Source organism: Balaenoptera physalus (genome assembly GCF_965194825.1).
Source record: "Balaenoptera physalus genome assembly, chromosome: 19".
NCBI lineage: Eukaryota > Metazoa > Chordata > Mammalia > Artiodactyla > Balaenopteridae > Balaenoptera > Balaenoptera physalus.
This window is the reverse complement of record NC_138900.1, coordinates 40448539-40719124: the sequence shown is the minus strand read 5'-3', so window position 1 is coordinate 40719124 and position 270586 is coordinate 40448539. Positions and strand designations below refer to the sequence as shown.

Below are 270586 nucleotides of genomic sequence, written 5' to 3'. Positions count from 1 at the left end.
AGACGCCCTCCAAGGGCTGCTGCGCCAATCCCTTTAGCAACCGTCCCGGGTTGACCAGTCAGCGTCCGCATTATTGGAAAACCAATTCCAGGATAGCCAATGGGAAGGGGACGTCGGGAGCAGCGTGACGCCTCGGACCTTCCATCTTGGATTGGAGCGAAGGGGGGACGAGGCCTTAGTCAGCACTTTGCGGTAATTCCTATTTCTTACCTTTGCTCAGGGGCGGTGTTTCCGTGCTCTGAAGACTTTGCCGCCCCTCCCTGGTTCGGACGCCGGCTTGAGTCCCCCACAGGAGGCGTAGAGGGAAACGGAGTCTGACTCCGGGTCCGAGTCAGTCGTGGAGCCCTGGAGGGAAGCCCCTACGGCCTCGGCCTCAATGAATGGATGAGTCGGCTGAACCCTTAGGCGGACCACCAACCTGGAACCCGAGAAAGGCCGACTTCGTTTGGGACTCGTGGGTGGAGTGGGCTGAGGGAAGGGTCGTGATCCGCCGTGAACTGGGGCCGCTACCCACGGAAGTCAGAGGAACAGAGGCAGGGGTCACAAAAATGTTTTGGGAGGGAGCCACTGGAACCATGTTTAGAGGGATATCATGCCCATGAGGTCAGAGCTGGGGTTAAGACTTAGACAGCCACGTACTCTGGACAAGGTGTATTTTCAGAGCTTCCAGTTTCTTGTCTGCAAAATGAGGGTCATCGCATACCCACCACCCCACCACCACTAGGGTGGCCCAACTCACAGAGTGGGAATGGCAAGCCCAAGGTGTGTGCCCCAGAACTTGGGGTCTTGACGCTAGACTGCAAGGGACTGGATCCCAGCGCCTCTTCTTATCAGCCACTAATTAGCCATCTGTGAAATGGGGATGGCATTGCTGTATTAAATAAGACTTGTAAAGGTGGTTCCAGGCCATAGATAAAGAAGGGAAGGAGAAAAAGGCTGGTGCTGGGGCCTGTGAACCATGAGGTACAAATAGCAAATTACAAGTGTTTATTTACAGGAAAATCAGGAGAAGCAGGAACAGATGGCTGCAGGGAGGTGGTGTGGCAGCGAGGCCAGGTGCCCAGATGGATGGTCATTAGCTGGGCATAGGGAGCATGTAGGCCAGGCTTTGGGGGAGGTTGCCTTCTCTGGCAGCTTCACTGAGGCCTCAGGAGGGGCAAAGGACCACAGGTGTGGGGACTGAGAAGCATCAAACAAAGACTTTCAGTAACTCCACCAGGCGTGGGTCCTTGTAGAGCTTTTCCTCCAGAGCCAGGTACTTCAGTGGGGCCAGCTCCTTGTGTCTGAAATCAGGGGAGGAACGAGAGGTGGTGAGGGGTTACAAAGCTAGTGCTCCAGGCTCCTAGTGGGTCCTCTCAGCTCCTCCGTCTCCTCACCGATTGAGCCGCTGCTCCAGGATGCGGATGCGGAACATGGCCTGAGAGCAGTAACTCAGGTACAAGTCTTCATCCTCGGGCGTCAAGGTCACCTGGTTCTCCTGATACCACTGCTGCTGCTTCTGCAGCTCCTGGGTCTCCTGTGGGCACAGGGAAGAGAGAGCAGGAGGGCTGATGACGACTGACTCTTAGCCAGGCTGCAGGCTGAAATCCCTACAAGGGTCGGCCCCGCTACCCCTACTGACAGGAGCCAGAGGAGCACAGGCCTGGAGCCACTGGGGTCTTGTTTAGAGGGATATCATGTCCACGAGGTTAGAGCAGGAGTCAAGACTGAGAGTCATGTGACTCTGGTCAAGGTACATTTTCAGAGCTTCCAATTTGCTGTCTGCAAAACCCACCCCACCACCACAGAGCTCTTTGTGAAGATTAAGTTAGACAATGCATGGGAACTACGTGGTGTGTACCTGACAAACAGAAATGAGTCAAGGACTAGGAGCTGTTATAAGGCTCCATCCATCCACCCACCGCTTCCTCTCTCCGTCCACCCTTCCACCCAATGAACAAGTGTGAAGGAGGACAACTCGGTCATTGGGACACCCCAAGCACTGACATCCTCCCCCTCCCCCGATTAGTCCCTCACAAGTCTGTGAGATGGTGAGCAAACAGCCCTGGGCCCATTTTCTGGTTGAGGATGCTGAGGTCCCCTCCCCTGCCAGGGCCCTGGCTGCACCTTTTCAAACCGGGCCTGGATGAGGTTGGCCTTGTCGATGAGCCGCTGCTTGAAGTCACTGAGGCACTCATCCTTGAGGCGCACGGCCTGCCAGCGCGTCAGCTTCTCTCCCGGTGGGAGCTGTGCCAGAAACGGGGCCAGGTAGTCCAGCTGGGCCTCCACCTGCCACAGGTGCTCCTCGTGCATCACGCGCTCCTGTGGAGAGGGGCCGGGGTGGGGGGGGTTCCTCTTCATCAACATGTGACCGCACAAAACCAGGCCTCAAACCCAGAAGTGCTTGAGGCCTCAGAGGGGCCTGTGCTGTCTCTTGTAGCCGCAATTATTGGTAACAGCCAATTCTCGTGTCTTATGTGAATTCACGTGTCTCTACTTGAGCCCCAGAACATACCCAACACTCAGCAGATGCTTGCTCAGTAAATGGTAATAAAGAGTGGTTGTTAATGATGTTAAATCAAAAACTGCTGGTGAGTCCCTTTTTCTCTTCCACCCTGGGGCCTTATCTATGTCCTGTGTCGGCAGCCAGGGGCCAGTGAAGTTGGAGATGTGGGGACCCGATGCCCAGACCTGGGAGTCTGAGAACCAGACATCTGATGCCCTGTCCTGTCTCACCAACCTCAACCAATTGGTTAGTGAAGGGGATTTAGAAGCTGGCCTCGAAAACCAAGCTGGGTCTTGCAACCTGAGGCGGTAATGTGAACGCCCTATGCGTAGGGGTCGGATAACTCAGGCCTGTGGCCAGAGTCAGCTCTCGAGGGCTACTGGCCCAGGTCGCGACCTCCAGGGGAGCCCCAGGTGGAGGTGGGCACGCAAATTTCATTCTTTCCTCGTGCAGTAGAGGTCTTGGCTTGGCCACAGCCCCTGGTAGTGGGGGAGACCTGGCTTGCATCCTGAGTGCTCTTTGGGGTGACCCATGGAAATGGTCAGCTCAGCAGCAAGAACGACCACCATGGTGTCGATAACTTCATCTCCTATACAGGGCTTTCCGGAAGAATCCCTGATCATCCTCAGCACACTGGAGGTGAGGGGGTGTGGCTGGGGGAGGGGTCCAGGGAAAGCCAGGGCCTGGGCCAGGGAGCAAGGCTCACCATGGCCTCCCGATACTCCTTGCTCTTCTCGTTGCGCTTGGTGTCGTAGATGGAGATGGTCAGCGCATGCGCCGCCTCCTCTTCCTCCCGAAGCTTCAGGATCTCCAGCACCTGAATTGGGAAGTGGGGGCGGACGTGGTGAAGACACACCCCCACCCCTGCCACCTCCCATCTGCCCACTCTCCCTTGGGACCCGACCTCCAGCTCTGACTCCCAGGCCTGATGCCTGGACAACTTCTCCTCGTTCTTCAGCTTCATCATGGCCTCGGGCTGGTAGAGAAGCTTCTTGGTGTGCTCCATGGGCTCCACCTGGAACAACCACCACAGTGACATGGAGAAGCAACAATGGCTGGGGTTGTAGGCAGATTCTGGAGGCAGACCTCCTGGGTTCAAATCTTCCCCTGCCATTTTCTAGCTGTGCAACCTCAAGGAAGTTGCTTAACCTCTCTGGGCCTGTTTCTTTCTTTCTTTTCTTTTTTTTTTTTCTGTGCCGTGGCATGAGGGATCTTAGTTCCCCGACCAGGGATCAAATCTGTACCCCCAGCAGTGGAAGCGCAGCATCCTAACCACTAGGACTGCCAGGGAATTCCCCTCTCTGGGCCTGTTTCTTCATCTATAAAAGCACAGCTAATAATAAAAGAGGAACTGGAGACTCAGAGGGGCTAAGGAATGTGCCAGGAGAGTGAGAATTTGAACCAGGAAAACCAGCCCCTTGGAGGTGGTGAGATCTACTCAGCCTTGGTCCCAGGATCTGCTCTCACCCAGGACTGGGGGGTAGGGACGATGAGTAGTCGAGGCCAGCTGGGTTGTCTTTCTTGGTGGAAAAGAGGAAGATTTTCAGAGGCGCCCAAAGAGAAGTATCCCAGATGGGAGCTCTTGATTTTCCCAAGGGGCAGAGATGAATTTCCAGGCTGGGAACCAGGACTTTCTATCCCAGTTCTCCCAAGTTGCTGGGACAGGACAGAGGGCCCCAGGGCTCTCTCCTCTCCCCACCCCCACCTGCCCCTGCCCGCCATGGCCCCCAGGCGCACCTCAAAGCTGAGACACATGTCAGGCGTCATGATGATCTTGTTGCCCTTGCTGTCCCCCTCCGTGCGCCACAGGAACTCACGCTTGGAGGCCGTGATGCGGTCCTCGCGGCAGTGGTAGCGCAGCTGGATGCGCTCATCCAGGATCAGAAACACGCGCTCTGCCACGTCTTCATCCGCAGGCTTCGCAGGGTTGCGGAAGAATTGCTCTGTGATTTTCTGGCAGGCCAAAACATGCGTAGGATGGGAGGTGGGAAGGGATTTCTGTGCCTGACCCGACGACAGGAGCAAAGGACACTCAGGGATGCTGGGGTCTGGGGTCATTTGGGGGGTCATGTGTAATAGCCCCTCCCAGCTAAACAATGGGTCTCAAGGCCCCAGGGGTCCTCAATGTCTGGCCACTCCAGCCCTGGATGGTGCTGGATTTCTTCTCTAGCTCCCTCCACAAGGTGGGGAGCTCACCACCTCTCCAGGCAGCCTGCTCTATAGCTAGACATCCCTTACTGCTAGAAAGAGCTTCTTTGCTATTCAGACATTAAACATAGGTTGCAAATAATTTGTAATGATATGGAGAAAAAAATCTCACATTTTAATGTTAAGAGGGTGAAACAGGAATTCCACCTACAGACACACACACACACACACACACACACACACACAAATCTTAAGTTAGAAAGGATTCTCAAAACCAAACCTATTAATATGTGGTAATATCTGAGAGTTGGCATTCTGAGATATTTTTACTTTTTACATTTTTACATGTTTTCTTAATGTTTAGTCACGAGTGTGTATTTTTTATAACAGTAAGGAAATAATACCTCCCTGTCCCAGCGGCTGAGGGCACCGTCTGGCATCAGACAGACCTGAGACTGTGTGTTTGGTAAAACTGGAAAGGTCGCTCAGTAAAGAAGTTTCCCCGGAGGGAGTCAGGGCTGTTCCCCTCCAGGGGTAACCTTGGCCCACCAGAGGGGGCGGGCACCCTGTCCCCAGGCCCAGCGAGTGCTCACCACCACGGGCCGGGGGTTTGACTCTGCACTGTTCAGAGCCAACTTCTTGATCCGGGGCCCGAAATTGACATGGCGGTAGGAGAGGAGGTCGGGCCGCCCTTGGTAGTACTCCGTCATTGTCCTGGGTGTCTCCTCCCGTTTGATCAGGCCGTCCACACGGGCCGTTTCATAAAACTCCATGACGCGGTCCATCTCGGGTTGCATGGACGTGTATGAGTGCACTGCCGAGGGGAGGGGGGGTCCGGGGACAGGGCTAGGTGAGCACTGGGAGCTCTGGCCCCTGGCTTGATAACCCAACCCCAGGGCCCAGGGAGAAGCGTTAGTATGTAACCAGTGCCCTAGTGCTGGGTATTTAGGCTGCTTCCAACTTTTTTGCTATGATCAACACCATGATGAACGTCTGCAGTTTGCATTTTTTGTCCTTGCCTGCTATTTGCTGAGCAGTAGAACTGCTGGTCAAAAAGCCTACATATTTTAAAGCTATTATTGATTGTTTTGCCCAACTGCTCTCCAGAAAAGCTGCGCCAGTTTGCTGTCATACCAGCAGTGACAGGGACTCACTTGCTCACACCTAGTAGGACCATTTTTTTTCATCTTTGCCAACATAAGGGTTGTAAGATGGTCCCTTATTGATTTAGTTTCTTTCTTTCTTTCTTTTTTTAAAATTTCAACCACCAAGCAAGGTTGGTCATGTTTTTAGACATATACTGACCCTAGGTTTTTCTTTTGTGAATTCTTGGATCAGGTTGTTAATTCCCAGGACATGTTCTTCCCTCCCTTCCCAGCCTCCTGGGCTCATGGCCGTGTCTGCACCTCCATACTTCTGCCCTCTGCATCAGTCTTGTGGGGACACTTGTTGGTTTTCTTGCTCAGCATCCTAACCCCTGTAAATGTGGCCCCCGCTGGGTGCCCGATCCCAGCCACAGCATAGGCTGCGGCCCTGCTTTGCCTTTCCTGGAAGAACACTGTCAACGTTTCCTTGGATTTTCTGTGTTTCCCCTTACCTCCCGCATGTCTGCTTTGCTTAGGGAGGCAGGGGCCCTTTCTGTTGCTTGCCGCCCAGGAACCCTGTCAATACGTGGATACTGGTTCCTCCCACTACATGCCAGCTGCATGGAGGCTGCTCTAAGGAGCACGTGAGGCCCCCAACCTGGGCACCCAGCTGGCCTAGCAATGGGGCCTACGTACCACGCAGAGCCTGGGGGTGGCCCGGCTTGAAGTAGTCGATATTCAGGCCTGTGACCTTGTTGATGTGCTTCAGCTCCAGCATATCCTCCCGGTTCTGGAACCACTCCTTTATCTCCAAAGTCTTGGTGCCTGTAGGGCCCGATGCGTGCTTGAAGCAGCCAGGCCAGCTCCCTCAGCCTCCATCCCACCACCCCAGCACACGGAGGCCAGCAGGGCCCACACTCACACCAAGAGAGGGGCAGTGACATGACCGAGGTCACGTGGCATGTTGGGGGACCCAGCTCTCCTGCTCCCCGCAGCCAGGGCTGCCCCCTTACACTCCAAGTCCTCGTAGGTGGTGAGGCGGCACACCAGGCCGTTGTTGTTGAGGTACGGGGCCCACTTCTCCAGCTTTGCCCTCTTGTACTGTATCACCTTCTTCCCGTTTGGACAGCGGGTCTCGAATGCTGCAGACACAGAGTGGGCTGGGGTCCTTCCTCCCCAGATCGGGGGAAGGGAGGGCCAGCCCCACCAGCCCACCAGCCGCTCATCAGCCTCTGTGCACTGTGCTGTCTGCTAGGCTCCTCCAGCCCCCACACCTGCTCCATGGAGGCAGAGGAAAAGAGTCACCAGGGGTGGCGCCTGCCCTGGAGGAGATCTCAGCTTGAGCCTGACCACACCGCACTCTCACTGCCAGGCCTTGGCTGGAAACACCATCCCCTCCTGCCCTTACTGGGCTGACTTCTTCCGATCCCTTAAAACTTAGCTCCCATGACTTCTCCTCCCAGAAGCCCTTTCTGCCCCCCCAACCAGCCTCCAACCCCCTGGGTTCCCATGACACCCTCTTTAGCCCTTCCTACCCTGTTGGGATGGCCTGGGCCCTCCCCGTGGGTCTAGGCACTGCCACACGGAAACCTCAGCAGCCGGCAGAAGTTGGCATGGGGCACAAGCGTGCCTGTCCCCCTGCTTTCCCTGCCTGCCCCTTTTTGGTCCTGAGACCCCTGTGCCCTCTGGGTACTGTGCACAGTCTCCTCCTGGCAGAGTGGGGTGAGGGATGGGAACGGCTGTGTCCTGGTCCTTGGTCCTCCATCACCGGCCACACTCCATCATCCTGGGTGGGTTAACTGAGCCCTGTCCTGTATGCCAGACTGGGGTCAGGCCCCAGGCTGCAGAGCTGAGTGTATATGTTGAGAAGGAAGAAATGAAGAGGGTGCAGCAGAAAGCAGGCCATGGGGGCGGAAATGAGGGACCAAGGCAGCCTCTGCTTGTATCCCCCTGTCTAGTTGTTGCCACAGACATCCCCAGAAGCCCGGACACCAGTGAGGGTGCAATACCTTCTGGGGAGATCTCAATCTGCTCCACCCACGAGCACGGCATGTCGAAGCTCTTATCCTCATCCTCCTTGCCCTGTTGGGAGAAGTGGGAGTGGGGTGGCGGTTCTGATCAGGGCTGGGCCATGGAGCCGAAGTTACAGTCAGAGCCTCTGCCTCATCCCCCAGGGCCAAGCTGGGGTGGCTCGTCCGCTCCCCCGGGAAGCCCAGAGGTCTCGAGCAGTTCTGACCTGGCTTGACCCGAGATGGGGGGAGAGGAGCAGTCAGCTCCTCCCCGTGCCCACCTGGTGCCCGGCGAGGACAGCAGCACCCTGCTCTGCATGCCCCGCCTTCCCTCTGTCAACAGAGGCACAAGGAAAGCCACAGCCCTTCAGTAAAACTGAGGCTCAAAGCAGTTAAGGGACTTGCCCGGGACCCCTAAGCCTCAGTTTTCTAACTGTAAGCTGAACCCCTTGGGAGGATTGACTGATAAATGTACATAAGGGTTTGGGACACTGCCTGGCTGCCCTTATTGGTTTTTTTTCTTTTTGAGCCTAGTTTCCCCATCTGGCAAATAAGGCCTGGTCTAGACAAATGGTCCTCAGGTTAGGTAACCACAGAAACTTGGATAAGATTTTCTCAATTTAAAACTCCTCTCCCCACCAAATTGCTCAGACCTCTGATGCCTGCTCAGCTAATCTGTTCACATTTTGAGGCCAGCAGGGGGCGCCAGTGCCCCAGGATTTACTGCACAGGGGAGGAGGCTCTCTGGTCTCCAGAGATGAGGACGCTGGCAACACTCAACACCATGTGCAGGGGGGTCTACACAGCTATGCCAAGCACATCACACCAGTGGTCTCACTTTGTCCTCAAGCAGTCCCAGGAGGTAGAACAGAACCACCTTTGAGAGCCCAGACTTGGGAGCCAGACTGTCAAATCCCAGGTTCAAATCCCAGTTCTGTCACTTACTGCCTGTGTAACTTTGGGTACGTTACTTCACCCCTCTGTGTGTAAGTCTTCCTATCAGTAAAGTGGGACATGATAATACTAGTACCCACCTCGCTGGGTAGTTGTGAAGATTTAGACAAGTTAATTTAAGTTAAGCACCTACTGGCACTGAGAAAGGGGCATATGCGTGTTACCTATGGGCTGAATTGTGTCCCCTCAAAATTCACATGTCCTAACACCCAGCACCCCAGAATGTGACTATATTTGTAGATAGGATCTTTTTTTTTCTTTTTTTTTTAATAAACATTTATTTTTGGCTGCATTGCTGCGCACAGGCTTTCTCTAGTTGCGGCGAGCAGGGGCTACTCTTCGTTGTGGTGCACAGGCTTCTCATTGCAGTGGCCTCTCTTGCTGTGGAGCACAGGCTCTAGGTGCACGGGCTTCAGCAGTGGTGGCACGCAGGCTTAGTTGCTCCGCAGCATGTGGGATCTTCCCGGACCAGGGCTCAAACCCGTGTGCCCTGCATTGGCAGGCGGATTCTTAACCACTGCGCCAGCAGGGAAGTCCCTGGAGATAGGATCTTTAAAGAGGTAATTAAGTTAAACTAAGGTCATTAGGTTGGGCCCTAATCCAATACGACTGGTGTCCTTATAAGAAGAGGAGATTAAAACACAGACATGCACAGAGGGAAGAGGCTGAGGGCACAGGGAGAAGGCACCATCTACAAGCCAAGGAGAAACCAACCCTGCCGACACCTTGACTTCCAGTCTCCAGGGCTGTGAGAAAATAAATTCCTATTGCTTAAGCCACCCAGTCTGTGGTACTTTGTTATGGCAATTCTAGCAAATGAATACATCACTTATTACTACCATGAATGTAACCAACCCCACTCCCCCATTTCACATGCAGACGCTGAAACTGAAGCTTCCAACATTTAGGAAGTTTGCCCAAGACGTCAGAGCCAATAGGGAAGGCCTCTGGACCCCGGACTTCCACGCACAGGGCCTCATGCAGACCTGCCTGACGGCCCCTGACTAGGAGATCAGCGATGACCAGGCCAATGACTTTCAGAAGGGCTGATAGGATGGACAAAAAAGGCCTGGAAGTGTGTGTGGAGGATCATGGTGGCCACGCAGGAAAGGCCTGGATGTGAGGAATGGCAGGCCCTGGGGCTCCGCTGGCTTGTGGAGAGGGTCTTATCGCCCTCCTCCAAGGGGCATGTTCTCTAGGCGCAGGGCAGCCCCTGAATGCAAGTCCCAGCCCTCCCCTGCACCACTGGGGGGTCCTGGGCAGGTCACTGGACCTGTCTGGGCCTCAGTCTGCCCATCTGTAAAATGAGGGCATGGCCCAGGCCCTTCTGCTTTGAGGAATCTATCATTGGTCTATGTGGACTGCCCCCCACGCCATACCCATACACGTGGCGGGGACATGTGACAGGCTGGCCCAAAGCAAGACAGGGTGTCAAGCCCCCTCCACTCCCCGGCCCGCACCCCTCAGAGGCTCACCAGATTTTCCACATCATCGTCATCGTTCGTCCCGTCGTCCTCCTCCTCAGTCAGGGACAGGAGAGGCTTGTCGGTCCCCAAGAGCAGGTACTCCCACCTCACAGAGTCTCCCAGGTCAAAGACCAGGTCCTGGTGGAGGAGGGGATCGCTGAGAGCCCCCCACAGTCGCCACGCCCCCTCCTTCTCCATGGGGGGCAGGGAACAGCCACGCCCAGGGGGAGAAGGCACCAGGCTGGGTCTCAGGGGGGCAGAACGTGGCTCCAGGCCGTCTCTGAGGGTCCACACCTGCCCTCCTCATCCCCACAGGGAGACCGAGGCCCCAGGGGGGCTGGGACTCCCTTCCTGTGTTGGTCTCTGTGAGAGACTTGGAAACTCTCTGGCCTGGGATGGCCAGTCTACCTTGTTGGGGGAGAGTGGCATCCGGGCAGTGTTTAGAGCAAACCCAAGCCAGAGAGATTGTACAGGCAGGGGAAACGGCCTCCTCATGGTTCTTGCCCCGTGCCAGCGGGAAGGGAACTAGACAGGCGCGCAGAGGAGGGAAGTGCGAATTTCTCCTCCCTGGTGTGGGTCCTTCACCTCTTTCCAATCCAGCCCACCTGAGCCTGGGCTCACCTGCCAAGTAACTCCCAGCAGGTGGGGCGCACCATCTCCCCGTCTACCTCCCCGGGGTGGTAGGCCCCGCTCCCAACTCCAAGATGGAAGCTGCCCGCAACGGTTTCAACATGAAGCTCCCCTGACGCCAGTCCTAACCCTGTCCTCACTGTCCTGTCCGAGGCCTGGAGGGCTCAGCTGGGAGGTGGGAGGAGAGGGGAGGGGTACACGATGGGGGAGAGGGAGTGAGGGAAAGAACTGCTTGTAGATATAACAGCTGACAGCCCAGGCTTCGTGGAGAGGAATCAAATTACACAGATGTTTGAATTTCTTAAAATCATGTCCTCCATTCTGTCACTTTTCTTTTTTGGCTGCACCGTGGGGCTTGTGGGATCTTAGTTCCCCGACCAGGGATTGAACCCGGGCCCTCAGTAATGAAAGCTCGGAGCCCCAACCACTGCAGCCAGGGAATTCCCCATTCTGTCACTTTTGTTAAGTAGTAAGCAGTAGTTAGATGTTTTGCTGCTTTATCTTAAAGTTCTACCTCTATAGAAAAACCATAAACGAATGGACAACTACGACATCCCAGTCTCTGAGGGGTGCCTCACTCCAAGGCCATTTCAGGGTTCTTTGAAGGGGACTTCCCTGGCGGTCCAGTGATAAAGACTCTGCGCTTCCAAAGACGGGGGCGCGGGTTCAATCCCTGGTCAGGGAACTAAGATCCCACATGCTCACGTGGCGTGGCCAAAAAATAAATTAGGAAGAAAAAAAGTCAAGGTTCTTTGAAGGAACAAAGCAACCGCTCCTGTGCTCATGGGGCAGTAAAAGTGACAGCCAGTGTCACGGTCTCTTTCTTCGTGCCCTCACTTGGTGATGCAGTACTGCCCCTCTGGCCTTACTTTCCCACCAGGCCACCCTTCCATCTTCATCTCATAACTTCTATTATCCCTGATAATAAATTTCCTCCACCTGGCACTGGTACAGGGTGTGCTGGGGGGAGGCTGAAGGAACTTCCACCCGGAAGAGGGCCAAAGGAGGGCTGCAGCAGCCTGTGAAGGGCCGTTATCCCTCAGAGGGCTCTGACCACCGTGGCGGCTATGAGCTTGGGCTCTGCCCCATCTGTGTGGTGAGGAAGACGTTCTTTCTCTAAAATGACAGTAGCACTAGGTAACCTTTACTGAACAGCATGGGATTATTCTAAGCACCTACCGAATGTTATTTTCCACAACCCTGTGAGGTCGTTGAGGACCGAGCAACCCTGGACTCAGGGGCTCAGGGAGGCTGGGGGCGGGCTGGGTCTCCTTTGCTGAAGGCAGATGCATCTGAGCGTGTATCAAATCTGCCCGCCTCCCTGAAAGGGAGTAATGAGCTCCATGAAAGTAATGAGCTTTCATTACTGAGGGCCTGGGTACAATCCCCGGTCAGGGAACTAAGATCCCACAAGCCCCACGGTACAGCCAAAAAAAAAAAGTGACAGGGGGGCGACAGCAGTCCCCTGAAGGGGGTCACTTCGGTATAGGGGGCGAGGGGCCCAGGATCTACCTTTGGGAAACTGGCCTGGCTGTAAATGGAGGACCTTGGAAATAACAAAAGAGCACAGGACTTGGTGCCTGGAGCCTGTCTCTCTTTTGATTTGCATACAGCTCAATGAATTTCCATAAATTGGGTGCACCCAGGTTCCCTGCCCCCGGATCAAGAAATAGATCATTGTTCAGAACCCCAGAAAGTCCCCTGGTATCCAGTTACAACCTCCCTCCAACTGTGTGCACGTATTTTCAACTTCTATAAAGGGCACTGAGTTTTTTATACATATGTATGTATGGAAATTCATTGAGCTGTACGCGTAGGATGAGTGCAATTTCCTGCATGTGTATTGCACTTCAATACAACATTTTAAAGAAATCAAATGAACTAACAATCCACATTTTATAAGAATATACAAACCAAAAGAGCGACAATAATCATATTGAAACGATTATATATGGGCAAAGGAGTGGGCCCTGGGCACTCAGCTACAGGGAAAGTCCAAAGCCCTCCTGGCCTGGTGGCCAGATCTCCCCACAGGTCACACCTGCCTTCCCCCACTGTGCCTGCCATACCCGCCCAGGCCCCGCCCAGCACCTTGCAGCAGTTCCAGCAGTCCTGCATGTTGACCCAGTAATTCTTGTGGTTCCAGAGGCTCTCTATTCCCAGGAAGTGGTCGTCCTGGGTGCTGTAGCTGCGTCCAGTGAACGGGTCAATGAAAAAGCTCTCGGGCACCTCGCGTTTCCCCGACAACACCAGGACCCAGGAGTGTACCCGCAGGCCGTGCAGGGGGTCCGTCTTTGCACTCTCCTGCTCCTGCACGGGAAAGGTGGGTGACCATGAGCCAGATGGATGGGAGGGGGGCCATCAGGGGCCCAAACATCTCCCTGGGGCTGGGGAACTGGCGAGAGAACTGAATGCTGATCCACACCGCACTGCTGGCTGGCTTTGCGACCTTGAGGACATCACCCCACCTCTGAACCCGTTTTCTTATCAATAAAATGGGAGGATCTGACTCGATCTGTGGTTTACAAACTTGACCTTTTGGAGCTCTAGGGTATCTGGGGTTTACTGGCTTTCCATGTTGTGATTCTGGGTGAGATTTCATCCAAAGAAAGATAGAGGGACACCATGTGGCTTCATTGTCTGCATCCCTCTGGGCAAAGGGTCACTGTGCCATGTTCATTATTGCATCCCCAGGGCCCGGACCAGAGTAGACCCTCAATAAATACTATACGGAAGGAAAGGAAAGAAGGGAGGGAGGAAAAATAGGTGAGAGGGATGATGAGAGTGTGGGTGGATAGAAGGAGAGATTGGAGGATGGATGGATGGAAGGAAGGATGGGAGAATGGATGTAGAGTGTATGTAGGTAAATCTTCAGTGAGAGTCTGAACAAGGACACCAGAACTGCACAGCATAAAATGAGTTGCTTCAGGCAGCAGAGCTCTCTGATGTTAGAACTCTATCACCAGAAGCTGGCTGACTACACTGGGGATTCCCACAAGGTCGGGCAGAGAAGGGGGGTGGTTGAAGGTTGGAGGAGGGGATTTGGACCTGGAGGCCCATAAACACATCCCTTCGTGACCCGTGTCTGTTTCCCCATTCCCAGCAACCCCCCCTCTGGAGCTGAGTTCAAGGGTTGAGGGCTGAGGATGGTGGACCCACCATGAGGCGCTCCTCCTCCTGCTTCAGTCGCCTCTCCTCCTCGGCCTTGATTGCCTCCTGCCTTTTAATCTCCTGCTCCTGTTCAAACCTGCTTGTCAGGTCCCTGGGCGGTTTGACAGCGTACTTCTTAGGTGGTGCCTTTTCCTCCTCCTTGACCATCTGTCACCCAACAAGAGAAAAAAGCATCAGCAGCCCTGAGTGGCCCGCCTGCACAGCTCCTCCTGGAGCCTGCTGGCTTTCTGACCCTGAACGTAGAAAGAGCCTCAGCTCCAGACCTGTGACCATGGGCCAGTCCTCCCACTTCCCTAACCACAGGCTCTTCTGTAAAAGTCACTGAGAATAATGAGAACATTTTCCCCAGGGTTATTCTGAGAAGTAAAGACAGGAAAATGTCTGTATGAGCTGCCCATCCGGGTAGGAGCTCAGGAGATGCGATTTCCCCTCTTCATTCCCCACGGCCTAGACTAGCTACGATCTGGATCTGATCTAGAAAGTGGGGCAAATTGTCCGGAGTCAGATTTTCCAGATTTTGTCACTGCAGGATTTCATATGTTGACTTGAAGTGAGAGTTTACTGGGCTAGGAAGGAGAACAAAGCCTTTGTGTGTGTGCGTTTGTGTGTGTGTGTGTGTGTGTGTGTGTAAACAAGCGCACACGCGTATACAAATGTGTGCTAGGTGGCAAGAAAAATGTCCAGGAAAGCACACCACAGAGGCTGCATAAGGGGGCCTATTATGATGGAGAAATAGTGAATCTCCATGGTTTAGAGTCAGACAGACTGGGCCTTAGCTCCCAGGTCCCCATTTACCAGCTATGTGACTTTGGTCACAAAAATTGTTTCGTCTCGACACACTCATCTGTAAAAGAGAAGTGATAATTCCTACCATGCAGCGTTATTGAGAGGGGCAACCAAGTCAATGGACATGTAAGTTGTTTATAGACCGGAACGCTCTCAGCATCCATTAGCTATTGATATCATTTTCATAATTAAAATTTTGGCTAAGAGGCCTGTAAGTGAGTTCTCAGGCCTTTAGAGCCAAAAGCAGTGATGGAGCTTTTTTGTTCCATCTTTCTTGGGGAGGTGGCCCTGAGAGAGCAGGCAGGGCTCCCACCTGGTACCTCCCCCTCCTTCTCCACCAGACTGCAGCCCCGGGGGCCCCAGGTGCTCACGCAGGTGTAACACAGGTGCACGTGCATCATGCCGGATGCCCCAGGCCCCTGGATCCTCTGCCCTGAGCTGCAGACACCCACAGGGTCTTGACCCTGGTCACAGAGTCCTGGAATCAATCCAGTTCATGAAAAGCATTTTCTGCCAGTAGTATGGCTATTTTCCAAATGCAAAGAGATGCTTTTATGATTCCCACAATTAAATTCACTTAAGAGTTTTGTGTTCACAGCAGCCTCAGTCATTATGGTGCTCTCAGTCAACTGGTATAAAAACACAACCACCACCTGCTGGAGGGCTGGTGAATTTTGTACTGTTAAGAGGTCCTTTTTACCTGGGAGGGGAAAAAAAAAAGAAGTAAACATCTGTCTGTTTGTCTGCATTTTCCTTATATGAAAACGGCTGGATGGATTTTTATCAAATGCATAGGATAAATTTGGAAGAAGTTGGCTTAAGATATCAGCCATACGGCATTCACAAATGCAGGGAACGCAGTAGCTGAAACTGAGTCACAACAAGGGGAGAGGAGCAGCCAGTTTGGAGAAATGGGCTGTGTGTATTAAGATGCCAAAGATGGAGAAATCATCAGTGGTTTGAAATATGAACTCCTGAAGGGCTGCCTGGCGATGGAGCTGGGGCAGGGGCGGAAGCGGCAGGGACAGGTGGCTTTAAGGATGGCGTGTCTTGGGCGGTGCTGAGGGCAGCACAAGCCCAGCCGTACCTCCTTGGGCTTCACGGTGAGTGGGCACACCTCCCGAGTCAGGTCCATGTGGCACAGGTCCTGCGAGCCATAGCCGTAGACGCAGTAGGCATCGTAGCCGGCGCCGATGAGCATGGAGCAGAGCAGTGTGCTGAAGTCAAAGCAGTTCCCCTTCTGGTACTTGAGCACCGTGGTCGAGGAGTACAGGTAGGAGGGCTGGGCGCAGCGAGCTGGTCAGTATAGCCACCCCGGTGCCCCCACCCGCCCTCCCTGCTCAGCAAGGGCTGGGCGCCAGGGCCAGGGGGCCGGCTGGGCCCCAACAGGGCTCCTCCCCTTTGTCGGGTTAGGAAGCCTGCTAAGAATGGGGTGAAAACCACAGATCCCGTGTCTGTGAAGTGCAATCCAGGTTTGCCTGTAATTGCAAGGGGCCATGGACTTCCTGATGGGAAACACCGTCTGGGATGTAGAAGCTTCTGGTCTGTTGCTCTCTGATTGGTCATTTTACGGTTTTATTCCAGAGTTACCCTCACCTTTTACCTCCGTCCTTCTCTTCTCTCTGTTTCTCAGTTCTCCACTGTGTACACATCCCCATCTCCCTCCCTCCATTCTTAATGAGATTGAGCTGGTCAGAAGCCCAGAGATGTGACCTTGGACCATGGGCAGCAGGCCCTCCACTCTCTCTCCTTTCCTACCTCCCGAAGTCCTGAAAGGAAGACTCTGAAGGCAGAAAGAGGCAAAGGAGCCAAAGAGGTGGGAGCCCGGAGACCAGGCTTGCTGTGTGACCTCAGGCAAGTGGCTCTCTCTGCCCAGACAGACTCATGGGCTGTGTCCTGAGGCTGGCCAAGCCTCCTTCTCCCGACCTGCCTGGCTTCCCATCTCAGGCCTCATGGCAGCCCCAGGTGGTGCTTACCGGCTTGAGGGGGTCGGGCAAGGGCACCACGGACAGGAAGTCTGAGACAAACTGGGCGCAGGTGTCCCAGTTGTAGAGCTCAGGGTAGGGCATCAGCGTGGGCCGGATGGTTGTGCTCACGAACTTCTGCAGAGGGAGAGACCACGGGCCCTGGGGGGAGCATTCCACCCGGGAGGAGACCATGGTGCTCCCAGGAGGCCGGGGCCTCAGGGTGGGGTGGGGGGCGGCTCTCTGGCCTCAGGCTCCTCCTCGGTGCCTTGGGAGTTGGAGGAAGGGATCCCTCAAGGCCCTTCTCCCCAGATCTAGAATAAGCCTGTGCCGTCCGGGGTGCAGTGATGTGATCGCCACCGCCCCACTCGGTGCCGCCAGACCTGCCCCACCTCCCTGATCCCCCAACAGCCCTGTGAGGCAGGTCCCGCTGACAGATGAGGAAACCGAGGCTCTGCGAGGTGAGCTGTCTTGCTCAGGTTCACAGTCAGTAGCAGAGCTGGGTCTGTCTTGGCCACCCTGGGGCTGGGGGCCAGGCCTCTGGGGTCTCCCTGTGAATTTGAGGAAGGCCCCACCTAAGGGGCAGCCCCGGTGCAGTCCCCGCTGATGGCTGCAGGGCAGATGCAGGCCTGGGGTCACCAGATCCAGAGAAGAGGGGACTAGGGATCTGGACGGGAATGGCTGAGCTTCAAATGTTGGCAGCTAATACCAGGGTGAAAAATCACCAGGTGGGCCAGGTAAAACAGTCTGTGAGTCCCTGTCAGCTTATGGGCTGCTGCTTTGCAACCCCTGGATTCATCCCCTGCCATTCCATCTACAGGTGGGGAAACTGAGGCCCAGAGAGACTCAGGAATGTGCCCTGGGTCACAGGGCGGGAAGGAAGGAGGCCAGCGCTTGGGTCCTGGCCCATTTTATCTTATTTCTCGGCCTTTCCCTGCATAGGGCTGGCCTCGGGGGCCGGAGACCACACTGCGTGTCTGGCTGCCCCTTAGGTGGGGTGTGCGGCTCCAAGCCACCACAGGCCCCCAGGGGTGACTCACACCGGGCCTGCTGGGGCCTGTGGACATTTGAGTTTACATGCTGCCCCTGAAATATAAGCTTTGACCCATGAGAGGTCTGTGCCTGGCCCACCTCCCTCCACCCTCTTCTCTCCAGCCCCCGGCCCTGCCCAGTCTTACAGGCACTTCGCACTCGTTCACTGGGTGCAGGAAGAGGGGCACGCGGTCCGGGCACAGGTGGCTGTACTGGCGGGAGAAGTTGTCTGCCACCTGCAGCAGGTGTTCCTCCTTGGGCGTGTTGCTTTGGTAGGAAAGGGGCAGCTTGGAGATGTCAATAGCGTCCTTGGTAAAAGTCCTGTGTCCGTAAGAGGGGTGGCATCAGTGTGCGTGAGGCTAGGCCTGGCGCACAGGGAGGCCTCCATCCACCTTAGCTGCCATTGGCTCTATCCCGTCCTCATTTAATCCTCACAACTACCTAGGAGGGAAGTATCATTCTTATCAGCTGCCCTTTTAAACAGATGAGGGAAATGAGGCACAGAGAGTTTGAGTGACTTGCCCAGGGTCACACAGCTAGGGAGGCACAGAGTGGGGACTTGGACCAGGCAGCCTGAAAGCACAGCCCTCACTCCTAACCACCTCCTTCTATGTCCTGGTCCTGCCTCCCAGCCCAGGTACCACCATTCTGCCTGGCTCTCCCGCTGCCCGGCCCTGGTGTGACTCTCACTGGGGCTGCTGGGCCAAAGCCCCCACCTTCCCCACCCCCGGCACTCACGAGGGCTTCTCCGGGATGGAGACCTCAATCTCCGACAGCTTCCTCTCCAGGTCTCTGAGCATCTCCTGCGTCATGATGGTTTCCTCCTTCCGCACCTCCATCGGCCTCATCATTTTCTCGCCCCTCTCGGCCCGCTCGGCCTCCTCCTCCTCCTCCACTTTCTCCTTCAGGACCTCCATTCTGGCGTGTCTCTGACTGTCTGGAGATGAGGTCTCTGGAGGAGGAATAAATGCACTCTGAGTGGCCGACTTCAGACCAGGAAGGAGCCACCAACACCACCCGTGTCCCTGGGCGGAGGTTTTAGGTGGTTTAGATCACGAAGGGAGGAGGCGAGTCCCTCCTAAACTTCCTTTCCGTCAAGAAGAAAGTCTCCACGTGGTGCTAGCACACCTGTAACACCTTTCTGACATTTGCAAATTGCCCTTTAAATCCGACAACGCAGGTCACAGACTGAGAACTATTGTCAGGGCAGGAGCAGGTAGCTCAGGCTTACTAACCTTGCTTTGTTTTTTGTATATTTATTCTGCCAGTGACCTTCTCTTTCTGGCAGGTGATGTTAATGCTGTATGGATAACTGTAGTATTATGAAGTTTCCTATTAAATATATTTATGAAGTCCAGTAAGTTTAAATTTAAAGAAAATTATTCATAATAGTAAGGAAGAAAAAAAAAAAGAGGTAACATCACCAAACTTGGAACAGAGAGAGGGCAAGAATGGGGCTGCCACTAAGGCACCTGGTTAAGGCGCAGGTGGGAGTGACACAGCCTGCACTCTCCTGGCCAAGCCCTGTGTCAGCTCTCAGGATGGAGGAGTTTTGTGTGGCAGGACACACTGAAATACCATATGTGCTTGTGTGCCCTAGGGAAGCCCTTTGCAGAGCCCAGCGTCACTATGATGGACCAAAGATCCAGTCCCCTTGTAATTTCCGAAGTGATAAGAACACCAGACGCATCTTTTTTTCTATTGCGGCAACTCTGCTTGAGCCCCTGGATGGCTCCTGGATGGGGACATGTCACCAGAAAGACCAAGCCATGATTAGAAGCTTGGAATTTTCAGCGCCCCCCTGCATCCTCCAGAGAGGAGAGAAGAGTGGAAATGGAGTTAATAATTGATCAAGCCTGCATGAGGAAGCCTCCATAGAATCCCAATAGTAGGGGCTTCAGAGAGTTTCCAGGTTGGGAAGGTGACGTCCTGGGAGGAGGACACATCCCAACTCCACAGGAACAGAGGCTCCTGCACTCAGGACCTTCCCGGACCTCTCCCTGTGTATCTCTTCATCTATCTGTCCATTTGTATCCTCTACCATGTCCTTTAATAAACTGGTAAATGTAATTGTTTCCCTGAGCTCTGTGTGCCTCTCTAGCAAACTAACAGAACCCAAGGAGGGAGTCATGGGAACCCCCAAATGGTAGCCAAGCCGGACAGAAGTTGTGGGTAACCTGGGGACCGACTACTTGCCATTGGCATCTGAAGTGGGGTGGGAAGAGGCTTGTGGGACTAAGCCCTTAACCTGGGGGATCTGACGCTATCTCCAAGTAGATAGTATCAGAATTGAGTTCAGTTGTAGGACACCTAGCTAGTGTCACGGAGAATTGCTTGGTAGGGGAAAAACCTACACATTTGGTGACCAGAAGTGTCAGAAGTGAAGGGTTCTGTGTGAGTAGTAAAGGAGAAACACAGAAGGTGGGAGACTGAACTGAGTTTTTCCATTACAGACCCTATGAGGCAGATATAATTATAATACCCACTTTGCAGAGGAGAAAATCGAGGCCTAGAGAGGTTAAGTGCTCTGCCTGAGGTCACAGAGCAAGAAAGTAGCAGACTTGGGGTTTGAACCTGTATATTTCTGGCTCTGAAACCCATGCACTTAAGGGCCTAAGGAGATGGGAAAGTTCTAGAAGGGATGGTTTGTTGGAGGCAGGGTGAGTAAGGAAAGACATAGAAGGGGAGAAGGCCAAGGTGTCAGTGGGCAGAGGGGGACAGCCACTAAGATGGGCCCTGAGCCCAAGGTCACAGAACACCATCATCAGAGGTGGAGTTGGTCCAGAACCTGCAATATTTATTCCTTACACCAGGCTGCCTCATCAGCTACAGCGTGGTTTGGGGAAGGCAGTCCTGCTTTACAGTTTCCCCAACTCTGCCCAGAGGCTCTCCCCACCCACAGGCCCTTCCCTGCATCCCCCTCCCCAGCCGGAACCTCCTCCTCCCCATCGCTCTCTCTCTCTCTCTCTCTCTCTCTCTCTCTCTCTCTCTCTCTCTCTCTCTCTCTCTCTCACACACACACACACACACACACACACACACACACACGCACGCACGCTGAAAACTTCTCCAGAAAGTTTGGGGCTGAAAGCCCCCCAGACGGAAGAAGCCCCCTTACCACCAGCACCGACGCCCTCCCCCTGCCAGGCTGCCAGGCAGGGTCCAGCCACCCCAGACCCCTGCTCCCATCTCACCCCTCTGAGGACAGCCCGTACAATCTGTTAGCCCGTCTCCGTGGTGACATCTTTCAAGGCTGACGGCGGGTCCTGGGAGAGGAGGCTTCTGGGAAATGTAGTCTTTTGTCACTACCCAGGTCTGGGTCCAGAAGACCTACTGTGGCATGTCCCTCAGCCAGTGGTGGGCTGGAGCCAGCTTGTGCCAGCTTGCAAGAGCTGACTTTTAAAACTTCAGGAATGTTTGTGAGCTCATTGACAAACACAGCCATTATTAAAATTTAAATTATAAAAACGTATAAGTAAATAGATTATGTTAAAAACAAAGGTAATAAATACTCAAAACTCATCACTTCCTAATTATTTTACTGCATTTCATTATTATCTAAGCTCTTGAGGTTATTTACACCTATTGTATCTTTACAACGAAAATATTATATAAGTGTGAACTACTCTGAATCTTTTGCCAACTTCAGTGATGTCATATTGATAGCTTAAAATTGGCCATGAGATTATTTACACCACAGAAATTGGCAAATGCTACAGACTAGGGCTTTTTCTCTCATCAGGTAGATGTTAAACATTTACCAGGACACCACGGCTTCTGCTCCATGCATGGTCAATGTGGCCTTCATCAAAACAGATGGAAACCAGTGTGGGTCCTGGCATGGCTGCCTGTCATAGTGGACAGAGCCAGGCTGCCTGAGTCTTGGTTCTAGTACAGGCTGGACCGCTGGTTTAGTATATAACTCATGGGACAGAGAAAACTTATCCATTAGGTTAGTGGCCCATGAAAATGCTTAATTTTAATTTATTTTAAATTCCAAAGAAAAAATGAATAGACTGATAATGAATATATAATTATGAATCCACCCAGGATTATATTTGTCTTTGTACCAATGCAGTCACAAAATATAATTTTTTCTGTTTTGTTTTTAAAGGAAAGGGCCCCCAAAACTTGTAATGCTGCCTTGTAGCGGGCAGTGGGGTCCAGAGAAATACTGCAGATGTCCTGACAAGGTTATATAGTTGCTGTTATTGGTGAAAATGTAGGAATCACCTCATTCTCAATAATAAAGAATAATTTTTTCTTCCGGCTGGAACATTACGTAGTCATGAAAAATAAAGTGTGAAGGATAAATTAGACCAAGGGAAATCTCCTGAGAAGGCATGTGGACATCAGTCCTGGAGTTCACCCTGGGATTACCTCTGTGGGGAATGCACCTGGGATGAGGCCAGGAAGGGAAGAGGAAAAGGCAAATGTGATATGTTAGGCTGGTGGAATGGCGCGTAGGCCTCATTGCCCCTTTTATCCCATGCAACACCTAATTTCCTTTGTAAAGTGATTTATTCCCCTTTACCCACTCCCATTCCCTGCCCACATAGACATCATTCTGATGCTCTCCCCACCCCCTCAAATGAGTATTCTTTGGCATACTCCTCGTGTTTTTAATTTGTGTTAATGATATTGTATTAATATCTCGTTTCTTACATTTTCACTAAGAACTGTGTCTTTAAGATCCACCCAAGTTGCTGTGTGTCCATGGACCCACAATAATTACCTCTCTACTCTCCCAGCAGTGGACACCCTGCTTTGCCACCAACTCCCATTATCCACAGATAATGCCACACATGTCATCGGTGGAGTCCCTTCTAGACCAGTAAATGTTTCTTTGGGGTAAATAACCAGGAGCGGGATGGTTGGCTCCACAGCGGCACCTCACTTTTCTCCAGGCAGCGAAACCTACATGCTCCCCACCTCCCACAATGCATGAGGGAGCCTGGTACCCTTGCCCCCACCAGCAGCTGATATTCTCTCCCTTCCTGATGTTTGCCAGTTTCATAGAGGTACAATGAGATCTCGCTGTCATTTAACATGCCTCTCTCTGATTACTAATGATTTTAAATGTGTCTTCATGTGCTAATGTGTTAGTTTTAGGCGTTTCATCCTCTGAAATTGTCTTTTAAAACCTCAGCCCATTTTTCTTTATGGGGGAAGTATCTTGTTTGGATTGCAGGACTTCCAGATGTTAAGCCCTGGTTTCAGATGCTGCAAACACCTCCCTCCATTCTGTCACATGTCTTCTAACATCGCCCATGGTGACCTTCATTAAACAGAAAACCTTAATTTTGATGTAATTAAATTTATCAGGTTTTGGTTTGATGTTCTGTGCTTATGAATTTTTGTTTGAGAAATTCTTCCTTGCACTTAAGTCACAAAAATATTTTCCTATGTTAACTTTATAATTTTGCCATCCCATTTAGACCTTTACTCTGCCTGGAGCCCATCTCTGTATGAGGGGTTAAGTAGGGATTTTGTTTTATGTTTCCCCATACAATGAGCTAATTTTCCAATACCACCATCAGACCATTCATCCCTTCTTTGTGATGTCACTCTTGTCGTGTACTAAGTCCCCCAGGTGTACACGAGTCTGCCACTGAGCCCTCTGTTCTGTTCCACTGGTCTTCATGCCTATCCCTGCACAGACTCCATGGTGAATTTACCACTATGGCCTTGTAAAATCTTTATATCTGCAGGTCAGTTCTTCTTTCTATGTCCTCTTTCATTAAGGATGACTTAGCTATTTGAGGACTATATGCCTTAATATAAATTTTAGAATAAGATTTAGAAAGTCTAAAAATATCATTTAGAATGTTTACTGGAATCACATTGTATTCATAGATCAATTTGTGAAGAACTCTTATCTTTTGATATTAAGTTACCTCTCTGAAAGCACAGAGCAAGTAGGTCTTCTTATTTCCTGTCTATTTGTTAGATTGTAATGGAAAAAATACTAGGAATGAAGAAATTGAGGCAGAACAGAGAGAACCAGGCAGGGAACCACGGTGAGGGGACACTCTTCCTGCAGCACACAGATGACCACCGCAACCCAGAGCCTGATAAAGTGTCAGCCAAGGCCAAGCTCTGGCTTAGTCACATTCACGCTGGGCCAGGTGGGCAGCCGTCTTAGCCAGTATCTCATTTAATCATCAGCCCTGTCGGGCAGCTACTGCCATCCCTGCTTTACAGATTCAGTAAGTGGGGAATTGGCCCAAGGCAAAGAATTTGGACCAGGCAGGCTGACCTCAGAGTCCATGCTCTTAACCATGGCGCTATCCACCTCCCAGGCTGCTCTTATGATGCTTCAGTGACAGGGGAACCCCGTCTATCCACGCTGGACCTTGGGGTGTATTTTTGCCACAGCCCTCCCTGGCCTTAGCATGTGCTCCACTTGGCACTTGGAGCCACTTTTGCAGTGACTTCAGGCAATGAGAGACCCCAGCCCCTCTGCCCCTGCCTGGCCCTGTGGTGGAGAGCCAGGCAGAGAAAAGGACATCCCTACTATTAGCTACGCTCCCCGTCTGCCCTCCGCATCTGCACCTGGAAACGCAGCCCATCGGGCGCTTGTTGTTCTGTTGGTCAGACATCCCACTGAGCACGTCTTAATGAGAAAGCAAGGAAGAAGCAAGAAAAAGCCACCACCCAGGATTTCCCTTGAGACTCGGGGGTCAGGGATGAGGTGATAATTCTTAAACCCATGGAGACCCCAGCTCTAGTGTTGGCCCAGCTTGCAGGGTGGTCTTGGGTGGGTCCCGGGGCCTCTCTCGGCCTCCATTTCGTCCTCCCCACCCAGGGCTGGTCCACTTGGCAGAGCTGTACAAGGAATCTGGAAGGGAGCTTTAAACTTCACACCCTCCTAGGTTACAAACAGGTTGCAGAAGCTCACAATCTGCTTTACACCCAGGTTTTCTTTAAGCCAAGGGGGGTTCTCAGGGAGCAAACTAACTCCTGCTGACTTAGTGCTGGGCACTTTACTTTTGTCACCTCACTTAATGCTCTCAGGACAAGGCAAGGACTCAATGAGCCCCATCTTACATAGGGTGAAACTGAGGTTCAGAGAGGTGCGGTGACAGGCCCAGGGTCACACAGGCCCTAAGCAGCAGAGCTAGGATTTGAACCCAGGCCTGTCAGACACTGGAGCACTGTTCTTTCTGAGGACAGGTTAGTAACCCTGGGACTTTGGGGTAAGGTTGCTGAGACCTTCAGGGTGAGAAACGGTTGTTTGTGAAGATAAGCCCCGAAACCTACCAAGTTTGTCCACAAAAACTGATAATGTGGCTCAACTGTCGCAAAGTCCACACTCTAAGATTTCCCTTCCGGGAACACAGTGACTTGCATAAACCAAGGGTCCCGGGCCTCCTTTCTTTCATCTGTTTGCTGGGTGGGAGGAGGGAAAAGGGGAATCCAGCCCAGGGCATCTGAGGGGAAGAGGCAGGCTTCTCACCTGTAGAAAGTGCTTGACCATCTGCAAAGCACACTGGGAAGGGCGGGGTTGGGGGAGGGAGGGCGAGCTGTCCCAGTAGTAAGTTAGGGCTGAAGTGCGAGGTGGCTGTATGGGGAGGGGGACGGATACCAGTGCCCTGCCCTCCTGGTTGGGCCAGGCCAGGGGCCAGTGTGTCTCTGCATCTGTCCGTCTCTCTCCTTTTGTTTTCTTTCTTTGTGGCAGTTCATCTGTTAATTCTTTCTCTCTCCCTGTGTCTCTCCATCTCTCTATCTCTGTATCTCTACTTCTGTCTCTACTGCGTCTGCCTCTTTTTTGCTTGCTACTGAGGAAACCAGTGGTTTCGAAAGCAGGCCCAGCCACTGGAAATGACAGACCCAGCTGGGTCTGGCCTGAGGCACTCCCCTGGCTCAGGGCCCTGTCAGGCTGGTGCCAAACTCACACCTCCATCGAGGGCCAACTAATATTTATTCAGGGCCTGCCAAACGTGTCAGGCTCGGGCTGGGCTGAACCGGTGAGCGAGCAAAGCTGTCAAAGCGCCCGCCTGCTCTATAGGAGCTCAGACTTCAGAAGAAATGCCCACCCTCTCTCTGCTCAGCCCACACCCCCCGGCCCCCGGCCCTGGCTCCTCAGCCCTCAGATGTGCAGAGCCCTGGGGACCATATACCCTCCACCCCCCCACCCTACCCCACCCTCCCCTCCCCTCCCCCGAGACAGCAGATCAGAAGTCAGGTCACCGCGGGGCAGGCCAGAGTGGGGACTGGGGGCTTGCTTGAGGTATCCCACCTACTGAGTAAGTGGCATTCTTTGATATTCGGTGTCCCCAACACTTGGAGGGCTGGCAGCCCCCTGAATGGTAGGGGGTCTTCCATGAGGATGGGCCCTGGTGAGAGTGGCTGAGACCAGGGGCAGCCTGGGTGGAAGGACCAAACCCCACCCCCCGACCGTGGCAACAAACCTCCAGTCCATAACTGCCCCAGTGCCTGAGGGGATGGTGGCCCTGAGGGCCCCCCAGGTGCCCGGCCAGATGGTGGAGTTGTGGGAGGGCGGTGACAAGGGGAAGGAAGGGAGGGGAGCGGCTGGGGGCTCCTTCAAGAGGCCGGCCAACGACAGACTTCCTTATTTGGGCTCAGGCCCTTCCTGAGACGAGAAGGCCGCTTTGCTCTGAAGGCAGGGGGTGGGCGTGCTGGCAGGGGTCTCAGGATTACAGGGACTTGAGACTCCTGCCATCCTGGATCTGTGAACGCTCAGACCCATAGGTGTATCTGGATAAGACCTTTGAGGCCACATGGTCCAACCTGGTTCCCATCCCCTTGCTCCCCAGTCCCATTGTACAGAGAAGGGCACTGAGGCCCAGAAGGAAGCAGGGAGCACCTCTTCCCTCCCACCAAGGTCACACAGCAAATCAGAGCTGAGTCCAGAGTGCAGGCCAGCCCCGGCCTGGCCACACGGCAGCCCGCTATTCATGAGACACGGTGAGGGCCTGGTCAGCCCGGGCAGTGCCGGAAGACGAGGTCATGGTGCTCTGGCTTGGGAAGTAGAGAACAGCAAACCAGCAGAAGATGAAGACACCTGTCAGGGAGGAGAGGGCCTCAGTGAGCCTGGGGCGGGGCCTGGGCTGGCGGCCACCCAGAGGAGAAATCGCTCCACTGTAAAAGTTCAAGAATGGAGGGACTTCCCTGGTGGCACAGTGGTTAAGAATCCGCCTGCCAATTCAGGGGACGTGGGTTCGAGCCCTGGTCTGGGAAGATCCCACATGCCACGGAGCAACTGAGCCCATGCGCCACAACTAACTGAGCCTGCAGGCCTAGAGCCCGTGCTCCATAACGAGAGAAGCCACCGCAATGAGAAGCCCGCGCACCGCAAGGAAGAGTAGCCCCCGCTCACCGCAACTAGAGAAAGCCCGCGCGCAGCAACGAAGACCCAACGCAGCCAAAAATAAAATAAAATAAATAAACTTATTAAAAAAAAAAGTTCAAGAATGTATAGAAAAATCAGACAAAAAATGAAACCTACTCCTGAAAAAGAACCAAATAGATAACTTGAGAATGAAAACCAGAGTCCTCGAAATAAAATCTATACACACAGCTATCTCATAAAAGAAAGACCGAAATGAAGGAATTTTCAGACATGCAAAACAACTACCACTGCCCCTCTTATAGAGGATTATTACAGGATGTGCTTCAGCAAGAAGAAAAGGGAAGATGTGAGGTATGAAAATTGTAGTAAGTACAGAAATTGATAAAAAAGTAAAAATCTTTGTGTTTCTTTAAAAGAAATTTAGAACTAAAACCCTACACAACAATAAAAAATATTGAGAAGAGTTCAAGGGCAGTTAAAGTGTGCTGAGGGCTCTGTTTGGGAAGAAGAGAGAAATACTGAGTTACACTCGGTTGAAAAAACTCAGTGCAGTGAAGTGTTCAGACTTAACTATGATGGGTAACCTCAGAAAGAATAATGACATAATCCACAGTTTCAAGGTGCATCCCTCTCCAAGCCATAACCCCTGGGAATTTTCAGATGTGGACTCATAATTCTTCATCTGGGGACAGTCTCCGGTGGCCTAATAATAATGACTTCTGCTGTTGTTAACATAGTTCCCACATATTGAAGGCCTCCTGTATTACACACACACATTATCTCAGTTATTCATCATGAAATCTGGTGAGAAAAGTACTGGAATTATCCCAGCTGTACAGGTGACTGGATCAGAGGAGCTGAGTGACTTGCTGGGGTGGTGAGTGGAGGTGGGGTTTGAACCCAGGTCTGCTTGTCCCCAGTGCTGCCAACCATGGTGCCATGTAGTCTTGTGAAGCGCTGGGAGCCAGCCCTGTCCTTGCGGGCTTTGCACCTGCTGGATCTAGGACCCCTCAGTTCCTAGTGCCTCCTCTAGATGGGATGAGACTGTGAGTCAAAGTACACACCTGTCATTCCTCTCTTGGCTGTTTCCCTCACAGTCAGGCTGTGATGCTTCTTTCAGTTGTGTGTATGAAACAGGGGTATGAGGAGCAAAGAGGACAGGTGCGGGCAGGGAAACCGTGTCCCACATGCACCCTGGGCGCCTGCCCCTTTGCTGGGTATCAGAGAAAGAACCCGGCGGGGGCAGGGAGCAGACGTAGCAAGCATTTCCTCTACTAACCATTTGCTTCCTGCCTTCACAGCCCCTTAGAGACTCTGTTCGTGTCACGTGGCCTTCACATCACATGATCTCGCCCTCCTGGTCACAGATGATTGGACCAGAGATGGGCACCTGACCCAAGATGGCCCAGTCAGATCCTTGACTCTCCTAAGAACATGGAAGAGACTGAAGCAGACCGTGGTCACTAGACTTGGAAGGTCACACAGGGATGAGGGGGCCATATTGGGCAGCCAGTCGGGGGCCATGGGTAGGAATGGGCCAGTGGAGAGAAGAATGAAGAAGTTTCCACAGAGAGAAGGTGAGAGACTACGTGTGACTCCAGAGAAAAAGATGGGGAAAGTATCTGCTTTGGTTTTGGTGGCTTTTCCTGACCCTGCTACCAGCTCCCATGAGGTCAGCCAGCCTTCCTGCCCTGGGGTCCTTGGGAGAGCCTTGGATATTTAAAATCGGTACCCTTGATTTGAGCGAGCCTGAGTAGAATTCTGTTTCTTGCCATCTACCCCCTCCCCCCAAAGCCCCCCAACACCTCCCTGGCCCAGGAGCCTCACCTTGCAGAGAGGTGAACAGTGCAAAGACGTAGGTGGTGGACAGGCCTAGGGGTGTGAGGATGGCCAGCCCCCAGGTCACGCCCACCAGGCTCGAGAGGCCCAGCAGGGTGAGGACCCCCTTCCAGTGCTGCCCCTTCTCCTTGCCCGCTGTGGCACTCGACAGAGTGAAGATCTTCAAGGCCACCAGGCCCAGGACCACGGCGCTGAAGAGGAAGGTGATGAGGAAATAGCCGTGGACAGTGACGTAGAGGGCAGAGGTGGCAGTTTTCTCACAGAACCAGCACCTGGAGGAGGCGGATGGCCGTCAGGACCAGAGGAAGGCTCCTGAGAGCAAGCCCTGGGCTGTCTCCCTGCCTGATCTTCCCTGACCAAAAAGATGCCTTCTCCCATCTCCACCCATCCATTCCCCACTCTCCCGGGGGAGAGTCACAAGGCTCCAGGCTGCTGTCTCTTTAGACCAGTGAGTGTAAAAGGCCAGTTCTGTCCCAAAGACATGTTTCGTTCACCCCACATTATGTTGTAAGAAAAAAAAAATGGAATTAATGACCACCTTTTAAAAGTGAAATGTTTGGCATAAACATCCAAAATTTTTTTTTTTTTTTTTGGCCACGCCACACAGCGTATGGGATCTTAATTCCCTGAACAGGGATTGAACCCACGCCCTGGCAGTGAAAGCTCCAAGTCCTAACCACTGGACCGCCAGGGAATTCCTTAAACATCCAGATATCTGCTTCTCTTATAAAACCATACAGCTGGCAGCTCTGTGGATGCCCTCCTGAGGGACAGTAGTCAGCTGCCCATTAGACTGGCATGTGATCGCCAGTCTGTCGCTGTGCCCACCCAGGCCGCTGCATGTACTTATGTTCCCTGCCCAGCCCCTGGGGCCCTGCATTTGAGGCCCTGGGGACAGGACCAAGGCCCCACCAGCTCTTCTTAGCACAGAACCATGGGCCTCAGGCAGGTATCCTGGGAGAGGCTCAGCTCAGCTCCCCTGTTCCCTGCACTGCAGGAGTGAAGGCCCAAAAGAGCATGTGGATCAGCCCCCCATTGTACAAATGAGGAGACCGAGGCTCTGGAAGGGGACAGGCTTGCCCAAGGTCACACAGCTACTCAGAAACAGAGTCTGGATAGAATCAGGGCTGCTGCAAATATTGGGCAGGTTGTGCCCTGCACAAGGGCACCTGGCTGGGGGGCAGGTGGGGGCTGAAATCCAACTCACCCTCCACTCACCAGGCTGAGCACCTGGCATGGCAGGTCAGAGGGATGGGGGGGGCGGGTACCTTTTAAATTTGTCCAAAGGTGCTATGTAGGCTGTGGTGACCCAGGCTATAGCAAGGCGTCCTGCCTCCTGGGCCGGTTCTCTCTCCTTCTCACCCCCTCTCTCACTGTACTTCCTCTCTCCGGGCCTCAGTTTACCCTTGCAGGCCGTGAGCTAGCTGGATCTGAGGATCCTTTGCCTTGACTTACTCGTCTCTCTTCCCAGGATCCCCTCCTCCCCCCACCTCCACCTCCTTCTGGTCCCCAGGACCCTGAGACCACCCCAGCTTCCACAGCCCGCACTCACAGCTCCAACGTGGTGGTGTTCTTCTTGTCACGGATGGCATAGGGGCCATAGCTGTTGGCGCTCCCTGTGCCGATGACTATTAGGGCAGGCAGGCCTGGGGGCAAGGGGAAGAGGAGGTATGGCATTGCTGGGGCTCCCTTGGCACGTCCTCCTCCAAATCCCCCTCCAGCTGTCCATCCCTCGAGCTCTGAGCCAATCAAAGAGGGAGCTGCCCCTCCCCTGCCCCAGGCTGGTCCCCTTCCTGCCTCTTCCAGAGTCAGCCATCCCCTCTGCCTGGCCAAGCGGCACCTACCCCAGCCCACGAGGCTCAGCTTCAGGAAGTAGTGCCCGACGTAGGTGTTAAAGACCTTGATGACGAGCAGGTAGAGGTGGAAGGCTTCCAGGCCCATCCAGGTGAAGGCACAGAGCAGGAAGTAGTGGAAGACGGCCCCCCGGGCCCAACAGGCAGCATCGGACCCCTTCAGGCCATGCCCCACGTTGATGAAGAAGGCCAGATTCAGGAGAAATAAGCTGACGCTCAAGGCCACGTGGATCTTGGGGGCGTCTTCAAACTTGAACCTCTGCCGGGAAAACCTGGGGCAAGAAGGGCCAGTGAGAGGCTGCAAGGGGGCACCCAGGCCTCTCCATCTGACCACCTCTGTTCCACCCCTGCCAGCAACCAGAGTGTGAGAACATTCCAGTTCAAGTCCACGAGCGCTCTCATGACCCGTAGGGCCCTATGGATTCTGGATCCTGTTGGCTTCATCCCTTGACTCCATGCTTGAGCCAAATTACCTAATTTGCAATTCCCTAAATGCATTCTGCTTCTCTACGCCTCCCGGACTTTGCCCACACTCTTCCCTCTGCTCTCAATGCCTTTCCCTGCTTCACCTTCAAAATCCCCCTTGGGTGTTTCTTTCTGGGACGGCTGTCTCTGAATGTCACTTATCCCAGGCCTATTTGGAAGCTTCCCAGCAGTGAGCGCGGTGTAACCCTCCACCCACCCCTTATTTCCGTCTCTCCCCAGGCTTTGACCTGGGGCCTCACACAATAAGCAGGAGGAAGCCCTGCATTGGTTGAGTGAGTGGACAGACAGGGCGTGGATGCATGAAGCCTAGAACTGAGTAGGGAGGGTGAGGCTCAGAGAGGAACAGGGACCCAGAGCCACAGCGCAGGGCAGGGGCTCCGGACTCCCAGTCCAGGGCTTCTTCCCAGGGCTCACTTCCCCCTCCGTGGAGTTCCCACTGCCAATTCCTAGCAAATCAGCTCCAAAGGACTCTCAGTGGAGGGACGGGAGCTCAGGGCTGCCTGGAGTGGGCATGAGGGATAATGTCCACCTCACCTGAGATGCCAGGCCCCACCCTTGGGAGATGTCGACAGTGCCTCCTGGTGCTCCAAGCCCGTCTCACGGGGACCAGCAGTGCAGCCAGCTGGCAAGTCATGCTCAGCTTATTGCAGATGGATGCTCGGCTTATGAGGCCAGGGCTTGGGGGATGGGGGCGGGGGGGCACCACTTACACTCACAGTTCGGTCCGAGATGGAGTGGGTGGGGCTGGTGGGGGCCTCAGCCCAGGGCCAACCGGTGCCAGCATGTGCAGGAAGGCAGTGGGAGGGCCCCAGACTGGGAGTCAGGAGACCAAGGGCTGCTCCAGGCCCGTCATGGGTCGGGAGGCCAGCCGTGGGGCTGCTCCCACAGGCTCCTTCAGGCTGGCAGTTCCTGCGGGTCCCTCAGCCACGGCCGGGGCCTGGGCACAGGCTGCAGGAGCCTCTGGTGCTTCTGCTCCTCCTTCTTCCAGAAACAGCCCCAGGTTTCCCTGGGGAGCACCCTTCCCCACTCTCAGCCATGCGCCCTCAAACCCAAGGGCAGGCACTTGGGCGGCCTGACCAGTCAGTGCAATTCATCCTTCCACCACAGTGGCGTGTTCAGTCATGGGCACGTGGTCTAAGTTAGACCAGTATAACTCAACTCTGGTATACATGGGATAAAACTGCACGGACACACACACACACACACACACACACACACACACACACACACACACACAGGACATGCACAGGGTCAGCTTCCTTGGTGTATGACCTCTGCAGGGCCCTGCAACCAGAAGGGCCCTATGCTTATTTTAATGCTCTGCTGTCACCATCTTGAAATTCTTAATAAGGGGTTACATGCAAGGGGTTACATATTTTCATTTTGGACTGGGCCCTACAAATGATATAGCCAGTCCTGTGTGCGTGTGTGAACACACACACAACTGAGTGCATGTGGAAAATGGTGGAAACTGAATGAGCTCTGCAGTCTTGTTAGCAGGGCTGTAACAATGTCAATTTCCTGGTTTTATGTTGTACTACAGTTACAGAAAATGTCATCACTGAGGAAAGCTGGATGAAGAAACCATGGGACTCTAGGTACTATTTTTGCAAGTTCCTGTTAGTCTATAATTATTTCAAAATAAAATTTTTAAAATTTATATATTTATGTATTTTTATTTTCGGCTGCATTGGGTCTTTGCTGCTGCGCGTGGGCTTTCTCTAGTTGCAGAGAGCAGGGGCTACTCTTTGTTGTGGTGCGCAGGCTTCTCATTGCGGTGGCTTCCCTTGTTACGGAGCATGGGCTCTAGGTGTGCGGGCTTCAGTAGTTGTGGCATGAGGGCTCAGTAGTTGTGGCTCTTGGGCTCTAGAGTGCAGGCTCAGTAGCTGTGGGGCACGGGCTTAGTTGCTCCGTGGCATGTGGGATCCTCCCAAACCAGGGCTCGAACCCGTGTCCCCTGCGTTGGCAGGCGGATTCCTAACCACTGTACCATCAGAGAAGTCCAATAAAGTTTTTTTAGAAACTTCAGTTCTGGGCCTTAGTTTAGAATATTAGCTGTCCAGGCAGCTAAGAAGCTATGATGCAAGCCTGGGGCTCCCCAAGGCCCCTGAGGATGGAGAAGTTGCCTGACATGACCGACAAAGGAGAAAGCAAAGTTTTGAGAATCAGAGGGACACCAAGTCCTGGAGACATCTTTTGAGCCCCTGGATCCAACATCACCTGAAGTGAACTCACCTTGGGCTTTTCAATTCTGTGAACCACACGTTACCTATTATGTTTAAGCCAATTTGAGTTGAGTTTCTGCCACTTGTAACTGAAATAGCCAGACACATTTCAACCTCCAATCCCATTTTATAGATGAGGAAACGGAGGTTTGGAGAAAATATCAGTATAATGCTGCATGACTAACACTACCCTGCTGGTTTCTACCCTGCCCTGCTGCCGCTCTTGAGGGCAGGAGGGAGATGTGGGGTGGGAATGGGGTGACCCACCTCAGGACAGTGTAGAGGACAATGGTGAAGGCCAGGAAGATCATGGAGGTTCCGCAGCCAGCCTGGGAAATGCGTGTGAGGGCCTTCACGGTGACTTGGTCCAAGACCGGCCTCTGCGGATGATCCCCCCAAATAAGAATCCTATCAGCTGGAGACCAGGCCCAGACACCCCAAAGGCCTGGCCCCTGCCAGGCAGCCTCCTCCCTGGGCCGGGAGCCTTGGCACTTCCAGAATTGCTAGGATGGCGGAGGCGGGGGGTGCTGCGCCATTACCAGCAGCAGGGCGAAGAAGGTCAGGTGGTCACAGCGGCAGATGGTCCTATTGACTCCGAACTCTGTGGAGCAGCCCTTGGAAGACCAGTCTCCTGATGAACCTGGGGAGGAGGAGAGGGAGCCTAGGGGAGGGGACGGGAATATAGGGAAGCAGAGGGGAGGGGAGGGCAGGGAAAGGGAAGAGAGGGGTCCAGAGAGGAAAGAAAGAGGGGAGGGGCCCTGCGGTTGGAGTCTTGTCCCCGAAGGAGCCCTTACCCTCCGCCCATCTTACCCAGGGAAGATCCTCCAGGCCCTACCTTTAGTCACGTCCCAGAATACACAGCTGAGGGTCACGTTCTGAAACCAGAGATTGGGAGTCAGGGGCGAGGCAGGGGAAGTTGGGAGAGGGGAGAGGAGGGTAGGACGGGGAGGGGGAGAGGACAGTGTGCTCTGGGTCTCAGCACACGCACGCTTTAGGTAGAAGCAAGTCTCAGCCTGTGGTCACACAGGAACGCGAAGCGTTTGATGTATCCTGGGTCAGCGTGTCGGGGGTGTGGAGAGGCGTGGGGCTGTGGCTGGCAGGGGCGCATGTCTGCAGGCGCATGCCTTTAGGGGAGCGTGTGTGTGGGCAGCCGTGCGTGTGCACGTGTGTTTGCCAGGTCCCCTGGGCACCTCTGTGAGCACAGGAGTGGAGGGTGTCTGGGAGGCATGTGGATACATGCGTGCACAGGGTAGGCATGTGTCCATGGGCACAATTGTGTGTCTGGTCCTAATGGCTTCTCCCAGGTGGATGTGGGAGCGTGGGGTGTGCAGAGTCCGTGTGTGTCTGCCCATATGCCCAGGGGTGCCCACCCACATGTCTGCCCCTCAGAAGCTGCCAGGCCACGGTGGGGAACTCACAGGAGGCTGGTGTTGGTGGGAGAAGGTGATCTCCAAAGGCTCAGCCAGGCCGGTGACATTTATATGACCCAAACTCAAGCCCACCACGTGATTGTTCAACACGCTGCTGCCATCCTCTAGGCTGAGCTGGGGGCCCTGTGGAGGGACATGGGTGAGGCCAGGCTGCACAAGGGGCTGCCCCAACCCAACCCTGGTCAGGGCTCCTGGGAGCCTCTAGGGCTTGTGGCCCTTGCCTGGAGGGCAAAGTCTGGGGCCGGGGACCAGGGGGCAGGGAGTCACGGACGACCTTCTTCCTGCTGCTCCCTGTAGTCTGCTCCAGCTGGGCCAGGGCGGGCCCTACACTCCAGGCCAAGCGGCCGCAAAGCCATGTACCTGATGGCTCTCCGTTGCTGGTCTCCAGGCCTCCCCCGCCCTCTTAACTGGAGTGCAGGGTTAGAAGGAAGATCAGCCGGGAAACGGAGGGCAGTGGTGCCTACAGGTGGGGAGCACCTGCCCACACCAGCAGTCAGGGATACACATGTCCCCATGGGAGTGGAGACACACCTCTGGGGACATACCTGGTACAAATTTGCAAGGGCCTGGGTGCACTCGCTCATGTGAACATGGTCACACCAGCACACATGATTACGTGCGCACCAGGAATAAGGAAGGAGATGCATGTTTGTTCATGCACAAGGACACACAGGGGACATGAACACACTTGGGATACACATACAGGAGTCCAAGGGCACAGGTGTGGGCAGTCCAAACAGCTGAGTGTGAATAACCAGCGTGAGCCTGCGGTCCACAGACCCTAGAGACGGGGGTCTGGGATGGCCTTGGCTGCTTTAGGAACGTTCCAGAGGCTCCTCGCTTCCTCCATCCCCATCGGGTCCCTCAGCAAAGACTCCAGAGACGGCCAGCATGTCCTGGGTAACCAAGCATTGAGCCTCAGCCACCCTGAGCCTCTCCTCACCTTGAAGACATTCCCCGAACCAACGTCCAGGATGGTTACAGCCAACCGAACCATTGGCCTGCTGCCCTGAAAGGATTCAAAAAGGCTCCTGGGCAGCCGGACTCTGTCAGGATGCCGGTGCTCGTCCTCTGTCACCTGCTTCGGAACCTGCAACCACAGACCCAGCCGCTCTGTCTTTCCCTGAGGAGCCCAGCCCCCAACACAGGTCCTGCCCCCCCCCCACGAGATGGAAGGAGAAACAGGCATGCTGGGTGGTGGGGCAGCACTGAGGACCGAGGACAGCTCTGAGAGGCAGGACACCTGGGGGCATGGTCCAAGCTCTGCTCTGTCCAGGCTGTGAGCCCCTGGCCAAATCACAGCCCTTGTGGAGCCTCGGTTTTCCCAATATGGAGAATGGAGCCAGTAAGATGCCCGCGTGGCCACCCATCAGGCTGAAAGTGGGCTGTGAAGGGGCGACACCTGGACAGGTCAGTTTGCACGTGTGAGGGAGGGTCAGTTGTGGTGCTTTTGGTCAGGGTCCTGACCCCCGTTGTGCTGACATACGGCTACGGTGACAGTGTCTATTTTCCAACTCAGGGATAAATGGAAAACGTAAGGCCATCAGGAAGGGAGACAGCAAGGGCCGAGAGGGAGGACACAAGAATTCACACTGAATGTGATATCCAGCCCCGCCCAACAACAACACATTTTGTAAAAGCTAAGAATGGTCAAAATATTAAAATAAATTTTACTGGTAGTTGCCAAGCATGTTTTGTTCATTCTCTGACCTCATTGCTCCCCTGGGGCTGCAGCCTGGTCCCACCTGGTCCTGCCTCAAAAGCATCCCTTGGGCATTGGAACAGGGGGCACTAAGTGTTGTAGCCTAGAGCCTCAACTTTCTGCTTCCCAGTCCAGAACCTTGTCAAAAGGACACGTGGGTGATTTCACAGGCTGGTTTATACCCCACGCAGAGGGCTCAGCTGCTGGGGTGACGTGATAAAGGGTTGAGAAAGGCCCCGTCCATCTTCCATCTCCCCTTCTCCAGGCAGACCTAAAATCCCTCCATGATAGACCACTTCCCTGCTGCCCAAACTTCCACCCTCAGCTTTATGCCTTAAGGGAGGCTGTGCCCTCGCTGCACCAAGCATTCCCTGTGAGTTATCTCATTTGCTCCCTCTGACAACCTTGAAAGTGGGCAATATCATCCCCATTTTACAGATGGGGAAACCGAGGCTCAGAAAAGTTAGGTAATTTGCCCAAGATCACAATAGCTGGTAAGGGGCGGAACTGGGATTTGAATCCAGACCTATGTAAACCCAGAGTCTGCCCATTAACCCTTTGCAGCGCCTCTACAAGTGCCTTTACCTGGTTTCTAATGTGCCCCTGGTGGAAGAGTTCATGGGAACCTCAGACTTTGGAGGAGCCTTCGAGCTCATTTTACAGATGAGGACTCGGGGGCCCAGAGAGGGGAGGGGATTTCCTGCAGGACACCTAATCAGGTGGTGGGAAGTCCAGGGCCAGAACCCTGACTCTCGATTCGGTGATCTTCTGAAGGTCTCATCCTAGCACCCTAGGTAATATATTACCAGGATCCACTCAACCAGTTAACTCACCAGCACCCATTAACCAGGTGGCAGAGAACTACCAAACGGGACATGGGAAGGATAACTGTTGATGCACCAAGCACAGACCATGACTCTCTCAGAAAAATATGCCTGAGGAAAGTAGGACCAGGACCGGCCAGTGGGGATGGGGGAAGCCTTCACCTGAGAGGGGGTCAGAGAGAAGTGCAGGTCTTCTGAGATGCTGGTGCTGATGTTCTTGACAAGAGCCGTCAAAAAACCCATATTCACCGTCTCTGTCAGACTCTCCTCCGCCAGATGGATCTCATAGTTCAGCCAGTATCTACAAGGGAAGATAGGGTCTTGCAGGCTGAGTTACCCACTCACCTGGTCCACTCACCTGGATGACGGGAGGAGAGATACCATGCGCAGCGATCATCAGGCTCCTGGTGTAGGAGGGGTGACCCAGAATATCAAAGGGAAGACCCTGGGATGCTGCAGGAGAAGAGGGGTGGCACGGGAGTGATTCATGCTGGTTCTGAGGGATTCCGGCCAGTGGCCCCTCTGAGTATTTTATGTATTTCTCTTTTTCGTAACAAAATACATTACAATGTAAAGTTTGTCATTTTAACCATTTTAAAGTGTGCAATTCAATGGCATTAAATACATTCACAATGTGTGAAACCATCTTTGCTATCTAGTTCCAGAACATGACCATCACCTCAAAAGGAAACCCTGAACCCATTAAGCAGTTACTCTTCCCCCAGCCTCTGGCAACCACTAATCTATGAATTTGCCTATTCTGGATATTTCATATAAATGGAATTATATGATATCTGGTCTTTTGTATCTGGCTTCTTTCACTTAGCATGTTTTCAAGGTTTATCTATGTTGTAGCATGTATACGTATTTCATTCCTTTATACGGATGAATAATATTCCTTTGTATGCATATACCGTATTTTGTTTATACATTTATCCATTGATGGGCATTTGGATTGTTTCCACTTTTTGGCTATTGTGAATAGAGCTGCTTGTATTCACATAAAAGCTTTTGCTTGAAGGCTTGTTTTTAATTCTTTTGGGTGGATACCTAGGAGTAGAATTGCTGTGTAATTCTGTGTTTAACTTCTTGAGGAAGTGTTAAACTGTTTTCCATAGCAGCTGCACCATTTTATATTCCCACCACCAATGTATGAGGGTTTCAATTTCTCCAGATTCTTGCCAACACTTGATATTTTTCACTTTGTTTTGTTTCATTTGCAATTATAGCCATCCTAGTGGGTGTGAAGTGGTATCTCATTGCAGTTTTAATTTGCATTTCTCTAGTGACTAATGATGTTAAGCACCTTTTCATGTGTTTATTGGTCTCTGTAAATCTTCTTTAGAGAAATTCTTCTGAGTATTGGAAACTGTGGGATGATCACTGTGAGGTGTGAGGGCTAACTCACATTTATTGAGTGCTAGGTGAATACTGGGAATTCAGCCTTTGAAGACTTAGCTGTATGGGAACTGACTTATGGGAACTGAGCTGGTCTTGGAAACACATAGAACACAAATTTAATTGCCATTTATTTTACCGCAGCCCCCTTGCCATGGGCTAGAAAGTTAGGGTGAGGAAAGTCCCCCCTCCCACCCACGTCCCTATCCTGGTGCTCTCCGTGGTGCTGAAACTTCTCTTTGGCCAGAGTTCCTTTTCCCAAGCCTGGGGTCCTAAGACATGCTGCCCACCTTTTTAAAGCAATTTTAAACAGGTGAAGGCTGAGGTAGCAAAGGTATAGAAGGGGAACAAGAGCAGATAGAGCCAGATCGAGGCTACTGGAAAGGAGTAGCTTTGGAGGGCTTGCCACGGAGGCAAAAGGGAGGCTTTTATTTCGACATTTTTTTTGAACACAGTTACCAAGGAATAAAACTCCAAGGAAACCACAGGGAAAAAAATATTGTAAAATATAAAGAGTAAACCATACAAATATGTGCAAATGAGCTTGGATGGTTCAGGCAATTAGAACATTCAACCAGAAACAGTGGGATGAGATTGCCCAAATCCATTGATTGAGCTACACCAACTGATACTAGTTTTTTATTTATCTCTTAAAAATCTAAATGAAGAAGTATTGTGATTTTTATTGTTACCAAATAAAATAGAGAATTGTATTTCACAATACATATAGTTCACCTCATGCACTTAAAAAATTCCTTGGCCTTACCAAACAGCCCATGAATTTACCTTCTTGAGGGAAGATTTCCTGATCTGGTTCTCAGAGCACTTTAAAAAAATTGTTTTAGTTGTGAAAAGTAACATATATTCAAAAAGTCTAAACCATAGATGTACAGCTGAATTTTTAATTATAAAGTTGACACCAACTTAAGGATCATCTTCTTTGTCTGATATTGATTTAGCTATTCAGACATCTTTTGGTTCGTGTTTGCATGATACATTTTTTCATTGTAAGTGGTGTGAGGTTCAACAACTTGTCTTTTACCTTGGAGGGGATATATTGATATTCTCTAGTCCTCTGAATGTCCAGGAGATTCACTGAGGTGATGGGACCCTGAATTCTTGTGGAGTTTGTCTCTTACCCTCTAGTTCACATATGTCTTCCTAAGGCATCTTCACAACTTGCCACTTTCTGCTCATCAGATCTAATCAGCATAAGTGAAACAAATTTTTTAAAAAAGATGAAACTCAGGCATACTGATGAGGGAAAGAAGCCAGACACAAAAGAGTATGCACTATGTGATTCTATTTGTAGGAAGTCTGAGAACAGGGAAAATCAATACTTGCTTATAGAAGTTAAAATAACGGTTACCATGAGGTGGCGCTATTGACTGGGAAGGAGCATGAGGGACCCCTCTGTGAGGCTAGAAAAGTTTTATAAGCTTAATGTGGGTGGTAATTAAAGGATGCGTATATAAATATGTAGAATTTTATTGATCTGTACAGTTAACATGTATGCATTTTGCTGTCATATGTGTGTGTGTGTGTGTGTGTGTGTGTGTGTGTGTGTGTGTGTGTGTGTGTATATATATATATATATATATATATATATATAAAATACCTCAAAATAGATTTTCTTGGAAAAAATTCAGGCTTTGGACTTCTGCTTCTGAGTAGGGTGGAGTTATTTGTGATGGATCAATGCTCTCACTGAGAACAAATAGAAAAGCTAGATATAATACAGAAATAATTTGTTTAAAGGCATCAGAGAGCTGCTAAAGCAGAGAGGGGCTAAAATTCTGCAGAGGGAGCATCATAGAGAAATGAACTGAAATCTGCTGTTGCTTTTTTTCCCCGGGGACATGTGCTCATTCTAAGCATGTCCTTTGTCTAAGCATGGACGAAAGGCTGGGAATTTCAGCTTCATCTGAACAGAGGTCACTGTTGGTCATAAAAAATGCCCTGCTGTCACAATATGAATGAATCTCAAAAACGTGCTAAGTGAAGAAAGCCAGATGCAAAAGACAACATGCTGTATGGTTTCCTTATATAAAATGCCCAGACAGATCAGTGGTTGACTGTGGCTGGGTTTGGATTGCAAACAGGCACAAGAGCACTTTGTCAAGTATAAACAGGGCATTTGGTGGGCTTGGTGGTGGTGTTGGGGTGGTGCAGAGGGTGAAGAAATAAACCTGGGCACTCGAAGGGTCTCAAAAGTACAGCTGATTTCTCCTCCAGACATTTTTCAGAATTGTGAGACTCTATAGTCTGAGAGGCACTAGCTAAGCTGAAAATTCTGAAAAGTAAGAGTTTTCCACAGTATTTTACTTTCTTTTAGTGGATCATAGAGACAAACGTGAAAGATAAAGCAATAAATCTTTGAGAAGAAAACATCGAAGAGTATCTTCATGATCCTGGGGATGCAAACATTTCCTAAAAAGGACCCCAAAGCATTAACTATAAAGTAAAAATCTGGTATATTACACTACATTAAAATTAAGAATGTCTGTCTGTAGTCAAAAGACAATGCTAAGAGAATGAAGAGGCAATCCACAATGAAGGAGAACATATTCATGTGTATCTATTTGCAAAGACATGTAACCAGAATATATAAAGAACCCCTAAAGATCACTCAGAAAAATTCAAACAACCCCATAAAACAACAAGCCAAAGACTTAAAAGGCCATTTCACAAAGAGGATATCAAAATGTCTAATAAATATATGAAAGATTAAGTTAAACTTAATCAGGTAAATATAATTAAAATCACCATATGATACAGTACAAACTTGCCAGAATGGCTAAAATGAAAAAGCAGACAATACCAAGTGTTGACAAGGATGTGAAACAACTAGAACTATCATACACTGATCGTGGGAGTGAAATTTGGTTTAAGAACTTTGGAAAACTGTTAGGCAGTTTCTATTAAAGCTAATCACATGCCTTCCCTATGACCCACCAATTTCACTCCTAGGAATATACCTTACAGAAATACATACGTTCACCAAAACACACGAACAAGAATATTTACAGCAACACTCTTTGTATAAGCCAGAAACTGGAGATTACCCAAATGTTACTATACAGAAACATAGTAGAATGGATAAATGACGTATGTGATATATCTATAGCTATCTATATCCATCCATATCTATCTATCTATCTAAAGAAATACACCAAAATGAAAATAATGATTATCTCTGGATAGTAAGAAGGGGAATTTTCCACTTTTCTTCTTATAGCTGCTTTCTAAATATTTTATGAAGAATAAAATTACTGGACTTCCCTGGTGGTGCAGTGGTTAAGAAGCCGCCTGCCAATGCAGGGGACACAGGTTCGAGCCCTGGTCCGGGAAGATCCCACATGCCACGGAGCAGCTAAGCCCGTGTGCCACAACTACTAAGCCTGAGCTCTAGAGCCCGCGAGCCACAACTACTGAGCCCTCGTGCCACAACTACTGAAGTCCACGCGCCTAGAGCCTGTGCTCTGCAACAAGAGAAGCCACTGCAATGAGAAGCCCACACACCGCAACGAAGAGTAGCCCCTGCTCACTGCAACTAGAGAAAGCCCGCACGCAGCAACAAAGACCCAACGCAGCCAAAAATAAATAAATAAAATAAATTTATTAAAAAAATAAATAAAATTTAAAAATCAAATTACTTTTATAATTAGAGTCATTAAAATAAAGAACACTCAAATTTATTGAGTTCCTATTATTTGCTAATAACTTTTCCATGCATAATCTCTTTTAATCTCAACAACCACCCCAGGAGGAAGGTATAGGAGAGAGATCAAGAATAAAGGCTTTGGAACAGTAATGAAATGACAATGCTGGTAAGATAATGATAACAGCTAACGTGTCTGAATTATGTATTTAATCTTTGCAGTAATTCTACAAGTCAGGTGTTATTTCAGCCCCATTTTACAGATGAGGAAACTGAAAGTTAACCTGTCCAAAGTCCAATTCCACTTTTGAGCACTGCCAGTCTGACCCTAGTCTGTATGACTGTACACTTCCCCTACTGCCCTCCAGACCTAGGTTCATGTTTGACTTTGCTACCTACCTGTTGTGTAACGTGGGCAAGTTACTTAACCTATGGGAGCCTTAGTTTTCTTACCTGAAAAAAGGGTTGATAACAGGACCTACCTCATAGGGTTGTAAAGGTAAAGGAGATAACTTGGCTAAGTGATAGAGTTGGGAACCGAGTCCACATCTTCTGATGTCAGAGCTCCTACTTTTCCCCAAGGTGTTTAAGCCCTCCACAAGGCAGCACAAAGAGGAGCTTCCTGAACAGCTGCTCGGAGATCCAAAGCTCCTGGAGCAGCTGCAGGTACGCATGGGAGCCTTTTCAGGCCACTGAAGTGATGGCACTCAATCAGATTGTTGTGCTAACATCAAGTCTGAGAACATAAACTTTTCACTCATTTTCTCCAACAAATATATACTGAGTGCATACAAGCCTGTCCTGAGTATCCCAGAAGAGGATGGGTAACTCCGATTGGAAGGGAGAGGAGGGGAGAAAGGCAAAGATCTTTTTTTTTTTTTTTAATTTTAATTAATTTATATATTTTTGGCTGTGCTGGGTCTTCGTTTCTGTGCGAGGGCTTTCTCTAGTTGCGGCAAGTGGGGGTCACTCCTCATCGCGGTGCGCGGGCCTCCCACTATCGGCCTCTCTTGTTGCGGAGCACAGGCTCCAGACGCGCAGGCTCAGCAGTTGTGGCTCACGGGCTTAGTCGCTCCGCGGCACGCGGGATCCTCCCAGACCAGGGCTCAAACCCGTGTCCCCTGCATTAGCAGGCAGACTCTCAACCACTGCGCCACCAGGGAAGCCCCCAAAGATCTTTTTGAAGGTGACTCTTGGAGATGCTGTATTCCAAACCCTTTCCTCTCCCTCAATCCAGTATCTCTTGGTCTCCTGGTCTTATCAGTCTCTTGATCTCACTGATTCTACATCATTCAACGTCTCTGACCCATCCCTCCTATCCAGGTACACAGTGCCAATTGGTGGTGGTGCTGGTGGTGGTTCAGCCCTCACTCTTACCCAGACCACCACAGTTGCATCCTACCTGCTCACGTCTCTTGTCACATCACCACCCTCATATCCTTCCCTGAAGCCTGAGCCATCTTTCTAAAATGCAAAGCTGACTATGCTCTTCCTGTATTTAAAATATATCATTGCCCTGCCCCCTCCCGCAGTGGTATAGCTTACACAACCCTTCACACTTTGGTCCCTGCTTACATTTCCAGCCCAACCCCCCCACCAACCTCCCCATTGTTGCCTCCACCCCCAGCACTTTACTCTTTCACAGTTCAAAGCACTGTAGTTCTCCCTGTATCCCCTAACACTGCTTGAGTCCAATGGGAAATCTCCTATGCAGCCTTCAAAACCCTTTCATGGGTGGCCTCATCTGTGAAGCCTTGGCAGATTTCCCTCCTTTGAGCTAACCTGGTGCCTTGTCTACCCTCTGTATGATCGCACTCTAGAATCACCATCATTTGGGGCCATGTCTCTCCCTCCACAACTCCCAATGACAGGGACAGGGGCTAATTTCACCTCGGCATCCCCTGGATCATAGGGTCTTGGTGGTCAGGGGGAATGTGGGTGTCAAACAAGGTGGAAGGGTGAGATGAGAGCGGCATTTTCTGGGTCCAAATAGGGCTGATAGCTCCATCCCTTCCTAACAGCCTCCCTACTCCACCCCTGCCGGAGTCCCCAGATTCCTGCTCCAGCTCAGAGGGCCCTTTACCTCTGCAAGTTTCCCAGGTTGCAGGATTCATTCCCTGACCGTGCACACTCTGAGAAGCACTTAGCAGTGTCCTTAAGGCCGAAGTCGTCAAATCGGTTTGCATTGATGAGTCCTTTGCAGGGTTGTCTTGACTCCTCATGTATGGTTGCGGAATTCTTCTGATCTAAGAGAGGGATGCAAAGTGTGAATGGGCTGCATGGGGAGGGGCCACACGGGCAGCGGGTAGGGGAGCTCAGGCTCCAGAGTCTGGTGGTGCGGACTAGAATCCGGCTCCATCCATCCACGCTGACTGTGTGAACCTGAGCTTGACTCATACCCATCTCGTTCTTTATACACTTGCACACTATTTCAGTATGTGGGTGTTGCTATGCTTTTTCAATTGGTCCCCTGTTGGTGAACATTTAGGGTGTTTTTGTTTTGTTTCGTTTACTATTTTGAATAATGCTACTTATACCTTTGTCAGCTTATGTTAAGAATTCATAGAAAACATTCCTATCCTTGGAATTTCTGTATCAAAATGTAGGAACTTTTAGAAATTGCTAAGTATTACCGAATTTCCCTCTTAAAAGGGCTACACCTATTTACACTCACACCAAAAGTGGGCAAGAGTGACTATTTACTCACATGTTCACAGCCCTAGACTTTACCAAACTTTCAAATCTTTGCCAGTTTGAGGGGTAAAATTGAATTTCATTTCAACTTAAGAAGGAGTTTGAGCATCTATTTGTATGTCTTTTTCCATGAACTGCTTTATTGTATCCTTTATGGGGGTGGTGGGGCTGGATCTTGACAATCTGCACCTTTACATTTCTGACTGGCCCACCAGGAACTGTGGGTGAAGTGGGCAGGGAGACATTTACTTTTCATATTTTCACACCCTTCTCCAGTGTTTGATTTTTTTAAAAAAATTATGCACAATATTACTTTCACATTAAATGAAACTAGTTAAATTTTAAGACAAAAATAAAATACATGGTAAAGATAATGGCAGACCAAAGTTAGGGTAAACGTAGGTAAAAAAATAACATTTTCAAGTGGATTTTATAATAATTAGCCCTATATGTGACAATGTTTTAAGTAGCTTGTAAAGGAACTTCAGTTTTCTGTTAGACTGTAAAGATATTCATAACACGTTGTTTAATGGGAAAAATCACATGATGGGTGAGCATGTGTATAATAACATCCACGTTTGCTTTTTAAACAGAGGAGGAAGAGAGAAAGAAGAAGGAAGGAAGGCGTAAGAGAAAAAGAGAAAGAGGGAAGAAGAGCAGAGAGGGGGAGGAAATTGTCAGCTCCAGGGAAGGCACCATTCTCTTTGTAATTCCAGCCCTCTGTATGCCTGAGGGGTTACACATGGGTGCTGGGTGCAGGGGGCAACTCGGTGGGTGTTAACAGAGCCTCCCTCCTGGCCTGCCATGAAATTTCAGGGCCATTGGGCTTGTGAAGCTCTTGGCAAGTACCTGGTGCGGAGAAGATTATGAAACATCGTTTTTGCAATTATTTTTGGAAGACGTTAGAAGAAGCATTTAGCCCAGACAGGGAGAGCCTGAACTAGGCCAGGGCGCGGGAGGCCCCTCCAGACCCACCCTACTCTTCTCCATCCCGCTCTGCCCCAGAGGTTGGCCTCCAAGGACCACCTCAATCTGCGTTCATATAGGGAGGGGCGGGGGCGAGGAGGTCAGAGGTCAGGGCAGTACTCGCCCCTCCCTAAGGCTCCCCACCAGTGGCCTGCTTCCCTCTGCCAACAGCCACAGCTTCTTGTCCCTTGTGCCAGCCCTGACAGGTCCTTGGTAAAGTATCCCTTTATTAAAGAGTGTGTCTGCTTCCCTCTGGGCCCCCACCATGCCCTGGACTCTTCTGAAGCAGCCCATCACTCTGCTAGACTGTGAGTCCCTTGAGGGCAGGGACCACATGGTATATGAGCACAGGGCCTGACGCTGAGCAGAGGGCTCCATCAGCGCTTCTGGAATGAATGAACGAAAGAGCAAATGAACGCATGGCAACTGCCCCAAAATGTCCACAAAAGAAGGAGCCTTGGGCTTCCCTGGTGGCGCAGTGGTTGAGAATCTGCCTGCCAATGCAGGCGACACGGGTTCGAGCCCTGGCCTGGGAAGATCCCACATGCCACGGAGCAACTAAGCCCGTGCGCCACAACTACTCAGCCTGCGCTCTAGAGCCTGCGAGCCACAACTACTGAGCCCACCTGCCACAACTATTGAGACCTGCGCGCCTAGAGCCCGTGCTCCGCAACAAGAGAAGCCACCGCAACGAAGAGCAGCCCCCGCTCGCCACAACTAGAGAAAAGCCCACGCTCAGCAACAAAGACCCAACGCAGCCAAAAATAAATTAATTAATTAATTAAAAAAAAAAAAAAAAAAGGAGCCTTCCGTCTAGACATAAACCTCTCGGGGCTCCTCACACTGTTTAAACAGCTGAACCAGAGCACCTGTCACCACAGGGTAAACTCCATCACTCGGGGGAGCCTTCAAGGCCCGACCAGAAAATTACAACTTTCAGGAGGGGCCCAGGGTCCTTATGAGACCGAGCAAGAGCCACTAGTGGTTGTGAAGTTAATTAATCCATCAGGTGTTGCCGCCATCCCGCTGGGACAGCCCGGCCATTTTTCACACTTTTTGGAGCCATAGACTAAACTTTGCGTTTCCCTGAATCTCCCAACATTTGAAGAGAAGAGGGTTTTTTGAAGCCCCAAAAAGAGGTCAGTCCGTACGCGCAAAGCCGTGTGACCGCATGCTGGACACACACAGGGGTGGGGGACAGGCACACAGGCCACTCACTGAAGCAAGAGCGAAACAGCAGGAGCTCGCAAGGCTCGGAGATGCATGCACGGGGCGGGCGCAGCTTCCTCTGCCCGAGGGGATCCCTGCAGACGGCACAGAGCGCCAGGGAGAGCTGGCCAGGTGGGCCAGGGGTGGGGCCGGCTTTCTTGGGAGCGGGGACAGCAAGGGCCGGACCAGGCGCCCTCCAGCTGCCTCTGAACAACCACCGCCTGGCTGTGGGCAAGGCCGAGCACGAAGGGGCAGGAAGAGCCTTGTTCCCGGCTTGGATGACTGAGGACCGGGGGACCGCTGAGGGGACACGGAGGGGAGCCGGCGTGACAGGGGAAGGGGGGTGGACGGGGTGGGGGGAGGGCTGTGCAGGCCCGGCCCGGCCTCAGCCTTGAGGGTCCCAGCCGCCTTCCCCTGGAGCTCAGAGGCCATCTGGAGAAGAGTTTGTCCTGGGCCCACCCGTGTCCCAGAGCCAGGCCTGTCGGGGAGCCGCAGCCTGAGGGACGAAGTGTGGGTGCACCCCCCATGCTCTCCCATCTCCAGGGCGCTGTGGGGAAGCAAAGGGGACCTGAGACCAGGGCTGACCAAAGTCTATCGGGAGAGCAGGACTGACCCCGACGACGGAGGAGGTGCTGCGGCCGTCAGGTGGGCTCCTCGGAAAACCTGCTCCAGACGCCCCCCTCCCTGCCCCTGACCCTGGGTCTCCCAGGCTTGGCCGGAGGCGTGAGGAGCCGGCCGCTCACCTGAGGCCAGGTACAGGAGGAGCAGGACGACCAGGGCCCCGCGGGCCACCATCCCTGGCCAGCCTGGTCCACGCCGGCCGGAGCCCTGCAGCTGCGCGCCCCGCCGCTCCCAGGCTCTGCCGAGCCAGCCCACCCCCGCCCCCCGCCACGGCCGCAGCGTTGCTGCTTCCTGTGGCCCCGCTCACGCCCTTCCTGCTCCATGGCACCGTCGGTTGGGTTGTGAAAGGTGAGTGTGGGCAACCGGACAGCGTTCCTAGTCTCACCCCGCCCCGTGACCACCTGCAGAGCGGACCCGACTCGGCAGGAGCTGCTGAACCCACCCAGGGATGCTGCACCCAGGGCCTCGTCTGGGTGGGTGCTGCGGGGCTGGGGTTCAGCGGCCACAGGGGCCTCGGCACCCGAGCAGGGCCCTGGGGAGTGACAGAGAGCCAGGCTTCGGAGTCACAACCCTTACCTCAGATGCTCCTTTCACAAGCTGGGGGCCTCTCTGAGCCTGTTTCCTCCTCTGTGAAGCGCATACAGCAATGCGGCTGCCCCCTAGGCTGTGCTGGGGTCTGAGGAGACAGGCAGCATGCCCAGCGCACGGCCTGGCTATAGGGATGAGGATGAAGATGTGGAGAGCGTTCGCACTCCCTCATTCATGCCTGTGATTTGGACAAGACCAGGCTCAAGGCCACGCCTGCTGGGGTCCAGAGGAGGAGCCAGCCCTGGAGGCCCCGCGGCCCCTCCCCCCCAGCAGACTGAATAACAGGAGGGGCGGGATGGCGGGGGACAGGAGCATGGGCCCTGGGGGTTGCTCCAGCCTGGGCTGACATCTGTCCTGGCCACTTCCTGGCGGCCTGAGTTTGTGTGAGCCGACCTCTGCTAAGGAGGCAAGTTTCTCACGAGGCATGGGGAGAGCTCCTGAGATGATGCCTGTGGAATTGCTCAGTCAGTGGGCATGGCCATTATTATCACTATCATGATTATCAGTACTGTGAAATTATCATCACCATTGCCCAGCGGGTCATGGGTGGCCCAGATGGGAAGTGGGGCAGCAAACACATATGGGGTGCAGTATGTAGGCAGGGGAAGGGCTGACCACCCAGGCCCCCACTGTGGTGGCCCCAAGGAAGCCATGTGGATGAGGCCAGGGCCCTTGGCTGGCTACTTCGAGATCAGAAGGTGAAGGGCGCTCCGCCAAGGAAGTACATCATCACCAGCATCCGCTCTCGGGGCTACACGGCCAGAGCTGGCCCTGCTCCACCCTGGGGTCTAATGGGGACCGGCCCAGCCCTGACTGGCCTCTATTTCCCCTTCCTCCCACACAGTGTCCGGACAGGACTCAGTCTCCTGCTAGGCCCTCTGGGCCTGGGGAGGGTCAGGGCCACTCATGGGGCGTGGGCGGCAGGTGGGGATCTGACATGGGCCCCAGGCACTTCCTCTGCAGGGAAGGCTGGGAGGGTGAATGCCCCTCCTCCCACCCAGCCGCATGTCCCGGCAAGCGGAGAGGGTGGACGGCTTTGTGAACTGTGACCTGCTAGGCCCACCCCTGGAGACCCACCCGGCGCCTGGGCCCTCCAGAGGGGCTCATGGATGCCTGTTTGTAAAGAAGAGCCTGCAGGCCTGCAGACCAGGACCCAGATCGTGTGCGGCACACCTGGGATGACAGGACCGGGGACTGGCAAAGTGGCAAGGAGGGCCCGGCAGAGCCAGAGGGAGGGCCACCTCTCCTGGGCCCCACGGGGGCTGGCGATTGGCCTGGGGCCACTTGGAGCCCTGGGACCGCTAAATTCCAGGGGAAACCTTCCCCTTCTGCCACCTCCCACCCCTAGCTTGTGCATACGGCTCCAGGTGGGCACCTGTCTTCAGGAGCGAGGCCTCCAGTACTCTGGCCAGGCCTGGCCAGCACTCACACCCTGGCCACTCCAATCCATTTCCCACTCCAAAGGGGAAACAAACCTGGCCACGTCCTGGTGGGAAGAGTGGTCCTATCGTCCAAAGTCCCACAGCCCAGAGAAGCACACGGTAAGAACCATCAGGGTCAAGGAGCACCACGGAGCTGTCAGGTGGCCCGTGCAGGGCGGGTCACGAGAGGATGGGACCCGACCCAGCACCCCAGCCCCACTACCTGAGCTGACCTCGGAAACAGAAACTAGGTGTCAAGAGAGTTCTTTGAAGTGGGAGAATTTGAGGGGAGTCCCACCTGCCCGGGGGAGGGGGCTGGGTCCCTTCCTTCCCTCTCTGAGGATGGGGGAGGTATCCCCTCAGGTCTAGCCAAGTGATGGGGGTCCAAGAGACCCGAGAGAGGTCTCTGAGAGCGGAGCTGGCTCTGATTCCACCCAGCTGCTCAAACGGGACACTGTGGGGAAGGTTTGTCCTCTGTCCTCAGGGGTTGGGGCACAAGAGGAGCCCGCCACCTGGAGAAGGTGGAGGCAGAGGCCAATGGAAGCAGCAGGAGGAGGGGTTGGGAGAGAGGCAGGGGGCAGGGGGTTCCCACGTGCCAAGGTCCCTGCAGGTCCCTAAACATCCCACATTCACGCTCATCACACCACTGCCAGTCCCCTAGCCACCAAGGCACTTCACACCCGTCCCGTCCAACTCGAGAGCTGCCTCTTTCCCCGGCCTGCGCTCCCCCTGGAGCAGCCAGGAGAGGAGGGAGGAGACTGCAGGGGCGGAAAGCTCAGATGTGGGCCTGGGCTGGACCTGTGCTGGACCTTTAGACCTGGACACAGAGAGCCGTGATCGAACAAGACTGCTCCCATAACTGAAGGGGGACAGAAACTTATTTGACCTGCCTCACCTGTGTCACAGGATGGAGAGGGGAAATTTGACGGGACAAGTTTGAAGGCAGTGATGGCAGAAGAGTCCAGTCGTTTCATTCTTGCAGACCATCCACTTCACACCGGTCAATAAACTGGTTACACAGGTCCCACGACCAGCCAAGGGCTGAATTCAGCCCTCAGACATGATTTCTTAGACCAGAGAATATTTTGGATTAGCCAAGTTTTTTAAATCAGGGGATTTTACACCAGCACGATCTGGATTTCTTATTTGTCGTAAAAGGCAGGCAGTCTGGCTACACGGGCCTTCATCCCTCCGAGGTGGCGACCGGCTGGAGCGGAGCAGCTGCTGCATTCTCTGCATGGGGCTCGTAACCTTCAGTTCACCACAGACCCCGCGCAGCACTGACACCCAGTTGCCATTCCTCCCCCCACCTTTGCCCTGACAACGTTTCCAGCAGATGTCTTTCACACATGGCCCTCTTCTATTGTTCATGTTTCCTGATTGGCCCCCAGGTGTTTTTTTATCATTGATTCTTAAGCACAGAAAAAAGCTCAGAAGGAAATTCTTGCCGCAGCTGGTTAGGCGATAACAGCTGATTTTTATTTTTTCTATGTACTCTTCCACGTACTCTTCTACAGCTTCCAAATTCTCTACGATGAACATGTACTTCTTTTTAATATGAAAAGACAAATGAACTGGTAATTACAAAGAAAATCCTCCCCATCTTTAAGGCTGAGAGCCAGATCAAATGCTGCCTCCTACAGGAAGCCTTCCTGGAGTCCCAGCCAGGAATGATGGCTCCCCCAACTCTGTGCCTGTACCTCTAAGAGTTCTTGTCTCATGCCTGCCTCCCACATTAGACTGAGAGCTCGCAGGGGAAGCGACCAGGTCTGGCCACCTGTGTCCAACAGAATTAACCGTGATGGGCTGCGAGGTGCGCTCAAGATCGTCTGCAGGGTTTCTACGGAGCATGTCAGGCTCTACAAGCATCACCAGGGGAGGCGTGTCTCAGTCTTTGGAATGCTGAGGTGGAAACAAATTTGGACTGCTACGTTCCACAGTTCTTGCCACAAGAGGGCTTCGGGAGAGGCTGTGGCCCCCTGTGAGGTGTGGGCTTGGCAGTGGTGAGCTAGGGTGATGCAGCTGTGGAGAGGCCCAGATGGAAAGATGGACCTAGCCCAGCCCAGAACGTTTATACTAAGCCGAGTCAGGGGCAGGCAAACGCCCATGCAGTAGATAAAGGTTTACAGCAGGCACCAGGTAGCTCTTGGGAACCACTACCCAAAATCCAGCATTGGAATTGGGGACTCCGGGCTGTGAGTGGAGGGCTAAGGAGGTCCAAGGAGAGGAAGGGAGGACCAGGAAGGGGAGAGGGAGGGCTGGGGAGGCTGACAAAGGGTGATGGCCCTGGGCTCAGAGGGCCAGCATAACGACAGCCCAGCTCCCTCCCTGGGCTGTCATTATGCTCCAGGGAGGGAGTGCTCCTCCTCCAGGGGTCTGGCTCAAAGCTCTGCCCCAACTCATTTTCCCTGCGGGCCATCCTTAGATTAAAATGACAGGGGCTACAGAGTGCCCTCATGGTGATCACCAGAGACAGAACAGCTATGGCACATTCCTGTCCTGGGCTGGGGCACAGGGCCAAGGATGCCACCAGCCTCCAAGGTCCAAGGCCTGCAGATTCCAGCCATGAGGGCCAGTCCAGTGGTGGTGCATTAAGACCAGCCTTCAGTCCCATTCCTGAGTCCCCTGAGCTGGACCCAAGAGGCAAGTAGCCTCCCGGCCAATTCAGAAGGCCCAGCTTGGGAGTCTGGCTGCCATGGCAACAGCCGCATCCTTCCGAGGTCCTTGGGCCTTCTCAAGTCTCCGGCTGGCTTGGCCTGGCTGCAGGGGCCGCAAGCAGCAGTGAAGAGAGACCGCAACTCTGCTTCCTCGCATCGGCGGGGGGCTGGCGGCCTAGATGCGGCTGGACGAGGTGCTGCCCGAGCTGATGGGGAGCCTGGTACTGTCCGAGCTGCTCTTCAGAGGGGAGGGCCCACCCCGGGCCTGCAGGCGCATGGACCAGTACCAGAGGAAGATGAGGAAGCCTGTGGGGGGGCACAGGGCTCAGAGGTTGGGGGCAGCCCCAGCCCAACCCCACTCCCTTCCACTTTGACCCAGATCTGCCCCTGCCCTCCTCCCTACACAGGTTCCCCACACCGATGTGATCCCAGGAGCACCTACTATGCGCCAGGCACTGGGCAATGCCCTGTACATCATCTCGCTTTATTCTCTCCAGGTTCCTTGAGATCAGACCTCATCATTACTATTCTATTTTACAAAAGAGGAGACGGAGGCCCATGAAGATAAGGGGCTTGGCTGAGCCAGGAGTCAAGCAGCAGTGGTCAGGCCCTGGAGCCCACCTGCTTAAGTACCACGTGATGTGCTCCTCCCCAAATCATAATACTGTGATTTATTAATAGCTCAGTAAATGTGTGAATTTATCGGCATCATTTATAATCCCTACAGAGTCCCCTTCACTTTACAGATGAGAAAACAAAGACTCACCTCCCTCACACACCACTCCCCTTGCATGGGGACCTCATGGAGGCCTTGCCTTCCCTGTTTTCCTGCCCAAGTCCTCCTCCCTACTCAGCACGGCCAAGAACAAAGGTAGGTGTGTGTGTATATGTGTGTGTGTGTGTGTGTGTGTATGTGTGAGATGTTGGGGGGCGGGGGTAGAGGGGTGCAGGTAGAGCAGGAAGGGACCCTGATGGCATCAAGCCAGGCCCTCATGATCCAGCCCCTCTGCTCCTCTCCCCTCACCTCCTCCCCCTGCCCCCCACTCATTACCCCTTAGCCCTGCTCCTCCTCACTATTCTTCCAACACATAACCTAGTTCTAGCCTCAGGACCTTTGCTCATGCTTCTTCCTCTGCCTGGAGCACATCACCCCTAGACCAGGTCTCCTCAGCTTGTAACGTGCACCGCATCCCCTGGGCGTCTGTTACAAGGAGGATTCTGACTCGGCAGGTCTGGGATGGGCCAGAGTCTGTGTCTGTAACAAGCTCCTGACGAAGCTGATGCTGCTGGTCCGAGAAACACACTTGGAGTAACGGGCCCTTGATCTCTCCATGGCTGGATCCTTCTGTTGTCTTCAGATGTCTCCTACACAGAGAGGCTTCCCTCCCCCAAGTGTCCCCCACTCAAGCTCAGACTGTCCATCACATTGCCCACTAGTACTTCCCTCCTCTCCTAGATGCCCTTTGATGTCTGTGACCTTGCTTGTCACACTTGGTCTTCCCAGTAGAGATGAGCTCTGTGGAAGCAAGGCCCTTGCCTGACCAGTTCACAACTACAGCACTAGGGCTTAACATAGGGCCTGTACATTATACGTACTCAATAAAGACTTGTCAGCTGTGGCCTGGATGCCCCCATTTTATGAATGGGAAGGCTGAGGCCCAGAGAAGGCCCTTCAGGTCATCTGGGTCATCTCTTCCCTGGTCTGTTCTCTATGTATGGGCACCCTGCCTGGGCCAGGGGGTGGGGTTTTCTCCATGCCTACCTTGGAAGGAGGTGATGATGCTGAAAAAGTAGAGGACCACAAGCTGGAAGGTGCCAGAAGCAAAGGAGAAGAAGACCAAGGCCCAGGGCAGGCCGAGGACCAGACTGAGACCCAGCAGGGTCAGCACGTGGGGCCACTTCTGGGCGTGTGGGCGCAGCCGCAGGATCTGCACCACCATCGTGCCCAGCATGGCCATGTTGAACAGAAACACCAGGCTGAAGAGGCCCAGGTTGGTGACGTGGCTGACCAAGGAGTCCCGGATCCAGCACCTATGGGCAAGGGCACAAAGGCTCATTGCAAGGCTGGGCTGGCACGGTGCTTTCTGGGCCATGGGCAAGCACCATAGTGAGCCCGAGTACAGGGCAGCTGCTTTAAACACCACTGACTCAAGGGCCAAAAAGTCACTCTCCTTTCAATTCTCCTTTATTCCTACTCTGTAGTCAAGAGAAAGACTTAGTTTGGTCCTAAAACGTGTTTAACACTTCTAACACTTGCTAATCTCCCTTTTCAAAAAAAGCCAGACTTTTAGGCTCACTGCTTTCATCAAGAATTTAGTACCAGGGTTTTCTTGTTCCTGTGTTTGCTTTCATGACTACTCACTGTTTATGACAAGTAATGCTTATTTCCCATTTATAGTTGATATGATTTTTTTAAAAATACATTTAACAAGCCAGATGATTTACAGAAAAAATTAAACAAATCATAATACAGATGGCACAAAGTGAGGCAAAAATCACAAGGTCATGATGTAAAAAACTGAAATTTTCAAAACACTGAAGGAATGGAAAGGGTTCCTTCCTAGCCTAGGGCTCAGGAGCCCTGGATTCTAGTCTAGGTTCAGGGGGACACACAGGCCAGGCCACCACCAGCCTGGGTGAATTAGGTGAGTGGAGGAGGACTGGATTTCAGCCCCACTCATCCCCCAGAGGGGTGCCTTTGAGCAGTGTGGTGTGGATTCCTGCCTTCTCTGGGCCTCAGCCTTTCCATTTTTCCATGGGGAAGAAGATAGAAGGGTGCAGCAAAGGAACATGATGGAGGTTCAGCTGCTCCAACCCATACTCCCACTCGCAAGTGGGGAAACTGAGGCCCAGAGAGGGGCCAGGACCTGTGCAAGGTCATCTGGCAAGTGACTGGCAGATCCAGGCCCGTTCTCACCCTCCCTGAGAGAAGGGTCACCCCAATACCCCCAGCAGCTTGGCACCCAGGAGTCTCCTGGTCAGCGTGACCTGGGCCCAGGCTACTCTCTGACCTCTGCACCATGAGGCTCACTTTCCTGCCCCCACTGCACAAGCCACTCACATGGAAGGGTAGATGACACTCTCTGGGGTCCTGTGCACAGCTAGGATGATGGGGCCATAGTTGTTCACATCCACCAGTGCCACCAGCGTCACCAGGAAGATGGGGAAGCCTGTGGGCAACAAAGCATGGAGCTCCATCTCCCACCCTCTGAGGCCTGCCCTCCCCTTCCCTCTGGCGAGACCTCCTCTCAGACCCATGCCTACCCAGCCCCATCTGGGGCAGGTCCTCCAAGCTCAGACCCACCCTTCTCCTTTCCAGTTCTGGTTTCTCATAAAGGGAGCCCATCTCCCCTGACCTTACCCCTGCACCCTCAGCATCCTGAGGCCCCCTAGGGGAAAGGGCCTGCAGTTCCCTGTTGTGGGGCTGGCTGTCACAAGGAGAGATGGGAGGAGCAGAAAGGACATTGGTGGGGTGGAGGACAGTTCAACAGGGGACATCTAGAGTTATACCCTGAGGGGATGTCTGCCCTGGGCCTTGACCTTGTCCATGAGGTGGAGATTGAGAGCTCCCTGGAAGGGTTGCCCACCACCAAACACCTGGATTTTGACAAAGAACCAACTCTGAAGGAATTTCATGTAAAACAATGAAGTGAACCAAGAAAGGGCCGAATGAGAAACACGGGAGGAGCAGCAAGTTGGGGTCAGGGACATGTGGAGGTTGGTGGACCTGTGCAATGTTCAAGGACTTGTGGTGTGTGCCCCTGGGCCTCCAGGTCTGACAAAAGAGAGGTCTGGGCCACAGGTGAATTGGGTTGCTGTTGGCCAAGAACAAATACCAGAGCCACGGGGAATCTGTTAACTGAGGTTCATGGGGATCCACAGGCAGGGCCACCACGAGCCTCGGTGAATTAGGTGAGGACGGAATTACGGCCCCACTCATCCACAACTGGGTGCCTTTGAGCAGTGCACAACCTGCACATCCATACGTGGTGGCTCCATCTGCAAACCCCACTTGTAAAAGAGTGAGAGATGTAGAGAATATGTAAGCGTTTCTTGGGGACAGGGCTCATCACCGCATCTTCCTAAAGAGGACCTTGACCTAGCCAAGGTAAACAACCCCTGAGGATGGGTGAGTGAAGGAAGCAGTGAGGGAATAGTCAGAGGGGTAGGTGGAGAAGTGGAACCAAGTGCCCATGTTTTGCCAGAAACCAAGAGGAAAAGGCAGGTCTGGGGGGCCCGCCAACCCCCTCCACCAACTTACCCCAGCCCACGATGCCCAGCTTGAGCAGGTAGCCTGGCACATAGGTGCCGAAGACCTCGACCACGAGTCGGTAGAGGTTGTAGCCCTCAAGGCCCATCCAGGAGAGGCAGGCGAGCAGGGAGAAGTGCAGAAAGATGGCACTGGCGCGGCAGGCAGCCTCAGAGCCTGCCAGGGCCACCGGCTCGCTGAGCAGGAAGCTCACATCCAGCAGGAAGACGGCCAGCAGCAGGTTCATGTGCACCTTGATGGTGTAATCCCTAGACTTCCTCCTGCACAGGCAAGGGTGGAGGTAGGGCAGGCAGGGTCACTCTGGTGGCCAGCGTGGGAAGGCAGGGAGGTGGGAGGTGTGCCCGCCCACCCCTCCTCCTCCAGGCAGCCTTCCCAGGCTACACGCGCACACACGCGCACACACACACACACACACACACACGGCCTCCTGTGGCTACAGCTAGGCTCTGTCCCCGTGCACCTACCATGTGTCCAACACCCACAGGCTCAGGCACCGTGTGTGCATTTAACGGCAGATTTAACCAAGCACAGCGAGGAAGACAAATCAGCCACTACAATCAACCAGATGCTCCCAAAGTCAAGAAGGGAAAGACTGGATTTTTTGCTGTTTTGGAGAATCCATGCCACCCATGTCCTGTGTCTGCCTGTCTGTCTGCACTGCTGTGCATCTGTGAGCACACGCTGTGTGGCCTGAGTCCTTGAGTTTGCAAGTCTGTGTGTGCACGTCCTGCTCCCATCCCAAGATACTGTGTGGTGCAGGGCACTGTCAGCCTTTCTGTCCGCCTGGCACCATCCACTGCCTGCTCCAGAGAGTGCGGAAGAACACCTACCATCCTGGATCCCCATGCCCACCCTACCCCTAACTTGAGGCACCACCTTAGGCTGGCCCCATCCCCCTCACCCTCAGTTTACTCATCTGTGAAGCGGGAGGACGGCCCCCCTCGCAGGGTTGGGGTGAGGGTTACACTGATACAAAGCATCTGGCACAGATAAGATGCTCAGTCCCTAAGGGTTCCTGTCCCTTTGTCCTGGGGCACTTTTGTGATCAATGGGCAGGTGCTGGGAGGGGCTTGTGCCCTCACCCCCAGCTCTCCACTCAGCCTGCCAGCCGTCCCTCCTCATCGCCTGCTCCAGCCCCACCACGTGTGCAGCTGTGGCCACGCCTTCACACGGCTCTACCCTCCCCGGTCCCCGCAAGGAGAGTGCGCGCACTCCAAGAGTCTTCATTCTCCAGTAGAACTAAGGACGTCTTCCTTCCACCCAGACGGGTCCAGGGCCCGGCTACAGGTGGACCTCGGTTTAGGCCAAGCCCAGCACTGACAATCGAGACCCCACACACAGCCGGCCTGAGGGTGGGTGGAGGCGGTCTTCACCCCACCAAAGGCGGCCCCTTCTCTCAGCGGGCACCCAAACGACTGGGGGGACACACGCCTCCATGGAGCCAGGGGGTCAGGCCTCAAACCAGACACTAGGGAACAGGGGCTGGAGAAAAATCTGGAGGCTCTACCTGTCCACAGCGGCCACTGCCAGGCAGCTCCGCTAACCCGGGCCTCGTGGGCCTGGAGCCAGCCTGCTTGGGTTCAAGCCTGCTTCTACCACTTCCCCGCTGTGTGACCTCAGTCAAGTCACTTACTCTCTCTGAGCACTCTTCCATAGGGCCCTTGTGAGGATGAACCAGGTTCACGCGTGTAAAGCACTTAGAACCGTGTGTGGCACGTGGGCCGCTTGATGTAAGTGTTCACCATTATCATTACCATCACTGTCATATTATCATGTGCCCCCAGCGGTATCACATCTGGTTATTCAAAGACAGGAATCTAGATTCTTATGTCAACTCTCCCAATTTTAAATGTTGGCAGTTAATGAAAACTGGAGATGCTATGTTACCCAAACTTTTAAATGTTGGCAGTTAATGTAAACTGGAAATGCTATGTTACCCAAACACCACAGATCTGAGCAGGAAATGCCACCCCTGGGGGTCAGCTGGCTGCACCTCCCAGGGCTTCCACAACTATACACACGTTTTGGGGTCAGTCAGGCCAATCTCCAGGGTGGGTCTCCCTCATTGTGGGGTCCCAGCCCGGGGGCCTGGAATGGAAGTTCTCCCTGCCTCCTTCCCTCTTGCTCCCAGGTCCTACCTAGAGCAGAGGTAGGCAGCGATGGTGAGGACACAGGCCACGGCGGAGATGACACAGCCCACGTAGGAGAGGAGGGTCAGGTAGTGCTTGTGTATGGCGTCCACCTCCACAGAGGTAACCTGGGTCCACGAGACAGGTCAGGGCTGGCCTCAGTGCCCCCACCTCGACACTGAGGGTTTGCCCAGATGGAGGTCTAACCCGTGGTCCCTGGATGGCCTTGGGCGTCTATGAACCACACCTGCCCCCGAAACTGAGCAGAGTGTGGTCCCATGAGTGCATTTTTCACCACATTCTCAAATGGATCCCCGTCCCACCAAGGTCAAGAACCCTCCACCAGAGAATCCCTTTTCTGTCCTGGCACTAATTATTTTTCTGTAGCATTCAAAACAGAAATAAGTTTCCCGTGAGGCAGTGAGCGTGCCACGCCCAGAGACAGCTGGAAGACCACTCCGGTCCCTCAGATGCTAGGGTCCTAAGATTTGGGGAGAATGAGCCTAGGACACAAAGCTTCTGAGATCTTGGGGGCACTGAAGTCCATCACAAGGGCCTCGCACTGGGCCTCAGCATCCCCTTGAGGGCTCTTTAGAAACATACTCCTGGCCCCACCCCAGCCCTGTGGAATCAGAATCCTAGGTTAGGACCAGGAACCTGCATTTTTATCATGCACCAAAATTTGGGAATAAAGAACAAGGGCTTTAGAGACCAGCTCTTTTACTTACTACTAGCTGTGTGAACTTGAGTAAATTGCCTAACCTCTCTGAGCCTCAGTTTCCTTATCTATAAAATGGGACAACAACAGGAGTGACCTCGGGGCTTGTTGTGAGGAATGGATGACATATATGCGAGAAGTGGTGGCCACACAGCAAGAACCCGGCCTGTGTATGGCAGCGGGGAAGGAGGGGGCCACGCACCATCAGCACTGCAAAGTAGGTCAGGTGGTTGCAGAGGCAGGACGTCTGCGTCTCTCTCCTGATGGTCTCACAGCCCACATCGCTCCAGCTCCCCGGGCTGCTCACTGAAGAGGGGCCAGCATGGGGCTCTGAGATCAAGCCCAGCACCCCAGCACCCCACTATACCCCACAAATGCATGACTGCATCACTCTTCTGAGCCTTTGCTCCCCTTAGCAGATCCCTAGCCTGCCATCACTCCCTCTTCAAAGCCCACCTTCCTCCAGGAAGCCCCCCTTGGTTAACTCCATCTCCCCCACCTTCCAGAACCCCGTGGTACCTGCCTCCAGGTACCTGCCCAGCTCAGAGTCCCCTCCACACTCACATGTCAGGTCTTCAACCCAGAATACACACTGTAGAGTCACATTCTTCTGTAGGGACAAGAAAGAAGGGGAGTGGGTCTCACGACAGTCTACTCCTTTCCAGCCAGGCTGAGGGAGTCAGTGCCAGGGCCCCACCCCTTTTGTACCTGACTGGCCGATGCCCTCAGCCAGTCAATCATTTTGTTAAAGACGAGTGATTCAGAGGAGAGGGGGACAGGAGGACATGGACAACGGGGACCCTTGTGTCCTTGGTTGCTTTGCTCACACTCACCGGCTGTGGCTGGTGCTGGAAGGTGAGCACCATGGGCTCCGAGAGGTTGGCTACTTTGGTGTTCTGCACGACGATACCCAAGACCTTCTCCCCCAAGACCTGGCTGGAATTCTTGTCCTAGGTATATGGGGTGGGGGAAGAGGGTAGGGAGGGGGCTCAGGACTGAGGAGAAAAGCCCAGAAGTTCCCCAGACCTTCTAGACTCCTGTCTCTGTCCGGCACATTGTTCCCAGATTTTGAGTCTCCCTCTGGAAACAATTCTTGCAAGGGTAGTCATTTACACCATAGTGAGAATAACACTCTCCCAGGTCTAAATCTCCCAGGGAGATTTGCACGTTGCTGTCCGATTTCTGACTTTACAGGGACTCTTGGAGGAAGGGGCTGGGCTCCATGCCCACCCTTCCATCTCTCCGTCAGACAGAAGCTGCTTTCCCCCAGGGACAGCCCAAGGATGACAACCCCATACCTGGAACAGGGCTTGGCTGCTAAAGTCCACCAGGAGGAGTCTCTTCTCAGCCTCCTGCCTCTGGCCCTTGGTCTTCTGGAACAGCTCGCGGGGCAGCAGCACCGAGTACTCCAGGATCTCGCTCTGCTCCCCCTGCAGACCAGAGTCCCACTGGGGCTCAGCCAGAGGTGGACCTCCAGATCCCCTCCACATCCCCCCAGCACATGCCTTCCTGGACGCTGCCATCTCTAAGCCCACCTCCTTCAGGACACCAGGCCTGACTCACGACAGCCCTTCTCACCCCTCCTTTCCCTGGCACCAGTGCTGGCTAGGGTGCCTTGTCGTTAAAGCCCAGGGCCCCAGCGGCAAATGGGCCTGGGAGAATCACGAGGTATTCTGGTGTCTGGGCTTCAGACACTGATCCTGCCTATGGCTCCTTGGTGTGCTGGGGGATAAGAAGGGCAGGGTGGGTAGCCCTCTGCCCCCAACTAGGCCCACCAAGGGCAGGCTCACAACAGGGCTGCAGGCACAGGCATTTTAGTGTTGGTTGTCTGTCCACAAGGATGTGCCACAGGAGCCCCCTGTGCAGGGACCAGGTCCCTCCCCACCTCTGTCCCCACCACTGAATCAGGAAGGGTCCTCAGTTCCACCGGGTAGCCACTGACTGAGGCAGTCTTTGGGCCTGAGGCCTCCCTCATCAGCACACATCTGGCTCCCGGAGGCCCAGAGGAGGGGAGTGCTCACGGCCTCCACATCTGCTTCCGCCCTGGCCACCATCCTGACCCCTGACCTCCCGCTGGGAGTGGATGCGCAGGTCCTGGAGGCTGGCTGCGGGCTGGAGCTTCCACACCGTGGCGTTGACCAGATCTTCCTCAAAGGACACCGTGTCCCCTGTGAAGCTCACAGAGGTCAGCTTCGACTCCAGGCTCTGCAGCTGCCTGGCAGTGGGGAGAGAGGATGGGTGACTGCTGGGTGTGAGGGGCGGATCCAGGCTGGCGAGTAGGCAGGGAGACAGAGGGAGAGGAGAGACTCAGGCAGATACACAGGAAGGAGTGTGGGGCAGACAGAATGACCTGCGGGGGTGGCGGGGAGGAAGCCAGGGCGTCAGAGCAAACAGGAAAGGAGGGGGGTGGGGACCTATCCTCGGACTCGGCCACCAGGTTGTGGGCCCAGTTCTACCTGTACCGACCCACTTTGTGCAACGGAGCAGCCCTACCCATCTCTGGGCCTCAGTCTGCTGAGCTGTAAAATGGGCCAATCCTTTTCACTTTATTGGTGGAGAGGAGGGCTTGGGGGCGGCTGACCTGGGCTGGTGGGTGTGACATTTGTTTTTAATGACTCAGGTAGGGGGAGGAGCTTGGCCTCCAGGGCTGTATCTCAATTCCTCCCGGAGAAGATGGAAAGATGAGAACATTCCAGCCCCAGGGGAGGTTTCCATACAGCCGCCCACTCCAGGTCCCTGCCCTGCCCTGCCCGGGTCTGGGGGATGCCTCCTCCTTGCCCCTCACACACTGGGGACCCACACTTACTGGCCTGCGGGGGTGAACGGGGGTCTCCTTGAGCTCTTCCGGGGATGCTTCAGAAACTGGCTGAGCCGCTGGAGGTCCCTTTTCAGCTCACATGTGTCCACCGAGGCGCTGTGGGAGGTCTTCAGGGGAGGAGCTGGGGGAGAGGGACGGACAGACCCGCTAAAGGCTGTTGAATGAGGTGCCCGGCCACACTCGTTACACTCTCAGTTAATCCTCCTGTGATTCTGAAAGCTTCTATCCCCATTTTATGGAGCAGGAAACTGAGGCTGCAAGAGGTGCAGTGGACTCCCCCAAGTCACTCAGAGCTGCAGCCAGCCAGACGGGGCTCTGTCCTATGGAGCCCCCAGCAACTCCAGCCCCAGCAGGGTGGGCCGGGACACACCTACCCAGGCATGCTTCTGACTACACACACGGAGCTGGGAGGGCCAGTTCCCCAGGGCCAGCCAGGCCCCCTTCAGGAGGAGCTGGGGGGTGGGGGGCTTGTGTGGTGGCTCCAGGCCCTCCACCCGGGTACCGTGCACCCAAGGGCTGCAGACTCAGGCACGTCCAGGGCTCAGACGGGACTCAGATGAGGTAGGCAGATGGGAGGAAGGACACGTGGGGAGGGGGCATGCCCTATGCCAGCAAGGAAGGCAGGCCCTGTGGTCACATCTGAATTTATAAGGCAGAAAGCCTGATTTTTAGGTCATTTGAAAACCCTGGCTCATGTTTTCAAAAAACTCTCTACAGACCAAATAAGACCAGGCCAGATCTGTTCTTCAGGAAGTCAATTTGCAGCTATGCCTGACTTTGCCCTAAACCCTCCCAGGTTGGGGCAGAATCCCAGCCTGGGGGCGGGGAGCCCCATCTACAGCCCCAGCCCCTGTCTGCTGCCCTGGGCAGCACCTGGGCCCGCTGCTGCCACCCCCCAGCATTTCCAAGGGCCCAGAGCTGCTAACCTATTCAATGCCCTTTGCCCCTGCCCCTGGCAGCCCTGCCCCAAACTGGAGCTGCCTGAAAGGCCCCAGAATCAGGGAAATCCTAGACCTTGAGTAGAGCCTCCACCTCCGTCAGGCCACCCCCTCCTCCCTGCCCCCACTCAGCACTGAATAGAAGGCAGCGGCCACACCACACCTCTCACACCCCAGCCAGACACACAGTCTGCACACCTCAGTGTCAGCCTCCAGCCTGGCTGCTTCCTGACCTCTGACCTCTTGCTCTCCCCCGCACCCCTGCCCCGGTCCCCTCATGCCAGTCAGCTGCTGGGTTCAGATCCTGGCTCCCTCACTCACTAGCTGTGCAACTTTGTGCCTCAGTTTCTCCTCCGAGAAATGGGGATAAACAATCTAGATGATGCTGATGAAGCAGAATTTTTCTGCCGGCTCCTGACCTCCAGTCCCGTCTCTCCATTCTCTCTGCTCCCACCCTGTTCACTCCTCATCTTCCTTTACCTGGACCTTCCGCGCAGCCGCTGGATGGCACTTCGCCCCTCCGCCCTCACCCCTACCTTCCCACAAACCTCCCCGAAGCACACCTTGGATCACACTCTTCCACTCCTCAGACACCTTCCCTGCCTCCCCACTGCCTGCGAACAGAGCCCCTGCTCCGCGACCTGACATTCAGCCCAGCCTGCTTTAACCCCGCCGTGCATTTTGCCTTCCCCGCCTCCAGGCCTTCGGCCAAGCTGTTCCTTCTGCCTGGGAGTCGCCTTACTGTGGAAGGAGAAGATGAAGCCGGCTGCGCTGGGCAGACTGGTGTTCTGGGGGCTCCACCAGGAGCTGACAGAGGTGGCGAACAGTGGGGCCCCCGCGGCCAGGCTCTCCTCCTGATGCCGGAAGCACAGGAGGTCAGAGGCTTGGTTACTCAGCACGAAGTCGTTCTTGCCGTAGCGAAGATGCAATTTCCCAGCATGGCGGTTCCAGTAGAGGCAGAAGTGGTAGAGGCCCCTGGGATGAGGGAACGACCTAGGAGCCGGATGGGCTCCAGGGAAGGGCGCGTGGACTGTGAGGGCCTCCTCAGTGTTCCTGATGGAGATGTGCAGCTCAGATGTCCGCTTATAATGGAGGCTGCTGTTCTGCGTCTGGTTCCGCTGGCCACAGAAGCGGAAGTCTTCCCGGGGGCCCCCGCCACGGGCACCTGAGGAAGCAGAGACTGTAGATGGGACTCTGGGCCCGGGGGCAGGCTCTGGGCCCAGAACACAGGAGCCCAGTGCCTAGGACCCGCACACATTCCAAGGACCTATACCTCAAAGGGTCTCCAAAAATGTGAGTCTACCCTATTCAAAGATTATTGGCTTCAAAATATGAAAAGAACAAACTCAAAATCAATACTAATTTCAAAGGCAAAATAATATTTTAAATAGCAATAAAATATTTAACGAGGCCATGCCTGCCACAAACAGTTGTGCAGGTTGTGTACTGCACAAGGATGCACTGGCTGCAGAGGTGAGTAGGGCCAAAACCCAGTCCACGTTCCTCACTCCCATCTGTGCACTGTGGGGCTGCATCTGCCAGAAAGAAGGGGTGCCTTTATCTTTTCTCCAAGGTACCACCATCCACTTGCTAAGCTGTGTCCTCAGGCCTGTGCTTGCCCAAAGGGGTTAGTGGATGTGCTGGCAGCTGACCTAGACATCCTTAACATAAGGATGTCATTTTAACGTAAGTCCTAGGGCACCTCCAGGAAAGCCTACCTGGAACCAGGAGCAGACCCAGCAGGAACGGCACCGTCTGCAGCAGCACTTGGGCAGCCATCTTCCTCCCCAGAGTCACCCTGAGAAGTCACCGCCTGAAAGAGGCCAGGAGTGTTGGCTTGAGGGCCTGACCCACAGGGTGGCTGTGCCAGCCCTGCAGAGGGAGAGGCCGGGGTAGCATGGATGTGGGATGTGAGGTGGGGAGGCAAGCGTGGAAACAGTCCGTGGACCTCCCCAGAGCTGCCAGGAGCTGAGCATCAAGAGGCCGTGGCTAAAAGAAGACACACAAATGGCCAACAGGCACACGAAAAGAGGCTCCACAGCGCTAATTATTAGAGAAATGCAAATCAAACTGCAGTGAGGTATCAACACACACAGGTCAGAATGGCCATCATTAAAAAGTCTACAAATAACAAATGCTGGAGAGGGTGTGGAGAAGAGGGAACCCTCCTACACTGCAGGTGGGAATGTAAATTGGTGCAGCCACTATGCAGACCAGTATGGAGGTTCCTCAAAAAACTAAAACTAGAGTTGCCATATGATCCAGCAATCCCACTCCTGGGCATATACCCAGACAAAACTATAATTCAAAAAGATGCATGCACCCCTACGTTCATAGCAGCACTATTCACAACAGCCAAGATGTGAAAACAACCTACATGTCCATTGACAGAAGAATGGATAAAGAAGATATGGTACATATATACAATGGAGTACTACTCAGCCATAAAAAAGAATGAAATAATGCCATTTGCAGCAACACAGATGGACCTAGAAATTATCATACTAAGTGAGGTAAGTCAGACAGAGAAAGACAAATACCATATGATATCACTTATACGTGAAATCTAAAATATGACACAAATGAACCTATCTATGAAACAGAAACAGACTCACAGACATAGAGAACAGACTTGTGGTTGCCAAGGGGGTGGGGGTGGGGGAGGGATAGATTGGGAGTTTGGGATTAGTACATACAAACTATTACATATAGGATGGATAAACAACAAGGTCCTACTTTATAGCACAGGGAACTATATTCAATAACCTGTGATAAACCATAATGGAAAAGAATATGAGGAAGAATATATATGTATAACTGTATAACTGAATCACTTTGTTGTACAGCAGAGATCAATACATTGTAAGTCAACTATTCTTCAATAAAATAAAATTTAAATATAAAAATTTAAAAAAATTAAAAAGAGGCAGTGGCTGAGTGCAAGTCCCAGCTCCACCTCTTGCTCGCTGCATGACCCTGTAAAAGGGTCCTGGAAAACAGGACTAATAATAGTACCTCCCTCCGGATCCAGCAGTGATGGGGTAATCAGGCTAGAACTGCAGGGGGGGGCTCCCCAGCACCACCAGGAACCACCCCAACCACCCTGCCCCCTCCAGGCCTGAAGAAGACACAGGAAAAAGGGGGCTTGCAGGGCTCTCCTCCTGGAACCTCACCACCATCATCCCTAAGACCCAGCTCAGAGGACACCTCCTTCAGGAAGCCTTCCTCAACTCCCTCTACAGTCAGTCCTGGCCTCCTTTGGTTCTCTATGTCTGTGTGTCTGTTTCTGTTTCATAGGGTCCCGTTAGCCAACTCTGGGAGGTGCAGGATGGTACATGCCTCCTCCTGGTGTCAGCCAGGGAGCTGTGGATCCATCTCTGTGCACAGGGCCTGGTGTGCACGGAGGTCGCTGGGCAGGTGGACAGTGAGGGAACTGGAGTGAAGGATCAGTGCAGCCACAGCGCCCTCTACAGCCAGGGGATAGAGGAGACAGGCACTTCCTGTTATGGCCACCAGGGGGAGCCAGTTCCCAGGGCAGCTGGAAAGGCAGGGGTACGTCCCAGTCTGGCTGGGAGACATAGTCTGGCCCAAATCGGGGGAGATCCAGTTCCCCTCAGCCCCATCCTCTTGTAGAATGCCCCCCCCAGCCTCTATTAGCTGAGCACCTACTACCTGCCAGACTGTGCTGACCCACTCCCCCCCTCACCCCTATACCTGTATTAATCTTCATTCCAATCCTGTGAAGTCAGCCCTACAATTGGCCCATTTCACAGACAGGGAACCTGAGATCCAAGGAATTAAATGACTTGCCCAAGATTGCTCCAGACGCCAAGGGCTTTCCCTGCCTGGTCAGGACTGTAGTGCCTGGTAGGGAACCTGCGTGCCTGGTACTTATAGAGAGATGCTGGGTGGCTTGGCCCTCCCCACTGCCAGCTGGCCTTATGACTGAGCTGGGTGCTGGCAGTCACAAACAGCCATCCTCATCCTGTGAGGAACTACATATGGCTGTGGTGACAGATGCAATCAGACGAAAGGAAGCCTGGCAACCATGGGGCATGAGAGGAGTTTGACTTTGGGAGGAAACCAAGGAGGGCTTCCAGGAAGAAGTGGCTTTTGGATGGAATATTTAAGGGCAGCATTAAATGGAGGGGTGGTCCATGCAGGAGTTCACCGTCTCCTTCCTGGGTGGGGCCTTCCTGTAACAAAGCTGGCCCCCTCAAGCTAGAGCCCGTCTCCAGTGTCCCACCATGTGTAATGGAACCCCAATTTCTAGGGCCTGGTCAGTCTAATCATTGGTCAGTTGGGTTCATCATCCTGCCCTGGTGACATCACAAGACCCCTGAGGAAGGATGTGAAAGTGTTTGGGGGAATGGCCGCTGTTTCCTACATTGTGATTTTTAAGGTTTCACTCTGCATCATCTCTGAGCATTTTGGCTCCTTTTGGGTTTTTTTTTTGGTTTTTGGTGTTTTTGTTTTTAGGGAGAAGGAAGGATTTATTACTTGCTGCAAGTAAGGAGAACACTGGGGATCTTTCCAAAGCAGTGTCTCCCATTTTGCCTCCTTTTAAAACTGCCACTCCAGACCAGTGAAAGGAAATCCAGCATCCAGGGACAGAAACATGTCTCTCCTGGACCCTTTCTCTTTCCTTCTTTCTTCTGCCGGTCACTGTCACTGTCTACATCTGATCCCCAATCCAAATGACACTTCCTCCAGGCAGCCTCCCCCACCCCTGCTTTGACCCCTGCTTTGTACTTCTGAACTCAGAGCTCACAATCACTTTGCAAATTTGTCCCCAATTCTCCATCTTATGGCATTTGGATTCAAGGCCCAGAGAGGGCCAGTGATTTCCTGACATCATACAGAAAACAAGGATGGAGCTGGCCAGAATCCATGTATCTCTCTGGCCCACTGACCTTCAAAGTGAGCTACCACTATCAGTATACAGGGCCCAGGACAGGGCAGAATCATCTGCTTTCATCAATCCTCCTAGACTGATTCCTTTGAGAGCAAAAAGGTGGAAACAGGGAGTGAGCTCCCCATCACTGGAGGGATACAAGTGAGGCTGCACCACTGTGAAGTACCATGATTCCAACAGACAGGGATCAATGGCATGACCTGATATTCCTAGCTCATCCCCACTCTACCCTGGCGACTTGAATAGCCACTCCAAGGTGAACAACTCTAGCCCTATGGACAGTCTTGGGATTTGAGGGGAGGGACTGCCTGGCTTCCTTTAACCCACCCTTAGTAGACTCTGGAGCCAGACTGTCTGGGTTCAAATCCCAGTCCCCCTACTCAATAGCTGTGTGTCCTTGGGCTAGTTACTCACCCTCTCTGGGCCTCACTCTCATCATCTGTAGATAGGAATAAAAATTGAGACTACTGCAAGGGTCGTTGTGAGAATTAAATGAATTGATACCTGTAGAGGACTTAGAGCAGGGCCATGCACACGGCAGGCGCCATAGGTGTCAGCTAGATATCTCTGTATCCTTCCTGACCAGCTCATGCCTGCCCCTCACTCAACCCCTGGGCCTGTCACAGGTTCCTACTCCTACACCTTCCCTCCCACCCTCCATGTAACCCCCTCGGGGCCCCCACAGCCAGCTCAACTTCCAAAGCACCTTGATGGGAAATTCTTAGAGCATGAAATTTCCTTTCCGGGAAGACTGAAACCCCACCCAGAAAACTTCCCTCCTCACAGCCCAGAACTGAGTCTGTCCCCAGAAGCCTCTAAGGGACAGAAGGGCTGAACTGGGGCACCATCTACGTTATCATGAAATCCTCAGAGCCACCCTGTAAGGCTGGTCCTACTGTTTTGCCATTTTACAGATCAGGAAACTGAGACTAGGGAAGGGCCATCTGTTCCAAGATCTCCACCAATGGAGCCAAGACACAGACCTCAGTCTCGCCCTAGACAACTCCTTGCAGAGCTGGCACTGTCAGTTTCTAGAGATGCATGCCCCCCTGGCTTTGGGAGACCCCCAAAGAAAAGGAGAGAAAAATGGTGGGGCGGGGGTCAGCCAAGACCACAGGCAGTGCAGACAACTCCAGCCTGGGAGAGAGGATTTGGGGAGCCGAGCCCCCTAGGGATGCCCCCATCCCCCAGCTCCCCTTCTGGAGCAGCTGCCCTTGACCTCAGGCCTTCCGTAAACACAAAGAACAAAACAGTCTGGCCCAGCTTGACACAATGGGGGCCACCATCACAGAGTCCCCAAGGATCCAGGCAGAGCAGAGGGGGCCAGGGCTCCTTTAAGCCAAGACTCCCGGCTGCCCATCCCCAGGGCTGGCTGGGCCGGGGAGGAAGGGCCCCGGCTCCAGCGCAGGCCCAGCCCTGCCCATCCTCGTGGTGGGGGAGAGGGCAACAGGCAGGGGATCGTGGCTCACTTTCTCCCGCCGGGGCCTGAGTCACTTCCTCTGCCATCCGTGTAGAGCCACGAGTCACCGCTGGCCCAGTCCAGGCTCCTGGAAAACCCATTTCCTCGGAGGATGGAGGTGGAAGTTGAGTGGACAGGACCTGGGCAGTTCTTGGGTTAACCCTTCCTGGGCAGGCACCTCCCCAGGAAGATGACCTGGACCTGGGCCCCCATACCTTTCCTTCTACTGCCCGTAACATACACTGTGGACCACAAACTTATCCACCCCCCGGCCAGCCTGTCTCTTTGCCTGCAATGCCTTCCCTAACTCCATGACCCAACTCATCTTTTGAAACTCAGTGAAGACACGCCCTTCCCACGAAGCTTTGCCTAAGTGCCCATCTGCCATCAGAATTAACTTCTGTGTTCTTGGTGGGGTGCAGGGAAGGGGGCCGACCATGACCTACACTCAACCCTATGTGCCCCCCCTTTGCCATGAGGAGTTAACATCAGAGGTGCCCAAACCCACCCACGGGTCAGAACCACCTGAGGAAGTTCACTAAAATGCAGATTCACAGGCCCCTGCACACTGAGGGGCAGATGCTACAGGTCTGGGGTGGGGCTCGGGAGTCTGGCTTTAACAGGTATCCTGTTGATTGACACTCCGCGGGCTTAGAGCCACTGGCTTACAAGGCTGGGGTAACACCAGTAGCCCTGTTTAACAGAGTCAGAGGCGGGTAGGGCCCAGCCCCAGATCACTCAGATGGTAAAAGGCCGGCCCTGGACGGGGTCCAGGGCAGCTTGCCTCCCTGCAGTGCCTCTTCTCAACCTCACTGGTGGTGAGGATGAATCACCACCCTGGCTGGTTCACCCAGCGTTGAGCAGGGTGCCAGGAACCTGGAAGGGGCCTCCCAAAGCACAGCTGGGAGCAGGAGGGCGTGGGGGGGGGGAAGGAGCCCCTGCCTGAGTGGGTCTTCAGGTGTGAGCCTGGTCTTGCCCTCCTGGGGGGGAGGGACAGTAGAGAGAGGACCCAGCTCAGCTTTCCAGCTCCAGCCCCCAACCTCAACTGCTCTCCAGTGGCGGGAGGGGAAGAGGGGGCAAAACGGAGCTGCCGGCTATGCCCCTCCCCCGAGCCCTGGGCAGAGGGCCTTAGGAAAGAAGGATTTGGCCAAGAGAGGGATTGGCGAGCGTGAAGTCCTTGAGGGCAGAAGCACGCACGTGAGTGTGGATGTAGGTGTGCATGCACGTGTGCGTGTGTGCCCCACACGTGTGGGAGAGTGAGGAGGAACGTTAGGGGAGAGCGGAGGCTCTATAGCAGGTGTTTCCTCCACAGGAGTGCTGTCGGGGGTGGAGAGGACCCTCCACCAGCCGTTTCCAAACTCTTCTGTAAATGTCAATCTGACTTAGAAACACCACGTACCCAACAAACAGAGGAGGTGCCCCCATCAGACCCGGTGGGCCCCCGGACCATGCCTCACTCCCAGCCCAGCCGCCAGCCTCTCAGCAGTGCCCGTGGCTCCTGGGAGCACAGATGGCACACATGGAGCCCATCTCTCCTCCCTCTCTTCCTGCTCCGCAGGCCGGGTGACTGAGGCCCCAGCTAGGTGACCACACAGAACTCCCCGCAGGAAGGGTGTTCTGGCCTGGCTGGGGAAAACACAGTGACCTCAGGTTTCAGGAATTTTTCTACAATAAAAGAGAATAAAGATTAAGCTAGCTGCCTGCCCGCAGGGGCTGGCGGATGCCAAGACCTTGCCTGCTCACTGCCCGGATGGGTCCCACATTCTTGCACCAGACCCGCCGGAGGGCTGCCCCGCCCGCGGAGGGCCCACCACCCCATGGCTTCTGCTGCAGCCAAGTCCCTGGGCCATGGCTCCCTCTGCGTGCCCAGACAGGCCCTGGCCCTGCGGGGAGACCGGGGAAGGGGAGGAGCGGAGCGCCTGCCCAGGTGAAAGGACGCTGGGTTCTCCCGGAAAGCCAGCTACCCAGAGCCACCCATCTGGTGGCCTGCTTTATCTGGAACTGGAGTGTTTGCTTAAGAGGCCTCAGAGAGGCCAACCTACAGTCACCAGAGATGAGCCTGGGCTTGAGCGTTCCCACCTCCAAAGCTCTGCACACACCAGTCCTCCCTGGGATGCCAGCCTTGTGACACGTCTGTAAAGGTCCCCATACCCTGGGCCTCAGGCCTCCACATCCTCACCCGACTGCCCCCCACACTCCAGCCACGCAATGCCTGGCAGAACACCAGATGGTGAGTGGGAATAAACAGAGGTCTGTCTGGTACAGTGAAAAGGGCCCTGGAATCCAAGAAGGAGAGTGAGGGGGATGACAGTTCCCATTCAGCAAGCGCTCACATTGCGCCCGGCATCGTGCAAAGCACTTTTCCCAAATGATCATTCAATCCTCACCTTACCTCTGCGAAACAAATGTTATTATTACCCCCACGGTAAAGACAAGGAAACGAAAGTCCAAAGAGGCTAAGTGATATCCAAGATCACAGAGCAAGTAGCCAAGCCAGGATTCAAACTCCAGTCTACCAAATCTCAAAGCCCGTACTTTTAGCCATTGTGGTCTCCGGAGTCCCTTCCTTCCCTTCTCTGGGGCTATCTCCCTGATTTTACCATGACGTAACTTTGCCAAGCATTTCCTAAGAAGCTCTAGTTCCCAAGTTAGAGAAATACTGCAGGCCCTACTTGGTCTTGTGAATTAACACGTCAAAGGCTCTAATAAGTCCTGCAGAAAGAAAATCCACAGAGCTTGGTCAGGCTTAGTTTCCCAGCCCAATGTGATGGTGCATCCTCTTTTGCAGGACACCTGTTACCAACATGAAAAAAAGAGCTCTCAGAAATCTTGACATCACATAGAAAAGAAGCCTGTCAGCATCCCCGCTCCCAGCCTCCAGCCCCCTCCACTCCTCTCCCCTCCGAGCTGTCCCAGAGGCCATTAACTAGCATGAGATGGGCTGCAGGAGCCATTTAGGCCGCGATGTTCCCAAGGGCAACTCATCACCATCTTTGACACTTCCAGGTGAGAGGTCCTGGGGGAGCCTGGGTTATATTCAGCCCCATCCCACCTCCCTTTGGCCGGAAGCACCAGCTCTTGGGGAAAGGGGCACTACCATCCCTGTTTCCAGATTGGCTATTCCATTAAAGTCAGCCACAGTCACCTCAAGCATCTGAGACACTTAGAACGTTGGGACTGAAAGGGAGGGAGGGAGGGAGGGGGAGAGAGAAAAAGAAAGAGAGAGAGAAAGAGGTGATGAGGATGCAAGAGCTTTTAGGAGCTGAGAATCAAAGCCTTTCAGAATCTGAGTGTGGATGGAAAAGACCTAGAACCTCAGGGAAGAGGAGGGATTAGGAAGGGTCCCAGGTCTGGCCCAGTCTGGAGTGGGGCTCAGGCAGCAGGACTTCTCACGAGCAGTCCCGGCACAGTGGCGCCGGCCCTGCCCAGCTCCACGCCCCTGGGGCAGCCTGCAGCCCACAGCCAAGTCTCCCCACAGCCCTCCCCAAGAGGAGCAGCTGAGGCTGGACCCCAGGACCCCAGGGCATTCACCAGTCAGCACCTGCCCAGGGAATGCAGACTCCCAGAGCAGGGGTAGCATAGGGTCCAGGACCAGCCCCGCAGCTAACTGGCCCTGAGACCTCTGGGGCAGCCTGTCTCCTCCCTGGGCCTCAGCTTCTTCCTGTGTCGAGGAGGTGACCATGGTCCCTGTCCCCTGTCTGTCTTCTCCACAGCCCAGGGCCTCAGGATGCTTCCAGGGAAGGGCAGGGCTTACCTCTCAGCTGCCAGCAAGGGGAAAAGAAGATGCTGGCCATCTCCTCTCCTGGCCAGCCTGTCTTCCCTCTCAAACCACAGACGGACCTCAGCTATATGGCTGCAGTTCCCCTTCCGCATCTATATTCCCGACCTGCCCAAGGCCAGGCTTACAAGGTCAGCCCAGTCACCTCCCTGCTCATTTTGAGGGGGCTGCAGTTCGACTCCCCCGGGCCTGGCAGAATGCCCGCCTTTGGAGCATAGGACCCTTAGCGTTCCCAAGGTCAGCCGCCAGCCCTCCCTTTATTTGTCTTCTCTTCTGGGTCCCAGATCCCTGGCTGAGGGGTGGACAGGACACACAGCCAGGTGTCCTCCCCCACGAGGGCAGTGCGCCTGGGCGAGGCTGAGGTTCCAGCTCCCTCCGGGAAAGGTCGGTGGAGGCACAGACCAGGATCCCATCCCAGCCCTCTGAGCACACATCGCTGCCTCACCGGGTCCTCCACTGCTGTTTGCACACGCCCACAGACAGGGCGCTCACCACCTCCAGCCACAAAGCTAGCATTAATGAAGCTCTCTGAAAATGCAAGACTTGATTCTAAGCTCTCTACACAAACGAACACATTTAATCTTCCCCAAATCTTATGAGACGAGTACCGTTATGCCCATTTAACAAATAAGGAAACAGAGGCCCTAGAAGATCAAGTTACCCGTCGGAGATCACACAGCTCGCGGTGCAGCCTCAGGGCCTGGCTCCAGAACCCATGCTCTTGATTTTGCAGCCCGTTTCCCCTTGACATTACCTGACTGTTAGAAAGGGCTTCTCTTTAAAATTCGTAGTAAAAGATGCTTCCAAAAATGTGTTTCCTCGAGATTAGCTGAACACTTTCCTCTGAGGACCCTGGACCTGGAGCTCTGTCAGGACCCTATCCCAGCCCCACTCCTACACTCTCAGCCACCTGCAGGCCCTGGACCTCCCCTCGCAGCATCCTCAGAGGCTTGTCTTTGACAATGGGGGTACAGCCCGGAGACTGAAATTGAATTTTAGCTGGAGTGTGGCAGAGAGAAGGGGTGTGGGGTGTGAGGCCCTTACCCCCAACCACTTCCTCGTCGTTCTGATCTGCCGTCTGCTTCACTGACCAGGTCCCCTCAGAGTAGCATCTCTGACTCTCCCAGGGTCCCTAGTGTCACCCCAGCCCCAACCCCACCTTACCAATCCGCTAAGTTCTCAGTGTTGGAAAGAAGGGAGGGGAAGAAGGGGGATGGAGGGGAAATGGAGGGGAGAGGAGGAGGGAGAAGATGATGATACAGGGGAAGAGAGATGGAGGGGGGGGGGTGAACAAGGGAAAGGGGAGAGGGGATAAGAAGTGGGGATTTGGGGAGGAGAGGGAGCGGGAGCAGGAATGAGAGCAATGGCGGGAGGAGGGGAAGAATCATACCTGGATTCCTCCTTCGTGTCATCAAGTGGATTATAAATACATAAAGAGCGTGAATGAGTGGGCCAAGGGCTCGCCTTGTTTGTAGGATGCAGCTCGCTGGGGTGGTGGGCCAGTTTCTCCCCAGTTCAAGAGGCCAGAGGGGCACTTTGAAGCTGAGCCTCCCCAGCCTCGGTCCCCGCCCCCCTCACCAGAGCCTCAAACAAAGCGGGCAGCCTGGGAAGACGGGCTGCAAGTCCCAGCCGCCAACCCGGGAAAAGGGGCGCAGGTGACAGCAGCCCCTGGCAACCGTTGCCCTGGAAACCGTTGGCAGCTGCAGGGACTACGTCACTGCCCAGCTCCAACCCAGCACAGCGCAGGCCCTGATTTGTCCTGTGCCCAACTCCCTTTACTTGGATGCTGGCCAGGTAGGGAGCTGGCAGGAAGAAAGGCAGAGTTTAGGACACCAGATTATGGGGTACACTGGGGGACACCTGCCTAAGTTTGTCAATATTGACTTTAAAACCAAATCTTTTTAGAACACTAGTGGGGGCTACCCCTGTGATGAAAAATGCCTACTATCAGCTACATTTGCCCCTGAAGGCTGCCAGCTTGTGGCCTTGGCCTTGACCCACACTAGACACCCGTCTAATCTCCACCACTGGCTGCCATGAGCACAGAATGTGCACAATACTTCCCTGGAAGCATCTTAGGGGAGTACCTCCTCCAGGAAGCCTTCCCAGATTACCACAAGCCACCAGGAATCTTCCTTCTGAGTTAGCCCTGGGTCTGGGGGTTCCCCCTGGCTTTCCTCCAGAGCTCCCTGGGGGCCAAGAGTGGGTCCTTTCTGTACCCCAGAGTGAGTACCAGTCTGGGGAGGGAGGAGAACAGAGGCAAAGCTTCTGAAACCCTGCCTATGTGCCAGGCACTACACTGAGCATTTTGGAGATCCATTTCCACCACTCTGCAAGGTTAGCCCTGTTGAACCCATCTTACAGATGCGGAGAGAGAGGCTCAGGGGCATGATGTGACTCGCTCAAGACCACCCAGCTGGTAAGAGCGGTGTATGGAATTCAACTCATGATCTCCTCTGAGACATGAAGACATCAAGACCCAATATCCATCTGATGCTTGACTAATCCCACCTCACGTTCAGTGCACATCCAAACTTTATTTGATCACCTCCAGTGACAGGGAGCTCACCTCATCTGAAGAGGACACATCCCTTTGATCTCTAAAAAGCCTTTCGTAGCCACTGAGTCAAAGGGAAAAGGACATCAAAGCCATGGGGTGGCCCCTGTGTGCCACACAGGGCCCAGAAGAGAACCAGGGCCATGGGTGCCCACACTGAGGCCTTCAGCTCCAGACCAGCAGCAGATCAGGAAGTAGGGTGGGGCTGCTCAGGGGCCCAGGGTCTTCAGAGCACTTCCCCAGAATAAGCAGGAATCCCCTTGGCAATCACACTCCAAGGGGCTCTGGGATGGTTTCTGGCCGAGGCCATGGGAAAAGCAGCAGGGGCTGGGGTCCTTGGGCTGGTGTGCCCGTGCACCAACATCACGTCCTCCCCCACCGATGGACCAGAGCCAGGAGGCGGCTATTGTCTCGCTGCCGGCCCAGAGCTGTGTCCTATTCAGGCACTATTTTTGGCCCCCAGAGGAAGAGGAAAAGAAAGCAAAGAAAGGAGTTCCTGTTCTCAGTGGAACCTTTGCCTGGAAAGGATTCCAGGGCCTGCTGGGCCAGAGAAGGCAGTCACTGTTGGATCAAAAGATCCTGCACTTAAAAGGAGCTGGCAGGGGGCTGTGGTTCAGGGAAGCCAGAGGGAGGGCACAGATGGGGCACCCCTGGCCTTGTACACACACTTGGCGCTCACTAACTGCAGCGACACGCAGAGAAACAGAGGCACGGGATCCCCGGTTCCACCCATAGTCACTAAGCACTTGTAATAACAATACTTTTTAAAACCTACAATGACGCAGAGCTGCCCAGAACCAAGTCTCTGCCAGAGAGATTGACTATCCTCACCTAACACCCACAACGCTCCTGACCAGCGTGGAGGTCGGGGCCAAAATGATAAGCCTCATAAATCAGATAACTGACGCTCAGGGAGCAGCACGACTGCCAAAAAACAAGCTAGCGACCCCCCTCCACTCCCTCCACCTTACGCCACCCCACGTCTTCCTTGCTTTCACCAACTCCAGCACACGAGCCTTCTTTCTATCCTCAGACACACCTCAGGGCCTTTGCACACGCTTTCTGTTCAACATAGCACATTCTTTCGGGGTTCTTTCCCTGATTGGTTCCTTCTCAGGTCTTAATTCAAATGTCCCCTCTCCTAAGAAGCTCTCCATGTCCACCCAACCAAAATTATCCTCCCCATTCATCACTCTCTTCCATGTCACCTTATCTTATAAACTTTATAGCACTTCACACTGTCTGAAATGACCCTGCAATGTGCTTGTTATCCATTTCTCCATGTTTGCTCTGTCTCATCCATCTTGCTCATCACTCATCTCTCCAGTACCTAGTACCACAGTGCCTGGTACTAGGCACTGTGATGCTCAATGACAACTAGTTAATAAATGAATGAGTGAATGAGACAGAGCTGGTACTCTGACTAGGCCAGGCCGGCTCCGAGCCTCTTCCCGATCGGAGCCAGTTCCTGACACTCAGGGCAGGGAGATTCCAGCACCGAGCTGTCCCCACGCCCCAGCCTCTGACTGGATTAGGGGCATATACACCCTTGCCAGGTGCTTGACCAGAGAGGAGCTCCCAAGACTGTGCACAGCCTAAGAGCCAGGCCAGGACCCGAAACTTCACGTCCCATACAGAGCCACCTGGTAAAGGCTCTTAAGAAGTCCTGCAGTGCAGAAGCCTGGGCGCACAAAGCTTTCCTAAACCAATGGGACCACAGACATACTTTCGCAGGTGCTGGATTATTTGAGGTCTGAGATCCCATCTGAATCTGTGATCAAAATTTGCATTTTCTCTCTACATGAAGGCAAAGTAACCACCGCCACGCCCCTCAACCACCTGCTCCTGGGGCCCAGGGCTAGAGGCGGCACAGGCATGGGATTTGCTGATGAAGGTGGGTCACATTCCCACTGCTGCAAATGCCAAAGCTTCTGTCTGGACTCCCCGTGGGCTCCCCAAGGTGGAGCAAGGAGGGGAAATGGCACGTGCCTGTGGCCAGGGAGGATCCTGGGGTCTAGGCACCTGGGGGCAGGTGTATCCCAAGAACCAGCCTGCAGAGATTCATGAGGGAGCCGGGCAGTGACGGGAACCACACAGAAGCACCAACCACACGATGTGCACCTGGCCTCCTGCAATGCACACAGCCACTCTGTGAGGGGTGGGCATTATTAAGCCCATTTTACAACTGGGAAAACTGAGGCTCAGAGAGAAGCCACTCTCCCAGGTGGCTTCTCCCCGGTGGGGTCACACAGCCGGTAAAACTGGACCCACATCCAGCTCTGTGTACTCCTTTGCCTATGCTGCCCCCATTGTCCCGCATGGCACCCCATCTGCAGTGCTGGAATCTGCAGGACATGGAGAGGAGGTGACAACCTCTCTAGGGAAAGACATGAGGCCCAAGAGGATGCGCCATGGGTCCAAGGCATCGCAGCCCAGGAGCCAGACCCTCATCCCTAGGCTCATGGGGTCTGCAAGCATCCCCATCCTACCTGGACAACAGTTACTACATCTCCCAACTCTGGTTCCCCAAGCCCAGGTTGGGGGAGCAGAGGCCAGACTCCCGGGTGTGCTGACACCCGGTGCAGGGTCTCCTTGAGGAGACACTGGCTGTCCTTTCCAGTACAAATGGAGACGTGTGCTGCACCAGGGCCCGGCTCAGGTATTGGGACCTGCACATTCTTGGCTGCCAGCCAAGGAGCCGGAGAATAGACTCTGCCCATCTGGTCTGGGGTGTGTGCATAGCCCCATGAGAGTGCACCAGGCATGGTCATGGACAAAGGATAAGTACAGCTTTGAGGAAATCGCACGAGGATTCCTTCCGGCCCTGCCCACTGCCCGCAGCTCTCGCCAGGCGATGTCACATGCAGGTGTGTGGGAGAGGGAAGTGCCACGACGAGGTCAGGCACACATCTACCAGGCGCAGGCCTATTGGATGAGGGCGAGCAAGGCGCAGCATCGGCTCCCTGATAATTCGGGAGGTGAGCATCCCCCTTCCCAACTCCTCCATCACACCCTCCTGCCTCATGCCTTCCGCTCTAACCACCGGCCTTTCAGGGCACTGGAGCGGGACTGGAACCCGGACAGAGAGGCCCCCACCCCCAGGCCATCTTCCTCTAATGCAGAGGCCTGTTCCCTGGTGCCTGGAAGCCCTGCCAGCTCCTCCAGGGCTCAGCTTTTATCTCGGCCTGCCTGGAATTGCCAAGTGCACCACAAACCGCCTGAGCCTGAGCCAGCGCCAGCCCAACTCCCACCACCCTGGCCTCCCCACCAAAGCACAAGTCAGGCTGCAGGCGGAGGTGGCAGAGTCCTGCTGATGCCCAGGTGGCTCCAGTTCTCGTAGGGCGGGGAGGCAGGAAGAAGTGCCCCCAAGTAATTACACATTATCTCTGGGCCTCAGTGCACCCATTTGCCCAAGGGGGAGATCATAATAGTAAAGGCTAACATATGGGCCACGTGCTGTTGTAAACACTTTACTGCATTAACACCTTGATGCTCAAAACAGCCCCCTGAAGTAGACACTATTTTATCCACTTTTTCCAGATGAGGAAAATGAGGCAGATGCCCAAGTTCACACAACCCGAGAGGAACAAAATTCTCCCCAGACAAGCAGCCTTGCTATCCCTGTGGGTCCTGTCGCCCCAGAAGAGCATGGGCTTAGCAGCAGCAGGGATGGGGTTCAAGACAAGGGCACATGTCCTCGGGCCCCCAGCACAGACTCTGGCCTGGCAGAGGAGCCCCCTCGCCAATGAGGGGGGCAGGAGAGCACAGTGAAAAGAGCCCAGACTCTGGAGATAAGAGGTCACTCCTGGGTAAGCCTCCTGTGCCTCAGTGTCCTCATCTCTAAAATGGGCACATCAGGAGCTTGTGCCTGGCAGGAATAAATGTGTGTGCAGGGGCTTCCCTGGCGGTCCAATAGTTACGACTCCATGCTTCCAATGCAGGGGGCCTGGGTTCGATCCCTGGTCAGGGAACCAAGGTCCCACAGGTCACATGGCATGGCCAAAAACAAAACAAAACAAAACAAAAAAACAAAAACATGTGTGCAAAGCGCTGAGCCTAGGGCCCGGCAGAGTCTGAAGACAGGGAGGGTCCAGGACTGTTCTAGCCCAGCCGAGCCACCAGGGAACCAGGGAGAGCTGGGGGCTTGAGGGGCCTGCAGGGGGTGTCTCAACCCACTGGTGCCAGCGCAGGCACCGGGCAGGGATCAGAAAATGTATGTTCCAAGCTCTCCCCTCAGCAGCCCTGTCCTGACTCCCAAATCTGCAGGGTTCCCCATGGGTCTCAAGGAACTCCTGATGGGGCGTGAGGACCAGACTGGTGGAGGGCAAGCCTGGGAGGCTGGGGCCCAGCCAGGACCCCACCCCACCCCGTTTGAGAGGTCCCTCTGTGCCAGCCCCGCCCTGCCCCCACTTGCCATCTGCCTGGTCCCTGGGGTCCTGGTCCCCCCAGCTGCTGCGTTTGCTCACGTGATGCCCCATCTGCTGTGAGTCAGAAGACAGATCCACAGGGCCACCCCGGGTCGGGGCTGGGGTTGCTGAGCCCGCTCTGGTTCTGGGTGGGCTGGCAGCACTGAGGTTTGGGCTGTGTTGTCACATTTCCCCCACCACCCTCACCAGCCCTGCCCCCGACCCTTCACTGCACCCCTGAAAGGGGCGCAGTCCACCACCCATCACCACACGCAGCTCTTGCGGAGGATGAAGTGACTTGGGGCCTGGCTCAGCTACAGCACCGTCCATGTGGCCCTCTTCATGGCTGTCCCTGCCCTGCCCCTCCCAAATTTGTCATGCCGGGCCCCGCTGGGAAGGCCACCCCCACTACACACAGACCCGGCCACAGCTCCGCCGCCTCTTTTACCTGCCCTTCTCCTGGGCTGGGCGACCACCTCCCGTCTCTGTCCCCACAGCCATGAAGCTGCCCTCCAAGTAGAAGCCCCGGGCCTGGGGCAACCAGGTCAGCCCTGCATCACAACAATGCCCTCCTTATCCAGCTGGGCTGGCACCCTGGGCACCCAGACCCCACCTGGCACCCACCTGGCCTGGCTGCAGTACCACCCAAGTCTTCCCGCCATCCCTTCCCGAGAGCAGATTGGGACCTCCCAGCCTGGCACTCCAGGTCCCCAAAATGACCCATGCCAGGTCTCCAGTGCCATCGCCTGCTCCACTCCCCCCAGTTCTCATCATTCCCAAACCTTTTCCCATGCAGTTTCCTCTGCCAGGAACGCCGCCCCCCTCTTCCCTCCAGTCCCCATACGTGTACATCAAACCCTCCTCCCCCTCCCCACCAGCATCCAAGGCCAGACTCTGTGCCCTCTGCAGAGCCTCCGGGTCCTCCCAGGTCAGGAAGTTCTCTCCTCCTCCACCAGCAAGCTTATCTGACTCGTCAGCCTCAGATCCTGCCTTGTTTGTTTGTGTTCCTGGCAAGATGAGGGTGTCCCAGCCAGGCTGACCAGGTCCTGCCCAGTGGCCCAGGGCACCAAAGCCAGCACAACAGTGCAGCCTGCCTAGCACAGCCTCCGCCTCCCACACCACACTTGGAGAGGTGTCCTTCACGACCCTGACGCTCTCGGAGGCAAGACCGGGACCAAGGGAGGCTGGGCAGCTATTAATCCACCCCACATGCCCACTTAGCAACTGGGCAAACTGAGGCCCAGAGAGAGAGGCAAGGCAAGGAGGCCACGGTGACGCTATGACCAAGGTGGGGCTGCGTCTCAGGTCCCTAGAGTCCCTGCAGTAAAGGGGCTCAGATCTGGTCGCAAGAGCTAGTCCTGCCCTGGATATTGGCAGGGAAGACCTCACGGGACCCCTGGCCTGGGCTCTGGGGAACCAACTCAGCAGCTGGTGGCTCTCAGTGACCCGAGACGCTTCTCCCCACTCAGCCTCCAATCGAGAGGAATCAACCCTCTGCCCTCAGGGTGTCTGCAGCAAGGGGGCAGGGGCTTGGCTCTGGACCACCCACACCCCATTTGTCTCTTTCGCTGCTGTGTCCCCCCTCCCTAGAACAGTACCAGGCACACAGTAGGTGCTCAATAATTGTTTATATGAATAACTTCTGGGACTTCCCTGGTAGCAGAGTGGTTAAGAATCCATCTGCCAATGCAGGGGACACGGGTTCAATCCCTGGTCCGGGAAGATCCCACATGCCGCGGAGCAACTAAGCCCGCAAGCCACAACTACTGAGCCCACATGCCACAACTACTGAAGCCCGCGCACCTAGAGCCCATGCTCCGCAACAAGAGAAGCCACTGCAATGAGAAGCCCGCGCACCACAACGAAGACCCAATGCAGCCAAAAATAAATAAATAAAATAAATAAATTTATTTAAAAAAAATAATAACTTCTTGGGCCCTCTAGAGCCACAAAGGCTATTCCTCCCCACCCCACCTAGCCCAGGCCAGAGCTGCTCCAGGCAGGATGGGAGCAGGGCAGGTGGGCAGGTGAGAGGGTCCTGCCTTAACTCACGCACCCCCCCCCACTGCCTCAGTAAAATGAACACCAGCCCCTTCCCATGGGGCCATGAGAGACCCCCAACTCGTTACCACAGGAAGGAGGCTGGTTGGGGAGGCGGGGAGGAGAGGAACCAGCAGTTCCCAGGTGGGGAAACCCTATCAGCACCGGGCAGACGGGGGCCTGCGGTCTGGCGGTTAGCAAGTAGGGAGCGCTCCAGCCCTCAGCCGCTGCTTCCCCATCTACTGCTGCTGGTTTCCTGGACGTTCTCTCTCATCCCAGGTCCCCCATGTTCAGACTCCACTGCGAGGACCATCTCCTCCTAAAGGTGGCCTGGGCCATGAAGGGCCAGACTGCCCCTGTTTCACTGCGGGGCCCCAGACGCAGCACCCGGGCAGCTGAAGGCAAGGCTGCCCTCAAGTGCCCATGCCCAGCCCCCTGCAGCATCCTTTCCTCCCCGAGGCTGGAGGCTGGCTTTCCAGCCCCAGACTTGTTCTGTGACCTTAGGTAAGCCCCCTGTCCTCTCACAACCTTGGTTCTCCCATCTGTACAGTGGGGGCAGGAGAGCACAGTATCTCACCACCCACAGAGCAGACCCAGCTTGCAGGGCCCAGTGACTCTATCAGTTTGAGCCTCAGTTTCCCCAGCTAACAAATGGCTAGTGGCTCTGGGAGGTTCCATCCTCTCAGGCCCGTCCCCTTCCCAGGCGTCTCCCTGTCCATCCACCCCCAACTCTAGAGACCCCGCACAGCACTGCTCCTGTGGGCTAGCTCCCACCCAGATACCAAGACTTCAGCGCCCCGGTCCACCGCCACCCCACCCTCTGCTGCACTCACTCCCATCCCTCCTCGCTCCTGCCGTCATGCCCTTGATCTGGTACCTGGTGACGGGTAGAAGGTCCTGCGTGAGGCCGGGCAGCTGAACCGCCTTTCAAGATCCCCCTCTGAGGCTTAACCTGCCAGCTGTGGTCCCGTTTCTGAGAGAGCCGGTGAGTGCGGCGGCTCCCAGCCCCTCTCCTGAGGCCGGGCAAGGCAGGCAGCCAGTGTGGAGCCCGGAGAAGCGCCGGGTTGTGTTTTTGGGTCGGGGGACACCCTCCTCCTGCCCCAACTGGGCTCCTCCCTCCTCCCAGCTCGGCTGGGGATGACGGGACCATACGTGAGTCACAGATTTCTCAAAGGGAGGCTGAGAGGGGGCAGGGCTGAGAGAGCCGAGGCGGGGACACTGGGGGATGCCCATGACTCAGCTCTGGGCAAGGGGGCACTTCAGCCTCACCCGCCCCCGATCCAGGCAGACAGGTGCCAGGCTTCATGGACGGATGCTGGTCGGAGATAAGTCTTCCTCCTCGCCCTCCATCTGTTACTTCCCCAGAGCTGTTCTCCACAGAGTTCCCGCCGAGAGGCCAGGGTTGCTATAGCAACAGGCCACCCCGATGCTGGCGCCCCCCCCCCCTCCGACCCCGCACCCAGGCCCGGCAACAACTGCCCTTTCCTGAAAGAAAGTCCAGCCTCCTTGGCAGCAGGCAGGAGCCGGCGCTGACCGGCAGGGCGGAAGGCACGCTGGGGAAGGGGGATGTCAAGCAGCCTGGCATGCGGCCAGCCAGACCACACACAACCCGCCACCTGACCTCGACTCCTCCCTGAGCCTCAGTTAGCCCCCCAGCAAAGGGATCCACCTCAGTGCTCCCCCAAGCACTCACAGTTTCAACACTCCAAGACTCAAGATCTGGATTCTGAGACCCCAGGGGCTTCTGGAAATGGCCTCCCAGCCCATCTGCTGGGCCAAAGGGGAAACTGAGGCCCAGGTGAGGAACCATTCCTGGTGGTTCCAAAAGCTCAAAGAGAGAAATTTGGAAATGGGCCGACGCCCCCATTCCCTTTCTGGTCACTGGCCTCTGTCAGCATTTCCCTCCCACTGCTAAGGTTCATGGCCACCCTGGGAGTCAGGAAGCTTCGGATGGCCCAGGGCGCCCCCCCCACCCTCCGCGGAGTGAGGATCCCCGTCTCCCCTCATCCCTCCAACGTGAACAGATGATTCCCAAGTCACAGATGCTGGAAGGATTTCACAACCTAATGAGGACAAGTGATGACAGCAACAATAACAAGAGTAATAATAATAATAATGATTACATTTACTGACCATTTACTACATTCCAGACTGTTCCCTGGCACTGTCGCCACGGTGCCACAGGAAAACGTGTTGCTCAGACCAGCGCCTGACACTTGATGAGCCCTCAGTCAATATTCATGGTGAATGTGGTGATGCAGAAGGAAGAGATATGAAGCCCAGAGAAGGGAATTAACTTGCCCAAGATCACACAGCTGGGAAGTGGCAGAGATGGGATGGGAGCCCAGGCAGTCTGGCTCCACAGCCAGCTGTCCTAACCACTCATGAATTTAGCCTCCCCAGGGGGACCAAGAAACAAGGGAGCAGAAAAAGGATGGGGTGGAAAGGATCCAGGAAAGGATGGGGAGTCCCCTACATGCATGTCTTTGGGCAAGTCACCACCTCTAAGGTTCAGTTTCCCCAAGGTCTGTCCTTCAGGGCTGGGCCAGCTGGTCACTGGGGCAGCCTCAGCTGTTCCCCGGGGTCCAGGCCAGCCAGACAGCAGTCACCCACCCATACACACACACACATACCACAGAGGGTGCTGGCCTCCAGGGCACAGATGGAGGGTCAGTGGCGCCACTTTGCGGTTGGCACGGGCTTGCTGAGCTGGATGTCCAAGCAAGGGATGCAGAAGCCTGGAGCCAGCTGCCACTCTGGCCACCCAGGAGAGGCCTATGAGGTGGCCCGGCCAGGGCAGGAGTTGCTTGCCAAGCTCTGCCTGCCCTCTCACCATCAGGCTGCTCAGAGACCTGCTGTGTGCTGGGCACTGTGCTAGGCTCCAGTGGGTGGGAGACAACCCTGGCTCACGTGGTGGTGACACCAGACAGTCAGTTATCGGCACCGTAGAGCCCCAGAGGGCTCTGAGAGTCAGAGGAGAGAAACCAAATAAGTTATTATTAATTACAACACCACCTCTTATTAGCATCGATACGTCCATGGGACTGATAACAGGGGCTGTGTCCATAGGGTTCACTGTGTAAGACCTCTGCTCTCCGTGGGTCCTTCTCACTGTATCCTCCCAACCCTGTAGGCTGGTCCCCTGGTATGTCAGAGACACAGCTGGTCTGTGGCTGGGCCTCCAGACCTGTGGGCTCTAACCAGCACCTACCAGTTGCCAGGCCCCTGCTAGGTTCATCACATTCATCGTCTCCTCTGCCTCTCATGACAGCTGCTATCCTGCTCCACGGAAGAGGAAGGAGGCTCAGAGTGGGCGAGGACCTTGCCCTCACCTTTCAGGGTCAGAGCCAGGGTTTGAATCAGCCTTGTCGGCCCTTGAGCCCCAGCTGGGTCTAAAAGAAGTGGTTTCAGTGAACAGAGACCAGCTGGAAGGACATTCTGGGTAGAGGGAACAGCATCAACAGAGGGGGAGAGGTGGGACATGGGCGACATCCTTGGAAGGAAGTAGGATCTAATTAGGGGGGTAAGGGCAGATGGGATTCTGAAAGCATGGAGTCTCCCTTTGATGGTATTTCGTCAAAGGTGCTGAGAAGCACTCAAAATGGTCCACAGACCTACAGCGTGACCAGAGAAGTTGTTAGAAATCCAGCATCTCAGGTGTGTCCCAGACCTGTTGAATCAGAATATGTATTTGAACAAGACCCCAGGTGCTTCCAGCATTTGTTTTTTGTTTTTTGCCACATCGCGTGGCATGTGGGATCTTAGTTCCCCAACCAGGGATCGAACCAGTGCCCCCTGCAGTGGAAGCACAGACCACTGGACTGCCAGGGAAGTCCCCCAGCATTTGTTAAAGCAGGAGAAACTTTGGTCTACTCTAGGGGCTGTACCAGCAATGATGGGATGGGATGTGGAGGGGAGGCCAGGGCCCAGCGGGGGCACTGGAGAAGATGGAGGTGGGTGGGAGGCTAGGGGGGGAGACTTTGGTCCAAGAAACCAGAAGCAGGGCTAGGACCTCTTCTCACATGTGAGAGGGGATAAGATATCAGAAACTGCCCTCAAGTATGTGGGGGCATGGGACGGGGTACAGATCTGGGAGACAGGCACAGCGGAATGGGGGCACCCTTGTGACATATTGGGGAATCCTCCAAAAGGCAACTGGAAACACATCGCTAGGACTCAGGGGTGAAGGGCTGGGGTCCCCCAAGCCCAGGGAAGGTCATAAACATTACTGGCTGGTGATGGTGGCCAGAGATGGGGTGGAGAGTGCAGAAAGTTGCAGAAAGGCCTTCATTTGAAGGGATGGAGGAGAGGGGGTAATGCTACCACCTGGAGGTTGGTTCAGACTCTGGGCTCAGGCCAACGGGCTTCTCCTCCCGGCTCTGCCAGCCGGGGTGACTCAGGCAGCATCTCTCTAGCCATCCGCTGTCTCACTGTCAAGTGGGGATAATAACAGCACCACCAATAGTAAAAATGAGGCCACGTACGTAAAGCTCATGGCCTAGCCCTGGCACAAATTCATGCTCTGATGTATTGTGAGGGCTTTGCTGTTCAGAGCAGCCTGAGAAGGAGACAGAGATGGGGCTGCCAGGGAGGTGGGAGGACGTGTGTTCCCCAGGACAGGAGGGAGGACGGGACATCCGTGGTGGCCACTGTGACAGAGGCTTGGGCAAGCGGGAGGACACAGCAGGGTTTCTTCCTAGAGGCCTCACCCTTTTCCATCTCTAACTCTCCAGCCTAGGCAGCCTTGCAACCAGTGAAGAGCTGTGCCCACCTGCAGGAAGAGTCATGGGCAACCACTGCCTGTGTGTAGGTGGGTTTTCACTGGACAAGAGCTGTTCGAGTTCAGGCTTCTCCCCTTGCAAGCTGAGTGGCCTTGTAAAGCACTGAGCACCACGCCTGGCACACATTAGGTGCTCGACAAATGCTGGCCAATGTCATGATTATCATCAAGTCAACACAAATGCCAAGGGCCAAGCACTCCACCATTGGCAAAGCCCTTTCATGGCCAGTGTCTCCTCTACAAACTGTGATGATTGTTCCCGCTTAACAGAGATGGAAACCGAGGCTCAAGAGAAAACTTTCCCAAAGCCTCACAGTACATCAGCAGCAGAACCAGGATTCGAACCCTTGTCTTGTGACCCAGACTACGTGCTTTGTGGCCAATGCTCCCAGCAACCTCCCGGTACATTCCCGTGGGAAAGCCTCCTGGCCGCAGGCGCGGGGGCAGCCGCAGTCCCATGATAACACCATCACAGCCATCCCAGGGCCCAGGGGGATGGCAATGCCCATGTGACTCAGCTGCCCTCACAAAGGGAACTGTGTGCCCAGTGCCTCAGGCCTGCCGCCCTTACCCACCACCCATCCCCCAGCTGCAGAAGGAGCAGGGAGCCTGACATATCCAAGACGCAGGGAGAACTAGAGGCACCTCAGCCAACGGCCCAAGTCTAATGGAGATTCAAGCCCAGGCTTGGGGTGCAGGAGGCTGGTGCCAGCCCCGGTGATGGAATGACGGGCCAGGCAAGCAGAAGGGCAAAGACCGCCCAGGTCCCAGCCGGTTTTCTGAGGCCTTATTTGGAGCTCCAAGGACAGACTCAACCCCATTGGCTCTCTCGGGGGTGGAGCCCAGGCAGGTGCCCCCACCCACGTTTACCTGCATCAGGTTTCAAAAGCACTGGGGCTTGTGGTCTGGGCTCCTGTCCCCAGCACTGACCTCTCTCCACCCCTTCCCCTTGAAGGCTTCAGACTCAGAGCCCATGCACCACTGTTGAGCTCTTACTGTGTACCATGCAAGTGACTTGCATTTTCTCCCATGATCCTGCCCAGGAGGCCTTGCCCCTTTTGCTGAAGGAAGAGATAGGCTCAGAGAGGGAGGGCGCCCAACCCAAGGTCACACAGGATCTGACTTCAAGGCTTCCTTCCTCCCCCAATACCCTCTTCCTGGTTCCAGTGGCATCTTGACCACATGCCTACAAGAAGTGTCCTTGGACCTGCCCCAGACAGGCAGGCAGACAGACAGACATCCTCCAGCCGCCACGGTCACCCTGTTCCTGCCCAGGAACATTATGCAGGGCCTTAGACAAAGTTCAGGTTGGCTGGGTCTCCAAGGGCCACCTCTGCTGACCTTTCCGGGAGGCGGGCATGGCTGGGTGCCCAGCTACCCAAGATAGAAGGTAGACAGGGTGGCCGCCTGGTCTTCCTAGGCATGACGGAATGTCTGACCTCAGCCCAGCCCCTCAAGTACACTTGGCAGGAAGGTTGAATCCAGCCAGAACAGGCCACACTCCTGCCTCCCAGCCTCCAGAAGCCCCTGATCCCAGGGCAAGGGCAGGCCCACCAACGACAGGCCACAAGCCCTCTCCACAACCCCACTCCCATGCCACCAGCCTGGACCACCCTTACTGCGGGAAGCAGGCACAGAGCCGGGTACCCAGAGGCCTGCGTTCCTCAGGTGAGACCCTAACCATCTGTAAACATCGGGCGCCCCTTTGCAGCCCAGGGGATTGGAGCCCATGGGCTGGGTGGTGCTTCACCACTCGGTCACTGGAGCTAAAAGTGCAGCCCTTCCTTGGGGTGTGACATCTGGGAGAACCACTCTTCCCAAGGGGACCCCTGGGGCTCTGCTCAGAGGCAGGTTTGCCTGGGGGAGACCCAGCGACTGGGAGGCTCCAAACTGCCCTTCACCGCCCCGACCCCCCAGATTCCTCCCAGCATTGCCCCCAAAGTCCTCCAAACAGCACAGCCTGGGACCTGGCATCAAACTGCCCAGATCTGAGCTTCTGAGCCTCAGTGTCCAAGGGTGTAAAATGGGGCCGCGCAGGTTTGTCTGCAGCCAGGGCCTCCGGGTAGCGCAGTAACAGGTGCTGTCATTATCCCAGGCTCTCTTTTCAATGCAGATTCCCCCCGTGGGAGGAGCAGAAGAGACTTCTAACTCCTCCATAGGTGCCTCCCTTCCTGAACATGAGGGCCCAGACGGGCCATCCCAGCTGCCATCGACGTCTCCGTGGTTGTGTCCCTTCTGTCAGTGCCCCCAACCCCAGCCCTGGCCCGTGAGGTTTGGTTGGCAGCTGCTCAGATGCCCAAGACTTGGGCCAGGTGGCTCTGGTCAGGGGTGAGGCACCGCCACGCACATGCCAAGGGAGGCAAATGAGGCCCAGAGAAGTTGAGCGACTACCCACCAGGTGGCACAGCAGTGGGCAAAGATGGCAGGTCTTGTTTTGTCTTGGGGTGAAAATGTGCCATCTCGCTTGAATGCCACAGGCTTCCCAGGGCCCAGGCTGTCGACTCTGACGTCCCCATGTGTCCCACTGCCACTCCCGCCCCCCCCCACCCACAAACACGTTCATTGGCGCCCGCCACAGGAGACACACCTAGGAGTCATAAAGAGGGTGCCTCGGTGTCCTCACCTGGCAACCGGGGCGGCCATCACTTCTCTTTTGGTGAAATAAAGAGTCGTGTGTACTTTGTGGAAAGGCCAGCCTCGCCCCCAGAGACACCCCCATCGCCTCTCAGAAGCACTGCTTCCCGCCTGTGCATCTGGCCCGGCAGCCAGGGAGCCCCCCCGGGGTCTCCCCATAAGTGCTGGGGCGCAGATGGCTCAGGAGGCGTAATGGGGCAAGGATGACAGACACTCATGAGCAGCGGAGGCCTAATCAACAGAGGGAACACGGGGGCCCATTTTGCTACCGCAATGCCCCAGGGAGCCAGGTGGGTAGGGGCAGAGCTGGCCGGGCGCCAGGCCCCCCTCCCCCCCCCACCCAGCCACCCACCTCTGTCTGCTGCCGTGTGCAGCCAGGAGCCTGGGTGTGTGGGGGCGGAGGTGCGGCTGGAAGGCTGCCGCTCCCGTCTTTGTTTTCAGACCTCTGCCCCCGCCACCTCCGTCCAGGTAGATAAGGAACCAGCCCAGAGACCGCAGGCCTGGCTGAAGTTCCCACAGCAGGCACCGGCAGGGCCGGCCCTTTCCTCAGGATGGCTGCCCTCACCCTGGTGTGTCCTGGGCCGCCACCTAGGAGTCGCCTGGCCCGGGGCAGCAAGCGGCCATTTGGGGAACCGCTTGCCTTTCGCCTCCGGCCTCTGGCAGCCGAGGCCGGGAGGGCCGCGCTGCGGGCTGAGGGAGCTGCGGAGAGGCGGAGGGACCCCGTGCTGGCCAGAGGGGCAGGTACACCCCCAGGCCTGGGCCCTGTTCCCTCTCACCTGGGGAGGCCGCCCTCCTGCTCCTTGTCAAAAGTCAAACGACCTGGGCCACCAGCTCCCAAACCGCTTTCCCGTGGGACCCCCGGTGGAAACAGGCTCTGGGCGCTGGGGGCGTGCGTCCCGCCTCCCCGTCCAAGCACCCAGGTCTGCAGCCTCCCCCTCAGCCCGCTCCCACCCTGCCCCCTTCCCTGTGCCACGACGACCACCACGTCAGCACGGCCGGCCCACACTCAGAGCGCCGAGGGGTGACCCCGCGACAGCCAGGGCCTCCACATCGGCGCGGAGCCTGAGCCCTTGCCGGCCTCACGCATGCCCTCAGGCGCGGAGCGAGACCTGGGGGTCGGCCAAGGTCAAGCGAGCCAGGCTGGGAGTCACACACCCCCATCCTCTTCCTCCCCGGCCCAAACAACAGCTTCTTACCTTCGGTCCCGGCAGGCCCCGGCCGGACTCTGCCTGTGCTGCCTGCCCCGCTTCCACCTCCTCCCGGGGCTCACAGGTACCTGAGCTCGTCTGGGCCGGTGGCCCCAGGTGTGGCTCCGCCTGCCCGTGTTGCCCGATTTCCGGTGGCCTCACAGCTCCCGCCTCCCTCTCTCATTCCTGCGTTTCCCTGCGGGAGCGGACCTGGCCCCTTGGGTGCTGCATGCCCCAAACCCTCACTCACCTCAGCCCTTAATGGGCTTTCGGCACCCCTACCCAGGGACCCCTGGGCTGCTGGCCCACCGTGGCCCCCGAAGGGCTCTGAGTGCCCCCCTCCCCAGGGCTGGTGGGCGTGGCTGTCCCCACTGCCACATGCTATACCAACTCTGCGAGCTCCCACCTGCCTCCTCTGAGCTCAGGCCCCACCTGAAGCCTGGGCCCAGACTCACCTGCCTGCAAGATAAACAAGCCAGCAACCAGCAGCTGCTTAGAGGCAGGAGGCGAGGGTGGGGCACGGGGGGGCGATGGGGACCGGGGGGGCACGGTCCTTGCTGTCAGAATGTTGAGCTGACACAGACGAAGGGAGGGGGCAAGAATGGAAGCTTCTTCCTTGGCAGGGATTGGGGGCAGCTGCTCCAGGTATCCCGGGGTGCAGAGGGGAGTGGTCCAGGGAGGCTCTGCTTCATGCACGAGGTCCCCACGGAGCCTCTGAGCACACCCTTCCCAGCCTCCTCCTGGACCACTCGCCCCCCAGCCCTGCCTGCCCAGCCCCTGCATCACCCTTGAGGCCTCGCCCGAGACCAGTAGTTCTCCTGGGGAGCTTTTCAAAGTTCTCACCCCAGGTACCCATTCCCCCAGGTGGCTCTGATTCCCACCCCCACCACCAGTACCCATAGTATTAAGAACTGAGCCACCCGTTCTTCCAAGAAGCCATCCAAGCAGTTGTTGATTCATTTGGCAAAGCCTGTACCAGGAGCCCCTGTGGGCCGGCCCCAGGCTAGGCACTGAGGTACATAATTGCAACCTTGAGAGCCTTCCCTCGCCTCCCCTGCCAACACACACCATGTCTCTCTCCCACAGTCCCCTGAGTTCCCCCTCACCTGGGGCCCATCCCCCAGTGTGAGAGTCATTTCTTTCCTAGCCTGTGTGGCCTGCCAGATCACCAAACCCACGCCCCAGCCCAGGGCCTGGTGTGGAGAAATTCTGGGTGACTGGTGGGTGAAGGAGAAAATGTGGGGAGAAGGAATGGATGATGGATGGACAGAAGGCTGGACAGGTGGATAGATTCAGCCATGCATTTAGAGAGTGCCTATTGAGGGCCTACTGCATACCAGGCACTGTTCTAGGCACTGGGGACACAGCAGCGAACAAAACACAAAAATCCCTGCCCTCTTAGAGCTGCGGGAGACAGATAATAAATTAAATAAGGAAATAAATATGAAATATATCTAGTGGTAAGAACTATGGAGCAACAAAGCAAGGGAGGCAGAGAGAAGGATGGAGGAGAGAGGGTTGGTTTAGATTTTCTCAGAGAAGGTGACACTTGACACAGACTGAATGTGACAAAGGAGGTAGACTTTGCGATGTCTGGAGGGAGAGCATTCCAGGTAGCAGGAACAGCACATGCAAAGGCCCTGTGGTAGGTGGCTGCTTGGTGTGTTTAAGGAAAAAAGAGGATCCGGGCATGGCTGAATGAAGGGGTCGAGGTAGAGAGGAGCCCAGGGAGATGAAGGAAGGATGGATGTACAGATGGACAGATGGGAACAAGTGTGGTGGATCTGGATCTGATGAAGTGTGGGAGAGCTCCAGCCCCCTGAGGGAGAGGGTTTGCCTCTTGGCCACAGCTCAGACTCATTCCTGGAGGCTAGCCCAGATCCCACTGCAGTTCCTTGTCCCCAGATCACCTCCCCACTTCACCTGGGGAAATTTCCAACTGCTGATACGGCCTCTGCTCTGCCCATGGGCATGGGTGCCTGCTCTGCTCAGCAGGAAGCTGTGCCCCTACCCCCAGGGCTGAGCACAGATGCGGGCAACAGGAGAGAAGTGGGGTGTCAGAGAGAAACGGGCCTTTAGGAAGAGGGCCTGACCCCTGAAACCCTGGAGTTTCCCCAGGGTCCTGAGAGCTGTACCCATGGCCCCAGAGATGACACCCACCCCGGTAAGGGCACCAAGGGAGTCCCACTGACTTCCTGTATACCCACTGGTGACTCCCCCCCTCCTGACACCCACACTCCATCCCCCCACCCTATGCCACTCTGCCCCCAGGGCCCTGGCTAGTGATGTAATCACCAGGCTCTGTCAGGTGAGCAGGAGGGGCTGGGGCTGCAGCCCTGGGCTGGGCCCTCATTCGCTGGGTGCACTTGGGGAGGTTGCTTAACCTCTGTGCCTCGGGCCATCTATGAAATGAAAACACATGCCTTCGCCCTTCTTGTCTTCCAGAGGCCAAGGGAGGAAAAGGGATAGATGGGTCAGGAAAGTGCCCTGTCAGAGCAGGTGTCTGAGGAGCATTTGTGGGGCTGAGGGCTTGGTCTCTAGGAGCCCCCATCCAGGACCTGTGGATTATCCTATCAACTCCTCGCTACACCCTATGAGGCAGGAGCCACTTTTTAATGTGAGTTTTACAGATAAAGGCGGGGTTGGGGTGGGGGTAGTGTTAAGTAACACATCTGAGGTCATAGCCAGGCAGTCTGATCCAGGACTGGTGCCCTTTATCTGACCCTGGGCGAGCCCAGCCTCCCTCTGCTCCCCCCACCCCCACTCAGAGGGGAGCCTCAGGACATGCGGACCCTTTCCTTGTAAGGGGGAAGTGTGGAGGGGTGTGAAGGGCCCCAGCTGTGACCTCTCATGCTCTAGCAGGACCTCAGGCTCGGTCTCCAAGCTCCCTCTGAGAGCTAGTGCTGCCCACAAAGGAGAGAGTGAGCTCCCCACCCCCAGGGGAAACCAAGGAGGTGCTCAGCTGGAGTGCTGCAGAGAAGACACCTACCACATCTGTGAGGAGGACTCAATGGTCTCTAAAATCATTTTCTCATCACAGGTTAATTCATGTGGGCCATTTTTTACTAATTCATGTATTCATTCACTAAATTGATATTTGCAGAATAACTACTGGGTGCCAGGACCTTCCTCACGTTTTTAAAAACAAACTGCCGACAGGGCAGGCAGCAGCGCTGTGATTGGGCGTGGGGCTCTAGAGCAGACTGCCTGGGTGGGGCATCCCAGTTCCACTTGCCTCCTTTAGCCTTGGTTTGCTTATCTGCAAAATGGGGATGATAGCAGTATCAATCCATGAGGATTAAATGAGAAAATGCTGAGTGCTTCCAACAGTGGCTGGTACATGGTAAGGGCTAAGTCAATGTTTGCCATATCCAAATGCAGAGGGGAATTGAAGTTACTGACCTTATAAAGCCCCTTCTGGTCTTCACTGTGGCCTCTGTCTTGAACGGAGTTGGCCTCTTCCTCCTTTTTGGCCACATCTGGAAGAAGGTGACCTCCCCGGCCAGATGTGGGTGTACAAGCCCACAGCCCTCACTGTGCTGGGATGGGCAGAGAGGTAGCCAAGGGCATTACCCTGCTTCCCACGAGGAGTTCATTCTCCACCATCTGCATCCTTGGTCACACACCTTCCAGGTTCTGCCTGTACCTGCTCACCCGTCTGCACACAGTCTGAGGATCAGGAGACCTGCTTCCAGTCCTGGGTCTGCGGCTCACTGGCTCTGTGGCGCTGAACAGGTCAGGGCCCTTCTCTGAGCCTCAGTGTTCCCGTCTGTGTCATGGGAACAATAAGTGGACCCATGCTGTAGTGTTTTCAAATGACTCACATGAGGAGACTTGGGGCAGGGAACCACTTTACCAACCAAAAGACTCATTTCACCATCCCAGCAACTCTGACAAGTGTCTGTCCCCATTTTACAGATGAGACCAAGGGCAGAGAGAAAAATTTGCTCATAGCCCATGTGCTTCTGTGGCATCAGGCCACATCTTTGGCACTCCATGACCCTGCAGAAGCTGTCCTTGTGTAGTCTCAGGGGTCCTCTTGTGTCAAGGTGGATGAGTTCTAAGGCAACTGAGTCACCTTTTCCTGGCGTCCCGTCACATCCCCTCGGAGTCAGCACTCCCTGTGTAGCAACCAAACATAGGAAATGGGTACAAACCAGATGTCAAGACCGCAGGGGCAGGAGCTGTGGGCCTAGAACAGCTCATGCCGAGCCTGTGTCTGGAAGAAGCTTGGAGGGCATCTCATCACAGCCCCAGCGCGGCCCTGACCTGCCCATGGGTCTCTTATAGAGATCGGGTGTCCCTCATCTCTCCTGATCTCCCACCCCATCTCTGCCCAGACAAATCCCACCCACCCGCCCCTATAACCCAGTTCAAATGCCCCCTCTTCCAAGAAACCCTCTTGGAGTTATTCCATCCTTCCCTACGGGAAGCCAGCCTCTGAACCTCTGTTGGGAAGGGGGACATTTTACCTCTGCTCCTCTTGAGTTCTTGTGGCTGGACTAATCATAAAATTGACACAACACATTAATAGGAGAAAAAGAAACAAAATTTAATTTGTGTGCAGGTAGATCTCAGAAATGGGACCCAAGGGACTTCCCTGGCAGACCAGAGGTTAAGACTCCATGCTTCCACTGCAGGGGGCACGTGTTTGATCCCTGGTCGGGGTACTAAGATCCCGCGTGCCACACGGCGTGGCCAAAAAAAAAAAATAGAAATGGGACCCAAGAAATGGCCAAAGCTGGCAGAAACTTAGGGGGCTTCCCTGGTGGCGCAGTGGTTGAGAATCTGCCTGCTAATGCAGGGGACACGAGTTCGAGCCCTGGTCTGGGAAGATCCCACATGCCGCGGAGCAACTAGGCCCGTGAGCCACAATTGCTGAGCCTGTGCGCCTGGAGCCTGTGCTCCGCAACAAGAGAGGCCACAATAGTGAGAGGCCCACGCACCGCGATGAAGAGTGGCCCCCACTTGCCACAACTAGAGAAAGCCCTCGCACAGAAACGAAGACCCAACACAGCCAAAAATAAATAAATTAATTAATTAAGTTAAAAAAAAAAAAAAAGAAACTTAGGTTTGGGCGCTTAACTAGTGAAGAATCTAAACAGAGTTTGGGCTTGGGGCAGTAAATTAGTAAAGAAGTAACAAGGTTTGCTTGTGCAGGCTTCTCGGCCCCAATATCTCCCTCTCTGGCGATAAGGCTGTCCTTACTCCTCCAGATGCAGGAAGGGCACTTTTCACGTGAGAGAATTGTTTCCTGCTTTTCAGGGGAACAGAGGAGGGTCAGAGCTTCCTTCTTGCATCGGCTGCTTCTCAAGCAACTTCAATTCAAAATAATCAATGTGCCATTGTGACATATTGGGGGCAGCCTTCCCTGAGCACCAACATCTCAAAAGTCCTGCAGCACTTTATCTACAAGAATACTACCATCCAACTCTCCTGAGCACCTCTGTGCCAGGCCCCTTCCTTAAACTCTGCAGGGACTGATTCATTTCATCCCCATAACGATCCTATGGAGGGGTGCTATTATTACAGATGAGGAGGCTGAGGCCCAAAGAGATTTAGTAACCTACCCCAGAACACATCGCCAATAAGTGCCAGAGCCAGCATTTGAACCCATATCTGTGTTGGACCATGATTTGTCTCTTTCAGGCAGCTTCTCAGTAAATGTATTTCATTCATTCATTCAACAAACATTTTCCAAGTGCCCACTAAGTGCCAGGCCTCACCCTGGGCTCTGTGGACATGAGACAGACACCACCCCTACCCTAATGGAGTTTATAGCTTGATGGGGTGAGGAATTTTTTAAAAATCAATGACGTAATTAATGAATCAAGTAATTCAAGAAGTATGAAGAAAAATAATTACATAAAATGTAAGGGCAATAAAGAAAGCAAACCAACAAACATAGGGGCAGAGATGGCATGGAACAGGGAACCTGCTTTAGCCAGGTAATCAGGGAAGGCTTCTTGGAGAAAGTGACATTTGTTACTAAGTCCTGATGGATGAGGAAGAGCCAGCCTTGGAAAGAGTGTGTCTGGGGCACAGTGTACCAGGCAGAAGGAACAGCATGTACAAAGGCTCAGAGTGGAAAATGAGCTCAGAGCGTTGGGGAAACAGGCAGCTGGTAAGTGTGGCTGGAGCACTGGGGCAAGAGAGATGAGGCCAAAGAGGAGGGCTGTGAGGACAGGGAGGGAGGTGCAATCTTGATCCCAGAGCGTGGGTGGACTTACGCAGGGGGTGAGGGCATCGATTTACATTTCAAGGAGAGTAGCTGTAGGATTAGGCTCTGCCCTGACCAGGTCAAGGCTATTGGTCAAGGCTGGGTCAAGGGTCCTAAAAGAGGTAAGCAGGCACCAAGCAGGAACCCTGCAGAAGTCCCCCAGGGCAGAGAGTGGGGCAGCCTCCCAACCCATCCAGGAGGAAGACACTGACTCTGGTCCACCCACAGTAGCTGGTTCCCACAGAGCTGGAAGGTAGGCATCTGTCCATCCATCAGCAGTCTGTCTGTCCATCTACCCATCAGCCCTCTGCAGCCTTGGGTCCAGAGCTGGCCTCCTCTGCCCCTCACCAGTAGCGAGCTGTTAAATAGTAACACCTGGCTCTCTGTGTATTGTTCGGACATGAACACTGATATTTTCTCTTTTTTTTATTTTTTATTTTTTAATTTTTATTTTTGGCCGCACTGCATGGCATGAGGGATCTTAGTTCCCCGACCAGGGATTGAACCCGTGAGCCCTGCGGTGGGAGCGTGGAAGTCCATAACTGATATTTTCATTTACATCAACAAGTAAGACAAAAATGAAATGACAAAGACATGTTGGAAGTTCACTTGTTCGTCAATGACATGAGCAATTTTTTGCTGAATATGATAATAGTCCTCAAATCCTGGAATTCTTGCTGACTCAGATAAAAGCTTTTGAATACACTGCTGAATGGGATAACAGTTTTCTGTTGTTTTGTGCTATTCACGATTTAACAACCACAGATGTGCCACACTGGATTGAATGTGCCTTACTAACATTTTGCCCACCACTTCCTTAAGTCTATCTAGACAATCAACAAAATGATATATCAAGGCCTGATTTGCAGCATTTGCAGATTTCCGTGGTATAAATACTCCCACCATGGCCAGTTTCAAGATGCAAGCATTGAACGTGGAACTGGAGAAAAGATGTGCTGTGGCTCACTATTCTATAGCATTTCTACCGTACCAGTGTGATGGATGTCAAAAACCACAAGAACATACATCGCTCACTTGCTAAGGCTGCCGCGACTAAGTACCACAGACTGAGCAGCTTAAACAACAGAAATGTATTGTCTCACAGTTCTGGAAGCTGGAAGTCCAAGATCAAGGTGTCGACAGGGCTGGTTCCTTCTGATGGCTGTGAGAAGGGATCTGTTCTATGCCTTTCTCCTAGCTTCTGGTGGTTTACTGGCTATCTTTGGCGCTCCTTGGTTTGTGGAAGCATCACCCTGATCTCTGCCTTCATCTTTATATGACATTCTCCCTGTGTGTGTCTGTGTCCAAATGTCTCCCTTTTATAAGAACACCAGTCATATTGGATTAGGGCCCACCCTAATGACCTCATGTTAAGTTGTTTCCCTCTGTAAAGACCCCCATCTCCAAATAAGATCACATTTTGAAGTACTGAAGGTTAGGACTCCAACATATGAATTGGGGGAAGGACACAATTCAACCCATAACAATAGATAATGGCAAAATGTGGCATAATAGTTAGAAAGTAGTATATTTTGAATATTTATTACTATTTTGATTATAATTTTAAGTTTATGCAATTTAATTCTTAACAACGGCTGTGTTTCACAACGAATAACCGGCTCTTGTGAGCCAGTACGAATAGACTCCAACACACCAGTGGCCCTCACCTCCCTTCAGCCCTGTCCCAAGTCCCCAGCTGACCTCCCTGCAGGCTCAGATGAGGGACAGGTCAGGAAAGCTGGGTTTAAGTCCTGAACATATCCTCTGAGGAACCCTGAGAGCCTGGTCTCTTCTTACCAGGAAGGGGTCCTGAGGGAAGGATGCTGCAGTGACAAGCTGTGGTCTCAGGGCCGCCCAACCCAACCACCCAAGAGCTGGAAACAGTCCGAGGGCCCAGCACCAGGAAATGGCTCCGAAAGCACAGCCCAGCTCTGCCCCTCCTAGGGCGACCAACGATCTCTATTTGCCCCGGACTATTCCTGCTTTAGCACTGAACGTTCTGGGTCCCAGGAAATGCCTCAGTCCCTGACAAAGCAGGCAGTTGGCCATCCCCACCTCATGGGCATATGGTCAGGACCAAAAAAAAAAAAAAAAAAAAAAAAAACTTATATATACTAAATTCAGTGAAAATAAGCAGAAAACAAAGGTGGCATCTCTACCCATCCCAAGGACCTGTTTCTCTGCTCTGAGGCAGGGCTGGTACCCAGGGGCTACTCAGAGATGCTCTGCAGAGCCAGTGGTATCAAATTTGTGTCTCTGGGTCCAGCTTCTAGATAGCAGAGATGTGGGGAAAGGAGAGGTAACCCTGAGGGGTGGGTAAGCGCAGGACGCTGGAGCCAGTTCAATCCCAGCTCTACCACACACTTGTTGTGTGACCTTGGGAAGGTAACCTAACAGCCTTGTGCCTCAGTGTCTCCATCTAGAAACTGTTCCTACCACCTTGGCTTGTTGTGCAGCTTCAGCGGGAGCAACCACAGAAAGCACAGCACCTGGCATGCAGCAAGCACTTAGGCGATGCTATCAGAAAGCAAAGCCAGTTGGAAGAGTTGTGGGTATTTCTTTCCACTTTAGAATTATTTCCATTATGGCTGTTCTAAGGTTGTTTGCGCAACGCAATCAAAACAAAACGAAAACCGTAGGTATCTATGTACATAGATGTATACGAATAGAGGCTGAAACCAGATGTTACACTGTGGAGGGGTGTGTGATGGGGGCTGCTCCCGGGTTGCCGCGGCTGGCCCCAAAACGTGCCATTCCTGGAGGTGTATCTTTAGAACAGCTGATAGGAGATGCAGCTGGTTTCCTCTCTGAGGTTATGCTAACCCATGTCAGAACTAAAAACCTCAGCAAGCCGAGGAAATGGGAGGAGGTGAGCAAGCGCAGCTCCTGTGTCAGAGAGAGTGTCTGTTGTTTCTGGGGAAGCCCAGCACAGGCACGACTCAGGCCCACCTGCACAGCTGACACAGATCCCGTTCCCCTCGACACTGATGGCGCCTTGCAGCCAGAGGCCTCAGCAACTTAGGGCTGCCGTGGCGCCAGAGGGAGGAGAGTCTGCCCCTGTACGCGGAGGGGGCAGCCATGCCCTCCCAATCTGCTTTCTCCCTTGTCTCTGAGCTCCGGTCCTAACATTAGATTTGCCGTGTGCAGGGTGGGGCGGGGGGAGGGGTGCCTCAGGTACAAAACGTAAGGAGGTGCTGTCAGGAGCCAATGGACCCTGCACCTCGCTCGAATCTGCCTCTGACTCTATGAGCCAGGCTCTGTTATTATCTCAAAGTCCAAACAAAATGAAAAGCAGAAGCCTCAGAGAGCACAATGTTACTTGCCCTGGAAAGTAGCAGAGCCGAGATTTGAACCCAGGCATGTCAGGCTCCAGGGCCCACTGGCTTAACCACTGACCCATCCTCTCCCCCTGGGCACGTGGACATCTGCCTGAACCTCAGGTGACCAGCATGGCAGAAAACACGCTGAAGCTGAGTTTGCAGGCTGGAGCTGGGGTCCCGACTCTGTCCAGGCTCACGGGATGACTTTGGTCAAGTCCCTTCCTTTCTCTGTGCCTCGGTTTCACTGTCTGCGGAAGTTGATGGCTGTACCGGAGCAGGAGCTACAAACTGCAGTGCCCACCAGGTCCGGGCAGGCCAAGCTAGTGAGGGCAGGAGGGAGGTGGGAGTAGGTGGGTGACAATAGGGAGTGGGGGAGCCCGGGGTGATCTGGAGACTACGGGCCAACTTGGGGAGAACTGCCCAGCTCCAGCCAAATGTCACTTGAAGGGGTTTGGGCCCAGTGTGGCCTGATCCTTCAGTCTTTGGAGAGACACCGGAATCTGATTTTTATATTTGAATCTAAATTGTTAAAAGTTGAGAATGAATTCAAATGGATTTCAAACCCTTTGAGAGTCAAAGCCTACAAAGGGCCAGACACCGCCCATGGGCCTCTCACTGACAACCTCCAGACCCCATGTCCGAGCCTTTGGGTGTTCCCCAATATCCATATGCACCTTTAGTGGAATAGAACCTCATATTTTTAGCTGGGCTCATAGCTCCCCAGAATAAAGACATCATCTCCTAGTTTCCCTGGCAGTTAAATGTGGCCACATGACCAAATGCCCCCATCTGCCCGACAGGGAGATCACAAAGGCTAACATTGATATGGGCCACGTGCTTTGTCAACACTTTACTGCATTAACTCCTTCATGCTCACAGCAGCTCCACAGTAGATACTATTTTATCCACTTTTTCCAGATGAGGAAACTGAAGCACAGACACTGAAGTTCACAAAACCAGAGAGAAACAAAGCCAAGATTCTCCTCAGACAAGCAGCTTTGCTATCTCAGTGGGTCCTTTCACCCAAGAAGACAGGTTTGAGCTTGGCAGCAGCAGGGATGGGGTTCAAAACAAGGGCACATGTCCTTGGGCCCCCAGCACAGAGTCTGGCCTGGCTGAGGAGGCCCCTTGCCAGTGAGGGGGGCAGGAGAGTACAGTGGACAAGAGCCCAGACTCTGGAGCCCCCAAGAAAAGAGGTCACTCCTGGGTAAGCCTCCTGTGCCTCAGTGACCTCATCTCTAAAATGGGTACATCAGGAGCTCGTGCCTGGCAGGAATAAAGGTGCATGCAAAGCACTGAGCCCAGGACCCAGCAGAGTCTGAGGGCAGGGAGGGTCCAGGACTGTTCTAGCCCAGCCGAGCCACCAGGGAACCAGGGACAGCTGGGGGCTTGAGGGGCCTGCAGGGGGTGTCTCAACCCACTGGTGCCAGCGCAGGCACCGGGCAGGGATCAGAAAATGTATGTTCCAAGCTCTCCCCTCAGCAGCCCTGTCCTGACTCCCCAAACATGCGGGGTTCCCCATGGGTCTCAAGGAACTCCCGATGGGGCGTGAGGACCAGACTGGTGGAGGGCAAGCCTGGGAGGCTGGGGCCCAGCCAGGACCCCACCCCACCCCGTTTGAGAGGTCCCTCTGTGCCAGCCCCGCCCTGCCCCCACTTGCCATCTGTCCTGGTTCCCCCAGCTGCTGGGTTTGCCCACGTGATGCCCCATCTGCTGTGAGTCAGAGGAGGGGTTCACTGGGCCGCCTGGAGGATGGGATTAGGGGTGCTGAGTCCTGCAGTTCAGGAGGATTTGGGTCTGTGGGGCCACATTTCTCCCATTCCCCTACCTGCACCCCCAACATCCCCACTGCCTCCTCCATGCCCTGCCTCAGAGCCCTGCCATGGGGAGAAGCCCATCTGCATCCCTGAAAGGGGCGCAGTTCCCACCGCCTGCACGCAGCTCTTGCTGCGGATGAAGTGATCTGGGGCCTGGTTCAGATGGAGCACCGTCCATGTGGCCCCCTTCATGGCTGTCCCTGCCCTCCCCCTCCCATCCTTGTCATGCCGGGCCCCGCTGGGAAGGCCACCCCCACTACACACAGACCCGGCCACAGCCCCGCCTCCTCTGCCCCAGCCCTGCATTTCCTTATTGGCCCCACTCAACCTCCTTCTCTTCAGGCTGAAGAGGAGGCCTTCAAGACTGGACTCCTATGTCCTCAGCCCACAGTAGCTGTGTGACCTCTGGCGAATCACTGCCCTCTCTGGGCTCCTCTCCATCTAGACCCAAGGCCTCCTGCCGTAGTTTCTGAGTTAATTGGTTTTGGATGATGTCCAGCTTTGGTCATTTTTTTCAAGCCTCTCCTACCAGGTGACTTCAGTGTTAGGGAAGAGGAAGAGTGGTGTTTTCTTCTGGAGGGTCTTGGGTATCAGGCTCCCATTTCTCCCCCAGCCTCAGTCACTGGCTCAGCCTTTCCCCTGGAGGTATAGGGTACTTGGGGACAAATGATCCAGAAGGCAGAGGCCCCAGAGGGTCAACGTCTGTGCCCGTCAGCGGTGGAAAGTGAAACCTTTGCTGACCGAACACCCAGAGGCTGCACCTGCTGCTACACAAACACGCCTCCGAGCAGCAGCAGGCCTGAGGTCAGCCTCCGGCGGGCACGCAGCCAGGGCCACCCCACCCCAGCCATGCTGAGCCTCTGCCAGAGTGAGAGGTCAGGAATGTACCACAGTCACCCATAGGGTGGGCCACAGGATGTCACAGAAACAGCCCAGCCCTGGAGACATGCAGCCCAGGGGTCCTGTCCCCCCTCCATCACTGACTCACAGTGACCTTGGGCAAGTCCCTTTCGACTCTGAGCCTCAGTGGGCCTAGTCTTAGCAACAATACAGTAAATAAAGTGCCCAGCCCAGGGTCCAGCCTAGAGTTAGTGCAGCAAACTGCACCACAACAGGAAGAGGAAAAACAAAAATAAAAGATAAGCTGATTTTTCTTTTTTCCAGTGCTTGCCGAAGTCCATAAATAACGCCTAAGGTTAATAAATCAAGAAATAGCAGTATAAGCATGTTATTTATTGCCCTGGAGGTAACCACCACATAAATTAAAATAAGTGGTAGACTCTGAGGAGGGGGTTTGCAGGAAACTGGGCCTTTTGATAAGTCCTATTTACCAGTGCATGTTTTAAAATATCTATCTCTTAAAAGTATTTATTAAAAAGTGACTCAGCCCTTGTAGTGTTGTTTTGGGAGGTCACCACTCTTTTTTTTTTTTTGGCTGCGTTGGGTCTTTGTTGCTGCACACAGGGGCTACTCTTCGTTGCGGTGCGCGGGCTTATTGCGGTGGCTTCTCTTGTTGCAGAACATGGGCTCTAGGAGTGCAGACTTCAGTAGTTGTGGCACATGGGCTCAGTAGTTGTGTCTCGTGGGCTCTAGAGCGCGGGCTCAGTAGTTGTGGCACACGCGCTTAGTTGCTCCGCGGCATGTGGGATCTTTCTGGGCCAGAGCTCGAACCCATGTCCCCCGCACTGGCAGGCGGATTCTTAACCACTGTACCATCAGGGAAGCCCCGGGAGGTCACCACTCTTAACAGAAGTATTTGGGGCCTACAACGTCAAAATAAGTCAAAATAAGCCTTATTTTGACTCCACTCAAGCTGTGGAGTCAGGCTGCTAGGGTTCAAATCCCTGCTCTGCAACTGACAAGCTGTGCCACCCTGGGCAAGTTATTTAACCACTCTGTGCCTCAGTTTCCTCATCTACTGAATAGGAATAATAATAATTCCAGGCTCCTAGCATATATAATTGTGAGACGTTATCATTATATATTTATAACTCGCATACTCAATTGTTTTACAAAAATAGGGTTATTATGCTATACATAGTGTTTTATAACTTGCTTTCTTTTTTCTTGCTAAGATATAATGGATATCATTCCAGGCCAGTACATAGAGTTCTATTTCATTCTTTCTAATTGACGCAAGAATTCCATTGCCCACAATGTAAAATTTATTTTTCCATAACCCCCTATTGAAGGAAATTTAGGCAGTTTCCAATTTTTAGTATAATATGCTTCACAGCAATGAATATATATTTTGGACACACGTGGGGCTATTTCTGAAGAATAGATTCCTATGAGGGGAATTGCTGGGTCAGAGTTTGTGCAGTTAAAACTTTTATAGATACTGCTAAATTGCCCTCCCTAAAAGTAGTACCAGTTTAGATTCTCACTAATACTGTGTGAAAGTGCCCATTTTCCCATACTCATACCACTGTTTTTTATGCCAGTCCGGAGAGGGCTGATGCCATTGTTTTTTTTTTTTTAATGAAAGCTTATTTATTTATTTATTTATTTATTTTTGGCTGTGTTGGGTGTTTGTTTCTGTGCGAGGGCTTTCTCTAGTTGCGGCAAGCGGGGGCCGCTCTTCATCGCGGTGCGCGGGCCTCTCACTGTCGCGGCCTCTCTTGTTGTGGAGCACAAGCTCCAGACGCGCAGGCTCAGTAGTTGTGGCTCACGGGCCTAGTTGCTCCGCGACATTTGGGATCTTCCCAGACCAGGGCTCGAACCCGCGTCCCCTGCATTGGCAGGCGGATTCTCAACCACTGCGCCACCAGGGAAGCCCTGATGCCATTGTTTTAATGTACCTATCCGTAATTGTGAAGGAGTCTGAACACCTTTTCATAACTTTACTTTCCATTTTTATTTCTTCTTGTGTGAAACAACTGTATATCTCCTTTACCCATTTTTAATTGGGCTTTTTGTCACTGATTTATTTTCTTACGGATCTGTAGGACCTCTTTTCATATTAAAAATCTTAATTCTTTAATACACATGAGGCAATATTTTCCAGTAGTCTACTGTATGCTTTTTAGCTAAATTCTCCGTGTCTTTGGTCATAAAGTTTTACATTATTATATAGTCAAACATAATGCTCCTTTATGAATTTTGGCCCTCATGTCTTAGCTTTTACTGGTTGGACCTTATTAAAAATATTCTTCTATATTTTACTTTAATATTTTTATAGTTTTTGTATAACATTTAATCCATCCATCTTTAATCCATCTGGAATGCTTACATGTGTGTATATCGTGTGAGGTAAGGATCTAATTTTATTTCCTTCTAAATGGGGAGCCAGTTGTCCCAACATTTATTGATTGATCCATCCTCTCCCGGCTGACTTGCGATGTCCCTTTGCCAAATGTAACTCTCTGACATTTTAAGCACCCTTGTTGTGACCGGCACGTGGCAGAACTCTATAAATGCTGACTTTGGGAGCAACCGAAATGACAGCTAAATGAGACCAGCATATACTATCATGCAGCAAAGCACGAATCTCAGAATTTAAAACTGGCAGTGAATATGAAGTGGCTCCCAATATAAATGAATATCTGTGGCTTTGGTTTTTGTTTTCAAATTGGCTTTATCTCCCTGCAATAAAATTTCCACATTTTAAGTGTACAAATCAATGACTTGACAAATGTGCACGCTTGTGTAGCAAACACCCCAATCAAGATATAGAGCATTTTCATCTTTCAAGAAACTTCCTTTGTGCCTTTGGAGTCAACCTCCCCTCCACTCCCACCCCAGGCAACCATGATACTAAACTGTGTGCGTGTAGTACATTGATAACATTTTCAGAGAAATAAATAAACCGGCTACAGCATGAGCCTGTTGGCTGAGGAGGAAGGCCAACTTCCCCTCCAGGAAAGGACTACTCTCTTGAGACTGACAAACATCTCCTTGGACCTGTTTGATTAAGAAGGGGGTGTAGGAGGGTAACCCAGGCTAGGTATTCCCAACTCAGGCAGGCAAGTTTGTTCTCACAGTTTTTTCCAAGTCTAGAAATCAAGTCTGCCAAATATTTACTTAATATTTTCTTTTAGATCTATGGATCTTTTAAAATTTAATTCAAAATGATTGCTTTTAAAAGAAAACACATGGGCTTCCCTGGTGGTGCAGTGGTTGAGAATCTGCCTGCCAATGCAGGGGACACGGGTTCGAGCCCGGGTCTGGGAGGATCCCACATGCCGCGGAGCAGCTGGGCCCGTGAGCCACAATTACTGAGCCTGCGTGTCTGGAGCCTGTGCTCCGCAACAAGAGAGGCCGCGATAGTGAGAGGCCCGCGCACCGCGATGAAGAGTGGCCCCCACTTGCCGCAATTAGAGAAAGCCCTCGCACAGAAACGAAGACTCAACACAGACATAAATAAATAAAAATAAATAAATAAATAAATTTTAAAAAAAGAAAACACAATATCCTGTGTTAAATGACCAGGGTCACATGCCATAATTAATGAAAAGCTATTCATTAAAGTTAAAAATTAATCTCCCTGTGCCATCTAAACTCCCATTCATATTGCCTCTTATGGAGAGAGCCACAGACACAGAAGAGGTAAGTGAGTTGCAGAGGAAGAATCCAGAACTTGAGGATGGAGGCGGGTGGCTTGAGGGGCAGGAGAGTGGCTGGAGGGGACAAGCCAGCCTCAGTGTGTCTCAGGACCTAAGGGCTTCCTTTTGCACTAAAGCAGTGCAATTGCTTTAGGAACAGAACTCAGTCCACATCCCCCATCCCTGCAAGCCTGTGACAGTTTCTTAGCTCACAGGTTCTGAGACCTTCCATCCATAAAAGGAAACATGTATTTGAGGGGTCAAAGAGAAAATATCTTTGGAGTCAGAGAGACTGGGCTCTATTTGTACTTAGTTATGTGTCCTTGGGGAAGAGAATAACCTTTCTGAGCTTCAATTTCCCCACCTGTAAAATGGCCATAATAATAGTACCTCACTGGAAGGACTGAATCTGCTGGGATTTGCAAAGCACACCGCTGGGCAGAGCTGGCTCTCTGTAAATGAGAAGCAGTTGTTTTATTTCCCCTAGGATCTTGGAGGATGCAAACCACCGATATCATCAGCCTTTGCCTGAGTGATGAAGTGGTTAATGAAATCAGTCCCTCCTGAAAGAAGCGGCTCTGGCAGTCCCCAGTTTTGTTAATGAATTGCTCATGAAAGTTCTACCTGTTTTGGGCTTCCCTGGTGGTGCAGTGGTTAAGAATCCGCCTGCCAATGCAGTGGACACGGGTTCGAGCCCTGGTCCGGGAAGATCCCACATGCCGTGGAGCAACTAAGCCCATGCGCCACAACTACTGAGCCTGTGCTCTAGAGCCCGCGAGCCGCAACTACTGAGCCCACGTGCCACAACTAATGAAGCCCGCGCTCCGGGCACAGGTGAGGAGCCCTGAGGCTCAGAGAGGTCAGACAATAGGTGGTCAGGGCAGTAGTCCCCCTGCTCAGGCTCAGTGCTGCCTTTCCCCTGTGGTGGGGCAGGTGGAGACCCTAGTGTCCACACTAGGAGGGACAGTCACATCTTTGCCTGATGCGCAGGTCATGTGGGGCCCTTGAGACTTATCTACGCTGTCTCTGGTCCCATTTCATTGACGGGGGACTGAGGCCCAGAGAGGGGCGGGGACTGGCTTGAAACATACAGTCAGAAGCCAGAGCCTAGGTGTCCTGCCTCCGCTCAGGGAAGACAAGTCTGAGTAGGGCTCAGCGTGCCTGCCTGGGGCCCCCCAGCCAGAGGGCTGCTGCGAATTCTCACCCCTCGCTGTTATCCACCCCGCCCCCCGTGAGAAGCTACTTACCAAGACTGTGGCTGGGTTACACCTTCCTAAGCGCTGCTATTGGTGGTAGAGGCAGCTGGTTTGAGGCTGCAAGTTCTCAAACTTCTCGGTTCCCGGCAGGCAGCTTCAACTCATCATCCAGCGCACACCCTCCCAGATCTTTTGGATCCTCGAGTCACCTTGGCAACTGCAACCCCCAAATCTCCCAGTACAAACGTTGGGGCTTGGTCAGAACACCCTCACCAATGGGGAAACCAAGGCCCAGAGAGGGAACAGACCAGGCCACAATCACACAGTGGTGGCAGAGCTGGGGCTAGAACCCTCGAGCGCCCTTTGCAGGTTAGGGAGCCGGTGGCCTTCTGGGCGGCTTTGGTGGAGTCCCTGCCCTCTCTGGGTCTCAGTTTCTCATCTCTAAAATGAAGGGTTGCATGAGATTAAAAGAGTAAATGCAATAGCAATATTCTGTCGGTTATTTCAGTTGACCTAGAGAGGTGTGTGAGACACTTTTTATCATCCCATTTTTAAAAAGATTTTATAGTGCCTATTATGTTGCAGGCACTCTCTCAAGGGCATTACAGTTATTAACTAGTTTATTCTCCTATCAACGCTATAAGCTAGTTACTATTATGACTATCCCATATTGCAGATCTGTCAACTCAGGCTGGGAGAGGTTAGGTGTAGCTTCCTGGGGTTGCATAACTCGTACGTGAGGAAGCTGAGATTTCTGCCTAGTCAATGCTGCAGTCAGCCCACAGCACTGTGCCCATTTTACCAACCATCCACGGAGGAAGAGGCAAGAGGTCCTTACGGCAGCAGTTTGGGGACAGATGGACACAAGTGAGGTCACTGGGAGCTGTGCCACGAGCTGGGGAGTCGGGCTCCACTTTCCTGCCTCGCCAAGGAAGGGAAGGCATCTGATCTTTCCCTGAGTTCTGCCGGCCGTATCTAACTCACTTCTGCTCACACCATCTCAGAGGACACAGCACCCTGGCAATGGTACACCAAAGTGGTGACAAGTTGTAGGCTGGATATGTGTAGAGACTGGCATTATAAAGAGAAGACTTTCTGGTGGCACAGTGGTTAAGAATCTGCCTGCCAGTGCAGGGGACATGGGTTCGAGCCCTGGTCTGGGAAGATCCCACATGCCGTGGAGCAACTAAGCCCGTGCACCACAACTACTGAGCCTGTGCTCTAGAGCCCACGAGCCACAACTTCTGAGCCCGTGCGCCACAAATACTGAGCCCACGTGCTGCGACTACTGAAGCCCGTGCACTCTAGGGCTCGCATGCTGCAACTACTGAGCTTGCGTGCTGCAACTACTGAAGCCCGCGCACCTAGAGCCCGTGCTCTGCAACAAGAGAAGCCCCCTCAATGAGAAGCCCGCGCACTGCAACAAAGAGTATCCCCCGCTTGCCACAACTAGAGAAAGCCCGTATGCAGCAGTGAAGACCCAATGCAGCCAAAAATTTAGAAAAAAAAAATTTTTTTTTAAATAAAGAGAAGACTTTCCTTTCTGCAACCCAATGCAAAATGTCCCCTCAGACCCTCAGACCCAGTGGATCTAAAACTGATATTAAGATTTTTGTCTTCAGTGATGGCAGACTTCCTTTACCCTCTGAACATGGTTTAAAATGCTGAGTAAAACATTTTTTTAAATTGCAGAGCTAAAAAGATCATGGGGAAGCAGCAGGCTAAATCTGAGGAGAAAATATAACCCCAGAGAGGTAAGCAAAGTAACAGAACCACCAAAGCCACTTCCGTATGAAGGGTATTGACAGATGCTACCCACTTGGGCTTAGATCTGGGGGCTTTCAGGGTAAGCAGGACAGAAGTCAAGGCCAAAGGCCAGTCAAGGGATGTGAGTCTTAAAGCAGACCCTTCCCATGTAGGTTGGGAACTCCTCCTCTGGAAAAGGGTAAACCAGAACTAAATCATGCCCCTCCTGTTGGCCCCAGAAAGCAATTTGGAATTGAGAAGAGCAGAAGCAAAGGGGCAGGGGAAGAAGCCCATTCTGAGAACTATAGCCATAGACTGACACGCACGCACTTTGCCACTCCAGGTACAATAGCCAGGGGCAGACAGGGAAGCTCAAGCTGTGAACTTGGTCTGAAATTTTTCCACCTTAAGTGTCCCAACTGCCTATCAGAAACAAACACAAGAAGGGGGAGGGGATTGGGGGAAGGATGGAGTGGGAGGTTGGGGTTACCAGATGTAAGCTATTATATATAGAATGGATAAACAACAAGGTCCTACTGTATAGCACAGAGAACTACATTCAATATCCTGTGATAAACCATAACGGAAAAGAATTTTAAAAAAAGAAGGTATACATATGTACAACTGAATCACTTTGCTATACAGCAGAAATTAACTCAACATTGTAAATCAACTACACTTCAATTAAAAAATTTTTATTAATATAAAAAAAAGAAACAGATTGCAGTGTTGAGCATAGCACTCGTGCACACGGCCTGCCGAGCTGAGGTGTTGGGCGTAGCCGTTTCACACTAGGAACTCTGGTCTGAAGAGCCGGGTGCACTTCGAATGAAACTAGACAAGCACAAAGGAAAAGAAAAAAGTGCTTTATGTACATTCTGTCGATGAATCCTCTCAACATCTCTGCAAGAACCAAGATGGCGGAGTAGAAAGACGTGCTCTCACTCCCTCTTGTGAGAACACCAGAATCACAACTAACTGCTGGACAATCATCGACAGGAAGACACAGGAACTCACCAAAAAAGATACCCCAAATCCAAAGACAAAGGAGAAGCCACAATGAGATGGTAGGAGGGGCGCAATCACAGTAAAATCAAATCCCATAACTGCTGGGTGGGTGACTCACAGACTGGAGAACACTTATACCACAGAAATCCACCCACTGGAGTGGAGGTTCTGAGCCCCACGTCAGACTTCCCAACCTGGGGGTCCGGCAATGGGAGGATGAATTCCTAGAGAATCAGACTTTGAAACCTAGTGGGATTTGATTGCAGGACTTTGACAGGACTGGGGGAAACAGAGACTCCACTCTTGGAGGGCACACACAAAGTAGTGTGCACATCGGGACCCAGGGGAAGGAGCAGTGACCCCAGGGGAGACTGAACCAGACCTACCTGCTAGTGTTGGAGGGTCTCCTGCAGAGGCAGGGGGTGGCTGTAGCTCACCTCGGGGACAAGGACACTGGCAGCAGAAGTTCTGGGAAGTACTCCTTGGCGTGAGCCCTCCCAGAGTCTGTCATTAGCCCCACCAAAGAGCCCAGGTAAGCTCCAGTGTTGGGTTGCCTCAGGCCAAACAACCAACAGGGAGGGAACCCAGCCCCACCCATCAACAGTCAAGTGGATTAAAGTTTTACTGAGCTCTGCCCACCAGAGCAACAGTCAGCTCTACCCACCACCAGTCCCTCCCATCAGGAAGCATGCACAAGCCTCTTAGATAGCCTCATGCACCAGAGGGCAGACAGCAGAAACAAGAAGAACTACAATCCTGCAGCCTGTGGAACAAAACCCACATTCACAGAAAGAAAGACAAGATGAAAAGGCAGAGGGCTATGTACCAGATGAAGGAACAAGATAAAACCCCAGAAAAACAACTAAATGAAGAGGAGATAGGGAACCTTCCAGAAAAAGAATTCAGAATAATGATAGTGAAGATGATCCAGGACCTTGGAAAAAGAATGGAGGCAAAGATTGAGAAGATGCAAGAAATGTTTAACAAAGATCCAGAAGAATTAAAGAACAAATAAACAGAGATGAACAACACAATAACTGAAATGAAAAATACACTAGAAGGAATCAATAGCAGAATAACTGAGGCAGAAGAACGGATAAGTGACCTGGAAGACAGAATGGTGGAATTCACTGCTGTGGAACAGAATAAAGAAAAAAGGATGAAAAGAAATGAAGACAGCCTAAGAGACCTCTGGGACAACATTAAATGCAACAACATTTGCATTATAGGGGTCCCAGAAGGAGAAGAGAGAGAGAAAGGACCAGAGAAAATATTTGAAGAGATTATAGTTGAAAACTTCCCTAACATGGAAAAGGAAATAGCCAGCCAAGTCCAGGAAGTGCAGCGAGTCCCATACAGGATAAACCCAAAGAGAAACATGCCGAGACACATAGTAATCAAAGTGGCAAAAATTAAAGACAAAGAAAAATTATTGAAAGCAGCAAGGGAAAAACAATAAATAATATACAGGGAACTCCCATAAGGTTAACAGCTGATTTCTCAGCAGAAACTCTACAAGCCAGAAGGGAGTGGCATGATAAAGTGATGAAAGGGAAGAACCTACAACCAAGATTACTCTACCCAGCAAGGATCTCATTCAGATTTGATGGAGAAATTAAAAGCTTTACAGACAAGCAAAAGCTAAGAGAATTCAGCACCACCAAACCAGCTCTACAACAAATGCTAAAGGAACTTCTCTAAGTGGGAAACACAAGAGAAGAAAAAGACCTACAAAAACAAACCCAAAATAATTAAGAAAATGGTCATAGGGACATACATATCGATAATTACCTTAAACGTGAATGGATTAAATGCTCCAATCAAAAGACACAGGCTTGCTGAATGGATATAAAAACAAGAACCATATATATGCTGTCTACAAGAGACCCACTTCAGACCTAGGGACACATACAGACTGAAAGTGAGGGGATGGAAAAACATATTCCATGCGGATGGAAAAAGATATTCCATTCACATGGAAATCAAAAGAAAGCTGGAGTAGCTATACTCATATCAGATAAAATAGACTTTAAAATAAAGAATGTTACAAGAGACAAGGAAGGACATTATGTAATGATCAAGGGATCAATCCAAGAAGAAGATATAACAATTATAAACATATATGCACCCAACACAGGAGCACCTCAATACATAAGGCAACTGCTAACAGCTCTAAAAGAGGAAATCGACAGTAACACAGTAATAGTGGGGAACTTTACCACCTCACTTACACCAATGGACAGATCATCCAAAGTGAAAATAAATAAGGAAACAGAAGCTTTAAATGACACAATAGACCAGATAGATTTAATGGATATTTATAGGACATTCCATCCAAGAACAGCAGATTACACTTTCTTCTCAACTGCGCACGGAACATTCTCTAAGATAGATCACATCTTGGGTCACAAATCGAGCCTCAGTAAATTTAAGAAAATTGAAATCATTTCAAGCATCTTTTCTGACCACAACACTATGAGATTAGAAATCAATTACAGGGGAAAAAAATGTAAAAAACACAAACACATGGAGGCTAAACAATACGTTACTAAATAGCCAAGAGATCACTGAAGAAATCAAAGAGGAAATCAGAAAATACCTAGAGACAAATGACAATGAAAACACGACAATCCAAAACCTATGGGATGCAGCAAAAGCAGTTCTAAGAGGGAAGTTTATAGCTATACAAGCCTACCTAAAGAAACAAGAAAAATCTCAAAGAAACAATCTAACTTTACACCTAAAGGAACTAGAGAAAGAAGAACTAACAAAACCCAAAGTTAGCAGAAGGAAAGGAATCATAAAGATCAGAGCAGAAATAAATGAAATAGAAACAAAGAAAACAATGGCAAAGATCAATAAAACTAAAAGCTAGTTCTTTGAGAAGATAAACAAAATTGATAAACCATTAGCCAGACTCATCAAGAAAAAGAGGGAGAGGTCTCAAATCAATAAAATTAGAAATGAAAAAGGAGAAGTTACAAAAGACACCGCAGAAACACAAAGCATCCTAAGAGACTACTACAAGCAACCCTATGCCAATAAAATGGACAACCTGGAAGAAATGGACAAATTCTTAGAAAGGTATAACCTTCCAAGACTGAACCAGGAAGAACTAGAAAATATGAACAGACCAATCACAAGTAATGAAATTGAAATTGTGATTAAAAATCTTCCAACAAACAGAAGTCCAGGACCAGATGGCTTCACAGGTGAATTCTATCAAACATTTAGAGAAGAGCTAACACCCATCCTTCTCAAACTCTTCCAAAAAATTGCGGAGGAAGGAACACTTCCAAACTCATTCTATGAGGCCACCATCGTCCTGGTACCAAAATCAGACAAAGATACTACAAATAAAGACAATTACAGACCAATATCACTGATGAATATAGATGCAAAAATCCTGAACAAAATACTAGCAAACAGAATCCAACAACACATTAAAAGGATCATACACCATGATCAAGTGGAATTTAACCCAGGGATGCAAGGATTCTTCAATATACGCAAATCAATCAACGTGATACACCATATTAACAAACTGAAGAATAAAAACCATACGATCACCTCAATAGATGCAGAAAAAGCTTTTGACAAAATTCAACACCCATTTATGGTAAAAATTCTCCAGAAAGTGGGCATAGAGGGAACCTACATCAACATAATAAAGGCCATATATGACAAACCCACAGCAAACATCATTCGCAATGCTGAAAAACTGGAAGCATTTCCTCTAAGATCAGGAACGAGACAAGGATGTCCACTCTCACCACTATTATTCAACATAGTTTTGGAAGTCCGAGCCACGGCAATCATAGAAGAAAAAGAAATAAAAGGAATCCAAATTGGAAAAGAAGTAAAACTGTCACTGTTTGCAGATGACATGATACTATACATAAAGAATCCTAAAAATGCCACCAGAAAACTACTAGAGCTAATCAATGAATTTGGTAAAGTTGCAGGATACAAAACTAATGCACAGAAATCTCTTGCATTCCTATACACTAATGATGAAAAATCTGAAAGAGAAATTAAGGAAACACTCCCATTTACCATTGCAACAAAAAGAATAAAATACCTAGGAATAAACCTACCTAGGGAGACAAAAGACCTGTATGCAGAAAACTATAAGACACTGATGAAAGAAATTAAAGATGATACCAACAGATGGCAAGATATACCATGTTCTGGGATTGGAAGAATCAGTATTGTGAAAATGACTATACTACCCAAAGCAATCTACAGATTCAATGCAATCCCTATCAAATTACCAATGGCATTTTTTACGGAGCTAGAACAAAAAATCTTAAAATTTTTATGGAGACACAAAAGACCCCAAAGAGCCAAAGCAGTCTTGAGGGTAAAAAGCGGAGCTGGAGGAATCAGACTCCCTGACTTCAGACTATACTACAAAGCTACAGTAATCAAGACAATATGGTATTGGCACAAAAACAGAAACATAGATCAATGAAACAAGATACAAAGCCCAGAGATAAACCCATGGTCAACTAATCTATGACAAAGGAGGCAAGGATATACAATGGAGAAAAGACAGTCTCTTCAATAAGTGGTGCTGGGAAAACTGTACAGCCACATGTAAAAGAATGAAATTAGAACACTCCCTAACACCATACACAAAAATAAACTCAATATGGATTCGAGACCTAAATGTAAAACTGGACACTATAAAACTCTTAGAGGAAAACATAGGAAGAACACTCTTTGACATAAATCACAGCAAGATCTTTTTTGATCCACCTCCTAGGGTAATGGAAATAAAAACAAAAATAAACAAATGGGACCTAATGAAACTTCAAAGCTGTTGCACAGCAAAGGAAACCATAAACAAGACCAAAAGACAACCCTCAGAATGGGAGAAAGTATTTGCAAATGAATCAACAGACAAAGGATTAATCTCCAAAATATATAAACAGCTCATGCAGCTCAATATTAAAGAAACAAACAACCCAATCCAAAAATGTGCAGAAGACCTAAATAGACATTTCTCCAAAGAAGACATACAGATGGCCAAGAAACACATGAAAAGTTGCTCAGCATCATTAATTATTAGAGAAATGCAAATCAAAACTACAATGAGGTATCACCTCACACCAGTTAGAATGGGCATCATCAGAAAATCTACAAACAACAAATGCTGGAGAGGGTGTGGAGAAAAGGGTAACCTCTTGCACTGTTGGTGGGAATGTAAATTGATGCAGCCACTATGGAGAACAGTATGGAGGTTCCTTAAAAAACTAAAAATAGAATTACCATATGATCCAGCAATCCCACTACTGGGCATATACCCAGAGAAAACCATAATTCAAAAAGGCACATGCACTCCAATGTTCATTGCAGCACTATTTACAATAGCCAGGTCATGGAAGCAACCTAAATGTCCATTGACAGACAAATGGATAAAGAAGATGTGGTATATATATAGAATGGAATATTACTCAGCCATAAAAGGGAATGAAATTGAGTCATTCGTTGAGACGTGGATGGATCTAGAGACTGTCATACAGAGTGAAATAAGTCAGAAAGAGAAAAACAAATATTGTATATTAACGTATGTATGTGGAACCTAGAAAAATGGTACAGATGAACCGGTTTGCAGGGCAGAGGTTGAGACACAGATGTAGAGAACAAACGTATGGACACCAAGGGGGGAAATCCGTGGCGGGGTGGAGATGGTTGTGTGCTGAATTGGGCGATTGGGATTGACATGTATACACTGATGTGTATAAAATTGATGACTAATAAGAACCTGCTGTATAAAATAATAAATAAAATAAAATTCAAAAATTAAAATAAAAAATAAATAACGTGCTCGTAGAAATGTAAAAAGCCTCAAAATGACAGTGAAGAGAATCACTTATAATTATGTCCTTCTGGGCAAACAATGATGTAGTGAATGTTCTAATGACTTTTTTCTGTGCCTCTATAGATATAAAATATGTATTTTACAAAACAAAAAAAAACAAATACAAGGCTGGAAGGGACCACATCCATTCCTTGGGGGAAGCCCCACAAATAATTTTTCAAAGCCAATGCCTATAGCCAGGTCAAAGATGACAAAGTACATAAAGACAAGAGAGAATGTAAGTCAAATCCAGTAGAAGTAGATCCATGGTTACTGCAGATTTTGTAATGATCCGATAAAGAGGATAAAATAACTATCCTTACTATATTCTAAAAAAAATGAACAACAACCTGAAAATATCTTCAGGGAACAGTAAACTATGGAAAGTGACATCGCATGTTTTTTAAAGAGCCAAAGGAAACTTTTAGAAACTTGAAGATAGATCAGAAGAAATTATCTAGAATGTATTCCATAAAGACAAGAAGATGGAGAATACTGATAAGAAGATAGGAAACATGGAGGGTATAGTGAGAGAAAAATCTAACACATATTTAATCAGAATCCCAAGGAACAAGGAAGAAATATTTAGAGATAGTGGCTGAGTATTTTCCAGAATTGATGCAAGGTACAAGTGGCCCATCCACAGATACAAGTGGGCCAGAAAATCTCAAACAGAACAAATACAAAGAAATTGATATTTAACAGAAATAGAAAAACAATAAGAAAATATCAAAACCAGCCAGAGAGAAAAGACCATTTACTTTCAAAGGAATGGCAATTAGACTTACAAATCATTCTCAACAGCAACGATGGAAATCATAGAAAAATAGAATGAAATCCTCAATGTGATGAAGCAAAATAACTGCCAACCTAGAATCTATACTCAGCTAAAATATCTTTTAAGAATGAAGGCAAAATAAAGACATTTTCTTTCAAACAAAAACTGAGAGAGTTCATCATCAGCAAAACCACACTAACGAAAATTTTAAAACATGTACTTGAGGCAGAAGGAAAATTATCTAGATGGAGGGTTGAGGATACAAAAAAGAATAGGGACTAGAGAAAGTGGTAAAAAAAATATGGACAAATGTATAAAATAATGACTGTATAGAACAGTAATCATAAAGTCTAGTGGAATTTAAAATAAAATGAAAATATCGGACAATCTAACATAAATTGGTAGTGGGAAGTAAATAGAATCAAAATGTTCTAATATCAATGTGGTATTCAGGGGAAGGGCAAAGGTTTGATAAATTTTAGGCTTTAATAAATTAAGTGTGCATGTTACAATTTCTAGGGTAAACACTGAAACAAGGGTCAGGACACTGGCCCATGGGTCAGACCCAGCTTGCAACCTGTTTTTGTATGGCCTGCAAACTAAGAATGGTTTCGACATATGGAAAGGGTTATAATAATCCAAACAAAGAAGAATGTGTGACAGACTGTCTGTGGCATGCAAAGCCTAAAATATTTACCATCTGGCTTTTTATAGAAAAAAGTTGCCAGATCCTTCACCAAAGGAATAGAAACAGAGTATATCATTTCAAACTTATTAAGGAAGTAAATGATATGAGTTAAATGATAAAACATATACAGACAACTCTTTAAAGGCCAGAAAGAAAAGGAAAAAAACAGGATGAATAAGAGAAGTAGCACAAAATAAGATGGTAGATTTAATTCCAAATATTTACAGTAGGTGTACCTTACATTTACATTTACCTGTACATATACATTAATTATAAATGAACTAAATGCTCCAGTTAAAAAGGCAACATTTTCAGACTGGATGGGGGGAAATTTATTTTCTTTAAAAATGAACAGGGACTTCCCTGGAGGTCCAGTGGTTAAGACTTCTCCTTCCTGTTCAGGGGGTGTGGGTTTAATCCCTGGTCAGGGAGCTAAGATCCCACATGCCTCGTGGCCAAAAAACCAAAACATTAAAAAAAAAAAAAAAAAAGAAGCAATATTGTAACAAATTCAGTAAAGACTTTGAAAATGGTCCACATCAAAAACATTAAAAGAAAAAAACAAAAAACACTCTGTGCTCCCAATGCAGGGGGCCTGGGTTCCATCCCTGGTCAGGGAACTAGATCCCACATGCCACAACTAAAGACCCCACATGCCACAACTAAAGATCCCACGCACCTCAACAATGATCCCACATGCAGCAACTAAGACCCGGCACAGCCAAATAAATAAATAAATAAATAAATATTTTAAAAAAATAAAATAAAAAATGAAGAAACACCTCTAAAACATAAAATAGAGAAAAATTTAAGGTAATAAAATAAAAATACTAGTTTTAAAAAAACTGATATAACTATATTCGTAAAAAGACAAAGTAGGGCTTCCCTGGTGGCGCAGTGGTTACGAATCCACCTACTAATGCAGGGGACATGAGTTCGTAGCCCTGGTCCAGGAAGATCCCACATGCCGTGGAGCAACTAAGCCCGTGCATCACTACTGAGCCTGTGCTCTAGAGCCTACGAGCCACAACTACTGAAGCCCACGCCTAGAGCCCATGCTCCTCAACAAGAGAAGCCACTGCAATGAGAAGCCCGCACACCGCAACGAAGAGTAGCCCCTGTTTGTCACAACTAGAGAAAGCCCACACGGAGCAACGAAGACCTAATGCAGCCAAAAATTAATTAATTAATTAATTAATTAATTAATTAATTTTAAGAAAAAAGACAAAGTAGACGTTAAGGTAAAATGCATTACTAGAGGAAAAGATAATAATAAAACTTAATTTCACTAGGAGGACGTAACAATATTAAATTTCTATGTACCTAATAACATAAGCTCAAAATATATACAGCAAAACTTGATAGAACTACATGGAAAAATAGACAAATCAACAGCCATAATAAATTTTAAGACACCTTTTTCAATTTGATAGGGAAGGGAGATGAAGATTTGACGAACTCAGTTAATAAATTAGACTTGAACATACATAGAACACTGCACACAACAAATGTAAAAAATCCATTTCAAGCCCATCCAGAACATTTATAAATATAGCTCATGTTCTGGGCCATAAAGCAAATCTCAGTAAATGTCAAGGAATTTAAATCATTCAGATAATGTTTCTCTGACCACAATATAATTAAGCTTGAAATCAATATAAAAGGAAATCCCCACATATTTAGAAAATTTAAAGACACACTTTTTATAACAAAGAAGAAACCACAATTAAAAACAAACTATTTCTAAAACTGAACAGTAATGAAAATATATATTCAAAATCGTAGGAAATTTTTCTAAAATAATACTTATAAGGAAATATATAGCATATACTAGAAAAGAATAAAGGCTTAAAATTAGTTAGGTAAGCATCTACCTCAAGGAGTTAGAAAAATAATAGTAAATTAAAAGTATATAGCAGAAAAATAATAAAGATAAAAGCACAAGTTAGTAAGCAAACTTACAATTAAGAAAATCAACAAAAATCAAAATTGACTCTTTGAAAGACTAACAAAATTGACAAACCTCTGGCAAACTATGAAGGTAAAAGAAAAAGGCACAAATAACCTATGTCAGGTTGGAAAAGAGAAACATAATGCTATAACCGTAATCATATAAAACAGAATATTGTGAACAATTTTATGCCAATAAATCTAAAAATTAATATAATTAAATATTATAAAAGTCCTAGAAAAACATTGCTTACTTAAGCTGCAGTAAGCATTCTAAATGGAAATAAAAATCCTGAACAGTCCTGTACACTAAGTAACTTCTATCTGTAGTCAAAAATCTTCCCACAATGAAAACCCATCACCAGAGAGCGTCACTGGAAAATACTACAGAAAATTCTGGAAAGAAATAATAATTCTAAATTGGCCCAAACTCTTAATGAAGACTCAAACTCATTTTATGAGGCTAGCATAATCTTGACATCAAAACCCAACAAGGCATATGAGAAAGAAAAATTACAGGTTACTCTCTCTCAAGAACACAGAGGCAAAAATTCTAAACAAGATATTACAAACTATACCCAGAAACATATAAAAGGATAATGTTATGATCAACTTAGGTTTAACCAATGCAATGTAGATTTAATGTTAGAAGAAAAATTAATGTAGTTCAAACATTAATAGATCAAAGGTGAAAATTCTAATGATCATTGTATGCAAAAGAGATGTTTGACAAAATTCAATATCCATTCATGGTTTAAAAAAAAAAAAACACCTTAGTAAACTAGAAATATTAGGAACTTCCTAAATCTGATGAAGGGTATATACTTTTTTAAAAAACCCTACAGCAAATATTATACTTTAAGGTGAAACTGTCAAAAACTTTCCCTTTGAAATTGGTAGCAAGATAAGAAAGCCTGCTGTTACTATACCAGCTCTGTATTGTTCTGTAAGACCTAGCCTATGCAGTAAGAAAAGGAAGAGAAATAAAACAGACAAGGATTGGAAAGAAAAAAACAAACCTCATTATTCATAGATGCTATGATGAGTACATTTTTAAAAATTGACAAACTATTAGAATTAATAAGAGAGTTTAGCAAGGTTGCCGGATACAAAAAATCAATGTTAAGACATCATTATGAGGAATTCCCTGGCGGTCCAGTGGTTAGGACTCTCTTGCTTTCACTGCCAAAGGCACGGGTTCAATCCCTAGTTGGGGACCTAAGATCCAGTAAGCCGCAGGGTACAGCCAGAAAACAAACAAACAAAAAGCTAGAAAAAAACCCTCTGCCTTAAAAAACCGAAAAAACTCCACATCACTATGCAATACTATATAGTAACCGCAATTAGAAAACAAACTTTTTAAAAGGTCACTGTAACAGGCTCTATTCACTATATGATGGCCCCAAATCATCCCAGCTTCCTGGTAGTCACGCCTTTATGTAATCCCCTCCCCTTGTGTGGGCCGCACTTAGTAACTTACTTCTAATGAATAGAATATGGCAGAAATCATGAGATGTCACTTCTGATGTTAGGTTATTAAAAGACTGTGGTTTCCATTCTTGGGTGTTCTCTCTCCCTCTCTCTCAAATCACTTCTTCCCAGCAAAGCCAGTTGCCATGACATGAGGCAGCCCTACAAGTCAAGCTGAGGTAGGATATAGATAGGCCCCAGGCTGAGCAGCTGCAGCTGGTCTCCTGCTGACTCTTTGAGATGGGACACCAGTGGGAACATTGGGCCCTGATTGGGTGCATTCTTGTGGATTTCCCTGCCCAACACATGCACAGAGAAGACCATCAGTCTAGGGGAAGGACAAAAGGAGAGAGAAGACGCCAGCTGGAATCCATCTTGGCTGAGAGATTCACACCCACACCAGGACCAAATATGGAGATGACTGGCCAGGAAAAAAAAAAAAAGGAAAACTGCCCCTATATAAGCAATCTAAGCTGCCCCTACTGGGTGCAACTCAATCTGACTCGCCTGTGTGCTCTTTTACACATATTTTGTTTTTTCCACAAATACTTTGCTTCTTCCACACGTACTTTGCTTCTAATAAATGCTTTTATCTTTTTCACAGTCTTGGTCTCTTTGCTGAATTCTTTCTTCAAAGAAGACAAGAACCGAGGTCCTTCTTCCAGCTTCTCACTGTGGGAATCAAAGCCTTCAGATAAGGCCACAGCCCTAGCCATCAACTTGACTGCAACCTCATAAAAGACCTTAAGCCAGAACCACCAGCTAGGTTCCTACTCACAAAAACTGGAGATAATAAATGTTTGGGGTTTTGATGCTGAGTTTTGGGATAATTTGTTACATGTCAACAAATAATTAATATAACCACTATCTACAACACTTCAAAATATATCAAGTACCTAGAAGTAAATCTAACCAGAAATGTACAAAATTCAGATAAAATTCTAAAACTTAATTGGGACATCAGAAATAAACTGGTGCACTCACCAATGGTCCCACACATACGTGGCTGCCTGATTTACGACAGAGGCGGCATTTCTGAGAATTGAGGAGAGACTTGACTTTTCAATAAATGGTGCTCAGATGGTTGGGTATCTATATGGGAAAAAAAAAAAATTCGATCCTACTACATACCAGTCACGAGAACCAACTGCAGGTAAATTAAAGACCTAATGGTGAAAAGCTACAAAACTTCTGAGCAACGATATAGAAATATGTCTTCCTGACTTTGAATAAGGGAAGAATCTCTTAGACACAAAAGCACCAGCCATCAGGTAAATGTTTAATCAACTAGAACATATTAAACTGAAGAATTTCTGTTCATCAAAAGACTACAGGGGAGGGAATTCCCTGGTGGTCCAGTGGCTAGGACTCTATGCTCTCACTACCAAGGGCCCTAGTTCGATCCCTGGTCGGGGAAATAAGATCCCACAAGCCACGTGGTAAGGCCAAAAAATTTTTTTAATTAAAAAAAAAAGACTACAGGGGAAAAAAGTGAATAGAAAAATCACAGAGTGGGAAAATATAATTGCAATAGTATAACTGACAAGGGAGTTGTAGCCAGAATATGTAAATATCCCCCAGAAATCAATAAGAACAAGAGGAGAAGGGAGCCTGAGACAAGGGCTTGGGTGTCTAGAAGATGATGCCCGAGGGAGGAGTGAGGGGTGGGGAGAGTGAGACAGGGCAGGCAGACATCCAAATACAAGGGCATTATCAAGGTCACTGCTGCAGGCAGCGGGACCTCCAGCACCTCTGAGGAGCTCCAGAGCTGTCTCCATGAAGGTCAGGAGGTGGGGCGCCCATTCATCAGCTATCACGCCCCCATTCCAGTCTTTTCCACAGTGTTGGAGAAGACCCTGGGTAGAATGTGGAAAGACTGGCTCTCTGGTGGGAGGTTTGTACCCCGCACAGCGGCCAAAATCAGAGTGACGCTGGCACCAGAGGCATACGCTGCAAACAACCCTATAGAAAATAGAGAAAAGATTTAAATAGACACTTTAAAAGGGGGGAGGGTCCAACCAGCCAATAAATATATGAAGAGATGCTCTAGCTCATTAAATTGCTTTGGAAATGCAACTTACAGTAACAACAAGATACCATTACACACCCAGCAGATTGCCAAAAAATAGCAATGCCGTGTGCAGCACCAGAGAGCCATGGGAACACTCATCCAAGCAGAGTGGGACTGTAAATTTATTCAACCACTTCAGAAAACTGGCATCTTCTAGTAAAGTTGAAGATACATATGACCTGTAGCTCAGAAATCCCATTCCCAGATATACAGCTTGGAGAGACACGTGTATAAATATGCACCTCTACGTACATATGAGAACGCTCATCAGAGCATTGGTTACAATAGCCCTAACCTGCAAACATCCCAAACGTCCATCCACAGGAGAATGGGTTCATAGCTTGTAGTGTGGTCACGTACTAGAATGGCATACAGCAATGAACTTGAATAAACTGTATCTACACACAACGACACAGATGAATCCTACACACTTAATGGTAAGTTGAAGAAACATGGGTTTTGTTTACATAAACTTCTAAAACAGGGAAAACCAAAATTATGTTATTCAGAGGTGCAGATATTGGGGGTAAAACTATCCATACAAGTGAGGAAGCGATGCCTGTAAATGTCAGGATGTTTCCATGCTCCGTGCAGGAAGGTGTGGGATGGAGAAAAGAGGCTGGAGGTTTCGGTGGGTGGGGGTTACTTGGGGATTTGCTTTATAATTTTTGTTAAATTGTGCGTAGATCCTGTGTATCCTCTATAGTTCACATTTTATTAATATTTAACAGTAAAGGATTACATCAATAAAACGGAGGCACACACACGTACCACCTGTTCTCCCTTCGTGGGTTCCCCACCCCAGTTACAGACAGACCACCCACCACCCAGGACCCCAGGTATCAGCCTTGATGACTCCACCCACCACCTGGTGGCCAGTCAAGCAATTCCGTCCTATGGGTCTCCCCTCCCAACGCCCCACAGAGCCTCGCCCCCCCTCCCTCCATTCCTGCCGTCAGCACAACCGTGGGAGGGGTGGCCCACCAGTGTCTCACGTCCACCCGAGAACAACCAGAGATGGCTACTCCTCCCTGGACATTTTTCCAACCTGTTTCCACGCACTGCCAGAGTGACTCTTTGGAAACACCACTTGCATGGGGAACTCACCTGGTCAAAGACCTTCAGTATCTCCCTACTGCCCAAGCTCCAAGATGGGGCCCCTTCTTATCCCTCTGGTTTCTCTCTTGCCCCTCCCACTGCCACCCTGCCCCCCAAGCCCACGTGTCTGCACTCTCTCTTCCTTTTACCACCCCCAACTTCCCCCTCCCCCTTCCCCTGTCCCACTCTACTCAACATGGAGGTCTCAGTTAGAAGTCCCCTCTCATAAGAAACCTTCCTGCCAGGCTGGGTTACACCCCTCACCCTGCCCTAACAGCCCGCCTAAGGAAGCAGCCAAGCCCGCAGGCTCCAGGATCTAGGGTCTGGGTCGGTTTGTGTTCCTGTGGCGCGGGTCCCTGTGGTGAAGGACTGAAGCCAGGACCTGCCTGCCTGAGGCCAGAGGCCCCCGTTGCTGGGGAGGAAGGTCTGGGGCGCCTCTGACAGGCAGCTTCTCAGCAAAGCATCCCCTTGGCCAGGAAGCCTGGGGAGGGGCCAGGAGCCAGCAGACTAAGAGACCCCATGGGCTCCAATACGAGGACATCAGCAGTGACTACGAGGGGCTGAAGTTGAACCAGAGGCCCTTTCCCCATTTGCCTTCCAGGAGCAACATAAGCCTCTCAGATTTTTGTTGAACTCAAAGAACTTCTCGGGCTTCCCTGGTGGCGCAGTGGTTGAGAATCTGCCTGCCAATGCAGGGGACACGGGTTCGAGCCCTGGTCTGGGAAGATCCCACATGCCGCGGAGCGACTAGGCCCGTGAGCCACAATTGCTGAGCCTGTGCGTCTGGAGCCTGTGCTCCGCAACAAGAGAGGCTGCGATAGTGAGAGGCCTGCACACCGCGATGAAGAGTGGCCCCCGCTTGCCGCAACTAGAGAAAGCCCTCGCACAGAAACGAGGACCCAACACAGCCAAAAATAAATAAATAAAATTAAAAAAAAAAAAAGACCTTCTCCACAAATGTCGATCCCCATGCAGAGGATGGGAGAGCCTTGGAGTCTAATGTGATATAAAAATTAATAATGAAATGGGACATTTTTGCACCCCCAATTTTGTCCACACACATCATCTTATGTTATCATTGCCTGGTACATCCCTGGTCCCACCAGATGGTGAGCCTGGAGGAGATGGGGGAGAGGGGTGGCGGGAGCAGCAAATGGGCCTCCTCCCTTCATGGAAACCTCAGGCTGAACAAGGCTGGCTCAACATGTGGTCTTTGTGCATGTGGGATAGACAGAGGGTAGATGGACAGATGTTGGATGTTGGATGGATGGATGACTGGATAAAAGGACAGATGAATGGATACATGAACAAATGGAAAATAAAGGAATAATGAAGGGATGGACAGACAGAAGGATGAATGGATGAACAGATGAGTGAATGAACAAAGAGATAAATGGATGGGTAGATGAAAGAACAGCAGACATTCCCAAAGAGGGATGGAAAAACTTATCAGTTTTCTTATTTAACAGAGGTGGGAAAGCCAAGTCAGGGCCTCAGATGCACTCTTGCTGGAAATGCCCCACCTTGCAGTTGGCAGGAATGTGGGAGTCCTCGCTGTCCTCTGCAGGTTGCCCACGGGCTCTGGGACCAGGGAAGAAGGCAAAAGTAGCCAACCATGACCCCTGGTGGTCACCATAGGAATGACCACCCCAGCACCTGACTTGGCGGCCCTGGCGGTGCCCAGCCAGCTGAGGAGCCCACCTTCACCCTGACCCCAGCTGCTGACCTTCTGGCCCTTAGGCTGAGGCTCCCATGTAAATGTTCTTAGACACAGCTCACATCACCAGTGGTATGAGAGGTGCTGGAGCCGGTGTTCACACTCTGAAGGGCCTACTCCTGACCAAGTCCTGTTAGAAATCACCTAGAGAGAGCTGCTGAGGACATCCGTGAACAGGTGACTAATAACAGCCCACATTTAAGCACTGCTCATCACGCTGGGCGGTGGGCCAGGCCACTCACACCTTTCTCTCCCTCACAGCAGCCCTGGAAATAGCAACTAGGACGGCCCCCATTTTATAGGTAAGAAAACTAAGTCTCAGAGAGGCCTCAAGAGGATTGCCAAGGTCTGCGGTGAGTGACTGGCAGAGCCAGGATTCGAACCCAGACTGTCTCTGATTCCCTCCCATGCTGGCTCCCTGCCTCCCTGCCAAACCCTGCTGGGACAATAATCATGGCTGACTTCCTGAGCATCCCGGGTGGGTCCCCAAGGGAACACAGACACACACACACACACACACACACACACACACACACACACAGCCCCTGCCACTAGAGAACTCGTCATCCAGTGGGGTTGCTCCCATCCCTCCACTGTTCTGATAAGGAAACAGAGGCTGATTTGAATCTCAGCTCCAGCACCGAGTAGCTGTGTGACCTTGGGCAAGTCACTTAACCTTTCTGTGCTTCAGTTGCCTCATGGGTGTAACAAGCATGATAATAATCAAACTTACCTCACAGAGTTGTTGTGAAAATTGAGTTAATATATGTAGGGAGCATTGGGTACATAGTAAGGGTTCCCTCTTACCATTATTAGGAAGAAAATGGGGCTCAGAGAAGGAAAAGCCTGAAAACTCACAGCTGTAGCAATTCCACACTTACTTTCATTGTTTTTCAACAACAGGATGGAGACGAGGCCAGGCAGCGAGATGGGGAAGGTGGCAGTGGCCGTGGGCTCTGTGGCGATGCTGGCAGCGGACCCTGGGGAGGACGACTTTCCGAAGCTTTTCTGCTTCTGCCGGCAGAGCCGCCCCAGGTCCGCAGACCTGGGAGGGGTCACTGACTTCTTGGCGGCCCAAGCAGCCCAAGGCACGGAGCCTGGTGCCCCCAGGGTAGTCAAATCTCAGCTAAATGCGTCCCCAGCCAGTGACCACGATGCATACAGAGCAGGACTTCAGCTGGCCAGCAGGTGGCGAGCCTACGGACTGCAAGCCTATCCCGGATTTATTTTTATCCCAAACGCTTCCTCACAGGTCACCAGCGGCATTAGGTGAAGCAGTGCCTTAAGTTATATTCCCGGAAACCCAATGTATGTAACCTGGACAAACATGTGACTAAGAAGAGACCCAAGATTTGTGGGAACAGAGCAAAGAGCTTCTAAGGTATAAAGAAGTGTATAAATGGAGACCCTGAAGTTTATTAGAGAAACTGCACTGGGTGACCCTAGGCTACCATTGTAACTGGGACGGTAAGAAATACTCTGCAGATGACTACACACCTTTCCCTGCTGACCTGACTTTCCTCTCAGAGTAAGTGGACACTGCCTGTGGATTTCAGGGTTTCCGAGCTGAAGCAGGTATCCTGAATTACTAACGATTAGACTCCACGCTGGGAATCCACGTAGATAAATCTGAACTAGATCACTCCAAACCCCTGCTGTCGTTCAGCTTTGGACAGTCTGCCATCTTTCTCCTGGGTGGCCTCAAAAGAGATGAAGCCCCCATCCCCATGTGTATGCACAGCGGTGACGTCATGGTAATGTCAGGTCTCAGCTGCCTGTTGAATCTTGCAGTCCCGAGGGTCCTTCCCAGTCCAGAAGGGGAGAGCCTGCCTTGCTGCCTAGAGACGCCTCTCCCAGCTGACCTCCCCAGAGACTCCGTGGTGGAGCCCTGTTCTGTGGAGGACTGGCAGGTGTGTGCCAGCTACTTGAAAGCTGCTCGTGTTGACATGACTGTCGGACAGGTGCTAGCCATAGGTCAAGACTGCCCTTTGGAACCCATGGAGGAGAATAAAAGAGACATCCCCACAGAAGGTTCCTGCCATCTGGATGATGAGAATAGCCAAGAAAAACGAGCTAGGTTAAACCCTGACTGCTGAGACTTAAGAGAGCCCATTCTTTGACTCAGGCAGGTCTCACAGTAAATGACCAGGCTGTTTTGTATTGCCATAGACTTTAGCACTGAGACAAGCCAAAAACAGACCGGGAAAAATTCATCACAGATCACACTGTTGCCTTGGAACGCATCCTGAAGAGAAAACTGATTAAGCACTTTGTTCAGAGAAGTGTTTGACATGGTCCAGTCCTGGTTAGGTTTTGGCACTAACGTATGTGAGAAGTCCGAGGAAGTATGAGCTCCCACCGCAGCCTTCTCAGCCTCGCCATTACTTCTGAGAGACGTAGAAGTGAGTTTCCATGCCTATGGAGTCTTCTTTTTTTTTTTTTGGCTGCACTGCGCAGCTTGTGGGATCTTAGTTCCCCTACCAGGGATTGAACCAGGGCCTTTGGCAGTGAGAGCTTGGAGTACTAACCACTGGACCGCCAGGGAATTCCCTCCATGTCTATGGAGTCTTTAAATACCTCAGGGGACTTCCCTGGCGGTTCAGGGCTTAGGACTCCATGCTTCCACTGCAGGGGGCATGGGTTCAATCCCTGGTCGGGGAACTAAGATCCTGCAAGCCACGTGGCACAGCCAAAAATAAAATAAATACCTGAGGTTTTATTGATGGGAAACATAATACCCCTCCCACCACCCCATCTAGTGATTTGTGATAAAATTGTGGGTCCATGAACCAACCATTAGTCTTGTCTTCTTAATTCTTCCAATCAACATCAAATTCTTTGATCTTCTCTGGCCTTCACAGAAGAATCTTATACACATTAAGACAATGGAACTGGAAATCACATCCCCTGGAATAGAAAGTAATCACAGTTCTCTCTCTTGCCTAAAAGGTAAATATACATAAACTCAAGGAAAGGGGAACAATAGTTACTCCAGATGTCTTTTTGGTCTCTAAACTCTTCCAGTTCGCTTTTAAATGCAATTTTAATTGTTGGACTAAAAATGTCCCAAGGGTATTCTGTAACTGTTTAATGCACGAATAAACTTAATTTCAAATTAAAAAAAAAAAAACAGGTTGGAATCACATCACTCTTCTCAGAAACCAGCTCCCCTTTGCCCTCCAATAAAATCCAAATGCTGGAGCCTCCACTACCCTTCCCCCTCCTCCCCTCTCCCTCCCCAGAGGTGTCTTGAACTTTGTGGCTGTCACTCACTCACTCTGTCTGTATAGTTCAGTAGAGTATACATGCTTAGATATCATTTGCTTGTGCAGGGTTTAAAACTAAAGAGTATCAAACCATGTATAGTCTCTGGGATTTGAGTTTTTCAACTCAGCACCACGTGTCTTAGATTCACCATGTTGTTGCAGCGTTTCTGCGATTGCCAGCAGTGCTGTTATGAACACTTTCAGGTGTGTATCTAGATACACCTGCAGGGCTTCCTCTCAGATAGAATCCTGGGAGTGGAATGGCTGGGACACAGGTGTGCCACTGTTATCTTTACAGAGAAATGCCAAACTGTTTTTCCACGATGCTTGAATCACTTTACAGTCCTGCCAGCAATTCTGAGAGTTCCTGCTGATCCACGTCCTAGCCAACATTTAACAGTGTCAGATGTTGCACTTTTTACCAACCAACTGGGTAGAAAATAACGTCTCATTGTGGTCTTCATTTCCATGTCCCTGATCGCTAGTGAACTTAAGATCCTGTCATGTTTTCTGGCCATTTCATCTTTTGTGAAATGCCAGTTCATGGTTTTTGCTCATTTTTCTCTTGTTTATCTTTTCTTACTGATCCATAGGGGATCTTGATACCAACTCTGTGCTTACATCTTTTCCCAGATATGGCTCGTCTTTTCACTTCTTTTCAGGTGTCTTTTGACATCTGGAGTAACTATTGTTCCCCTTTCCTTGAAACAGAAATTATTTTTAATTTTTAAAAAATTTTATTGTAGTATAGTTGATTTAAAATGTGTTAGTTTCTGATTTACAGGAAAGTGAATCAGTTATACATATACATGTATCCACTCTTTTTTAGATTTTTTTTTCCCATATAGGTCATTACAGAGTATTGAGAAGCATTTGCTGTGCTATACAGTCGGTCCTTATTAATTACCTATTTTATATATAGTAGTGTGCATACATCAATCCCAATCTCCCAATTTATCCCTCCCCCGCCCCCTTTCCCCCTTGGTAACCATATGTTTGTTTTCTACATCTGTGACTCTGTCTCAAACAGAAATTATTTTTGGTGTGGTCAGTTGCATCTTTTCATCATGGTTAACACGTTTTTGGTGTTTTCTTTAAGAGTTGTTTCCCCACCCTGAAGTCAGAAAGATATTAACCTATATTTTCTTCAAACAGTATTAAAGTTGTGCTTGTGACATGTAAGTCCTTAATCCATCTAGAGCTGATTCTTTCTTTCTTGTTTGGCTGCCCCACGCGGCATACGGGATCTTAGTTCCCCGACCAGGAATCAAACCCGTGCCCCCTGCGGTGGAAGCACAGAGTCTTAACCGCTGCACCGCCAGGGAAGTCCCTAGAGCTGATTCTTGAGTACACTGTAAGGCAGAGATTCAAGTGGACTTTTTCCCCACATGTATAACCAATTTTACCTGCTCTACTAAATCACATGGTCCCTCCCCCTCTGGTCTGCCAGCTTCCACTGTCATAAATCAGAGTCCCACACATGCCTCCTCTGTTTCCAGGCTCTCTTTTCCATTCCTTTGGTCAATTTGTTAATCCCAGTGATAAATTTCCAAATATGTAGGGATATTTTAAATTATATCTTTGTTATTACTAACTCCACTGCACTGAGGTCAAAGAATGTGCCCTAATAGCAATTCTTTGAAATTTTTTTGGAGGTTGCTTTCTAATCTAGTATACTATCAATTTTTGAAAATAGTCCATAAATGCTTAAGGAGAATCGGATCGTGGGAGACAAAATTCAATTAATGTCCATTATATCAAGTCTGTTGCTTATGTTGTTCAAATCTTCCATATCTTGGCTAATTTGTTCAGCTTTGCCATCAATAGTTAAGGAAGCATTTGAAATATCCCATGCTGCTGGTGGATTTGTCTCCCTAGTCTATCAATTTTTAAAAGATTTGTCGAAGTAAATTTGCAGATGATAATTCACTTTTGAAATGATACGGACGTTCATAAGAGAGAAATAACGATTGTCATGGGGGAAGGGCAAAGGCCATGGAGGTGAGAGAAGGCCCCATCCTAGATTTTACAGGTCAGGGGCAGCTTCCTGGTCCAGACACAGGGAGATCAGGAGAGGCTGCAAAGCTGAGATCATAAGGGTGTGTTGCCATCTTTCTGCAAATGAAAGTCCTGAGGGACAGTGTTCCAGGCAGCTTGTGCCAAGGCCTGGAGGTGAGAAAGGACCTGTTCAGGGAACTTGAAGTATTAATAGTTCAGGGTGGCAGAAGCAAGGAGGATGAGGAAGGAATGGTGGGAGACGGGTGGGAGAAGTGAGCACAGGTCAGACCCCCAGGGTCTTCGAGCTCCGGAGGGGAGTTTGACTACAAGGACGGGGAGGTATGGAAGGGTTTCAGCAGAGAGGGACGTGGTCAGGTTACAGGATGAAAAAATTCCCTCTGGCTTCTGAGTCAAGCTCAGACTGGGAGTGGGGAGGCAGGGAGGCCTGTGAAGAGGCTCTGTGGTGGATGGAGGCTGGTCTGCACCATGGTTGATGGGAGGGGCACCACAAGGCAGAGCCCTTGAGCATCCTGGTGGCAACCTTGGCTGGCAATGGGAGCCCTGGAGGAGGAGCCTCGAGTTGAGTGCAGGGCTCATTCAGTGGGCAGAGGGGTCCCCAGTCAGCACAGGGTGGATTGATTTGAAGGGTAAAGAGTGCACACCCCAGACTCCAGAGCCAATGCTCCTTTCTAAGAGTGTTGCCAGACTTAGCAAAAGAAATAAAGAAAAGAAAAAAAATAAGTAGACAGAGATCTACAGGATAAAATTTGAATTTCAGATAAACAGTGAACATTTTTTTGTATCTGTCCCTCAAATTGGGCATCCTGTATTTTATCGGGCAACCCTCATTCAACCCTCCTCCCCCCATACACACACTATGTCTTTCTGAAAAAAACCAGCAACAAAGCAACATAGAAACTGCTAGTCTGTGGCCTTTCTGGCTTCAACTTGTCATCCTTCACCACGGGCCTCCTCGGAGACTCTGGCCCTGAGCAGTGAGCCCTAGGCGCCTCCCGCTCCATCTTCCGCTAAGTCTGGAAGCCCCTGACAGCTGGGCCCGGTGCCCAGTCTGGGCAAAGCCAGGACCCCACTGGGAGTGAGGGGAGGGCACCGAGGCCCATCAACGGCCCCCTCATCCCTGCCCCCCACCCGGTTAGGGCGTTTCCGGGAAGTGGTCCCTGTCCAGCGCCTGAACCCCAACCAGGCTCAGGGCCACATAGCTGGGGCCGTTTCCTAGAATTACCAGAACGATTCTGTGTCACTGTGGCCACATCCTCCCTGGGGCAGCCCTGGGCTTGGTAGGATCTAACAGGCCAGGTCTGGGCTGGGGTGGGTCCCAGGCAAGGCCCTGCTTCAGTGGGCTGTGGACCCAGCCTGGGTCACCGCTCCCCAGAGCTGCCCAAGAGAGGGGCCGGAGGTGCCCATGATCCTCGGCACCCGCATTGGGACGGGGGCCCATCAAAAGGCCTGGGGAGCCTAGTACAAGCTAGGGCTGGCCAAACTAGGGGAGCTCGAATGGGGGCTCACATCACCCTGAGAGAGGCAGGGGGACACTCTGCTGGAATCGGAGTGGGAGAGAGAGCTCCTCTGTGGGAAAACTGGAGAGATTTCATGGGAGGCATGATAACTGAGCCCCTGAGAATTTAGATAGATCAGAGGATTTGGGAACCGAGGGGTAGGGGGACAGGTGGCAATGGCCTGGAGCCTGTACCGTGTGAGGAATGTCCCTAAAATGACAAAAGGCCAGCAAGGCTGGACCAAAGGCAGCTCTGGGGAAAGTGGGAGAGGAGGTAGCGCAGCCGAGGGACAGCAGGATATGCTGAGCAAGGAGCTGGGCCTGTGAGGCCGAGCAGACCTGGACCTTAGAGGGTCGGCCTCTGAGACTCAGTTGACACGGTAATAATAATAACAAAATACGAATGATAACAATAACCATTTACAGAGCACTTACCCTCTGCTAAGCCTCTTTATGTGGGTTATTTTATTTACCCTTCAAAATAGGTACTACTATTGCCCCTATTTTACAGATGGGAAAACTCAGGCACAGAGAGGTGGAGTGGCTTGTCCACAGTCACACAGCTGACAAGTGACAGAGCTGGCATTTGAGCCCAGGCAGTCTGCGGAGCCTGTGCCACTCACCAATTAGTGAAGGGCTATTCATATCAAGAAATGAACAGAGGGCAGAGGATTCCCCTGGGAGAAAAGGGATCCGGCTCCAATTCCCTCCCTGTGACGTTCAAAGTCACTGCAATCTATCTGATGGCCTGGGGCGGGGCCCTGAGAGCCTATCCCAGCCCAGTGCTCTAGTGCCAGGTATGCCCAGAGCATAAGACCCCAAGAACCAGAGCGGGCGGCTGCGTTGGGAAAGAGAGAAATGGCTGTGTCGGCAGTGCTAGCATTCCTCCTGTTGGTCACCCAGCAGGTGCAGTCCTGGAGGCAGAGCCTCTCCATCTGGTGTGTCATGTCCACAGACAGGCGACCACAGCATCACCAGACATGGTTCTGAACCCAGTGGCTTCTGACATTGGCCAACAGCGCCCCCTGGTGTGAAGCCTGGGAAAGGTGCTCGCTTCATGAGTGGTCTCCCACTTGGCCTGACAGGACAGGTCAAGGGCAATGGTGATTTTCTACAACTGCGACAGCTAACAAAACATACAGGAAGGAAACTGAAATGGGAAGCCTGACAAAAGACTTGTATAATTTATACCAATTTATAAATACTTTAGGTGCCCACCAACTCCAAGAGAACAGACAAACAAGCTTGGGATTTAGAACCCACACCCTCACGCCTACCAGGTGAAATTCAATCCTGCCCAGTCATCAAATAGCCGGGTCACTGGAGCTCAGATGGAGGGGAAAGAGGCGCTCCCCTCCCACCTCCAGGAAGCCCTGTGGCCTCAGCTGCTGGTCTTAATGCCTATGGGGGTCTGGGGAACACTGGAAGAGGAGCCTCTGGAAAGGACTGGACTTCCTGATCTTTGGGAAGGGCGGACTTGGAGTCAGAGTCATCATAATTTGGGGGTTAAAGGAAAAGAGGCCTCAGGTACAGGCTGGTGAGGTCTCACACACTAGGTGGGTCTCTAGGCACTGGGTTGGGGACCCCCAGCCAGGGCTGACCCTCTCCCGGAGGAAGGAAGCAGGGCCCAGCAGGTGTTTTCAGGGCAGGCCCAGGCCAGGGTGGGGATCCCCAACCCACTATGACCTCTTCCTCCCTGGTGCCATTCAAACTGCATAAAGCTCTGGGATTAGGCAGGACCAGAGCCATCTGCCGCCATGTCACAGATGTGGAAACCAAGGGTCAGTGAGAAATGACAGGCCCAAGGTCAGACAGTGAGACTCAGAGACAGGCATTGAAACGTGGCCTCCTGACTCCCAGGCCAGTGCTCTGGCCATAGGCCTGGCCAGCTGGGCCCAGGCACCAGGGGCAAGTATGCTGCCCCCAGGTGGGGCTGGACCCACCCAGAGCAGAATGCCTGGGGACGGAGAGCAACACGCTGCCCTCTGGGCCTGGAGAAGGCATGGAGGTGGAAAAGGCCCCCTGGAGGTGACAGTGGCCTCTGGTGTCCAGCAGCTGGCCTGCCATCTTCTTGAGGGGAAGCCAGGGCCTCCGGCTACAGGCAGCCAGAGAAGCTGGGGGCTCCAGGCCAGGAGGTCCAGACAGTCCAGACTATTGCATCATCTGGGAGGAGCTGAATGCCTCCATCTCTGCCTCTGAGCGGCGCCTCTGGGAGCAGAACCACAGGAAGAGGAAGAAACCTGCACGCAAAAGACTGGTTAGTGGAAGCATCGCAGGAACAGCGTGGGGCCTCCTCCAAAATCCAGGCATCTCCTTGGTTGGGGTAAGTGGGGCCTCCCTGAGGCCCAGCAGTAATTCTCAGAAGCCCTTCCTGTTGGAGGCCAGAAGGGACTGGGCGTAGGAGCTGGAGGACCAGCCACCGCTAGCCCATAGGCTGCCTTTGTGCAAATTACAAGGTGGCGCCCCTTCCTATGGGCGGGCGTAGCCCCAAGCCAGCTTGTCAGGGCCCAGATTTCAGCCCCTGACTCACCCCCTCGACCTGGAGCCCTTCAGTAGTAAACCTGTAGCAGCTGTATGCTACCCCCCTGGGGTTTCCTCCACGTCAACCACAGGCCCTACCGTAGAGCGAATTGAAGGTGGTGAAGAGGAAGAGCTGGGGCAGCAGGAAGACACCAAAGGAGAAGAAGGCCAAGGTCCAGGTGGTGCCCAGCAGCACGGTGAGGCCCAGCACGGTGACGGTATCCCAGCAGGCCCGCGGGCCCAGCGCCTTCTCCCGCGCCCGCAGTCTGTGCAGGACCCGTAGCGCCCAGGCCAGCACCACCAGGTTGAAAAGGGATGTGAGGCCACCAGAGCCCATGACCAGGACACCGTGCACCCAGGGGTTCCGTACCCAGCATCTGCAGGGGAGGGGTGAAGCGCTGGGGTTGGTGTGGCTCCCAACGCTGGTGGCAGGGAAGCCACGGTCTCCTGGGCCTCTGGACTGCCTCTTGAACCCAGTCCGGTCTTCCGGCTCAGACCCATCATTTCTTGCCTGACTGCACACGTGGTAAAGTCCTGGGCTCAGCTTTCCAGCCAGGCCACCAGGTAGGACACACCTGCCACCTCAGCCCCCTGCCTGAAGCCCCTGCATGCCTCCTTTACCCTCCTTTACCCACCTGAAAACTCTTTCTCTCCTCCCTTGAACATCTAACCCTTCCCCCTTCCACGGCCAGCCCAACTGTCAACTTATAAGGTAGTGATTGCATCATTGGTCCATGGTCCTCTTTCCTGGAAACTTCTCCTTCCACCCACCACATGATTATCACCATCTCATCCCCATCTTCATGCAACGGCACCAGGAGCCCCTCCCCACCTGGACTGGGCCACCGGCCCTTCCCTGAGCTGCTGCAACTCGAAGCTTGGTGGAGGGGCACTCTCCATGTGTGGACTGAGGAGCCGGGGGGGCAGCAGGAAAACTCCACCAAGGGCAGAGGAAAGATCAGAGAGATACCTGACAGTGGCCCCAGCCCTGGTCCTAGACCCTCCGTGAGGTCTTCACGCCCTTTGCTTCCCCCAAACACCTTCAAGGCAGGTGCTGCCTTTTACCCCATCAGGTCACTTGATTTCCGTGAATCAGCCATACGATCCTCATGGTGACCCTATGAGGCTTAGAAACGCACACCTGCCTAAGGTGAGACTTGAAGCCCCGTGGTCTAAGCACAGAGCCTGCGCCCCTAACTGTCACGATCACCTGCTCGGGCTCCTGTCACTGCAGTCACAGAGTCCTTGAACATTATTTTGGGGGTTCATCCAAGTGGATGAGTGTGGTGCTGGATCATTCCTTTTCACTGCCAGATGATCGTCTGGCAGGGGTGGCTCTATCGCATTTATTAATCTGGTGTCCTGTCAGTGGGCATTGGAGTTATTTTCAAGGTTTTTAAAAACTGCTGTTAAAGAAGATGTGGTATACACACACACACACACACACGCACACATACACACATAAACACAATGGAATATTATTCAGTCATAAAAAGAAGGAAGAACCAAGATGGCGGAGTAGAAGGACGTGCTCTCACTCCCTCTTGCGAGAGCACCAGAATCACAACTGGCTGCTGGACAATCATTGACAGGAAGACCCTGGACTTCACCAAGGAGGATACCCCACGTCCAAGGACAGAGGAGAAGCCACAGTGAGACGGTAGGAGGGGCGCAATCAGAGTAAAATCAAATCCCATAACTGCTGGGTGGGTGACTCACAGACTGGCGAACACTTATACCACAGAAGTCCACCCACTGGAGTGAAGCTTCTGAGCCCCACGTCAGGCTTCCCAACCTGGGGGTCCGGCAACGGGAGGAGGAATTCCTAGAGAATCAGACTTTGAAGCCTAGTGGGAATTGATTGCAGGACTTCTACAGGACTGGGGGAAACAGAGACCCCACTCTTGGAGGGCACACACAAAGTAGTGTGCGCATCGGGACCCAGGGGAAGGAGCAGTGACCCCGGGGGAGACTGAACCAGACCTACCTGCTGGTGTTGGGGGGTCTCCTGCAGAGGCGGGGGGTGGCTCTGTTTCACCGTGGGGACAAGGACACTGGCAGCGGAGGTTCTGGGAAGTGCTCCTTGGCGTGAGCCCTCCCAGAGTCTGCCATTAACCCCACCAAAGAGCCCAGGTAGGCTCCAGTGTTGGGTTGCCTCAGGCAAAACAACCAACAGGGAGGGAACCCAGCCCCACCCATCAACAGTCAAGTGGATTAAAGTTTTACTGAGCTCTGACCGCCACAGCAACAGTCAGCTCTACCCACCACCAGAGCCTCCCATCAAGCCTCTTAGATAGCCTCAACCACCAGAGGGCAGACAGCAGGAGCAAGAAAAACTACAATCCTGCAGCCTGTGGAACAAAAACCACATTCACAGAAAGATAGACAAGATGAAAAGGCAGAGGGCTATGTACCAGACGAAGGAACAAGACAAAACCCCAGAAAAACAACTAAATGAAGTGGAGATAGGCAACCTTCCAGAAAAAGAATTCAGAACAATGATAGTGAAGATGATCCAGGACCTCGGAATAAGAATGGAGGCAAAGATTGAGAAGATGCAAGAAATGATTAACAAAGACCTAGAAGAATTAAAGAACAGACAAACAGAGATGACCAATACAATAACTGAAATGAAAACTACACTAGAAGGAATCAATAGCAGAATAACTGAGGCAGAAGAACGGATAAGTGACCTGGAAGACAGACTGCTGGAATTCACTGCTGCGGAACAGACTAAAGAAAAAAGAATGAAAAGAAATGAAGACAGCCTAAGAGACCTCTGGGACAACATTAAACGCAACAACATTCGCATTATAGGGGTCCCAGAAGGAGAAGAGAGAGAGAAAGGACCAGAGAAAATATTTGAAGAGATTATAGTCGAAAACTTCCCTAACATGGGAAAGGAAATAGCCACCCAAGTCCAGGAAGCGCAGAGACTCCCATACAGGATAAACCCAAGGAGAAACATGCCGAGACACATAGTAATCAAAGTGGCAAAAATTAAAGACAAAGAAAAATTATTGAAAGCAGCAAGGGAAAAATGACAAATAACATACAAGGGAACTCCCATAAGGTTAACAGCTGATTTCTCAGCAGAAACTCTACAAGGCAGAAGGGAGTGGCATGATATACTTAAAGTGATGAAAGGGAAGAACCTACAACCAAGATTACTCTACCCGGCAAGGATCGCATTTAGATTTGATGGAGAAATCAAAAGCTTTGCAGACAAGCAAAAGCTACGAGAATTCAGCACCACCAAACCAGCTCTACAACAAATGCTAAAGGAACTTCTCTAAATGGGAAACACAAGAGAAGAAAAGGACCTACAAAAACAACCCCAAAACAATTAAGAAAATGGTCATAGGAACATACATATCGATAATTACCTTAAACGTGAATGGATTAAATGCCCCAACCAAAAGACGTAGACTGGCTGAATGGATGCAAAAACAAGACCCATATATATGCTGTCTACAAGAGACCCACTTTAGACCTAGGGACACATACAGACTGAAAGTGAGGGGATGGAAAAAGATATTCCATGCAAATGGAAATCAAAAGAAAGCTGGAGTAGCTATACTCATATCAGATAAAATAGACTTTAAAATAAAGAATGTTACAAGAGAAAAGGAAGGACACTACATAATGATCAAGGGATCAATCCAAGAAGAAGATATAACAATTATAAATATATATGCACCCAACACAGGAGCACCTCAATACATAAGGCAACTGCTAACAGCTCTAAAAGAGGAAATCGACAGTAACACAATAATAGTGGGGGACTTTAACACCTCACTTACACCAATGGACAGATCATCCAAAATGAAAATAAATAAGGAAACAGAAGCTTTAAATGACACAATAGACCAGTTAGATTTCATCGATATATATATAGGACATTCCATCCAAAAACAGCAGATTACACGTTCTTCTCAAGTGCGCACGGAACATTCTCCAGGATAGATCACATCTTGGGTCACAAATCAAGCCTCAGTAAATTTAAGAAAATTGAAATCATATCAAGCATCTTTTCTGACCACAACGCTATGAGATTAGAAATGAATTACAGGGAAAAAAACGTAAAAAAGACAAACACATGGAGGCTAAACAATGCGTTACTAAATAACCAAGAGATCACTGAAGAAATCAGAGAGGAAATCAAAAAATACCTAGAGACAAATGACAATGAAAACACGACAATCCAAAACCTATGGGATGCAGCAAAAGCAGTTCTAAGAGGGAAGTTTATAGCTATACAAGCCTACCTAAAGAAACAAGAAAAATCTCAAGTAAACAATCTAACCTTACACCTAAAGAAACTAGAGAAAGAAGAACAAACAAAACCCAAAGTTAGCAGAAGGAAAGAAATCATAAAGATCAGAGCAGAAATAAATGAAATAGAAACAAAGAAAACAATAGCAAAGATCAATAAAACTAAAAGTTGGTTCTTTGAGAAGATAAACAAAATTGATAAGCCATTAGCCAGACTCATCAAGAAAAAGAGGGAGAGGACTCAAATCAATAAAATCAGAAATGAAAAAGGAGAAGTTACAACAGACACCACAGAAATACAAAGCATCCTAAGAGACTACTACAAGCAACTTTATGCCAATAAAATGGACAACCTGGAAGAAATGGACAAATTCTTAGAAAGGTATAACCTTCCAAGACTGAACCAGGAAGAAACAGAAAATATGAACAGACCAATCACAAGTAATGAAATTGAAACTGTGATTAAAAATCTTCCAACAAACAAAAGTCCAGGACCAGATGGCTTCACAGGTGAATTCTATCAAACATTTAGAGAAGAGCTAACACCTATCCTTCTCAAACTCTTCCAAAAAATTGCAGAGGAAGGAACACTCCCAAACTCATTCTATGAGGCCACCATCACCCTGATACCAAAACCAGACAAAGACACTACAAAAAAAGAAAATTACAAACCAATATCACTGATGAATATAGATGCAAAAATCCTCAACAAAATACTAGCAAACAGAATCCAACAACACATTAAAAGGATCATATACCACGATCAAGTGGGATTTATCCCAGGGATGCAAGGATTCTTCAATATACGCAAATCAATCAATGTGATACACCATATTAACAAATTGAAGAATAAAAACCATATGATCGGGGCTTCCCTGGTGGTGCAGTGGTTGGGAGTCTGCCTGCCAATGCAGGGGACGTGGGTTTGAGCCCTGGTCTGGGAAGATCCCACGTGCCGCGGAGCGACTGGGCCCGTGAGGCACAGTTGCTGGGCCTGCGCGTCTGGAGCCTGTGCTCCGCAACAGGAGACGCCACGGTGGTGGGAGGCCCGCGCACCGCGATGAGGAGTGGCCCCCGCTTGCCGCGGCTGGAGAGGGCCCTCGCAGAGAAACGGAGACCCAACACAGCCATAGAAATAAAATAAAAAAAAGTGTTAGAGTTATAATTTAAAAAAAAAAAAAACCATATGATCATCTCAATAGATGCAGAAAAAGCTTTTGACAAAATTCAACACCCATTTATGATAAAAACTCTCCAGAAAGTGGGCATAGAGGGAACCTACATCAACATAATAAAGGCCATATATGACAAACCCACAACAAACATCATTCTCAATGGTGAAAAACTGAAAGCATTTCCTCTAAGATCAGGAACGAGACAAGGATGTCCACTCTCACCACTATTATTCAACATAGTTCTGGAAGTCCTAGCCACAGCAATCAGAGAAGAAAAAGAAATAAAAGGAATACAAATTGGAAAAGAAGAAGTAAAACTGTCACTGTTTGCGGATGACATGATACTATACATAGAGAATCCTAAAACTGCCACCAGAAAACTGCTAGAGCTAATTAATGAATATGGTAAAGTTGCAGGATACAAAATGAATGCACAGAAATCTCTTGCATTCCTATACACTAATGATGAAAAATCTGAAAGAGAAATTATGCAAACACCCCCATTTACCATTGCAACAAAAAGAATAAAATACCTAGGAATAAACCTACCTAGGGGGACAAAAGACCTGTATGCAGAAAACTATAAGACACTGATGAAAGAAATTAAAGATGATACCAACAGATGGAGAGATATACCATGTTCTTGGATTGGAAGAATCAATATTGTGAAAATGAGTATACTACCCAAAGCAATATACAGATTCAATGCAATCCCTATCAAATTACCAATGGCATTTTTTACGGAGCTAGAACAAATCATCTTAAAATTTGTATGGAGTCACAAAAGACCCCGAATAGCCAAAGCAGTCTTGAGGGGAAAAAATGGGGCTGGAGGAATCAGACTCCCTGACTTCAGACTATACTACAAAGCTACAATAATCAAGACAATATGGTACTGGCACAAAAACAGAAACATAGATCAATGAAACAAGATACAAAGCCCAGAGATTAACCCACGCACCTATGGTCAACTAATCTATGACAAAGGAGGCAAAGATATACAATGGAGAAAAGACAGTCTCTTCAATAAGTGGTGCTGGGAAAACTGGACAGCTACATGTAAAAGAATGAAATTAGAATACTCCCTAACACCATACACAAAAATAAACTCAAAATGGATTAGAGACCTAAATATAAGACTGGACACTATAAAACTCTTAGAGGAAAACATAGGAAGAACACTCTTTGACATAAATCACAGCAAGATCTTTTTTGATCCACCTCCTAGAGTAATGGAAATAAAAACAAAAATAAACAAATGGGACCTAATGAAACTTCAAAGCTTTTGCACAGCAAAGGAAACCATAAACAAGACGAAAAGACAACCCTCAGAATGGGAGAAAATATTTGCAAACGAATCAACGGACAAAGGATTAATCTCCAAAATATATAAACAGCTCATTCAGCTCAATATTAAAGAAACAAACACCCCAATCCAAAAATGGGCAGAAGACCTAAATAGACATTTCTCCAAAGAAGACATACAGACGGCCACGAAGCACATGAAAAGATGCTCAACATCACTAATTATTAGAGAAATGCAAATCAAAACTACAATGAGGTATCACCTCACTCCTGTTAGAATGGGCATCATCAGAAAATCTACAAACGACAAATGCTGGAGAGGGTGTGGAGAAAAGGGAACCCTCTTGCACTGTTGGTGGGAATGTAAATTGATACAGCCACTATGGAGAACAATATGGAGGTTCCTTAAAAACTAAAAATAGAATTACCATATGACCCAGCAATCCCACTACTGAGCATATACCCAGAGAAAACTGTAATTCAAAAAGACACATGCACCCGAATGTTCATTGCAGCACTATTTACAATAGCCAGGTCATGGAAGCAACCTAAATGCCCATCAACAGAGGAATGGATAAAGAAGATGTGGTACATATATACAATGGAATATTACTCAGCCATAAAAAGGAACGAAATTGAGTCATTTGTTGAGAAGTGGATGGATCTAGAGACTGTCATACAGAGTGAAGTAAGTCAGAAGAAGTTGAGACACAGATGTAGAGAATGGACATATGGACACCAAGGGGGGAAAACTGCGGTGGGGTGGGGATGGTGGTGTGCTGAATTGGGCGATTGGGATTGACATGTATACACTGATGTGTATAAAATTGATGCCTAATAAGAACCTGCAGTATAAAAAAACAAACAAACAAAACAACTAATACTAAACTTTCATTGGGTTATTTGTATGGAAATATGTTAATATAAATGTTTCAGACATTACATGAAATTTCTAAAAATCTTATATTTGTATTTGTATGGAAATATGTATGGAAATATGTTAATATAAATGTTTCAGACATTACATGAAATTTCTAAAAATCTTATATGTTCTGGTATAATGTTATAAGTAATAATCCTAGTTATTACTTTAAAATGTATATCTCAGAAATAACTAATTTTCTTGTCAACTGCATTATTATGAACTTTCATCAAATCTTTAACTGTGGTCATTTTTAAGTCTTTCGTCATTTACAGACAGTTCTGGGTGTACTCTGATGCTTTTGCAAATATGTTCCTATAAAAGGGTTTCATCTTCAAGAAATTCATGGAAAAGACTCTGACAAGTACAGGTTTCTGGTAACTGACTGTACTGCTGAACTGAATGAATAAGCATTTTCAGAACTCTAATGAAAACCTGATGAACTCAAAAAAGTGCTAACAAAAGATCAAGATGAAAAAAACAATTTAATTGGGACTGAGTGAACTGATGAGGATGAGTATAATTTTTGTGACTTTCTGTCTGAATTAAAAAAAAAAAAATCCCACAAGGACTCAGAGGCAAAGAATATACAAATCAATTTTCACTGCAAAGTAAAGGAGCTGTTACAGTGGAGGATTACTGGACTGAATGTCAATATTATGACATAGTATGAGTGTGTTTCAGGTTTGGTAATTGCAATCATTGTTGCTTTTGTTGTGGTCATCCATGTACAATGCTTGGTGTCAGTCTATTTATCTCTTGTAAAAATAAAATACAGTGTGTGTGTGTGAAAAAAAAAAGAAGGAAATCTTGCCATTTGCGACAACATGGATGGACCTTGAGGACATTATGCTAAGCGAAATAAGTGAGACAAAGAAAGACCAATACCCAAATACCGTACTATCTCACTTACTTGTGGAATCTAAAACAAACAAACAAAAAAACAAGTTCATAGATACAGAGAAGAGACTGGTGGTTGCCAGAGGCCAGGGAGTGGGGGACAGGGTGCAAAATGGGTGAAGGGGGTCAAAAGGTGCAAACTTCCAGTTATAAAATAAATAAGTCCTGGGGATGTCATGTACAGCATGGTGACTACAATTAACAATACTGTATTGCATATTTGAAAGTTGCGAAGAGAGTAGATCTTAAAAGTTCTCATCACAAGAAAAATTAATTCTGTATGTATGGTGACAGATGTTAACTAGACTTATTGTCGCGGTCATTTGGCAATATATACAACCAAATCATTATGTTGCACACCTGAGATTAATAAAGTGTTACATGTCAATTATACTTCAATTTAAAAAATAAAACAAAAAATGTAAAAGAATTTTTAAAAAATACATATATACGTAGTAAGGGTTTTTTAAATGCAGTAGAATAAAAGTCACAAAATCCAGGGTGAGAGGGAAGAGGGAGAGGTGAGGAAGACCGGGAAGAAGATGGTTCTTCGGGCGGGAGCTTGCTAACATCCCTGCATTACCGTGCTTCCTGTTCTGTGGAAGCGTCACTGCAGTTCTTTGCCCATGTCACATATTATACAATAAAAACACACGTTTAAAGAGTCCTAAGTCACACTTCCTCTGAGAAACCACCCCGATGCTCACAGAGAGGAATTAACCCCATCTCAGCCTCACTCTGTGCCCAGAGCCCTCACTTCCCAGAGACTGGGATGGGCAGTGGTTGGGGGCCGGGCTCTGGAGCCAAGTCCCAGCTCTGCCCTCAACTGGCTGGGTCTCCTTGGGCAGGGCTCTTCAGCCGCCTGTGCCTCGGTTTCCCCAGCTGTAAACAAGGGCTGACAACGGGGCCGGCTCCTTGCTGTGAGAATTCAGAGCCATCCCTCAGCCGTCCTGAGCTGGTGTCATCCAGGAGAGGGAAAAGGCCAGACGGCCAACTGCTGGTGATGGGTCTGCAGGGGGTTGTTAAGCTATTCCCTCTATGTTGCCTGTTAGAAACATTTCATCACAAGAAAAAGGTTAATGTCTGAGGGCACGGGAAGGGGCGACAGAGTCTGTCCCCCAGACCGCCTTGGGCCCCCTCGCCACATACACTCTGAGCCCGGTGCCTGGGGTGTCCCAATCCCCACAACACTCTCTTCTCTGACTAGGAGGGTTGGAGGGCTGGCGGTGCCATGCCAGGCCCAGGTCACGGGGAGCCAGAGCCAAGCGCGTGAGCGAAGCACGGAGGTGAGGAGAGAGAAGAGCCAGGCGCAGGCTGAGCTCCACCGCAGGGCCTGAGAGCCAGCGGGGGGGCTGGCTGCCAGCAGCCAGGGGGCAGAGGACCCCCTGCCCTGACCTGGCCTTGGAGGCCCATGTGCTTCCTAGAACTAGCATAGAGAGTGAACCTGTCCTGCAGGAGACCTTGGGGATCCAGCAGAAGGGGCGTGGCAAAGCCCCCTGGAAACCACGCCCCGTGTAAGCAGTAGCCCCCTCCCTGCCCTGCAGCCAGTGCCCCGCTTACAAGGCACCCTATCTAGAGCCCCAGGACCAAGTGGCCCTGCTGCCAGAGCCAGGGAGCCTGCCACAGCCCTGAGCGCACTCACATGTACGTGCTCTGGAAGCCCGTGCTATTCCCCTGGCTGTCGGAGAGCGGGATCCTGTGGGGTCCGTAAACTGAGCTCTTGACGGCGAGAAGGAGCAGCACCAGGAAGGCCGGGACCCCTGAGGAGTGGGACAGAGGCTCAGTGTCTGTCAGGAGACCCCAGAGATGGGCTGCTCATGGGTTATTGGGGCTCCTAAAACAGGATTCCGCTGGGCAAGCAGGGGGCGGGGGAGGGGAGGGAAAGAGATCGCTCTGAGTCCCCAGCCACTGTCATGTGGTCCAGCCTCAGAGCAATTAGCCTGGTGGTCTTAGAGAAGGCTGATATGAATGAGGGCTCTAGGGTAGAGTGGTAGCGGCAGTAGTAGTGGTCACACTGGGAGGTGATGGCTGGAAGGTAATGGGAGAGAGGGTTTGGGAACCGGTGAGGAAACAGATAATAAAGAGAGGGGCTAGGATGGTGATAGAGACGCCGATGATGGTGGTACCAGAGATGGTGGTGAACACAAGGATGAGGATGGTGGAAGTGATGGTGGTATTGGAGGTGGTGATGATAGATGTTTTGGAGGTGGAGGTGGTGATAAGAATAGTCATGTAGGAAGTGGCGGTGGGCGCCGGCAGGGATGGTGACCAGTGGTCATGGCAGTGGAGGAGAAAGAGGACAGGAGGGGACGGACGCCCAGTCTGGCTGGAAGCCTCAGGAAGCAAGGGAGAGGGAGACCGTGCTTACCCCAGCCCACGGTACAAAGCTTGAGCACGTATCGGCGGATGTAGATGTTGTAGACGCGCCCAAGTAGGAGGTAGAGGTTGAAGCCTTCAATGGCCATCCAGGCGAGGCAGCTGAGCAGCGCGTAGTGCAGGGTGGCAGCCAGTGCCACGCATGCTGACCCAGGCACGGGGGGCATGGCCAGCACGGGGCTCAGCAGGAAGGCGACATTGAGGAGCAGCACCGAGGCGTGCAGGTTCATGTGGATGCATGTAATGGAATCACTCTGCTTCCTGCGGGTGGGAGCGTGGCCCTCCGTGACCGGGACGTCACCAGGCAGCGCTACCCCCTGGGCTCATAGACACATAATGACCAGGACACAGGTCGAGAGGGGCAGGGACCCAACAACAGCCACACGCAAGGAGGCTGGTCTCCTGCTTCCCAGCCTCTGCACTCTGGAAAAGCCCACCTGACTCTGGGGGCCCAAGTAGGAAAGAAGGAGGGGTGCTGAGCAGCAGTGGGTGGGCAGGCCCAGCATGAGGGCAGGGGAATACCTGTCATGGAGGTGCAGCAGGACCGTGAGCAGCGAGGCCACAATGGAGATGCTGCAGCCCACCAGGGAGATGTATGTGAGAGGTGCCAGCAGCTCTGCAGGGACCGGGGCCGGAGAGAGTTGCTGTGGGAGGGAAGGGGGGCCAGAAGCATGGAAATGCCCTCCACTGCCTAAATCAAAGAGACCTGCCAAGACCTCAGCTTCAAGCCCCCCTACCCTACAGTCCTAGCCGTGGTCCTGACCTGAAAACAGCCACAGCAGACACAGTGGCTTTTCTGCCTCCCAACTCCCATCTCCCCTTCCTCCCCTCCCTCACTCCCGCACGTGGGTGGACCCTCCACTTCTCCTACTACGTGTAGTCAGGTGCACCAGGCCTGGTCTATCAGAGCCTTCTCTCCTCCTGCCCACAGTGATTGGTTAAGGGATGGGCATGGGACACACTCTAGGCCTGTGGGACTCAGTCCCATGACTTTGGCTGGCAGAATTGGGTGAGAGAGGTCTCGTTCTACTGACCTGAACCTAGTAGGACATAAAACAGGAAATGTCAGCAGCCATATTATAAGACCATGGGGACATCCTGTCTGAGAACTAAGCTAACACAAAGCAAGCACAATTGACAGACTGAGACAGAGTCCTATCTTGGTGACATTGAGCCCCTAGATCAAGACATGCCTGAAGCCTAACCCAGCCTTTTCGGGAACGTGAACCCATAAGGTTTTTTTTTGTTTTTTTTTCCCTTAAGCCCATTTGAGTTGGATTTTCTGCCCCCTGTACCGGCTTTTGCCTTTCTCCTCTGTCCTGGATATGGGGCCCTCTGCAGCTCTGACCACCCTCGCCCAGGCTAGATGCACACATACCATGAGAACAGCAAAGTAGGTGAGGTGGTTGCAGCGGCAGAGCACCTGGGAAGGTGAGGGCTGCTCTGTGCGGCAGCCCTCAGTGCTCCAGGCCCCCCAGTGGTGCTTGCTGGCTCCCTCCTTCCAGAAGACACAGGTCATTGTGTAGCCTTCCTAAGGGGAGATGCTGGAATTGGGTGCATCCAAGGGGTGGAGGGGAGGGCCATGGATCAGAGAGAGTCTGGAAATTGTGGGGGCCAAAGGTGACTCAGCTGCACTGTTGTCAACATTTTACCAGGCACTGGCTGGGCTTTGGCATCAGGCAGACCAGATTCCAGCCCCACCTCCACCACGGACTCTGAGAGTGACCTGGGAAAGTCACAGAGGTTCTCTGAGCCTCAGTTTATTCATCTGCAAAATGGGATCATTTATACTCAAGTCACAAGGATGGTGGAATAATCAAAGGCAATGAGAAATCTTGAGTGCCCAGCTCTGGCCAATACAGTAGGTGCTCTATAATCAATGTCCGCTTTCCCCTCCTCCCCATGGGGAACGATGACAGCCCAGACCCATCCCAGTGGGGGAGAGAGAGTCATCTACAGACAGCCCTGACGCCAAGCCCTGTGGGTGGAAAGGTGAGGGAAATGAAACAGGCACACCATGGAAGACCATGGAGGAAAAGGCAGAGGAGTCCTGAGAAGGGAAGGGACAACTGGGGCACTGAGGCCTTAGAGGACACATCAGATTTCAACAGAAGTGGAGCAAGGCTATAACAGGTGCAAAAAGCCCAGAAGAATGAAAGGAAAGGACAGAGGAGAAATTGGGAGTGCAGAGCGGTCCTGATGAGGCTGACAGAAGATAGGGCCAGAGTGTAGAGACTCTGGGGCCTTTCGGGAATGCCATCAGGGCTTGTGCCCACCCAGCAGTCCTTCTTCCTTCTTTCGGCAACAATATCTGTAGTTTCCTTGAGGACCCATCCCTCTCCCAATGACAGGTCAAATGAATCCAGCCCAGTCCCTGGGCCATGTGACCCAGGTCTGGCCAATCTACATGTTCCATCCCCCTGGGCACAGTGATGGGTCAGGGATGGACACATGACCCAGCTGGACCTTTAGAATCCGTTATGGGATCCTGGTTTGCACCAGCAAGAAAGAGCCTGCTAAGAAGAGGGGAAGGAGGTCCAGCACTTCAGCTGCCATCTTGCCACACAGTGGAAAGCCAAGGCAGGAAACCATTGTTGAGAGATGGAGACTGAGCCATTATGGCATCATATCTGTGCCTGAAGCTAGAACAGCCCTGGACATTTCATGTACATGAGCCAATAAGCTGGCTTGAGTTGGTTTTCTATCATGTGCAATTCAAAGAATCCTGACGAATGCAGTGTGTAAAAGCTTCTCTCTCATTTCTTTGGCAGGAATTTTCAAAGTATGATAGATTTAAAGCAGCTTGTTTCTAAGATAGTTCCACAAGTCTGGGTTTGATCAAACCAGTGTTCGACAGGACAGCCACAAGGGGGTAGGGGCGGGTTGGAAATGGGGGTGGCCCCAACAATACCAGGCTTTGGTTGTGCCAGAAGCTGATGTTCACCGGCTCACTGAGGTTGCTCACTTGTCCATGGCTCAGCTGGGCACCCAGAACATAGTTATTGAGCACAGATGAATTGATGTCTTTCTGGAAGGGCAACAGAAGAAGCACTGACTGGAGGGGACATGAGGAGACCCTGGATGAGGTCCAAGAGCCCCCCTTCTCCAACCCCTCCTCCCTGGATGAGAACAAGCAGACTGGCTTTCACTTGTACAACTGCGCCAGCCTCGCAGCCTTTGCGTATGCTGCCCCCTCCACCTGGAACCCTGTCTTCTCACTACCACCACCATCACCTCCCGTTTGTTAAATGAATTCCAGCCTCATACCCTCCATGTCACCCTACCCTAACTCACTTTCAAATCCAAGGTTAAAAGGCACCTCCTCCAGAAGCCCTCCAGGACTGCTCATTGGGAACCATCCTGACCCCACCCTGACTCATCCATCCCTTTGAATCTCTATGGTTATAATCAACCGCGAGCTAAAATTAAGTCTCTAAGGTCCCGGTCTAATTGTTGAGATAGAGAGCTCTCTGAGGACAAAGATCTTGTGGCCTACTTGTCTATCTCCCATCTAGGGAGAGGCACACAAACAGTAGATTTCTTAGGTCTCGTTTACACATTATAATCATGCCTCCCTTCCATTTTGCTAAAACAGAGGCCCAGAGAGGGGCACTGATTGACTGAGGTTGCACAGTAGGCTGGTCCCTGCCCAGAGGCCAGGAGGTGGCATGCATGCCTGCAGTGCCCCCCAGGAAGGAGCCAGCATCCACCCTGCTTGGCCTACCAGCAGGCCCTGACCTGGAAAAAGCGGGTGTTGGAGAAGTAGATGCAGATGAGACTCAGCTCCCTGGAGCGCACCCTGCAGGCATCCCGGGTCAGCTCAGCTGGGAACTGCATGGCGAGTGGGACCTGGGCCTGTGGAGAGCCAAAGACAGGCTGCGCCTGGTGTCCGAAGCCTCCAGACCCACCACAACACCTTCACTGCTCCCCACTCCCGAGGAAGCCCTCCCAGCCTTGCCCCAAGCATTTCCTACCTTGGAGCCTCCACCCACAGAACCCTCTCCTGCCAGGCTGCACCTCCACCCAAACTTCCCGCGATCTCAGGCCTTCCCTTCAGGCCGTTCTGGTCTTGAATTCGGGTTATTTATCCCACCCAACTGGGGCCCTGAAGCTGGAGCACCATCCCCCAGCACCCAGGTATTCAGCAGGAATCATACCAGGGCCCTCAAAGGTGTCCCGTTCCCCTGGCCTCTCCCACGACTGCCTCACCCCAGGAACCTGCAAAAGCAGGAAGAGGACGCTGCCCCTGAGGGGCCACAAGCACCCCCTTTCCATCATTCACAGGAAGAACATCAGCCCCATTTTACAGAGGTGGCAACTCACAGCTATTAAGGCAGAGCCCTGATTGGTGGGAAGGTGGGCGATGGACCCTGGGGAGAGTCCAGACCTTAAACCCCCGGAGGACTTCTAGGGTAGAGGCTCTGGCCACCCCCAATCCCTGGCCACCTCTGACCTGGGGGACCTGCTCCAGAGCAGCACTTCTCACTGAGAGACCAGTGAAGTTGCAGCCCAGCTTGAAGGCTAGTGTCTGGATGGTGTGCGTCCGCAAGGTGAGGTTGTGGCCCCCAAAGCTGGCATTGAGTAGCCTCGACTCTAGGCCGTGGATGAGCCTGAAAGTGAGAGAGATGGCCACAGCCCGAGGTAAGGATGGAGGCGAGCGGGGCTCTCCACAGCCTCCCTCATCCCACACCCCTGTCACTCCCACCTCTAGACCTCTGCATACAGTGTTCCTGGCACACTCTTACCTCCCCACCCCACCCATCTCCTTCTCCCATTAACTCTTGTTTGGGTCCCAGTTTGTTGACACCTCCTCCAGGAAGCCTTCCCTGGCAGCTCCCCACTGACTGAAGTGCCCCACAGCCCTGTGCTTCCCTGGTCAGTCATCAGCATTGGACTCTCACCCTGAACTACTAGGCTTTCGGGTCACAGACCCTGGAGAGCCCAGCCGAAGTCTTGGAGCCCCTTCCCAGAAAAATGCATGGAGACCCATGATTCTGCACCTGGTTTCATGGCATCCATGGTTAAGGGCCCCCAACCAGAGAGTAAACTCAATGAGGACAGGGATATGTCTATCCCACATCTCCAGAGCTTGGTGCCGGGCACACAGTAGCTACTCAATAAATGAGTGTTGAATAAATGAATTAACAGTCTACACTGGACCAACCCTGGGCCGTGGATTCAAGGTGCAAGCTGGGAGTGGAGGCACAGCTGACTCTGAGCGGGCGAGGAGGGACACCCAACTCACTCAGCAAAAGAAGTGAGGCTCCGGCTCCTGGCTGCCACCTCCATTCTCTCCATCCAGCGCAGGATTTCTTGGGATGCCTCTGTGAGGAGAGAGTCAGACATCCGCCTCAGCCTCTGTCTGCAGCTGCCCCGCCTCCCGCCTCATGGTCTCTGGGCCTTCCGCCCCAGCCTCCTGCTGCCCCAGGAGGCCTAAGTGCCCCTTTTCAATCTCCCTTGGTTTGAGGCCTCCCCGCTTCACATCACAGCCGGGGATCCAGGCTAGGATGGCTCTTGCAGCTCAGCGGAGCCCTCTTACCCTCTGTTCTGCTCTGAGACATCAAGAGGCACAGGCAGAGGAAAAGGGCCCCGCAGCGATCCATGTCCTGCACCGAGTCTCCTCCAAGAACTGGCTCCCACCCTGGAAAAGGTGCGTGTCTTTGTCACCCCGGTAAAAGAGCCACCTCTAACTCTAGGCATCTGCCATACCCCAAGAATAGGACGCGCAGCATCTTATTTGAGCCTCACTACTCCTGCATTTCACAGATGAGGAAACCGTTGGCTCAGAGAGCAAGGCGTCTTGCTTTGCGTGAGGCTGCCTGAAGCCATGTCTCTGTTACTCCAGAATCCTTGGCCATTTGGTAAAGCCTGCCATTTGCAGCTCTGCCTGACACACATCCTCCTCCCAAAAAATGGTATCTCTGGGGGCCTCCCCAGTGCTCTGACCTTACCCAGGGGAACACTGGGAGTTGCTTGTCATTAACCCTGTCCAGCCCTGTCATTCACCCACCATGTGACTTCGGGCAAGAATCTGTCCCTCTCTGATTAAACTGCCAGCAGCAGCAGCTGGGGGAATCCAAAAGTTGGAGCAGAGAAAAAAACGAGAACTAAGAGTTTCAGGAGAAGGCTGGTTTTGACGACAATCGTGGGAGGTCAGAGGCCACCAAGAATCACAACAGCTGGATGACATCAGGAAAACCACTGCCTTTGTCCACAAAGAATTCCCCCAAAGCCCATTTTAAAGTATAATGTGATTTGAACATATTGTTAAGTACTGGATTCAACACTTGCTGTGAAACCTTGTCTTCGTTTTCACTTATTTTTGTGACTGCCAGAATCTATGGCAGCTGTTAGTTATGAATTAAGATGTCAGGTTCAAATTTGTGAAAATAAATCCAATGTTTTGGTTTAAAAAAAAAAAAAAAAGAATCTGTCCCTCTCTGCCCTCATTTCCCTCGGTTTTAAAATTAACTAATAGGGACTTCCCTGGTGGCACAGTGATTAAGAATCCGCCTGCCGATGCAGGGGACATGGGTTTGATCCCTGGTCCAGGAAGATCCCACATACCGCAGAGCAACTAGGCCTGTGCACCACAACTACTGAGCCTGTGCTCTAGAGCCCATGAGCCACAACTACTGAGCCTGCATGTCACAACGACTGAGCCCACATGCCACAACTACTGAAGTCCGCGCAACTAGAGCCCGTGCTCCACAACAAGAAGCCGCTGCAATGAGAAGCCCACACACCGCAAGGAAGAGTAGCCCCCGCTCACCGCAACTAGAGAAAGCCCGCGCGCAGCAATGAAGACCCAATGCAGCCAAAAATAAATAAATAAATTTATTTTTTTAAAAAGTTAAAATGAACTAATAAACTTCTGCTTAAACATAACAAATTTATGCCTACCTCCTGAAACTCCACTAAAATGAGAGTGAATGAATAAAACAGACACAAAGCCACAAAAGACAGAACAATGGGAAAGAAGACAACAGCAGATGAGAGATATCAGTGAAACTTTGGAGGCCGCAAAGCAGGTGGCCACCTGCTTAAAAAAAAAAAAGTTAGCAGACCATAAGACATTGAACCCAAGCGCTTGCAGTAAGGAGAGGTGAGTACAGCGGGTGGGGGGATCAGGGAGGGGACATGGGGAAGCCAGCTAGGTCAAGCCTCACAACCGTGGAAGCACTTGAGTGCTGGAGGCATCGGGAACCTCTGAAGGTGGGATGAAGGGTGAAGCTAAAAATGGGGGGTTGTTGGTTGTGAGTTTTTAAAATGACCAGCTCGGTCCCAGATCTCCTCTGCCACCTGGAGCATCCAGGAGCCTTCCTCACCACCCTTGCATCCTCAACCCTACCCTCCAACACAAAGTACACTCCCTGCAGACAGCGCACCAGAGAGAATCTGCGAGGTGCCATTCTGGTACAGGAAAATTAAGCCATACCCCCTCTCCACCTCCTCCTCCAATCAGCTTCCAGAAGACTGCCAGCAGCCAGGCAATGATGCTCCAAGGCAGGAGAAAATTCTTCTCCGAAGAACTGACCATTCTAAGAAAAGTATCCTGTAGCTACTGACATTTTGGTGCTCCTTGATAAAACGGCCAGGACCAAGCTTATGGTGAAGCTTCACCAGTCACCAACCCCTACCAGCCAATTAAGTTGTTTTTTGTGTTTGTTTTTTTTTAACGCACACACATAGTTTATTTATTTTCAATTTATTTTATTTATTTATTCATTCTTGGCTGCATTGGGTCTTCATTGGTGTGCACCGGCTTTCTCTAGTTGCAGCGAGCGGGGGCTTCTCTTTGCAGTGGCTTCTCTTGTTGCAGAGCACGGGCTCTAGGCGCACGGGCATCCGTTGTTGTGGCACGCGGGCTCAGTAGCTCTGGCTCGCTCTAGAGCGCAGGCTCAGTAGTTGTGGCTCTTGGGCTCTAGAGCGCAGGCTCAGTAGTTATGGCGCACGGGCTTAGTTGCTCCGTGGCATGTGGGGTCTTCCCGGACCAGGGCTCGATCCCATGTCCCCTGCACTAGCAGGTGGATTCTTAACCACTGCGCCACCAGGGAAGTCCCAGACAATTAAGTTTTTAGTGCTCCACTCTTTTTTGTTGTTGTTGTTGTTATAAATTTATTTATCTATTTTTATTTTTTTTTTTTTATTTTTGGTTGTGTTGGGTCTTTGTTGCTGCACGCGGGCTTTCTCTAGTTGTGGCGAGCGGGGGCTGCTCTTCGTTGCGGTGCGTGGGCTTCTTGTTGCAGTGGCTTCTCTTGTTGCAGAGCACGGGCTCTACGCATGCGGGCTTCAGTAGTTGAGGCACAAGGGCTCAGTAGTTGTGGTTCACGGGCTCTAGAGCACAGGCTCAGTAGTTGTGGCACGCGGGCTTAGTTGCTCCGTGGCATGTGGGATCTTCCCGGACCAGGGCTCGAACCCGTGTCCCCTGAATTGGCAGGCAGATTCTTAACCACTGCACCACCAGGGAAGCCCAGCAATTTCTTACAAAACTAAACATGCACCTACCATATGACCCAGCAATCGCACTTTTCAGCATTTATCCCAGAGAAATAAAAGCTCATGTTCACACCAAAACCTGCACATGAGAACTTCATAGCAGCCTTATTCGCAATAGCCCCAAATTGGAAACAATTCCAATGTGCCTTCAATGGGTGAATGGTTACACAACCTCAGGTACATCTGTACCATGAACTACAACTCAGCAATTAGAAAAATATACTGTTACACACAACTTGGATGGGTCTCAAGAGAATCATGCTGAGGAAAAAAAAAAGCCCATCTTGAAATGTTGCATACAGTATGATTTGATTTATATGACATTCTTGAAATAACAAAATTATAGAGACGGAGAACAGATTAGTGGTTGCCAACAGTTAGGGATGAGGGGTGTTTCTGTAAAGGAGCAGCACTAGGGAGCCTTGTGGTGATGGGACAGTTTTGTATCTTCATTGTGATGGTGGTTACAAGAACCTACACGTCATAAAATTGCATAGAACTAAACACACAGACACACACACACATAAATCAGCACATAAAAACTGATGAAATTGAATAAAGGCTGTGAATTGTTCCAAAGTCAATTTCCTGGTTTTGATATTGTACCTTAGGTGTGAAAGATGTTACCATTGAAGAAGACTGGATGAAATGTACACAAAACCTTTTTTGCAACTTCCTGTGAATTTTTCGTTTTTTCAAAATTAAAAGTTAAAGGAATACAGTACGATGGATTGCCATTTCACTATTAAGAATTATGATGTAAATAGCCACATAGAAGAGGAGTACAGCATATCATTGAGTGGAAAGAGCAGGTTAAAAATAACACATATACGGGCTTCCCTGGTGGTGCAGTGGTTGAGAATCCGCCTGCCAATGCAGGGGACACGGGTTCGAGCCCTGGTCTGGGAAGATCCCACATGCCACGGAGCAACTAGGCCCGTAAGCCACAACTACTGAGCCTGTGCGTCTGGAGCCTGTGCTCCGCAACAAGAGAGGCCGCGATAGTGAGAGGCCCGCACACCGCGATGAAGAGTGGCCCCCGCTCGCCGCAACTAGAGAAAGCCCTCGCACAGAAACGAAGACCCAACACAGCCAAAAATAAATAATAAATTTATTAAAAAAAAAATAACACATATAATATAATCACATTTATGGAAAATTATATGCATGTTTAAATCTATGAGGATATCTAGAAGAATGGTCACCAAAATATTAATAATGTTATGGGAGGGGGTTAGTTTCTTTCTTTATGTTTTCTGTATTGTTTGAATTTTCTACAACAAACATGTATTACCTTCACAACAGAAAAGCAAATATTTTAATGCTTAGGATTTTTTAAATATTCCAAATGACTATTTATTGTTATTGAAAAAATAATAGTGACAGATTGCTTATGAGAAACAAAAAGCATGTTGCAAAACAATGTAATCCAATCCTTGTAAAAACTGTACTTTTTATAGATGCAAAATCTGGAAGAAGCACATCAAGGTCACTTCGGTGAGGTGAGATTCTGGGCCTATTTGTTTTGTTCATCTGTGTTTTATAAAGTTACCCCATATGTTATAGTTATCCATTTCCCAATTTTTATTCACTCTTTAGATGGGTTAGAAATTTACATCTTTCAAATATAAACAATAAATAAATACAAAATGGTGCAAAAGGCAAAGTATTCCTGCCTCTTGTGTCACCTAACCACTCAGTTCCCAATTAGTCACCCCCAGGTCACCACTGCTATTAGTGTTTTGTACGTCTTTACCAGTTTCTTCATACAAATATAAGCGAATATGAGTTCCCCCATCTTATAAAAAAAAAAAAAAGTAGCACACTCTGTATACTTGAAAATAACCTTGGAGAGCTTTCCTTAATAGTACCTAGAGCCTCCACTTTCTCTTTTATATCTGCACAGTGTGATGTTAGGGATAAACCATAATTTACTTAACCAGCCCCCTGTTAATAGTCATTTGTGCTGGTTCCAGTCTTTGGCTCTTACAAACAGCTTGGCTGTGCTTGTACTTGCCTCATTTCCCACATGTGCAAGTTCATCATCTGCCCATTTTGATATTGGGTTAGACTTTTCTTTATCAACTTCTAGAAACTCTTTACATAATAGGAAAATTAGCTCTTTGTCTATTACATGAGTTGCAAGTATCTTTCCTAGTTTGTCTTTTGCCTTTTGACGTTACATATGGCTTTTTTTTCCAGGTAGGTCTTTTTTAAATATAAAATTTTTATGTAAAAATTACCAGTGTTTTCTCTTTGGGCTTCTGGATTTTGAGTTTTAGCTAGAAAGACCTTCCTCATTCCAACATTATAAAGGAATTCTCCTAAGTTTCTTCTGGTAATTTTAAGGTTTCATTTTTTTATATTGGAATCTCCAGTCCATTTGCATTGATCCTGGAGTGTGAAATACGGATTCAATTTTGTTTCCTGGTGGTTATCCATCTGTCTTAACACTATTTATTAATATGTGTGTTTATTTTAAAAGAGAATAAAGGGACTTCCCTGGTGGTCCAGTGGGTAAGACTCCGTGCTCCCAATGCAGGGGGCCTGGGTTTGATCCCTGGTCAGGGAACTAGATCCCGCATGCATGTCACAACTAAGAGTCCGAATGCTGCAACTAAGACCTGGCGCAGCCTAAATAAATAAATAAAATTAAAACATTTTTTAAAAAAAGAATACCTACATTATATTAAAATAAATAAATAAATAAATAAATAAAAGACAATAAAGACTTTGGAGTCATAGAGTGCTGGGTTCTTATTTATTTGGCTATTAAGTTATTTATTTGGCTGTGTTATCTTGGGCAATTCACTTACCCTCTCAGAACCTAAGTGACTGAAGGAAAAGATTTTGGGGGACAAAGGAAGTCACTGAATGAAACCATTTGCAATGTTTCAGGTGAGAAAACTGAGAACCCGAGAGTGTAGAAAAGACCCCCTCACAGTACGAATGGGGAAACTGAGGCCCAGACAGTGGTGTGGATTTGACCTCCAGGGTCTGGACCCTAAGACGGGCTCCCCAGGCCCTTGACCATGCTTCTGCCAGGCAAACACAGAGGGAAGAGGAGCTTAACCCCACCATGCAGCTGGGGAAATTAAGGCCAAAGCAGAAGTGACATCCCCCCCACCAGGCACCCAAAGAGAAGCTGTGGTTTCCACCCCCTTTCCCAGGAGCAACCACAATCTTCACTTCTGCTTGCAACCTCCAACATCCCCCTCCCCATCTTTTCAGAGAGACCACCACTCGCCATTACCCCACACCCTCAGCCGTCTCCTTCTTTTTGCAATTCGCTATTTAGGGTCCTCTAGAAAACAGGAATCCCTTACCTGACTCCCAAGAAGGTTCCAATTGACCGTGTTGAAACTGAATACCACACAAGGGTTTGCTCGGGGTTCTTCAGCAGGCCAGTGGGCAAGCTGAAACGCAAACTCAGACTCCAAGTCAAGTGCTCTCCCCCACGATGCGCTGCAGCCTCCTAAAGATGGCCTGGTGGCTGAGTTGCTGTATGGATGAGGAGACAAGTGGAGAGCAGAACAGAGACTTCAGAAGATGGAAATTCGATAACTAGTTCCAGTATTCAGCACCTGAGGTCTGACGTTAGGAAAGGAACTTGACCTTTCTGTGTTTCAGTTTTTCTCACCTGTAAAATGAGGCCAAGGTCATCTATTTCCCAGGGAGGGAAACTCAAACAACCATTTTCATGATCCACACTCCAGGGAATCTAAGGCTCTGACCCAAGGTTGCCAGCCAGGAACACGCTCAGCGGGAGACCTGGGAAGCCCTGCCTTCCTATGCAGAGCTGGCAGTGCACCCCCGAAGCCCACCCTCTCCCCAACAGCACCAGGGTCCACTGAGCCACTGCATTCCTGGATAGGGCCCCACCTGCCCCTCCCAACAACTGCTCTTGCCAACAACAGGCTGGAGTCCCCACTTCCGGCCTCCCCCCTGGCCTGGGTGAAAAGTGAACCTGTGGTCTCTGCAGGGAAGTCCTGACAGGTGCCATTATCAGCCCCATTTCACAGGCAGGGAAAAGGAGGCTCCACCAGCACCCAACAGGGAGTCTGTGACCCAGCCAGGTCCAGAGCCTTTGCCTGAGACACACTGTCCCCAGGCTCCCTTCCAGGTCACTCAGAGGAACCGCACCTGCTCTGATTTGCCCAACATAAACTCTGTGCCAGGCCCTCACCCATGTCACCTGAGGTGCAGGTTACTGGACTAGCCCCATTTTACAGATGAGGAAACTCAGGTCCAGAAAAGCAAAGTTCAATAACCTGCCCCAGGCCACATGGGGCAGGGGGGTGGGGAGGATAAATATTTGAACCCTGCACCCAACCACTCCTTAATGTAAATGCCTTTTTTCAAAAACATAGATCTGTACATTCCTGAGATTTGGGGTTGTCATCAGGGCCCCAGGAACTGGTGAAGGGAATGAAGGTGAGTCCCCACCTTGCGGCTCCGCGGATGTCACCCGTACAGCAACCACTCAGGCAGGGGCGTGCCCAGTGCCTGCTAGGGAACCCAAGGGTAAGGACAGAATCTGGGGGGAGGGAGGCATGGAGAGACCCAGACCGAGGGGCTGACCTGTGCAGCTGTTGTTGTCTCACTGCCGTCCCGCCGCCTTCTGCACGAAGAAGGGGAAGTTGGGGACCTCTGTGCTGCGGGCGGGGGACCTCCTGCCCCTGCACTTCTCTCTGCTCTCTTCACCCAACAGCTGCACCGCACGCTCCCACTTCCCTTCTTCTTTCACTAGAAGAAGCCTATTTGTTCCTTCCCTCAGGGCCTGCAGCACTTCCTGCGGGCAGCTGCACATTTGCAGAGATGCTGGGCTTCGGCGGGGAGAGGGAGGAGGGCTGGCCAATGTGGCACCCAGCGGGGTCCAAGACCCACTCAGCTCTGTGCCCTTGGGCAAGAGACCTCACCTTTCTTGGCCTCAGTTTCCCCTTGTGTAGGAAAGGGAGAATGATCCCTGCCTGACCTGACGATCAACGAGATGGATGATGGCAAGAACCTCAGGCAAGAGCTGGCTCACGCTGCCTGGGTTCGAATCCCAGGCCCACCATTTCCTGGCTGGGTAACTTTGGGCAAGTGATGGAAATGGGGTAGTGTAGGGCTTATCAAGGGTAATGCTGCAGAGTCACCAGAAGTGCTCCGTGAAGCCCTCAGTTTTCACAGATGGGGTGCCTGAGGCCTGGGGAGGACAAGGGCCTGGCCCAGAGTTACCCAGTGCAGAGCCCTTTGGAGAAAGGCCTCACTGGGAGCAGAGCTCAGAAAACATGGCCAGAACTGTGAGGCTGGAAGGCTGGCCGGCTTCTCCTTGAGCCAGGGGTCTGGACCAGCCTGTCCTACATCAGTCTCCTCCTCCGCAGAACCCTAAGCAACAGGGGGATGTGTCTGTGTGTGTTGCTGGGGAGACAGGGCGCTCTCTCTTGCCAGGGCCCCAGCCAGGCTCCCTGGGAAAATTCTGACTCAGGAATGTGCTTTTCTACCCCCACAGCTGTGATGGGGGTGCAGCAACAGGGAGAAAGAGGCAGGTCCCAACATGGTCTCCCTCTTCTCTGCCCCAACACTGGAGGCCTTGCTGTATCTGCTCAAGCACAGCCCACAGGTAGCTCAGGTGGCCTCTGTGCGGGGAAGGAGGGCAGCTGCTCCTTGCAGGGCAGGGAGATTTCGGGGAGGTGCAGGCCCACCCCAGCTGCAGTGCAGAGACTTTGCAGGGACACCCGTGTGCCTGTGTCCTGACCCCTGGGCCACACTCCTGCTGGGTGACTTGGACAAACTCTTGCCCTCCTCCACACTTTGGTTTTCTGCAGCCATGATGCAGCCCTTGAGCTCTAGGCCCTTCCTTCCTTTCCGAGGTCTCCTGCCACCTCTAGGGTTACAACACCAGCAGCTGCTTTCAGGGCCCAGGAGGAAGCCCTGCTCACCCCAAAAGCCCCTCTATTTTCCATCCTGGATCTGTGCTAGCCTTACTATGCGCCGCCTCAATTGGGGGTGCCAGTTACATAGCCCTGCCCTCCAGATCCTGGAACTCACTGCCAAGACACTCCCCAGCTCAAAAGCCAGCAGTGTCTCCCATTGTTTTCATGGTCTAGCCCCATCCAACTTCTACTTCCACCCAGTTCGGGATGTGCTTGCCATGTTCATCCCCATCTCCCTGCTCTGTTTCACTCTGACACACACACACCTGGGTGGCACGCTAGCTCCTCTCCATCCCTTAGGGCCCAGTCCTGCCTACTCTGGGAAGCCTTCCCTGACTCCAATTCCCCTATAAAACATTCCAGATGCTTCCACTTTAGGAGGCGTGTCAGGTCCTTGTTCAGTCCCCCTGGCAGGCAGGAAGGCAAGCCACTTCCCACTCCCCAGCCTGGGAGAGCCACACCCCAGCCCTAGTGAAGTGTCTCTCCACATGGGGGCTGCTCCCACTGGTGATCTGTGAGAGGGCAGTAAGTGGCACCCCAGACAGGCCATTAGATAAACTAATGAGTCAGACCACGAAAAAGTCATTTACTTTTCAGTCTTTCTCAATCCTGGTGGCAACCAGGAGAAGCGTCCATTTAGAACTAAATTGTCTCTAACCTCTTTCTACCACTGCCTTCTGTCCTTTTGATTTTCATTCTTCAACCTTCTATTGGACATAGAAAACAAGACACCTGATTTTTCATCATCAACTCAGCCTCCTCCACCTTCACTATCTGTATCCCTACCTCCAGAAACTCTGGTAAAGAACTCTAGACTCTTGGTCCATGGCTGTCCTTACTGGCTGTGAAACTTTGGGTAAGCCTGAGCCAAGAGCCTCAATGAGCATTTCCCCAAGTTTAAAATGGGGATGTTCCAGTCCTCTGAGTACTCAATATCTGAATCTCTCAGGTCCAAAGTACACACAGTAAGCAAAGGCCAGCCACTGCAACATTTACAGGTTAGTTCCCTCTCAACCACCACATATCCCCACCAAAATCAGTCCCTAGCTGATTGTCAGATGCTATTAACATTTAACCACGCAAATACAAAGCAAATGGTTATGAGTGAAACTGCAAATCTTGCAAAAAGCGTGAGATTTCATGAAGTTGATGGAAGTGATGCCGTGGAAATGGACCAGCAACTGACCACAGAGGAAGGGAACTTCTGTAAGAGAAATGACCAAGAACTTCCAGAGAGAATTGTTTGACTATCAAAGGATTCATAATGAGCCTTGGGAGTGAAACCCCAAATACTTCTGCAAAAAATGATCCTCCTGCTGCAAAGAGCCAATACTTTGTTCATTCTAATGCATGCATGATTGCAACCATAATCTAAATACAGGCATACCTTGGAGATTTTTCAGGTTCGGTTCCAAGCCACCACAGTAAATCAAATATTGCAATATTCGAGTCACACAAATTTTTTTGGTTTCCCAGTGCATGTAAAAGTTATGCTTACACTATACTGTAGTCTAGTAAGTGTTCAATAGCATTATGTCTAAAAAAAACTTTTTAACTTAAAAATCTTTATTGCTAAAAAATGCTAACCATCATCTGAGCTTTCAGCAAGTCATAACCTTTTTGCTGGTGGAAGGTTTGAAATATTTTGAGGGTTATCAAACGGTGACACAGAGACATGAAGTAAGCACATGCTGTTGGTGCCAATAGACTCGCTCTAGACAGGGTTGCCACAAACCTTCAATCTGTTAAAACAAAACAAAACATCTTGTGAAGGGCAATAAAAAGAGATATGCCTCTATTGTTAATTATCGGTTCAAACTAATTTATCTTCTTCATTTTTAGTTTCTTTTCCCATGTAAAGTCCCAATACAGCAAGCTTCCCTCCACTACCTCTCTGAACTTCTGGTCCTCTTTTTAGACGGATTCACCTCAGCGGCCTTCCGGCGGACAGGATGTGGTAAGAACAGGGCCGCCAGGCGCCCGGCTCCCCCTCTCGCCAAAACCGAAGACACCCACTCCCAAGGGAGGAAGCTCCAAAGTGGCAGAGCGCACGCAAGGGCCCCAGAAGGTAACTGCCCGGGACCGCCCCGTCAGCTGCGGCCCTACCCTTCGCAGGAAGTACCCTGGCACATCCGAGAAAACCTCCGCCCGGCGGGCCAAGTGCCCCATCACACTTCTCAACACGCGCGAGGTTACTCTGGCCAACCCTTCTGTTGTACAAAGGGAAAACTGAGGCCCGATGAGGGGCAGGGACTTGCTGCTCCACGTCCACTCGGTGGCAGAGCTGGCACTGGGAAGAATGCAGGTAACAAAAGTGAACACTTAGTAAACACGCTCCACGTGCTGAGCCCGGGACAGCCGGTGCCCACTTCTGCTGCTGGGCGCCTAGCATGTCATTGGTGCAAGGAGAAACCTGAGGCGGGAAAGCCGAGCCCCGCGGGCGCCCCCAGACCATGCCTTCCTTCCCCGCCCCAACACTCGGCCCCCATGCTGCGGTGGGGCCTATGTCGGGGTCCGGCACGCTCTGTGCTGATCCCGCCGGCTCGGCCCGCGCCCCTCGCCCCAAAGTTAGGTTTGGGTCCCCCACCCCACCAACTAGGAGGGCCAGGGTCAGAGCCAGTCCGCAACCCGCCGGGGCCCCACCGCCCCCGCCCCGCCGACTCCTCTCCCTCCCCTCCCCCCGGGAGGGAGGAGGAGACTCCGCGGCCCTCCCTCGGCCCTCCCGGCGGCGACCGCAGCAAGCCCCGTGCCCGCTCCGCCCATCCGCGGCGGGTCGGACGTCCGGAGCCCGCGGGTCCCCGGCCGAGGTGAGCGGGGCCGCCAATGCAGGAGACCGAAAGCCACAGCTTCCCGGGAACTCCCTCCAGGCCGCGAACCTTCCGCGGGAGGGAAGGGGTTAAGTTGGGGGCGTGTTGGAGGAGAGGAGAGCACTGGGGCTCTCGCGTCCGCAGCAACCCCCAGACTCGGAGCAGAACTTCCTAGCCCCCTCCCCGGGTTCCCCCACCTCCTGGGGCCCGCGTCTCGGGAGTGAAGGGGCTGCGGGAGTTGGGTGTAAGGCAGGGCCGCCCTCGGAATGCAGCGGGCCGGGGCCGGACGGGAGGGGGGGAGCCAGCGGGCGGGGGCGGAATTTGGAACTCTCCCGGGGGACCCAACGTGGTCACCATGGCGAGTGTGGGATGGACAGGCAGCGCGGGCCAATCGGAGCGCGACGCCGCTGCCCTAGGCCTGCGGCGGCTGCCAATGAGGGACCGCGTGGTGGGGTGGGCGGGACCGCGTCTCGAGGGGCCAGGAGACCCTCCTCCCTCAGCCCGCCGCTACCGTGAGCTGGGAGGCTGGGGAGGGGGCAAGGAAGTGAGGTCTAAGGCGTCTCGTGGTCGTGGGAGGGCAGAAGGGGAATTTCTGGAAGGAGTTGGGGCAGGTGGAACGACGGCTCAGTGCGAGGAGAAGGGAGTGGGCCTCGGTTGCCTCACCGTTCTGATTGTACGAACGACTGGTGTCCAGCAAGCCCGTTCCCCATCCGGGGCTTCAGTTTTTCCGTCTTAAGTGTCGGTTATGTAGGGCTGTTGTGGAGCTTGGATTAGTTCGTATTGGCGCAGATTTTTCCCACTTGTTGGACAAAGCTTTTAGGTATCTTGTTAGTGCCTCTCCCCATCCTACAAGTAAGGAAACAGCCTCAGAGAGGGCACGGACTTGCAGATAGCACACAGCATAACCGAGGCAGAGATGAGACTCGTGGGAAGTCTGCTGTACAAGAGTGAATAGTTCAAGGAGTTGCTCAGAGGCCCGGGGCAGGGGTCTGCCCCCATGAAAGGCTCCCATCCTCTCCCAGCTATGCTTGGCCACTTGGCCTGATGACTGAGGACCCCATTGTGTAGGTTGTCCCAGGGGCATCTTGCCCCTCAGGTGATCACGACCCAGGAGGGGAGGCATCCCGTTCCAGCATACTAGCGCCCCACCCCCAGCCCTACTTTGCTGCTGGTCCTCTATGTGGATGTGGACCAGTAGCTGTACCTCTGGGTCTCAGTTGGCCCATTTATAAAGAAGGGAGTTCTGATCGGTGATTTAGGATATCTGTGGCTCCTGGATATGAGATGGGGGTACCTGGGAACAGGCCAGGGGTGGCTATCCCCTCGGGCTCCGGTTCAACCTGCAGGCTCAGCTTACCTTCCTCCCTCCTTCTCAGTCCTCTCCTGGAGGTCCAGTGATTGGAGCGTGGGCAGCAGGTCAGAGGGACAGGCGCCCACACTTTGTGGGCTGACCAGCCTTGGACCCTGCACTTATCCAATCAGGCCGTCCTTTGTGGTTTCCTGCCGGGCTCTGCTCCCTGCCCACAGCCAGGCCTGTGGCCACAGGCCAGCCCCAGAGCCCCACCTGAAAGGTTCTGGGAGAACATAGAGGGTTTCTGAGCTGGAGGGAAGAGTAGGGCCACCAGGCGCACCGGCCCCAATCCCCTAAACTGGGCCCCATCTAGGCCTCAGCATTGCTTACTCTTCTGACTATATATGAGTCATCTAAACATGCTAAGGACAAAACACAAAGTTGTCCCCCTGTGAGTCAGGCTTCCTCAGGTAAGATGGCTGATCCTTGACCTGGCCATGAGATGACTTCTCACTGTGACCTTGGCCTCAGACAGACTCTGACACCTACCTGTCTCAGAGCCTGGCCACAGAGTGACTCCTGATCCTTAGGATGGCTCAGTCCTCCCAGGTTATAGGCAACCCTTAACTGTTCCTTTTCCATCCATCAACCTGGGAAGCATTTATGCAGCATCTGGGCCCTGTGCTGACAGCCAGCAAGACCAAGATGCCCTTGTGGACTTCACAGTGTGGCAATTGCTGAAGAACAGGGAGGTGCCAGTGCTTTGGGAGCACTAACATACTCTGTGTACAAGGTCAGGGAAGGCTACCCAGAGGAGAGGTATCCCAAAGTAGGTCTTAAAGGATGCGTAGGAGTTTGCAGCTGGAGAAAGAAAGGAGAAACAAACATTCCAAACAGGTCCATGAGCAGCAGGAACCACTGGTCACTCTGTGTAGACAGGGCTGAAGAGGGCCTAGCCTGAGGCAAATATCGGATCAAAACATTATTGTTTCTGTCCTATGAGTGGCCAGCCGCTGCCTGGAGCAGTGAGGATGGCTGCAGGGATGGGGTTCAGGAGCTCTGAGTCCCACGTGGCCCCGCTGCCCAGCTCAGGGGATGTGAAGCCATGGTTCAGCCTTCTGCTCTCCACCCCACCAGCCAACTTGGAGCAAATGTTGTATGCAGGGCCTGTCCTAGTGGCTCTGGGTGGCACAAGTGTCCTACCTGGGTTGAGGGAAGCCTGGACTGCAAGAAGAGAGAGGGCAGCTGGCCACGTCTGGCTGCGGAAGGTTATGGGGCTCTGCTCCCCAGCAGAGAGCGGGGCTGGGGAGGCCAAGGCGTTTTCTGGAGGTGGTGGAACTGAGCTTGAAGCGTGGGTGGGGTTTCAGAGGCTGAGGGGGGCATCCCAAATGGGGGAACAGCCTGAGCAGAAACCCTGAGGATTCAAGCAGGAATAGACCCGTCTGGCTGGTGGGAGGCAAGAGAGGGGAGGGTGGGTGGGAAAGGCTCTCTGGGCCTGTGGAGGCTGGTCCCTCCTCCACCTAATCCTTGGGAGGTGGTGACACCCTGCAGGAATCAGGAGGCCACCCCACACATATCTGCACACCCCTGGGGAAGAAGGCGCTGAGCCTGGTGGGGAAGGGCAGGCAGGGTAGGGCAGCTGGAGCCTGTCTCTACAACTGCAAGCTGAACCTCCGTGTGGCATCGACTCTCGGTGAGTGTGTACGTTACCAGGGCTTGGGTTTATGTGTGTGTGTGTGTGTGTGTGTGTGTGTCCGTCCGTCCGTCCGTGTCCCCAAGGCTGTGTTATGTGAGTGGGGTGGGGGTAGGGGTGAGGGGAGGCGTTGCTGGGCAGAGTCTAGCTGCCCTTAAGTGTGTGTGCAGGGCTCCTGGTGTACTGGGGGTGGGCTTCTCCAGAAAACCGACCTTGGGCTCCCACCCCCATGCCTTTACATGTGTGCGCACACACACCCTTCAGGGGACCCTGGGCCTGCAGGAGGAAAGGCGGGGGGGGCTGTTCAGAGCCCCTCTGTCCCCACTGCTCCCTACCGCCAGCCCCCAGGAGGGGCCGGGCCAGGCTCCTGGGGAGGGGAACAGGAGCTGAGTCTGGAGCCCACCCCTGCCTTTAGTGTGGGCGCCTGGAAGCCATTAGGGGCCGGGGTGGCGCCTGCCCTGCCCCTGCGTGACAGGCTTGGGATTCCTGGAAGGAGTGGGCCACCCCTCCCTGCCAAGCCCCATGCCAGGCCTGGCAGCTCCCAGAGTGTCAGAGAGGATGTGGCAGTAGCCCCCCCCCCGCCACCCTCTCAGTTTAGGGGCTGCAGGACGGGCCCAGCAGACAGGGGCCCGGCCCTGAGCACCCCCTCCTCACCACTCCCCCTCCCCCGTTCCCAGCACAGCTCTGGTGGGGCTGCCGGGGCTGCCTGCCGGGCTGGCACTGTATTTCCTGCCTCCTTCCCCTCCCCCGTAGGCTCTCACATTGTTTTTCTTTTCCAAGAGCTTCTCCATGTGGAGCTGGGCCAGGAAAATGGGGCGAGGAGGAGTGTGAGTGTCCGTGTATGTGTTCGTGTGTATATGCTTGTCTTAGGGATGAATATGTATCTTTGCATGTCTCTGTGTGTCCATCATTGTGGGCACGTATATGTCTTCAGGTGTGTCTGTAACGCTGTATCTACAAGTGAGCGTCTCTGTGCATACATATAGTTGTGTGTGCATATGGGGCCATCTCTGAGTGTGTGTGTGTCTGCCCGTGTCTCTGTATCTATATTTACATGTATGGGATTGCTTGTGTGTCTGCAGATGTGTGTCTGGGTGTGCACATGTCTGTGAATGCACATGGAATCTAGGCCAGCCACCTCATTGCACAGTTGGAGAGACTGAGTCACAGTGGGCACTCAGCCTTCCAGGGATCCCTTGGGGAGTCAGGGGTGTACAGGGACCTGAAACCTAGGTCTGTATGGCTGTGTCTGTGTGCATAACTTTGTGCAGGTGTTACTGGGGTTGAGACATGCATGTTTGTGTGTCTGGAACTATGGGTGGTGACAAGGCATCACCAGTTACTCATATGTCCCAAACTTGGATGATTAAAATGCAAATTCCCAGCCCCACACCTACTGAACATGATTCTCTCGGGTGGGGGTGAGGCCCAGGAACTGCATTTTAAGCAAGTGTCCAGGTGAATCTGAAAGACTCCTTGATCTAGAAGCGCTGGCCTCCCTCACCCCTCACCCCAGTTCTATAGGTGGAGAAACTGAGGCCCAGTATGGGGCAGTGGTTTACATGAGGTTGGTGACAGAGCTGGGCCTAGAGCTGGCGCCTGGTGAAGGCAGACAGTAAACAAACAGCAAATGCACTAGAGAAATGGAGGAGGATCACTGAGGAACTATGACACCGATGGTCATGGATTGAAACTGACACTGGTCCACACAGTGGTGTAAAACCTGCGATGCCTGGTTATACGGGTGAAGGCAGGAGCAGGCAGAGTGGTGGAGGCGACCAGGGTTGGCGTCGCCTGGAGAGACAAGAACAGGTGAGACAGCTGGGGCGCTCAGGGCGTTTGCGAGGACGAGGTTGCGACCATGGCACGTAGCAAGGAGAGAAGGGACAGGGTGGGCGGTGGGGACAGTGAACAGGCGGGGCGATCGGTAGGCTGTAGCTCCTTTGGAGACTGAAGAATTTTTGGTGTTGGAGCCCTAGAGGGAGTGAGCTTGGAACTGACTCTTGAGAGAGGTCACAGCTATTGGTAATGAGAAAGGTTGCGGCCACTGGCATGATCAGGTTTGTGTTTTTATTTTTTTTAATATATTTATTTATTTATTTTTGGATGCGTTGGGTCTTCGTTGCTGCATGGGCTTCTCATTGCGGTGGCTTCTCTTGTTGCGGAGCATGGGCTCTAGGCACGCCGGCTGCAGTAGTTGCGGCATGTGGGCTCAGTAGTTGTGACTCACGGGCTCTAGAGCAGAGGCTCAGTAGTCGTGGCGCACGGGCTTAGTTGGTCCGCGGCATGTGGGATCTTCCCGGACCAGGGCTCGAACCCGTGTCCCCGGCATTGGCAGCGGATTCTTAACCACTGCACCACCAGAGAAGTCCCAGGTTTGTGTTTTTAAAAACTCACACTAGCTGCCGCTCTTGAGAATGGATTTGAAGAAGGCAAAAGGGGGCAGGGGGAAGGGGCAGGGAGGGCGGTGGCTGCAGTCTCCCAGGTGGGAGATGATGGTGGTGGCCTTGACAGGTTAGTGGCTGAGGAGGAAGAAGGTGGATAGATCCACGTGATGTGTGGCAGACAGACTGACGTGACTTGGAGGCGGGGATAAAGCAGATTCCAGGATGTTCCCCACAGCATGAAGGAGTAAGGAAATGCTCTTCTCCCAGAGGGGGCATCAGAAGGAGGATCCAGTAGTGGGGAGAGTAGAGACGGTGAATCCCATCCGACCAAGCTGAGTCTGAGTTGTCTGAGGGACATGCTGGTGGTGTGGGCGGTTCTGGAGGGCAGCCCGGTGTGGAGAGAGAGATTCGGGGTTATTGAGGACATGGTGAGACGGCTCAGGCAGGGGCAGCCAGAGAGGAGAAGGGGGCGAGGACTGGATGGCACCCGCACTCCAGGGAAGCTGATGGGGAACAGCTGGAGAAGAGGAGGAAAACCCGGAGAACATCCTGGGAGAGAGCAATGCAAGAAAGGAGGGATGGAAGGTGCCCAGAGCTAGAGAGGGCACACCTGTGAGGGCTGAGCTGTGCCCAGTGGGTGGGGCAGGGGAGCTGGAAGCCAGCCTGGCAAGGCCTGATGAGAGAGAGAGAGGGAGGTGGACAGGGCGGAGACAGCAAGTGTGGACCACTCTGGATGGGCCTTGAAAGGGAGGAGACAGAGAAGTGAGGTGAAAGTGCCAGGAGAGACTTCAGCAGGTGGGGAGGCCCCCTGGAGAGGGATCATTGGCAGGGGTGGGAGAAGCTGGATGTGGGGGGACCTTTGACCCAAGGAGGGAGAGCCCCTCTGTCCTCTTAGGGGCAGAGAGGAGGGGGCCGTGGGGCTTGGGGCAGGACAGGGAGGGAGTGCCAGCCTTACAGCTTCTCTTTTCACTGCGAACTCTGACATTAGATCACCTGCCAAGAGTGAGGGGCTTAGAGGCCGGAGGAGGGTGAAGAGGGGACACAGAGCGTTGGCCAGACAGTGTTGGGACACTGTTCCGGGTTGCTGAGAGCCCCACCAGCAGTGCCCTGATGGGTCCCTGAAAAAAGGAAGAGATGGCAATCAGGGCAGGGCCTTATGGGCCGGGGTGAGGATCTGTGGGACAGGCCCAGCTGAATGGGGAAGGAAGTATGAGATGCCCTGAGGGGCTGCTCCTGGTGGTCAGCACAAAGCCACACGGAGGGAGAGTGTGGCAGGTTGGGGATAGAGAGGGGCACGTGTCTCACTTATTTTAAAGGGTACGTGGCCCATGAACAGCAGAGCTCAGCGGCAGGCATGGGGGGCACCTCACCACACCGCACCGCCACCATCTAAACACCGGCTTATTTCTGTCGTACCACCAGTGCGTGCAGGTATTCACCAAACCTGCACCAGTGTTTGCGTTTGGACTTCTGGATGCTGTATCTGGATTAACTCCAGGGCTTAACTTTGCTGAGCCTCCCTTTCCTCTTCAGTAAATGTCTATAATTTCCCCCAAGTCTGTTGAGAGGATAGTTCACATAGCCATGGTGCCTGGCCCTCCATAAATGTCACTGTCATTGTCATCACGTGCTGGGACAAAGACCAGGAGCCAGCCCCTGCCCTCAGCAAACTCACAGCCTGGGGTCAGGATGGGGAGCACACAGGGACACAGATAAGTGGTACAGTGAGATTGGCTAGTGGAGACACGGGCTGGGGCTGACCACCTGGCCTGAGGGGGTCCAGGAAAACTTCTTGAAGAAGGTGGTATCTCAGATAAGTTTTAAGGATGAGAAGCGTTAGCCCAGTGCAGGAAGAGGCTGGGAGGGGACTCCTGGCGGCAGGGCCAGCATGGAAGCATGCAGCATTCCGGGTGGCGAGAGAACAGTATAAGCCATTCACTGTATGAGATGGGACCTGAAGGCGAGGGACAGCAGATCAAGGTTTCAGGTCAGCTGCGGCTGCTGCAGGGTGAAGGGACTCAAGGGGTGAGTCTGGAGGCCAGTGAGGAAGCCGTTGCAGGCCCTTGCTCACCATTCCAGCCTCACTGGGGCTTCTGGAGGTGACCATTTTCACTCCTCCCACCTTTGCCCATGCTGTTCCCTCTGCCGGTTACTCCCTTCCCATGGCTGAGCTTAAGAATATGGACGGATGGTAGTCACCTCCTAATAATGGTTGTGTTCTCCCACAGGTTGGAGGAGGCGTCCCCCGCCCCGTGGCCGGGAGAGCAGCGGGTAGCAGTGGCCATCATGCACAGTGGTATCGCGTCCGCCGCGCGCGCCCCGCGACGCCTCTGAGTCTGGGAGTTCCAGCCCAGGGCCCGCGAGCCTGCCCGCCCCCGCGGCCACACCATGAGCCACGGGCCGAGCCCCCGGCTGGCCGAGTCCCCGCAGCTGTCCAAAGGTAGCCTCCTGACCATCTTGGGCAGCCCGTCGCCCGAGCGCATGGGGCCGGCTGACTCGCTGCCGCCCACGCCGCCGAGCGGCACGCCCTCGCCCGGGCCACCTCCCGCTCTGCCGCTGCCGCCGGCGCCCGCGCTGCTGGCCGACGGGGACTGGGAGAGCCGTGAGGAGCTGCGGCTGCGGGAGTTGGAAGAGGCGCGCGCGCGGGCGGCGCAGATGGAGAAGACCATGCGCTGGTGGTCGGACTGCACGGCCAACTGGCGCGAGAAGTGGAGCAAGGTGCGCGCCGAGCGCAACCGCGCGCGCGAGGAGGTGCGCCAGCTGCGCCAGCGTCTCGACGCGCTCACCAAGGAGCTGGCGGGCGCGCGGCGCGAGCGCCAGGAGGCGCAGGGCGAGTGCGAGGCGCGGGGCCGCGAGCTGGCGCGGCTGCGGGGCGCCCGGGGGGTCACGGACAGGACGCCTGACGGTCCCGAGACCGAGCCAGAGAGGGAGCAGGAGCCAGTGCGCGACGTCGGGTCGGAGAGACCCCAGGGCAGCCAGGTGCGCGGCGGGGGCGGGGCTGCTGGGCGGGGCCTTCGCGCTTTAGTTTAGAAGTCGGAGGGGCTGATTGACTCGGGCAGAAGAGGTGGCCACCTGTCTCAGAAAGAGGGGTAGTAAGGGCCGGGCCTGCAGGGAGGTTTCACTCCTTCAGGGGGTCGGGCTCTGCACTGCAGGGCCCCAGGTTACCTCCCTTCCAGAGACCGCCCCCAGGGCAGAGAGTCCCCGGTTCTGGTGGTCCCTCCACTCCCACACCTGAGTAGCCAACAGAACCAAGAAATCATCCTCTTTGAGCAGGAGCAGGTTCTAAGCACTTACCTGGAAGACATCCATTAGTAGCAGAGCTGAATCCATTCATTCGATCAATTTGAATTTAGGGGAAGGGAGAAACATTTATAAGAGGTGTCAATCAAAGCTGAGGGGTGGGGGGTTATCAGGGCAATGGGAGCACAGAGGAGGTCCCAGATCCAGGCTTTGAGGAGGGGGCTGCACAGAAGCTCTTCTGGAAGCAGTCCATTTAAGCTGAGACTAGGAGAATGCGGAGGAATTGGCTGTGAAAAGTGCAGGAATGCATTCCAGGTGATGGAAATTCTGTGCAAAAACCTAGAGGCTGAGAGTGCCTGGTGAGTCTGGGAAATGGCATCCATGGTTCGATGGGCACCTACACAGGGCGCTAGGCTCTGCGTGTGCATTGTCTGGTTAATTCTCAGAGCAACCCCAGGAAGTATTTCCTTTACAAACGAGAACACTGAGGCGTTGAGAGGTTAAGTACCAATGGCTCCCAGCTGGTGACTAGAGTCACTGGGAGTTGACCCCAGGTGAACTCCAGAGCCCATGGTGATAATAGTCAGTATATCTGGAATATTAATGGTGTGTGTGGAGGGCAGCCTCCCCTGAACCAGCAGGCCTGTCACCAGAAGGCCATCTAGGGACAGAGTCCAGCCTCAGGTTGCTCCCAGCTCTGTCCCCAGGCAGGCCAGCTCCTCTAGCTAAGATTCTTGGCTGCCCCTCTCCTCTCCTGCCTGTGGGCTAGAGTGGGCACTGCTGCCTCCTGGTGGCTGAAGTCCCTCCTCCCCAGGCCTGCATGGTGTTTGCAGTTGGGGTTCATTGCTTTTCTTCGGGACAGGGAATGAGAGCCCCTGTATACCAACCAGCCTCACGGCACTATTCCTGTTCTCTCCTTCTTCTGGTTATGAGTCACAGTCGAGGGGGTGGCAGGTACCAGCGGTGGGAGCTCTGGAGTTGCAGTCTGAGTTTGCTCTCCAGCCCAGCCATGTCTTCTGTGACCCACAGCAAGTCCCTTCTTCCCTCCCTGTTTCCTCATTTGTGAATTGGAGCTTTGGACCAGGTGGCATGAGAGGCCCCCACCCAGACAGTCTGAGATACAAGAGGAGTAGAATCTCACTCCTCAGGGAGGCCTCAGGGCCACTGTCCCAGTCTGGATAGGAAAACCAAGGGCCAGTCAGGGAAGGGCCTGGCCCAGACTCATCTGGAAAGGCTGTGGGAAAAGCCAGGCTGTAACAGAGGCCATGGGCATCTTGGGTCTGTAGTCAGAGGCAGGCCAGGGGGCAGACAAGGGCAGAGGGGAAGGGGAGCCTGGCAGGGAGGAAGAGGCCTCAGAGTTGAGTTAATAATCCCTCACTGCTTCCTATCTGGGAGCTGGTTCTGCTCGCAGAGGCCACCCCCCTTCCTGTGCATCTTTTACCACTTATCATGTTTCAGGTGTTTGCACCTGAAAAACGGGATCTTCGAGTGGGAATTCCTTTTGAGGGAATCTAATCCTTATTCGTTGTAGGAATCCCTGCTTCTACATTCATTCACACCAGTGTCCCACCAAATGTTTGCATAGTTCCACTGACAGGGAGCTTACCACCTATTCTGGGGACTCTTCCAGGATTCAGGGAACCTTAGTGGCTGACTCTGTGTGCACTTCCAGGCAGTGCAGGGGGAGGGTGTGTCCCTCCCTCTCCAGGGGTGGAGAAGCAGGCAGCAGAGAGAAAACTGGGGTCCAGAAGGACTGTGTGACTTGCCCAAGGTTACCCACCAAGCTGATGCCAGACCCTGGGCCTAGGAGAGGCCATGATGAAGGCCAAGAGGGTGAGGATTCAGCGACCACTGACCCAGCCTCCACCTTGGACCCCACAGGAGCTGGAGCTGGTGGAGGGCCTGCTGAAGAGCAGACCAGAGGAGCCCGAGGGCTGCTGGGAGGCACGCAGCGTAGGGGCCGGGGCCTCACGGGGCAGCTCGGGCCGCCAGGAGCGCAGCCGACTGCCCTGGGAGGACACCGCCACCATCGAGGAGGACGCCTCCAAGTTGACTGCCCTGCGGCTACGGCTGGATGAGTCCCAGAAGGTGCTGCTCAAGGAGCGAGAGTAAGTCCCGGGAGGCAGGCAGGGGCGGGGGCCGGGCCAGGCCACGCCAGGGTGTCCTCAGAATCCCGGAATGAAAATCCGTGTCTCAGAAGGTGGGATTCACTGAAGCGGAATGGTACTGTTTCAGTCTTGGGGCTTTAGAACAGTGGTGCTCTGCCCAAGGACACAGTGTGAGGGTTTTTTTATCGTTATTAATTCAAATAATACGTGTTGGGCATCGGGGTCAGGCTCTGCTCGGCAGTGAGGATACAGCCATCAGTAAGACCAGAAATCCCTGCCTTCGTGGGGGGAGAGTGCCGTGGGCAAAAATAAAAGCAGGGAAGAAGGGATAGGGAGATTGGGGGGTTGCAGCTGGGAATTTGGCTTTGGATGTGTTGAGTTTGAGATGGCACGGAAGCAGTTGGGGACATGAATGAATCTGGAGTTTGTGAGACGGGTCTGGGCTGGAGGTAAAAATGCAAGAGTCATCGGCAAATAGATGATACTGAAAGCCGTGAGCTGGGGTGAGAGTGGATAGGGAGGTGGCCAGAGGATGGGGCCCTGAAGCTGACCAAGTTTAGAAGAAGAGGGAAGCAGCAAAGGAGACAGGAGAAGGGAGCCAGTGGGGGGCAGAGAAAGCAGGAGAAACTGTGTCACAGAGGAGAGGGTGATCAGCTAGTCAAGTAGGAAAAGTAGGAAAAGGACTGAGCACTGAGCAGTGGATTTAGGACGTGGAGGTCGCCAGTTACCTTGATCGGGGCACAAGCCTGATTATGATGAATATTTTGTAACACCCTCTTTTCTGTCCAGAAATTAAATACAAAGATAGTTTAACTTAACTACACACAGAAGTCTTTTAAAAATCAACATAATGCCCTTGTGAAGATAGAGGCAGAGATCAGGGTGATGCTTCTGTAAGCCAAGGAACACCAGAAATTGCCAGCAAACCACCAGAAGCCAGGGGAGAGGCATAGAACAGATTTCCTCTCACACCGCTCACGTGGAACCAACCCTGCCAACACCTTGGTCTTAGACTTGGAGCCTCCAGAACTATGAGACAATACATTTCTGTTTAAGCAAAACAAACAAAAATCAACCTATTGTACAAACTGAAATGTAAAGAAATACTAGACTTCAGAATGGGAGACCAGCACGGTGTGGGGTTGGTCGTAAAGCACTGTGTGCTGGGGCCAGACACCATGCTTGTTACCCACAATGCCTCCTTCACGTTCAGGACAGAGTGCAGGGTGGGGGTCACGAGAACACATGGGACTGCCACCCAGTGATGATGACAAGAGGGGACCCGTCCTTCAGAGAGTCACTGGACAGTGTTTTCCAGCTTTTCTAACTGCAAAGCTGTGTGTTCAAACCAAGCCTACATAAAACAGATAGGAAGAAATGGGGGTCTCATTTGGCAGATGAGCCCAGGGCCCAGTGCCCTGGAGACCTGGTCACTCCACACTGGGAGCTGGGCACCTGTAGCTGTGCAGAGGGTGGAGCTCCAGAAGAAATGCAAAACCAGGGTGCCTGCCGCAGAGTGGGGTGCCAGGGCCTTGAATGCAGAGGCAAGCACTTTGGACGTGGGATTGACAGGTGCAGACTACATAGGAGGACTCAGCAGAGGGCCCCAGTGGACTCACCCCCATTTATCCCTCCCTCTCCCCTCCCCAGGGATAAAATGGCACTGAGCAGGAACATTGAGAAGCTGGAGGGGGAGCTCAGCCAGTGGAAGATCAAGTATGAGGAGCTGAGCAAGACCAAGCAGGAGATGCTCAAGCAAGTGAGTCCTGGAGACCACAGGGCTTCCTGGAGGAAGCAGTGCTGCACTGTCGAATTTCAGCAGAGGGAATGGAAGAAAGAAGGGAATTCATTCATTCACTGTCAAGCACCAGCCATGTGCCATGCAGTGTTCTGAGTACTGGGGCAGGCAATGTCCTTACCTTCAGGAGCTCACCTTAGCGGGGGCCGTGGTGAGGGAGACCGACAGTAAGCAGGTAGATAAATTCAGAAGCTGTGAAGGAGTCAAAACACAATCAGAGAAATGAGGTGGTGGGTCATAGAAAGGCCTCTCTAAGAGGGTGACATTTGAGGCAAGACCTAAAGTGATTAGAAGAAGCCACCCTTGAGAAGAGATAGGGGCAGAGTTCCTGGCAGAAGGTACAGCAAATGCAAAGGTCCTGAGGCCAGAACAAGCCTAGTGTGTTCCGGAAATAGAGGCCAGTGTGGCTGGAGGATAGTAAGTGAGAGATGAGATTGCAAGGGGAGCTAAATCCCATAGGCCTTGTAGACCAAGATGAAGGGGAGGAGTCTGGACGTTCACTGGGCACATGGTGCGAAATCTCGCTGGAGCCTCACAGCAGTCAAGAAATCTGGGTCCTGATGTCCCCATCTTACAAATGAGGAAATTGAGGCCCCAGCTGGCAGAGAGGGGATTCCACCACTGCAGTCGGGGGACTCAGGACAGGCAGGGGTCAGGCTGGGCTTCCCTTACTGCTTCCTGTGCAGGCCCTGATGGCCACCAGGGGGCGCAGCCACCCACGGAAAGCTGGGCTGGATTCCTGCTTTTCCAGAAGGCGGGAGGTTCACAGACCTCAGAGCCTGAAACTGTCCTGGAAAACCGGTCTTTAAGTAGAATCTCTTTAAGGAATCTCCTAAAATAGAGCTTCCCAGACGTCACCCTCATCCTCCTGAGTCAGCATCTTTGGGGGTTGGGTCCAAGAATCTGTCATTTTAATCTTTTCAAATTGTGTAATCTTTTGAAGAAAAGTGAGTAAGACACAACTGTGCAGATTTACAGATACATAATTATAAAGCTTCTCATTTGTATCAGGCTTTCTTCCCTCAACATTCCATATTTAAGGCTCATCCATGCCATTGCAAAGAGCATTCATCTGGCAGTTTTCCCTGCTGTACAACAGTGAATCTGCACTATTTTAAAAGCACCCCAGGCGATTCTCATGTGACCAACCCCACACCCACAGGCAGACCCGGATTCAGATCCACTGGGTGCGTTCAGCCAGTGTTCACTGCCCTGGGCCCAGGCCATACAGGGATACGGAGGCGGGCAGACAGACACGCTGTCTGTCCTCCCGAGCTCACATTCTTGGGGGGACGGGGGGATGGAGAAGTACCCCTTCTAGGCAGGGAGGACAGGAGAGGCCTCCCTGAGGAGGGAGCATTTAGGCCAAGACCTGAGAATGAGAAAAGTCAGCCCTTCAAGATACCTCGGAACGGGGGCACCAGGCAGAGGGAACCACACATGTGAAGCCTGCAGTGGACAGGAACTTGTGTATTTGAGGACTAGGGAGGAGGCCGAGGTGCCCAGAGCACAGAGAGCTCAAGGGAGAGAGGTGGGAGATGCGGTCGAGGGGAGACAGGTAGGGGTCCAGTCGTGCAGGGCTTTAGGGGACCATAGGGAGGGGTAAGTTTTTATCTTTTTTTTTTTAAATTATTTATTTATTTATTTTGGCTGCATTGGGTCTTCGTTGCTGCACGCGGGCTCTCTCTAGTTGCGGCGAGCGGGGGCTACTCTTTGTTGCAGTGCGCGGGCTTCTCATTGCGGTGGTTTCTCTTATTGCAGAGCACGGTCTCTAGGCGCACGGGCTTCAGTAGTTGTGGCACGCAGGCTCAGTAGTTGTGGCTGGCGGGCTCTAGAGCGCAGGCTCAGTAGTTGTGGCACGTGGGTTCAGTAGTTGTGGGATCTTCCCAGACCAGGGCTCGAACCCATGTCCCCTGCATTGGCAGGCAGATTCTTAACCACTGCGCCACCAGGGAAATCCGTCAGTTTTTATCTTAAGGAACCTGGGAATGGAGATATGATTGGGTTTATCTTTTTTGTTTTTATTTATTTTTTGGCCACACCGCATAGCTTGCAGGATCTTAGTTCCCCAAGTGGGGATTGAATCGGAGCCCCCTGCAGTGGAAGTGCCCGAGTCCTAACCACTGGACCGCTAGGGAATTCCCCTGGGTTTATCTTTTTTAAAAGCTCCGCCTAGGCTATTGTTGTGGAAAGTGGGTTGACTGGGGAGGTCGGGGGGGCAAGAGTGGACACTGGGAGGCTAGATGGTAATGAGGTAGGAGGCGAGAGATGTCGGAAGAGGCAGAAGTGGTCAAATTCGGGGTCTGTTCTAGATACCCGGTGGCCCATTTGGGCACCACCTCAGTCTCCTTGCTGAGCCCTTCCACACCAGTGCCCACCCCCAGGGCTGGTGGTCCTCACCTAACCAGGCTGTGCTGTATCATGCAGCTCAGCATCCTGAAGGAGGCCCACCAGGACGAGCTGGGCCGCATGTCCGAAGACCTGGAGGACGAGCTGGGTGCACGCTCCAGCATGGACAGGAAGATGGCGGAGCTGAGGGGCGAGGTGAGGCCACTGGGAGCGCCTGGGGCTTGGGGGACCAGGGGCCCTGCCAGCAGCCGTCATTCACGTAGAAGAGGGCAGGAACCAGGCCTGTACACTAAGGGGGAGCCAGCCACACCCCGAGGGTGCTCCAATCTGCAGGGGGTGGGCCTCTCTCCCACACAGAGACTAGAAGCGCCCTCACATCCTGCACACCGTGAAATAAGCCCGTGTTAATTATAGCCGCTGCAGCTGGACCTGCTTCCTGGAGCCAAAAAAACGGCTGCAGGAGGAGGTGTGGAGGGGGAGCCTCGAGCTCTGGCCTTCCGTGCCCCCTCCCTGTGGAACCCTCTCCCTGTCCTGCCCTGTTGCAGATGGAGCGGCTGCAGGCGGAGAACGCAGCCGAGTGGGGTCGCCGTGAGCGGCTGGAGACAGAGAAGCTGGGCCTAGAGCGTGAGAACAAGAAGCTGCGGGCACAGGTCGGGGACCTGGAGGAGGCGCTGGCCCGGCGACGGCGGCAGACAGCCAGCGCGCTGGACTGCGACCTGCGGGCCAGCCAGGCCGCGCTCTTCGAGAAGAACAAGGTGGGGCAGTGGGTGGCGCGGCCAGGGCTGGGGCAGAGCGCCTCCTGGGTGTCCAGCTCCAACCCGCAGGGGGCCAGGGACTGTTGAAGTAACAACTACGGACAGAGGTGGTAATCGCCCCAGCTGCGGCTCCTGCCGGGCGCCCACTGTGGGCCAGGCTCAGTGATATCATAGTAGCTGCATTTATGGGGCACCACTGTGGGCCAGGCTCAGTGATACCATAGTAGCTGCACTTATGGGGCACCACTGTGGGCCAGGCTCAGTGATACCATAGTAGCTGCACTTATGGGGCACCACTGTGGGCCAGGCTCAGTGATACCATAGTAGCTGCATTTATGGGGCACCACTGTGGGCCAGGCTCAGTGATACCATAGTAGCTGCATTTATGGGGCACCACTGTGGGCCAGGCTCAGTGATACCATAGTAGCTGCATTTATGGGGCACCACTGTGGGCCAGGCTCAGTGATATCGTAGTAGCTGCATTTATGGGGCACGACTGTGGGCCAGGCCCTGTGCCGGTGCTTTTTGTCCATGATAGCACTTAATCCTCTCAACAGCCCTTTTATTAACCCAACAAATGTTTACTGCGCACAGTGTGTAAGCCTTGTTGTAGGTGCTGGGGACACAGCAGTGAACAGACAGGAGGGACGTGGCCTCCCCTTGTAGAGCTGGTGGCTCAGGGGCATGCAGGTGTTTTTCCCTCCCTCACACACTCACGCTGGTCACACAGCTCCGTGGCTGGGCAGGAAGAGGGAAGAGGGAATACCAGGGGACCTGGCTTAGGCCCTGGTCATGGGGAGACTTCCCTGAGGCAGTGACGTTTGAGCCCAGGTCTCAAGGGAAAGCAGGTGTTGACTGGTAGTGAACTGATTCCGGGAGAGAATTCGGAAATACTGTGAATGAACGTCCCATGGTGACAGGGACATGGAGCTTTGGAGGAGCAGGGAGGCCGGTGTGGCTGGAGGGCAGTGGGCAAGAAGGACGTGGTAGGTGAGACGGGAGCTCAGGGCCACCTTTGAAGAGTAAGAGGTAGGTGCAAGCAGGTTGCGGTTCTGAGCGCTCACTGGCTGCTGTGTGGAAGGCGGATAGGAAGGCAAGCCGGTGGGGAGTCTGTCGCCGTTTCCTGGGGCAGCAGGAGATGATGGAGGCCAGGACCAGGCTGCGGTTGGTGGAGATGGAACAAAGAGGTTGGATTCAAGAGACCTTTAGGTAGTGCCTGTCCCCATTTCATGGATGTGAAAACTGAGGCTCAGAGAAATCACAGAGCTCAGGGGTGGGCAGCTCCTCTCCTGGCTGCTCATCCTCTTCCCAGCCACTCTGGCTTCTGATCTCTTTTCTTCCGACCCCCACTCCCCAGCTTAGCTCATCTCCAGACCCAGGGCTTTAATGCCATTTACACACCAAAGAGTCCCGACTTCACCCCTCCCCAGAAAACATGACTCAGCTCAAGTAGGCTGCTGGACACCTCCATGTCTTCTCCAGCAGGCGCCCCAGAGTTACATGTCCAGAATGGAGCCACCAGTTCCACCCACCTCTTCCCTCATTGCCCCGCATGCCTTCTCACCTCACTAGACAGCACCTCTAGCCTCCAGCTGCTCAGCCAGCTCTAGTATTGGTATTTTAGACAGCAGGTGGAGAGATTCCGGGCAAGAGAGACACCGGCACCCCTAGAACTGCCTGACCTCATGGAACTCCCTCGCACGAGCCCTCCCCCAATCTCTGCTCCCCTGCAGGAGCTGGCAGACCTGAAGCATGTGCACAGCAAGCTGAAGAAGCAATTCCAGGAGAAGGTGGCGGAGCTGGCACACGCCAACCGGCGGGTGGAACAGCACGAGGCAGAGGTGAAGAAGCTGCGGCTGCGGGTGGAGGAGCTCAAGAAGGAGCTGGCCCAGGCTGAGGACGAGGTGAGCGCCTGCTGGGGCCCAAAGCACAGCCTGCAGACCTCAGCTGGGGGAGGTGGGAGCGGGGCTGCAAGGCCCTCCCATGTCGGTCCATGCTGGGTCCCCTGGCACAAGCCTGACTCTCAAGAGGGACCCAGGCAGGATAGAGCAGGTGGGTGGGTGACAGATGGTGTGTGGGTAGGAGGATGGGAAGAAAAATGGACAGACAAGGTGGATAAGTGGTTGAATAGATTAATGGATGGATGAGTGGGTGGATATGGAGTTGGTTAAATAGAAGGACAGAAGGATAACTCCATGGATGGATGAACAGACGGATGAGGGAATAGGTGGACAGATGGATGGGAGAGGGAGAGAGGATAGATGGATGAGATGTAACAACAGATGTCTGATGGGTGATTGGTTGGATGGAGGGATGGATAGGTAGATAGATGGGTGGATGGATGGATGATGGATGGATATGTGGAAAGATGGATGACTGAGTGGATAGTGGAAAGATGGACAGACAGCTGACTGGGTCAGTGGGTGGAAGAATGAATGGAGAGGGAAAGAAGGACAGAAGGATGGGAGGACACAAGGGTAGGGTGAATGGGTGTCTGAAGAGATTAATGAACGGTGAGTGGGTACGTGGGTATCTCCATGAGCAGATGGATATTTCCATAGATGAGTGGTCAGATGGACAGATTCGTAGGGTAGGTGGGTTGATGGATGGATCGGCAGCTTGGGGCGTTAGAGGATGGGTAGACTTGGAAGGGAGGGGCAACAGAAAAGAAGAGAAGGGAAAGGGATGTTTCCCTGGAGGAGGTGGGCCTTGGTCTAGGCCTCAGAGGAGCGACAGGAGTTGCTCTTGGGGAAGGTCATTCCCACAGAGGAACAGCAGGAGTGGCTGGTCCTAAGCAGATGGCAGGGCAGGCTGGCCCAGCCCAAGGTGACTCCCATGCTCTTGGCCCTGCTCACCCCCCAGCTGGACGAGGCCCACAACCAGGCGCGTAAGCTGCAGCGGTCACTGGACGAGCAGACGGAGCAAAGCGAGAACCTGCAAGTGCAGCTGGAGCACGTGCAGTCCAGGTGGGCCCAGCGTGCAGCCCCTCCGGGGGAGGACTCCTGGCTGGGGCACAGAAACAGGGCAGAGGCGCTTCCAGCCGAGGGAAGCCAAGGGTCAGGGGTCAGGGTTGGAGCCCTGAGTGGGGCTAGTGGGGAAGACAGAGAAGGAAGAGATCTGGACGTCCTGGGGCCAGAATCCTGTCCCCTCCAGGCAGGAAGGGCCAGGGCCAGGAAACCAGGGAAGGGAATGCAGGAAGTAAGACCAGCTGGGAGCCTTGGAATTGTGTCGTGTGTCCAGAGGATAGGAGGGGCGGCCAAAGAGGTCAGGCCCAACGTGGGGCAGCAGGGAGGGCCAGTGGGTCTGGGGAGTCTTTGATAAGAAGAACGAGCAGGCGGGGGTGATCCTGAAGGACTGGAGGGCAGGGAACCACGGAGGAGCCCCGGCTTTGATGGCAGCCCCGACCCCCTCATCTGTAGACAGGACCCATCAGCCTCAGTGAGGGAGGACCAGAAGGTCTGGGGGACCCACCCAGCACACTCTGCATCCCTCCCCTGCCTCCCTCTCCATCACGACACCCTGTGAATGGCTCTCTCCCTCGACTCCCCCTCAGAGACATAAGATGACAGATAATATCTAGTCCAAGCCCCTCCCCATTTCAGAAGCCCCCACCTGAGACTGACTCTTCCTGTGCCGCGCCTGGGGCAGGCCCTTACCTACATCTTCTTATTTCATGGAATAGACAGAGCCCAGGCTCTGCAGCAGGCTGCCTGGGTGGTTGGGAATTCTGGCTCTGCACTTAGTAGCCGTGTCATTTTGGGCCACTTACTTGACCTCTCTTGGTCAGAGTTTGCTCATCTGTTAAATGGGCCTGATAACAGTTTTTATTACCTCCTGGTTGTGGGAATTAAATGAGCTGATCTATGCTTATAAAAGTACCTGGCACATAATAAATGCTAAATAGTAGTGGAGCTTTTGTATTTGGGTCAGATATTGTGCTGTGAGAATCATGCTCCTATGAGAGAAGGAAAGGGAAAGATTTTTTTCCTAGGGGGCTGGCAGACGAGGAAACTAAGGCACGAGAGGGTAAGTCCTTCCACAGCTACACAGCTAGTGGGTGGTCAGGCCAGATCACCCCCCGCCATCTGCCACCTGAGCCCTCATTTACAGAGCATGTACTGTGTGTGCTGAGTTTCTGTGGCTTAGAGTACAAGCTATGGAGCCAGACCTGTCAGCTGTGTGCCCTGGCCAGCCGAGGCTCAGTTTCCCCAGCTGCCTGGGATGCTGCCTGTGAAGTGTTGTTCAGGGGCCCAGGCATGAGTCCAAGTCAGGCTCAGTGTCTGGCTAGCTCTGCCCCCCCCACCCCACCCCAGCCCCACCCAGCACACACCCCTCCAAAGGCCGCCTAGCCTCAGGGCTCTCCCGCAGTCTTGGCCACATTCTCTGGGAGCCATAAACTCCCAGAATGGGCAGGCAGACTCTGCCCAGCCTCTCAAGTGCTTCCATCAGGGAGGGCGGGGCTGCCCGGGACCGCTGCCTTATTTTATTTCCCAACTTTTTGTGCTTTAATGTTCCGGGGACAGCTCACTAAATCACAGTGCAGTAATGGAGGCCCCCGCCTGTGCCCCTCCCTGCCGTGTTAATAATTCATGCCTTCCAGTAAGATGCAGCCTGGGCGGCTACTCCGCTGGGGGTGGGGTGCAGGGGAGCCAGGGGAAAGGGGGGATGGGCATTTCCTCCACCACCTCTTCTTAGAGGGAAGTTTGCCTCATAAATTTTGGCTTTAGGAATTTTAATGTGGGGAAGAACTAGGGTGGAGCTCTTTCTCGCTGACATTAAGGATGTAGGGGACTCAGAACCCACACCCCCAAACTCTCTCCCTGTGGGCTTGGGAGCCTGGCTTGGGTTTGAATCCCAGCAGCATGACCTTGAGCCTGCTGCTTCACCTCTCTGAGCCCCTGGCCCACTCCAGAGCCAGCCAGCCAGTTCAGAGCCGAACACCTCTCACTGCTGTCTGTGGGACTTCGGGCAAATTACTCAACTGCTTTGTGCCTCAGTTTCCTTGTCTGTAAAATGGGGGTGACAGAAGCACCTCCCTCATTTCAGGGGCTTCTGGGAGGATGCAGTGAGGTGAGGTAATGTTTGTAAAAGGCCCAGTCTGGTGCCTGGCAGCAGGGAAGCGCTAGGGGCGGCTTAGCTGCTGTCAGCACCAGCTGATGAGGCTCACCCCTGACCCGCCTGTCACCCCGCCCCACAGGCTCCGCAGGCAGCAGCAGAACGCCCCGCTCTTTGGAAAGATCCGCAGTGCTCGCTTTGGCGCCGAGGAGGCAGGGGACGGAGCCAGTGACCTGGACGAGGATGAGGACCTGCAGATCCAGGTGGCCTAGAGCTCCCAGGGCTGGGCAGGACTGGCCAGCAGCCCGGGCCCCCGGGTGCCCAGGCTGACCAGCCACTTGAACTGATGCAGCTACCTGTGCTCGCTCTGGGAGCAGACCACGGTCCCTGCCACAGATGACTTCCTTCTCTCCCACAGTGGGCATCGGTGGTCCCACCTTACCTACACTCTGTGAAAGGGAAGCCATGGCCTATGTTTTATATATCTATATATATATATAATATATATATATATATGCCTGGGGTCCTTGGACCCATTTGGTTTTATAGACACAGGACCACTCTGAGGCCCACTCTAGGTGCCCCCCCCAACCCAGGACCTTCTTGCAGGGGGAGCGGGTGTCAAAGGAGGGCTGTTGGGACCTCCACCCAGGCTGCCTCTCTGGGCCTTAGGGGTCGGGCGGGGGTTGTGGCTGTTCATAGTACAATGTGATAAACCCAGTCTTTTGTAATAAATGGAGTTCAGGTTCTCGGGCTGGAGTCCTGAGAGTGTGGCAGATGTGGGCACGCAGTGTGGGGGACAGACAGGATCAGCCTACCCCTGGCACCGAACCTGAGCTCAGGAATATTGATATTAAGTCACTTGAATGACTTAATAAATGAATGAACGTGAGAAAGAATGAATGAATGAACACTGGAACTGCTGAATGGTCTGGAATCCAGCTCCTTTGAGGGGAAGGAAAAGGGAAGGCGCATGTCTAATCTGGAGGAGACTTCAGTTCTGGCACCAGATGAATTCAAATCTCTGCTCTGCCTCTTACTGGCTGTGCAACCTTGGGGAAGTTAATTGCCCTCTCTGAGCCTCAGTTTCTCCATCTATAAATTAGATGTCTCATAGAGCCATCAGGAGAATTCGGTGAGTTCATCTGGAGCTCAGTAAAGGTTAGTTATAATTGAAATACTTGAAGGTATGCCCTGGAGAGGGGGGCTTTGCCAGCTGGGTCCTGCCGTAAGGGGTGAAGTTCAGGCAACTGACTGGTGGGTGTTTACCCAGAGGTAGGTATGAACACAACAAATAATAAATCCTTTTATCATTCCCCTAGCCCTGCTCTAGGTAGTGAAATTACAGGTAATCTTATTTTTGATACTTAATTTCTAAACCTTCTATGACCAGCCAATTTATATTAAATCTGGTGGAAAAGGTTATTAAAAACACAGTAGCATATATTTTTGAATCTTCTCAAGTTGAGGTGGCATTTGAGACACCTGCCCTTGATGGGAGTTTTACATGAATTCTTGGTACCAGGGCCTGCTTTCTGCAGGAGGAGGCCCTCTCAGAACTGTTCTAGCACACGGGCCGTGGCGAGTTCCCTGTATTCAGAGGTGAGTACAGAGAGGCTGGGCTCGGATCAGGGGCCTGGCACCAAAGAGGAGTTAAATTCAATTGATAGAAAAAAAAATTCAGTTAATAGAGGGGCTCCCTGCCCCGAGTGGCAGCTGCACTAAAGGACTTCTCTCTTGTTGTGGCCCAGTCTGAGGGACCCCTGGGGCCATGGTGCTGGGACCCAGTGGATGCCACAAGCCCTGGGGGCTGAGGGGAGGGGAGAGGCAGGCCCATGAGCCCAGCAGGGGGTAATAAATATGGGCACCAAACATGTCATGTCCCCTGTTGCCAGACCCCTGTTGCTAACCATGCTGGAGAGGTGGGGTTTGCTGTCATGGCAAAGAGGCCCAGGTCCCCTCCTGTGCTCTGAGGGGGAGAGGAGGGAGTGGGCAAGACCCAGCCACTGGGATCCACACCGCCACCCACCCCCGTGGGCCTTTCCTCACAAGCCAGGGCCAGCAGAAAAGGGAAAAGGCGCTGCGGGAAGAGGACCATTTCCTGCCGGGGGGCGGGGGCGGGGGGGGGGCTTCTTTCTGTTTTCTCTCCCGAACAGGAAGCGGGCCCTAGAAGAGGCTGAAAGTGCTGCCCTTTGACCCCCAGGAGCCAGGAGCCAGGCGCTCACTGACAGCAGCCCTGAGAGCCGCCCCTGGGCCCCCAGGCAGACCTGCCATTCCCAGACACAGAGCAGAGCGTCCGGCACAGCAGGCTCTCCCAGACTCCCTGGCACCTCCAGCGAGATAGTGTGGAGCAGGGGCCCCATTATAGCCCCTGTCTGCGGGCGGGGCAACTCCTGAAAGCATCACAGAGGAGAGGGTCTGGCCTTCCGCCTCCAGTGTACAAGGGAGACCAGAAGCCTTGGGAGGGAAGCACAGCCGCAGACACAGGGCTGGAAGATTCCCTGGGCCTGGAACTCTCGCTGCCTCCCTGCTCACAGCCCTTCTGTCCCGGTGGTCATGAGAGCGACATCTGCCAACAGGAGCATCAGCTTTGGCTCCCGTGATGCTTCAAAAGCTATATTTAATGCATTGCTAATGTTAATAATGGGAGGTTTTCTCATAAAAAATGTGGGTTTCCCCCTCTTGAGAAATCAGCACCTCAGACCACGCTGGGCTCACATTCCTGCGTGGCTGCAGCCGCAGGGCTGAGAGGCAGGTGCTCTCCGGAAGGGGGCGCAGCCACCCGCTGAGCCACAGTCCCCGCTGCAGCCTTACCTGCACCCTCCTCGTCTCTATTACCGCCTGGCCCCCGAGGCGTGTGAGTGCCCTTCCTCTGGCCTAGTCCAGTCTTTCTTTGAACAGGTGAGGAAATTGAGTGGCTGAGAGGGGCGGCACTGGCCAAAGTCGGTGTGAAGTATAGCCAGGCCAAGTATACGTGTCATTCTCGGGATCAGAACTCCTGCAGGCTTCTTGTCACCACTGGGGTGACTGCCGAGAACAGGTAACATGTATTGAGCCACGCCATGTGCTTTACAGTCTTGTGAGGCAGGCACTCCCGTGGTCATCTCACTTGACACCAAGGATGCAGAGGCTCGGAGGGAGCAAGTAACTATCCCAAGGCCACACAGCTGGTTAGTGGTGACCCTGGCACTCCAGGTCAGGCAGTCTGAGGCCAGAGCCCCCACTCCTGGTTACGCACCCCTTCCCCCAGCCCTCCAGGGCAAGGCCCCGAATGGTGCAGCCCCTGCCCTCGGCAGCCCCACCGCACTCAACACACCCTGCAGCTCCAGCCATGTTGAACTCCCTTCCTCCCACCTAGAATTGCCCCTTCCCTGTCAAGAGTCCCACCAGCCCCTCAAAGCTCAGCCTACTTGGTTCATTCTTAGAGTATTAGTGGGTTGTGTACCTGTCTGCTTCTCCCACCCCACCAGATGCTCCTGGAGGGCAGAGAATCCTTCCAGCAGCCAGCACAGTGCCCTAGGCCTAGTGAGCATCTTTAAAGGAGGGGAAGAATGATGGCTGGCTGGATGGATGGATGGATGAGACGGTGGAAGGCTGAAGCCAGAAGCACCCCCCACCCCTGACTCCAGCTTCACTGCAATCCCTGCAGGACCAATCCTAGATATCTTTCTGCTGGTCAGCTGAGAAGTCTCCCAGGCACTGAAAGCCACAACAGTCTAGGGGCAGCAGTGCTAGGGCCTCTTCTCACGGGCCTGGAGTGCCCGGACAAGCTGCAGAACCTGCTGGGCCAGACACTGCCCCACCCGGCCCTCCTCCCCCTGCAGCATGAGGCTGGGGCCCCTGGAGTCTGTCCTCTGAAGGTTTGGCCTCCCCTTGCTCTCCAGCCAAGTTTGTTTTGCCCCTACCAGCCAGCCCCTAGGGATCCCTGCCTGGAAATTTATGCCCAGGAGTGAGTCCCCACGCCCCAGCCCTTCAGGCAAGCTTGGCTTCTAGATCCAGCTGCTTTCTGATTGGCTGTGTGTCTTTTGGCAATCTCCTGTCCCTCTCTGGGCTTTCATTTCCTTATCTATAAAATGGGGACAGTAGCAACTGGATTCTCCAAGCATAGTATAACCTCACTGTTAGTATTATTTTTCTGGCTTTCCTTATGGTCTGCATCCTCTCCCAAGACCCTAGCTCCCTGACTGCCTGGGGGCCCACCAGCCACCCTGGGCACCCCTCTGGGGCAGTGGGTGGTGGGCTGGAGACAGAGGCAGCACCCAGGAACCAGCTGCAGCTCTCAGCCCACTCCCCCACCACCACCACCCAGCTCCTCTGCCTACTAATTGCAGCGTTGCAAGATGCCAGCTGCCTCCCAGGCCCCAGGTGGGTGCCTCCCAGTGGATCAAGGGCTCCCCGGAAGGCCTCCCAGTTCTCCTCCAGCCCCACGGACCCAGCTGCGCTGGGGTGGTCTCCATGCTGCTCAGACCCCCTCTCCTGCTCTGGGAGGGGCCCTGAAAAGGTATAAACATAAAGCCTTCCTCAGGCTTTTGCATTTCTCAGGCTTCGCCCACATCAGAGAGGAGCATCCTGGGTCCCCCTCCCCGACTCAAGGACTAGCCATGGCTCCCCACTGCTGGACCGATAAAGTCCCGCTCCACATCTTGGCCCATGGTGGGTTTCAGACTTGCCCTTAAGCACGTTCCCCAGCGGCCTTGGTCTCAGGTCCCTGTTGCTCTAGGATGCAGTCCAGACAGGCCGCTCTCTCCCTCCCCCACTGGCCTCCCCAGCATCCTCTCCACGCCTGCCCCACGGCTGGAGTCCCAGTGGCGTGGTCAGACAGGATGGCAGCTCCACAGTGACGGGGGCGTTCCTCATCTGCTCGCACCGGGACCTCAAGCTCTGAAGGCAGGGGCCCCGCCTATGGGAACCCGAATCCCCTCCCCAACCCCACCACCAGGAAAGCAGGGGGAGTATCATTCAAAGCACATGCACTGCCACCGGAAGTGGACCATGGCAAGATGAGGAAACCGAGGCCCAGAGAGGGAAGGAACCAGCCAGTAAGTCACAGAACCAGGGTTCGAATTCGGGCAACTCCTAAGACCAGGTGTTCTCCGCTACAGCCCTCAGCCCAGGTCTGAGCCTGGTTCAAAGCAGATGCTCTGTTACTGTTCAGGGAAAGGAGAGGGGGAGGGGAGAGCAAGGTAATAATGGTGTGAACCGCTGTCACCAAGCCCTCTTCTCTTGAGATCACTCAAGGTTCTTTCTCACCCAGCACCTGACTTGATGCTCTAACTTAGGCAGGTCCGAGTCGGGATGCTCATTACCTAGATGAGTTAAACTGAGGTACAGAGAGCAAAGTGGCTTATGCAAGGGCACCCAGCAAATATGTGTTAGGAATCTCCAGCTTATTTTAATAAGGTCATAATTGTTCACTCCTTTGATCTCCATTCTAATAACTCAAGAGAGAGCAGCCAAAGAGATGTGGATTCGCCTACACCCCTAACTAAGCATCACCTACCTGAGCCTCGGTTTCCACGTATGTAACACGGGGTGCTGTGGGGATTAGAAAGGACGTTTGTCAAGCCCCCAGCATGGGCTTCAGCTCCCAGCGGTATTGTTGTTTGTCCACCTTTGTCCAAGGACACCCGTCATATCTGTGTGGAAGACCAGTTGTCCAGGCAGGAAACGTGCCCTTGTCCACACTGGGGTGGGGTTCTCTGTCCAGGATCTGCCTCTGCCTGTCTGCCCTGCCACACTCAGCTGTCCCTGCTCTCCGTCCCATCTCAGAAACCTCCACCTGATCACCTGCCCAGTCGCCCAGGTATCTTAATTCCAGGATGGAATGGGGTTTAGGCGGTAACACTGGGAGAACAAAGGCATCTTTGTCTGTTCTTGGACCACCACCCCCTTCTGACCAACCTGCCCCATTGGCTGATAAACTGGAGTTAGGTGTGTAACAAAATCTCTTGGGAATTTGTCTGGTGGGAGTCCCTTATCAGATAAAATTTATCTGATCGCCCAGTCCCCAAAGGGTAAACTGAGGAAGCTGCCAAGCTAAGGGGGAAAGGGTAGGGTCAGAAGAAAGAGGAGCCACGCCAGGCAGTCTGCCTCTGTTATTTCTGTGGATGCTCATGACAGCCAAGTGAGGTGATCACAGGTATCATCCCACCTTACAAGTGAGAAAACCAAAGTTGAGACCCTCAGGAGCTTCGTGAATCTGGGCCATTGTTCTCTAGCAAGGATGCTGGTAACCACTGCCCCAGCAGCTCCTGGTGTACTTTAACTGTAACTCATGCCTCTTCTCTGGCCTCCAGGGCCCTTGCAGGTCTGGATGGTGTCTCTGTGCACAGCTTCATCTACCACCCTCTCCCCATCGCTTACCATTCCAGCCCGCTGGCCTCCTTTCTACTCCTCCAAAACCCCAAGTCCGTTTCTGCCTCTGGGCCGCCAGGCATGCTCTTCCTTCTGCCTTTCTATCCTCCCCTGGCTTCACTAGCTACATAGATATTCCCTCTCCTGTGTCCATTAACCTCCTTCTCAGTCCCTGGACATCGATTTTTCCAGATGGTTTCTCCTTCTGTAATTACCGATTTACTCACCTGGCTGGTGCTGACTTGCTAGCCTGTGAGTTCCCTAAGGCCTAGGATTTGGTTCTTATTAGTCACTGTTGTACCCCCAACACCAATGCCTGCCACATAGCAGGAGCTCACTAAACTTCGATGAATGAATGAATGAGTGAATGGGTGAACAAATGAATGAATGACTGCCCATGCTCCCTCCCGGGCCCCTGCTCTGGGCTCCCCAAGGCCAGTCCCAGAGGCTCAGGTCAGTCAAAGGCAGCAAAGAGATGAAGTTATAAACCAGGGCAGGCAAATGGACTGTGCAAAGTTTTTTGAGAGGAAACTCAAAGATGCAGTGCTATTAAAAATTGATATTTCAATGAGATAATCCCTCTCCTAGGCTTTTAATTGATTGTCTAAAAAGCCTTCCTCTGTTGTTGTGCTTCTTTGTTTGCAGGGACCATTAATTTTTTTATGGACGATCAAACCCGGATAGATTGGAAGGGCCACCACACAGCTGATTCAAAAACAGTCACCAAGGCGCCAGGGACACCCATCTGAGGGCCAACCAGGAGAGGTGATGTGGCCATGGAGTTGGCCTTGGCTCTGGATTTGGGGAAGAGGAGAAGCCCCTGCATGTCCCGGGCATGCACACACACACACACACACACACACACACACACACTTGCCCCTGCCCCCAGACCCAATAGACAGGCTCGGTGAAGGGAGGAGGAACAGGAGGTGAGGGCCCCAAGGGTGGGGGCAATGGCTGTAAGGGGAAGCCCTGCTCTGGGAGTTGGGACCCCTGGGTTCCCTCCCCCACCCCCGTGCCACTAGTGGCCGGTTCCCCACCATTCCAGGCCTCTGTTTCCCCATCTGTCCCTTGCAGGGTGGGGCTAGAAGCAGACAGGGAAGAGAGGGTGAGTGAAAAGTTGGGACCTCCAGCTTCTGCTGCTGCACCTCTCTGGGCCTCTGTTTCCTCATCTGTCCAGTGGAGTGTCACTGGCACCAGGTTCAAGGTGGGGACTCTGAGGGCCACACAGAGAGCCAGGAAGGGCTGCTGGTGCTCACACCGTTATTAATCTCAGCATTCTTCTCCTGGCCCTCAGATCCGCGCCCCTCTCCCCTGAGGGTGACTTTGACCACCTCCTTCCTCCTCCCTCCGGGATGGCTCTGAATCAGCCTCCACGCTCTGCTGCAAGGCTTGTGGCTGTAGAGGTGTTCTGTGAGCACCTGTCTGCCTGGCCTCTGGCCGGATCTGCTTCTCTCCCGACCCCAGCCATCCACTCCATCAGCCTGACAGGCAGCCTCAGTGAGGCCCCAGGGGGTCCCCAGCTGTAGAGCACGAAGCCGAGGCTGGGCTGGGCCTGCCGGGCCCCTGGCCCTTTCTTACCTGCCTTGCCCATGAGCCGGCCTCCCTCACTCCCTCTCTGCTGCTGCATGCTCCTGACACCTCTTTTCTGGAAGGGAGAGACTGGCCAAGTAGGGTCATCTTCCTGGGTGTGTGTCTTGTGCAGTCACACAGGGCCTCGTACTTTGAAGGACCTTGTGTTTGGTTTAATGCTCTGTTGTCAGTGTCTTGAAATTACTAATAATTTTACAAGGAGTCCCACGTTTTCATTTTGCACCAGGCCCCGTAAATTATGTAGCTGGTGTTGCTGTCAAGGGACAGACCCGCTTCAGGAAATGGCCAGAGGGTGGGTCCCCAGAGCAGAGCCCCTGCCTTTAGCCATCACCCGTCCCATCCAGAGGACTGGCCTTATCCCACATCTTCCCTTGCTCACTTTACCCAGATCCCCCAGCTCAGAAGCCCATCTCCTCCCTACGGGGGCTCTGAGCGGGGAATGACTTCTCCAGGCGTCTCTATGGGAGGGGATTCTAGGGAGTGTGTCTTTTCTACAGGGAAAGCAAAGGGGTTCTCAAATCCACATGTTCCCCCCAGACTGGTACCACTTTCGTCAAGTGGAAGCATGGAAGCCACAGAACAGATGAGACATGAATTCATTTAAACGATCTGTAGAATTCATAATAGCCCTCAGTCACCATGTTGTTTTTTTTTTCTCCAGGCAACAGATATTAAAGGTACAACGGCTTTGACCTTATAGGTGTTGGAACATTTTCCTCCATCAATGTGCATCCTTAGATGGTAAAAGGGTAGAAATCCCTGCAGAGCAAACTGGCAAAATGCAGCTAAAACAAAGACAGGTCACTTTTAGAAACCTGTCCTAAGGAAGGCTGTAAGCCTGTGCAATATAGAAGCATGGGTACAAGTATTTAGCCACACAGCGCTCATTGTGGCATTGTTTACAAAAGCAAAAATAGAGACAGCTAAACAGCCGGTGGTCAGGGGCTGGGAAATAAATGACAGTACATTTCTCCAGGGGGATGCCGGACAGTCAGCAAGATGAAGCTTGTTAAAGAAAAGGGAGTGAGTAAAAAATCAGATTTGAATATAGCATACAATGCCGGCTTGGTTTTCTCTCCGTTTGTGTAGAAGAATCGACACCACAATGTTAGTGTCAGGGTCGTTATTTTTCTTCTTTTTTATCCCTGACTCTCCTGGCTCCTGGTGGCCAATCGCCAAGGAGTCAGGGACACTTGACTTTCTGAGGATCTCTTATATCTGTCCCTTGCCATCACCCCTTCTCACTACCTAAGTCAGACCACCTCTCTCCTGTAAGACTTGCCTTCGCTTCCTGTCTTGCTCCCCACAATTCCATTGAGACCCCTCCATGTATTCTCTAAGGGCAGCCAGAAGGATTTTTCCAAAATGCAAACTGGATCCTATCCCCTTCCCCGTTTAAAACCCTTGACTAGCTCCCTATTACTCTTAAGATGGAGACCAAACCCTTGAACTGGCCATCAAGACTCTGCATAGCCAGCCTCACTGAGCACCGTGTGTCCCCATCTCCCTCTGCTTTCCAGCCACTCGGGCCTCCTCCACGCTCTTATACAGGGCAGACTCTCTTCTGCCACAGGACCTTTGCACATGCATTTCCCCCAACTCAGAACACTCTGCCATCCCTCTCCACCACATTAACACACCCTTTTGCTTTCACCTTAAGAATCACTTCCTCAGTAAAAGCCTTCCCAGACAGGTCAGGTGCTCCCCATACCTCTTCTAGCACCCTGTAGCCCCTTTCCCTCTCTGCCCTCATGAGTTGCACCTGCAACTGTGGAGTTCTTAGATCCATGCCTATCACTTTTACTAGACTATGAAGTCCTCAGAGGCAGGCTGTTCTTGTCGACCACCGTGTCCCCAGTGCCCAGTGCCTGGCACAGAGTTAAGTGCTCAGATGTTTGTTGAATGAATCAGCGAATCAGTGAGGGAGGGAAGGCTGGCCTGACCACGCGGCCTCCCTTTACTGCTGGCTGGCATGCCTGTCCAGGGAACAGCTTGTCAGTCCTGCTAGTAGCATATGACACGTGTGCTCAGGACGGCAGCCCAGAGGGAACTGCCTAGAGAGAGCCATGTGCTGGGAAATGGGGCTGGAACGTCACCTCCTTCCTGAGAGCTGCTCTCTGCATTCATCGGAAATTGCCCCTTGCCCAGCCTCCTTGGAAGGAAGCAGAGGGAGCAAGGGGGCCCCATCTCCTCCTTCTCCACCCCCCTCCTGGTTAGTCCCCTTTGATGTGAAGGTTCCTGGGGAGGCTGGTTTGTGTCACTGTCCAGCTGGGGGAGGGAGACAGTTCAGGGCCTCATCTTGACTGGCGAACTGGCCCAGATCTCAGCGCTCCTGTACAGCAAGTGGAGGGGCCCGGGGCTCTCACTAACGCCAGCCTGTCACCAACAACATTTGAAAAGAACTCACCAATCCGATGGCTACGGTAAGGTTGCCTGGGATTCTGGGGACTCCTCCCAGCTCCAGATTTCATCTCCTCTGGCTCTGGCTCTGTCAAACCTGCCCTTTTCCCAAGAGCAGACCTGGGGGTATGGGAGGAGTGAGGGCTTTGCTGGGGGCGCCCCTGGGAGACCAGCACGGACAAGGATCCCCATGCTTCTAGGTTATGTCAAGGCCCCCAAAAAACAGAGACTTCATGGTCTCCAGTTCAAGTCTGGGCATGGCTACATCATCCTGGACAAATTCTTCTACTTACTGGGCCTCAGTTTTTCTACCTGTGCAATGAGGATTGCGACATCTACTCGAGATTGCTGCAGTGAGGTTCAGCAAGCTCGGATGGCGTTTCCCCAGGTGTGGACTCACCACCACCACAGCAAGTGGTGGGATGTCACACTCCACAAAATGGCCCTAACCGCCATGGGGTCGTGCTACGCATAAGCGATTCTGTGTTCATTTTTCTTTTCATCCTCTGATGGTTTCAAGAAGGTCTCAGATGGGTGGAAGTGTGGGTTCAGCGTTTCTCTAACGCTTGCTAAACTCCTTTTTAACAAAAGCCTTGGAGCCAGCTTTCTAGGCAGGCAATGTTAGCCAGCACACATTTAATGCATTTGTTTTATTTTCAAGGTATTTTATTTATGTAGTTTGCTCTTGAAGCAAATAGAAAAATGTGAGGTGATTTAAAGAAAAGCATTGAGCAAATAATAGCACAGGAGATGCTTAAATCTGGGAAAAATCACAAAGTGGCTGGAGTGGCTAGGGCTTGGGAAATATTGTTCCAGCATGGGCGAAAGTACTTTGGGTGAAAATACTTTGAAAACTGTCAAGTGATGTACAAACAGGAGTGTGGGCGAGGGACCAGAAGGGTCAACACCAGAGAAGGGCTTTGGGTTTCCTGGGGGTAAATCTTGGGCCTGAGTATATTATTAATGATTCAAAAACCAGTAACGTGTGATAATAGCTCTCCCTCCATTCTATACACTAGGCACTGGGGAGATGCTTCCACCGATGCTATTTTATCTAACTCTCATTGTTCCCATTTTGGGGGGAGGAAATATTGAGGCTCCAAATGGTGAAGGGTCTTGTAGCACAGCTGGGATCGACCCCCACGTGCTTCCCTGCCTCTGTCCTGAGTGAGGATTTTCAAGTACCCCCTCGCAGCGGGACGCCTGGGACAGGCCCTGAGGCCTGGGCTGCTCTCAGCACGGGAGAGGTAATATATCCGGCGTGTAACCCCTCACAGAGCACTGTCCCCACACCCTCCCCTCCAAAACAGTCCCATTGGAGGGTGGAGGTTATGGGAGGAGTAATCACTTCCTTTAACTTAAAGTAACAGATTTACTTAAACACGTTGTTTTAATTGAAAAATTTGCACGTGGCCGTTGTAGAAGATTTAGGGAACAGGCAAAAAGAAAGAAATACTGTGTGGATAACTAACCCGTTTTGGGTACACCCCACATGCAGGGTCCTGTTCCAGGGGGTCTGAATGTATTTCCTCACAACTCATCACCCCCACTTTACAGATGACAAAACTGAGGCACAGAGAGGCTAGATAAATTGCCCAACTGGTGGAACCAGGGCGTGAACTAGGTGGTTTGATTCCAGAGCCTACGTGCTTAAGCCACTGCCCTTGTCTGCCTGAAGCCCCCCTCTCCTTAGGAGAACAGCCTCTCAGGTGGGCCAGAGGGAAATAGAGGCTCAGAGCTGAATTCACACAGCCGACTCCTCGTCCCTTATTCATTGCCTCAGTTTCCCCAGGCAGCACATCCTGATTAGAGGCACCGACCACCAGGGCTTCATTGTTCCCTCTCAGCTGAGGAGGGCCAGGGGAACCAGAGCAGGAGGGAAGGCAGCAGGAATGCCACACGTGCAGTGCTGGTGCCCGTCCTTGGGTCCTGCGCGCACAGGTGTCGCCATCACAATTCCTAGGCTTAACCATTTGCTGCCCAGAGAATGCCCAGCATCTACTCCATCACTCTCCATCGCGGCTGCTCAGTCATGCCCCCTACACCCGACAAATCAGCCATGAGCCAAGGCCCAGAGCACCCAAAAGCCCGGAGTGTGCTCAGGTGAGAAGCAAAGCCAGTCTCCCGACCTAGAAAGTGTGTTGGCTACCGAATGAAAATGTAAGAAAATGAAATCAGCCTGCCTAGTGGGGCTGAGTGGCCCCACTGCTCAGCAGACTTGAGCCTCAAGGACCTGATAAAGCAAATGCAGCCGCAGACCAGGAAACTACCCCAACCTCGTCCCAAGCCTCAAGCCCAGCATCAATGCTGGACTAAAACTGGGGCTGGGAACCCCGGCCATGAGCTGGAGAGCCAAGCCCAGTTGGCACCATCCTCATTTAACCTCCCCTAATCCGTGCTGGAAGATGGATGGGCCATTCACCTGCAAATTTGGGGACATCCCTCGTCCCACCCATGATTTTAAAAGGAGGGCGCTGAGGTTCTGGGAGGGGACATGACTTGCCAATGGCCTCACAGCCAGAGGTCACCAGTCTCCATTGAAGGCTTTCCTGGTAACCCACAGCACCCCAACCTCCCCTCCCCCCACCTACACCCAGGGGTTGAATGAGCACCTACTGTGTGCAACTTCTGAGTTCAGATTTGGAAACTGCATCTTAGGAAGATTTTTCAGAGTAGTATTTTGCACATACTTGGTTTTAGGTAGCACATGAATGAAACAGTTCCATACTTCAAGACGTGATGTATATGTACGTATAAAATATGTTATATTGTGGGTGTGTGTGTGTGTATGTGTATGGAATCACACAATATGTCAATGTGTACTCTTTTTTTTTCTGGTTTCATTTACTGTCAGTATAATTATTTTGAGATTCATCCACGTTGTTGCATATATATTTCTTTGCTTTAATTGCTGTTGTATTTTACTGTGGGTACATAACTGTACAATTAGTAAAAAATGCAAACTAATAGTATATAGTGAGAGAAATCAAAGCAACAATTGCCTGGGGACTGATGAGGGTTGGGGAGGGGTAGAGGAGGAAGAAGAGGGAGGGAAGAAACTATGGAATGATGGATATGTTTACTATCTGAGTTGTGCTGATAGGTGTACCTATGTCAAAACTCATCACACATTTTAAATATGCACATTTTAAATATGTGCAGTTTATTGTATGTCAATTACACTTCAATAAAGCTTTACTATATACATTTTATATATATATGTCAACTACACTTCCATAAAGCTTTTATATATAATGTATTATATATAGTACACATAGTAATATACATAATACATTATATATATTATAATATATATATACTGGCACAATCCAGCCTGTGATTTGAACAATACTATTGTTTAGTTCAAGGGCAGAGCAGGGAAGGTGTTTATGTTTATTTTAATTGAGTTGGCTCTTCTGCTTCTGGAAAGACAGAGTAGTCCTACTTTTCTCTATACCTCCCACTAAGAGCAACTGAAAACTCTGGAATTTATATGTAAAACAAATACAAGAACACTCTGAAACACTAGACCCCCTCTGACAGCACCCCGGAGGGGAGGGAGAGGGGCACCTTATTACTCCCAGGTCAAGTGCAAGTCCAGGTTCCCCATGACACTGCAGCAGGAGAGCCTCCCTACTGGCTGGGAAGGTGGGTGTCATTATAGCCTAGGCTCCCCATTCAGCCTTTGCTGGTGTGGGGAAGGGTGGGATCACAGTTTTCTTCTGTGGTTTTTGGCTGGAGTAGATAGTTATTGTCTAAAAGTTTTCTGTCTTGCCAGGATACCCCTTTCCTGGTCCTGTGGCTAGAGAGAGCGGGCTTTTGGGGGGGCTTTTCTGTCTGTGCCCATTGGTATTTCCAGGTTGCTGGTGTTCTTCAGCTCCAGGTGTGCAATATATGAGGCAAAATGAAAACCCAGGGAACTCATCACTGTGTTTATGCACCAAACAACAGAACTACAAAATATGTGAAACAAAAACTGATAGAACTAAAAAGAGAAAAGGAAAAATCCACAATAATTGTTGAAGACATCAACACCCCTCTCTCCACGATTGATAGAACAACTAGATAAAAAATCAGGAAAGATATAGAACTCAACAACACCATCAGTCAACAGGATCTGATATTTCTAGAACATCCCACTGAAGAAATTGAATGCTTTCCTCCTAAGATCAAGAACAAGGCAAGGATGTCAGCTTTCACTACTCTTATTCAACATAGTACTGAAGGTTCTAGCCAGTGCAATAAGGCAAGAAAAGCAAATAAAAGACATACAGATGGGAAAGGAAGAAATAAAATTGTCTCTCTATATGCAAATGACATGATCATTTATGTAGAAAATTTCAAGGAATTAACACCAAAAGCCTCAAACTCCTAGAATTAATAATTGAATGCAGCAAGATTACAAAATACAAGATAAACATACAAAAATTTTATTTCTATATAGTAGCAATGAACACATGGGTAGAAAAAATTTAAATACGATACCATTTAAAATCACCAAAAATAATTAAATAAAATGCTTAGGTGTAAATCTAACAAAATGCGTATAGGACTTGTATACTGAAAACAAAATAATGCTGATGAAATAAATCAAAGACCTAAATAAATGGAGAGACATACTGTGTTCTTGGATTGGAAGACTTAACATAGTAAAAATGTCAGTTCTCCCCAAACTGATAAACAGGTTGAATGCCATTTCTATCAGAATCCTAGCAAGATTTTCTGTAGCTATAGATAAGATTAGTCTAAAATTTATATGTAAAGGCAAAGGAGATAAAATAGATAAAACAATTTTGGAAAAGAATAAAGTGAGAGGACTCAGTTTACCTGATTTCAAGACTTATTACATAGCTACAGTAATCAAGCCTATGTGCTATTAGCAAGGAAAAGACACATAGATCAATGGAACAGAACAGAAAACCCAGGATGGATCCAGCTAATTTTTGATAAAGTTGCAAAAGCAATTCAATGGAAGAAAGAGAGGAAGCCTTTTAAAAAAACGGTGCTGGAACAATTGGACATCCATAGGCCAAAGCTGGGGGAGAATACCACATCAACCTAAGTCTCATACATTCTACAAAATTTAACTCAAAATGGTCCACAGACTTAAATGTAAAACATAAAATGATCTAACTTTTAGAGTAAAACATAGGAAAGAGTCTTTATGATCAAGGTCTAAGCGAAGAGTTCTTAGACTTGGCACTGAAAGCACAATCCATAAAAGGAAAAATAAAAATTTGGACTTCATTGAAATTAAGTTTTACTTTGTGAAAGACCCTGTTAAGTGGATGAAAAGACAAGCTACAGACTGGGAGAAAATATTTGTAAACCACCTATCCACAAAAGGACTAGTATCCAGAATATATAAAGAACTCTCAAAACTCAACAATAAAAAAGGCAAACTATCAATTATCAAATTAGAACATGGGCAAAAGACATGAGCAAACATTTCATTGAAGAAGATACACAGATGGCAAATAAGCACATGAAAAGATGTTCAACATTAGCCAGCAGGGAAATGCAAATTAAAGCCACAATGAGATATCCCTACACACTTATCAGAATGGCTTGAAAAGAAAAAAAGAAAAGTGATAACAACAAATGCTGGCAAGGATGTGAAGAAATGAGGTCATCATACATTGCTGGTGGGAATGTAAAATGATACAGCCACTCTGGAAAACAGAGTGGAAGTTTTAAAACTAAACATACAATTACCATATGACCCAGTAGTTGCACTCCTAGGCATTTATCCCGGAGCGATAAAGATTTATGTTCACACAAAAACCTGTACGTGAATGATTATAGCAGCTTTATTCATCACAGTCAAAAACTGGAAACAACCCAGACATCCTTCAGGAGTGTGCAAAACAAACAAACTGTGGCACATACATTCCATGGAATACTATTTGGCAACGAAAAAGACAAAGTATTGATACATGAAACAGCTTGGATGGATCTCCAAAGAATTATGCTGAGTAAAAAAAAAGCCAGTTCCCAGAGATTATATACTTATGATTCTAATTTTACAACGTTCTGGAAAGGACCGAACTATAGAAATAGAGAACAGATTAGTAGTTGCCAGGGGTTAAGGAGGGGTGAGAGGGGGAGGGAAGTGAGTTTGGCTATAAAAGGGCAACAGGAGAGATCTTGTGTGATGGAAATTTCTGTATCTTGACTGTTTCAATGTCAACATGCTCCTTGTGATATTGTACTCAGTTTTGCAAGATGTCACCATTGGGGAAACTGGGTAAAGGCGCATGGATTCTCTCCGTATTATAACTTACAACTGCATGTGACTCTTCAAATATCTCAAAATAAAAAGTTTAATTAAAAAAAAATTGGGTGACAGTACTGCAGACAGAGAGTGGATTGGGCAAAAATTAGGAGAATGAGAGAATGAAGAAGTTTCAGAAACCCCACTCTAGAGAAGATGCTTTTTTATTACGAACACTCTTTTGGTGCTTGCTGTTGGCCAAAACTCCTCCAAAGGTTACTGGTGGTGAAAAGACTTTGCTGTGATGGATCAAGTGCTGGGGGCTTTATGAGCTGTGGTTTGAAGCAAAGCAGGTGGGCTCAAATTTGGAAGATGTATGGGGGAGGTCAGGAGGTCAAGACCCAGGCCAGCTTGGCTGGCAGGGACGGGACGAGTGCGGCCACCTCCTCCCCTGGCCGCGTAAGACTGGTTAGCTCAGGCCCAGGGCAGAGGCTGCTGGGAGTCCCTGGGGCTCCCTTGGTGGCCACCGGCATGACAGTGACCTCCCTGGGAAATATTCAGGGGAAGAGAAACAGCCCCCTAAGAAGTTCCGTGGGCAAGACTAGGCCAGGCTGAGGCCCAGTGTCTATGAGGCAGGGGCATGGACTCCATGGGTGAGTGCTGTGGTCCTTGGGCCCTGGATAGCTTGGAGGAAGCTTCTCTAGAGTGGGATTTCCTTTGAGGAAACCTGGACAAGGGTTGGACTGGGAGGCATTTTCATTTTTTAGGATTTCAGTTGTTTAGGTGTGGCCTTTTGTTTAGTTTTGTATATTTGGTGTAAAGCAGTGGTTAGTGTGCATTAGAATCACCTAGGGGCTTGTTAAAACGCAGATTTCTGGGCACTACTAGAGATTCTGATTTTGCAGGTCTGGGCTGGGGCAGGGAATTTGCATTTCTAACAAGTTTCAAAGTGATGCTGATGCTGACCCTTCACTTTGCAAACCACTGCTGTAGAAGGGTGCAGACAAGAAAACCAGTAGGGTGACACAGTCCCTCCTGTGGGGAGGCCCTAGGCAAAGTCCTCATCCCTGCCTGGCACAGCTGGGGAGGCCTGTGGTTTGTGATTCCAGCAGGGCCGTGACAGGACACCTGCGCAGGACTGAGTGTTAGTGAGGAGAGTGTGTGTGCTGGGAGGTGATGGAGGGCAACGGGGCTGGCACTTGAGGGCAAAGTCTCAGGGGGACGTAGGATGGGAGTACTGGGTGTTTTGAGGGCGGTGAGGAGGGCAGGGGAGGAAGGAGAGGCTGGCAGACTGCTAGGGGAGCTGACAGTCTAGGAGAGAGGCGCGCACGAAGCTATTGGATTCCGCGGGGGTGGGTGGGGCGATAAGGAGGTCACTGGGGGTCCTGGCTAGGCTGTGGACGGCCCCGGAAGTCCTGTAGGGGATAGAGGAGCAGTGGATGTGTGTATGATTCCTGTATAAGTTGTCGGGGTGGGGGCTGAGATCTGGGGGCTGGGAGCTGATGTGGTGTTCAGCTTTCAGGGGCTGAGAGGCGATGTGAGATTGGAATCTGGGGCCCAGGGAGGGGCGCTGAGGCTGAGCCGGGGTACCGAGGGCTACCTGAAGGGGCCGCGGAGGCGAGCTGGGGATGGGAACGGTGGTTGGTTGGGGCACGGGGAGGGAAAGGAAGCCGGGGCGGAAGTGTGTGTCCCTCGGCTCGGAGGAATACGGCGGGGGCGGGCCGCCGGGGGGGTTGCCGCGCCGGAGGGGCGGGGCGGGGCGGAGTGGCTGGAGCCGGGCTGCTGGGCAGCGCCGCCGAGTCCCAGCCCGAACCGAGCTGGGCGGCTGCACCTCCGTAGCAGTCCCCACCCGGCGCCGGGCGCTGCCGCCGCCGCCACCCCGCCGCCCCCGCGGGCCGCGCCATGACGCGGGCATGAGCCTGGCCCGCCGCCCGCCGAGCCAGCGCCCCCAGCAGGGGCCGCGGCGCCCAGGTAACTAGGGGGGCGCGAGGCGGGGAGGGGGCCTTAGGCCGCGCCGGAACCCTCGAGACCCTCGGCGACTCCAACCTGAGAACTCTCCAAGCCCTTGGGACCTTCCTACCCTGTGGGGGGCCTCAGGGGTCCACCTCCAAAAGCCAGCCCCGGCCCCTGAAACTACCCCCTAAGCTCCGCCTACCCCCAGCTCTCCTCTCCAGGGGAGCCCAGGTCGGGGCCTGACCTCACGCCTACCCCACACTCACTCATCGGAGGAGCCCAGGCCCCTGTACTCCCTGGCCCTGGGCCTGCCATCCCGAGGGGGCATAACCCTGCGCATCACAGCCCCCATCCTCCTCCCGCCCTTCCTGCTCCCGTGGCCTCCTGCTCTCTCAGCCCCCACCCCCAAATTCCAAAACTTTCTCCATCTGCCCCGCTACTGCCCACTCTACCTGCAAATGGTTCCTACCCTACAACTTAAAGGAGGAGCCAGCTGCCTCCTTTCCTTGATTCTTCTTCCCTGGTCCTGGGGTCCTGTCCACTTTCTCTCCCAGGACACCCAAAGCCCTGCTTCCAGTTAAATGCTTTCTGTCACTGCAGAGGGGCACGAGCGGAGGCTGGGCACCTGGGTGATGTGGGCAGAGCAGGGCCTCTGTGCTGTCTCCCTGTCCCCAGCCGTGGGTGCGTGGCAGTTGCCAGGAGACTTGGATGGAGGTTTTCGGGGGTAGGGGGCTGGGAGTCAAGGGCAGTGACAGGCCTGGCAGGATTCACAGCAGCAGTTCGAGGCTGGGCTTATTTATTTAGGGCAGATTCCTTTCTTGCCCCTTTCAGGGGATGTGGCTCCAGTGCAGGCCATTCCTGTCCCCCATCTGGGATGGGTCTCAGGAGCTGTGTCCCCTCCTGCCCAGTTGCCTGCCCCTCTGAGCCTGGGCACTGGCTACTTCTAGCTCTTCCCTCTCAGGCAGGGCAGCAGAGCTGGGCATGACCTCATCCAACAACTGGGGCCAAGGTGGGGCCACCTGGCCAGTCCTGGACACAGTGTCAGCAGTGCTGTCTCGCACCCCCCGGATCAGCTTTGAACCAAACTGTGGGTCTGGGGCCCAGGGAGATGGGAACCCACTGCTGCTCACACATCTCTGGAAGTTGAGCTGGGTCTGACCAGGTGGATATTGATGGTGGTGGGAGAAAGGATGAGGAGAACAAGGCCTGGAGGTAATTAATGTTTTCAGTCCCCAAATACCGAGCACCTGCGCAACACTAGGCACCATTCTGGGTGCTGGGATGGAGCCATTAACTAGACAGACACGGCCTAGCCATCAGGAAGCTGACGTTCTAGGGCGCTGTAGGAGACAGGGAGTGGCCGAGTAGCAAATCAGCAGATGAAGAGGCAAACCCTATAGTGATATGTGGGGACAGTGAATCTGGGTGTTGCGATAGAGGCTGACTGGGGAGCTCCTTTGGCCAGCGTGGTCTGGGAAGACCTCTCTGAAGTGACGATCTTTGAGCTGAGACCTGAATGATGCAGTAGAATGAACCTTGGACCATCTGAGGGAATAGAGTTTTAGGCAGGGAACAGCAAGTGCAGTGATCCTGCGTGGGTAGGAGTTAGGCATGTTGAAGAACAGAAAGAAGGCCAACCCCGGGGGAGATGAGGCTGGACGGGTGGGCAGGCAACCTGGGGAGAGCGGGGTGGCAGTAGTGTGGAGACATAGCACCACTTTCCTAACTGGAGGGCTGTTCAGATGTCCTCTCCTCCCGCCAGTCTTCTCTGCCCAGTTTTTTTTTTTTTTTAAAAATAATTAATTTATTGTTTATTTTTGGGTGCATTGGGTCTTCGTTGCTGTGTGCGGCTTTCTCTAGTTGCGGTGAGCGGGAGCTACTCTTGTTGCGGTGCGTGGGCTTCTCATTGCGGTGGCTTCTCTTAATTGTGAAGCTCGGGCTCTAGGTGCGCGGGCTTCAGTAGTTGTGGCTCGTGGGCTCTAGAGCGCAGGCTCAGTAATTGTGGCTCATAGGCTTATTTGCTCCACAGCGTGTGGGATCTTCCCGGACCAGGGCTCGAACCCGTGTCCCCAGCATTGGCAGGCGGATTCTTAACCACTGCGCCACCAGGGAACCCCCACTACCTCCCCCCGCTGGTTTTTGATCTGTCTTTGCCACCCATCTTGGGACCTGCAGTGTTTCAGGTGGTGGTTGCTTGTGGGGATTTGCATGGGTGGAGGTCAGGGGTGGGGCCATCTGGGGAGGGGATGACCTCCTCCTGGCCCCTGATAATAATCACACAGGGGTAGAGAGGACCAGGCAGGTGATGGGAAATGTCCCTCGTGCCGGAGAGAATCCCGCCAGTGGGATCTTTGCCGGGGGTGGAGACAGCGAGCGTCAGTGAGACGGTGTCCAAGTGTCCAGGTAGGGCTGTCCCTGAAGCCCTGATAAGATCCGATCTGTCATGGGGTGGGGAGGCCCAGCCAGGCAGGCAGCCGCTCCCACTCAGTCATTGGTTGCCAACAGCAGCGGGTAGCGTTTGTTCTGGAGCCAAAGCCTCCAGGCAGAATCGAGGTGCAGGGAGGGGTGCTCAGACGGCTGCCGCATGGGGCAGGTGAGCAGGGGGCCGCTCCCCACCCTTCTGCTGGGCACCAGGGAGTCTCCTGCCCCCTCCGCACAGGACCCCTGCCCTTCCTGGGAGAGGGGGGCTCCTCCTCTTTCTGGAGGAGCCAGTGGTGGCCTGGTCCAGGGCAGGGACGGTCTCTGGTTGAGCAGCTGCTTCGATGCCAGGTTGGGAGGAGGAACGGGGGTCCCTGCTCCCTACCGCAGTGCTGAGGGGGCTGCTGGGCGCCCTGCGTAGCCCCTCTGGGTGCTCAGAGCTGACCTTGCACACCTCAGACCTCAGGCCCTCTCTAGTTAGCGGGGTCTTTTCCCCTGCTCTAGGCTCGTGAGAGGCAGAGCTGGTGGTTGTTCAGGAGTGATGGGGAAAGTGGCCCCAGGTGCGGCAGGGCGGGGGCTGCCTTCCCAGTTCCTGGCCTGCTGAGCTCAGCTGCTCTCCATCCCTTGATGCCTCATTGGGTCCACACAGGCTCAGCCTGGGGGCCACTTCTGTTGCTTAACACAGTGCAGTCCCTTTGGGGCATGGGTTGGCTCTGGGCGCCCCCTCTCACCTTGTCCCCATTGCCCATCAAATTTGTGAGTCTACCTATTGGCCCTTTCCCCTCTCTCCCTCCTCCCCAACTCCCCTTTGCTCTACCACTTTGGGCCCCAGCGTGGGTCTTGCTCTTGCATATTCATTAGGGACTGAGTAAGGTCAGCACCACCTGTGACTCCAGGCCAGTGTGAGCTGCCAGGCCCTTTGACACCCAGGCTTCCCCTGGAAGGTTGCTCTTCCCACTGGTTTGTCTCTGTGGGTTTATTTCTAGGGCATGGGGTGTGGGACGGTGGGCAGACATAGCAGAGGTGCTCCTGAGAGCTTGGTGACTGCAGTCACTCAAGGGGTGCTGCTGAGAAGGTAACTGGTGGAGCCAGGAAGGAGCAGGCCTGCACTGGGCAGGTGGAAGGCTGGGTTAGGGTGCTTTCACAGCCCGCGGCTGGGCAGCAGCTCTCGCAATAAAAACAGCCCTTGGGGTTTTCAAGGCAGAAGCTCTGGGTCCAACGTGGGCAGGCAGGTGCCTCATAGATTCATTTCCTCATTTAAAATAGGTGGATTTATCCTCATTTTTTTTTTAACTGATGGGGAAATTGAGGCGCTGAGGAGTTAAGCGGCTTACGCAGGACCACCTGCCAGTTCGATTCATGTTCCTGGCTGGGCCACATCTCCGGCTGCCTTGGATGAACCCAGGGGCCCCGTGTTTGCTGCAGGTGTGTTCTGAAAGGGGCCTTCCATGCTGTGGACCCTCAGCCAGTAGCCAGCCAGCTGGCATCTTGGAGGGGGCTTTTACGGAGCTGGTCCTCGCTGTGGGGACAAGGCAGCCCCAGGCGGTGGAGACAGAGCTGGGAAAACTTACTCTTCTCTGAGTGCCAGCACCCAGGTATGGCAAGGATGTTGGGTGTCAGTGCCAGGGAGGGGACCCCACGCTAGACCTTATAGGAGGAAAGCAGACCACTTGGGTGTGGAAGGGTCTTGGCCCCCAGGGAGCTGGGAGAGAGCGAGTGGATGGGCAGGGAGGCCACTGAGGGGTGCTGAAGAGGCTCTTGGGGTACAAGGGGCATAGGGAGCACTACCGTCTCTGTCCCTCTGCCTGTTTCGTGTGCTCACTGGGGCAGTCACACCTGTTCCTTGTTAGGGACTCGACAGGCCTCCAGAAGATTAATTAATGCCAAGCTGCTGGCAGCTCCAGCAGGATGCTTGCCCCAGGGCCCTGTCCTGGCAGCACAGATGCCTAGCTGACCCCAGAAATGCTGCTCCGTTCCCACCCAGCGATCCTGGAGACACGGGGGGCCATGTTGCTGGCACAGCCCTGCCTCTGAGCCTGGATGGCAGAGAAGGCTTAGGTGGTGGCAGGCAGCCAGAGCCATGTGGCAGGGCATTCCACCCCCAGGCCTGCCTCCGTCACCCACTCCGGAACTTACTTGTCCCTGGCTGAACCCTGGGCCTGCTGTGTGACCTTGGCCATGCTGCTTATCCTCTCTGGGCAGCTTTCTTTTCCCCAACTGTAAAATGATGCAGAATGGATGTTGGACTGGGTCATCACTGAGACACCTCCCCCCTAAGTCTGAGTCTTCGTTATCTGGTAATCTGCCTGATTCTGAGAGCCCCTGACGGCATCCCTTTTCCCGATGCATATTGACTGCCCCTTGGTGCCCCTCAATGTGGTCCAGCTTTGTCCTCTGCCCCAAGCCCAGGTGATTGCTAGTTCTCCATGTAATTAACTCCTGCCTGTGCTCAGGACGTGGGGCACCGCAAGTCCTGGCCAGACCCAGTGCCCTCACAGACCAGCCCGACCTTCCCAGCGCCAGGGCGAGGTGACTGCTTCCACAGTGGCCACCTCCAGCCTGCCCAGCACATTCCTCAGGCTTATCTGAGAGCCCGCCCCACTGGACTCTGCCCTCCCACCCAGGAAGCAGCACCCAGACGAGCTGCTGGAGAGTTCCAGGGGCAGAGAGCAGGGCCTGAGCGGGCTTGAGGTGACGAGTCTCAGCCTCTTGCCTGGAGCTGAGGAGAACCAGGTATAGAACGGGGTGGGGCAGAGGGACTGGGGGGTCTGCTGAGACTGACCAGGCAAGTTGTCTAACCTCGGGGAGCATGGGTCCCAGAACCTGTGCCATCTCCCAAGAGCCCCATCTCTGGGAAGGCTTTCCCGTGTGGAGGCTCCTGTGCACAGGAGGGGGGCTTGCTCTAAGTTTACCCCTAAGTTGTAGCAGGCGATAGGGCCCGACAGCAGCTCCGGGACCACCTCCTTTCCTCTGCCCGCACCTCCACAGCAGGAGCCAGAGCCAGTCCTCCCAGGAAGGGGTTAACCGCCAGCCCCAGCCGTGAGGGAGGGGACTGGGCTGGCCCATTTTCCTCGTAGCTGCCTCCACCTCGGTTTTCCTGAATGGTTCTGTCGTCCTGGGGTGGGGAGGGAAGGGAAGGAAGAAGGGCGGGCTGAGGGAGGAAGGGAGGGAGGAGTGTGGGAAGAGGAAGGAAGAAAGAGCGAGACAGCCAGGGGAAGAGAAAGATGTCACTGTGTAATCTCCCTGTCATTTTTACTTCCAGCAGGCTCCGGGCGAAGGAGCTGCTAGAACAATGCTGAGGCGGCCAAGGTGAGGAGCAGCCCGCGCGGCAGCCCCGACGGAGTATCTCGCACAGGTGATCGGAGGAGCCAGGAAACCGAGGCCACCTGGGCATCCCTCCCCTCGCCTGGGCCGGCCAGAGCCTCAGAGACGGTGGAGAAACCATGGCGACCAATTTCAACGACATCGTCAAGCAGGGCTACGTGAAGATGAAGAGCAGGAAGCTCGGGGTGAGCCACCTCCAAGGGGCCCTGCCAAGGAACTTGGTCTGGCGCCTGGTGGCGTGTCCGGGGTGCGCGGCCGCCCGCCTGTGGCCCGGCATCGTGCATTGCTGGTCTCGAGGCTTCTGGCCAGCAGGCTGCCCAGCATGTGCCTGGGCCCGGCTCTGCCTGCTGCAGCTCCCGCCCCAGCCGGGCTGGCTGGCTGGCATCCCAGCGGCTGGGCCAGCGGTGGCAGCCGATGGGCAGGCGGCTCGCCTGCTATTGTTGAAGTTGTCCCCAGGGCAGTGGCTGGAAATGCCGGGCTGTGTCCGAGCTGAGACCGGCTTCTCACTTCCCCTTGCCATCACCTCCTCGTTCCCTCCCTCCCCTCTCCTGGCCTCTTTGCTTTTAAGTACCTCATCTCCCCTGCTTCCCATTGCTTTCTGTGTACCGGCGTTTATTTATCTTTGGTGGTTGCTTTTCCAGTTAAAAAAAAAGCATTTGAGGAGAGTGGTTGGTTGCTGGGGGGAGGGCAGTGGTGGGAGGGGTGCAGAAGCTGGCGTTTCCGTGGTTTATGAGAGAGAACCTGGCCGGATGGCCCGTGGTACTGGGACAGGCTGCTTTCCTCCCAGGTGTTGGAGGTGGCTGGGGGCTTGGAGGGCCTGTGGAGGTGAGGCCTCAGACACACCTTTGCTGGGTGTGCACCCTCTCCCACCCCGTACTGCTGGAAACCCCTCAAAAGGCATGAGCAGGGGCCCCAGGGACCAATTTAATAATCTTGGTGAGATTGTCCCGAGAGCAGCCTTTATTCCCGGACCCTCCTCCCTCCTCCAGTGAGGGGTCTCCCCAGTAGAAAGGAAACCCTGGTGACTGAGGTGGCCCAAGTCTTGTGTTTTACCTGGGTCCCCTGCCCTTCCTTTCCCCCTCCCCCATGGCCTTGATGGGGTGGGGGGATCCGACCGCTCAAGGCTTCCTGGCTCAGCTGAGTGGGGGAGGAGCGGGGCTCTGATACTCAGCTTCCCTGCCTGCGTACCAGACAGAGCTGGACTGGCCTTGGGGCAGGGTGCTTCTTGCTCCTCCTTCCCCTCCTGTGGCCCTCCCCACCGGGGCCCCTGTGGGAGGCTTTTCTGTCCGGGCAGGAGGCAGCCGCTTAGCTGGTGGGCATGTTTGGGGTCTTAGCTGGATTTGGACTGTATCCCAACCTGGGCCGTGGTGGCCATCAGCCACCTTGTTCTTGCCCTGAGAGAAGGATGGAGCCCACTTTGCGCACAGAACAAGGAGAAGAACTAAGGCTGAGGTGGGGAGGCAAGGGGGTGGGGGCCCAGGTTCTAGTGTGGCGACTCGTTCCTGAGGGCCCAGACCTGTCAGGTTCCCAGGGGCCAGCTGGGCTGTGGCCCTGTCCAGAGCAGAGCTTCCCAGGAAGGCAAGCCACTTGGGGCGGCCGCTTGGGCTCAGAACCAGGCCTGTTCCAGGGGAGGCCTGGGAACCCATGGTGGGCACAGTCAGGGGGAGGGTTTAGGGGCTGGGGCATGGCCAGGCCCAGTCTGGAATCGCCCGCACTCAGGGAACCCGGCTTCCCCCTGCAGACCTGCTGTGAGGGGCTGCGGCCACCCAGCTGCTCTTGTCCCGGGGCAGCCATTCTTGCTTCAGCCCACAGAGGTGAGGGGGGAAGGGCTGGAAGAGATCAGGAGCAGATCCTCCTACCTGCCAGGGCTTTCCTCCCAAGGCAGAGCTCTGGCAGAGTGTTTCTGAAGCGCTGATCAAAGACCTATGAGAAGTGGGGAAGGAGGGCTCTTGAGCGCAGTGGCTCCCTGGGGCTCTGTGTGTGCGTGCTGCGTGTGTGTGTGTGTGTGTGTGTGTGTGTGCTGCGTGTGTGTGTGTGTGTGCGTGCCGCCTGTGTGTGTGTGTGTGTGTGTGCCGCCTGTGTGTGTGTGTGTGTGTGTGTGTGTGTGTGTGTGTCCTGTAACCAGGCAACCAGAGTGCTCAGGCCCCCAGGACTTCTGCCCCTGCCTCTGCAGACTGCATGGAGCCCGTCCTGGCAGGGCATATCTGGGTCGGCAGCATTCGTGCATTCATTCATCCATCCATCCATTCATTCACGGTCCCTTCATATGATCATTCACTTGTTCAGCAGAGGTCTGTTAACGAGGCGACTGGGATGTGAGGATTCTGAGAATAAAATACAGTCTCTGCCCTAAAGGAGCTCCCCAGCTGAGAGCTGAGGCCTGCTGGGGTTTGGGTGGATAGACCAGGGGCTGAGCCAGGGTCATGGGGGCAGGGACAGACATGTCTCCTAGTCTCAGGGGCCAGAAATAGCCTGGTTGTGAGTAGCTTCTTGGGATGGGGACTGCCTGAGCCCACTGCACCCTGGGATCCTGCCTGCTGAGGACCTGGTACCCACGCAGCAAGGCAGAGAAGGGGAGGGGCCTTGAGCCTGTGGCCCAGAGGCCCCTTCGCCTCCTCTGCTCTGGGCCCCTCAGTCTCCCCACTGTTTGCCAGTGAGAGGAGCACTGGAGATTCCTGGGGAATGGCTCTGCCAGGCTTCTGGAGTGCTGGCTGAAAGAGTGGGTACATCCCAGCCAGACTTTGGGCTGGAAGAGAGCCTAAGGTGGGAGGGAGGGGGCCATGGGAGGAAGAGTCAGCAGCCCAGGCAGGTGGCTAGGGCCACCCCTCTGGGGGGGGCTGTCTGACAAGCCAGTTTGCCCCTTAGCCCCGGAGAGTGGTTGGCTTCCTGCTCCCTGGCTCTTGCCTCTTGGATGGAGTCCGTGAAGCTATAGAGAATTTGGGGGGATTTAGGTACGGGCAGTGGTCGGGACAAGGAGGGAACCTTGCCCGGGAAGGCACCATGCTCTGGGGTAACCCCAGGTTCTTGGCTCTGCTCCTTGACCTCTGAGAGCCTCTGGTCTCCCAGCTGGAACAGGGACCTAACCCTGATTCCCTACACTCCAGGGTTGGTCAGAGAATGAAAAGAGAGGGTTAGTGAAAGGTCCTAGAGACAAGAGGGGGTGTTACCCACATCAAGAGCCCTCCCCCAGCTCTAAGAACAAGGGCCACGGTGCTGTGCAGGCTGGGACCGGGCCAGGGCCTAATCCCTGTCCCCGCGGCGCCGCCTCTGTCGTGGCGGGTGCTCCTGGGGCCCTGGGCAGAACCTTAGCGCAGCGGGCTCCCAGGACAGCCCTGGTTCTAGGCAGCCTGTTTTAAATACCAGCTCTACCATTCATTAGCTGTTACTCAATTTTTGGGTGCCTCATTCCCTGTCTATAAAGTGGAGATGATAATAGAAGCGACCTCAAGAGTGACCCTGAGATTAAATGTGAAGAGTGCTAATAACAAAAAGTACAAATAGGAAGCACTCAATAAATGTTGGCTACTTAACGTTAAACCCAGAGCTGAGCTCATAGTAAACAGTAACTCAGGAGCACCCTTTATGGAACAGCCTTCCAGAGCCAGCCAAGAAATGACTGACTTTTCAATTCGGGGAGGGGCCTCTTCCCCCAGGCAGGGTGTCATGCTGGTGTCAGCTGTCCCCAGGTCTCTTGGGCCTGAGCTCCCTGGAAGGCTGTGCGGCACCGCCCGCTGTGGTAGGCAGGGGTAACTCCAGGGTCACCGGCTGCTTTGGGAGTGGTCCGGGGTCTGATCGCCCTGCCATCTCGTCCCACAGATCTACCGGAGGTGCTGGCTGGTGTTCCGGAAATCCTCCAGCAAGGGGCCCCAGCGGCTGGAGAAGTATCCAGATGAGAAGTCAGTGTGCCTCCGAGGCTGCCCCAAGGTTAGGGGGCCTGGGCCCTAGCTCTCCCAACCTGTGCGCAGTGATGATTTGTTCAGAGTCCTGAGGGCCAAGAGGACCCTCCGGGGGGTGGCAAAGCCGTGGGGGATGCAGAGGGAGGTGCTTCAACCTGGCCGAGTACCTTGTGGATGCTGTTCCAGGTGACGGAGATCAGCAATGTCAAGTGTGTCACACGGCTCCCCAAGGAGACCAAGAGACAGGCAGTGGCCATCATATTCACCGACGACTCAGCACGTACCTTCACCTGCGACTCAGGTGAGGGGATGCGGCTGCAGGCTGTGGGCTGGTCAAGGTCCAGTTGGTAGGAGGCAGAGCAAAGGCTTGCCCTGCCTGGGTATGATGTGTGTGGGTGGAGGGCACCTTTGAGGGAGCAGCCCCAGGATCAGGTGGGGCAGGCACGCAGAACCCACTGGCCTTGCCCTCTCTGCCTGGCGGGGTGGGATAACTCCGGCTGAAGCAGATGGGGTGGGTTGCTGCGGGCCCCTGAGCTGGCAGCACGATGAGGGACTATCTTCTCCAGAGCTGGAGGCAGAGGAGTGGTACAAGACTCTCTCTGTGGAGTGCCTGGGGTCGAGGCTCAACGACATCAGTCTGGGAGAGCCGGACCTCCTGGCCCCAGGAGTGCAGTGCGAGCAGACAGGTGAGGCCTGGCGCTGGCACGGGGTGGGAGTGAGAGGGAGACTCCCCCCCGGCCCCCCACAAAGCTCCAGGCCCACTTGTCCACTCCCATCCAGATCGCTTCAATGTCTTCCTGCTGCCCTGCCCCAACCTGGATGTGTATGGCGAGTGCAAGCTGCAGATCACCCACGAGAACATCTACCTCTGGGACATACACAACCCCCGCGTGAAGCTCGTCTCGTGGCCCCTCTGCTCACTGCGCCGCTATGGCCGGGATGCCACACGCTTTACCTTCGAGGCTGGCCGGTAGGACCCACTCGCCTCCCTGCTGTCCAACCGTGGTCATGATGGTAGCTGCCATTCACTTGTGTCGGGCACTGTGCTGGAAGCTTAAGTTATTTATCAGCATAGCATGCTGAAGGGGAACCCATTTTACAGATGAAGAAATTGAGACTCACAGCAGGTAGGTCAAGTGAAGCTGTTTACCAAGTCAAACTGCTCAGGCTCTAATCAGATGCTGGCACTGGCATTGACTAGCTCTGTGATTGTGGACCTGAGTCTCAGTTTCCTCCTCTGTCAAATAGGGGATAATAAAAGTACCTAACCTCGTAGATTGGGTTATGGTAAGGACTGGGTATAGCTTGAACCCTGGAGCAGCTTGCCTAGACTCAAATTCTGTATAATCCACCGTGTAACTTTCGTTGTTACCTTCTGAATGCCTCAGTTCCCTCATCTGTAAAATGGCTTGAGAAAAATTATAATAACGAGGAAACTGTAGTAGCACACAGACCAGAGTGGGGTGGTGGGGAAAATGGAATGGATTAATCCTTGTAAAGCATTTAGACCCCCACCTGGCACATAGAAAATGTTCAGCACGTTTGAGCTGGGTGGTCAGACCCTCAGATGACAGCCCTGCCTGTTCCCGGACAAGAGCCTGACCATGCATGTGCACACACATGGGGGCATACCCACCACCTGGCTCTCGGTGATACTTGTGTCCCCAGGATGTGTGACGCTGGGGAAGGGCTCTACACCTTCCAGACACAGGAGGGGGAACAGATTTACCAGCGGGTCCACAGTGCCACCCTGGCCATCGCCGAGCAGCACAAGAGGGTCCTGCTGGAAATGGAGAAGAACGTGAGGGTGAGGCAGTGCGTGTCCCAGTGTAGGGGCAGGCTGGCGGGTGGGCGGGCCGGGGGCCGGGAGAGTGGCAGCTGTCTCCAGCTGGTGTGTCCGGTAGAGGCAGGCAGGGTCTTGGGCTGGCTGCTCTGGGCTTAGCCACTGACCCTTCTCTGCCCCACAGCTGCTGAACAAGGGCACGGAACATTACTCATACCCCTGCACGCCCACTACCATGCTGCCCCGCAGTGCCTACTGGCACCACATCACAGGTTCCCAGAACATCGCTGAGGCCTCCAGCTATGCCGGTGAGTCACTGCTGGGCCCCACCCCTACCGGCCAGGAGGCTCTGTGGAGGACAAGGCATGTTGGGCAGGGGCCTTCTGTCCCGGCCCCAAGGCCTCAGCCTGCCTCTGTGTCCACAGGTGAGGGGTATGGGACGGCCCAGGCCAGCTCAGAAACGGACCTCCTCAACAGATTCATCCTGCTAAAGCCAAAGCCCAGCCAGGGGGACAGCAGTGAGGCCAAGGCCCCTTCCCAATGACGGCAGAGCTGGCACGCACAGATGACCACTGGGGCTGCCTGCAGCGTATCGTGGATGGCATGGAGGGGCTGTGGGCCAAGAGCCTGGGGAAAGGGAGCAAGCAGTCCCTTCTTTGCCCCCGAGGGTGAGACTGGACCAAGGCAAAGGGCTGGCCATGCCACCTGAGCATGTGTGAGGGGCTGGAGCTACCATGGGACTATATACTGTTAATGATTTTAATATATATGGCTTATGACGTATTCTATATTAATAAGATTCCCCCTCTGACCCTCCCTGCCACCATATACACATTTTTTAATCCCATGACCAGGCCACAGTCAAGGCGGTTTTTGAATGTGAGGGCAGCGGTTTCCCTGTCCCCCATGGTACCAGCCCTCCTGCTGCCAGGACCTGAGCTGCCAGGGCCAGAGGAGGGAGACACTCCACACTCCGGGCTGCTGCGCTGGCTGCTGGCTTTTCCCAAGCAGCCCAGGGGCGGAGACAGCAGGTGGCTTCTCAGTCCCTCTGGGCCTAGGGTGGCACAGGAAGGATCCGAACTTACACTGTGCCACTTGGTAGCCCTGCACTTGGAGTTTTCAGCAGAGGTGACATCTGGTGACACCTCAGGTGAAAATCTGGTTTGAAAATGGTCTCTGCCCAGACTCCTTCCTGCTTAGCAGGCTGAGGAGACGCCCTGGGCGTGGGGGGTGCTGGTTACGTCGGCCCGGGGAGGACAGCCAGTCCCGGGCGCTTTCCTGCCCCCGGGCCAGGCCGGCCGTGCAGGAGGATTGCGGGGGGGCGCGCCCTGCTGCCCGCTCTCAGTGACCGGCGTGGGCAGTGCTCCCACAGAGGGAGCCCCTCTGCCCTGTCTGGCCTCCCTCCGGCAGCCAAAGTACTCAGAAGCCGAGCCCTCCCCACTTCCCCCTCCACATGGTGCTGAGGCTCCCTGCTGAAATGCAATTAAAGCAACTGATTTTCTAGTGCTGGTATTTACTGACGACCGTGCAGAAGGGCTATCTTTTTACTCACATCAAACCTTTGGTTGTGTGTGTGTTGGGTTGTTTTGTTTTTAATATTTTAGGGTGCTGATTTGAGGGAACAGACCTCTTGTAAATAACCATTATTGAAGTCGTGGCAGGAGGATGATAAAGCAAGAGGCCCCCTCCGACAGAGCACCGGAGCCCGGGAGGTGGCCACAGCCCGCTCAGCTCTGACCCTGACCCAGGCAATGACCACCTAGAGGAATAAGCTAGCCTGAAGAAGGGAGCCCAAAGGCCACGGAGGGGAGGCAGAGCTGGCTGGCTTGGTTAGTGGCACGATGACGCATGAAGGCGATTACGTACGTTTTGCTCTTTATTGCCAAAAATAAAAACTTTAAAAGACAACTACTGTTAATAAATAACCCTTCCTTTTTGTACTAGATCTCTGGTTTTCTCCAGGCTTCTCCTGCCAGCCTGCCTAATTAACTGCTTTGGGTTTGTTCCTACCTATAGGACTAAGTGGCCAAGGCCAGACCTCCATGAAGGCCCTTGCCCTCCCCCACAAATTAAATAACCTGGCCATTGTTGGTGACGTTCAAAACTCATAGGTAGAGAACAAAATACAAGGTTTACTGGCGGGAAGAGGGGGATAGCCTGGGCCTAACACTACTCTCAAAGGATTCTCAGATTAGGGACACTTGGGAATTTGAGTGAAGAACCGGTAGGCTGGCCAGGGCAGGGACTGGAAGGGCTCACGGGGCCTGAGTGAGGGTTCTAGATTCAGCGCTAACACAGAAGCCTAAGGTACAACAGTGAACATTCCAACTTGTGAACAGAAAGAAAGGATTTGAAGTAAAGAACTGAAATACCCAGAAGATGAGAGTTCAGCTCACTGGTTCTCAACAGGGGAACGCTGTGGCCCCCTGAGGCACACTGGGATACAGGGCAGAAGGGACGTTCCGGGCAGCACTACTGCCCATCAGCAGGCAGGGCCGGGGACGCTAAATGTCTGGGAAGGGACCGTCCTGCCTCCAACAGCAGTGCTGGCCCTGGTAATCTGTGACTGCGCAAGGCTGGGATGGACCTACCCTTCTCCGCTGCTACCTAATTGGTACCGAAGGCTTGCCAGGAAGTTTGAGCAACAGCTGTCCAGTCCCCAGGAGCCAAAATCTGGAGTCTCAGGAGAGACCTAAAATTCAACTGCTGTTCTGCTGAAACAGGTGAGCTGCAGCTAGTTTATGGTCAGGACGTCACTCTGGATCTCGTGGCTTAACTGGGTCTGTAAATCACTCAGCTTCTTCTTTAATCCAGACAGGGCTGACAGGACAATGGTTTCAGGGCGCAGAGAGCCACAGGACTCCACGTTGTAGTAAAACCTGAGAGGCAAGAGTCTGGTGAGAGCCCTCCATGAGGCAGGCCGGCCTGAGCTATGGCCACGGGCCCGCCTCCCTCCTGGGTCCTGACTCCTTTCTCCCCATGAACTCGACCTTGCCCCAGGGATGACCTCCATCCAACCTCTTAGAAACAGTGGTCCCAGGGCACTTTGTAGGACCTTGAGGAGGCCACGGCTACCTCAAAAAAATATCTCAAAACACCTGTGTATGGATGTATTCCACACTGAGGGAAAAGAGAAAGTAAGCAGTGTCACCTGCTCCAGCATTTTCATGTTCGTCACTAGAAGGCTCTGGTCAGTTTTGGGCCCTAGGTTGATCTTTCTTTGGGAGCTGAAAAATCAGACTAGGAACAGTCTGGATAACTGGAGGGTCCCCCTTCCCCCCCAGCGACCAAAAGGGGGATGATAATCTGCCTGGATGTGCACATACCGTGGGTTCAGCAGTTACCAGCCCCTGCTCAGCTGAGGGGAACTGGGATGGGCGGGAAAGGGTCTCCCCAACTCAGAGGCTGCATCAGAACTGTACGTCCTTACACACGTTACCTTCAAGTGCCAAACCAGGCTCTTACCTCTCCGGCTTGCCATTGGGGTCGTAGGGCGCCTGCGACTCATCCTCGTCCAGCTCTGAGTACTCACTCTTTGGCCTGAGGTCAAACACAGATCAGCACAGGCTGCTACTGCCGCTTTGAGGGCACCCGTGTCTCAGTGAGGCTGCCCCATCTCGGTCACCAGGAGCCATTTCCACACCCGCCCACCCTGCCTGCCTTCACTCCCAGCAGGAACATACCACTCCTCCGGCTTGGGGTACACCGTGTGCCTCAGGGCGTTGTCGGGATCGTATTCAAAAGCCACGCCTGCAGTCGGGTTCCACTTGGCGTGTTCCTTGCCAAAGCCCTTTTTGGCGTAGGCGCGAAGTCTCAGCTCCTGGCCCTTTCTCAGCTTGACGATGAGGATGTCTGTGGGGAGATGTGAGTCAGTCGAGGGCCAGCAGCGGCACGGTTCTCCACGGTCTGACCTGCAGTGCCACTGGAAGACCGGGCAGCACGAGAAACTGGGTCTGGTCTCTGCCCCTCTCGGGCCCCTTACCATCCTGCTCCACGTAGTCATTGGGGTCATTATCTCGGTTCCGGGATGTCACCTGCAGGGAGCCCAAACAGAGGCACTTATTAGCTGCTGCTCATCTCCCCACGCACCTCTGCTGGCACCCACCTTCCGGCACCTCCAGACCGCAACCTGCCGAGCCAAGGAAAGGATGCCTGAGAAGGCGGTGGTAGAAGTGCCTACTAGGACCCAGTCTGTGCTGGTTACTGGCCTCTAACCCCTACCTCATGGCTTTTTGACAACCTCCCCAATCAAAACAGTACCGTGGCCTTTAAAAGGGTCCTTAGGGGGCAGGGCCCACAGCACCAATGCTTTTGCCCACACTGGCAAAAGTCCAGAATTATTAGCACTTCTAGGCATCAGGCTTAGGTTAAGGCAGAGGGTAACACAGGGAAAGTCGGTGTCTTATAAGAATCCACCCCAGTCTGGCCCACTTGGAGCCAGGAGAAGAGCAAAGGTCCTGGGTAGGGAGGGCGTTCCTGACCGGAATGACCCGGGGGCTGTTGGAGATGAGGTCTCGAGACGTGACATGACGCGTCTGGTCTTCGTTGCACCGCACGTCGAGGGTGAACTCCACCGAGCACTCGGGGCAGAACTCTTCACACGTACAGTCCTGAGGCAGGAAGAGAGGCAGGAGTGAGTCTGCGGAGAGACGGCAAATCCTGGCTTGGCTCCCCGCTTCTAATACCCTGTTCCTTAAGGTTCTTCATCTGGGAAAGGGTGGATCACAGCCTCCAGGCTCTCCTGGGCTGTGTCCATCTGCACACCATTCTCAGGCTGCTCAAGGGCAGGTGCGTCCCAGCTCAGAGACCACCTATACGCTGGCACCCACATGTCCTTCCCACCCCTCGCTGCCAGGCCACGGCCGGGAGACGCACTAACGTCTCACCCTGCCCTCGGGTGCCCTTCCTCAGAGAACCAAGGCGGTAAGAAGGAAGCAGCTTTCACGCTGCATAGTTCAGCATCCCCTGAGCTAAGTGGACTAGCCTGGGAATGCAATGACCATTTAAAATAAAATAATCCAGGGAACAATAGAAAAAAGTACATTTTAAGTTCCAGGCTACTGACCTTTTCTTAAAAAATTTCATACGGAAATTTTTTCACAAAAGCAGAGAAGAGTGTTAAGAGACTGCCACAATATAAGCATCACTTGGCTTCAATAATTCTCAAGTTTGCCATTCTTTACACTGATTCTTGAAACACTCCCGTATTAGAGATTAGCTGCTACCGTTTAACTTCAGGCAAGAGAGTTACTAGAATGTAATCAAGCAAACTGTTCTCCCCCTCACGCCAGTGAGGAAAATCCAACCTATTTTCGATGTTTTCAAGACAATGAGGAAGATCTAGGGGCCATACCTAGATAGTCTGCAATCACAGGTGAGACGGGAAGGCAACCTAGACCCTTGAGACTGAATCACTCACAAATGTGAAATTAAAGAATCAAAATGTAATGGAAGACAAAAATATGAAAAGGTACTTAACCTCAAAAAAAAAATAATAATGAAAAGAGGGGACTCTGTTCAAGAGATCAAGAGACTAAAGAGGCGCAACAACTGAATGCAAAGCACAGATGACAGAGCCGCAGACAGAAAACAATTAAGGGGAACTCCCTGGCGGTCCAGTGCTTAGGGGTCCTTGCCTTCACTGCCAAGGGTGCGGGTTCAGTCCCTGGTCAGGGAACTAAGATCCCGCAAGCCGCGTGGTGCAGCCAAACAAAAAAACAGTTAAGGACATTTTGAGGATAACTAGGAAAATCTGAATTTAGACTGTAGATAGATAGTACAAATCAGGGCTAATTTTCCTAGGCATGATAAGTGTGGCTATGTAGGAACATATCCTTATTTTTAGGACATGCATGCTGATGTAGCTAGGGGGAGAAATGTCATGATTTCTGCACTGTTCTTTCAGATGGTTCAGCAAAAATCACATCTATATGAAACACAAAGCAAATATAGCAAAATGTCAACAACTGGAAATTACAGATGAAAAGACAATGAGTATTTATTCTACTTTTCACTTTTCTGAAGATTTTCAGAAAAAAAAAAAAAAATCCATACCATCTTTGTTCAGTAAATGCAATACTAGAAACAAATTTAATGGAAGGAACTGTTAGGTCATGGGGGATGCATATCTTTATATAAGATATTGACTAACTGGTCTTCATTTGGTTGTACAACTGTCTTCACCAATATATGTGATGTTTTATTTCTTAAAAACAGACTCTGGAGAAGTGAAGCAAAATGGTGAAACGTTAAAATGTGACAACCGGTTTGGTGGGAGCATGCCTATTTGTTATATTAGCTCCACACTTAGCTGTGTGCTTGAACAGTTCTTTTCAAAAACACATATAAATTTACAAAATATATCAAATTAGCCACCATAAAAATGATGTGCCCTTGGGAATATGAGAAAATGGGCTGGGCTTCCCTGGTGGCGCAGTGGTTGAGAATCTGCCTGCTAATGCAGGGGACACGGGTTCGAACCCTGGTCTGGGAAGATCCCACATGCCGCGGAGCAACTAGGCCCATGAGCCACCACTACTGAGCCTGCGCGTCTGGAGCCTGTGCTCCGCAACAAGAGAGGCCACAATAGTGAGAGGCCCGCGCACCGCGATGAAGAGTGGCCCCCATTTGCCGCAACTAGAGAAAGCCCTAGCACAGAAACGAAGACGCAACATAGCAATCAATCAATCAATCAATCAATAAATCTTTAAAAAAAAAAAAAAAGAAAATGGGCTGATTCAGGATCACCTAAAGCCATCAAGAAGGAATAGTCTCAAGCTGCTACCTAATGCAGCTCTGGTGAAAGGATGCAGGTAACCTAATCCTGTCCTACACTCTCCCTAGTTCTAAGTCTTTTAACGTATCATGGAAGTGCAAACCTGGCCCTAGAGGAAGGGAGCCATGTTTAACTAGCAGAACTTACGGGGTGAGGCATAAACCTGCAGACGCCTGTACCCCGGTCACTCAGGTGCTGCTCTGTGGGACAGCTCTCACTCCCTCTGCTCCTTGTCCTCACCCCCTAACCTTCTGTCGACTCCCTGTAGCCTCCTAGGCCCCTGTCCCTGGGAAGAGATGCTCTGCAACGCAGAGTCTGAACAGATCAGATGCTGAAGAGGAAGAGCTCCACCTGTTCCATATAAATGGGCATCCAGGAGTATGCCCCCTCTTATGTGGTTGGCTAATGAGACTCCCCAATGCCCCTTGAGACTAATCAATCTGAGGTCCCATCAGAACCAAAGACCAATCAATGCCTGCTTTGGGCTCTAGACAACATCTCCACATTGTCTTTCTAAAAGCTGAAAGCAAGATGTCGGGAAAAATTCCTGTAAGAACTAAGGTTCCCTGCCTCCCCCAACTCCCGACCTTCCACCCAAGCACACAGCATACCCGGGAGTACTGCAGCTTGTCCACAATGTCGTCACTCGTGAGGGGAATTAATCCTGGAAGACAGAAAAGCACATTAAAGAAGGCCAAGGGGCCAAGCCTAAAGGAGAACCCAGAAGTCCCCCTGGGAGTGAGGAGGCTTCCTCCTCTGACACCGGCACAGCCCCCTCCCTTTAACTCTCCAAACCCAGCACTCACCAAGCCTGTGAGCAATGAACTCATCGTGAAGGACTGAGGAATTGGCATCAATCTGAACCCAGTCAATTGCTAAAGAATGAAGGAAGCAGAAAAGGAGACATGCAGTTTAGCCACCACATTCATTTAAAGACTTAAGAGCAATGGTTCTCCAGATTTAAAAATCATCGAATGCTTATGAAATTGCAGAGGCCTGGCCAGGCTGCCAGAGACTCTGATTCCACAGCTCTGGAGTGGGGACCAGGAAGCTGCATGTTAACAAGAACCACACACACCACACCCTACTTCCCTGCTCAGGTGGATCTGATGCAGAGAGTTCCCTGTACCACCCAAAAAACACTGACTTATTAGAGAATACCATGGGAGTGGGAACATGTTTCTTTGAGCTGAGTATTTCTGTGGGAAGCACTTAAATCTGCTATTCGTGCCAACACCAAATCCAAGAGCACTTGAAAGTTAGACAAACCTCACAGAAGTAACACAGACATCTCATTTTATGATATAGTGACCAGATTACTCAGATTACTCAATTTAATACTTTATTATCGCTCAACCAACTAATACTTACAGAATGCTTTAATGAGCAAGGCATACTAAGTATACAACCCAATCCCTACCAGCAATGAGCTAGTAGGACGGTAAGAACTGTACTTGTCACACACGCCTGACTTAAACACACATTCACTCATTCATTCATAAACATCTGCACATAAACAATTAAATTCATTAATCAAATGGCACTGGAGCCCAATTGCCCAATGAGGGGCATGGACACTAGGTACGGAGGTCAGAAGAGGACCAGACATGACCTAGCCCCAACCTGCTTTGTCCTATGCTTCCTATTGCTTCCTCAACCCAAACCAAATAAGGACCATGAGCCAAGCTTTTCTGCCTCTGCATCTTTCCTCCCACCGGCATGCCCTTAACCTCTCCTGTGCAGCTGAAAATCCTCTGAGCCTCCTATAAACCAAGCCTTGCCTGCCCTCCATGATCCAGAGACGAACACTCTGTCCCTGTAAGCTCCTCCCTCCCAGAACTCGGTCCAGACTTCTCTTAAGACACCTGTCATATTTTGCCTTGTGTTATATTTGTGTGTCTTGTCTCTACCTCATGCTTCAAAAATTCCTTGGGGCAGGGGTCTTCAGATGTCTTAACTTCTGTATTCCTAGCTGGGGCTTGGAATGCAGCAGGTGCTCAATATTATTTGTGGGAAAAGTGGCACTTAGAATGTCAGGGTTGCATCCTAAAGCACAAGTCCCTCATTTTACTCATGATAGAACTAAGACCCCGGGACATGGAGTGATTAGGCAGAGAAGGAGGACCAGCCCTCCAAGCTCTGAGTTGAAAAAGTCTCTGGGGGTGGTAATGGTGGAAAAACTATAACGTTCTCTTCTTTACCAATCATTTGGCCTGCTTATTTCCTTAGGAGTTTGCACGCTTGATGCAGCAACTATGACTTACATTTCTTTTTCCTAACCCAAGCTCTCTGAGCTGACACTCAGAAGATATTTGTAGTGTATCTGTAAACGTGTAGAACACCTAGTGCGGAGTGGCTGGAACCAAAGCAGAAACAGATTTTCCCTCTTCTAGGCGCCAAGGGCCCTGTAGCTATGCTTCTCCTTAATTGATTCAAAAGTCTGTCTTGCATTTGGGTTGTCTGTGAATTCATCTTTCCCCTGCAACTTCACTGTGAGCCTTTGGAGGGCAGGAACCCGGTACTTTACAGCTCTGCGTTCCCAGTGCCTAGCACCACTGCCTGGTGCTTATATGCTCCCTAAATACAGTTGACGGAACAGATTCACATCTACAAGTACCAGACACTCACTGAATACAATGCACAGAGATTACCCCCTTAATACGTGACATCACCCTGATAACTACTATTAGTGTCCGAACGTTAGAGAGGAAACTGTAGCACACAGTTTAATAACTTGCCCAAATTTCAGAGACAGTAAGTGAAAACAGTATTCAAACCCAAGTCCACAGACTCCTGAACCCGTGCTCTCCACCAACGCACGTGGAAGAGTGGAACTAAATAGCCCGTGGGAGCCAGGGAGGTGACCAGAGTGGCCCAGGGCCAAGGGCACTGGGTCCAATCAAGTCTGCAGCATTACTGTTCTCTCAGCGCCCCCATCCCCGGCCCACACCAAGGCTGGAGGCAGGAGCGCCAAGGTATGGGGAGGGTTGCGGGGTAGACCTGGTGGCCCTGGCAACGAGGCGGGGGTCGCTTACCTATTATGGGCACCTCAGCGATGAAGACCCTCCGGATAGAATTTGCCACCCTGAGGAATGAAAACCAAGCGGCGTGTGGGCACCGCAGCCTCGACAGGCCGGCCCCGCGACCCACGGTTCCCAAAGCGAAAGCCCTGGCCCGGGGGCCAGTCCTGGAAAGATGACCCCCGCCCCACCTAGGCTAGGGCCCGCGGCTCTTCAGAGCCGCCAGCCTCTTCCCTCAGCAGCCTTACGCCAGGTCCGTATTCTCGATGATGAACTTGACATTCTCGTCGGTGAGCTCCGTGATCCGCACGGTAGGCTGGTTGGCATACGGCATCGCGCCCCACCACTCGCTCGGCCTCCAGCGGCGGCTGTACTGCGCCTGCGCCAACGCCGCCACCGGAAGTCGGTCGACGCGGCCTTGCCGCTTCGGCGGAGAGGCGCTTAGAACGCCACCTGCTGCTCGGAGGCCCAACGTTTTTTCCACCCCCGCCCCCTTCTCTAAAGGGCACCAGGTTAAACCATTTGGAGGGCGACTTGGCAAAACATGCACACGCGCTTGACTCAACAATAACACTTCTAGGAATTCATACTGCAGAAGTACTTGCAGTTGTAAGCAAAGATACATCTACAAGGACGTTCACTGCAGCAGTCTGTACCAGAAGATAAAACTACTTGCCCATTGACAGAGACCTGATTAAATATACAAACATAGGAATACAATAACGTTTTTTAAAAGAATGAAGTCCGTACATTTATGGAAGAATAAAAGTACAGTCGGTCCTACGTATCCAAGGGTTTTGAATCCGTGTATTCAACCAACTGAAGATCAAAAAAAAAAAAAAAAAAATTCCATAAAGTTCCAAAAAAGCAAATTTGCTGTATGCCCAGCAACTATTTATATAGCATTTACATTGTATTTACAACTATTTACATAGCATTAAACATTGTATTAGGTATTATAAGTAATCTAGAAATAATTTAAATTATATGGGAGGACATGTGTAGGTCATATGCAAATACTACACCATTTCACATAAGGAACTTGAGCATTCACAGGTTTTGGTGAGGAGCAGGTGTCCTGGAACCAATCCCCACAGATACCGAGAGATGAACGTACACTTTAGCAAAGTGTACTTGAACAATAGGTTTATACCCTTTCCCTTCCACCCCCCAAGTCTGGCTCATGCACTTCTGAAACTGCAGGAAGATACAATGCTCTTTAATGTATTGGTACCATCTACAGTTCTGTGTAGCTGCAGTGGGTGGGTATGAGTTCTTCATCTCTGCATCTCCAGTGCCTGGCAGTGTGCGTCTCATAGGTTGAACATTCAATAAAGAATTACCAAAGTCCCCTGAACAGCCTAGAGAGAGGTTAGAGTGGGCTTCAAAAAAGTGGCAGCAGCTTTTTTTTTTTCTTTTTGGCCGAGCCGTGTGGCTTGTGGGATCTTAGTTCCCCAACCAGGGATCGAACCCATGCCCCCTGCAGTGGAAGCGCAGAGTCCTAACCACTGGACCGCCAGGGAATTCCCAGGTGGCAGCAGCTTATACAGAGAAGCCCTAAAATACAACTTGGCAGGGGACAACATTTAGGGGGCAGAAGAAGAGTAATCAGAGGAGATGAGGAGGAGTTTGCCTTAGCAAGGAGTGACACCTCCTCCTGAGACAGAGGGGAAGAGCACTGAGGGGGCCCTTGCTACACAGCCTGTGTCATCTCAGTAAATTAAGAATTAAAGTAGTCTTCTGAGTGTGAGACAGATGCTATAAAGGAGAGAATGGAATGAAATTTGGAATAGCTACTGCAGGGAACTTGACAGGATGTCGAGGTAAAAGAATCAGAGAGGTGCAGAAAGGGCCCAGAGGAAGGTACACAAGAAGAGACTGGAAATTCCTACTAGCTTGTTACTCCCCCCATCATTCAGTCTACTTGGGTAGGAGACAGCAAAGCAGAAGACAGATGCTGTGGGATGCTGTATGTACCAAAATGTTGAAGCTCTAACCCCTAATGTGAGGATATTTGGAAATGGCGGTTTTTGTGAGGTCATGAGGGTAGGACTCTCATGATGAGATTAGTGCCCTTATAAGAACAGGGAGAGACATCAGAGCTTGTTCTCTCTCTCTCTGCCATGTGAGAATATAGGGAGAAGGCGGTCATCTGCAAGTCAGGAAGAAAGTTCTAAGAACCAAGTTGGCTGGCACCTTGATCTTGGACTTCCAGCTTCTAGAACTGTGCCATATTTCATCACAGCAGCCTGAGCAGACTAATAAAACAGAGTTAACCAGACTGAAAAAGGAAGCCCAGCCAGTGTAGAGGCTGAGAGAATTAGTAAAGCTAAAGACTGTGTCACTGAAATAGTTAGTGACAGACAGGCATCAAAGGAGCTAATGGTGAGGGGGAAAAGGCCCCTGCCACCCACATTTTACTGATGGGAAGCCTGGGCCCACAGATGCAGAGCTGTCCTAACTGCCCAGTAGTATTAGGTAGCACCAGGACCAGAACTCAGGTCTCCTGGCTGCTAGTTTCAAGCCTTTTCCACAACACTGTTGTCTCACTCTGGCATCTTGGATACCTGCCATGGTCTATATGGAAACTACCTACACGACAGGAAATTGCTTCAAACATATTTATTATAATTTTTACAGACTCTAAGTTCACTAATAATCCTGCAACGCGTGCTGGTGTAACTCGACACAGGGCCTGGAATCACACCTCTGGCCTGGCTGGGCACCACCGTCCAGCACGCACCTGTCTCAGGTGAGGCAGCTTGCAAGGGGGTTTCCAGTGTAGCATCTCAGGACACCAGAGAAGGAAAGGGCAGCATGGTTCCCTCAGGGTGCACAGGCCTGTGCTGTGCTGTGGAAGAGCTGCCACCTGGGGTGGCTTCAGACCCTGACTCTGACCTGGGAGCCCCAGAGAGCATTTCTAGGCATGTTAAGACATGATCAAGGTGCCTGAGAGACCAGGACAGGGGCGTGCTGGGTTTCTGTGGCTTGAATGCTTGATTGAGCGCTGCATTTTTAATCACACAGCTGCAATGCAGAAAGGCATCAGGAGGTCTGGCCCAGTGTTAGGAACTGAAAAAGTGGCCCAACCCTGGGCTACAACTGTATCTATCCTCCAGTGCCCTGTGGTTTCCAGGTGGTTGTGGTAGTGTGTAGAGTCCTTCGGTGTTCTCTCGTTAACACCCTGTTTCACGGATGGCACCTCATACGTTTCAAAGCCCTTTAAATATATCCTTGGGTTTTCTTCTGGGCACTCTAGCTTACACCCCTTCTTGCTCACCGGCGCTGGTTTAGACCTGTCAAATTCTTGAGCTGACAAAGGGATGGAAACAGAGAGTGATGAGACCTTGCCCTGACCCTAGGACTCCAATGGGAAAGACTGAGATTTCCAAGGCAGCATGTGTGGCTATGATGCAGAGATCTGACATACCAGGGTCCCGGGAGTGAGCACTGTTTCCTGATGCCAGTAAAAAATAGAAGTGGGGTGCTTGGGATCTAGAGATTGGGACTGAACCACTGTCAGTCTTATTATTAGCTTTCCAGTTTAAGGCTACAAAACTACTTGGGGTCAGTGACACACGTGAGAATGGCTGGGCAGGGATGAGCTGGGCAGTACTCACTGTCACCGCTGCGCCCATGAGTCCTTGCACCAGTGCCTCTCCGGTGGACTTCACCTAGAAGGAGTCAGAGTCAGGTTCTCTCAGGCCCCCACCACTAGCTCGAAGGTGAGACAGGTAGGACACATCAGTAGGCCTATTAGCCCCGACAGGTAGAGTCAAGAAGGCTCTGTGTACTGGAGGAAGAGCCTATGGACAACACAATCACAAACGGGCCAAGTGTGGCTTTCAGGGAAGGCCCTGGGGACTGTCAGCTGAAGTCAAAGGGGAGCAAGAGAACAGACAGGTGACCAGTGCGGCCCAAGGAAGACAGTGTGCCTAGTGAGGAGGCTTCCCAAACGCCGAGCCCCCAGCTACCTGCTTGGCAGTGTGGCCCATGTTCATTGCGTCGTTAATTCGGTTTTCCAGGAAGTGCCAAGTGTCCTCAAAGTCCGGGGAGGAGTCCTGCATCATCACCAGCTCTGTCGTGCTGTAGATGCCAGCCAACGCTGCTCGGCGGGTGTACCAGTTAAACTGCAAAGAAACCCATCAGGGAGGGGGGTCACCACTATTGCTGCAGGTTGGGGGAAGTCTGGGTAGTTCCTACCCAAAGCCACTGGCACTCCTGGGCTTCCTCCTGATTTCCTCTTTTCCTCACAGATACACATGGCCCTCTAGACAAGACTGCTGTTCCCAAACTAGGCTGGGTATCAGAATCACCTGGGAGATTAAACATGCAAGCTACGGGGCCCAACCTCTTAGAGTTTAGAGTCAGGAGGTCTGAAATAAGTGCCAGGATCTGGATGTTTAATAAGCACCCCACGTGATTTTGCTACATCCACTCGGCTTTGGAAACGCCAGTGAAAACCCTAAGTCTCGGGACATCTAAGTTCCAGGGAGGCTCTGTGGTCAGGCAGTTATGACCAAACCTTCGTGAGTTCATCAGTGAGGTGAGGGCTGAGACAGCATCACGGACAGACTGGAATACCTGGGAAGAGCTGAGAGTTCAAGTCCTTCAGCAACTTCTGACTGTCCTGGCGAACCACTCTTTAGAGCACTAGCTCGGCTGCTTTGTGTTTTATCCCTCTGATTTCTTAGCTTTCTAATTTCATTTTCCTATCATCTCTGTTGGTGGTATATTCCCACACGATGGAAGTTTATTAAAGCACTTTGTTAGAACTGTGGTGGGAGCATCTTTTTGCCTCCCATCCTGGATTCCACAAAGTACCATCACACATTAATTTCTTTTATGAAGGTATATATATATATTTTTTTAATTTCCTACCAGAAATATGATAGCATTAACAAGTCAGATTCTTTCCTGGTGCCTGTTTAAAGGCTTATTGATCTCTTAGCAAAGCAGGCCAACATGGGCTACAGGGAGAGAGTTTCTTTTTAAAGCAATGAGTGTCTCCATGGCATTCTTTTTTTTTTTTTAAATCAGTCTCATAAAAGACACACACTGAGAAAGTCTGCTACAGAATCTAAATCACAGAAGACTGAGGGGGAAATGATTATAAAATGGCAATCCAATCACAAGGCCCTCTGATGCCTTGTCACCAGTCTAGGGGGGATAGGAATACCGATGGTTCATGGCTACAGCACTGGTCCCTGAATGAAGATGACCTACATCCCACTGTGGCTTGTTGAGGGACCCTCCTCATACCTTAGCCTCTCCTCTCCAAGACGGGAATGACACTGTAGTCCCGTGAAGGGATTTGTCATCAAAGAAATTTCACGAACTTCCTGAGGAAATGCTTAATCCAAGCCTTCCCAGTAGCCTGTGGGCCTGCAGAGAGCACTCACGTCAGTGGACTGGTCCCCAGCGTAATGCCACATGTCATCCACCATGCCGGTGAGTAGGCTCAGGCTGGGCGGGATGTTGTGAGGGAGCAGGAGGATGCTGAGGGCCTGCGGAGAGATGACAGAGGAGCGGTACTGCACACCGGTACCAGCAGCGCTTAGGTGGCTGGTGCCTCACCTCTCCGTGGAGGTGTGCAAGGGGGCCTGCCCAGCCCGCATTCTGAGACTCACCATCTCCACCCACTCGTGTGAGCTCCTGGCGTCTAATGCTCCCGACTACAGCTAATGGGAGCCGGGGCAGATCCGACCCTCAGCTGACCCAATCAGATTCTCAATCCCTAGCACGTGGACTTGGGAATGCAGACAGCCAGGTCTAGACTGGTGTCTTTGAGTACTGAGAGCAACCCATTCTGTAACATGGAGAAAGAAGCAGGGATAGTTGGGGAGTCTGGGGGCGGAATGCGAGGTGGAATGGGTCAAGCTGGAGATCTGGAAATCAAGCGTGGTGAGCATGGGCAGGGGACGGGACTTGACTCTGGACTGTACTCCCTCACACCCGGCCCACAGCTGAAATTACATGCTCAACCGTCTCCCAGCTGGGCAGAGGACACTAGGTGATCCGTGGGCCCTCTCAGTGCTGATGTGCTTTGAGTTTCTTAACTGAGAGAATGGCCTGCACTGTGACACACTTTGAAACAGGAAAAAAGGACCTTTAGAAAAGGGGGGTGGGAAGCCCTTGGAATGAATACTCCAATTCTCTAAGCATCACACTGACATACTGAAAAGAAGTCCCAGTTCCCTGAGATCTAGAATGTGACAGGCCTGTTAAAGATGATGGCCAGTAAAATCTTCTGACTTTTCTAATCCCCTTCATGGATTCCTCCTCACTGAAGACCTGGTGGCACACTCGGGCCACTAAGACCCCACCCAGGACGTGATCTAGGACCCACGCCACCCACGTTTCCAGGAACTGAGACACAGATGGCTCAGAGGTCCTCTCTTTGGCTCTCGCAAATCTGAAACCTAGCTCTACCAAGTGCACTGAGAATCCCGAGTTTTGTGGAGATGAATGAGCTAACTTCTGAACAGTGTGCCAGACCCTCCAAGTGAAGGTGCTGAGGATCATAAACACGAATACTTTATGCCCTGGGGCCTGGATATGGACTCTGTACCCGAGGCCAATGCTCAATGTACGGGATCAGCATTCTCAGTCTGGTTTCCACAGCGTCCCTCAGGAACTGGTCTGTTTTCCTCTTCCTGGAAGAGGGAAAAGAAAACAGTGTGTCTCTGGATCAAAGGCATGGGCTCGGTGCTACACTGTTTACTCAGCCCTAGTGGGGAGGGCCCCACCAGCTCCTGATGAGACAGGCAGCTACATTTCAGTCCCATCAGAGCAGCAGGGCTGCTCAGTGCTACTCTCTTGGCTCTGCTTGGATTGGCCTCCTGGGGACAGCTGGTGGCGCCTAAGCTCCTTGAACCTTAGCTGCCACCCCGAGCAGTGATGCCATGGGACTTACTCTGCCTGGCCCAGCTGTACCAGCTTCTGCTCCTCTTCTAGCACACGGGTGAGCCGAGCGTTGCACTGGGTCACAAAATGCAGTATCAGTTCACTGCCATCATTCCCAAACATGTTGGCAGCCGCACTGGAGAGACCCAGAGACTACAAAGGGGGAGAGGGAAAACAGGAAAGTGGCGGGCAGGTGGAGCGGACATCTGCCGCCTGTTCATCACTAGTGCCTCTTCTTCTAGTAACAGCAGCTTGGTTCTCAGTGGGACACCCCACTCTTCATTCTTGTCCGTGTGATCTGGGAGAAGCTGACCACCAGTCCCTCCACACTCCATCAAGCCCCTGGGTGTGATGCAAAGCAGGGGATCCAGACCTAGATAAGTGGAGTTCACAGCAACTAGTTCAGGAATGTGCACGTGACCAAATCCAGCCCTACGAGGCCGCCTCCACACTTTTGCTAGTACCAATGGGAAAGAAGTATCCTCTTTCCTCTGGGGCTGCTGAGCCATTTTTAGTCCTGCATGGGAAGCCCCTGCTGAGAATGAAGCTCACAGAGAGGAAAGCAAAGCAGATATGCTGTAGAGACAGTTCCCAGCAGCAACAATCTAAGAACACCGAGCCAGAGCTACTTCCAGACTTTTCTGTTATTAAATGAGCCAAACACTCCCTTTCTTGCTTGAGCCAGTTGAGTTCGAGTTCTGACACTTGTAACCTAGAGTTGTAACTATTATAAAAAGGGGCTTGGGAAGAGCGCTCATAACTCTCTTCCTCACCAACTCAACCTAAGTCTCTTGGAAAGTAGGTCTTTCAGTTGTTGAAAAAAAAAAAGCCTCACAAACTTTTTTTTTTTTTTTTTTTTGCCACACCGCAGCATGTGGGATCTTAGTTCCCCGACCAGGGATCCAACCCATGTCCCCTGCATTGGAAACGCGGACTCTTAACCACTGGACTGCCAGGAAAGTCCCTCACAAACTTTCCCTAATGAGTTGTCAAAGAGTTAACAAAGCCACAGAGATCCTTTACTATTCCTCACACACAGGACTCATTGAGCAGCTACTGGAGGGAGAACCCTGACGGCAGCAGGGACAGAGGGCAGAAAAGGAACCAAAAAAACCATTAACTCTAAATTCCCACCGTTGGGAAAGTGCCTCTCTTTTGGGGGAAGTACACAGCCTTTCTGGAGGGCAGTTTGGCAATATTCACCTCAACATCAGAGCCGCAGGAGCACCAGTACTAAGGGTGACTGCGTGCTCCCTGTGTGCCTGGTGCATGGCTGAGCACATTATATACACGACCTTGCTGCAGCCCCACAGCAACGCCAGCAGGTATTACCATCATCCACATTTTACAGAAACCGAGGCTTCAAGCTCTTAATCACCAGGCTATACTGCCTCTAACATGTATGTAACAGGAACCTCGAAAATATACACACTCCCTGGGCCAGTTGTTGAGCTCTTGTCTCTCAGCTCCAAACCTGCCCTTCCAACCTCAGCTTTGTGACGCAGGGGATGGGGCTCTGCAAGCCACACTTCTGGCCCCAGGTTAGCTCCGCCGATAGGGTCTCTAGAGGGAGATTGCAAGGCTGGAGCAGGAGGAAGGGCCTGGCTCCTCGCAGTTTACTTCCTGTCCGCTACTGGTCTGCGTGAGCAGTGCCCTCCTTCACCACGGCAGCAGTTCTGTCCAGTGGCAGCAGCTGAACCCAGTCTGCAGTATTCTCAACAGGTGCAGACCTAGTTTCATCGAGCCACCATCCTCTCCCTGCCCTCCCAACCGCTCCGCCATTTCCCCAACCCCAGAGGTCAAGTGCCAGCCCCAGGGGACCCTTCCTCCAAGGTCAGCGACACCAGCAGCCGCTGAGGAGCGCCTCCTCCTGAGAGGTCGGAGTTTCACCTTCACAGGGACTCTCCTTCAAGCTCCTAGTTGTAATCATTCCGACTCTTCCCTTTGTTTCCTTAGCCCTGGGGATGAGAGCGCCTCCCTGCAGGTGCTACCTCTACGATACCTGAGTGTTCTTTTTATCCTTTCAGTTACCTGGTTACCAATTTCACATCTAGTTAACAATTCTTTGTGTTAAATTCTCTCTATTCGAGTAACTGGTGTGATTTCTTCTGATTGATGCACTCCCTGAAAGACCAACTCCACTTCTCAGAATCTGTCCTAAAGAAACCAACCAGAAATGTACTTAAATCTGTCGTACAAATAGGTTTATAATATTAAAAAATTGGAAACAACCCAAATGTTTATCAATTGAGCTCAAGTAAATGCAATAGGTATTATGCAGCCATATGAATGGAGATATGCAGAGTGAAAAAAGCATATGAAAAAGAGTAAAAAATTTAACCATAGAATATTCAGTAGAATCAGATTTTTCCAAACAATCCTGTTACACTTCTGTCCTCTCCTGGTTCTACACCTTTCTGTAATGATTCTCTCAAACCTTCTCTGCTGCCTCCGAACCTCTGTCTCCTCCCACTGTTTCCTAACTTCAGGATCAGGAGACAATCACAGCTATGTCACAGAGAAAACAGAAGCCATCCCCTGGGAACTCCTTAAAGGTTCTTCTAGAAACTAAGCCTGCAGCTGTCTTCTCCAACTTTGCCCCTAATACATCGAAGGCTAGTCTTTCCACCTGTTTCCTGGATTTCATAATCCTTGCCTTCAAGGAACCTCACGTTTTTTATTTTGCCACTTTCTCTTGTATCTTCACCGTCACCGGTGTTTCTGTGCCCTCCTGCCAGTATTCAAACATGCTCAAACTTCCAGCCCACTTCCCCTGCTTAGTATACTAGCTCTCTTCTCCCCCTCGTAGCCAAACACCTCTGAACTTCCTTACCTCTACTCACTCCTCGACCCACCCATTATTTCGGACCTGCACTCCCTTCAAACGGCTGCCGCTGCGGTCACCGGTCACCGACGTCTAGTTGCCTCATCCACATTCTCCTGCTTTGCCTCCAGCGCAGGCTCCTCTGCCTCAGTCTTCTTTGCCACCCCACCCTGCTCCACCCCACCCTTAAATGTCAGTGGTCCCTGAGGACCTAGACTCCTCTCTTTTCACATGACACTCGAGGCACATTCATGCCACCCTAGGCAATCTCACTCACTCCCATGGTTTAATGACCACATACATATGTGGATCATGCCCCAACATATACTCCAGTCCGGGCAGCTCCTCCAGTTTCAGGCCTGTATGCTGAGATCCCCCGTTGGCCGACCCAAAGACCCCTCATATTCAACAAAGCTCAAGACTGTACCCATGGGCTTTCCTCAAACCTGGCTCTTCAGTGGCCTTAATCTAAGAAAACGGCACCAGCACGTACCCACGCATGCAAACCGGCAGGCAGCTCTGGTGGCATTTTGTCACTTCCTCCTATGGTATTCTCTCACCAAATCTACCCACTTGTCTCCACGTTCACTGCCACTGCTCTAGGTCAGAAAGCCCTCATCTCTCCTGGATGACGAGCAGCAGCTCCCAGTTTCTCTCTGACTCCAGTACTTTTTCATCCAGCAGCCAAAGTGATGGTTTTGAAATGTCAAATTGAATTCTGTATCTCCAATTATTCTTAGAATAAAAGAAAGCCTAACTCTTCAACATGACCTTTGGACCTTGCCTGATGTGGCCTCAACTGACCCTTCCCCAGCCTCACTCAGCTCAGATCTCCTCCTGACTCTCGGCATGATGGTTTTCTTCGGTTCCTCTAATGTGCAGGCTTCTTTCCACTCCGCACATGCTGTGTCTCTGTCTGGACTTGTCCATCCCCCACCCCACCAAATCAGGTAAAGCCTTCTCATTCCTCAGCTCTCAGTTCCAAAGCCTTTCCTCACCACGTTCTCACCCCACCCCGAGTTAGATTCAGTCCCTCCACTGCATGTCACAATAGCACCTTTTCCTGATAGCCCTTACCACATTTTATAAATATGTATTTGTATATATTTGATTAATGTCACCAGACTGGAAGCTCAACAAGGGCAGAACTTTGCCCATCCTGACTACTATGATGCCCCTAGGACCTAGCACACTCTCTGTTCAATAAATATTTAAAGAGTGAACGATTAATAAATGAAAGGTTTTCTTTTTTCTAATTTGAAAGATCAAAATGTTGATCTTTGTTATCACAGACAATTTTTAAGTTCTTTTTTATATCTGTTTGTATTGTTCAAAGCTTTCACAGTGAGCACACAGTGGAATCATATAGTATACACATTTCACTTACGTGACTTCTGTTACCATATGTGCTCTTGGGAGAGTGAGAGAAGACAAGAGAAATAACAGTTAAATTTAAATAAAGCAGCAAAGTTGCCCACTGTCCCATTTCAGGAGCAGATATCTCACGTGCTTGGGGTGGGAGATGTGAATCTGCAATTCCATCAGTCTCCGTCCTCACAGACCTTTCATAGGATGGTATGTGGCTACGCTTGATGATTCTGCACAACGAGGCCTCAACATGAGCCTATGGCTTAATCTAAAGGAGCAGGCTGCTCCACTGCAGGAGGAAACACTGATTATTAGACTTACATAGAAAAATGAGGTGTGCTGGTCTCCAAGGTGGTGCCTTCTTGGGAGTTTTCAAACACCACATTTTGTCAATTCTAGGATCTCCATTTTTTTTTCATTTTAAACAATCAGTGTGAATCATAAATTGATGATGCATCATAGTTGAACAGACAGCCTTTTTCTTTTTTAGTGACGCATAAAATAAGGGTGCTTCTTACAACCAATGGCATCTTAGAGTCAATGAAATATGGCAGTTTTGATCATAGGCAATTCTTGCCTAATGAGCTGCCTTTAGAACCTAACTCCCAAGAACTAACTCCATGGTATATTCTTTTTATATTAAAAAATAATTAAAAAATAAAGCCATTTCTACCCTATTGGGGAAAAACAAACAAAACAAAACCAGAAAATCTTACAGCAGTGAGGAGCTCTGGGGCTCTGCGCTGGACTGGAAGAAAGCCCTCTGCTCTGGCTGCTGTGATTCCCTCCTGGCTGATCTTGGTCAGGCTGCCCCGCCCGCACCCATACCCACCTTGGCTCCTTCTGCAATTGCCTCTGCTGTCCACCCATGGGCGGGCACAAACTCCAGCGCTGCCGTCAGGATGCGGTGCTGCAGCTGCTCCTCGCTCTCGTAGTCCTCCTCCTCCTCACCGCCCTGGTCTGTGTACCTGAGGCCCAAATGCAAGAGAGGCATGGGGCACAGAGCCCGGCACACCTCACCTCACCGCCTGCTGCCTGGCATGCAACACGTGCCGGGTCAGAAACCGCAGGTTCTGTGCCTCCTCTCAGCACATGCTGAGAGGACATTTACTTATGTGTGAGTATCAGTGTTTGCATGCCAACAGAGCAAAAATCCTATCATCCATCGCCTCCCATAGAGTCACTGAGAGAAAGGAACCATGAGCGAGGAGGTCAGGTGATAGGAAGGTACATGCTGTCACAGCACCCTGGATTTCCCAGTGTAGAGCCTTACTGCATTGTTTCTTTATCTGGATTTGTACCAAACTGTAACTCCATTGAGGACAGGGACAACGGTTACATTATTCACAGGGCCTGGCACAAAGTAGATCCTCAAACAATATTTGTTGAATTGAAATGAAAACTACTTTCATTGGGAGACCAGAAAAATGACTGGGAACACTCTAATTTCAGAGCTAGAGGAACTTCTCTCAGTGGCAGGATTAAGTAAAGACGAAACATCTAATGGAGATGTAAATTATTATTTCCTTTCTGGAGGGTAATTTGGCCTCACATGTGTAACGAAATGTAAAATGTGCATAGCCTTTGACTCAGTGCTCCCACTGCTGAGAGAACCATCTACTTTATCACACTATTTTTCATACCAGTGAAGGAAATCTAAATATCCATCAATAAAAGATAGGTCAAATAAATTTTGGTACTGCCATTTGCTGGAATACTATGCAACCATTAAAATAATATAGATTGTGAAATGACATCATAAACGTACTGTTGAGTGAAGAAACAGGTTCTAGAACAGCATGTATAGTGTACAGTGTAATTAATCGTTTATAATATATACAGGGTTATATATGAAATACGTTAGAGAAAAGGATATTCACAAAAATGTTAGCAGAGTTATTTCTGGGTTTGTGATTTCTGATAATTTTTTTACTTTTGTGAACTTCTTTGTATTATTTAGAATGGTTTAGAATGTACAGGCACTGTTTTCATAAAACAAACAAACAACACGTTCCTTTCAAAGATAAGGTTGAAAATGATGAAAGGTGTGAAGGGAACAGAGAGGCTAGAGGAAGGAGAAGAACAGATTCATCCAAGCATGCAAAGTGGTCAGAAATGGGTGGACTGGGGTTCTACTGCCTACCTGGGGGGTGAACGAGAAGACTCCTGATTGGGTTCTTCGGTGCCCTGTGTCTCAGAATGTTGCTGAGAAAAAGAGGGGGGAGGTTGCTGCTTCTGCTGATCTGAAGAGCTCAGCTGTGTAGCTGAAGCATGGAAGGCATGTGGCACCAGGGCTGGTCGGCAGCGGGACACTGAAACAAACTGAGCTGGTCAGCCAGGGACACTCACCAGAGAAGACCCTTTGAGATCCAGAGTGCTATGAGGGATGGGGAGGAAGAAAAGCAGAGGAAAACCAGAACCAAGTGTTGGATCCCAGACAAAATTCTTGGGTAAACTGGGAACCTTTCGACATGTGGCAAAGCATGAACCAGGAAACGGAAGACCTGTCTTCTAGGCATGTTTCCATCATTTGTTAGCTGTGTGTTAATGGGTAAACCATTTCACCCCAATGAGCATGACTTTAAAATACGCAAATTAAGAGAAATAATCTCTACTTACTCAACGGGAGTGTTGTGAGGCCCAAACAAAAAAATGAAAGTGACTTGAAAACATTATATATTTATATCTCATGGCAAGAGCACTGGACTAGAAATTAGAAGGTCTCAGTATTGACTCCCTAATGGTTATGTGGTGTCTCTGTTTTCTCATCTGCAATATTGCAACACCCATTTACTTTAGGAAAGGGCTTTTGAAAAGTACAGTATTGTATTTCCTAAGCAAAGGCTCATATTACTTTTTTCTTTCCCAGCATTTTACTATAAAAAAAAAATCAAACATACAAGCAAGTGGAAAGAATTGTGGCATGAACACCTGTATATCCATCACACTCTTCATACATCAAGCCATCTTATTTATTTTTTTTGGCCACGTCACACGGCTTGTGGGATCTTAGCTCCCCAACCATGGATTGAACCTGGGCCTCGGCAGTGAAAGCTCCGAGTCCTAACCGCTGGACCGCCAGGGAATTCCCCAATCCATCTTATTTTTTTGATGCATTTGTTGCAGACTTCAGAATTCTTTATCTTGAAACATTTCAACATGCACATCATTAACTAGAGTTCAATATTTATCGAATATTTACTGTTCTTTTATTGAGGTGATATTTACATTCAATGAAATGCACAAATCTTAAATGGGCCAATTCTGAGTTTTGACAAATGTATACACCTGCATAACTTGAACCCCTATCTAGAGATTAACATCACCCCAGAAAGTTCCCTCTTATTCCTTCCCAGTTATTCCCCACCCACACTATGCTGAATTTTTCATTCTAGTCTTGCCTGTCCTAGAATTTCGTCTAAATAGAATCATACTGTGTGTCCTGTGTATGCATAAGACTTCTTTTGCTTAGAATATTTTTTAGATTGATTCATATTTCTGTGAAAATCAGGAGGTTGTTACTTTTTACTGCTGAGTAGCATTCCACTAAGAAACACTATTTTATTGAACACCTGGGCTGTTGGCTATTATAAAGGTGCTATGAATATACTTGTTCAAACCTTTTCGTGGACATTTTCCTTTCATTTCTGTTCAGTAAATACCTCGAAGTAGATTTTCTGGGTCATAGGCCTTACTTTTACTGAACATATTTAGTTTGGAGCTTTGTATAAAAACAAGAAAACAGCACTTATTTTTTTAAAAATCTATGGACCAACTCAGGAAAAAAATGATTTTTAAAAGAAACAGCACGTATGTGTGAAAATATCAATTATTTTAGCATATGTACAGAAAAAAACGGACCAAATATTCATAAAACTTCTAAAAGGACCTGGGAGGTCCCAAAGCAGTATTGCAGAACCACTGCAGTCCACGAGAAGATTTTAGGTGAAATACAGGAGAATATTATTTCATTAGTTATATATTTATGTTAATATGTTAATTCATACGTTCTATTTGTGGAAGGTGACATTGGTTTTCCATTTATGGTAGTGCTATAAAGTTTCCTCTTCTAAGTAAACGTCTATATCTTTACGAAATCAGACGTATAAACAAAAATACTGACTATATGGTGGCAAAGGTGGTACGAGGATACTGAAGAATTACTGAAGAGGTGGGGAAATGACTGACTTGGGGAATAAGTAGACTAGGCGCTCTCTGTGTCTGTTTCCCGGGATCAGGGCCCAGGGACTTGACAATGGAGTTAAGATACTGGGTACAAGTGTGCCAGTCTGCAACCGACCGAGCTGTGTGACCTTGGGCACCCACAGCCCTCTCTCGGGCTGCGTCAACTCCATGAAATGGGAGTGACAGGCTCTTCCCTGATGCTCTCGCTCCTTACAGGTCGAGAATGGGGTCAGAAGCCAGCCAGGCGGCCACTTCAAGCCCGAGGCGCCGGCGCGAGCCGCTATGCCCTTCACCTCACCTTGCTCTCGAGCCGCCACGAAGCTTCTTCCGCCCCTCACCCAGCCCAGGTCGGCTTCGCGCCCCCTCCCCTTCCCTCCCCGCTCCCGGGATCGGCCGCCCTCTCACCGGGGAGGCACCGCAGCTGCAGGAGCCTCCACCCCGCCCGGCCGAGCGCGCCAGACACCGTCGCTGCCATCTTGGAAGCGGGCAAGCTGCCTACGGCGACGCGCCGTGTAGCACCGAGTCAGGGGCATGGCCACTTCCGCCCTCCCCGCGCAGCGGGAGCTTCGTCCTCTCGCGAGAGGCGCGAGGTGAGGAGCCGGCCGATGCTGAGAAGCCGGGAGCGAGCCCCGGGCGGCAGGTGAGCGATCACCAGGTGGTCCGAGAGCCCGACCTTCCCCAACGCCCCCGTTCCGGCCCACCCTCTGCCCCACGTCCCCTCATTTCCCATCCCCAGCCCCGTCCTTCGGCGGAAACGTGGCTATGGCCACCTCCCTGAGGACCACAGCGGGCTTTCGCTCGGGGGAAGCCGGTGTGAGGGGTCGGGCTCGTCCTTCCTCGTCCCGGGCTCCTGGCGTGGTGGCTTCTGCTCTTCCCGGGCTGCCTTATCTCCCGCGCTGCCGGACCCGGCCTGAGGCCCCTGGGGACAGCGCTGAGCTGGGGCCCGGGAGACCGGAGTCTGAGACCCGCTTCTGCTAGTAGCCAGCTGTTGTGACCTTGAGTCTCAGTTCCTCTTCGCAAACATCAGGGAAGCCGAAGTTTCCGTCTTTGGGGGTACCTGGACCCCCCAGGTTGTAATTTTGAACCTTTGACTTCCCTGAACCTCCAAAGTGTTGAGTTGATATAATTGAGTATTCCCAAACTTGCCAGATTGGAAAAACCATCAGGACGTTTGTTAATAAATCGGATACCGAGGTCTTTCTCCTGGAGAGTTGATTCAGTACATCTGGATGTAGTCCTGGAATCTTATTTTAACAAATGCCCCCGGGTGATTTGGATGATCTGCAAGTTTGGGAAAGGCTGGTGGCCATTATGCTGACACTGAGTGCCAAGCTCTGCGTGACTCAGGGAGGTCATGGACTAGTCACTGAGCAGATATGTAAATGCGGAGCGCCTCACTGGGAAACCTATCACCAGGGAAGGCTTCATAATAGTCGGAAGAAGTAAATGGTTTGGGGTGAGGGATAACCAACAGCTGGAGCTAAGCATGCCATCCTGTAAGTTTTGTGCAGTTAGACCCTTGTCTTTGTATTTTTGCACACTCCTTATCAACCTTTTCAGAACCTGTTCCTCTCCCCTGCGTGAGTGTGGGGAAGCCTCCCCCTAAGCCAAAACTACTCCCCAAATGTTAAAATTTCAGATCCATATTTCTGGATTTCGGTAAAGCACTACTGATCTCTCCATGAGGTTTTGTTTTCTGAGTTCTGTCCTCTCATCTTTTTTTTTTTTTTTTTTTTTTTAATTTATTTATTTATTTATTTTTGGCTGTGTTGGGTCTTCGTTTCTGTGCGAGGTCTTTCTCTAGTTGCGGCGAGCGGGGGCAACTCTTCATCGCGGTGTGCGGGCCTCTCACTATCGCGGCCTCTCTTGTTGCGGAGCACAGGCTCCAGACGCGCAGGCTCAGTAGTTGTGGCTCACGGGCCCAGTTGCTCCGCGGCTTGTGGGATCTTCCCAGACCAGGGTTCGAACCCGTGTCCCCTGCATTAGCAGGCGGATTCTCAACCACTGCACCACCTGGCAAGCGGGAAGCCCCTGTCCACTCATCTTCGAATGAATCTTTCCTGTGGAAAATCTAGCACTTGGATATACTTCCTGAAACCCTTAAGTTTGACACACACCTAATTGCCTGGAGACAAAGTCTTCTATTTCTTTTCCTTTGCGTTTACTGTTTCTTTGCAGATTGTCACCTTTTTTTCTGTGTGTGTGTGTGTGTGTGTGTGTGCAAGTGCACGCGCTTTGGTCAGTTCATTTTAATTAAATTTTTCTTTCTGATAGCTGTCAGTATTCTTAGAATTTTCTATGCATTTGACTTAAAAGGATTTGATCCTTGGTTTGAACTGATACCCAAACTTCAATCTTATTTTTTTTCTTTTGGCCCTCTTCATCCTTAAAAGGAGCCAAATGCTCAGGATTTGATGTTTACTAGGCGCCTTAAAAATAAACAAGTGCATCTCCAGAAGTTGTTCTCAGACATCTGCTTTCACTGCCTGCCCACAACATTTTAGAAGGGCTGTGGGCATGTGTGTGCAGCAGTCAGAGTTGGAGAGATGCTTAACAAGTCCAGTGACGTGACAATGACTTCTATTCCACCTCTTTTTATTTATGAAACTGGGCTCTGAGTCACACTCCTAAGTATGTTGACTTAGGTGCCAGACATTTTTTCCTTGTTTTTTTAGAAAAGACATTGACAACAACATAAAACTCTGATGATGAATAGTATCACACTTTGGCTTTTAGATATTTAAAAGAACATTGTGTCCCATTTTATTTAGAATATGCTGACTGAAAGTGGTGGCTGTGTCTTTTTGAGAGTTAATGTTTAATAAATGTATTTTATGAGCTCCCTGTTGCCATAGAAGATTAGTTTGGGGGGATATGGAAAACAAAGCACTTTCCACTCTTCTGATTTACAGACACAATCCCACTGGAGTACTGTATAAGATGTCATAAAGTGCAGCTCTTATGTTGTGTAATTTTAACAATAAAAACGCAGCTTCACATTTCTCCCCGGGGTGTCCTCCCAGCAGGTATGGCTGAGGAGGAGGAACAAGATTTTATAGGACTGTTTGAAGCAAAGGCAGATAAACTGGCCACGGAGAAGTGGAGGCTCAGAGTTCTCTTAGAACATTATTTTATTGAGCTCTGTGTGCCAGGTCCTGCTGAGTACATTGCATATTTTTATCTTCTCATTTACTTCTTGCAGCAGCCTTGCAAAATATAAGATTATTCTTCTTACTTTGTTAATGAGAAAAGAGGCTAATCACTGATCCATTGTCATGTAGCTAATAAATAGAAGATCTAGTGATAGGTAGAACCCCAGTTCATCTGTATTCGAAACCTGTGCTCTCTAAAACTCTGCCTGATAAATTGAGAGATTGGGATTGACATATATACACTAATATGTATAAAATGGATAACTAATAAGAACGTGCTGTATAAAAAAAAAAAATTCAAAAAAATAAAAATAAAAAAATAAAACCCTGCCTCCATTAAGTTTGCTGAAAAGGTCTCGACATCTGGCTTTTTGTGTTTCTCTAGTTAATGAGTAGCCTTTGGCCCCTCGGTTCTTCCAGGAGGATTTTTCTGTGAGTATAGTGCAAGGTTGTAGTAGTGGGAAGGGAACTTCTCATCTCTTTCTGTTGTCCCAAGGGAGAGCCTGTTCCAGCATCATTCTAGAAGGAGATCATTTATTTCTTATAACTTCATACCCAGCAATCCATATTCCTATCTTCCCCAGCTGGTTCTTAAATGTGAGATTGATCCCAAGTTGTTCACTTGAAAGATTTGTAAGGGTTCTTCCTCAACATCATGTTACAGTTGAAAGCTTAAAGTTTCAGTTCTTGATTGTGTGCTTTCTAGGGATTTAAAAACCACAATTCAATGACTAAGGAATCCTGTTTATCTGATAACACTTGGCATCCTTTTACCACAGCATGCAGTCAGGTTAGGATAATAAAGAGGGCATTCCACAAGGAAGGAACCAGATAAAAAGCATGATAGAGTGAAAATGCCAAGATTTTTCATACAACAAGGAAGGATTCACTTTGGGGGGGTGGGAGATACAGGTGGAGCCAGATTACGGAGCACCTGAATCCAGAAGACTGAAGAGTTTTGATTTTGCTCTAGAAAATAAAAGCCTTAGGAAATGAGCAGCAAAATCAAAGTACTACAGTATTTAAGGACGACTGGCTGACCTAGGCATGTTTTGTAGGCTGAGGAGCAAGTCATTTGAAGGGAACATTTTTTTTTTTTTTTAAAGATTCTGCACTCAGATTCCTTCACATGTCTTTTTTTTTTTTTTTTTCTTTAAGATTTATTTATTTATTTGGCTGCGCTGGGTCTTTAGTTGCAGCACGTGGGATCTTCGTTGCAGCATGCGGGATCTTTAGTTGTGGCATACGGAGACTTTAGTTGTGGCATGCGGGATCTAGTTCCCTGACCAGGGATCGGACCAGGCCCCCTGCATTGGGAGTACGGAGTCTTAACTGCTGGACCACCAGGGAAGTCCCTGAAGGGAACGTTTTTAAAGAAGGAAGAGTGTGTAGGCCTGACTTAAACTTGGCCCTGGAGTGTCTGTGGTGGCGTAACTGTCACTGGGTTAGCCACCTCTGCAGAATACAGAAGTATTCGGCTTAAGACCCATCTATGTGTGATCCCTCACCCACAGCTTTGGTCTCACGTCATTTGGTAGAGCTGTCTGAAGCCGGGGACTTGGAGTCATTAATGTTTAAGAAAGAAATGGGGAACTGAGTAGACTGCTATCTCCTGACCTGATTGCATCATGAGGACATTCTATACTCATCTGAGTATCAAGTCAAAGAGAAAGTTGACCCCAGCAGGAGGAAATTTCCATAGGTTAAAAGCATGGGTTTTACAGTCATATAGACTTGGATTCAGATCCCGGCTTTTACTTTTTCCACACAACACTTACTAGTTGTGTGACCTGGGCAAAGTCAACAGCCTGTTTCCTGACTGTAAAATGGGAGTAATATCTAGTTTAAGGTTGTACTGAGGTTCAATTGAGATAATGTAGGTAAAATGCTTTGAAGAGTCTGGCTAATATTAATTGTTAGAGATAGAGATAATAGATACTATTGATCAATGCAGAGTCAGTAGAATTGAATTTTCATATCTTGATGAATGGGAAAATATCATTATTCAGTTTGCTAAATTTACATATGTTGTATCTTTTTAAAAAAACACTAAGCTTGTGGTTGGGTTATATCAGCCAATTTATTTGCCTCCCTTGCTGAGTCATACTTCTGCCTAATTAATGTCCGGTGTGTTTTACATTCTGTTCAAGCTGAGTTGTCTCATACCGAAGAGAAAATAATATTTGTGCCTTCAACCTCCTTACTTGACTGCCCAGTCAGGATTCTCACCAAGGAAGCCACCTGCCATATTTGGGAATGTTGGGGTTATGAAACCTTGGGATAATGGGTTTATTTATTCACACTCTGGTATCTACAGTGAGGTTTTCTAATGTGGTCAGCATTCCCTGGTGGGAGGTCGGAATTAGGTTGCAATTCTAATCACATTTGGTGGTACCCCATGGATTGAATTGCGTTTTGTCTCTGCTCACTCTTGACTCTCCTTTGGCCCATAGCTTTTAGGTCCACAGCACTGCAGGAATGGCAGATTTTGGGATCTCAGCTGGCCAGTTTGTGGCAGTGGTCTGGGATAAGTCATCTCCGATGGAGGCTCTAAAAGATCTGGTGGATAAGCTTCGAGCCTTAACTGGCGATCAGGGCCGAGTGTCTGTGGAAAACATCAACCAGCTGTTGCAGTGTAAGTACCTACCCAGGTTGTCTTACAGGGAGGGCAGTTTTGATGGCAGTGCTGCATTTCTTGTCATTGCTTGATAGCTGGGTTTTTTGTTGTTTTTTATTTTTTAATTAAATTTATTTATTTATTTTTGGCTGTGCTGGGTCTTCGTTGCTGCGCGCGGGCTTTCTCTAGTTGCTGCGAGCGGGGGCTACTCTTCATTGCGGTGCACGTGCTTCTCATTGTGGTGGCTTCTCTTATTGCGGAGCACAGGCTCTAGGCACACGGGCTTCAGTAGTTGTGGCTTGCGGGCTCTAGAGCACAGGCTCAGTAGTTGTGGCGCACGGGCTTAGTTGCTCCGCGGCATGTGGGATCTTCCTGGACCAGGGCTCGAACCCATGTCCCCTGCATTGGCAGGCGGATTCTTAACCACTGCGCCACCAGGGAAGCCCAATAGCTGGGGTTTTTTTTGGGGGGTGGCACATGATAGTAGTTTTTTCAGTTGAGATACAGTGGACTTAGGAGTATAGTTGATGATTTGTATAAGTAAGTTCTTATTTCTTATTAGCTGTTCCACATTTTGTAAACAAGCTTGGTTTTTGTCCACCTTCCTTTTTTACTTTTTCCCCTGAGCATACAAAAGCAGATGAAGTTAGTAAGACTGAGGGAGAGCAGGGCAGCAGTGTCCTTGCCCCTCTTGCTAGTAACGGTGGTGTAATAGCATTTGCTGAACAGGTAGCTGTTTATTCTACTAGGCCACGCATGTAGCCTTTGTGGGGACTTGGGAGGGATTGGGAGATTCTGGGGCCCAGGTGATTGCTGATTAGAGTCTTCCTTCTTTTCAGCTTCCCACAAAGAATCTAGCTTTGACATTATTTTGTCGGGTATAATTCCTGGAAGCACCACTCTGCACAGTGCTGAGATTTTGGCTGAGATGGCCCGGATCCTTCGGCCTAGTGGATGTCTTTTTCTGAAAGAGCCAGTAGAGACAGCTGTAGGTAAGGAAATTTTCACTTGAAAGACTAGAGTTTAACAGGGTTGAATCTTTAGGTATGTTTACTGCATCTCTCTGAGAAGGAGGTATAATTTGGAGATCAACAGTCCTATACTGAACCTTATCCTTAGGGATAAGGGATGAATTATTGTAAAACTCTGAACCAACACATCTGAATAAATTGTGATCTTTGACCCATTAGGTAGTAAAATAGAAGGAAACTGCTCATCTGAAAATGGCTGGATCCTTCAACAGGTGAATACTTAAACTGGTGCATCCACACCATGGAAAACTATGCAGCAGTAAAAAAGGAACAAACTATTGCCACATGCAACAACTTGGATGAATCTCAGAGGAATCATGCTGAGTGAAAGAAATCCGATCTCAAAAGCTTAGATGCTGTATGATTCTGTTCATATAACATTCTTGAAATAACAAAGTTATAGTGACAGAGAACAGGTTGGCCATCGTCGGGGTTAGGAATGGGAGGGAGGGGGTACGTGAGGCTGTAAAGGGGGTGGTGTGAGGGTTCCTTGTGGTGATGAAGACTACGCACACACACAAACAAGTGTTTGTAAAACTGGTGAAATCTGGATAAGCTCTGTGGACTATCAGTGTCAATTTCCTGGTCTTCATATTATATGATAGTTGTGTAAGATATTATCGTGGAGAGAAGAGGTGAAGGCTCCTTGAGACCTCTCTGAACATTTTTTTTAAACTTCCTGTGCATCTATAGTTATTTCAAACTAAAAAGTTAAAAAATAGTGACTAGAAGTCTGAGAGTGATGAGCTAAGTGTTGATTCATGTGAAAGTAAAGATAGAATCCAAGAAATAAAAACGTCTTTTTTGCTCAGTGGTAAAGCTGTCAGAATCATTCTAGATTTTTAGCATTTTTAACTAGACTTTCTGTCAAAATGTGATGACTTATTTCATCAAATAATAGAAATAAAAGTATGTTGAAATGTATAAAGGCATTTATGTGGAAATATAAGCTTGTGATGTTAATAGCAGCTATAGCCTTCTTTGCTGGGATGTAAACCTTGGGTGACTAAACACAGTGTCTGTCGGAACTATATAGAGATACTTGTATACTTTACAGTTTCTCAGCCTCTTGGTCATTATCCAACAGCCCCTGGAAGGTTAGGTATTTCAAAGAAACAGGGGGTGATATGAAACAATAATAATGGAATTATTATATGACAAGAGCATCAGTAAGAGCACTTTGAACAACCAAAAGGATTTGTCCAATTGAAATACTATCACTAAAATATATATACACTGAACAGAATAGGTTATTATTGTTTTAATGCCTGCTGACCTGAATAGGAGAGAGCCTTTATTATTTTTCCTGCTTTGACCTATAAAGCTATTAACTGGGGTTTTCCTCTTAGCAGTTAACAATAGCAAAGTGAAGACGGCATCTAAGCTGTGTTCAGCCCTGACTCTTTCTGGTCTTGTGGAAGTAAAAGAGGTATGTTTGTAGACGACCTTCTTTGCTGGGAATTTAAGCCTTGGGTGACTAAACCCAGTATCTCTTTTGTCAGACGATACAGAGAGAATCTGGGAGAAATAACAACCCTGAAGGTGAGGTGATCAGTGTCACTCAACTAGGAAACAAGTTGAGAAGGGCTTTGCATGTGAGAAACCAGATGCCTAGAAGGACGAAACCTCTGAAATCAATCTCCTCTGAAGAGACTCAGCTTGGGCCCATGTGGGTTGGGACATACTTTGGTCTCAGTACTAGTGGTGACCACTGAGGCAGGGAGAGAGCGACACATCTCTTAGTGGACACGAATCTTAGGCCTAAGTGAAGGGCAGTTGCCTGTATTTTCCTCAGCTTTTTGGTGGGAGGCTAGAATAGGTTGGAGGGGGAAATCCTTTTCTGACAATTCATTAGAAATATTAACATTAAATAGAGGTATTTATGGTTCTACATTCTTCTCCAGTGCTGAAATTTTCTTGTGTGAGAGGTGTTACACCACGATAGCTGTTATACCATTGATCTGTACATGACCTAGGGCCTCAGTTTCTTCACGCCTACCCTTTCTTATTTTTCTTTTTAGTTAAAGTTCTTCCATTTTTTATTCAAAAATATGGGATGTTCATAAAAATACAGTTAAGACTGAAGAATATAAAGTGACATCTCAGGCCTTGCTTACGCTTTCCTCCCCAGGGGGAGCCACCAATACATTTTTTGGTGTGGCTGTTCAGACTTCTTTTTATGTATTTACAAGGGTGTTTGTGTGTATACACATTTTTTAATGTAAATAAGGTCGTATGTATACAGTGTTCAGTCACTAGCACTTTTTCCCACCTTTAGCTGGCCTCAACATTATCCACCTCAGTGTATGGACCCACTTTCTTACTAATGATGGAACGGCATTCAGTGCTCTAGATGGACTGTGGTTTATGTAGCAGTTCCATAGTTGTCGGACATAGAGGTGGCGCCCCCAGCTTCTTCCCAAGGAACATAGAAAGCATTTCCCTCCCCCTGTGGTTCTCTTTCTCTACTGCGTATTTCATTTCTGGCATCTTTACTGCGGGCATGCTCCCCCACCACAGGCTTCGATTCCATTCAACAGCCTCTTCAACATGTCCGATTCATCTTGATAATCATAATCGTTACAACCTCCACAATGCCTCGCACAGTGCCTTGTACCTAATAGACAGATATTTGATAAAACTCTCCAAGGGGCAGGCTCAACATAAACATGTAGACAGAAGTTACACTCTAGGGTCCTGATCAGTGAGAAACTGGACGTGAGGCACGAGGCAATGTCTGTGATCTCCTGCTGTTGTGTGCTTACTACAGATGTGAGCATTTGACACCTGTGAGGGGGACATAGTACACCATCATACTGTAGAAGAAGTGTGGCCTAATCCTCTGATATCTTGAATTTCAGCTGCAGCGCAAGTTCTTGAGCCCCGAGGAGATTCAGTCTGTCCGAGAACACCTGGGTTACCACAGTGACAGCCTGCTCTCTGTGCAGATCACAGGAAAAAAGCCCGATTTTGAAGTGGGTTCTTCTAGCCAACTTAAGCTTTCTACTACCAAGAAGTCTTCCGGTGAGACTGGCCTAGGGACATTGTTCTGTCTGAGTGGGCCTGGAAGGCCCTATTAAAAACTGAGCCAGAGATCTGAATGAGGTGGTGATATCTTTAGAGGATCATTCCCTTCCTTAATTTCCCTCATTTCCAAATGGAAGAATGCTTAATGTACTGTTGTCCTGGGCATATTCAGATCCAAAACTGAAATGATGCATAGATATTACCTAGTTCAGCTCATTCTTCTGCACCAGAGGACACTGAGGCCTCCAGATTCTAGAGGTCAGACTCCCATAGCTTCATTAGTTAATGAAGTCTTTCCAGACCCCAGAATTATGACATTTACCCTCAGAAGACCTCACAGTGGCGGTCATGGCAGATAAGAGTGTGCTTTTCCTCTTCCCATGTGTCCTTTTCTCAGTGCCACTGAAGTCAGCTTTTCTTGGAGGATCTTAAGACACATAAAAATATCTCTTCTCAGAAGATTGCACTCCACCCTTTGTCACCACTCTCACCCTTCCTATCACTATTTTTTAATGCCTGAGTTGAGAAAAATTATCCTAGCTGTGAGGTATGCAAAAATTTACAGGTACATTCACACTGCTCTGTTTTGACTGTCCAGCCTAAATCTTCAAGAAATCCTTTAGCGTCCTAACCTTTGGAGTCACAGTTCCAGAATGGGTAGGAGCAGCTTAGATGACCTTCCCTGTGGGGGATCTGAGCATCCAGTTGTGACAGTGATCTCTGGGGGGTGCACTTACCCCCCAAGGCCCATTCGTGGACTGGCCCACACTGAACCCTCAGCTCTTTCAGGCCCAGACAGAGAATCAGGAGGTGTGATTTGCTACTGATTTGTTGTTACACCGCCGCCATCAGCTCTTGAGCTCATTTTCTTGTCTGTAACAGGTATACATGAGACCGGAGCTTTGCTATTTATAATGCTTTTTGGCACAGTTTCTTGTTTAATATTCAAATCTCCTGCAGTGGGTATGGGGAATCCTATTAGCCCCATGTTCTAGGGATGGGAACTAAGAGAAGGAGGAGAAAGCAATATGGAGCGGAAGTTAAAAGCGTTAGGTAGACTCTGTCTGTACTTGTGTATTTGTGGCTGTGTGTAACTGGCCTAAGTATCTAAACCTCTTTCCTCATTTATAAAATTAGGATGACAAGAACTTTCCTCATAAGATGGTGAGCAGGACTAAATTAGATCATGTATGTAAAATGTTTAATGTAGTATCTGGCACAAAGCAAGTGCTTAACAAATGATGGCTTTTATTACCATAAAGTGATGGGTCCCGCTCATGCCTTTATAAGTGGTAGAGCTGGGCCTTGAACCCAAGTCTTTTGACCACCGGTCCAGTGTGTTCCCTACACAGCCTCAGTAGAAAGCACTTACATGTGCTTGGAGTTTGTTTCCAGCTGCTTTTCTGGAGCTTGTTTTCTTTTATTGGTTGGATTCAGGGAAGCCTGCTGTGGACCCTGCAGCTGCCAAGCTCTGGACCCTCTCGGCCAATGATATGGAGGATGAGAGCGTGGTGAGTCAGCACTGTGGCCACCTGATTGCTTTCTTTTAAGCCCCACTTTGGGTGGGAATGTTGTTGTTTGGAGTGGCCTCTCTGGGTTTGTAGGTGTGAAAGCATTTAAAGTCCAGCCTTGTGGCTGTGCCTGCCACTGGCATTTTTTGACTCCGAAGGAAACTCCACATTAGTGGCATTTTAAATTTCTTTTTCAGCATCTTTCCCCCGGCAGATTTTCTTGTTCTCACTTCATGTGATATATTAAAGACTCTTGTGGGCATGCATAAACCTGAAAAGAGTTTGTCAGCTAAAATATTTTTTGGCTCCTTCGTCTGGGTACGTCACCAAATGCTCACTGTCTTAAAAGTAATGCTCTTCCATCTCAGATCAGTGCTTTCTGTAATAAAGTTCTTCATTCCTACAACTATTGAAGTTAGAGTGGTAAGCAAACTAGGCGATGGTTTGTGCCCTCACAGAGCTTACAGATTAACTGTCTACACGTTTATCGAAGAATTACACAAGTGTATATATCATTATCTGCCTTTTCCTCTGGAATTATATAGAAAATACTTCATTCCCTTTTCTCACATGACAACCCTTTATATATTCACATAAATATAACACTTCTCTCTTTGTTCTTCCTGCTCCCTCCCGCCCTGCCCTCCTCACACATATTCTCTACACATCGTAAATGAGTTCCCAGCCCCCTCACAGCCTAACACAGCTTCTGTGCACATAATGTACTCACTATGTGGTCAGCTTGGGCGTGATGATCAAGCCCAGGTAGGACGATGGGTGCCTTCTACGTAGATGGGCGAACTGCTACTGTGGCCTGTGACCACTTCACCTGTTCATTAGCAGAGACCATGACTGTGTCATTAATGGCTTCAAACATTCTCCAGGATCTCATTGACTCAGATGAACTGCTGGATCCAGAAGATATGAAGAAGCCAGACCCAGCTTCCTTGCGGGCTGCTTCCTGTGGGGAAGGGAAAAAGAGGAAGGCCTGCAAGAACTGGTAAGCCTTGGGGTGAGAAGAGGCTGCCAGGCTGCTTCCAGCAGCTTCTGATTATCAAGGAATCGCTATACTTTACAATTACTAAAACATGTTTTATCGTAAAATGTATCAGACAGTAGAAGAGTATGCTAAATAAGTACATTTTAAAGAATAATAAAATGAACACGCATGTACTGATCACCCAGGCTAAGAATCAGCAACATGACTTGTTCCTTAGAAGTCGCCTCTGCGTGCTCCCTCAGCTGCATCTCCCTCCCTCTCCTTGCAAGAGGCTACCATTCTCCCAAATTTGTGCTAATCTTTCCTGGCTTTTTAGATAGTTTACTGTCTATGTGTGAATCCCCAAACAATAATTGTGGAGCCCAAACCTGACTAGGCCAGGAAAGGTCAATACTCCATATCTGTGAAGGCTCCCAGGGAAAAGGTCTGTCAAGGATTTGGAGTTTCTGGGTGGTGGCAGATGCCACTCATCAGCTGCTAACTTTCCCCCAGCACCTGTGGCCTCGCAGAAGAACTGGAAAGAGAGAAGTCGAGGGACCAGATAAGCTCCCAGCCCAAGTCGGCTTGTGGAAACGTGAGTATCTGGTTGATTACTCAGTATTCACAAAGGCCTAAACTAAACACAGATCAGCTCCAGCTCTACAGAATTCACTGCCCAGGTGTTTTAATAATAGGTGAACATGTGAGGACATGTCTCTAGGTAGTGATGGGGAGGAGGGGTTATCTCCTAAGAGTGGGTAGCACACTCATGCCCGTAGGGGAGGTGCTTGTCATTTCTTATTTTTGGCCCCTTTCTTTGTGCTTCACATTGGGCCTGATTAGCTACTCAGCCATTTGCTGAGTGTGGCTATGATTTGAACTGCTGAGAATATAGAAGTATGTCCACCTAAGGAACTTCTCTAGACTTTTGTCTTTCATGAAATCAGAGATCTTAAAGACTCTTAGTATTTGGATCCCAATTGGACCTACAAATGTACCCAGTCGTTCTCTTCAGGCCGCTGTGGCCATACTATGAAATTTGGGATCCCTTTCTTCTGGCCTGTATCTCTGGGAGAGCTGACACTTGGCTTCCCTGTATGACGGTCTCTTCTTTCAACAGTGTTACCTGGGCGATGCTTTCCGCTGTGCCAGCTGCCCCTACCTTGGGATGCCGGCCTTCAGACCTGGGGAGAAGGTGCTCCTGAGTGACAGCAACCTCAATGATGCCTAGGGGAGGGCCCGGCCTGGGACACACCTGCTCCTCCGCCAGCTCCTGCCCCTCACATCCCACCGCGTGGTTCCTCCCATCTCCTCTCGATTGGCTCACTCTGGCTTAGGGCCACTGCGGAGAGGGTGCTCAGTGGACAGAGTGGAGCTGGCTGGGCGCAGTGGTGTGCAGTGCTGCTACACATCAACACCAGGGTACCCGGGGCCCTGTTACCCTGAGTCGGGACCTCCTTCACCCAGTGTTAGGTAAGCGGGGCGCATCCCATATAGGCCCCTCTCCCCAGGTCAAAATGCTGACATTTCGTAACACTCTCCGAGCCCGCCATCCTTGAGTATTAACAGTGTGACAGAGAGGGCCCCGCCCCATTCTAAGCTCCGCAGTAGCGCCACGGCTTATCTTCCAGAGTTGTGGTTTATTCACCATGCAATTTTCTTGGTGACAAGAGGCAAGTGTCTCATGCCCTCAGAGCACCAAGGGAGTCACTCCTTGGTTGCTGTGATCATATCCAGTGTCCCTCTGCCCCCTCCAGTCCTACCCCCCCATCCCTGTTTTACTGTGTTGCATCTGTGTTCTACTGTCATTTCTGTTAATCTCCAGGTATTAAACTTACGTACTAATGTATATTCGCTGTGAAGAGGGGATATGTCTGTGTGTGTGTGTACGCGTAATGTCTGACACAGCCATCCAGGCTCACCTGGGACCACAAAACTCTTTTCTGGAGAGACTGAGTCACACCACATGGGGCCAGTCCTACACTTATAGATCAGGGCCTCTCTCCATCTACTTTAGAAGAGTCCAGGTTGGTGAGCATTTAGAGAGAAGCAGGACAGAAGTCTGACCCAACAATAAATCTCTGAGCAGGAGACCCTTTGTTCTTCTTGTTCCCCACCAACACAGACTTGGAATTGATCTTGCCAAATAGTGAGAGAGATCACTGTGGACCTGGGTTTTTCTATTTTGACAATAAAGAAAAGTATTCATTGGTATTTGTCCTTGAAACTTGACTTGATCCTCTAAGTTTGCTTTTGCTTATCCTGGTCCCTGCTGGTGGATTTTAGTTATGGGTGTGGCTTGACTCTGAAGCCCCTGTGGTAGGCTGAGTTCTAAGATGACACCCCAGTGCCCCACACTTTTGTGTAATGCCCTGCCCTTGAGTTTGAGCAGGACCTGTGAGTATGATGGGACATCACTACTGTGATTAGATTACCTTGTGTGGCAGACATGAAGGGATTTGCAGATGTAGTTAAAAGTCCCTCATGGAACCCTCGAACACTGTTGGCAGGGGTATAAATTGGGGCAGCCACTGTGGAAAACAGTGTGGAGGTTTCTCAAAAAACTAAAAATATAATTACCATATGACCCAGCAATTCTACTCCTGGGTATATATCCAAAATACCAAAAACACTAATTCAAAAAGATACATGCACCCCAGTGTTCACAGTAGCTCTATTTACAATTGGCAAGAAACGGAAGCAACCTAAGTGTCCCTAAACAGATGAATGGATAAAGATGTGGTATATAGATAATGGAATACTACTCATCCATAAAAAAGAATGAAACGGTGCTATTTGCAGCAACATGGATGAACTTGGAGGGCATTATGCTAAGTGAAATAAGAGAAACACAGATACTGTATGATATCACTTATATGTGATATCTAAAAAATACAGCAAACTAGTGAATATAACAAAAAAGAAGCATACACACATATAGAGAAAAACTAGTGGTTACTGGTTGGTGGGGGGGGGTCAATATAGGAGCAGGGGAGTAAGAGGTACAAACCATTAGGTATAAAATAAGCTGCAAGGGGGCTTCCCTGGTGGCGCAGTGGTTAAGAGTCCGCCTGCCAACACAGGGGACACGGGTTCGAGCCCTGGTCCGGGAAGATCCCACATGCCGCGGAGCAACTAAGCCCGTGCGCCACAACTACTGAGCCTGCGCTTTAGAGCCCGCGAGCCACAACTACTGAGCCCGCGTGCCACAACTACTGAAGCCTGCGCACCTAGAGCCGGTGCTCTGCAACAAGAGAAGCCACAACAATGAGAAGCCCGCGCACCGTAATGAAGAGTAGCCCCCGCTCGCCGCAACCAGAGAAAAGCCTGCACACAGCAACGAAGACTCAACACAGCCAAAAATAAATTTATTTTAAAAAATAAAAATAAAAATAAATAAGCTGCAAGGATATATTGTACAACATGAGGAGTATAGCCAATATTTTATAATAACTATAAAGAGTATAGCCTTGAAAAATTGTGAATCACTATATTATACACCTGTAACAATATTTTGTACAGTGACTATACTTCAATAAAAATAATAATTAGGGGAAAAAAATCTGTCATGGACCTTCAGCCTTTTAAAAGGGAGATTATCCTGAGTGGGCCTGACCTAGTCAGTTGATCCTTTATAAGAACTGGAGGACAAGGTCCTCTTGCTGGCCTTGAGTTGCCATGTTGTGAGAGGTCCCACAGGCAAGGAACTGCAACCTCTGGGACCCGGGAGCAGACCCCACTGACCGACAAAGAGAAAACAGGCCCTTGGCCCTACAATCACGTGAGAACAGAAATCTGAACTGAATAACCACGTGAGCTCGGAATAGGACCCGGTTCCAGGTGAGACACAGCTGGTGGGACCCTACGTGGGGGCCCAGCCTCACTGCACCTGGACTCCTCACCCACAGAGTCTGAGACCATAACTGTGTGTGGTGTTAAGCCGCTAGATTTGGGGTGGTTTGTTACACAGCAGTAGGAAACCGTTCCAGCCCCCGACTAGGCTTAATGGTAACGGATATTTATCGAGTCGAGCTGCCAGGCGGGATGCTGTTAGTTGCTTCCGCTGCAGTTGCCAAGGTGCAGAGGAAAATCTCCACCTGCAGCTTGAGGACAGGAGATCCTGAGCCAAAGAACTTCCTGGGCTGGGTTTAGCAGAGCCCCGGGCAAGTGCCACAAGCTCTTGCTGAACTGATTCTTGTTCTGTGTCCCCACCGCTGCTGGCAAAGTGGGTGACACTACCTCCTGTCTGCTGCACCTGGCAGTTAAGGGTCCCGGCTGGCAGCTGCTGGGTCGCTCCGCATGAGGGCTCAGAGCGGGGCTGGCCAGCTCAGAGTCGGGGCCAGCATGCTGCAGAGCGGCCTGGCCGGCCAGCAGCACACACGTGGCCTTGGTGCCCAGCTGCCACTCAGCACAGCAAGACCACGGGAGGGACACGGGTCCTCACACCTGCGACTCTGGAAGACAGCAGCTCTGAGGGGAGGTTTTGGAGCCAAAAACCGCCTCAGATACCATTGAAAACAACCTCAATTTACATTTGGGGACACGGTGAGACCCAGAGAGTGACCTGCCTCCACCAATCACCTGACGACCTTTAAAGGTACAGGTGGCTGAGGTCCTTAGGTGGGCCTAAGTGGGGCTTGGGAATCTTAATTTTTTGGTCAGCTCTCTAAGGTCATTTCCAAAACCTGACAGCAAACAGTTGGGACATCCCCTTTTCTCTGAAGTCACTCCAAAGCACCAAGTGGAGTGGGCAGCCGAGCAAACCACACCTTCCTCGGGTTTAGCCAAAACAGAACCACAAGAGGAACCACAGGATAGTCGCAAGGGGGCCAAATTCGGGGGCTTTGGAGCTGGCGTGTGGGAGGAAGACAAGGAGAACAAGTGAGAACACAAACCTGCTCCAAGCCGAGGGCTGCTCTTGAATTGTAAAATCAGGCAGGGGGTTCCACGCACCCAGACAAGCAGTGGGGCTGAAGGAAGCATCCCACAGAGCACCCGGGGGCAGCACTCCGGTTGTTGGGCAGGAGATCAGAGGCTTGGCTTTGTGCTCATCCTACAGCCACCTGCTTCTTGTGGGGTGGGGGGAGGAGGGGAAGCTACATGTGGAGCTAGTATGGTTGAGGGCATGACCCGGCAGGCACTCTTTCACAAGGCCGCTGGGATTGGTTTGGACAACTACCCCCTAGAGAGTCAGTTTCAACGCTGGCCATGTATTAGAATCACCTGGATAGCTTCCCCCTCCCAAAAAAACAACAGAAACACCATTGCCTGGGATCCCTCCTTTCCAAAGTCCAATTAAGTCAATCTTTTAGAATAGGGCTGCAGGTGTCAGCATTTTGGCAAAGCTTTCCCAGGTAAGTGCCTCCAAAGTTGAGAGCCACTGCCCTGGAGAAATTCTTCGACACATGCACCAGAAGACAAGCTAAAAAATGTTTAAAGCAGCACTGTTTGTAATAGCAAGAATCTGGAAATAATCCAAGTGGCCGTTACCAAGAGAATGGGTGAAGGAGTTGGTCGTCACGGGGGGGAAAATGATGATTTGTAGCTGTCTGTGCATATCAGCGTGGAAGAATCTCAGAGAACAGGGAGCCACAAAAGCAAGTCACGGGGGAGCATGTGTATGAGATACGTTACATTTACACAAAGTTCAAGACGTTAAAAACATACAAGATGCATCAATATATTGTTAGGGATATACGCATACATGCATATGTAGTATGTATATACACACACGTGACAAATGAAAGAAAATCAAGGAGAATGATAAACACTAAATTCAGGAACGTAGATGTCTCCGGAGGCTGGTGGGAGAATGACAGCAGGGAGGGGGAATGGGGACTTCAGAGCAGCAGGAAGGTTCTATTTAGGAAGCTGGATGGTGGGTATACAGGTGTTTAGTTTTTACTGGTTTGTCTACCTTACATATACATTATATATTTTGTATTGATAAGAAATTTCATTTTTAAAAAACCAGCGAAACCCACACGTAAAACTCTGGGTCTTAAGGAAAATGCCCACTAGCCTGGAACAAAGTCCCGTGCCTCCCTGCCATGAACCTCCAGGAAATATTTGGCCCAGTTAACATCTCATTCAAAATTATAAAACTGGAACCAACACAAATGATAATAATAATAACAACAGTAACAGCAACAACAGCAACAGAGAACATTGCCGCTGAGCAGATAAATATTGCCCGTGACCAACATTTTTACTACAAATTACACAAATGTATAAAATATATCAAAGAGATACAAGAGCTCAAGGAAATGATTAATGAGGCAGAGAGAGAGAGAGAGCTGTGATGGAAACGTGAACTGGCAGAGCCGAGGCAAGAAGTGAAAAAAATAACATCCCAGATATGAAGTCGATATTGGAAATAACACTAGGAGAATGGACAGGGCTAAAAACAGGGACAGGAATAAAAGGACCAACCGAATGAAATGGAGATAAAGAGGGAGAAAGGATCAGTGGGAAAATGATTAGGCACAGAGGTAGAAGAAACACCAGTAAGGAATCAGAATGAATTACTTAAAGACATAATTCAAGACCTTTTCCAGAAATAAAGCAAGAGTTGATCCATAGATTGATGGAAAAAAAAAAAAAGATACAGAACGTTCACTACTAAACATAATAGTTTTGTTTGATAGCATTTCTAGTCCCAGAACCCACGCACGCAGAGGGCTGAGCATCGCAAGGGGGCCTTGTTAATGCTTAGGGTCCCTTACCGTGAAAGCCGTGTGATACTCTCTGTAAACGAGCAGAACAAACATGTTTGTTTTGAGTCCAGAAATGTTTCTAGTTTGTGCTTGTTTGTGTTATCCTCTCCGCTCCCTCAGTCTTTCTCTGCTTCCTTGCTGTCCCTTCGCAGCGACAGACTTGCGGGGTAGGGACAGTGCAGCTCTGCAGGCAGCTCTTCACCCCTCTCGCTACACAGTGGGGACTGAACGCTCCACTCCAACCTTAGTGGCCTCAGACCTCACCTTCTTTTGTCACTTCCGGGCGGTCAATTTGTGGTCTGGTCACCACCATCCAGCATATGAGGCCTTTACCTCTGCAAAGCCCTGTGATGATCTGGAAGCTGCATTTAGACTCAGCTGGGCTCAGAAGTTCTCAGAAGCCCCTCCCTTCCTTCCTTCTTTTCTCTTTCTCTCTCTCTCTCTTTTTTTTTTTAACAATTAATTAAACTTTTCTTTCTATTATATTATGACAGATTTCAGATACAGAGAACTACAGATACAATACAACAGACAACCGGGTTTGCCATATTTTGATTCAGATCGCTCTATTTAATAGGTGAAATGTCACAGCTGTGTCATTCCTTCTCCCTCCCTGCCCTCCTCAGAAGTGTTCTCCATCCTGAGGTCATATATCACACCTGTGCCTACGTTTATATTGTTACTCTGCAGAAAAGAGGTTGTATGAAATGTGTCCCTTTTTTTTTTTGAGGTGAAATTTGCATAACATAAAACTAACCATTTTAAAGTGAAAAATTCAGTGGCATTCAGTGCATTCACAAGGTTGTGCAACCACTGATTCTGTCTAGTTCCAAACATTTTCATCACCCCCAAAGGAAACCGTGTACCCTTTTAGCAGGCTGCCCTATGCCCCTGCCTCTGGTGACAACCGATCTGCATTCTGTCTCTATGGATTTGCCTATTCTGGGTATTTCATGTAAATGGAATCACACAATATGTGACCTTTTGTGTCTGGCTTCTCTCAGCACGTGTTCAAAGCTCATCCACATTGTAGCAAGTACCAGTACTTCACTCTTTTCTATGGCAGAATAATATTCAGTTGTGTGGATATACACTATTTATCCATCCATCCAGTGATGGACACCTGGGCTGTTTCCACCTTTGGCTTTGGTGAATAGCGCTGCTATAAACGTGTGTGTCCATGTGCTGAACACGTCCTTTTAAGGCTTACTTCTCAACAAGGCCCCAGCCTCTTTGCTTGTCTGAGTGTCTCATCCCTGCAGTGTGCATGGTGGTTTTGGAGAAGGGGTCATGGCAATTCAATTATGGGGAAACTGCAGGTTTTCAAAGACTCTGCTCCCCTAAGGGCAATGTGAGAGGCAGGACGGCAGCAGACTAAGCCCCATTCTCTTGACTGGCTAAACCCTAAAGCAAGTTAGAGAAGGGCTCGATTTCATCATTCCATGGAGAAACAGGCCCAGGAAGGTGAAGAGATCGTGTCAAAAACCCACAGCCAGTCAGTGGCAAAGCAGAGACAGAACAGGTCCCTGACCCTCTTCTGTTAAAATGTACCCATGGTGCAGCCACTATGGAAAACTGTATGGAGGCTCCTTAGAAAACTGAAAATAGAATTACCGTATGATCCAGCAATCCTACTCCTGGGCATGTATCTGGAAAAAACTATAATTCAAAAAGGTACATGCACCCCTATGTTCATAGCAGCCCTATTTACAATAGCTAAGACATGGAAACAACCTAAATGTCCATCGACAGATGAATGGGTAAAGAAGATGTGGTACATATATACAATGGAATACTACTCAGCCCCAAAAAAAGAATGAAATAAGGGGTTTCCCTGGTGGCGCAGTGGTTAAGAATCCACCTGCCAATGCAGGGGACACAGGTTCGAGCCCGGGTCTGGGAAGATCCCACATGCCACGGAGCAACTAAGCCCGTGCATTACAACTACTGAGCCTGCGCTCTAGAGCCCGCGAGCCACAACTACTGAGCCCACGTGCCACATCTATTGAAGCCCGCACGCCTAGAGCCTGTGCTCTGCAACAAGAGAAGCCACCGCAATGAGGAGCCCATGCACCGCAATGAAGAGCAGCCCCCGCTCGCCACAACTAGAGAAAGCCCGTGCGCGCAACAAAGTCCCAACGCAGCCAAAATTAAATAAATAAATTAATTAAAAAAAAAATGAAATAAGGCCATTTGCAGCAACATGGATGCAACTAGAGATTATCATACTAAGTGAAGTAAGCCAGACAAATACCACATGATGTCACTTATATGTGGAATCTAAAATATGACAAAAATGAACCTATCTACGAAGCAGAAACAGGCGTAGAGAACAGACTTGTGGTTGCCAAGGGAGAGGGGGCATTGGAGGAGGGATGGATTGCGAGTTTGGGGTTAGTAGATACAAACTATTACATGAAGAATGGATGGACAACAAGGTCCTACTGTATAGCACAGGGAATTATATTCAATGTCCTGGGATAAACCATAATGGAAAAGAATATAAAAAAGAATGTATGTATATGTATAACTGAGTCACTTTGCTGTACAGCAGAAATTAACATTGTAAATCAACTGTACGTCAATAAAAATAAATAAATAAATAAAATGTACCCATGGGATTTAAATGTATGTAGGTGACTGAATGCCATTAAAGAAGAATTTATTACTTACATTTCCTAAGAGAAGGGGTCATGCCACACCACGCAGGGCAGAAGGAGAAGCGAGGGGAAAGCCAAGGCCACAACCCTTATTGGGTTTCCATGGAAAAAGCAAGGCAGGGCAGGGTCAGCAATTGAGGACTGCCTGTGGGAGTCATTCCAGCGGGCTTCAGGGCGTGGGCGCTGTCCCTCATTGTCTGGTACCCGGCCCTGGGTGATTTGCGGAAATATTCATTTGGGGAGTGAGTTATATAAAGGAAGTGGTTGGGGGATTCAGGATTGGTTGGAGAGTTTGCAATATGATTTTTGCATGCCTTCGAAAGCTGGATCACAGGGGAGGTGTAACTTGTGATGAATGGATGCCAAATAGACAAATACAGACTCTAAGAAAACACGGTGAGAACACCCCTGGCGCACTGCTCTCAGCACTGCCCACGTTGCATCTGGAATTAGTGGCCCTGCAATTCCCAGCAGTGGTTTTCCTTCTTCCTCTTCATCTCGTTAACCCCTGGCAGCGTCGTTTGTGGTTTCCTTGCCTCTGCTCCCTTAGGAGAAGGACTGGCCAACTGCAGACACCCTGACCCGAGGCCCTGAGCAGCTGCAGTCGGATGTAGGTGACCCCAGCCCCTGGGGACAGCACTGAGGCCAGGGCCCTGGTGGTCAGGGACGTCAATCAGGCTCAATCTTTATTGGGTGCTGGAGCGCCCTCTGGTGGGAGACCAAAGAGCAGCGCAATTCAAAATTCCACTTCAAGGCCGGGCTTGAAGCCCGGTTATGTTATCAGGGCACCGCTCCTCTGAGGGCTTCTTTCTTGACGTGCCCCTCATGGGATTCACCCGGGGGCTTGTTGATGAAAATATATATGTCAAATGTCCACTATGCACAAAGCACTTTTCCCCCCTTATAAATGAGTCAGTAAGTACCGAGTTGCCTGACTCAAATACCTGCCCCAAGGAGCTCATCAGTGAGTCAAACATGCAAGTATCTATATTTACAGGGGACAATGTGGTAAAGCTGAGGTGAGAGCAGGGAGCTGGTGGAGGACACGGAGTGGGGCATCAACTGCAACCAAGGAGACCAGGGAGGGCTTCTTGAGGGAGGCAGCATTTGAGCTGAGCTCTGAAGGGGGACTGGATTTCAGACGTGGAGGAGGCAAAGCTCTTTTCAGGTGGAAGGAACAATGAGAGACCAGCGCCCCTCCCTACCGTTCTGTGTTCTCTGGTTCCTGCCCTGTCCTCTTTCTTCCTACCTCCCTACTAGCCTGTCATGGGAAGTCTCCCAGTCACGAGTCCTTAAAATGGCTTCTTCCCAGGGGAACATGGTGGCTGGTCCCATCTCCTGCATCTTGCCCCACCCACATTGCACCCTGACTCTGCTAGTAGACACTTGGATTCTGAATCCTGCATTTTGTTGCCAGCCCTGGCTCCACCTCTCCCCCACTGAGGGACCTTTAAGCCACCCCCCGGCTCGGTCACTCTCAGGGCCTCCCCCCGGGTAACCCCTTACCTCCTCATAGTCCTTCACTTATCCGAGTTCACAACATGGGCCTCTGAGGAATATTTCACTAGGAAAAAAAGGTTTTGATTCTTTTAAGGCAAGTTTTCAATGCAGTGGATTACATGCATGTTCTCTGAGTGTCTTTCTGGCAGGGGGAGGGATCTGGGCCCCAGCCCTTGTTCTCCTTTGCTGTCCCAGGGGCTCCTCCTTGCCTCCCCCTATTTTGAGATCATCTTTTTCTCACCCCTTACCCCATGTATCCAGATGACATTTTTCCACAAAGAATTCAGACTGGGCTGCCCCAAGGACTCTGGATCCAAGGCAGCTGTTCAAGGGATACTCCTTGGGACCAGGGCAGGGAAAGAGCCCACCTGTGGCTGAGGAGACCCTGGGTTCACAGAGAAGTTCACAGTTCATCACCATCATCAGCCTTATTAGTAGTAGTAGTAGTACTGTTGCTGTTTTATTCTTGTCCCTCTTCGAAAGTGGGCTTGGCTCTGACATCTGCCCTGCAATAAGACAACTGGCCACAGGGGGGCAGCAGAAGGCATAAGCTTTGCCTGAAAATAACTCAATTGCAGCCCCGCCAAACAACACAGGTCACAGAATCCCAGGAGAGAAGGACCCATTGCGCCTGCTTGTCCCAGAGAGAGAAGCCACAGCCTACAACTGGTCAGGAGAGTGAGGCAGAACTAGAATCCGAAGACCCTAACTTCCCCCACCCCACAAGGCTCCAGTCCTGAGCTGGGCCTCGACAGAGGGGTCTGGGCATGGGTCCTGGTCCACATCCTTCTGAGCACTATGGGGTCCCCGGGGAGACTCACTGAGCTCCCAGCCTAACGGAGGAGTCAGGACTGCAGACCCACCCAGGAGTCGATGGGAGAACAAGCCCCTCTGGCTGCCCCAGAGTCCCTGAAAGCTGGAGGAATCAGAGCAAGAGAGAGAATCGGGGGTAGCTGTTCTCAGGGACAGCTTCCTGGAGGCTGGCTTGGGCTGAGGCTGGGTGAGATGTCACCTGGTAGGGCGGGGCTCACACTTCAGGTCGGCAGGAACCACGGGGCCGGGTTGGGGCGGGAGACGAGGGCTGGGGGCAGCGGGGATGAGCGGGCGCGGGGCTCTGGCTCGGGATGCGGTGGAGCAGCTCCGGCCCTGGGAGCCGGCCTGGGGGTGGAGCCGGGAGAGGGAGCTGGGCGCAGGTGGAGCTGGGCTTGCAAAGACCGTCCGGGGCTGGCTGGGCTGCGGGGTTTGGTGGGGGCTGGGAGGTGGGCGAGATGGGGAAGGGGCTGCGGGAGACCCTGGGCCAGGGAGCTCCCCAGCACTTGACAGAACCCTGGCCTGCGGAAGAATTCTAGAACCATTTGTGGAATTAGATCAAATGCTTAAGGCGAAGGGTGTCCTCAGCTCCGCATCAGCTGGGGTGTCATGGAGGATAATGGGGCAGGCCTGGGAGGACTCCATGGGCAGATAAGATGGGAGAGAATCCAGACGGCCCTTCCCAGGTCCCCCTTCTGCCTGCGTGCAGCAGACGGGAGGACCTGCTGGCCTCTTGTCACCCCTGCCCTGCTCGTCCCACAGACCCCCTCAGCCCTACCCCTGCCCGGGCCTCCCCTCATTAAGATGGTCTGCACACTCGAAGCCTCAGTTTCCCTCTCCGACCTGGACAGGGCGAGACTATATGTTCTCTGCGGGCCCTTCCAGGGCGACAGGCCAGAGTGGACAGAACACGCTGACCCAGACTGGGGGAGAAAAACTTTAATCAGAGAAGGGGACAAGGGGCCTCTTTGTCCTTGTAAGGCCTCCACCGGACCCAGGGAGCTCGGGGTTGGGATAGTGAACGTGGAGGCGGGAAGACTCCAGATGGTCCAGGGAGCAGTCAGGACGGCTGGGCGGCCAGGTCACGTGGCTTTGTGGTGTTTTTGCAAGTGCTTGACTGCCTTTTTCACCTGCACGTCCTTGGGGTCTGAACAGATGGATCTGCCGTGGAGAGTCACCAGCCTACACAGAGGGAGAAAACCGTGCGGGCGCTCAGGGCAGGAAGGCCTTCCAGAGGCCCAGGACCAGCCTCGCCCTGCACTGACGAGGACCCTGAGCCCGCAAGAGGGGCAGGAACTTGCCTGAAGTCACCCAGGGCATCAGCGGCAGCTCTGAGACTCCCGGCTCTGTCCTCGGTGATTCCTGACCCCCCCGGGGTCCCTGCCAGGCCTGACCCTCCCAGGGAGCTGGGGCTGCACGACTTTGCCCCACCCCTCAGACCGCCTGCACCCACCTAGGCCTGGGAACGAGGGGTGCCCGGGAGGGGCCCAGTGCTCAGGGCTCAAGCCCAGGTCCTGGGAAGTGACCACATGGGCCGCTGACCGCCCTGTGATATGGGGCTGTCCGATCTCTCTCAGGGCCTCAGTTTCCCCATAAATCAATGAAGAGCTTAGACCTCACAGCCTGGGGCCCTTTGGGGGCTCGCAGTGTGGGGTACGGGGGCTGCCCTGAGGAGCAGGGCCAGGGGGTCAAGGGACGAAGGCCCTGCTCTCTCCTCTCCTCTCCCCAGTGGCCCTTCTGGGAGCTCCAGGCTCTGCCTTCTCCCACACTCAGCTTCCAGGACAGGGGCAGGGTGGGGACAGGCAGACTCACACGATGGCATCCCTGGGACAGTCCCCTGGGGTCCGGTACCACCTCACCAGCTTCCTGAGAGGAATGGCCCCTTTGAAGTACTGCAGGCAGCACTCTCGGCCCACATTGGCTCCTCGAGCTGCGGGGAAAACAAAGCAGGAGCAGCTGTGTCTGCGTGGGGAGGGCATGTGCATGGCTATGGGGTGGAGGCGCTGTGAGGGTCTGCACGTGTGTGTGTGTGTGTGTGTGTGTGTCTGGAGTGGAGTCTGTGTGTGCATATCTGCATGTGTGTTGGTGTGCCTATGTGTGTCTGTGGTATCGGGGTGGATCCGTGTGTGTGTGTTTCTGCATGTGTGTGTCTGTGTGGTTGGGAGGGGTCTCTTGTGGGGGGGGTCTGTAATTGTATTTCTGTGTAGGGTGTATGTGAGGGGTCTGCACATGTGTATCTGTGTGTGTCTGTGTGTGTCAATGCGTGCACGATTGTGTGCATGAGGTCCTGTGTGTGCTTTGGGGGGCCCTTTGAGTTTGTGTGTCTGTCTGTTCACGTATCTGTGTATGGGAGGGTTTGTGTATGCATGTCTGTGTGTGTGCCTGTGAGTGTGTGTCTGTATGTGTGCATATTTGTGTGTGTGAGATCTCTGTGTGTGTGCATGTGTGTATCTGCGTGTGTTTGGGGAGTCTGTGCATATATGTGTGTTTCTGCATGTGTGTGCATCCGTGTGTGCTCACACTCAGACCAGCCCCGAATCACCAAATGTTGACTCTGGGCCAGGCTCTGGGCTGAGCCTTTGCTACCGCTGCCCCTTCAGCCCTCAAGCACATCTGGAGACAGGTGCTGTCACTACCCCATTCTACAGATGAGAAAGTGGAGGTCCGAGGTGTGAACACACTTTCCTGGGACTCAGGGTCCTCATCTTTGCACAAGAAAAAATATCCAACACTTGCTAACTGGCAAGCTGGTAATCTGTGACTTCAATTAAGGCCGTGACAGAGTGTTTTCTAGGAAGCCTCTGACTGTCCTCTGACCACTTCGGGGGTGGAACTTGGTTTGACTAACACGGAGCTGACCAGGCCCAGCGTTTTACGAAGTGAGAGTGAACGTGCAGCCAACTCTGAAGACCACCCCATTAAGATAACCCCGAAGACTGCAGCTGTGTCACCATGTCACCACGCAGGGCGCTAACCAGCTTTATTTCTAAAGTAACAATCTTATCTCAGTCTTCCTTTCCCAACTGAGTATAAAAATCTCCTTTTTCACCTGCTCTGGGAACCAGTTCTCCTGCCTTAATGCTGATCCCCTCATTGTATATAAGACCCATTAATAAAATAGACTCTAACAAATACTTGTGAGAATTCTTCCTTTTCCACTGTCAAAACACAACCACAGTCACTGCCTCACAACATTTGCAGTGTGAGACATGCAAGTACTTTGTTCCTCGGAAGCTGAGCCCCAAGTCCTGGGGCATCCTCCTCCTCGTCCTCATCTCCATCCTCTTCCTCCTCCTCCTCCTCCTCCTTCTCATCATCATCATTTTCCTTTGAATGCCTCCCTCAAAATCCTATTGCTGCCGGCCTCTCGCATCTTTGTAGGAATAAGTGGGGTGTAGGAATAATGTGTGTGTGCAGCTGCTGTAGCCTCAGTGCCCCCACTCCTCCTTGCCCTGTGTCCTTTCCTCCTGCTGCCTCTGATCTGCCCTCACCTGCGTGGGTGTCCTGCAGGGAAGCCCCCAGGAGGAGGGCGGCCAGGAGCAGCATCTTCAGGGAGGTCATGGTGCCGGGAGCCCAGGAGAAGGTCTCTGTGTGTGGGTCTCTTTGCTCAGGGGAGACCAGGATGAGCACCAAGTGCGGAGGTGACCTATTTAACTTCTTTGGGGATCTTGCCCCGCCTCCTGTCACCTCCCCCCACATCCTTCCCTAGACCCATGGAGTTCGACGCATTTGAGGTGATTCGGCAGAAGCCCAGTCTTGGAATATTTGCGGCTTTCCAGAGAATAGACACTCAGCTGGGGACAGAGGTGGGTTATGTGTGTCCGGGGGCCGTGACACACTTCTCCTTTCACAGGAGACATTTCTTGGTTCCTCAATTAGCAGAACCAAAAAGCCTCCATCCTAAGCTGCGTGCACCCCTGCTCTGAGGCTGGCGAGTCTCCTTCACGCACGGCGCCCTGGGCTGGAGGACGGCCAGGCAGGGGCCAAGAGGGGCTGCTTAACCTGGGCCCGGAGGGGCTTCAGGGTGCCAGGAAGGCCTCCTCAGGCGGTCGGCAGGCTGCACGGGCACACGGCGTCTCTCTGCAGGGAGAGCTCCGTCTCATTCTGAGAAAGGTCTGACGCCCAGACAGACTTGGTTGTGGGTCCTTCCCTAAGCTGGGCCCTGGACCACAGAAGGCCAGAGCCCAGCAGGTTTGAATCACCATGTAGTCCCAATCTGTAGAGATTGGGAAGCCAAGTTCCCTCTGGCTCCTAGCAGAGCCAAGTCTGCACTGGGCATGTGGTCAGGGTCCAGTCCCAGCCAGGCCCTGAGCAGAATTTCCACGAACCCCATGGGCTACAGCATCCCTGCATCAGGTCAGTCTCCTGGCCACCAGAGAAAATGGCCAACAGTCTGCTCAGGGCTCCCCCCGAACCAGATTATGGGAGTCCCTTAGCTAGAAGGAGAGTCCCATGCCCACCTCCACAGGCTGCATCTCACCAGGGCCACCCTGGACTTTGATTCTGACACGTGGGGTCTAGGCTTGACTCCACCCCGTCCCTGAGCAACCAGAGGCAGCTCAGAATGACACCCACCCACCCCTGCAACAGGGTGTCTGGTGCATCTGACCCTCTCAGGGTCAGCTCTGTGTTAATCACTGAGCCATTATTACCATTTCATTGCCAGTGATGAAAACAACAGCAGGTGCTGTTGTTTTTGTTTTGTTTTGTTTTTGTTTCTAATTGACCTGTAACACTGTTAGTTCCAATAGTACAACATAGCGTTTCAATATTTCTATACATTACAAAGTCACCAAAGTTATTACAATACTATTGACTATATTCACTATGCTGCACATTTCATCCCAGTGACTCAATTATTTTGCAAACTGGAAGTTTGTACCTCTTAATCTCCCTCACCTATTTCACTCATCCCCCTGCGCCTCTCCCCTCTAGCATTCACCTGTTTGTTCTCTGTGTCTATGAGTCTGTTTCTGTTTTATTATGTTTGTTCATTTGTTTTTTGGATTCCACATGTGAGTGAAATCATATGGTATTTGTCTTTCGCTATCTGATTTATTTCACTTGGTATAATACCTTCTAGGTACATCCATGTTGTCACAAATGGCAAGATTTCATTCTTTTTTATTTCATTCTTTTTTATATGTATATATATACCACATCTTCCTTATCCATTCATCTATTGATGGGCACTTAGGTTGCTTCCATATCTTGACTGTTATGAATAATGCTGCAATAAACATAGGGGTGCATATATCTTTTCAAATTAGCGTTTTTGTTTTCTTTAGATAAATACCCAGGAGTAGAATTGTTGGATTCCATGGTAGTTTTATTTTTAATTATTTGAAGAACCTCCATAATGTTTTCCACAGTAGCTGCACCAACTTACATTCCCACCAACAGTGCACAAGGGTTCCCTTTCCTTCACACCCTCACCAACACTTGTTACTTGTTGTCTTGTTGATTATAACCGTTCTGAGGTGTGAGGTGATAGCTCATGTGGTTTTGATTTGTATTTCCCTGATGATTAGTGACGATGAGCATCGTTTTCATGTGCCGGTTGGCCATTTGTATGTCTCCTTTGGAAAAATGTCTATTCAGTTCCTCTACCCATTTTTTAATCAGGTTGGTTTTTGTTTGTTTGTTTGTTTGTTTGATGTTGAGTTGTATGAGTTCTTTGTATATTTTGGGTGTTAACCCCTTATCAGATATATCATTTGAAAATATAATCTCCCATTCAGTAGGCTGCCTTTTTGTTTTGTTGATAGTTTCCTTTGCTGTGCCAAAACTTTTCAGTTTGATGTAGTTCCATTTGTTTATTTTTGATTTTGTTTCCCTTGCCTGAGGAGACCTATCCAAAAAAAATATTACTGAGACCAAAGTCAAAGAGTGTACTACCTATGTTCTCTTTTTTATTTTTTTTAAACAGCATATATGGTATATTTTATAAAACTGTACATTAAAAATGTAATCTAAAAAAAAAATGTAATCTATGCACACAGATAAAAAGTACAGGTTATATGCCAATACTGGTTATTTCTCAGTTCATGAGAGCATGAACTGAGCCTATGTTCTCTCCTAGGAGCTTTATGGTTTTAAGTCTTACATTTAAGTCTTTAATCCATTTTGAGCTTATTTTTGTATAGGGTATGAGAAAGTAGTCCAGTTTGATTTTTTTGCACGTAGTCATTCAGCTTTCCCAACACCATTTATTGAAGAGGCTGTCTTCTCCTCGTTGTGTATTCTTACCTCCTTTGTTGCAGATTAATTGCCCATATAAGTGTGGGCTTATTTCTGGGCTCTCTATTCTGTTCTATTGATCTATGTGTTTTTGTGCAGTACCATACTCTTTTGATTACTTCAGCTTTGTAGGATAGTTTAAAATCAGGCACTGTTTGTTGAAACCCAACTCTACCAGGAGCAGTGCTCAGACTATAACCTCATCAGCCCTCACGGCTCACCTGTGAAAGGAAACCATGACGCTGGACTAGATCATAAGAGGATGTCACGTGCTCTTCCTCCTCCCCCAGGGCCACCTCCCCCAGGCTGGGCTGCTTCAGTTCCTGGTTGGGGGAGTCCTCCTGTCCATGGTAGAACCACCCTGTGGGTGGGATGCTCTGTCGTGTCCTTGCTGTGTGACCTCAGGAAGCTCACAGGCCCTCTCTGGGCCTCAGTTTCA

General features: G+C 51.4%; 8 protein-coding genes, 2 long non-coding RNA genes and 1 pseudogene across 41 annotated transcripts; 5 read left to right on the top strand and 6 right to left on the bottom strand.

Moving 5' to 3' along the window:
• Positions 1 to 972: 972 nt before the first annotated feature.
• Positions 973 to 91653, bottom strand: LOC309648906 (dynein regulatory complex subunit 7). 24 transcript variants are annotated; one of them, XM_082438155.1, is made up of 40 exons: positions 91259 to 91653; positions 65212 to 65306; positions 64236 to 64658; positions 62544 to 62676; positions 61805 to 61979; positions 61036 to 61167; positions 60571 to 60687; positions 60302 to 60347; positions 59940 to 60043; positions 59029 to 59147; positions 56882 to 57150; positions 55682 to 55790; positions 54383 to 54651; positions 44548 to 44710; positions 37568 to 37706; positions 35823 to 35969; positions 34868 to 35002; positions 34285 to 34324; positions 33989 to 34110; positions 33717 to 33829; positions 30730 to 31010; positions 30438 to 30531; positions 28874 to 29157; positions 18469 to 18682; positions 17877 to 18051; positions 16711 to 16836; positions 15822 to 16016; positions 13937 to 14095; positions 12869 to 13087; positions 10157 to 10285; positions 7728 to 7800; positions 6732 to 6860; positions 6415 to 6543; positions 5227 to 5447; positions 4223 to 4438; positions 3390 to 3500; positions 3192 to 3302; positions 2107 to 2301; positions 1377 to 1516; positions 973 to 1283 (listed from the first exon to the last, which is right to left on the bottom strand). In XM_082438155.1, exons 2-40 carry the CDS (start codon positions 65270 to 65272, stop codon positions 1190 to 1192), a joined length of 6111 nt encoding a protein of 2036 aa, XP_082294281.1. In that variant the 5' UTR covers positions 65273 to 65306; positions 91259 to 91653; the 3' UTR covers positions 973 to 1189. The 24 variants fall into 24 exon arrangements, 22 of the variants coding, with proteins under 22 accessions (XP_082294281.1, XP_082294298.1, XP_082294299.1 ...); XM_082438172.1 differs by having other exon boundaries at positions 33989 to 34089; positions 91259 to 91652; XM_082438173.1 differs by having other exon boundaries at positions 61805 to 61952; positions 91259 to 91651.
• Positions 91654 to 107970: 16317 nt separating this feature from the next.
• LOC309648827 lies at positions 107971 to 123356 on the top strand. The gene is made up of 3 exons (XR_014256828.1): positions 107971 to 109213; positions 110039 to 110100; positions 122457 to 123356. It is a non-coding gene; the product is annotated as an uncharacterized lncRNA (long non-coding RNA).
• LOC309648826 lies at positions 110767 to 114433 on the bottom strand. The gene is made up of 2 exons (XR_014256827.1): positions 111487 to 114433; positions 110767 to 110926 (listed from the first exon to the last, which is right to left on the bottom strand). It is a non-coding gene; the product is annotated as an uncharacterized lncRNA (long non-coding RNA).
• A 4286-nt stretch (positions 123357 to 127642) lies between the features above and the next one.
• Positions 127643 to 128834, top strand: LOC309648781 (nucleic acid dioxygenase ALKBH1 pseudogene; annotated as a pseudogene). Its single transcript has one exon. The product of its transcript is annotated as a nucleic acid dioxygenase ALKBH1 pseudogene (transcript).
• A 6813-nt stretch (positions 128835 to 135647) lies between these two features.
• Positions 135648 to 166944, bottom strand: ADGRG5 (adhesion G protein-coupled receptor G5). The gene is made up of 13 exons (XM_082437821.1): positions 164879 to 166944; positions 160072 to 163698; positions 152531 to 158991; positions 152237 to 152315; positions 151445 to 151601; positions 150730 to 150846; positions 149903 to 150019; positions 148370 to 148522; positions 147514 to 147635; positions 146984 to 147252; positions 146258 to 146375; positions 136138 to 136415; positions 135648 to 135758 (listed from the first exon to the last, which is right to left on the bottom strand). The coding sequence occupies exons 3-13, from the start codon at positions 152592 to 152594 to the stop codon at positions 135670 to 135672; spliced, it is 1563 nt and encodes a 520-aa protein (XP_082293947.1). The 5' UTR covers positions 152595 to 158991; positions 160072 to 163698; positions 164879 to 166944; the 3' UTR covers positions 135648 to 135669.
• Positions 164123 to 185640, top strand: CCDC102A (coiled-coil domain containing 102A). 3 transcript variants are annotated; one of them, XM_082437822.1, is made up of 9 exons: positions 164123 to 164215; positions 171815 to 172565; positions 174708 to 174934; positions 176585 to 176693; positions 179160 to 179276; positions 179627 to 179836; positions 181570 to 181740; positions 182699 to 182802; positions 185034 to 185640. In XM_082437822.1, the coding sequence occupies exons 2-9, from the start codon at positions 171975 to 171977 to the stop codon at positions 185161 to 185163; spliced, it is 1659 nt and encodes a 552-aa protein (XP_082293948.1). In that variant the 5' UTR covers positions 164123 to 164215; positions 171815 to 171974; the 3' UTR covers positions 185164 to 185640. The 3 variants fall into 3 exon arrangements, with proteins under 3 accessions (XP_082293948.1, XP_082293950.1, XP_082293949.1); XM_082437824.1 differs by lacking the exon at positions 164123 to 164215 and adding an exon at positions 164242 to 164459; XM_082437823.1 differs by lacking the exon at positions 164123 to 164215 and adding an exon at positions 167013 to 167199.
• A 17582-nt stretch (positions 185641 to 203222) lies between these two features.
• Positions 203223 to 216734, top strand: DOK4 (docking protein 4). Of its 5 annotated transcripts, XM_082437129.1 has the most exons (10): positions 203230 to 203423; positions 208448 to 208556; positions 209086 to 209332; positions 212964 to 213071; positions 213230 to 213344; positions 213610 to 213729; positions 213824 to 214013; positions 214712 to 214850; positions 215011 to 215134; positions 215252 to 216734. In XM_082437129.1, the coding sequence occupies exons 3-10, from the start codon at positions 209267 to 209269 to the stop codon at positions 215368 to 215370; spliced, it is 981 nt and encodes a 326-aa protein (XP_082293255.1). In that variant the 5' UTR covers positions 203230 to 203423; positions 208448 to 208556; positions 209086 to 209266; the 3' UTR covers positions 215371 to 216734. The 5 variants fall into 5 exon arrangements, with proteins under 5 accessions (XP_082293253.1, XP_082293251.1, XP_082293254.1 ...); XM_082437127.1 differs by having other exon boundaries at positions 203223 to 203423; positions 209089 to 209332; positions 215011 to 216734; XM_082437125.1 differs by having other exon boundaries at positions 203223 to 203423; positions 215011 to 216734.
• On the bottom strand, positions 216690 to 227126 carry POLR2C (RNA polymerase II subunit C). The gene is made up of 9 exons (XM_082437124.1): positions 224870 to 227126; positions 224637 to 224686; positions 222408 to 222476; positions 222213 to 222265; positions 219308 to 219436; positions 218809 to 218860; positions 218510 to 218678; positions 218292 to 218366; positions 216690 to 217705 (listed from the first exon to the last, which is right to left on the bottom strand). The coding sequence occupies exons 1-9, from the start codon at positions 225244 to 225246 to the stop codon at positions 217561 to 217563; spliced, it is 1119 nt and encodes a 372-aa protein (XP_082293250.1). The 5' UTR covers positions 225247 to 227126; the 3' UTR covers positions 216690 to 217560.
• A 102-nt stretch (positions 227127 to 227228) lies between these two features.
• Positions 227229 to 240468, bottom strand: COQ9 (coenzyme Q9). Its single transcript, XM_082437130.1, has 9 exons — positions 240310 to 240468; positions 237863 to 238031; positions 236552 to 236687; positions 231538 to 231680; positions 231193 to 231277; positions 230024 to 230128; positions 228596 to 228751; positions 228242 to 228295; positions 227229 to 227933 (listed from the first exon to the last, which is right to left on the bottom strand). The coding sequence occupies exons 1-9, from the start codon at positions 240377 to 240379 to the stop codon at positions 227898 to 227900; spliced, it is 954 nt and encodes a 317-aa protein (XP_082293256.1). The 5' UTR covers positions 240380 to 240468; the 3' UTR covers positions 227229 to 227897.
• On the top strand, positions 240411 to 254070 carry CIAPIN1 (cytokine induced apoptosis inhibitor 1). 2 transcript variants are annotated; one of them, XM_082437132.1, is made up of 9 exons: positions 240411 to 240544; positions 245510 to 245691; positions 246513 to 246665; positions 248057 to 248133; positions 249566 to 249728; positions 251169 to 251242; positions 252127 to 252242; positions 252735 to 252816; positions 253342 to 254070. In XM_082437132.1, the coding sequence occupies exons 2-9, from the start codon at positions 245535 to 245537 to the stop codon at positions 253450 to 253452; spliced, it is 933 nt and encodes a 310-aa protein (XP_082293258.1). In that variant the 5' UTR covers positions 240411 to 240544; positions 245510 to 245534; the 3' UTR covers positions 253453 to 254070. The 2 variants fall into 2 exon arrangements, with proteins under 2 accessions (XP_082293258.1, XP_082293257.1); XM_082437131.1 differs by having other exon boundaries at positions 248054 to 248133.
• Positions 254071 to 264415: 10345 nt separating this feature from the next.
• CCL17 (C-C motif chemokine ligand 17) lies at positions 264416 to 268634 on the bottom strand. The gene is made up of 3 exons (XM_082438197.1): positions 267399 to 268634; positions 265720 to 265837; positions 264416 to 265089 (listed from the first exon to the last, which is right to left on the bottom strand). The coding sequence occupies exons 1-3, from the start codon at positions 267604 to 267606 to the stop codon at positions 264990 to 264992; spliced, it is 426 nt and encodes a 141-aa protein (XP_082294323.1). The 5' UTR covers positions 267607 to 268634; the 3' UTR covers positions 264416 to 264989.
• Positions 268635 to 270586: the final 1952 nt, after the last annotated feature.

What these genes read in the sequence shown, in the direction of transcription:
- LOC309648906 (XM_082438155.1), bottom strand. Translation starts at nt 65,272, where the DNA reads ATGGCTGCCCAAGTGCTGCTGCAGACGGTGCCGTTCCTGCTGGGTCTG. An exon ending in CTTCATCTTCTCCTTCCACA is followed by an intron (nt 62,677 to 64,235) that starts GTAAGGCGACTC and finishes CCTCTCCCCCAG; the next exon opens with CTCCTCCCCTGAAGACCTCC. An exon ending in GCATCCACTCCCAGCGGGAG is followed by an intron (nt 61,168 to 61,804) that starts GTCAGGGGTCAG and finishes TCTGGTCTGCAG; the next exon opens with GGGGAGCAGAGCGAGATCCT.
- ADGRG5 (XM_082437821.1), bottom strand. Translation starts at nt 152,594, where the DNA reads ATGGATCGCTGCGGGGCCCTTTTCCTCTGCCTGTGCCTCTTGATGTCT. An exon ending in AGCCTCACTTCTTTTGCTGA is followed by an intron (nt 151,602 to 152,236) that starts GTGAGTTGGGTG and finishes TCTCACTTTCAG; the next exon opens with GCTCATCCACGGCCTAGAGT. An exon ending in TCTGGCACAACCAAAGCCTG is followed by an intron (nt 148,523 to 149,902) that starts GTATTGTTGGGG and finishes ATCTCCCCTTAG; the next exon opens with GAAGGCTACACAATGACCTG.
- CCDC102A (XM_082437822.1), top strand. Translation starts at nt 171,975, where the DNA reads ATGAGCCACGGGCCGAGCCCCCGGCTGGCCGAGTCCCCGCAGCTGTCC. An exon ending in GTGCTGCTCAAGGAGCGAGA is followed by an intron (nt 174,935 to 176,584) that starts GTAAGTCCCGGG and finishes TCCCCTCCCCAG; the next exon opens with GGATAAAATGGCACTGAGCA. An exon ending in TGGCGGAGCTGAGGGGCGAG is followed by an intron (nt 179,277 to 179,626) that starts GTGAGGCCACTG and finishes GCCCTGTTGCAG; the next exon opens with ATGGAGCGGCTGCAGGCGGA.
- DOK4 (XM_082437128.1), top strand. Translation starts at nt 209,267, where the DNA reads ATGGCGACCAATTTCAACGACATCGTCAAGCAGGGCTACGTGAAGATG. An exon ending in GCCTCCGAGGCTGCCCCAAG is followed by an intron (nt 213,072 to 213,229) that starts GTTAGGGGGCCT and finishes ATGCTGTTCCAG; the next exon opens with GTGACGGAGATCAGCAATGT. An exon ending in AAATGGAGAAGAACGTGAGG is followed by an intron (nt 214,851 to 215,010) that starts GTGAGGCAGTGC and finishes TCTGCCCCACAG; the next exon opens with CTGCTGAACAAGGGCACGGA.
- POLR2C (XM_082437124.1), bottom strand. Translation starts at nt 225,246, where the DNA reads ATGTATCTTTGCTTACAACTGCAAGTACTTCTGCAGTATGAATTCCTA. An exon ending in ATCGAGAATACGGACCTGGC is followed by an intron (nt 224,687 to 224,869) that starts GTAAGGCTGCTG and finishes TTCATTCCTCAG; the next exon opens with GGTGGCAAATTCTATCCGGA. An exon ending in CCCAATGGCAAGCCGGAGAG is followed by an intron (nt 217,706 to 218,291) that starts GTAAGAGCCTGG and finishes CTTGCCTCTCAG; the next exon opens with GTTTTACTACAACGTGGAGT.
- COQ9 (XM_082437130.1), bottom strand. Translation starts at nt 240,379, where the DNA reads ATGGCAGCGACGGTGTCTGGCGCGCTCGGCCGGGCGGGGTGGAGGCTC. An exon ending in GCAGCTGCGGTGCCTCCCCG is followed by an intron (nt 238,032 to 240,309) that starts GTGAGAGGGCGG and finishes AGTTTGTTTCAG; the next exon opens with TGTCCCGCTGCCGACCAGCC. An exon ending in TCTTCTCGTTCACCCCCCAG is followed by an intron (nt 236,688 to 237,862) that starts GTAGGCAGTAGA and finishes TTTGGGCCTCAG; the next exon opens with GTACACAGACCAGGGCGGTG.
- CIAPIN1 (XM_082437131.1), top strand. Translation starts at nt 245,535, where the DNA reads ATGGCAGATTTTGGGATCTCAGCTGGCCAGTTTGTGGCAGTGGTCTGG. An exon ending in CATCAACCAGCTGTTGCAGT is followed by an intron (nt 245,692 to 246,512) that starts GTAAGTACCTAC and finishes CCTTCTTTTCAG; the next exon opens with CTTCCCACAAAGAATCTAGC. An exon ending in ATATGGAGGATGAGAGCGTG is followed by an intron (nt 251,243 to 252,126) that starts GTGAGTCAGCAC and finishes AACATTCTCCAG; the next exon opens with GATCTCATTGACTCAGATGA.
- CCL17 (XM_082438197.1), bottom strand. Translation starts at nt 267,606, where the DNA reads ATGTGGGGGGAGGTGACAGGAGGCGGGGCAAGATCCCCAAAGAAGTTA. An exon ending in CCTGCAGGACACCCACGCAG is followed by an intron (nt 265,838 to 267,398) that starts GTGAGGGCAGAT and finishes TTTTCCCCGCAG; the next exon opens with CTCGAGGAGCCAATGTGGGC. An exon ending in TGTCCCAGGGATGCCATCGT is followed by an intron (nt 265,090 to 265,719) that starts GTGAGTCTGCCT and finishes CCCTCTGTGTAG; the next exon opens with GCTGGTGACTCTCCACGGCA.